We start from the raw sequence: 272,384 nt of genomic DNA, 5'->3' as shown, positions 1-272,384 counted from the left end.
TGTAGGTAATTTGAAAATAAGAGAATTGAGCTCCATCAACTCCAGCTTATTTTGTTTTTTGGAAAATAAATAAATTAAAGAAATAAAATTATAAGTAGTATATAAAAGATAACCTTTGATTTTTTTAAAAAATATTTTTACAAATTAAGTATTAGCTCTTTAACACTATCATTAAATACTTGCATCCAAACAGGATTATTCTGCGTTCTGGTGGTTCTAAAAACTTTACCAGTCTCACCTAAATAAATAACTTTCAGGCAACCTTTAAGTCACTGGAAGTGTTGAGAAAAAAGATTATATTTAAGAAAAAATCTTTTTTTCCTTGAAGGAGTTTTTCTGCCCTTAAGTGCAGAAATTGCACTGAGTTGTTATAAAAAATACCTTTCTGTACTTCCAGCAGGACAGATAGAAACATAAGGCTTTAGGGCAGTAAGACAGCAACTAAATGATCTAAATTGTTCTTATAAGTTACTGAAGAAAAAAAATAAAATAAATAAGAAATAAAAGCTGAGAATAATGTCTCAAAATAGAATCCCATTTTTTCTTGGTATATGACATTTTGTTTTACAGTTTTCTCTCTTTCTAAAAATAACTCAGAGTGCCTGTCTGCAAATTTTACACCTACATATATTAGTTTATAAATAAAATATTTACATATGTGTATTTATTTTTATGAATATTAATTTATAAACATAAAACTATGTGTGGATATAAATATATGAATGTGTTCTTTGTGAGTGTATGCATGTACATGTCTTTATATGGATGGATATGCACATGTCTATTTTTTTAAAGTTTCATACAAAGATGCAAAAAACATAGTCTTTGTATGAAACTTAAAAAAATGATCCCTCTTCCATTATTGTTTTGTCTAATTTCAGACTCTTCCCAGCATATGTTCCTGTCATCTGTCTGCATTGCCAGTTATAAATAAGACAGAGAGACAGATTCTTAAAAAAAAATACCTAGGACACCTCGTTTATTTTGGTTTAATTTTTCATTTTAAAAAATGATTAAAAATGACATTGTCCTCTAATTTTTGCTCTATGCAGCAGCTGCCATTGTCAAGCTATTGTCTTTGTTACAGCATTTTTGTGAGAGAGACTGCAAACCCACGTTTGGGGTTTGTTTGTTTGTTTGTTTGTTTTTAAATATGATGGCTTGCTTTTAGTTTGAGACAGATTTTAATGGAAGCAACCTCTCTTTTTAACCCTCATTTATCTTTTAAAAATTCCACTCCTGAAGAAGAACAGAGCCAGATGCTCAGCTGGAGAAACTGCAGTAGCTTCATCTGATTTACACCAATTGAAACTGTGGGGTGTGGAAATTATACCAACAGTCTCTGTATGGATTATATTGAATGGTGCTTTATCTGAGCTAACATAAGAAAGGTAGTCAACATATAAACAATAACTGATCTACTCTTTCTTCAATTTAGGCCTGTTTGCATGATTTTTTGTAAGGCTGGTTATGTTTCCAAACACAAAGGGAAAAGGATGCTTTTTAAATCTTTTTCTCTCTTATCCAAGACTAAGGGCAGAAAATAAGGAAGGAAAATTGTCCAGCTAAATGGGACAGCACAGGACTCTGAAGAGACCTCAGTTTGGGTTCAGACACCTGACTTTTGTAAACAATGCAGCAACAGCAGATATCTAATGTCAAACTTCCAAGACAAGAATATTTACTAGTGATTATCCCTTATGTCTACTTTTTCTGATAATGAACATATCTGAAAATCTGATTTTCGAGGTCAAATATTTAACATATTTTTGTGTTAGTTCGACCCCTGGTATAAATAACACAATTTAGGGCTATCATATTTCTGCAACCCAAATCCTATTGTCACATCTTCAAATTACAAACAAACTTCTATGTTTGTATGTGGGAAACAGAATTTTTGTAGCTTCTCATATGCTGGTCCAGATTAATCCATCCCAACTTTAAACACCTAATTTGAATTTTTAAGTTAGGCATGTACTTTCCCATCTGAGATTTAAAAGGTCCCCAAGGAGAATTTTCTCTTTGCATTGTAAATATATGGGTCCACAGACAGCAACACTCAGCCTCACCAACTGGAACTAAAATTAAATGGGATGATTCATGGATCTCAGTCTGGATTCTGTCATCACTCTTTCCTCAGTATATAGTTCTGTAATTGATCTATGTTCCATTACATGATAAAATATTCACAGCTCTGAGAAATCTATGTAAAAAACCTTGCAAACAACAAAGTACAAAATATATATATATTTTTACTGAAATCACATCAATTGCTGAAAATGGTTCTTTGCATGATCCCACAAACAGTTTATACTGGCATAATTGAGAGGAATACATAAATAGGAAGAAGGATGGAAGGGAGGTGGAAATTAAACTTTTTTTGCCATTTAATTTGTTAATATACAAAATTGCAGTCTTAGGGCATGCTACTCCATTGGTCTAAACTTTTCTAACTTCCTCTCCACACTGACTAGATTTCCTTCAACTGGAAAACAAGAGAACTAATATGTTCATTGTATAAATTAAGGCCAAACTGATTTTTCAGTGGTCCACTTAAAAAGAGCCTTTTCTATATGAAATACCAGTTGAACTTCAAATGTGTCCTTCATGAGATCCATCTGAAGCTTCTGCTTCAAGGTATGAAATCTGCTTACAGTGTTTTCTGGAATAGAAAGGTCTGAAAAACAGTTTCCTCCTCTTTGTAGGAAATAGAGATTTTTAACTGACTTTTAAATAACTTCTCTTTTGCTCCCTGATATGAGGTTAATTTTATGCTGGACACGTATTTATAAGTTCAAATCTGTCTGCAACCACAGTGATAGTAGCTAAGAACGCTGTAATACACCAAACACTTTTCTGCATGTGTTATCTGTGTATGGATATACATGCTTATATCATATTTAACAAGATTGCTGAATGAGAAATCTATGTATCCCTTTATCTCTGATGTCTTGGGTCTCAGTAAAAAACTAATCATATCCATTACTTATATAGCACATCAACTCCTATTTACAAGGACACATATATATTAATCATGTTGCATGATAGAGTGATTCCCAAGAATATCATCTTTTTATATAGCAGCTCAGTTTACAGCTGATGTTTAATTAGGAGCTTGCAGTTGCAATAAACTTTTTTTTATTGCACTCAGCCAAGGTACAGTATAATGAAATGTAAGTAAGTAAGTGACCCAAACTAAATGGAAGCACTGAAGTAGATAATGTGGCAATATATCAAGTAAAATACACAGATTCTGCAGTCAGTTCATGCCCTAATGGCAGAAAAAGAGTTTGAAAGCCACTTTAACCATAAGTAGTGTGTTTACGTATTATTCACAGTAGCAAATAATTGCAAAATATCAACATTTCATTTTCCTTTTAAGAATTTCTTTTGATTAGTGACCTAATTAACCATTAAAAATGGAAAAAGGAGTATGTATTTTTATTTTTTATTTTTAAACTGTAAATATGAAAAGCAGGAGTGTTGCTTACTAGAAAGTAATTTATGGTCTTAAAATGTCACAGTCAAAATTAATAGTGTTTAAGTGATCAGAAATAAAATAAATAAATAAAATAGTCCACTGTTCACCTTACAAAGTGGTTTTTCATTATGAATATATGTATGTATGTATTTATTATTTTTGGTAACATTTCTTATCAACATGAAATAAGAAATGCAAATATTTCAACAATTATCTGAGGAAATTTTTTTCCTTTTTTTTTCTTTTTCTTTTTTTTTTTCTGTATTTCACAGAAATTCTACAAACTACCTGGAAGAAGCAGTGGAAAAAAGCAGGCATAATCTGCATATACCAGTGTTATGTGTTCTCAGCTATCAGAGATCTCCTCCTCAGCTTACTAAGTTCTATTTTAGATTAGTATTACAATATACACAATGAAGTAAGGCTGGATTTAGGACCTAGTTCTTTCACCAAATGATAAATGGGGACAAAGAATTATAGATGTTCACAAGTTTCTTTAATATGATTATCAGCTACCTGCAGGTGGCTTACCTTAATTTAACATCAGTAGGCATTTTTATTATTGTCATTATTCTTTATCTGTTTTTGTAACAGTCCCTAGGAGGTATGCTTTGGACCATGACTGCCCTGTTCTAGACTCCATACAAACACAACCCCCCAAAAATACTCCTTGCTGTAGAGCATCCACAAACTGAGACCAAACTCACTGAGCAAAGAATGTGACAGAGAGATTAGAGACTTTATCTACAATATATTTTTGTATCTAGTTGCCACAAATGATTCCTACATATAAAATAGAGACCCTCAAAATCGCTTCTCAGAGGTGCTTAAATTTCTTAGGAATTAATGAAGTTGATTGATGACCAAGATTACATCTCCAGGTATGAGCAGAATTATACTATGTGTGAGCAGCTCTGCATGCAAACTTGTGAAGATTCCCAGTTTTCTCCCCACTTCTCACCATTTATGCTCATTCTGAAAGAAAATCTTGTAACACAAGTATTAGCATATGTCTTCCGCAATGCACTGCTGTATTACATGTCCTTATTAGATAATTTCCTGGCATGTAGCATCCTGAGATGCAGATCTCTATTCTGTTAAACTGCACAGAATAATTTTATCCTGAGGCTCCATTCTTCCTGAGTGAGTCCTAATTGTTATATTATATAGCCTTTGGTTTGCTTTCTCAGTGAGCATTTAAAAATTATACTTTAAGCAGAATATCCACAAAAGATTAGGTGGAGAAAGAGCTTTAAAGAGTTAGTGCTTAGAGCTTGGCATGCTGGCAAACTCAGCTGAGTCTCTGTTCAATTTTCTCACTTCTAAATCCCCCATTTTTTGGTACATATTTCTTTGTTCAGCCATGGTAAAAATCTCTGGTCACCTAATTCAAGCTGGAGATTCTTTTGAATTCACTTGGCTTTATGTCAAGATTCAGTCTTGTTCAACATCACTTAAGGAGTCTATGGACAAACCAAAACCCAAAATATTTTCTCCTGGTGACTCCTTCTTCAGTGCTACAGATGAAAATCCAGGCACCTGTTTAGAAAATTATTCATTATTTAGTTCATATTAATCCACTGTTTGTGGGTTGTAGACTAGTAGTCTTTTCAGAAGTTTACACTTGAGATTTCTGGTATGGTTCACCACATGCCAGATATGTAATAAAAATAGCATCCCTTCCACAACTATGCAAACATTGTTCTGTGGATAAATCAGTACCCTCTGGGCTTGTCCATGCACATAAGATAAAATATAAAGGATTTTCAGGTCAAAAACTTAAAATATAAGGCCATTTCATCTTATCATACTTAGCTTTTGATTAAAATATAAAAACAGAGCAAAAACGTCAACTGAACCTCTAAGAGTGAACTTCCTGGTTTGCCAAGTCCCCACAAAAAGGAGAAACAGGCACACCAAAATAAAATGAGTTTATTAAAAATTAATTTTAAACCATTTTCACTTGATACTTGTTGACGCCTAGAGAGTTCAAAATAACCATTTACAGCTCCTGCTCTGAACTATAGTTAAAACAAATATGCATATCCTATCTCAACCTTGTAACTGAGGTTTAATTTGTTACAGTATATTGCTGCACTAACTGACCGTTAGTGAAGTGAACACATTGCTAGCGAGGTAAAGAACATTAGTTTAAACCACCTTCCCTCGGGTCTGTGTTAATGCATAAACCTTGCGTTTGCTGCAGGATGTGGAGATGCAAATCATGATTTACTGTGACTCAGTTCATAAAATAAGCAAAGGTAACTTGACCATGTGTCTGAGTACATAACTATTAAGGGATATAAATATGGTTTGTAGATGTTTGTACAACAAAAAACTTGGGTTGTATGATAACTAAATGTTTCAACTATCTTATTTGTGTTTGGTTTAGGGCAAGTGGGGAGGAATAAGTCAAAGAATCTTGTCTAAATTACCCAAGTCCATTCAGTATCTTCTATATTAAATAATTGTTTAATGACATAACTTTGCAATATGTGGAAATTTACCTTGGGTCATTTAAGTTAACACTAATGAGTTCCTATTCAATTAGTGTACATGCTATTATTAAATGTCCAGTTCACATATAAGGATTTCTTAAAGCTTTCTTTGCTCTTAGGAAAACTTTATTTCATGGAGTGGATCAGGGAAAGAGCAAAGTAAATGAGAAATTCCTAATGTATTGGGTAGCAAGGAGTGAGATAGGTGATAGGAAGAACAAAGAGACAAGGTTTACAGGGCGTACAGGGGAGTTTCCTGAGCCGGGGAAACCCCAGGGGAGTGCAGAGACCCACCAGGAGCCCACAGCTCTAGAGCGGCTGACAAGGCCTGGGCGGAGTCAGGAGTAACGGTGGCCATCCTCCACTCCCACAAAAGGCAGCCCCAGGCAGCGCAGTGACCAGGAGCACTGTGAGCAGGGCAGGCAAACAGGGCCTGGCACAGCAGCCAGGGCATGGCGTGGCAGTTCCTGTGGGAGGGCGCCTCTTCGAAGGAGGCGCATTCCACTGGCCTAGTGGGAGACCTGAAGTACACATAACTCAGCAACCAGGCACCATTCTGTGATCATCGGCGCTCATCCTACTTGACCCTCAAGGCTGAATGGTGGGCACTCATCTGAGAGCAAAGGCTGCAGCTCCGGCTGAGGGGTCTGCATCATCTACCCCAGCAGTGGCCGATGCCTCCACCCAGATGGAGCTGCTGAAGGGAGAGGCTGCAGTGCAGACCTCAGACTGCAGGAAGAGCCTAGACCTTTCTCCTGGGGCAGGGAGAGGTGGCAGGCCTGCCTGCAAAAGGTGTGCCCAGGTGGAGGACCTCCTGCAACAGGTGGCTGAGCTGCAGGAGGCAGTGAGAAGGCTGCGTAACATCAGGGAGGCTAAGAAGGAGTTAGATAGCTGGTTCCAAGTGCAGTCTGCAGTGGACCCACAGCCCACGGACAAACAGCCAAAAACTCCCCCATCAGCACACACAAGGGGGACCAATAATGCAGAAGAATGGACGGTTGCAACAGCAAGGACCAGCAGGAGGAAGAGACTTCCCCCGAAGCCTGAGGTGCCCTTGCAGAACCACTTCACCACTCTGCAGACTGAAGAGGAAAGACCCATCACATCAGGAGAGATGCTGGAGCTGAGTAAGGCAGCCCAATCTGCTCCTCGTATAACAACCAGCGCAACTAAGAAAAGGTGACAGGTGATAGTAGTGGGTGACTCTCTTCTGAGAGGTACGGAGGCACCTATTTGCCTACCTGACGCGCTCTCTATAGACGTGTGCTGCTTGCCTGGGGCTCGTATCAGGGATGTCACCGAGAGACTACCGAGCCTCGTATAGTCCACTGACTATTATCTGCTGCTGTTGTTTCACGTGGGCACCAGTGATACAGCCAGGAGCAGTCTGAGGAATATCAAGAAGGATTACAGAGCCCTGGGAGCAGTGGTAAGGGACTCTGGAGCATAGGCAGTTTTTTCATCAGTCCTCCCCGTCAAAGGGAAGGGGTTTGAAAGGGCCAGTCAAATCTGGTGAATCAACAAATGGTTATAGGACTGGTGCCACAGCCAGGAGTTTGGCTACTTAGACCATGAGACTCGCTTTGAGAAACCTGGTCTACTGGGGGCTGATGGGGTCCATCTGTCAGAGAAGGGGAAGAGCATCTTCAGTCTTAGACTTACCAAGCTGGTGAAGAGGGCTTTAAAATAAAGTTGCCGGGTGAGGGGAACCTCAGTCCATCCCACTCCTACCAGTTTGATGACAGTGCCAGCAATAGATGCCCAGAGCCTGGAGAAGGATCACAGGTCAGCAGGAGAGCACCTGAAGAGCAGCACAAAGGAATTCCAGCCACTCCAGCCGGTGTCAGCTTTATTGGGGGCCCAACTTAAATGCCTCTATACAAAAGCATGTAGCATGAGGAATAAACAAGAGGAGTTAGAGACATGCGCACACCTGCAGAGCTATGATCTTATTGGCATCACGGACATGTGGTGGGATGGTTCCTATGCCTGGTGTTGGAATGGAAGGCTACAGGCTCTTTAGGAAGGACAGGCAGGGGAGACGAGGAGGGGGTGTCACCCTCTATGTCAATGACCAGCTGCAGTGCATGGAGCTCCACCTGGGGATGGATGAGGAGCTGACCAAGAGCTTATGGGTCAGGATTAAAGGGAGGGCAGGGACAGGTGACATTATAGTGGGGGTCTGCTACAGGCCACCCGACCAGGAAGACCGTGTGGATGAGGCCCTCTATAGACAGATAGGAGCAGCCTCATGTTCACGAGCCCTGGTCCTCATGGGGGACTTCAACCACCCTGATATCTGTTGGAAGGACAACACAGCAGGGCATAAGCAATCCAGGAGGTTCCTGGAATGCGTTGATGATAACTTCCTTCTCCAAGTGATAGAGGAGCCAATGAGGAGAGGTGCTATGCTGGACCTTGTTCCCACCAACAAGGAGGGGCTGGTGGGGAATGTGAAGCTCAAGGGAAGCCTTGGCTGCAGCAACCATGAAATGGTGCAGTTCAAGATTCTTAGGGCACTGAGGAGGGTGCACAGAAAGCTCACTACCCTGGACTTCAGGAGAGCAGACTTTGGCCTCTTCAGGGATCTGCTTGGTAGAGTACCATGGGATAAAGCCCTGGAGGGAAGAGGGGCCCAAGAAAGCTGGTGAATATTCAAGGACCACCTCCTCCAAGCTCAGCAGCGATGCATCCCAACAAAGATGAAGCCAGGCAACAACACCAGGAGGCCTGCATGGATGAACAAGGAGCTCCTGGACAAACTCAAACACAAAAAGGAAGCCTACAGAGGGTGGAAGCAAGGACAGGCAGCCTGGGAGGAATACAGAGAAACTGTCCAAGCAGCCAGGGATCAGGTTAGGAAAGCTAAAGCCCTGATAGAATTAAAACTGGCCAGGGATGTCAAGGGCAACAAGAAAAGCTTCTATAGGTACGTCGGTGATAAAAGGAAGATTAGGGAAAATGTGGACCCTCTCTGAAAGCAATGAGAGAAAGATTTAACGGATGGACCACTCAGTAGATAATGAATTGGCTGGATGGTTGCACTCAAAGAGTTGCGGTCAACGGCTCGATGTCCAAGTAGAGATCAGTGATGAGTGGCATTCCTCAGGGGTTGGTATTGGGACTGGCACTGCTTAACATCTTTGTCGGCGACATGGACAGTAGGATTGAGTACACCCTCAGCAAGTTTGCCAATGACACCAAGATGAGTGGTGTGGTTGACACGCTGGGGGGAAGGGATTGCCACCCAGAGGGACCTTGACAGGCTTGAGAGGTGGGCCCATGGGAACCTCATGAAGTTCAACAAGGCCAGGTGCAAGGTCCTGCACCTGGGTCAGGGCAATCCCAAGCACAAATACAGGCTGGGCAGAGAATGGATTGAGAGCAGCCCTGAGGAGAAGGACTTTGGGATGTTGGTTGATGAGAAACTCAACAGAACCCGACAATGTTCTGCCTCTATACCTGCCTCTATACCAATGCACGCAGCATGGGCAACAAACAGGAGGAGCTGGAAGCTACCGTGCTGCTAGAAAGCTACGACCTAGTTGCCATCACTGAAATCCATGGGACGAATCCCATGACTGGAGTTCAGCTATCGAAGGCTACAGGCTGTTCAGAAGGGACAGGCGAGGTAGGAGGGGTGGAAGCGTTGCCCTCTACATCAAGAAATGGATAGAGTGTGAAGAAGTGTCCCTGAAGAATAGCCATGAGCAGGTTGAAAGTTTATGGGTAAGAATTAGAGACCGAGGCAACAAAGGGAACCCTGTGGTTGGGGTCTACTACAGGCCGCCTGATCAAGGGGAGCCTGTTGATGAAGCCTTTTTTCTCCAACTACAGGAAGCTTTGCGCTCACAGGCTCTTGTCCTGCTGGGGGATTTCAACCACCCTGACATCTGCTGGGGAAGTAACAGGGCAGGCGGTAGGCAATCTAGGAGACTCCTGGAGTGCATGGAGGACAACTTCCTAAGCCGTAATAGATAGCCCTACCAGAGGGGACGCAGTACTGGACCTGGTGGTCACCAATGTAAGTAAGTGAGCTCATTGGTGATGTCAGGATTGGAGGCAGCCTCGGCTGTAGTGATCACACATTGGTAGAGTTCACAGTCCGGAGAGGTAAGGGTCGGGTGAAGAGTATAGTCAGGACCCTGAATTTTAGGAAAGCAAACTTCCAGCTCTTTAAGGAGTTAATCAACAGGACCCCCTGGGAAATGGCCCTCAGGGACAAGGGAGCAGAACAGAGCTGGCAGGTCTTCAAGGATGCTTTCCATAGGGCACAAGAGCTCTCGATCCCCAGGTGCAAGAAATCAGACAAGGAAGGGAAGAGGCCGGCATGGCTGAGCCATGACCTGTGGGTCAAACTAAAGGGCAAGAAGAGATTGCACAGGCAGTGGAAGAAGGGACTGGTATCTTGGGAAGAGTACAGGGACACTGCCCGGTTGTGTAAGGGTGGGATCAGGAAGGCCAAGGCTCGGCTGGAGCTGAACCTGGCGAGGGATGCAAAGAATAAGGGCTTCTAGAGGTACATAACCAGAAAAGCAAGGTTAAGGAAAGCATACCCCTTCTGATGAGCAAAACTGGCAAGGAAACAGACAAGGGTACTCAACAACTTCTTTGCCTCTCCTCACACCTCCTGAGTCAATGGGCCATTTGACAGGGATCGGGGGGCAGAGGTCCTCCCACTGTAAGAGAAGATCAGGTTCGTGACCACCTGAGGAACCTGAACGTACATAAGTCTATGGGTCCCAATGAGATGCATCCCAGAGTCCTGAGGGAATTGGCTGATGTAGTTGCTAAGTCACTCTCCATGATATCTGAAAAGTCATGGCAGTCAGGTGAAGTCCCTGGGGACTGGAAAAAGGGAAACATTGCACCCATTTTTAAAAAGGGTAGAAAGGAGGACCCTGGGAACTATTGACCCGTCAGCCTCACCTCTGTGCCTGGGAAGATCATGGAACAGATCCTCCTAGAAGCTATGCTAAGGCACATGGAGGACAGGGAGGTGATTCGAGACAGCCAGCACGGCTTCACCAAGGGCAAGTCCTACCTGACCAACCTAGTGGCCTTCTATGATGGAGTGACTACATCAGTGGACGAGGGAAGAGCCACGGATGTCATCTATCTGGACTTCTGTAAGGCCTTTGACATGGTCCCCCACAATATCCTCCTCTCTAAATTGGAAGGATATGGATTTGATGGGTGGACTGTTCGGTGGATAAGGAATTGGCTGGATGGTCGCATCCAGAGGGTAGTGGTCAATGGCTCAATGTCCAGATGGAGATCAGTGACGAGTGGTGTCCCTCAGGGGTCCGTTCTGGGGCCAGTGCTGTTCAATATCTTCATCAATGACATAGACAGTGGGATCGAGTGCACCCTCAGCAAGTTTGCAGATGACACCAAGCTGAGTGGTGCAGCTGACACATGGGATGCCATCCAGAGGGACCTGGACAGGTTGGAGCAATGGGCCTGTGTGAACCTCATGAGGTTCAACAAGGACAAGTGCAAGGTCCTGCACCTGGGTCGGGGCAATCCCCGGTATCAATACAGGCTGGGGGATGAAGGGATTGAGAGCAGCCCTGAGGAGAAGGACTTGGGGGGTACTGATTTGATAGATGAAAAGCTGGACATGAGCCAGCAATGTGCCAACCATATCCTGGGCTGCATCAGAAGAAACGTGACCAGCAGGTCGAGGGAGGTGATTCTGCCCCTCTGCTCTGGTGAGACCCCACCTGGAGTCCTGCGTCCAGCTCTGGGGTCCTCAGCACAGGAAGGACATAGACCTGTTGGAGCGGGTCCAGAGGAGGGCCACAAAAATGATCAGAGGGATGGAACACCTCTGCTATGAGGAAAAGCTGAAAGAGCTGGGGTTGTTCAGCCTGGAGAAGAGAAGGCTGTGGGGAGACCTTATTGTGGCCTTTCAATACTTAAAGGGGGCTTATAAGATGGTGACAGACTTTTTAGCAGGGCCAGTAGCGACAAGACAAGGGGTAATGGTTTTAAACTAAAAGAGGGTAGATTCAGACTAGATATAAGGAAGAAATTTTTCACGATGAGGGTGGTGAAACACTGGAATGGGTTGCCCAGAGAGGTGGTAGATGCCCCATCCTTGGAAACATTCAAGGCCAGGCTGGATGGGGGTCTGAGCAACCTGATCTAGTTGTAGATGTCCCTGCCAATTGCAGGGGGGTTGGGCTAGATGACCTTTAAAGGTCCCTTCCATCCCAAAGCATTCTATGGTTCTATGATTCTATGAATGTGCGCTTGCAGCCCAGAAAGCCAACCGTATCCTGGGCTGCATCAAAAGAAATGTGACCAGCAGGTCGAGGGAGGTGATTCTCCCCCTCTACTCCGCTCCTGTGAGACCCCACCTGGAGTACTGCGTTCAGCTCTGGGGCCCCCAACATAACCCATTTTTGCGGAAGACATTCTGGAGATTCAGAAGACTCAACAGAGCCTGATCCAAGAGTAAGGGGCCTTGGAGAGTCTAGAGGACGTAAAGATATAGGGCCTGACAGCTGAGAAATATACCCAGGAAAATAAACAAGGAGAGAAAGGAAAGGCTAGGCCTGTCAGCAGGACACTGCAAGAAGTATTTGGATATAAGCAGTAAGTCATTATCATCTGTTGAATGGCAGCTTGTATGAAATGAACTGCTATCAGTCAAACATGCAGTGGACAAGTCTAGCCAATGGGAATGAAATTATCAGAAACCCATAAGGCCAGGTAAGCAAGCCCACAATGTACCACACAAACCAAAAGAACTCAATTTGTACAGGTTTATCACATGTGCTACTTAGCAATATCCCTCAGTCCTTACAAAGAAGCCAAAATACAGTAGCTATCACCAGATGCATGTATTTCATTGTCATTGACTGACATAGTACTGAGTGAATCTCTATTCATTTAAGAATTATGGACCTAATTCTGTCCTTGGTACTTTTTTGTGGGTTCAAGGGCAAATGTTTGGTCCATTATTTTGACTAATTTAAGTTCGGTTCTATTTGTGATTGTGATTTTACTTTCCCTGTGGTGGAGTACTTGCCCTGTTTTATGCTAATTATCTGTCAAAGAGTCTCACAGCTCCAGAATTTGGTTTCCCCTTGAGCAGCTCCCAAGTTTATTAGTCTGACCTTATCAAGCTTCTTTTAAGGCAGCTCTCAACGTCAGTCCAAAGTTACAACTGCCCTTCATTCTTATTTTCACAATTACAGCTCTTCCGAACTCGTCATTGTCAACTGTGCAGACTGAATCACTTACCTAAGGCAACTCTCAAAATCCTAGGCACTTGTGGTACAGAAGGAAGAGGAATGATGGAAACACATGGGAAAATCAGTGCTTCTCTCTCACACACATTACTCTTCGTTTCCTTCTTTTGTCACTGACCTAAATGCAGGTATGCCAGCAGCTATATCCCCCAAAATATGGACTTGTGGATCTCAGAGAGAGAGCAATTTATGTCATGAACACACTTCCCCTTGTGGCTTTTTGTTTGAAAGCAATTTTCAAGCCCTTTCTTCGTTCCAGCTGTAATAACATCTTTTCTTGCAACAGAAACTGTGGATGAAGGGCTATTTCCAAAAAGATTTCCTGAATCCAAAACTTCACCTCAGTTCTTTGATAATGTTATTTATAGATGTATATGTATCGGCATAAACACACACACATATAAGAGCTATATCTGGATGGATGAAATGCTTTATCTTCAAACGATCACGCTACTTTGGCCTGTCATTTCCTTCACAATATCTGTATTTAAAAAAAAAAAAAAAAGTTAAGTGAAATCATCACCTGCTCTAGTTGCACAAAAATCATTTGAGTGACATCCACTACCTGAGGATATGGCTTTGGGTCTTCTGGATCATTACTGCCAGCATGGGAGTCTCTCTTTTGTATATATTTGCTAGCCAGTCTGGGAGCTTTCGTCACTTCCCTAGATATTTTCACAGTCCAGCTGCGCTCTGCGTTAAGGAGACCTTCTTTCCGTCCCATAACTGTTTGTTGCATAACACTGCACTCTTCTAAAATATCCATTTCTTCTGTGCTCAGTTGGTTGTTAAGGTGATAGTTTCAGTTAAATGCTTGTTTTTGTAACTTATCCTGAAGGCATCTCAGAAGTTCCCTTTCATAGTATGTCCTTACAAATCTAGACAGATCAATTACAGAATCCCTTTCTATATTCTTGAAGAAAGTTTAGAGATTGCCTGTTAGTCAACATTAGCCAAGCAGTGCAGATTTATTCTTTTTCATCTTTCCTCATGACTCATTGCCTACAAGTCCTTGATCATTTTGTTTACTTTGCTCTGAAATATATCAAATTTTGGACATCTCACATAGCATTTTCTTTCTTTCTCTCCTCCAGAACAATCCGCAAAGGGGAAGGACAAGACTTTTACCTTCTTATACACTACTTTTAAGTTTCTACTTTTGAGCCATTTTGTCTTTCTCTTGTGTCCATTCTGTCAAGTTACTCTGATCCGTTTCAATGCCATTTCCCCTTCTGTTCAATCATATCTTTTCATTTTCCTTCAAAAATAAAGTGTTAGTGTCACCTACTACCAATGATTATGTGGCATTGAACTGTAGACAAACATCCTACAGACAAAACGGGTCCCAGGTACATAGAAATCAGCAGGAGACAACAGTGACCAAGAAGTTTTCTCTGTTTTCTTTAGGTGTTTAGCTTGTTGGTCTACACTTAGGATGATGGATACAGACTCCAGTGAGGCAGGATATTCCCAGGCTAATGACCTGTCATATTTAACAGCCGAAGAATGGCAGGGCTTTTTAAATTGTGAATTCATTTACTAAAAAAGAGGTGAAAGTTCAAGTTTTATGCGATACTATTATAGCTCCTCCCTAATAAATGTATTAGATAAGTATATGAAGATTGTATATACAGCAGATACTAATCCTTTTAATATGTTGACCATCTATACTTAATTATGATAATCTCAATGTGCTGTTAAATAGACAAGCAAGACAAAAGCCTCCCTGAGAGATTTATGGTTAGTATTTTAAGAGCTGATATAGTTTACCTATGATCCTTCATTAACTCATTAAAGTCTGAGCATAAGACTATTTTTTTCCTCTGTTTTCTGTTCTAATCAGCCCTTATTTCCCTTTTTTACCTCACATACTTGCAGCTTGTGTTTCTCTTGGACAAAAGAAAGAACCTTTATTATTGACATTAACGAGTGATTTTTATACCTATCCAGGGCTGAATAAGCCTCTGAATTTGATGTGGAGTGGCTAAAAAAATGTCTTGTCTCTTCATCTCCTTAGGTTCTATGAAAGGACCAAGAGGAAAAAAAAGTAACAAATACAAGTTGAAAAGAATAGTTAGCAACTCATAGGAGAGCCATTACAATTCATAAATGAGGGTTACACACTCAATCTCTTTCCCTTTTTATGTATAAAGTGAAATAGATAGAACTCCCACACATTTTTTCCTCCAACCACTTTGAATATTGTTCGCTCTTGTTCTCAGCTTCGCCAGTGATAAAAGTTTTATTCCACATATTCCCAGGCGATGGTAGAGCAAAAAGTATACCTAATGTGGCTGTCCAATGCATTGACATTCATATTTAGTCTCTAAAGTCAAGTCATTTCAGAGGAAAGGGGAATACAATTTGCTATGTAATGCACTGAGACAATCTTATATCTCTGACTGTGTTTCATGACAGATCTTATAAAAGATCATAAATTACTATCTGTTGAAATATATTAATTTAATGGATTCCATTAATACACACACCTGCACATAAAAGATTTTGCAAGCCAGAAGATATGATCAGTCAAACAGCTTTAAAAGTTATTAATTACAGTTGCTCACTATTCCTCACCAACATAGAAGAGTTAAAGTATTTTAATACCTATACTCTTGGATGGCAAGAGGGAAACAGTCTTTTTCTTCTTATGTGTAATCAATCAGCCAGTTATCCAATGCTTTAAAATCTTTGTTAGACATTTTCTGAGACAGGACCCTTATTTTTCTCCATATGCTTCAGAAAATCACAGGGAGATTTCTGGACAAAGCTTTCTGCTCTTCTGATTCTGTGTTACTTAGGCTGAATCCAGAAAGCTTCAGTTTGGGTTTAACTTTGTAAAAGATTTCAGTATTTGGTTTAAATTTATTACAAGTCACATGAGATGCTTAAAAACAAAATCCATAGTGTTTTTGCCTTGTCAAATGATTTTTTTCTGCTCCTAAAACATAACATTTCACAAAAAAGTGAAAGCCTCAAAACTTGGATGCTGAAATTAATTAAAAAACCCATATATTACACAGCAGACAGACTAAAAATTGGTGAACCTGAGCTATTGCACAGCAGTGCCAAGTTCAATTAAAAATGTATCAAAACTGCAGGACAAAGAATCCTATCAGCCAAACAAGGTTAATGGATGTACTGTAAAACATCCCAATGAGTCTGGCCTCTGGAGTTTGAAATGGACACTATGAAAGCAAGTGAATAAACTCATGCCCTAATCTGAGAAAGATTTTAAATATGTTCATACCTCATGCTCTGTGATTAACCAAACCAAATGGGACTTCACTGAGAGACAGCGTAGCTGCAGTGACAGCATATTGCTTGGTACTTGGAAGAAGTGGATCTACCCATGAGTTCCTCTTTGTGCCTTTGTTTTCTAGCCTGTGAAATAGCTTAGTTGAATTTAGCCAAACATTTTAAAGGGTTTTGAGATCTGCTGGTATAAAAGAAATACAGCATTATTAATTATGGGTCAAGGCAATCCCAAGAACAAATACAGGCTGGATGGAGAATGGATTGAGAGCAGCCCTGAGGAGAAGGACTTTGGGGTGTTGGTTGATGAGAAACTCAACACAACCCGGCAATGTGCGCTTGCAGCCCAGAAAGCCAACCGTATCCTGGGATGCATCAAAAGAAATGTGACCAGCAGGTCGAGGGAGGTGATTCTCCCCCTCTACTCCGCTCCTGTGAGACCCCACCTGGAGTACTGCGTTCAGCTCTGGGGCCCCCAACATAAGAAGGACATGGGCCTGTTGGAGCAGGTCCAGAGGAGGGCCACAAAGATGATCAGAGGGCTGGTGCACCTCTCCTATGAAGACGGGCTGACAGAGTTGGCCTTTTTTAAGTCTGGAGAAGAGAAGGCTCCAGGGAGACCTTATAGAAGCCTTCCAGTACCTGAAGGGGGCCTACGAGAAAGCTGGAGAGGGACTTTTTACAAGGGCATGTAGTGATAGGACAAGGGGTAATGGCTTTAAACTGAAAGAGGGTAGATTTAGATTAGATATAAGGAAGAAATTCTTCACTATGAGGGTGGTAAGGCACTGGAACAGGTTGCTCAGAGAAGTTGTGGATGCCCCCTCCCTGGAAGTGTTCAAGGCCAGGTTGGATGGGGCTTTGAGCAACCTGCTCTAGTGGAAGGTATCCCTGCCCATGGCAGGGGGTTGGAACTAGATGATCTTTAAGGTCCCTTCCAACCCAAACCACTCTATGATTCTATGAAAAAGTGCTTTCTGTAAGGATAAGCAGAGAAAAGTGCAATGCCATGTATAATTTCTTTTAAAACACACACACACCAGCTAAATATACTTATAATTGCTACCCTAGAAACTTGTTCCCCTTCCTGTGCCATAATGCATTGTCTCTGGAATTGTAGCAAAGGTTATATGCCTAAGGGACCTCGGAAACTGAATCACTGAAATGCTCTGCTCTGAAGTGCTTGAAAAAAAAAAGTGGGATTGTTATGGACAGGTATGTGCCTCATGCACAGTTTGTATCTGAAGAGCAACAATAGCTGTTTATTTATTTTTAATGCAAACATTTTAGCAATCTGTTTTGCAGTGTGGTCCCAGGAAGAGCTGTGGTGGCAAAGATGAATAGATAATGAACTGCAGTGACAGCATGGGAATGAGTCCCCAAGGGTGGGAATTTTTCTTGGTGCTTACCCCAAGGAAGAAAATACACGTGGAACCAGACCCCAAGGAAGAAGGTAGGCAACTGTTGAGAGGGCCCAAGTTTCATATGTGCTCATGTGAAAATGGCACCCTATGAAGATATTGTAGCATTCTTCAATATTACTGAGAAGCAACTGAAAATAGATTTTTCTGTCAAGTCAAAGGTTTTTAATTTATGGTATTATGTCAGCAATTTTTATTGCTTTTGCTAAAAATTAAATTATGTGTTCTCCACTGTACACCATGCCGAAGTGCTTACTATCAGGCATGTACCTAAAAAGAATGGTTTAGGATATAAGCACCCAAGTCCCAAAGGGGCATATCCAACTCACAGAAAGTGAACCTAGGACAAGGAAGGTGATCAAAGGTGGTGAATGGAGTCAAATCCAGTTGGCAGCCAGTCACAAGCGGTGATCTCCAGGGCTCAGTGTTGGGGCTGATCCTGTTCAATATCTTTATCGATGACCTGGATGAGGGCATTGAGTGCACCCTCAGTAAGTTTGCAGATGACACCAAGTTGGGTGGAAGTCTCAATCTGCTGGAGGGTAGGAAGGCCCTGCAGAAGGATCTGGACAGGCTGGATGGTTGGGCCGGGGCCAACTGTATGAGATTCAACAAGGCCAATAGCTGGGTCCTGCACTTGGGTCACAACAACCCCATGCAATGCTACAGGCTGCGGGAGGAGTGGCTGGAGAACTGCCTGGTGGAAAAGGACCTGGGGGTGTTGGTTGACAGCCGCCTGAACATGAGCCAGCAGTGTGCTCAGGTGGCCAAGAAGGCCAATGGCATCCTGGCTTGTATCAGGAATAGTGTGGCCAGCAGGACCAGGGAGGTGATAGTGCCCCTGTACTCGGCACTGGAGAGGCCGCACCTCGAGTACTGTGTTCAGTTTTGGGCCCCTCACTCCAAGAAGGACATTGAGGTGCTGAAGCATGTCCAGAGAAGGGCAATGAAGCTGGTGAAGGGTGTGGAGCACAAGTCTTATGAGGAACGGCTGAGGGAGCTGGGGTTGTTTAGCCTGGAGAAGAGGAGGCTGAGGGGTGACCTTATTGCTCTGTGCAACTACCTGAATGGAGGCTGTAGCAAGGTGGGGGTTGGTCTCTTCTCCCTAGTGACAAGCGATAGGACGAGAAGAAACGGCCTCAAGCTGTGCCAGGGAAGTTTAGGTTGGATATTAGGAAAAACTTCTTCACCGAAAGCGTAGTCAGGCACTGGAACAGGCTGCCCAGGGAAGTGGTTGAGTCTCCATCCCTGGAGGTATTTAAAAGACGGGTAGACGTGGTTCTTGAGGACATGGTTTAGTGGTGGACTTGGCAGTGCTAAGTTAACGGTTGGACTTGATGATCTTAAGGGTCTTTTCCAACCTTAATGATTCTATGATTCTATGATCTCAGATACGTGTGTGTTGTTGCCTATTTGAAATGCAAAGTTCAGCTTTATATCTCTCCCCTTACCAAAAGAACTACTCTACATGTGTCAGGCATACACAAAGCTGACAGACTGGGAGATTCCCAGAAAAAAATATTGGCAGAAAGACATTGTCATAGTTTAACCCCAGCCAGCAACTAAGCACCACACAGCTGCTCGCTCACTGCCCCCCTGTGGGATGGGGGAGAGAATTGGAAGAGTGAAAGTGAGAAAACTCACGGGCTGAGATAAAGACAGTTTAATAGGGAAAGCAAAAGCCGCGCAAACAAGGAAAGCAAAGCAAGGAATTCATTCACTACTTCCCATCGGCAGGCAGGTGTTCAGCCATCCCCAGGAAAGCAGGGCTCCATCACATGTAATGGTTACTTGGGAAGACATACACCATCACGCCAAACATCCCCCGCTCCCTTCTTCTTCCCCCAGCTTATACACTGAGCATGATGTCATATGGTATGGAATAGCCCCTTGGCCAGTCTGGGTCAGCTGTCCTGGCTGTGCCCTCTCCCAGCTTCTTGTGCACCTGGCAGAGCAGGGGAAGCTGAAAAGTCCTTGACCAGTGTAAACTCTGCTCAGGAAGAACCAAAACATCAGTGTGTTATCAACATTATTCTCATCCTAAATCCAAAACACAGCACTATACCGGCTACTAAGAAGAAAATTAACTCTATCCCAGCTGAAACCAGGACAGACATGTAGTCACCTGGGCTTGTATAGGAAAGAGTGGGAGAATGGTGACAGAAATTTTGGCTTCAAAGGAAGAAGCATTAAGATTATACTGTGTTATCCAGAGTGGTAGAAGAAGTGCAAACACTAGGTTGAAGTGTATTTTCATTGAAGTACAGTGTTTGACAGAAGCTAAAATATTTCACACAGGCTTCTTGAGTTTTAAAAAGCTTTTGCTGGGAAAGTCTCTGAGGTTCAAGCTATCTAGTTACATCTGATGAGAGAAAAAGAGAGAGAGAGAAAGAGAAAATAAGAGGGATGAAGACCTAGCAATATTTGCAAGATTTTGTTTTATTTTTCATTTAGACAAACATGGAAACCTCAAAAATTTGTTGCAAATAGGTATTGTTGTCCCTTCTGTATAGAGGTATAGTTACAGACTGTAACCTTTAGCTCTGTTTGAGAAGCAAAGAAGATATCTCTCTCCATGTATGTGTGTGTGTTTATATAAAAATTAAATCTTTTTTTTTTTCCCTGCTTTTGTGGATTTGTGTCAGACATATTGTTGATGGGATGTTCAAGACAGTCTCTGAATGTAAATCGGACTTCTCATCTGATTCTTTCACAGATTCATAGATCTAATGTCCAGAAGGGACCATTCTGATCTTCAAGTCTGACCTCATGAAAAACACTACCATAAGTTTTCCTTGATTTAATTACTGTAACAAGCGCAACAGCTTTACTTGAACAAGAGGGTTATCTTCAGAAACAAAACAAAACAAAATGAAGTTTTAAATAGAACTCTCAAAATATGCAGGGGTCTTATTTTTTTTTTAAACCAGCTTGTTCCTAACATATTTCTTTGTCTGAATATAATGAAATATGTCTTCTTAATGTAGAAATATTCAATGTGTATGAACTGTGTAGTACTGAGATGGCTAAATGATCCCACCAAAGACTTTTGAAATGTACTGGAACAACACAAAACAGATCATTAGTAAAAGAGCCTTAAGTGGTTACTTCTCTAAAGCTCAACTTCTTTACAGTTCTGTTACGTTGGGAGATGCCTATAAAAAACAAAGCTTTCCAAAACTTCTCCATAGCACTGTTAAGAGAATAGGCTTCTACAGTGAACCTGAGCTGTCAGCCAGAAATCAGTGGACCTTTTCAAGTGCTTGGCTTCCATTCTGCTTCTGCTGCTCAAAACTGTACACTGTCAAGCAGGCCTGTATGCTCCCAGTCTGATTTAAGACACAAAGAAAAGGTTATGTGCTAAGTCACGGGATGGGAGAAGAGTAATGTACCCTGCTGATCTGTCCACTAGGACTGCTTAGAGCCAGTAATTTCAGTACTTGAGGTTTAGAAAAAGCTAATTTACAAGCTTTGGCCAGCCAATAATATTTCTAGAGTAATTCTTTATCCTCAGTTTCTGAGAACTTACACTAAAGGGGGAAATTCCAGAACAAGGCACCCCAATCACTCAACCAAATATTTCAGAGGCAAACGCAGCCACTTCCCAGCACGCACACTGGGCTCTCAACATGAGATAGAACCTCAATTTACTGTTTAACCATTCAGGTCTGATAGATGCAAAGAAGAAACTTTCAGCCCAGAAAGCAGCTCAGCTCTTTGGAATGTTGAAGATCTGGATAAGAAGTTGAGGTAGGTGTCCTTAAGTGAAGTAGGAAGATGAACAAATTGCTCTTAGTCAAAGAAACAGTATAAGCCCAGGCCTTTTTTAATGGTATTTCCTAGTGTTCAGGAACAAATAGTGAAGGGGTTTCAGAAAGGCCTTTGCTTTGACCTTATGTAGAGCCAATTTGCTAAGCTGAGTAGTTCTTTTGGTATTTATTAGTGCTTTTTTTATTTCAATTTTATGCTGTGTAGAAAGCAAATGACAGTACAAAAGAGTCAGAGCTGCTTAGGTGGGAAAGCAATGAAGGGAGAAGAAGAGGAAAAAGCCACCCAGGTAGAGGTATCATAAAAGACAGGATTTGGTGTTTCTTTTCCCAGGCATTGCTGATTTTGAAGGTCATAACTCCTGTGTTGACCTACAAGTCCTTTGACATATGAAGAGAGAGATCAAGCTGAAGCTTGTATGAAGTTTCAAATATCAGACATTTCCTCTGATGGAAGACACCTCTGACTCAAACCAAGGCCAACTTTCAAGTTAGAGACAACTTCAGAGTTAGATAAGGTTGTTCAGGATCATATCCAGTCACATTTCGAATATCTCTGAAGATGGAGATTCTATGACCTCTCTTGACAACCTCTTCCAGTGTTGAGGTAACTCCTTGATTTAAAAAATTATAGTGACGAAAAATCCAACATAACCCTTGACATGTCATTCCCACACATTGTTCATTACATTTCCTGTTAAACCTTAGTTTTATTTATAGTTCAAATTTCTCTAGCTTCAACTTACAGATGCTCAATCTTACTTTTATTTTGTCTGCTAAACTCCTTTATTCAAATTCTGTTTCTCACATTTATAAGAAATATATTTATAAACCATGGTCATGTCACCTCTATTTATAAGATCAAGTACCCTGAATGTCTCATGATGAGGCTTGTTTAATCCATTAGTCATCCATAAGGCTTTTCTTTGAAACCTATCTTGTTTTTCCACATTGTTTAGAATTTTGGCCATGAAAAGTGGATGCACTATTCAAGCAAGAATTGTAACTTTCCCAAATAAATAAATAATATAGGCATGCAACTTTTTCAGCTTTTAAGTCAAATGCATCTTAATTCCAGTTTTAGAGTCCAGAGGCAATTCTCTTCAGGGGCTGAACCTGCTAGATGACAAATACAAACAAAAAGGACTGGTCAATTCCCTAGACTCATTCCATGTACATTGTACTTTGCAAGAACACATTTGACATTTTATGCAGTAGGGGGTACTTGTCCTTGCATTTTGCAATCTAGCTTTCACTATGATGGATCAAAAATTCATACAAGGTCAGTATAACAACAACAGCAATAATAAATTCCATCGATGTATAAATCAGGAACATCTGCGGTGAAGTAGTGACATTCCTGACACAGAGAAGCCATTTCAGAAACATTTGCTAAAATTCATAAGCTTGTGATTAGAGCAAGGGACCTGGAGCATTACTTTGAGATTCCGGCAGAAAGACTGGCATAACAAAACTATGATCAAGTCAATGGTTACCCTTTTAACACATGTGTAGACAACTTTCTGAACAAAGTTCACCGATGTTCACGGTCTTCTCTGGGGGCTGATTTATAGCCTCAAACTGAAATTAAGCACAACTGTCAAGCTTGATATTTAACCAGGTGCTAGTAGTGACAACAACATACCGATATGGTTCTGCAGCCGCATTGCTTGGACCTGCAGATACTGTGGCCTGCCAATGCAAGGATGTGCCAGTGGTTTCCTGTGCCAGGCAAGCAAACCTTCACCATTTCCAGGGGCTGGGCTATTTTCTTTTTGGGATATACTGTGCCATTTTCACAGGCCAATCCATTTTGAGATTGCTTTAGTATTTCCAAATGTTTCTACACCAGACAATGTGATCAGGAACAGAGAGCACTTCTGAGCCTGAGCCTCATCTGAAAACATATATCACAGTTCCTTCTGAATTAAAACATCATTTGGAGGAAAAAAGTGCCTGATGGACTAAAACCTTTCCTGTATCAAGAAGCCCAGGTCCTGAAAGTGTCTCTGAGAAGTGGACATGAATTCTGAATATTTTTCCCAAGCCCCACTGGACATATTTGAAGAGCCCAATTTTCATTACTGTTGCCTATGTACTATGTTATAAACTCCACCAGAAGTCTGGAGAGCCCAGCAGCACAGAAAATTGAGCCTCAGCCAGGCTCTGCAGAAGTGATGCAATCAGGCCACGAGCTCCTTTTTAAACAAGGCTTAGCAATGACCCATAAAAGGAGATCCCTTGTCTTTGAAATGTAGTCTCAGTAAACTCTCTGTCAATTAAAAGTAGAATCATAAAATCATAGAATCGTCAAGGATGGAAAAGACCCTTAAGATCATCAAGTCCAACCGTTAACCTAGCACTGCCAAGTCCATCTATACCATGTCCTCGAGCACCACAGCTATCCGTTCTTTAAATACCTCCAGGGATGGAGACACAACCACTTCCCTGGGCAGCCTGTTCCAGTGCCTGAATACCCTCTCGGTGAAGAAGTTTTTCCTAATATCCAATCTAAACCTCCCCTGGCGCAGCTTGAGGCCATTTCCTCTCGTCCTGTCACTCGTTACTAGGGAGAAGAGACCGACCCCCACCTCACTACAGCCTCCTTTCAGGTAGTTGTAGAGAGCAACAAGGTCTCCCCTCAGCCTCCTCTTCTCCAGGCTAAACAACCCCAGCTCCCTCAGCCGCTCCTCATAAGACTTGTGCTCTAGACCCTGCACCAGCTTCGTTGCCCTTCTTTGGACACAGTCCAGCACCTCAATGTCCTTCTTGTAGTGAGGGGCCCAAAACTGAACACAGTACTCGAGGTGTGGCCTCACCAGTGCTGAGTACAGGGGCACTATCACCTCCCTGGTCCTGCTGGCCACACTATTCCTGATACAAGCCAGGATGCCATTGGCCCTCTTGGCCACCTGGGCACACTGCTGGCTCATGTTCAGGCGGCTGTCAACCAACACCCCCAGGTCCTTTTCAGCCAGGCAGCTCTCCACCCACTCCTCCCCCAGTCTGTAGCATTGCATGGGGTTGTTGTGACCCAAGTGCAGGACTCGGCACTTAGCCTTGTTGAACCTCATACAGTTGGCCCCAGCCCAATGATCCAGCCTATCCAGGTCCCTCTGCAGGGCCTTCCTGCCCTCCAGCAGATCGACACTTCCACTCAACTTGGTGTCATCTGCAAACTTACTGAGGGTGCACTCGATCCCCTCATCCAGATCATCAATGAAGATATTGAACAGGACCAGCCCCAATACTGAGCCCTGGGGAACACCACTCGTGACCGGCCACCAACTGGATTTGACTCCATTCACCACCACTTTCTGGGCTCGGCCATCCAGCCAGTTTTTAACCCAGCGCAGAGTGCACCCATCCAAGCCGTGAGCAGTCAGTTTCTCCAGGAGAATGCTGTGGGAGACTGTGTCAAAGGCTGTAGGAATAAGTGAGATTGTGTTTTACTTTGACGAGATGCAGCTGTGCCCTTGAGGCTTGTTACAGGTTCGCAGGAATGCAGCTGTGGCCTTGAGGCTTGTTACAAACAAGTTTGTGAAACTTAGAGGCAGAAAAATAAGGATGAGATTGGATACATCCCTGGAAGACGAATTCGCGTGCACCAGCTTGAAGAACCAATAAGTAACGCTGAAGAGACGCGTGGACGAAAGACAGTAGCCAACGAAATGGGTTTTGCTTGCTTGTGAACACTAGATCATATTATAAAAGGGATAGATTGTAAAAATAAAGTGTCTTCGCTTGTCTTCACCTGAACTCATATGCGGAGTCCGTGTCTCATTCCCTTCAAATGGTGACCCCGGCATGATTCGGAGGAGGCAGCGCTGCAAGTAGCATCCAGAGGGAACCCCAGCTGAACCACTCAAGCTGACGGCAGGACCGCGGCTTTAATCCTGGGACATCACCTTAAGAAACAGGTGAGCAGCTGGGCAGTAATCATGGGAGCTAACATATCAGCTGAAGAAGAAGCTATAGTTAAACTTTTAATGCAGCTATTAGCGAAACGAGGAGTGAAGTATGACGCATATAAAATAAAATTATTACTGAAGTTCGTACAAACGCAAGGGGCTCCCTCTACAGTCTCTGCAGTATTTGATGAGAAAACTTGGGAACAGGCAGGGGAGACGATTTGGGAGGCGGCGTCCAGAGGGGACACCACCACCACCAAAGTCATGACCACTTGGTGATTAGTGACTGAGACCTTGCACTCATGGCAAGCTGAAAAAAAAAAAAAAAAAGAAAAAAAAGAAAAAAAAGAAAAAAGGTACAAAACGCAGTTGGTCAAGCGGCGCAGATAAGGAATGATGAACTGAGTGAAAGCAAGCCCCAAGACAAGGAAGCTCTTATAGACTTGGGGGAAAAAGAAAAGAATGAGAACTTGGGTGAAACAAACAAGGGAACAGGACTCAGACCGCCTCCCCCAAGCTCCATTCCAATGAAATCCACTCCGTCCTGTCCCCCGTGTCCGATGCAGCCGCCCGCGCCGCAGGCTGTACCACAGCCTGAGCGATCCTTCGACCCCCGGGATCGGTGGGAGCAGCTCTGTAGGGAAGCGTTGAAAGATGGAGAATCCGTGGGGTTCGCGTTTCCGGTGCGGGTACAAGATAATAGCAGCCACCCCCCCCCGTGCCGCCGCTACCCTCCGTGCCGTTTTCTCCTTCACCTGCTCCTATGGCTTCAACACCTCTGCTAGACCTCCCGATCCCTGCAATCAGTACCCCTCCACTTCCCTGCCCGCCCGCCCCAGGCCCCTGCTGCATCGGAACTCGTACCGCCTTTCTCTACCGCTTCTGATGCTGATACTCCACAAACCCATAATCAATTGCTGCCCAAGGAATGGGGGGCGTCAGCCACTGCTGTGAGGTGGCAAAAGATTAGACACCAAGCATTGCAAGCAGGGGATACAGCTTTTTGTTCAGCGATAGCGTGTCCCGTCATACGCAGCAATGCAAATGTCCCTGATGAGCATGAACCTTTTGGCTATAATGTTTTAAAAGATCTACAACAAACAGTTGCCGCACATGGACTGGGTTCTCCTTTTACACAATCCCTGCTACGGGGAATATTTACAAATGAAATAGTACCATTTGATATTTACACGCTTACTAATCTTATATTGACTCCAACACAAAAGGTGATCTTTGAAAGCACCTGGCGTACCGCCTGCCAAAACACTACAATTATCAATATGCTGCGACAACAAGGCGACCCTTTACAAGGGGCAGGACTCCCACAACTTATGGGGGATCCGCCGTTAAATCACCCAACATTACAGGCATGATTACGACCAGAGATATTAGCACAAGGCAGAGACCTTGCTTTACAGGCATTACTAACAGTGCCGGATGCCGGAAGAGCGACAAAATCATTTACATTAATAAAGCAAGGAAGAGGAGAGGGATATATCTCATTATTAGATCGTCTTAAAGAGGCTTTGGAAAAACAAGTCAAAAATGCAGAAGCAAGAGAGGTCCTACTCTTAAAATTAGCCTCTGAAAATGCGAATACGGACTGTAAAACAGTGCTTTTGCCTCTAAAAAATCCCTCCTTAATGGATATGATAGAAGCTACACAAAAGGTGGGGTCAATGTCCCATCATATGGAAACATTAGCTACAGCTTTTGCTGCTGCAATGAAAGTACAGAAATCATGTTTCTCCTGTGGTAAAACTGGACATTTTAAAAGAGATTGCGCACAACTAAGAAAAAGAGATACGACGAGCTCTAAACAGATATGGACTTGAAATAGCCCCTGAAAAAGTGCAAAAAACTGAGCCTTGGAAATATCTGGGCTGGAAAATCTTGCAACAAACAACTGAACCTGCAAAAACAAAAAGGGGGAACGCCAGGAGCCACTCCAGCAGACAGACTAAGTAAAGCCGTGTATGTGTTAAACTACCTGAATATGTCTGAAAATAATATTCCTGTTATTATCTCTCATTTTCTGTCTCTTCAATCAAAAGATTTAATAGCCACCCCCACAGAGGGCTTGATTGGAGTCGGCGGCCTTTCTCAAACCTTTCAAAGCACCCATCTGCTCAATATCAATACCCAAGAAAGGTCTACATTTACTGTACGGCCATATGTGACAAATTTGCCCATGAGCCTGTTGGGGCGAGACGTAATGTCCCAATGTGGCTTCACCTTAAATTGCCCTGAAAATTTTCACAGTAGCGGCCGTTGATGAGCGACCGACAATGTAACTTATTTGGAAAAAAGAAACACCCATTTGGATAGATCAATGGCCGCTGCCCAAAGAAAAGGTCGCTGCCCTTCAAGAACTGGTCAAAGAACAACTTCAACAAGGACATATCACTCCTACAACCAGCCCCTGGAATTCTCCTGTATTTGTTATAAAAAAGAAGAGTGGAAAATGGCGACTGCTACATGACTTGAGACAAATAAACGAAGCTATGGAAGAAATGGGAGCGCTCCAACCCGGCTTGCCGTCGCCAACAATGATACCCTGAAATTGGGACATAATCATAGTAGACTTAAAAGACTGCTTCTTTACTATCCCACTACATCTTACGGATGCACCGCGTTTTGCATTTTCGGTACCAAAAATTAACCGAGGCGAGCCAATGGATAGATACCACTGGACTGTCCTGCCTCAAGGAATGAAGAATTCTCCAACGATCTGTCAAACATATGTGGCTAAAGCCATATGTCCTGTATGACTAAAATTCCCGGAAATGTATATCTATCACTATATGGACAACATTTTACTAGCAGGCCCCACGAACACCATGGTGCGTGAAGCACTACCTGTTTTAAAATATGCATTGCAAAGCAAAGGACTGCAAATCGCACCAGAAAAAATTCAAATGGAAGCACCATGGAAATATCTTGGGTGGAAAATCTTACAACAAAGTATCCAACCTCAAAATGTGATCGTTTCAGCAGACATAAAAACCTTGAATGATGTACAAAAACTATTGGGAAACATAAATTGGATTAGAGCAGAGTGTGGTATTGATAACTACACATTAACACCCTTATTTGAGCTACTTAAAGGAGATACCGATATTAACGCACCATGCCAATGGACGACCGAAGCAAAAAACGCACTGAGAATCATAAATGAAAAACTCTCACTGCAACAATGTCACCGACGACTTGAAAATTTACCCATACAATTATATATCTGCAACCAAAAACAACAGCCTCTAGCAATCATCGGACAATGGGAGAACAAAGGAATAGACCCTCTCATAATGTTGGAATGGGTGTTTTTGCCACATCAACCTGCGAAAACCCTGGCTACTCGTATCGAAATGTTCGCCGCCTTGATAAAAAAGGGCAGAGAACGAATTGTAGAAATGGCTGGAGAAGAGCCTCATCTCATTGTCCTTCCTGTCATAAAGGACTACTTAGATTGGTGCTTACAAAATAGTCTAGAACTTCAAATGGCCTTAGCAGGGTTTAGTGGAAGAATTGATACTCATCACCCCCCTCATAAAATGTTCACTTTTTAAAATAATGTGAAAATTGAAGAGGCGCCACTATACCAGTGGCAACTGGTTAAGGGCCATATCGGCTACTAACTTGGGGCAGAGGGTATGCTTGTGTCTCAACAGATGTAGGACCTAAGTGGGTACCTGCAAGGTGCATAAGACCGGCTCTTGCATCGGATAACAAGAACGAACAGCAGAAGACACTGAGAAGACTGATGGGGAATGACTTATCAGATAACTCCAAATTAATCCATAAAGCAATCAAAGATTTGAAGTTAGCAAATTACAAGTCAGTGATGGATTTGATTGGCTGAATCACTTACTAACAAGTTGGGGAATTGGTGGGTGGATAATGTCTCTAATCAAAATGGGTTTTTTCTTGTTACTAATATTTTGCGCTATAATAATGATAGTTTCTTGTCTAGTGTCTTGGGTATAGAAAATGCTATAGAATATGATTAAACAAGCTTTTGTGATAAAAAAACAAAAAGGGGGATTTGTAGGAATAAGTGAGATAGTGTTTTACTTTGACGAGATGCAGCTGTGCCCTTGAGGCTTGTTACAGGTTCGCAGGAATGCAGCTGTGGCCTTGAGGCTTGTTACAAACAAGTTTGTGAAACTTAGAGGCAGAAAAATAAGGATGAGATTGGATACATCCCTGAAAGAGGAATTCGCATGCACCAGCTTGAAGAACCAATAAGTAACGCTGAAGAGACATGTGGACAAAAGACAGTAGCCAATGAAATGGGTTTTGCTTGCTCGTGAACACTAGATCATATTATAAAAGGGATAGATTGTAAAAATAAAGTGTCTTCGCTTGTCTTCGCCTGAACTCATATGCGGAGTCCGTGTGTCATTCCCTTCATAGGCCTTACTGAAGTCCAAGTAGACAACATCCACAGCCTTCCCCTCATCCACTAAGCGGGTCACCTTGTCATAGAAGGAGACCAGGTTAGTGAAGCAGGACCTCCCTTTCATAAACCCATGCTGGCTGGGCCCGATCCCTCTGTTGTCCCGCACTTGCTGCATAATGGCACTCAAGATGATGTGCTCCATGACCTTCCCCGGCACCGAGGTCAGGCTGACATGCCTGTAGTTCCCTGGATCCTCCTTCCGATAAAATGTATTAAAAGTAAAATGACATTAAAAACATGGGGGTTTTTTTTAGAATAACTGTGGCATACAAAGCAAATTTTTCTAATTTGGACAGCTTAACCCTGGCTCCTTGCTTATACCCTCCTCCACCACACACCCATACATGTATTTAATTCGGTTCCTGACAGTTCAATACAGCAGATAAATTTCTTCTTGCAAAGCATTGCTTGATGACATTTTTTAGTAGCAAAGCAGTTGGAAAGCTTATGTGCCACAACAGAAAATTAAGGGGAACGCGACGGTGTTGGACGCAATAAAAGCTCAGTTTAGTTCATACACTCTTTTACACAGGTTGCTATTACTTTGAAAAGCTTCTGGCATTCTGCAGACAATAAGAAGGTCATAAAATCCATTCCTTCCCAAAAAACATCCAGTTTAAAACTTTCTGTATGAGAGAACCAGAAATCTTCCACAGCTCTACCTAATCTTCCCCAGAGGACAAATATACTGTCATTTCAAACCTATTAGTGGGCACTTTCAGTGCAGATGGGGAATGCTGGGAGGCAGTCAGCCTGACTACATGTAGCCTTATTCCCCAGCCAAAAAAAACTTGTGACCCTGAGAAGATCCCACAGTGGCAGGAAAAGGGGACTGATAGCATCCAATCTCTGTAACTTAATAGCTCCTAAAGATTTTTGTATGTTTATATGGTTTTTGATTCCTGAGAACCACCAACATTTCTAGAATTGGAGTTTAGCATAAGGCTACAGAAATCTGCAACAGCAACTGTGTTAATAAATCGTTTTGAATCTTTACACATGTTTATAGATTTACTTTCTACTAAACAGTTGAACAGATTTCCATGGGCTAATCTATAATTTAGCATACAGGAAAATCATCCCATGTAGTGTATTACATATTCCATACCTAACACCAAGAGGTGAATCCAAATCATAAGCTTCCAAGGAATCTATAGTTAATGTCCATATCTTTTTCTTCTCGGAAGAGTCTGGTTTTGGTCAGTTAGATTGATTTGTAGACACACTAAAACAAAAGGCCAACACATTTCTGCATATATCTGGATGTTGAACTAGAAGTCTCTTTATAACAGGTCCTCTGATTTCTGATGCTTCTAGTTCTTGGTAGCTCAGGCATAGCTTAATTCTCTCCAATGGAGTTACATTCTCTTACGCAAGCAATGAATTTGTTCCACCAAATCAAAGCAAGATCAGCTGTAATGTATCAGCATCCTATATCTAAAAGGTTTGTTGGCTGGATGTTTATGTTGGGAAAAATTAAATGGAAAAGATGTCTATATGATTAATCTTTAGCTCATTTTATCAAATGAGGCAAATTCTCAATCATTTTTATTTAAAAATAAATAAATATTAAGTATCATTTCTGTAAATGTGTTCTTTGTCAGTGAGAACTGCTGAGCATGAAGTATTAAATATTAGGTTGAAGTTCTAGAGCCTATCACACTTTCAAAAAGATGATCCTAGTGGAAACAACTCTTAAAATATGTGAATCTATGAATGCATTATGTAATTTTACATCAAATGCATATAAAGTTATGAATGCTTTTGATCTATAATTAGTTGTTGGGGTTTTGTTCTTTCTGTTTGTTTGAAAGCTGGGGGAATCATGAGAATTCCTGAGAAGGTCAGCCTTCAGAAATAAAAGTTTTTCCAGATAAAAGGTTGGGAACGTGAGGCAAATATATTCCACAAGCTCAGAAACCACAAAAAAATGAAAAAAAAAAATAGTTCCCCATGGCTGTCCGTGGCACAGACTGTCTGGTTTGTAACAATGAGGTTGTAGTAAAAGTGAGTATTTCTCAGAAGGGGCAGCATTTTGAATCTGTCACTTCACGCACCTATGTATTTGCATGAAATCAATGAGACTTTAACAGTTTTTTTGCAACAGTAAACTTTTTATGAGACTTGGTTGAAGCTAGCTGGCAAGTTATCAGGCAAGAGGGGAGTCTGAGAAACCAGTCTTTACCGTAGAAAAAAAACATCCTGACCAGTGACAATTCTCTGACATAATTTTACAGAATCATTCATAATTTTGCAAAGATTTACAATTTTTCAATGGTGAAGATAAATAATATTACCAATATCATGGTAAGTATTGCTGTTTGTCCACCACTTCCCCCCCACCCAAGGGTATTCTGTCTTGATTGTTTTACACATAGTTTTACAAAAAAACCCTATAAAATCTAATAAAGCATGATAAATTTGCTACAGGATTTTCAAAACCAGTATATATTGCAAGGATACAATTTTCTGTAAAATTCTGTATAATGGTTTAACAATTCCATAGAAAGATGACATTCTTTACTGCATTATGTTGCATGTCAGAATATCTTTTATATAACTCTACTGTTGTCCTTCTTTTAAATCCTGTTGTGCCAGAACAAAATAAAAGAAGATTACATTTATATGTCATCTTCTATCTGGATAAGTCAAAAATCATGTTAGAAGCTACCTACCACCATGAATGTAACCATATCTGGTGTGAAGGGTGTGCAGGCTCACCTTATGTGAAAGTGCGCTAATAAATATTCTGCACATCTCAATGCATAGAGGCGGCTTTAAATAAAGAAGATTATATTAGCACTGCATTTGGTAAGATGTCCTTCAGAATTCATGAAAACCAAAACAAGCAAGAACGAGTTCGAAAAACACTTTTCAGGAATTATTTGGGTGTGATGGATTCTGCGCTGGGGTAGGACGGGTAGTAGATGACTTGGTGTAATTGTTTGCTGTTTCAATTTTATGTATTAACCGAATATGGAACCAGTAGCTGAGTTTGAAAAATATTATGGGCAGGATTGATTTACAATGAAAAGAGAAGCATTATTTACTATGCCTCCACTGTCCACACTACTGTTCAGTTTTTGAGCAGGCTGGAAGTGGTGTTCCACATGTGTTCTGGTATGGTCTGGCCTGACTTTGATCCCGATATAGGAACCAGTCAGGCTGTGCCTATATCAGTATTTTACTTGACATCAAAAGTGCACTTTTGAAATGAATCTTTTTATCATCCCCATGTACCAGGCTTAATGTAGTGTCACCAAGCAGTCTCAAAGCACATGGATGGGATTCCTTTAGGAAAAAAATAATTAACCAGAATATGCACAAATAACATGTATCGACCTTAAGAAGCAGTGTTTCAATCCACAGGATATAATTGGTGCTGATCTGATCCAAGAGGCCATGATGCATATGGTATGACTGTATGGTCACTCACATCAACTGTTTTTCTTTGTAGATACACTCCTATGGCACGACACTACTTTTAATGAAGATGTAGCTTCTGAAAAGTTTCTGTACAGTCTGATGGCCTTTTGAAGCCAGGAGGATGGAGTTGAAATGCAATAGATCCTAAGACAGGATAATAGGCCTGTTCTTCTGGACTGGAAATAAGTGCAAATAAGCTAATCTGCAAGATATTTGTATTTTATGCTCCTAAAAAGTGTTATAGAAAACACACCTCATTATTAATTATGTAACCTACAAGTCAGAGCTCAAATTAATTGCACTCTTTTTAAAAATAAGCATATTTTAATTACAGAAATTTGGAATAAATTCTATGTATTTTGGCAAAGAATTTTTATTGGTCATGCTGCATAGCTTTTAAAACAACACAAAATAGGTCTTGATCTGCTACAGTATTTTTCCTAAACGTGCAGAATCCTAATGAATCACTATGTTTTGTGACAACTGATTGGTGGTTTATGATTATCATTTCTTTTTCCTCTTTTTTTAAATTATGATTATTATTTTTTCTAGCATTAGTCTTGCAAAAACCGCGATGAACTACCTGTCACTGGTATTGAATAAATGATAGAGATTATCCATTTTGCGACTATATCATCATCAGTTATCTGTGGTTATATCTTGGTCACACATTATTAAACCATGGTAAGTCATTGCTTGCTGTGAATTTAAGCAGAGATTCAGTTCTTAAACTCTTCCTCCTTTCCTTTCCTTTCCTTTCCTTTCCTTTCCTTTCCTTTCCTTTCCTTTCCTTTCCTTTCCTTTCCTTTCCTTTCCTTTCCTTTCCTTTCCTTTCCTTTCCTTTCCTTTCCTTTCCTTTCCTTTCCTTTCCTTTCCTTTCCTTTCCTTTCCTTTCCTTTCCTTTCCTTTCCTTTCCTTTCCTTTCCTTTCCTTTCCTTTCCTTTCCTTTCCTTTCCTTTCCTTTCCTTTCCTTTCCTTTCCTTTCCTTTCCTTTCCTTTCCTTTCCTTTCCTTTCCTTTCCTTTCCTTTCCTTTCCTTTCCTTTCCTTTCCTTTCCTTTCCTTTCCTTTCCTCTCCTCTCCTCTCCTCTCCCTCTCCTCTCCTCTCCTCTCCTCTCCTCTCCTCTCCTCTCCTCTCCTCTCCTCTCCTCTCCTTTCCTTTCCTTTCCTTTCCTTTCCTTTCCTTTCCTTTCCTTTCCTTTCCTTTCCTTTCCTTTCCTTTCCTTTCCTTTCCTTTCCTTTCCTTTCCTTTCCTTTCCTTTCCTTTCCTTTCCTTTCCTTTCCTTTCCTTTCCTTTCCTCTCCTCTCCCTCTCCTCTCCTCTCCTCTCCTCTCCTCTCCTTTCCTCTCCTTTCCTCTCCTTTCCTTTCCTTTCCTCTCCTTTCCTTTCCTTTCCTTTCCTTTCCTTTCCTTTCCTTTCCTTTCCTTTCCTTTCCTTTCCTTTCCTTTCCTTTCCTTTCCTTTCCTTTCCTTTCCTTTCCTTTCCTTTCCTTTCCTTTCCTTTCCTTTCCTTTCCTTTCCTTTCCTTTCCTTTCCTTTCCTTTCCTTTCCTTTCCTTTCCTTTCCTCTCCTCTCCTCTCCTCTCCTCTCCTCTCCTCTCCTCTCCTCTCCTCTCCTCTCCTCTCCTCTCCTCTCCTCTCCTCTCCTCTCCTCTCCTCTCCTTTCCTTTCCTTTCCTTTCCTTTCCTTTCCTTTCCTTTCCTTTCCTTTCCTTTCCTTTCCTTTCCTTTCCTTTCCTTTCCTTTCCTTTCCTTTCCTTTCCTTTCCTTTCCTTTCCTTTCCTTTCCTTTCCTTTCCTTTCCTTTCCTTTCCTTTCCTCTCCTCTCCTCTCCTCTCCTCTCCTCTCCTCTCCTCTCCTCTCCTCTCCTCTCCTCTCCTCTCCTTTCCTTTCCTTTCCTTTCCTTTCCTTTCCTTTCCTTTCCTTTCCTTTCCTTTCCTTTCCTTTCCTTTCCTTTCCTTTCCTTTCCTTTCCTTTCCTTTCCTTTCCTTTCCTTTCCTTTCCTTTCCTTTCCTTTCCTTTCCTTTCCTTTCCTTTCCTTTCCTTTCCTTTCCTTTCCTTTCCTTTCCTTTCCTTTCCTTTTCCTTTCCTTTTCCTTTCCTTTTCCTTTCCTTTTCCTTTCCTTTTCCTTTCCTTTTCCTTTCCTTTCCTTTCCTTTCCTTTCCTTTCCTTTCCTTTCCTTTCCTTTCCTTTCCTTTCCTTTCCTTTCCTTTCCTTTCCTTTCCTTTCCTTTCCTTTCCTTTCCTGTCCTGTCCTTTCCTGTCCTTTCCTGTCCTTTCCTTTTCCTTTTCCTTTTCCTTTTCCTTTTCCTTTTCCTTTTCCTTTTCCTTTTCCTTTTCCTTTCCTTTCCTTCAAAAAATGCACCTGTGAAACTCTGGTTGCTGCTGGGCTGTAGCTTTATCAGATAAATACACTGTGTCATTCTGTCTTTGGAGCTGCCAATTTCAGCACAGGAGAGGGAAGAGAGACTTTATAGGGCCAGCTCTAGCCTCTTGCTTCTTTTCTCCTGCTTTAGTCAAGCAAGAGAAATGTGGTGGTGTAACCCTGCTCAAGCAATAATCACCAGTGGCGGTCGTGATGGATGGATGCATCCAGCTCAAAGTGGATTCGGGGGAGACAGATAACAACACAACAGCCAAGGGCTAATTTATGGCAATGTGTCTACCTAACCACAGTGCTGGTCAGTGTCCAACTCAAGCTAGATTTGGAAGAAACTAACATACGCAGTTGGTATGTAAATATGACTATGAGTTAATCATCTAAGACTCCTCTTTGAGAAGGAATTTAGAAAGCAAGGGGGTCCTCTCTGAACCTCATGACTCAATGGGAGGGTCTCCCTGACAGTCTTGTCTGACCCTGTCCCCTATGCAGTAAATCAAGTGTATCTTGCCATCGAATCTTGTTAAACCACTGTCGCATTTATTATCAAATTTTGTTATCAATAAACATATTGCTTTTATGAGTGCACTCTCACTCCATCCGTGACAAAAAATAGGAGAGTTTCAGCTAATGAAGTTTATGATACTTTCAATATTTTTATTGCCCCAGCAGTAGGCCAGGATCTCCTTGTGTCATGAACTGTGCAAGCACAGCACAAAGCTGTTAGAATCTGAGTACAAATTAAGCTGGTTGTTCAAAGCTTCCCTGTCCTTATTGGTTTTCCAAAGCTGGACTAGAAAAAAAAAAAAAGGAGAAAAAGGCTTGGTTATATCATTTCTGTACCAGGATCCAAACATTCATATGCATTACGTATAAGAGAGATTCAGACTGATTCTTCCAGAGAGGTTCAAGCTATCAACTAAGGGAAAATATGGACCAAGGAACATTTACTTGAGCCACAAGAAGTTGTATGGCTCACCAATTCCCAATTTTACTCAGTGTCTTTGTTATGAATGCCTTCTCTTCCGTTGAGTTTATTTGCGCCTACTAGGCAATGGCTGGTAGAGGGTCTTTGGCATTTTAGCCAGGCATTTCTATCATACTTTTGGGATCCCCCTCATGACATTCTATTTCAGTCTCAGTCCAAGATGCACAAAACATCAATCCATACGTATTCTGGCCAACTCTGACATGTTACTTTACAACTTGCAGTGAAAGAAATTTTGGGATTCTACCCCAAACACTGATGTACACTTGCCAGGTATTTTTCGAATAAAATCAAGCTGAGAATGTGAACAAACCCCCCACATTGATTTTTTTCTGTTTGTTTGTTTGTTTGTTTTGTTTTTGTTGTTTGAAGTCCTCCTACAGTAGAATGGTAGCTTAGTCATACACCATTAGGTAGCTGAGCTTTCTATAGATAGGAAATACATCAGATGTTCAAATATTAGTTACCTTATCATCCCTCATAAATAATTGCATTTTTACATGAGCTTGGAAATCTGAAAAGAAACAATCAAATATAAGCTTCCCAAAATAACTAAATGTAGACTACTACTAATATTTTCCAGGATGTTCAAGATTCATTTCACAGTGGGCAGAAAAGAAGGAAAAAAAGTTGCAATTTTTTTTTTTTAGGACCTGCATTGAAGTTTGAGCTTTTGAACTTTCATAGCTAGAAGCAACCACTTATATGAAACATTAGCTACCTGTATTTTTATTTAGCCTTCTGACAATAAATATGGACTTACTCTGCCTTATGTTACTTGTCTAGAAAGTAGTTGCATACCCTAAGCCAGTTCACTAGCTTCTCTTTATAGGCAGTGAAAAAAGAAAAATAATTCCCGAAGTGGGTTCATCCCATCCTAAGTTGGATGCCTAAAATAACTTAGATGAATCACGTTCTGGAAGTGACGACTTCTCTTTTCAACAAAGGCAACTTAGAGACTTAAAGAACAAACTATTTGAGGTCTAAAGTTAGGGGAGAACAATCCTGCACTTTACAAGTGTATTTGAATAACTTAAAAATAAGTTCACTTTTTCACAATGTGATTCTTTATACAATCTGAAGTTGTTAAAGTTGGAAATAAGTGTTATATTAAAATTAAATGCTTCCCTAGTTCTTACTTGCTAATATTTAGTCTGCGGAAGGAGAGCAGGGAGATGCACAGAACAACCCATAGGTCTTGGCAGATGAAGTCTTTGTCCCTAATGTGAAGAGTCCTACTAATATACTATAGTTATTGTACTAAAAGAAGAGCTCTGTGTCAGGATTCTGGGGCGGAGTAAGTGATAAGTGATGTGGACACATGAAGTGAAAAAATGGATCCTGTCTCAGGGAATTAAAAAATTATCAACAGATATCCATTTAGACATTAAATGGAAAGTTGAAGTTGACTTTGACACAACAGAAGTATTGGGTGTATATGATAGATGACTAGCACCTTTGTAAGGGTCAGATAGATGTAATACAACTTGATGTAGCAGATAGACAGACACAGCTATTAGGAAGGACCAAGAGGTACAGAGAGACAACTAATTAAAGTAGATGGACAGCCAGATAGTCAAAAACAAGAATAAGGATGTGACAAACAGGCAGGTAGCTAGAAGGGACTTGAGTATAAAACTTCATATCACCAGTGTACCTTTATCAGCATAGTAGTATCCCATCTTTAAAGAAAGAACATCTATTCCCATTTTGTTCTGTATAGTTCATCTAGATCATCCGTTTAGAAAAACCTTGAATCATACATTCATTCTCAGCTCTGATAAAATTACATTGGCTTCACAATTACTCCAAAGATGAATTTAGCCCAGTTATGCAGTATTCAAAATCAGAAGTTTCTGGTTTGCATGAGCATGATACCAGATGAGCCAATGTGTTGATGGTGGGGAAGGATGAAAAAGGTACTACACCGTGAACCCCCTGTTAGAAGTTGTTCAATTGAGTATTCATTTCACAGTGATATTTTCTGTTTAAATAAATCTGAGGTTTTTACCTCTAAGCTCAATAGTTTTCTGCATTAGCTTGATATGCATATCAAAATGTGCACTATTTCTTAAACTGGTAAATAGGACAGGTTTGCCATTAACATTTATGCATTTAAGTTTCTTAGTCTTGTGCTTAGAATACATTTCTCCTTCAAAGATTTGTACGGCTTTCAGCTTGTAATTTATTGCTGGGTATATTAGGTACACTGAGTCCTTCTGATTCACAGCTTTCTAATTGGCTATTTAGAGTTTACACCAAGCAGAAAATCAATGTATTCAATATGTAGTAGCTCTCTCGTTAACTCTAGTAATTTGCTTAAAGAGTAATGTTGAGCTGATAATTGAAATATGGTCTAAACCATGCATTTTAATTTAAAATAAAAAATCCTTGAAATATTATTAATTTAATCCTTTTTTTTCTCTCTTCTCCCTCCTGCTATAAAGGGCATATTTATTTCAGTTCCTGCTTTGCGATCCCAATTCCATGGCTGACTAGGATTTCAGAATAGCAACTTTTATTTCATACACCATCCTACAGAAATTTTGAAACACTTTATAAACATTCTGTTGAAAAGCTGACACTTCTGGGGTATGAAATACAGCATCTAGCAGCATCCAGGAACATCTTACAGTATTTCAGCACAGGATATAAAGAATATTTGATACAATGGAAGAGTAGAAGTGGGATTTATAAAAGGCTGATTGCACAGAAATTTGGTTAAAACTCCAATGTGTTACACAGGTATTTTATTTGTTTGGTTGGTTGAGATTTGATTTGATTTGTTTTGTTTTGTTTTGTTTTGTTTTGTTTTGTTTTGTTTTGTTTTGTTTTGGTTTGGTTTGGTTTGGTTTGGTTTGGTTTGGTTTGGTTTGGTTTGGTTTAAATGCCACAAGACCCTTAAAAACAAAGAGAGAGAAAAAAAAAAAAAAAAGAAGGATGTTCTGAAAGTAGGAAACAAATATTAAAACATCTAATCTGTTCAGATTGCTTAAATTTGTCTTGAGTTATTATTATTCAATTATTTTACATCCATATATTGAGTTCTTGAGTAAAGAATACAGTAAAACTGTAGGACTGGGTTCCAATGTGATACAAACTGGCATGGTTTCTTTGAAGTTAAATGAACAATACTGTTTTGCAGCAAATCAGAAGTTGAACCTATTTTGTTCTGACTTGTTGCTTATAAATACTTCATTTTAGATGCTGAAAACAGGGATTTAGGAGATCAATTAAAAGCTAAAAGTCTAGCTAGAGACAGCCAGATTTGAAAACAGGGTTTATACTTAGGTAGAAAATAAAAGGATGCAAATGTATAGAAATAGATATAGGTATATGTATGCATTCCACTGTATTTTTATCTTTGTTATCTAGCAACAATTCACTCTTATCTCTGAGGGTACACGTGAGATTACAGCTTGATTGTACAATGGTTGCTACATTAACTGGAACAGTCACATCACTGACAGTTCCACTGTAATTCACTGTTACACAACAGCTTCAGGGGAGCCGGAGTATAACTGCTCAGAAAAAAAGTATCTCTTTTTATTTATTAATTTATTATGTTTTCTTATTTGAAGACATTTTTGGGGAAAATGAATATTTTCAAGTTGATCAAGTTTCAGAAGGCTGACTGCACATTTTAAAATTTATTTTCTGTTTGTTTCATGAATTTGTATTTACTTTCTGAGAAGAAAAGGTTATAAGCATTCGTATAAAATAAGATAATCTGAAAAAAATAGAGCGCTTTGCTCAGAAATGCTTGAATATATTTTTTTTCTTAAGGGGTATCTTCCTCTCTCCTCCCAGTGTATTTCTAAATGCAACAGAAGTGTGTTAGTATTTCCCAGTTAGCTGCTACCTTAAGCCTCCACTTAGATATTACCTGTGCCTTGAGGATTAGTTCTGATCAATATTTTACATTCTATAAATACACACTATTTTTAGATTTATTTAATCAGCTTGCTGTTCTGTTATTTTCCTTCTCTTTACCTTCTTTTTCTCTGTGAAATGACATACATCTTACAGAGATATAGCCAATGAAAAGTCTGCTCTACTGCCTCCTCTTCTGTTCCCTCTGCCTCGCAGACTTGCAGCCTTTTACCTTCTCTTCTTGCAAAGAGCATCTTGAAGTCCAGAAACTGAGCTTTCCCCCTTGCTGCTGAGGTCCTGACACTCAATCTGCGTAGCTCTTATCTGTCCTGCACAGAAGGAGGGAAGGAGAGATGTGAAAGACTGTTGCAGTTCAAAGTCAGGTTTCTTTTATGTTTTGTTTCTCTTTTCTTCCCCCCCCATTTTTTTTTAATTCTCCTCCCCCCACCTCAAGATAAATAGAAATAGAAAGGACAAGTGGTTTTGATTAGCATTTAAAATGTTGTCAATTTTTAATGAAAGTGTAACCTCCAACCATCAACTTTGCATGAACTGTAGACAAGGTTGCAAAATGAACGCTAATATCTTTGGCAGACTTTGGCTGGATTGCCCTTCTGTGAACTTCCCTTGTTGTTAATTTGTTATGTCAGCCCATATTAGTAGTTTTCCAAAGCCTGAACTGGCTAGAGTATCAGCCTCAAGGAGCCAGAGTACATAAGAGTTTGCTGTTACTGATATTATTATTTAGTTGCAGACAATGGTTTGAGGTCTGGGTCCTTCAGCACTGTACATTCAGCAGATCTAAATCTTACCAGATGGTGTTTCCCCAAAGGGGCTTGTCATTTAAGTATAAAATGAGAGACAAGAAGTGAGGATGGCAAAGGGAGGAGGTGGAGAAGTAGCAGGTGAGATAATTCTACGTGACATGAGTTAGTTACATAAAGAAGAGACTACTCTTTCTACAAGCACATGCAACTGGCTGCATAAGTGCTTTAGATGTATTTCTAACAAGCCAGTGCTGTGTAGAGTGAAGGAAGAATTTGAAAGAAGTGGTGACATGGCTTTGTAGGTATTAATGAAGATGTTCCCTATGCACAGAGGGAGGAAATCGTAAATATGGTGTGGGAAAACTCAAGCAGCGGAGCAGCAAAGGTTGACAATGCTGGCACTGCACTGAATATTCCATTATACTTCGAATATTCATTTTGTTATTGAGCTCCATGTGAAAAATCACTGGGTAAATTGCCTTTTTCTGACTGAATCACCTTTATACTTGCAAGGAGTCTTTCTAATATGTGAAATGGTCATGCAGCTTCACAGAAACTTCTATTTAAAAAGAATCAAACACAAAGACCTCATCACGGTCTACAGCTTCCTCACAAGGGAAGGAGGAGGGGCAGGTGCTGATCTCTTCTCCCTGATGACCAATGATAGCACTCGAGGGAACGGCAGGAAAATATGCCAGGGGAGGTTTAGGTTGGGCATTAGGAAAAGGTTCTTCTTCACCCAGAGGGTGGTGGAGCACTGGAACAGGCTCCCCCAGGAGGTAGTCATGGCGCCAAGCCTGACAACATTCAAGAAGCATTTGGACAATGCCCTCAGACATATGGTGTGAATTTGGGGGTTGTCCTATGCAGGGAGAGGAGACGGACTCAATGATCCTTGTGGGTCCCTTCCAACTTAGGATATTCTATGATTCTAAATATTTTGCAATGTACCACAAAATACATCTTTCCTTTGCCCATGAAATTATATCAGTTGGCTATGCAGGTCATTTAATAGTAAGTGGGGGAAGCAAGATCAAATTAGTTTATTGTTCTATAAAAAAGCTATGAATGGGACTTCAGCTTTCTTGAGGCTTCTTCTGAACATTAAAATCAATAACTTAAATTCTACCTGACTGCGCAATTCATCACAAGGATACCATTATCACCTCTGTGATATGTCTGTGTGTGTATGTGTGCGTGCGTGCATGTATGCATATGCATTTATACACAGTGCATTGTTTCTGTAAATAAGTTGCCCCGGCATGATTGAAATGCAGTCAGTGGTGGCATGCAATACAGTGACTGTTTAACGGTGCAGATCACTGCTGTTAGAAGAAGGAGCGAAGAATAATTCTGTATCTAACTGAAAGATGAAAGGCCCAATCCTGCGATCAGAGGCCCATGAAGACACTATCTAGGCCTCTGTTTCTTTTTCCTTGCCAAAAAAATGTTGTACCTGCATGCATTGAAAGCTCAGATTGCTATAATACAGATCAGATATCAAATGAAGTTAAGAAAATGGACCCAGCTGAATACATAGGCTGCAATATTCTCTATGCAGTGTTTAAAGGACAGTTACACATACAATGTACAGCTTGTGTATATATGCACATACCCTGGTTATGGATGCCTGTGTACCTGTCTAGATGAAGCATGCATACATGCCAGACTTTCACACACAAGAGGAAAAAAAAAAGGAAAAATTAAAAATAAAGGTCATGAAATTTGATCATCTCCATATTTAAGGTTACTCTAAGCACTCTGCAAATAACAAGGTACTTTAATACCCTGCTTGCACTTTAGTCTCATTTAATATAAAACCTATGAAAGATTATTCCTGAAGTCATTATCTTTAACTGTTGAGAGCATAGATCATGCCTAAGTGACTGAAGTGCCATGAGAACTCCAAATGGGATACTGCTGAAGATCTGATATATGTCTTTCGGTCTCCATTGAAGTCAAATGACATGCAGAAGAAGAGCAATGATAACTTTGAAGAATGGAATGTGTTCCACAGGCAGCCAGGATCATGAGCCCATGGCAAACTTGGTATGACTGAAAAATAGCATGTAAAACACTACTAATTTCTGAATGGTTTTAATGAAATATTATGGATGACTTGTTCTACTTATTAATCCTGTTTGCTTTGTAGATTGACTTCAGGGGTGGGAGTGAACTGCTTCCTTGTGCTTTGTGTTGGGAGCAGAGACCCAAATGACTATAAAGGGTTACTCAATTTTTCTTCTTCCTGTTCAAGTGGAAATGCCCTGAGATAGCTGACACTTAGGAGTGCAGTCAAATTTGTCTAAAGGGACTGAAATCTGGAGAGTAGAAAAGTTACAAGCAATAGAACAGAGAATTCATATTTTAATGCTAGGAGTTAGAAACTCAGTAAGTTTGAGAGCAAGAATGCAGGGGAAAAGGATACTTAGGAATGTGAAAGGAAGGTCTATCATAAGAGAGAGATATTGACTGCATAATTGGAACTCTGGAAAAGCTCGTACTTCATATACAGAGAATCATGGCATAATAGATATAATACTGGTCACCTGGGTTAAGGAGGAGGTTTGATATCATTTCCAGGAACACCTTGTGGACAACCTATGTCCTTTGCTGCAGTAAAGGAAAGGAAACATCGATAGTTGTTTATCTGCAACAGGAAAAACTCAGCAGATAAGGTCCCATGACAGCCACTCAGAAGGTGCCTGATAAGGACAGTTTCCTTGAGGGTCTTTGAAAGAATTAAAGCAAAACAAAATGAAATTGAGCAAATCCCTGTATTATTCCCAAGTATGTTAGAGAAAGAATGATTTTTTTCTCCCTTGACTCCATGTTAGGGAAAGAATGACTTTTTGTCCCTTGACTCCATTTGCAATAACTGCAAAAGATACTGAAGACCCCCAAGTTCTGAATTCTGTGTTTGTCTCTCCTTAGAGTTGCTGCATATCTTACAATGAGTCATGACACTCTGATTATCAGTTTGAGTATCCACAAAATACTTATAATGATATTTAGCTTCTTCAAGGAGTCTTGTGAATTGAAGCCTGGAAAGGGCTTCGAGATCCCAGAATGTAATATGCTGTCTCAATCCAACATATCATCATCCAATTTCAGCTATTTTGTGCCCTTTATCCTCCTCTGCCAGCATTTTTCTGACTTCTGTGTTTTTTTTGAAAAAAATGGACATATGAGGGTCAGTTATATCTCCTCTCCTGACTCTTGATTAGAGATTGTCAAATTATTTGATGAACAAAATATTCTCTAAAGATATAGCCTTTTCTTCTTGACATGAATTATGCATTATCCTCAGTGTTGCAAACTTTTATATCTAACTACCTGATGTATGCATCAGATGAGCAAACTTTGGCTCTTTGGAGGAGAAAATAGTGGATGTCAATGTCTCATTCTCTTTGCTTTTTCACTGCCTGTTGTTAAGACATATGAATAGTCAAAGTCACTGATTATTCCCCATATGATTATATGTCTGTAGGTGTCAGCTGAAGGATTTCTTTCTTTTTTTTTTTCCTAAAAGAGAATTTTTTTAAAAAAATAAATAATGCTATTTAATTATGGTTGGATTCCAGCTGATAGCCTTGGTAGTGATGGCTTACTGGAGAGTCAGGAATAATTTCTGCAAGAATTATTACAGTAATTTCTCTAAGATTAGTTATGAAGGAGGTAAGATTTCATAATCATAACCTTTCTTTCTATCCCCAAAAGTCCATGAATCATGAAAATATAGGAATTCAGATGAAAAAAAAACATTCCCCAATTATTTGTTTTCAAAACCTCTCTTTGATAGAAACAATTAGAAAGTATATAACAAAGAAGCATAAATTGCCTGAATTTGGAAATTAGTAGGCCATGAATTTAGTATTGAAAAATTAAATAAAAATTGAATTCCTATGACTCATTTGTTGATGATTTCACCTTAGTTTCATAAGTCTTGAAGGTCTCAGACTGTCTAATCCATTTTGTGAGCTGCATTAATGAGGCACTTTTTATCTCTCTCTATATATCATGCCCTTTCTACTTATCCAAGTGGTATGTGGAATACTTAGGAATATGCAGAGAACAATATAAAAGCATTAATAACAGGGGAAAATAAATCTCACGGTTTCACTTTGTCTTTCTTTTCTGGAGATTGTGGTGGATAGATGAGATCTTGAGACATAAAGATCAAATCCTCTTCTCAGCTTCTCTGGAATTACAAATTTGCTAGCTGAGACATAGGATTAGGAACACAGAACACCAGGGCATATTCCCCACTTAGTTATTTTCTTGCTGTGCATAGTCCAACAAATCACTTAATCGCTTTATGTCTCATTTTAGCCATCTGTAATTATTATTATTAAGTAGGTATTAAAAATACCCAGAGTTGCTGATCCCAGTAAGAGTCCTGTTGTTTTAGGTAGTGTACAAAGATTTGGTAAATGACACTTTCTTGAGGAGTTTACTGGTTAAGAAATATGCCAAAGCAATGCCCAGGGGAGGGATGCTGTAATACTTTTAAGCTGTTCCAAGATCTCTAAATACACCAGGTTCTCTATAGATACAAAACATTAATATGCACACTAGAATGTATGTGCATAGCCATAGATCCAGCATATCATATTGTTCATAAAACACACACACATACATATACACACACTTTATCCTCCCCATGTTTCCTGAACATATTTCTCCAATTGCATATAAATTTTATCCTTGTTCTGTAATGATATGACAGTAAATGAATTACCATAAATAAAACAGACACAGGGACTGGTGCGTAAAGTTGTCCTAGCTTCATACAAGATCTGACCTTGGAACAAAGAATACTTTACATCCGTGATGATTCTGCCATTGATGAATCACAACTCCTGCTTATGTTTAATCACTGCCGACAGTAACAGCTGACAGCTAGTTAGGAAGAAAAAAGTCCTCAGCAACTAAATTCTTTTCTACAGAAGAAAATAAAACTCTTTATATATGACTGGCTTTGCATACAAACAGAGTGATAGAAGGATGTTCTGCAGATTTTTATATACTAAATAAATGCTTTGCCTGCTTTTTCCCTTTAAATATAGTTGCAATTATTTACTCATTTTCACTTGCCATTATGATTTCAGTACTGGCTTTGGAGATTTTTTGGTTAGCTATCTCATAATTTTTGCTCAAACCAATGAGTTGAATTTATTTGTAAAATTTAATGAGAGAATGCTATTTTTCTCCTGTATTTGGAGAAAATGGGAAATTTGTAGCGATACTTTTATTTTCAGGCCCAATTCACTATATTGTTGATGGGCAGTCAGTTTTCAGAGTTGATAAAAAAGGAAGCTGTTAATATCAAAGGGTATTTTGTTGTAGTAAAGATAAGGGCTGGCAACCGGAAGATCACGCGCTGTACGGAAAGAGTTAAGGGTCGACCCTCCCTTGTCTCCGCCCCTTATAACATGACACGCCTACTGCCGGGAGTATAAAGGTAAACTACTGCGCAATAAACGTTGGAGTTGAACACCCACACTGTGTGTGCTGACTGTTCCTTCCCCAGCCCAGCCCGGGTCGGCTGGAGAACCGCCGATATAACCTTGATATGTAATGAACGCTACATAGTGGTGACCCCGACGTGATCGGCTGCAGGCAGCAGCGATGGAGCTCGCAGAACTCGTAAAGGTACTAAAGTCGGTAGCAACGGAGGTGGGCGAGGATGGGGCGATAAGGAAAAGGCCCACGGGCGACTGCATCCAATGGATGCTACGCTGGGGAGTGCTCGGCACTCCCACAGAAGTTTTTGGACACCCCAAATTGGGGGAAAATATGCAACGAGCTGACAGAAGCGATCATAAGCAATGTTGGAGGAGCCAGTGACCGGCTTCGCACCTGGGGAACAGTAGAAAGGGTGCTCAAGAAGGGGTTTGCGGCAAAGCGGTGCTGGCTTGCCGCACGTAGCGCGCTGATGGGGCATGAAGTTCCTGGGAACGAAAAGCCAATGGGTTTAGTCTCGGAGGGGACACAGGCTGGCTGGGAGGGAGCACAGCCAGGGGGGGCTGACCCAGACTGGCCAAAGGGCTATTCCATACCATATGACATCATGCTCAGCATATAAAGCTGGGGGAAGAAGAAGGAAGGGGGGAACGTTTGGAGTGATGGCGTTTGTCTTCCCAAGTAACCATTACGCGTGATGGAGCCCTGCTTTCCTGAGGATGGCTGAACACCTGCTTGCCTATGGGAAGTAGTGAATGAATTCCTTGCTTTGCTTTGCTTGCGCGCGCGGCTTTTGCTTTACCCATTAAACTGTCTTTATCTCAACCCATGAGTTTTCTCACTTTTACTCTTCTGATTCTCTCCCCCATCCCACCGGGGGGGAGTGAGCAAGCGGCTGTGTGGTACTTAGTTGCTAGCTGGGGTTAAACCATGACAGTTTTTTTTTGGCGCCCAACATAGGGTACAAAGGGTTCGAGATAACGACAGATTTAATTGGAATGTGCTAGATCGAAGTTATAGCTGGTATTGCTGTTTAGCTATTAATCGGCAGGTTTCTGTGCTTGCCACGGGGCTTGCTTGCCTTACTGTATATTAGAGTCTAATGCTCGTTAGTGGCTGCTTTTTGCTTTCGCTGCTTGCTGTACTGCTGAACTGCTTATCATCTTACTCTGCTGTGCCTGGGAACATTTTGATAACAGCAATGGCTATGTGCCTGGGCTGGCAGATGGCCAGGGCATCTCTGCTGTTTTTCTGTACTGCTGTACTGGACAGGCTGGAACTCCAGTGTGAACTCGAGTTGAAGGGGTGGCCTGTGGGGCACAGACGGGGCCGTCGTTACTGGGGGCTGAGCCAACGGAGGAAGGGGAGGCGCAGGGAGGCTATGGCGCAGCGGGAACAAAGGAGTCGGGAAAGGTGTTCCCGTTACGAGTGGGGAGTCTAGAGCAGCCGCCCACGGAACCTTCGGCACCTTCTGCACCGGCGGATCCGCCACCTCCTCAATACCCCTGGGGCGACTTGCAACAATGTGTGGAAAGGGAGCTGACTGATAGGTTGCTGGATTGGGTCCCGGGGGCCAATGTGGGATCCCAGCGGTATTGCGAACTACGTGAAGGAAGATGGCGGGAAGGAGAAAAGGAGGGCAAGACACCATCACCTTCTGAGGACGCCCCGTTGCATCCCAGTGATCGACGGGTGCTGGACACACAGAGAGCAGAGCGCAGGAAAAGATCTGAGGAACAAGGAGAACCGGCGTCACGGCTGACGACATCTGGGGGGGGTGGTAGGGCTCCCCCGGCACTGCCAGTGATACCTGAGCTACCAGAGGGACCCCTTACCCCTGGGGCAGTGGGAAAGCGAACTGGTATTCCCTCACAGTGGAGGGAGCCTGTACACGATTACCCCATGAGCTCTGATAGCAGTGAGGATGAAGGGGGTGACGAGGGATCCTTGATTGTTGCTTATCCTGTGTGTTCCAAAGGTCCCCTCTGGGAAGCAGGGGTAAACCCTCGAGGGTTGCAGCCCAACCAAATATGGCAGTCTGATGTTACGATTTATGAACCCTTTAATCCACGTAAGTATCTGCATGTCACAGTTGATACCTGCAGTGGAGTTATTTTAGCCACTATGCATGCTAAACAAAATGTTCTCGCAGTCATTTTACATTGGCAGAACTGTATGGCGCAACTTGGCATCCCACAAAAAATTAAAACAGATAATGGAGCGGCATATGTCAGCAAGAAGACAAAGGACTTTTGCGCGCGCTGGGATTTTCAGTTGAGTCATGGTATTCCCTAGAACAGTACGGGCCAAAGCATTGTAGAACGCGCGCATCGCACATTAAAAGGGTTACTCGACCGACTTAGGGAGGGGGAGAATATAAGCCCAGGAACAGGGGTTCCCCCTCCCCTTGACCCTCCTTTATTTCGGGCACAGCGTCTGTTGACGACAGCACTAATTACCTTAAATCATACCATTCGAGGGAACACCTATAAAACCCAGACTGCAACCCAGGCACATTTCCGGCTTGATGAGAATGAAGGGCCTTACCCTTTGGTTCAAGTACGGGACCTGCAAACCCGTGAATGGGGGGGGGCCCGTATTCCCTCCGTTGCCTGGGACGTGGGTATGCGTGTGTGCAAACCGAGAAAGGGACGCTAGAATGGGTACCCAGTCGAAATATTCAACTGTATAGACATTAATCAATCTATTGAGTCTTATCTTGACAGGTTACCATTTCCCTATGCGTCCTGATGGTGTGGGGGAGCAATGAGGGAGCCGCGACGAACTACTGTCTGGATTGGGCAAAATCCATGAACGTAACGGATGCGTGTCTGTATATGCCGGCTACTGGACAAGCCTCTACCTGTCTATTGTTCACCCCCTACTTCACTAGCGATAAGGAGGACAGTTGTTGCCACAAGTCAAACCAGAGCTCCACTATCCCAGGCTTCTGATGCAATACAAGTAAACTCCTTTAATTTAGGAGCTATAGCTGACATAGGCAACTGGTTTACCAATATTCCCAAACTTTAATAACCGGGCTCATAATCTTGTTACTTGTTCTTGTCCTTGCTGTGCTATTACCCTGTCTATTACGCTTAATTATGCATTCTATGAGTCGTATATTAAGAAGTCTTGCCACATATCGATTATTTTACGCGCAGCTTCCCCAGCGAGATCCAGAGCTACTGGAGCTAAGGGAGGGGGAAATGTAGTAAAGATAAGGGCTGGCGACCGGAAGATCACGCGCTGTACGGAAAGAGTTAAGGGTCGACCCTCCCTTGTCTCCGCCCCTTATAACATGACACGCCTACTGCTGGGGGTATAAAGGTAAACTACTGCGCAATAAACGTTGAACACCCACACTGTGTGTGCTGACTGTTCCTTCCCCAGCCCCGGGTCGGCTGGAGATCCGCCGGTATAACCTTGATATGTAACGAACGCTACATATCATTATGAGAATTACTTTAGTTCTAAACAGAACTTTTCCTTGTGTTGAAAAAAAGGTATTTTTATGCCATGAGCAGAAACAGTAAAGCTCAATCCTTTTCAGTTAATGGACTGTTTTGGTTTAACCCCAGCCAGCAACTAAGCAGCACGCAGCTGCTCGCTAACTCCCCCCACCCCAGTGGGATGGGGGAGAGAACTGGAAGGGAAAAAGCAAGAAAACTTATGGGTTGAGGTAAGAACAGTTTAATCACTGAAGTAAAATAAAATAGAATAGTAGTAATAGTAGTAGTAGTAGTAATAATAATAATAATATAATATGATAATAATATACAAAGCAAGTGATATACTATACAATTGCTCACCACCTGCCAACCAATGCCCAGCTTGTCCCCGAGCAGCAATTGCTGTCTCCTGGCCAACTCCCCCAGTTTATATACTGAGCATGATGTCATATGGTATGGAATAGCCCTTTGGCCAGTGTGGGTCAGCTGTCCTGGCTGTGCCCCCTCCCAGCTTCTTGTGCACCTGGCAGAGCATGGGAAGCTGAAAAGTCCTTGACTAGTGTAAGCACTACTCAGCAACAACTAAAACATCAATGTGTTACCAACATTATCCTCATACTAAATCCAAAACATAGTATTATACCAGCTACTACGAAGAAAATGAACTCTAGCCCAGCTGAAACCAGGACATGGGCAATAATGGATATTCAGCTTAATTTACTGATAAACTTCACATAAAATAAATCCTTATAGCATCAGAAGTGCATTGTGATAGAGAACATAGAATCATAGAATTGTTAAGGTTGGAAAGCAGGTTAAATGTTTAATCTTTTAAGAATTTTTCAAGAAATAATTGTTGAATAAAGTTCTTAATGTATTTAATACTGTTGTTGTTGCTGTTGTTGTTGTTTTATTATTCATGGAATCATAGAATCATAGAATACCAGGTTGGAAGGGACCTCAGGGATCATCTGGTCCAACCTTTCTAGGCAAGAATTTGCACAGTCTAGACGAGATGGCCCAGCACCTTGTCCAGCTGAGTCTTAAACATGTTCAACGTAGCAGAGTCAACCACTTCCCTGGGGAGATTATTCCAATGACTGACTGTTCTCATTGTGAAATATTTTCCTCTCGTGTCCAATTGGAATCTCCCTGGGAGTAACTTGCACCCATTACCCCTTGTCCTCACCATGTGACTCCTTGTAAAAAGGGAGTCTCCATCTTCTTTGTAGCTCCCCTTTAAGTACTGGTACATGGTGATGAGCTCATCTCTAAGCCTCCTTTTCTCAAGGCTGAACAAACCCAGCTCTCTCAGCCTATCCTCATACGGCAGGCTTCCCAGACCCTTGATCATCTTGGTGGCCCTTCTCTGGACCCCCTCCAGCCTGTCCACAACTTTTTTGTATAATGGGGACCAGAACTGTACACAGTATTGCAGGTGTGGCCTGACAAGCACCGAGTAGAGAGGGATAATGACTTCTTTATCTCTGCTGGTGATGCCCTTGTTGATGCAACCCAGCATCCTATTGGCCTTCTTGGCCGCAGCAGCACACTGTTCACTCATATTGAGCTTCCTGTCCACCAGGACCCCTAGGTCCCTTTCCACGGAGCTGCTCTCCAGCCAGGTGGATCCCAGTCTGAGCTGTACTCCTGGATTATGTTTTCCCAGGTGCAAGACCTTACACTTGTCCTTGTTAAACTTCATAAGGTTCTTGTTAGCCCACTCTTCCAGCCTATCCAGATCTTCCTGCAGGGTGGCCCTCCCTTCCAGAGTGTCTACTTCCCTACTCAGTTTGGTGTCATCTGCATCATCATTTTTATTATTATTATTATTATTATTATTTTTATTATTATTATTATTATTATTATGAATGGCTGAAATATTGCTTTTTCTTTTCCACAAGTATTTCAGAGTTCGACTTTTCCCTACTTTGAATAGGACAAGAAGGATATTGCCATCACTGAAACTTGGTGGGACGAATCCCATGACTGGAGTTCAGCTATCGAAGGCTACAGGCTGTTCAGAAGGAATAGGCGAGGTAGGAGGGGCGGAGGCGTTGCCCTCTTCATCAAGAAATGGATAGAGTGTGAAGAATTGTCCCTGAAGAATAGCCAAGAGCAGGTTGAAAGTTTATGGGTAAGAATTAGAGACCGAGGCAACAAAGGGAACCCTGTGGTTGGGGTCTACTACAGGCCGCCTGATCAAGGGGAGCCTATTGATGAAGCCTTTTTTCTCCAGCCACAGGAAGCTTTGTGCTCACAGGCTTTTGTCCTGCTGGGGGATTTCAACCACCCTGACATCTGCTGGGAAAGTAACAGGGCAGGCGGTAGGCAATCTAGGAGACTCCTGGAGTGCATGGAGGACAATTTCCTAAGCCAGGTAATAGATAGCCCTACCAGAGGGGATGCAGTACTGGACCTGGTGGTCACCAATGTAAGTAAGTGAGCTCATTGGTGATGTCAGGATTGGAGGCAGCCTCGGCTGTAGTGATCACACATTGGTAGAGTTCACAGTCCAGAGAGGTAAGGGTCGGGTGAAGAGTATAGTCAGGACCCTGAATTTTAGGAAAGCAAACTTCCAGCTCTTTAAGGAGTTAATCAACAGGACCCCCTGGGAAATGGCCCTCAGGGACAAGGGAGCAGAACAGAGCTGGCAGGTCTTCAAGGATGCTTTCCATAGGGCACAAGAGCTCTCGATCCCCAGGTGCAAGAAATCAGACAAGGAAGGGAAGAGGCCAGCATGGCTGAGCCATGACCTGTGGGTCAAACTGAAGGGCAAGAAGAGATTGCACAGGCAGTGGAAGAAGGGACTGGTATCTTGGGAAGAGTACAGAGTATTTTTTAAAAATAAAATATTTATTTTTTTATATTTATTTTTTAAAATAAATATAAATTTTAAAAATATAAAATATTATGTTTTAAAACAGAACATTTCTTCCCCTTATAATAAGTTGGAAAGCAGTTTTCCAAAAGGTTTCACATTAAAGATTAAAAAATGCAGAAAAAAAAAAGAAAAAAAAAAGCAAAAAAAAAAAGCAGCAATATTTTTCAATGGAGTAGGAGTGAGTGGGACAGGAAAGGATAAAAAGAGCATGAAAAAGCATTTTGGTTTAAAAAAAAAGTGTGTAGAATATAATTCTGGGAAGTATGAATAAGACTGTGAAGCTCAAAGAATTTTAATTGGCCTTCCTTTCTTTTTCCCCCATAAATCCACTGACCCTGGGCAGTGTGGGTCATTTGTCCAAATCAGGGCTTTGCTGGCACCTGCTACTTACAGATTAGCATTGATGATTTATTTACTTACCTCAAATATTAAACATCCCCATGCTGAATGTGAAAGGTTACAATATGAATCAGTTAGAGGTGAGAATAAACTAGTTGATTTGCAGTATTTATGGTGAATGACACAAACAAATCAAACTAAGGAGTCAGCGGTGTACCCTCAGAGTCTAAAAACATCAGTTTTAATAAGCTAGTTGTTATTACTAATAGTGCAAGAGGTTTTTACATGACCACAAATGAGTTCCCCTAGAGGATATATAATTTTATTACATTTGTACCAACTTCTAGAGTGCATATACTCTTGGTTATTGGACCTGAATAAACTGTCTGACCACGGATACTGATTTTCTAATTCCGGTCCAATCTTCCTAACTTCAGACAGCACAAGACATAGACAAATTTATAAAAATGCAAAAGCCATCAACATGCCCTGCTGGCTGTCCCATGGCTGATTCTGAGAATACTTTCCTCTTTGGTCACCATATGCAGCATCTCAGGACTTTTCATTTCTCCAAAAGGCTCATACTCTGATTTTGATATCTATTAAAAGAACTTCCTTTTATAAAAGTCTGGTTGTCTTCTACTCAGTACATCTTCTGTTTCCCCAAATTGCTCATCTAGAAAATACTGCTTGATTACAAGTTTGTGAATGCTAACTAATATAAAATATCCCAAACTGTACCCCATAAGATTAAACAGTGGCTTGCAAAAAACAGTTGCAGTTGAAATACACCCTGTTAACACAGGACTTGGCTGAATTGCAAACATCTGGAGCAGAGAAGGGTATCAGGCAAGACTAGTCAAAAACATGAGTCCTTATAGTGGGTTGGCCAGAAAAAGCAACAGAAGTTAATTCACACTGGTAAGAAACACAAGCCATTTCTTCCACTGGGTAGATCTACTCTCCTGGGGAACTTTAGTCTAAGTAGGAGAACTTACAGCTTAAAAAGTATATATTGTCTTGCAGTGACTTTTATTTGTTAACATCTCTTGGAATCCTAGTCCAAGGTGGAAATGAAAAAAGCAACAGTAAGGACACAGTATGCTGTGAAATCACTGGAGAGAGATACTCTTTTTCCAAGAACATAACACAAAAAGGGACAAATCCTGATATAGCTCCCTCAGTATAACCATTCAAAGAGCAGCAATAATTTATATGTACAGTACTTGATGCACCATTTTTGGTCTCCACATGCTCACTTTAAAATTCAGCCAGGAGAAAGAAAAAAGTCCTTGAAACACAGCTGCAATCATCTGTATAAAATAAAGTTAGTTCTATCTAAGTATCCACCTGGATGCCCTGAAAATGAGAGTATGCAAACCAAAACAGGGAAAGTAAATGAAAACAAAAACCAAAATGAAACCACTAAAGCTGACACGATATAGAAAAGGTTCTCCACTTGCTTAATTTGACCATTTTAATGGAGCATGTTGTGTTTATCTTCTGGCTGTTTATGTGAGGAACTAATGAAGCTGTTTTTTCTTTTAAGGGGACAGAGGTATTTGGGAAGTCATTGTGAGGCTAGCTCTCAGGCTAGTGGTCTGTTCAGCCAGAGAAGCTGTCAGGCGATGCCCGTGATTCATGCTGTGCAGCAAGGCTCTGCCCAACTGCATTTCAGAAGGGATGTACGTGTTTTATGTATGCAACAGCTGTTCCATTACCTCCCTTAAAATGACTTCATAAAGCAGAGAACCTTTTCCCAATTTATTTTAGTTGCTCTCGCTGAACAGCTTATCTGGGGCTTGATCCAAAGCCCATGGAATTCAATGGAGAGGCTTTTCATTAACTTTTTAGAGCAGGCATCAGATTCATTAGGGAAAAAGACTTTGAATTATTTCTTGTTTCCTTTGACAAAAATCCCCATTGTCCTCAGCACTGACCATACTATATCCTCTATTTTAGATAGAATTAAATATCAAAGGGGAAATGTCCACAGGTTCAGAGCTTTTGCTCTGTTCATGTATGTGTTGTGATTCTTACTAAAGTTTAGTTCGATACTTTTGTGTGATGATTGGGTTTAAAAATCTTGAAACAGTACTTTTAACTTTATAGTAATTTTTTCTAACTTTGTTAATGTTTACAGACTCTACCTGAGATAAGAAGTTAAATACATGAGAGAAACAAAGTTTTAGATTTGTACTGGGTCAGAAAAAAGATAATTTGGATGTAGATTCCACTAATTGTTTTTTCCATATAAATCAGAGAGTTTTGAAAGATGTTATTTAAAAATTAAATCAAAGATTTTAATAAGATGAAAATATTTTATTCTAGTTTTTCTGCAACAAAATTTATAATTTCTTCATTTCATGACATATTTCCCTTAATAAAACAGTTTATAAACCCATTTTGCTTTTCTTTGAGTTTTGGAACAGAAGTCAATTGAAATAATACAAAAAAATAAAAACAAACTTAATTCTCACCTCAGTTGCTAGTTGTAATTTTCTTTCTATACCGCTGGAGTAGGTGGCTGCTGGAAAGGTCAGGAATTGAAATCAAATCACAGGCTGCACTTATTTCTCACATTACTTGTGCCATGATGTCAGACCAGCCAAATTGTGGCTGACTGCCAGGATACTTAAAAATCCTTTGAAAAGTGGTTGGGAGACCAGTTTTTTTGTTTTATTGGCAAGGGAGAGGAAGGGTAAACAGCTGCTACTTAGAGTCTTCATGAGCAAACAAACAAAAGATAACATGCAAACAAAACTAGGCAGCTCTTGCTAACGTAAGCTATTCCTACCTTGTCTTCTTAAGGCCAATGCAGAAAAGTTTTGCTTGTGCTCCAGAAGCAATACAGTCATGTTATCATTGAGTTAAACCTAAATGATCATATGTTTATATATCTAAGCAGGCTTACTATCTTGCACTTGATATTAAAAATCAAAAAGAAAAGAAAGGCTACAAAGAGTTGGGGCACATGTTGAGCTAACCCAGTAGTCTTTTTTTTACTGGACCTGAGGATATGTACAAAAACAAAGAAAGAACATCATGAGCCTTCCTTAACAACCTATGTGAATGCAAGCTTAAGGGCTTCCTAAACCAGGGATGGTACCTTTGTATTTAACAGACTTTGAATGTGTCCCATTACTACCTGGGTTTACTTTTACAATTGGACTCGATGATCTTAAGGGTCTTTTTCAACCTAAATGATTTTATGATTTGACTTGGGCCATGGGCTAACAAAATTTGCGTTAACTTCAGCTTTGTGGCTTCCTGATTAGAGCTGGTTCATGTCTGGGCAGCTGAGGGCATAAGCACTGTCTATGAAACTTCCTTTCCATTGAATTTTATAAGAATTGTTCAAAGCTTTAGGGCTTTAAATAAAAGTTGAGCTAAGACTAAACCTCTGCTGAAAGACAGTGGTGATTCTGCAAGTGTTTGCCCCTTCTCTCCCCTAGAACTTCATCCCCACGTACGGATATTTTCTGCAGAGCTTGAGCAAAGGAGATGCCTCCAGAGACTGAAATGCAGAATCTGAGAGAAGATGTACTGGGAGAATGGTATGGTTTTGCTTTGGAAAGCACCAGGGTTTGAAAATCTGCCAGAGGATTTTGTGTCAGGAGGAGTTTGAGAATAAAACCAGGATTTGCTGGAGGGACAATAAAAGAGAGGGAATGCAGGAGAACAGAAGGTACCATGGTGTACATTAGAGCATGATATCACTCAAAGGGGCATTTTCATTTACATTGTTTTAACTATTCCATTGAGCACATGTATCCATTTGCCCGCTGTGCTGTTCTACCCTCTTCACTTCTCTTTACCCTTTAATCTTTCTCTCCCCTCCCTGCTGTCAGAATATTATCCTCTCTCAGGTTCATTAGGATACAGTTATGAGAGAGCTTCTAGCCTCATTTTGTGGCTGAATCCTGCAGGCCTTACTTGGACAAAACTGTCGTTGCAGCTTAGCGTGACTTGTGCCTGAAAGCAAACATCAGGCTTGGCTTCTGTCAGTGTAATAAGCACGTTGCTATTAGCGTCACAGCAGTGCCTAGAAGGGCCAGAAGTGAGGACCCTGCTGTACTGGATGCTGCACGTGTCTACCAGGAGCCACTGTCTTACAGTTTTTTAGCAGTCTAAATACTGCTGATTTCCTCTGAAGGTGGGAATGCGAGACATCATAGTAAACTGGATGAATGCCACGAAGGATGGAAGTGGAGATGTTACTGACACCTTCACAGGACAAATCATCTGCCCTTTCTCACTCCTCTCTTAAGATGAAATTAATCTCTTCCTGAACATGCCCACAAGAAGGGTAGTTTGATGTAGTCATATTTAGACATCTAATTGTTTGATGTCTAAGACAGGGCAGACACATACCTTCATGTGTGTGGGAAGTGTCCACAACCTCTAGTTTCTACTGAATGACCCAGTATTGGGGCAGGGGCATGAAGGTCTGAGCACCTAAGAAAGTCAGTTTTTAACTGCATATAATTTGTGTCTTGCAAGAGCTAGTAAGTTATGAAGCCCTATGAAAAAATAAAACAATAGACTAAACTATTAAGGGGCTTTATGAGAAAGAAATGGGCATAACTGAATTGTCATGGGTGTAAGTTGAGTGTATGAAATTATTTCAGTCACTTATCTTAAAAATTGTCTTTTTAAAAATAATTTAATATGTCATATAGATTAAATAGCTAATCATCAGTTTTCTTTGTAAGCAGATCTTCCCTTGGAATAGGGTGAGGGAGGAAGTGGGAAAGGAAGAGGAAAGAGAGAGTGCTAATGAACCAGTGGGACAGATCCAGAAAGTTGCTCCTGAGGCCTCAGAGTTAATCTGGATGATCTCTAGAGAGAGGGGCACAAAACAAAGCTGTGAAGAAGTAAGGGTCGGTGAGAACCAACTGCCAAAACCAGTCCACACCCTCTGCAACAAGAACATAAAACCCTTGTGAACAGCACCTTGCATCCTCAGCCATTCTTGGTTTCAAAGGCATACTACGGAGGTACAAGAGACTTCTGATGTGCATTACTCTGCAGGACTCAGGTCAAAGCTATCTGGTGCTGATCCCATTTTAAGCCCAATTTACATATCATTGAAATCAAGTAAGGGTTTTTTTAAAATAATTTTTATTTTATAATTTTGTATTGTCTTGTGTCTTCAATTACTATTGATATCACTGAAATAGAGGTACATTGCTGTAAACGGTCTGCAAAGCGAGCATCAGTTGCCCTGAGATTCCTACCAATGCAGGAGGTTGCAGATGTGACTCATGCTAGGAAGTTTCTACACCTCTACAAAGTGAATTCATAGAAGATATCTTCAACCACTACACAGTCTGAGCAAGCAAAAATGGTTCTAAAAGTGTAAAATGAATTTCTGATCAGGTAGTTTGCTCGGTGTGAATGAAAAATCTTTAAATTATTTATAAGTTTTGCCATTCTTCTTCTGAAGATGAACATTATTCCACAGGAAATTTTGCAATATAAAGTTGTTAATGATATGGGAAGAAATATAGAAAGATCTACTAATTTCCCCTCCTAAAGTCTGATGCAGGTTTATCCTCTGAGTCATGTGTATTTCAGTTTTATCCTTTGATATGCCAGTTATTATTAAAAAAAATCACATTAGCAAAGGTATAAGAATGATTTCTTAGTTTAAATACAAGGCTTTGCTAAAATTTACCATTTATTCAACACTTCTCACTCCTTTTATCTATTAGGCATGCAGGTTAAGGCAAGCAAAAGGAAATTGTTTTGTTTTGCTATACTATGTCATGCTTTATCAGAACAGGTAATTCCATTGTGGGATTTATTACCACAAAATGTAGTGTGGGCCAAAAGTACAAATGAGTTAAATTGCTTTTAGATAAATTCATTTGCTGAACCCAGGAAAAGTCCATTATGAAACGTTAAGCGAAATAGTATAGATGCAAAGTTTGGCTCTGGAAAACCTTAGGATTTTGTCTTCCATACTGCCAGAACCTGAGGAGGGGTAGCAAAGTAAAGTATTATTGGTCATCTTGTTCTTCTCTTCTATCCAAACCTGTTACTGGCCACTGTCAGAGATGAGACACTGAACCTGTGTGTGATCTGTTTAGCTATTTTTGTATTATGTCTTTACAATGGAAGTGTGGAAGCATCATTATTCCTGTTTTACAGTAGAGAAAGACCAAGCATAGAAAATGATTCACCCAAGGTCATGCAATACATCATCTGTGTCAGATGGACAAGTCAATTTGGTCCATGTTACATTCCACGGCCAACTGTTTGCACAACCTGACTTTGCTCTCAAGATTCAGTCTGGAGCAAAGTTTCACTTCTTCAGAGAGGAAATCCAGGTATAGGACAGAGAAGACTGCTTTCTATGAGCAACGTGAATAGGAGCACAGAAGCACCATTTAGCTCAGAAACTAAACTCAAGTTTGAAGTAGTTCCTTGTTTTCTAAAAATCCAGACACATCTGCATCCCATGGAATAATAAACAGAGACAGTGACTTCAGAGGTCAAAACATGGGAGAAGTTTGGAGTTGATACTGTGGAGGAACAGGCCTAACACTATAAGGTTTGGATCTTGGATCTGAGTGCCTAAAACTTTGTCAAAGTTAAGATCGAGTTTAAATTCTGAATTCCAAAACCTCAGTTCCAGTGCCTGATTTTTTAGTATGAAAAGCTGAATTTGAATTGGAAGTAGAAGAATTTATTTTGTATAATTATTTTATAACAAAGTTATAGCATAAAATAAAATGCTAAAGTATAAAATAGTTTATCAAGGTCCCATAGGTAGCTGTTGTGCAGTTTTTCTGGTTTGGGTTTTTTTTTAAGAAACTAATTTTCAAGTTATTTTTGGAGGGTGTGGTGTTGTTCTGAAGGAAATAAAGTCACTGGACAGACTGTAGTGGGCAGTAATTTGTGTACACACATTGCAATATGTGTGTGAAATTTATTGTCCCCTTAAACTTTCATCTTCAAAAAACTTAATGACTTTTACATTATAGCAAATGTCCTTGTCTTCTAAGGTGTGATGAGGGACATTTCAATATTATTTTTTCTTTTGACTCATACAATTCTGATTTTTGTTTTATTCATATGAAAATGAAATAGGCTAAGGTTAATTAGTTAACTTTTTTAAAACAGGAAAATAAAAATTATTGGACTGTTCCTGAGAAAATATTTTATGTATTTCTGAGAGTTTTTGAATGGAGCAAAAGTTATGTTATTTTACTTGCACACATCCTTTCTGAGATCCCAGTCCCAAGCAAACACTAAACCATCAGTGAACTTCACAGTTTTAAATTATTCTCTCAGTTCATAAAAGCAACAACAAACGTGAAACAAACAAAAAGTTGAAAATTAATATTGCAATTGCAAAAAAATTAAACAAACATGGCACCCTATATGGGAATGTTACCCTACCACAAAAGCAGGAACTGTGAGGTTGAAAAGAGCAAAGTAAAAACCAGCCATTGCAGAAGTGATATTATGAAAGTCTTCTCTCGCATTGACTATGAACCATTTAGTCTTGAATATTGCGATGCTTATGTCTGCTTGTCTCTTAAGATGAAACATGGTGATAATTATATTACTTTTTATGGGCTGGAAGTTGAGATAGAAACTGTGTGCTTTGAAGTGTTGACAAGTATTGAAGAGTTTCTGTTAGTGAAGAGTGTGTGTGAAAGGGCAGAGAATCATGAATTGTATTTTCACATTAGCAGCTAACTGCTGTGTCTGTGTATATGAATGCAGCCAAAGATCATTATTGAACAGTCCTAGAGCATAAAATTTCCACCTGTCCTGCCAGAAGGATGTGTCTTTCTATTTTATGCTATTCAATTGAACTGATCCTCTAGGAGAAGAAATTTCCCCAAACCAAGAGAAACAGAATATAATTGCTGCAGGACTGGATGTGTCCTCAAACATTAAAACACCAGTTTCCATAATACTAACAATTGGGGGAAGATTTAAACCCACAAAAGTTAGGAAATTTGGCATAGACTCCCAGTCACTCTGTAACTCATTTTTCTATGTCAAAAAGAAAAGGACATGATGTTATTTGCCATATGTGTTGCTGTATCATAGCCTGGCGAGCTGAGGTTAGACTTGCAGTGGGAACCTCCTTAATTCTGTGCATTTAAATCAGACCTATAATGTTGCTATAACAGTCAGCAGTGTCCTCAATATACAATTTGGTTTGATGTGAGATTCTTTATCTGTGAGTTGTTGCTATGGGAGACTATAACAACTTCTACTGAGAGAGTAAAAAGGATTCTGTTTGTATATTTTAAAATATACACAGATGGAATATGTACATAGACAAGCACACACAAATACACATGCATTTGTGCATGCATATATAGACATTTATGTCTATTTTTATATTTACATTTATATAAATTGTCCATAAGAAAAACGATGCCTAACTGGGCCATAGTTATCGACGCATTCTTATAAACCAGAAAGAAACAAGACTGTTGGGTTTTTATTCCATTCAAAGACTGAATCCTAGTGGACAGTGAATTGTCTGGAGGGGAGCTCATTAAAAGTGGACTGTAACTGAGGCAGTAAAATACTCTCTTTATTATTGTTTTCCCCTTTTCCACAACACGAAAGGCTTTACAAAGAACTCAGCATATTGGCTGCTGAGGGCTTTTGACAATCAAGGTCCATCTGCTCAGTATTGTGCAAGATGAAAAATACATATAGTCCAAGCCTTGGAGAGTGTATAATATGATCTGATCTAGGTGGGTACTTCACTGACTATCCATTTGACACATGTGGTGACCAGATCTGGGCATAGCAATGCAGTATTTGCATGAATTTCCTGGCATATGCTACGATAAGGATTCAGAACCTCTTGAGTGTACCACTACTGAATTTTTTCATTGATTGCTGGACTAGACAAGCCTCTCGGTGCTAGAGAAGCAGTTAGTGTATAACAGATAAATACTTCTAAAGAGCATCCTGCATATGAGTAGCTAATTGCAATCGAAATTGGTAGAAACCTGGATCTTCTGCAGCTTTAGGGATTAAGGCTTGTTTTTAATTTAAATCTCCTGTTGAAATAAATGCATATAAATATATATTTCTAAATATCTATTTCCATCATTTTGGAAATGAGACTGACATTTTTCCTCTCCTTTATGTGTCTTTTCAGAGAAGGGTGTAATGACTTTACTTTCCAATATCTTAATTTGGGTAGAAATATCCTGGCCACCCTTCAACTGAAGGGTTATAACCACTACTTCAGATGGAATGTTTTCTTCTATTGATCCAGTGGCTGTGTTTTTGAAAAGGCTCCCTTACCTATGTGTAGGTAAGCACATGGAAAAATATATGTGCAACAGAGAGTACTAAAAAACAGTGATGAAAATCTCACAACTTAGTTTTCAATACATTTTCCAGCAAGAGTGAGAGATACATTATCTTTGTGGATACCATAACAACATGATGCCTGGTACTTTTGGTGTACTTATATTAAGACTCACTGTATGGTTTTACTACCCATCATAAATCTGGGCACTACGAAGTGGAAATCTAATATCAGAAACTTTCTCCCACCGAAAATAAACTGTTAAAGCCTGGTTGTCTTCCTCACTCTACAAATAGAAAGAGGGCTGTCCCAACACACCTGCTTGTAGCACCCACTAAAAGCCAGCTTACTTTACAGTAAATAAATATGTAAAATATGTAAAAGCAACAATGCCTTCCCTGAAGGGCCACTATCCTTCCAAGTTTCAGCACAAGAAAAAACCTAGCAACTCATATGAGTTCAGAAAAGGCATCTTGTGAAATTAGAGCTGAGTTTTCACAGAATCACAGAATGGTTGAGATTGGAAGGGACCTCTGGAGGTCATCTGGTCCAACTCTCCTGCCACCTAGAGCTGGTTGCCCAGGACCATGTCCAGACAGTTACAATGGACTTTTTTTTCTACAATGGACTAATTTTCTTCCAATGAAATAATTAACAGTAACATAAAACTTTCATTGAATCTCCCTGGGATCTGGTCTAAATGTGGAAAATAAGGAAATTTCCAGTGCTGTGTATAAAATCCTGACATTATACATAATTTATATGGCCAAAATCCTAAGCAACCTTAAACTGCAGCCAGCGTGGTCTGTCATTCTACTTTAATCTTAGCTAATCTATTAAAGCATTTATCAGCACAGTATGTAGGGGATACTGGGGAGGCTAATGCATAGGTCTAGCTCTAGGCGAAATAACTTCTTAACTAATTTAAGAATGTATGTGGGATTTAGATGCAATGGAAGCTTTGTGCTGATTCTTTGCACAATGTAGTACTCCTTCCATTGACAGTAATTGCATATGCCACTGCCTGTTTCAAGCATTATAGTTTTGTTCTCTATTTGTCTGCCCTCTCTTCCTCTTCCTTATTCCCCAGAAGAAAATTAATAACAATAATTTCAGCAGTTTCCAAATTAGCATGACAAATTTTCTCCTTCGTTAATTAAGATAAGTGAATAGGGATACTTGGAAAATAAGGGAGCATTTTCCCTCTCTTTTTTGATCACTCTTAATCTTGTACTAGAAACAGACTGATCAGCAATTAAAGTCTATTGTTACAAATACTTACACATAAAATACTGACTTTGGTTTCTTTTTTTCTTTCTTTTTTTCCCCTCTGTGATAAAAACTCATGTTTGATTCATGGAGAAAAAAAGTTTTTCTTAAGTGTTTATTTTTAATCATAATTTCAAATTTGGTAAGAAATGCAACAAACTTTGACCAGATATTCAATGAAAATACTATGTCTATGCAAGCAGAAGTGTTATGAAGATAACTACATAGCTAGACACACAGACAGAAGTCTTGATCTTCAGATAACGATAATTGGAGCTGATTAATTACAGTTAAAGGGACTATGTCAGCTTATGCCACCTGAGAATCAGTCCCACTTTTTTTTCCTTTTGAAAGAATTGGACTTATTTTGTGCTTAAAAGATGTATAGGTTTTTTTAACTTCATTAGTGAAGAATGCTCCAAGGCTTTCTATATAGTTCCCCACGGCCTCCTCCTGGAGAAATTGATGTGTTATGGCCTAGACAAGTGGTCTGTGCGGTGGGTGAGGAATTGGCTGGTGGGCCGCACCCAAAGGGTGGTGGTAAATAGCTCTTTTTCAAACTGGCAACCTGTCACAAGTGGGGTCCCCGAGGGATCGATATTGGGCCCAACGCTATTCAATACCTTCATAAGTGATCTGGATAACAGGATCAAGGGTAGCCTGATGAAGTTTGCAGATAACACCAAACTGAGTGGGGAAGTAGACACTCTGGAAGGGAGGGCCACCCTGCAGGAAGATCTGGATAGGCTGGAAGAGTGGGCTAACAAGAACCTTATGAAGTTTAACAAGGACAAGTGTAAGGTCTTGCACCTGGGAAAACATAATCCAGGAGTACAGCTCAGACTGGGATCCACCTGGCTGGAGAGCAGCTCCGTGGAAAGGGACCTAGGGGTCCTGGTGGACAGGAAGCTCAATATGAGTGAACAGTGTGCTGCTGCGGCCAAGAAGGCCAATAGGATGCTGGGTTGCATCAACAAGGGCATCACCAGCAGAGATAAAGAAGTCATTATCCCTCTCTACTCGGTGCTTGTCAGGCCACACCTGCAATACTGTGTACAGTTCTGGTCCCCATTATACAAAAAAGTTGTGGACAGGCTGGAGGGGGTCCAGAGAAGGGCCACCAAGATGATCAAGGGTCTGGGAAGCCTGCCATATGAGGATAGGCTGAGAGAGCTGGGTTTGTTCAGCCTTGAGAAAAGGAGGCTTAGAGATGAGCTCATCACCATGTACTAGTACTTAAAGGGGAGCTACAAAGAAGATGGAGACTCCCTTTTTACAAGGAGTCACATGGTGAGGACAAGGGGTAATGGGTGCAAGTTACTCCCAGGGAGATTCCAATTGGACACGAGAGGAAAATATTTCACAATGAGAACAGTCAGTCATTGGAATAATCTCCCCAGGGAAGTGGTTGACTCTGCTACGTTGAACACGTTTAAGACTCAGCTGGACAAGGTGCTGGGCCATCTCGTCTAGACTGTGCAAATTCTTGCCTAGAAAGGTTGGACCAGATGATCCCTGAGGTCCCTTCCAACCTGGTATTCTATGATTCTATGAATCTGTGAATAATCAAGTGTTTCTTTTATCCCCATTGCCATTATCCATTGCTAGCATGCACAATGGTCAAGCATCATGAGTGCAGTCTCTGAAGTTAAAAGATTCATTTCACTCCACCTCCTTGCCCTTTGATAAGCTAGTAATTCAGGTTGACCACCACAATGGTGCTTGAATTTTCCAAAGTGATTTCTAAGTTTGGAAATCCCCATTTTGATTGTGCTCAACAATGCCTACCTCTTCCTTAGTTTCAGAGGATCTGAGCAATAATTCATAGAGAAAACTGGGTGTTGTGGGTGCTCAGCATCTAAGGTACAGGTCAACAGCTCAACCTTGGCGACAGCTAACGTTGTGGCCATTGCCTTCACTGCATCTCATGTGTGTCAGGAATCAAATGCATATATTACCATGCTTTAAGATAGTAGGATAAAAAAATAATAAAAAGTCCAAAACTGTAATACCAAGTAATAAGTAGTAGATTCTGTGGCAATATATCTATGTCCAACAATATACTCAACTTCTATTTATTTAGCAAAAATACAGGGCAAAGATCCTGTGAAACGAGATCCAACAAAGAAACAAGCCATAAGCAAAACTTACTAATCTATATTTAGATTTCAGATGACAGAAGACTTAGCACAAATGTCAGTTAGGATAATAACTGCAATAAGTGCTTCTGTTCACACTTTAGCACTAGGTATTACACATAATAGTTTTATGCTCTTGGGAGGAGGAGGTTGTTACCTCATATATACTCTCGGGTAAGAGTGTGGATGTGGACAGTAGGAGAGTAGCTGATGTGCTTATCTAATAACCTATGTCTATTTTACTAGGTATGTATGTAATATTATGTTGTATAAACCCCCTTTATTTCAATGACTCAGGTCAAAGTGGGCTTTGAATAAATTAAAGTGATTTTTAATTTAAAATCTGATTGCTCTTTACCTTATATTTTGTGTTGTCATACATAGCTCATGGAAAAGTCAGTAGATGATGTAAAGTTAGAGATTATGCAAGGTGATAAGAAAGTCTGTGGTCTGTAATTCATAGAATCATAGAATCATAGAGTGGTTTGGGTTGGAAGGGACCTTAAAGATCATCTAGTTCCAACCCCCTGCCATGGGCAGGGATACCTTCCACTAGAGCAGGTTGCTCAAAGCCCCATCCAACCTGGCCTTGAACACTTCCAGGGAGGGGGCATCCACAACTTCTCTGAGCAACCTGTTCCAGTGCCTTACCACCCTCATAGTGAAGAATTTCTTCCTTATATCTAATCTAAATCTACCCTCTTTCAGTTTAAAGCCATTACCCCTTGTCCTATCACTACATGCCCTTGTAAAAAGTCCCTCTCCAGCTTTCTCGTAGGCCCCCTTCAGGTACTGGAAGGCTTCTATAAGGTCTCCCTGGAGCCTTCTCTTCTCCAGACTTAAAAAAGGCCAACTCTGTCAGCCCGTCTTCATAGGAGAGGTGCACCAGCCCTCTGATCATCTTTGTGGCCCTCCTCTGGACCTGCTCCAACAGGCCCATGTCCTTCTTATGTTGGGGGCCCCAGAGCTGAACGCAGTACTCCAGGTGGGGTCTCACAGGAGCGGAGTAGAGGGGGAGAATCACCTCCCTCGACCTGCTGGTCACATTTCTTTTGATGCATCCCAGGATACGGTTGGCTTTCTGGGCTGCAAGCGCACATTGCCGGGTTGTGTTGAGTTTCTCATCAACCAACACCCCAAAGTCCTTCTCCTCAGGGCTGCTCTCAATCCATTCTCCATCCAGCCTGTATTTGTTCTTGGGATTGCCCCGACCCATAATTAATAATGCTGTCTTTCTTTTTATACTAGCAGATCTCAAAACCCTTTAAAATGTATGGCTAAATGCAACTAAGCTATTTCACAGGCTAGAAAACAAAGGCACAAAGAGGAACTCATGGGTAGATCCACTTCTTCCAAGTACCAAGCAATATGCTGTCACTGCAGCTACGCTGTCTCTCAGTGAAGTCCCATTTGGTTTGGTTAATCACAGAGCATGAGGTATGAACATATTTAAAATCTTTTTCAGATGAGGGCATGAGTTTATTCACTTGCTGTCGTACTGTCCATTTCAAACTCCAGAGGCCAGACTCATTGGGATGCTTTACAGTACATCCATTAACCTTGTTTGGCTGATAAGATTCTTTGTCCTGCAGCTTTGATACATTTTTAATTTAATTTGGCACTGTTGTGGCAATAGCTCAGGTTCACCAATTTTCAGTCTGTCTGCTGTATAATGCTTGGGTTTTTAAACTAATTTCAACATCCAAATTTTGAGGCTTTCACTTTTTTGTGAAAGGTTATATTTTAGGAGCAGCAAAAAATCATTTGACAAAGCAACAACATTATGGATTTTTTTTTTCTTTAAACATCTCATGTGATTTGTAATAAATTTAAACCAAATACTGAAATCTTTTACAAAGTTAAAGCCAAACTGAAGCTTTCTGGATTCAGCCTAAGTAACACAGTATCAGAAGAGCAGAAAGTTTTGTGAAGAAATCTCCCTGTGCTTTTCTGAAGCATATGGACAAAAATAAGGGGCCTGTCTCAGAAAATGTCTAACAAAGATTTTTAACCATTGGGTAACTGGCAGATTGATTACACAGAAAAAGAAAAAGACTGTTTCCCTCTTGCCATCCAAGAGTATAGGTATTAAAATACTTTAACTCTTCTATGTTGGTGAGGAATAGTGAGCAACTGTAATTAATAACTTTTAAAGCTGTTTGACTGATCATATCTTCTGGCTTGCAAAATCTTTTATGTGCAGGTGTGTGTATTAATGGAATCCATTAAATTAATATATTTCAACAGATAGTAATTTATGATCTTTTATAAGATCTGTCATGAAACACAGTCAGAGATATAAGATTGTCTCAGTGCATTACATAGCAAATTGTATTCCCCTTTCCTCTGAAATGACTTGACTTTAGAGACTAAATATGAATGTCAATGCATTGGACAGCCACATTAGGTATACTTTTTGCTCTACCATCGCCTGGGAATATGTGGAATAAAACTTTTATCACTGGCGAAGCTGAGAACAAGAGCGAACAATATTCAAAGTGGTTGGAGGAAAAAATGTGTGGGAGTTCTATCTATTTCACTTTATACACAAAAAGAGAAAGAGATTGAGTGTGTAACCCTCATTTATGAATTGTAATGGCTCTCCTATGAGTTGCTAACTATTCTTTTCAACTTGTATTTGTTACTTTTTTTTTCCTCTTGGTCCTTTCATAGAACCTAAGAAGATGAAGAGACAAGCCATTTTTTTAGCCACTCCACATCAAATTCAGAGGCCTATTCAGCCCTGGATATGTATAAAAATCACTCATTAATGTCAATAATAAAGGTTCTTTCTTTTGTCCCAGAGAAACACAAGCTGTAAGTATGCGAGATAAAAAAGGGAAATAAGGGCTGATTAGAACAGAAAACAGAGGAAAAAAATAGTCTTATGCTCAGACTTTAATGAGTTAGTGGAGGATTATAGGTAAACTATATCAGCTCTTAAAATACTAACCATAAATCTCTCAGGGAGGCTTTTGTCTTGCTTGTCTATTTAACAGCACATTGAGATTATCATAATTAAGTATAGATGGTCAACATATTAAAAGGATTAGTATCTGCTGTATATACAATCTTCATATACTTATCTAATACATTTATTAGGGAGGAGCTATAATAGTATCGCATAAAACTTGAACTTTCACCTCTTTTTTAGTAAATGAATTCACAATTTAAAAAGCCCTGCCATTCTTCGGCTGTTAAATATGACAGGTTATTAGCTTGGGAAAATCCCATCTCACTGGAGTTTGTGTCCATCATCCTAAATGTAGACCAACAAGCTAAACACCTAAAGAAAACAGAGAAAACAACTTCTTGGTCACTGTTGTCTCCTGCTGATTTCTATGTACCTGGGATCCATTTTGTCTGTAGGATGTTTGTCTACAGTTCAATGTCACATAATCATTGGTAGTAGGTGACACTATTACTTTGTTTTTGAAGGAAAATGAAGGGATATTATTGAACAGAAGGGGAAATGGCACTGAAATGGATCAGAGTAACTTGACAGAAGGAACATAAGAGCAAGACAAAACGTCTCAAAAGTAGAGACTTAAAAGTAGTGTATGAGAAAGTAAAAGTCTTGTCCTTCCCCTTTGTGGATTGTTCTGGAGGACAGAAAGAAAGAAAGTGCTATGTGAGGTGTCCAAAATTTGATGTATTTCAGAGCAAAGTAAACAAAATGATCAAGGACTTGTAGACAATGAGTCATGAGGAAAGAAGAAAAAGAATAAATCTGCATTGCTTGGCTAATGCTGACTAACAGGCAATCTCTAAACTTTCTTCAAGAATATAGAAAGGGATTCTGTAATTGATCTGTCTAGATTTGTAAGGACATACTATGAAAGGGAACTTCTGAGATGCCTTCAGGATAAGTTACAAAAACAAGCATTTAACTGAAACTATCACCTTAACAACCAACTGAGCACAGAAGAAATGGATATTTTAGAAGAGTGCAGTGTTATGCAACAAACAGTTATGGGACGGAAAGAAGGTCTCCTTAACGCAGAGCGCAGCTGGACTGTGAAAATATCTAGGGAAGTGACGAAAGCTCCCAGACTGGCTAGCAAATATATACAAAAGAGAGACTCCCATGCTGGCAGTAATGATCCAGAAGACCCAAAGCCATATCCTCAGGTAGTGGATGTCACTCAAATGATTTTTGTGCAACTAGAGCAGGTGATGATTTCACTTAACTTTTTTTTTTTTTTTTAAATACAGATATTGTGAAGGAAATGACAGGCTAGAGTAGCATGATCATTTGAAGATAATGCATTTCATCAATCCAGATATAGCTCTTATATGTGTGTGTGTTTATGCCCGTACATATACATTTATAAATAACATTATCAAAGAACTGAGGTGAGGTTTTTGGATTCAGGAAATCTTTTTGGAAATAGCCCTTCATCCACAGTTTCTGTTACAAGAAAAGCTGTTATTATAGCTGGAACAAAGAAAGGGCTTGAAAATTGCTTTCAAACAAAAAGGCACAAGGGGAGGTGTGTGCATGCCATAAATTCCTCTCCCTCTGAGATCAACAAGTCCATATTTTGGGGGAAATAGCTGCTGGTGTGCCTGCATTCAGGTCAGTGACAAAAGAAGGAAACCAAGAGTAATGTGTGTGAGAGAGAAGCACTGATTTTCCCATGTGTTTCCATCATTCCTCTTCCTTCTGTACCACAAGTGCCTAGGATTTTGAGAGTTGCCTTAGGTAAGTGATTCAGTCTGCACAGTTGACAATGACGAGTTCGGAAGAGCTGTAATTGTGAAAATAAGAATGAAGGGCAGTTGTAACTTTGGACTGACGTTGAGAGCTGCCTTAAAAGAAGCTTGATAAGGTCAGACTAATAAACTTGGGAGCTGCTCAAGGGGAAACCAAATTCTGGAGCTGTGAGACTCTTTGACAGATAATTAGCATAAAACAGGGCAAGTACTCCACCACAGGGAAAGTAAAATCACAATCACAAATAGAACCGAACTTAAATTAGTCAAAATAATGGACCAAACATTTGCCCTTGAACCCACAAAAAAGTACCAAGGACAGAATTAGGTCCATAATTCTTAAATGAATAGAGATTCACTCAGTACTATGTCAGTCAATGACAATGAAATACATGCATCTGGTGATAGCTACTGTATTTTGGCTTCTTTGTAAGGACTGAGGGATATTGCTAAGTAGCACATGTGATAAACCTGTACAAATTGAGTTCTTTTGGTTTGTGTGGTACATTGTGGGCTTGCTTACCTGGCCTTATGGGTTTCTGATAATTTCATTCCCATTGGCTAGACTTGTCCACTGCATGTTTGACTGATAGCAGTTCATTTCATACAAGCTGCCATTCAACAGATGATAATAACTTACTGCTTATATCCAAATACTTCTTGCAGTGTCCTGCTGACAGGCCTAGCCTTTCCTTTCTCTCCTTGTTTATTTTCCTGGATACATTTCTCAACTGTCAGGCCTTATATCTTCACGTCCTCTAGACTCTCCAAGGCCCCTTACTCTTGGATCAGGCTCTGCTCAGTCTTCTGAATCTCCAGGATGTTTTCTGCAAAAATGAGTGTTTAGAAGGCATAAGAGAAACTGCAAGAAGCAACTATGGCAATTTGCACCACCTCTTTCTAGTCCACTTCACTTTGAATATGGCCTGTGTCATAAAACATTTCCATTTTCCACCCTTTTTAATTAATATGCAAGTATTCAGTGGCACTTACGATATAAAATTTTGCCTACATAGTCATCTGTAGCACACACCTGATCTAAATTTACCTCTGTCAGAATTTCTTTTGCAAATTAAAGGATATCCAAACCCTGAATGGTACACGGAGGAGCTCCTTCTTTGTTTTAAGACATCAGTAATAGCTAGTATGTTTGCCTCAATGGTGAATCAAGACTCCAGCCTTGCTATTCCTGAAATAAATATCACTTCCATGAAGAAATCTTACATCTCTCTGAAAACTTAGCAATAGATAACACTGACTCTTTTCCTTCCCACCCACCTCTCCACAATGATATGTTCATTATGTTACTGCTAGAGCAACATCAACAATGCAGAGCTTAACTCATACAAGGAGGCTTGTTAATTGAGCCCTTCAGGTTTTTTAGCAGGAACTGGGACCTAGTTTCCTCCTGTATTCTTTTTCAGACTTTTGAATTTCACTTGTTTTCTCACTCTCATCCCTAAATTTTTTGGTACATTTCAAAATTCCACTTAGCTTTTGGAAACTTATCATGAAGCCAAATAAAACAAGGTCACAGTAGAGAGGTTTTGAGGAGGACAAGTGTAGAGTTTATGTCTTATTCATCAAGATTCTTGAAATCCATGCACTAGTGTAAAGTTGTTTGTGAAAACATTAGAGTGGCCATGCCATGTTAGACCAAAACTCCGTCTATCCCAGTATCTAATCCAATAGCAGTAACCCTGATGAGAGTACAAGAACCAGATCTGTACTTAATAACACTTCCCTGGCATATCCTGCACCTTTCAACAACCTGCAGGTCAAGGTTTTCCTGAGATGGAGGTGGTGTCTTTAATTATAAAAGTTTGAGATTTGTAACTTGAGTCTTCATTGCCCATCATCTTGTGCAAAGTGGAAGTAAAATGCTGTCATTCTGATCAGGCTACATTTTACACCCATTTTTCACTGATGTAAATGACAACATCAGAGGTAAGGAAATGGCAAAAGAGGCACTCAGCCTGAATATGCTTCTCCCTTTGATTACACTTCTGACAAACATTTCCTACAAGCAGTTTTGTGTTAGAGAAAATTTTGAAAGGGAAGGGGATGTATAGCAAAGGAGTTAAATTATTTTTTTTCCTTTCAATGCAAAGTGCAGCGTAAGATCTTTGCAAAACTCTAGCAAGAATTTTCTGCATGCAAGCAAGAGACAATATTTGTAATACTTCTGTTTATCTGTGTATCTCCCAGCAGACCTGTTTGTAAGTAAGTCTGCTTCTGTGCACATTTCTTTGTGCATATCAGTCCATTTTTCTTCCGGCTGCCTCTCTCTCTTTCTTTTGTTATGTATGTGCTGTCTCCTTCCCAAATCCCTTATGCTTATTTTCCGGATGCATTTATTTATGTTCCCTCGCTAATTGAAAATCTCATATTTGAAGTTATTATTCTGATTGATGTCTGTCATTTTGATCAAGCAGTTTCTCACAGATGCTTTGTTAGAACAATTTTGCTTGTTAGTTTATCACCATCCATCTCCTTGCTGACCTTCTGTGATGTTTGGTAGCAAAACCATTAAATATCTCCTGCAAACAGAGACAATTGGACATCCTCTCACGTGCACATGGCTGTAGCTACAACTGCAAAACCCGGGATATTCAGCTGCATGGGCAGGTTCCATCTTAGTCTGTAATGGAGATTTCTTGCTAGACAGGGAAAATTGCTTGTCATAATACAATAATGTTATTGTTCTTCCTTGAACTTACATGTTTTGGACGCTTAAGAATTAGGAAGGTGGCTGTGTATTCTACCAGGTTTGTGCTCAATAGCTGGCAGTTCAACTCCTTAATCCAACACAAACTTTGTGTGTCTTCTGAGAAAGTAAAGTTAATAAAAATAACAGAAAATGAAAACAACGCTTAGGATTAAGTCTACTAAGATCTCAGATTCTCATTTTTAAAGCTCAGATTTTCAAAGCTGCTGCACTGCAAACTCATGAGTATTTCTGACAGAGAGGTTCCCTTGTTATCTGAAGTTATGCTCTGAGCATGCCAAGAACTCTGGTCTTAGAGTGAGATTTTATGCCTAAATCCTTCCGAGATTCACAAAACAGGCATGTCTCTACCTGTCTTGTGTGAAGGACTTGCTCCCAGAGTTATACACTGATATGTATTAAGTATTTATTGGAGCATGTGTTCTTCTCCAACATGACTACCCAACCCAATAGACAAAGGAATCTTGCTTATTCATTCTTTCTGTCTGGCTTGATGAATATTTCATTTTATCTTGCAAAGTGGAATAACTTCAAGAAAGAAACTCAAAGAATATGTACTCAAGAATATCCAATAACACAATAGTTAGAATTATCTCCCAGGAAAGAGGACCTGTGAATTCAAGCCCCTGAGCCAAAGAGGTAGAACCACCCTTCTCTCATTGCTGTGTTGTAAAAAAATGCAATGCTTCCTACCGCATATTACTTGGAGGTCAGCCTTATGGGTATGTTTCAAAAACACCCTGAATCTCTACCAGGAGTTTGTGGGATGAGCATTTTATGGGAATGTTCTTTTAAAGCCATGAAGTTCATTTATACAGTAACTGCCAGTATTTCATACAAAATGGCCTTTAGGCAAAATGGCTAAGATCATGAAGTGGTGACTGAAACCAGGTCTTTTTCTTCCTGTATTTAAAGCCCAGTCTTCTGAGTTCTTTCCCTCTCAAAGCAGTCCATAACCCTAGTGTTTGGGCTTACTTGTTACTTGTTCTTAATAAGATTGGCTTGAATCCTTGCAGCAGGAAGAAAGTTTGAGTCTCCCATGTCCTGTTCAGTCCTTTGATCTCCTTATCTAGACTCTTCACTAAAATGCACAGCTCCTCTGCAGGCCATATATTTAATTCACCCACCTTTCATTTCTGAAGAGCATAATTTTAGGAGAAGTTTGGGGATTTGAATCCTGAATGAAGGATGGAAGTCACCTGTGGCCATGAGGAAAGGGCCTTTGCCTTGCAGAAATACAAGTTTCATCCATTTCTCTATTTCAAGTGACCACTTTTGGTCGGAAATATGTGTGTTAACTTTAGGGGAGCTCTCTTCATCTTACAGCTGTTGTGGATCTGTTTTTGCAAGGTTATTTAGTTCACAGTCACAATGGAAGACCAAAGAGAAACCCTGAGACATGAAAAAGCAGGAGAAAGGCTAAAAGAAATAACAAACAAGAACTTCATGGAAAAAGTGAAGAAATTAAGAATGAAAGATCCTTCCAGGAATACTGTTCAAAATACTTCTTCACCAGTTTATGACAGTTAGTTGAATGCTAATAAAGACACCAGATGTAATGTACTTGTAGTAAAAATTTTAAGGATCTTAGTTTAATTATGTACTACAAGGGTAGAAACATATCTCTTAGTTTATTTTTTAAATGTTTTCTCCAAAACTAAAGCTTCTTGGAAGTGATGAGAGAGAAACACTGCTTGTATGGGGTTTTGTTTACAACAAGACATCAGTAAGTTTAAATTGTCTTTCCTCATATTTTATTTATCCTCATTGACTCATTAGCATTTTCTGAGGACCCAAAATCCAATACCAGAGGCAAATTTTCCTTGAAATATTCCCATCCCAATACACCACAAGTTTCTGACAGCAAGATTGTACTTTTCCTGATCCAGACTCTGTCCATCTCTTTTAAGAAGTAATCATGGTTTCTTGCATTAAATTGAATACAAAAGTACATGAGGCTGTAATCAGTCTCTTTTTTTGTAGCTGCCATGGCTACATATATTTCCTAACACAGTGACTGAAAAAAATTCTGTAATATTATATACTTATGCTGTATAATTTTGTCTTCAGTGGTTATACTACTTTTTTATACTACTTTTGGTCACACATGTCTACACGTCTAGCTAGATTTGTAGAAATACCTACTTATATTAGGAACAATTTTTGCTGGGCTCTGGGCACAAATTCTACATCTTGGATGTACTGTCTGTCTCACGTTCAACATGTCATGTGAATAACCTGTTCCTGTGTCATTCAAATTAAACCCTCAGTTTCTCTTTTTAACTCTCCTTTGACAAGTGACTTATAATTTGCCACCTTCTTCTGATGAGGTTTTTTACCCCTTTGAAAACTCACATACACTTCTTTTTTCATCCTTTTCTGATTACATCTCTTTTTTCCAGCTAGTGACTATTTCTCAGTAAGAGCATATTCCTCACTCAGATTTGAAATTTGATCCAGGATCCAGTCAATCCAATTGCTTTCCCTCATGCAGTCTATTATATTATATGTTCCTCTTCCATGATATGCCTGACTGCTCTCAAGCCCTTTAAATCTATTCTTCTCATCTGCACTGCACTTAGTAACATATAAAGGATGCAGAATCCATGCAGTCACTGTCTATGCAGGAAGCAACAAGACAGCACACATATCACCAGAATCTCGAATTCAGCTTGTATAGGTATTGAGAGTGCGTCAATGTCTCCTTTCTCAAATAGAGACTCGAGAAGGTCAAAGCTTTCTGTTGCATAACTGGTGTAGCACAGTAGTGTGTGTGCATTCATTCTCTGGGTTTGGTCCAAAAGGCATTTATCTCTGTTATAGTAACAGTAAGATAATCTTGGCTCTTAAGCCCATGCTGACTCATCTTGATTAATCTTGACTCATGCTTTTACTTTTAGAATTTTTCTTTTAAAAAGAAGAGAAAAAAAAACACAGGACAGACCTCAAACAGGTAAGAGATGTATACGTAATTTAGGACATTACCTTTTTTTGTTTGGTTTGGTTTTGGTTTGGTTTTTTTTTTTTTTTTGGTCAAGATTCAGTCTAAAGGGTATTTCAAGATGATGTAGAGCCCCAGGGCTACTTGTCTTGGAGCACATTTTGATGTCATATCCTTTTAGTCCCAGAATGGTCTCTCCGATTTCGTAGGAAGTATTTTTACAGTTGCGTACTCCTAAAGGCATCAAAAGTATGTGAAAGTATTGTAATGAGGTTATTCTTGAGATAATTTTTGATGGTGGTAACTTCGATATCAAATATCCATTTAGTCTTCACAATCAGGGGAGAAGAATTTTGTGACCCTAAAAGCTTTGCAAGATGAAATTCTAGGTTGGATTTACCCTTTCTACCCAATAAACTCTACTTGCCTTTAGAAAGTATGTCTTTGACATTGGAAACAGAAAACATATACAGTGACAAACAGATAATTCTACTAGGAAAATAAATCTATAGTATTTTTCTTCTACAACCTTGTATTTGCAGTTTTGACATCATTTATCCTCTCCAAACATGACTAAATGAGAAACAAAGAATATGCTATACATAAATTAGTATGGAATCAAGTAAGTATTGATAATATTTGCAGTTGTTTTTAACTAGAAACCAACCCTTTGAGTGATTAACTCCAAATCTCCTTCTTCTTTCTTTTTATTATTTTTCATGGTAGTTACAGACAGAGCTTTTAAGCCAGTCATGGGAAAGTATATTATTTCCATCCCCCTTTTAAATACTCTATAAAGAACTCTATCGTTCATAATAGCTTTGTTTACTGCGTAGTACAGCATGTTCTAATTATCACCTCTGCCTCACTAACCATACGGTTTATATTCTCACACTCATCAGTTATTTTTATGCCCCCTGCAGAAATGAAGAGAACATTAATAGGAATAATTTTTCAGGATATAATTTTGGGTGAAATTATAAGAAATAATGTACTAAAGCACAGAAATTAAGCTTTGCTTTAGCATCTCCCAGGATAAATGTGTCTTTCTTTCTTTCTTTCTTTCTTTCTTTCTTTCTTTCTTTCTTTCTTTCTTTCTTTCTTTCTTTCTTTCTTTCTTTTTTTTTTTCTTTCTTTCTTCCTTTCTTTCTTTCTTTCTTTCTTTCTTTGTCTTTCTTTCTTTCTTTCTTTCTTTCTTTCTTTCTTTCTTTCTGTCTTTCTTTTCCTTCCTTCCTTCCTTCCTTCCTTCCTTCCTTCCTTCCTTCCTTCCTTCTGATATCCTGCAGAAAGTGAAAATTTTCCACTGAGCAAAACTATGAACCACCTGTGCTCTGGGAAAGGAATTTGGGAGGGAGCTAAAAGATATAAGAGTATTTGTTTAATTAACGAACCGTGGAAAACTAACGGCTATACCCTTGAAGAAGAGCTACTGGACTGATAAAAGGGAACATCTTGGCACCAAAGACTGGATGGTGGCCAGAAAACATGAAGTCTGATAAAACTGTCGTAACTGGGTGAAAGGTAAATGTGGCAAGGGGAGATCGCGACCACCGACTCAATTCAGGACCGAAAAGAATTCCCCCTCCACACCTGAAAGGAGCATGCGTGCTAATTTCATAGAATCATAGAATCATCAAGGTTGGAAAAGACCCTTAAGATCATCGAGTCCAACCGTTAACCTAGCACTGCCAAGTCCATCTATACCATGTCCTCGAGCACCACATCTATCCGTTCTTTAAATACCTCCAGGGATGGAGACACAACACAACCACTTCCCTGGGCAGCCTGTTCCAATGCTTGACCACCCTTTCGGTGAAGAAGTTTTTCCTAATGTCTAACCTAAACCTCCCCTGGCGCAACTTGAGGCCATTTCCTCTAGTCCTATCACTCGTTACTAGGGAGAAGAGACCAACCCCCACCTCACTACAACCTCCTTTCAGGTAGTTGTAGAGAGCAATAAGGTCTCCCCTCAGCCTCCTCTTCTCCAGGCTAAACAACCCCAGCTCCCTCAGCCGCTCCTTATAAGACTTGTTCTCTAGACCCTTCACTAGCTTCGTTGCCCTCCTCTGGACACAGTCCAGCACCTCAGTGTCCTTCTTGTAGTGAGGGGCCCAAAACTGAACACAGTACTTGAGGTGCAGCCTCACCAGTGCCGAGTACAGGGGCACTATCCCTGGTCCTGCTGGCCACACTATTCCTGATACAAGCCAGGATGCCATTGGCCCTCTTGGCCACCTGAACACACTGCTGGATCATGTCCAGGCGGCTGTCAACCAGCACCCCCAGGTCCATTTCTGCCAGGCAGCTCTCCAGCCACTCCTCCCCCAGCCTGTAGTGTTGCATGGGGTTGTTGTGACCCAAGGGCAGGACTCGGCACTTAGCCTTGTTGAACCTCATACAGTTGGCCCCAGCCCAATGATCCAGCCTATCCAGGTCCCTCTGCAGGGCCTTCCTTCCTTCAGGCAGATCGACACTTCCACCCAACTTGGTGTCATCTGCAAACTTCCTGAGGGTGCACTCGATCCCCTCATCCAGATCATCAATGAAGATATTGAACAGGACCGGCCCCAATACTGAGCCCTGGGGAACACCACTCGTGACCGGCCGCCAACTGAATTTGACTCCATTCACCACCACTCTCTGGGCTCAGCTGTCCAGCCAGTTTTTAACCCAGCGGAGAGTGCACTTATCCAAGCCGTGAGCAGCCAGCTTCTCCAGGAGAATGCTGTGGGAGACAGTGTCAAATTTGAGTAGCAAGCAAGGCTAATTTTAATATAGTAAACCAATAGTGTACAAAATGTTAATCACTAACCAATAAGTGTAAAATTAGGTGGGATTATACTAATCATGTAGTAAAATAAATATGCTGTAGTTTTGTATGAAGGTGTGCTAGCTTTGTGTATTTACCACCTAGCACCCATCTCTGCGCAGACATTGAATAAAATACCTCTGCTCTGTGTGTTAATTGGCATCTGCACACCAGGTGAACAATCCTGCTTTCGGGACAACAGTTTTTGGCAACCCAGATGGGACTGCACTGACAGCCTTGCCTGGATCATCTTGCTGTACCCGACAGGGAGAAGTGGTCTGACTGGACTCCAAGCGTGCACCGACCTGTTGATCGGGGACTCCATCGGCTCCTCTCCTGCAGTCAGGCAGTAAGCGATTCAATGGTGCAACGCTATTTGAAAGAGGTATTTTTAAGGGGAAAAGGGGGGAAGGGCAAAACCTCTTAAGGAAGCAGTTGGAGCTGTTTTTTGTGCTCTGCATAAGACGGCATCAGTAAAGACACGCAGCAGCAGCATTGGTTTCTGCACGTTGTAATTGTAACATCAAGAGAAAATTCCTCATTTTGTAACTGGAATTTTGTGTGTATGAAACATTGATTTAAGCTTTTCGGTACCAAAATGGGCTCTGCTTCTTCCAAGGAGGCTCCTCCTCTTTGCACTCCCTTAGGATGCATCCTAAATAATTGGAGTAAATTTGGAGGGGATCCCATGGCAAGGAATAAATTGAAACGGTATTGTAATCAATGGTGGCCACAATATCAATTGGATGATGGTGAAATATGGCCTGAAGATGGGTCTTTAAAATATAATGCTATACTACAATTAATGTTATTTTGTTGGAGAAATGAGAAATTGGATGAAATACCATATATCGATTTGTTCTTTGCTTTAAGAAATGATTGGGATGTTAGAAAGAAATGTGGTCTGGTGGATGTGAAATACCAGAATGGAGTATACTCTTTAACTGAAAAGAAGGGAATAAAAGAAAAAGAGGGTCCGTGTTTTACTAATTGTAAGATGGAAAAAAACGGGTCAGAAGACATGGATGAAGATACTCAGCTGTTGGTAGCTCCTCTGAAACAATCAGAATTGAATGAGCAGGAAACTGAATCTGCTAGCCCTGTAGCAGGGAGAACTAGGAGGGGACGGAGACCTATAATCCAAGCTCCTCTTAGGCAGGCTGTAGGACCTGAAGGACTGCCAGTATATGTACATGCACCATTTACTACTTCTGATTTATTAAATTGGAAACAGGCAGTCAGGTCTTACCGGAATAATCCTGAGGGGATGTGTAATACTATTAAGACTGTAATGATGACTCACAATCCTAATTAGGGAGACATACAAGCCCTTTTGGAATATTTGTTTACCTGTGAAGAAAGGAAGGCAGCCCTAGAAAAGAAGGCAGCCCTAGAAAAGAAGAAGTCCTCGAGAAGGACTTGCCCAACAGCAAGGAGGAGTACCTAATGCTGACACATACCTCCCAGGGGAAGATCTGGGACCCTAATACAAGCAAAGGATTAGAGAGTGTGAAAGAGTATCAAAAATTGATTCTATATGGAATCCAAAATGGGGTAGAAAAGCCCAAAAATTTGTCTAAGTTGTATGAAATAAGGAGACAAAGAAACTCCATCTGCTTTTTATGAAAGGTTGTGTGAAGTAGCTCGAAGATGGACAGACTTGGATCCGGATGATGCTAGCAATATGAAATTGTTTAATATGTTGTTCATTGGCCAGTCGGCATCAGATATTAGAAGGAATTTGCAGAAAACTGAGGGTGCGGATGGAATGACTATTTCACAATTAATATCAATTGCATACGAAGTATATAATAATAAGGAAGAGGTAGAGGAAAAAGAGAAGCAGGGCCGAGCAAAATTGCAGGCTTCTTTGCTGGCTGCTCTGACAGAGGGAAGAGGAAGTGTACAAGGAGGATTTAGAGGTAAGGGTCGTGGAGGTAGCAGCGGAGGCCACTGTGAAACCCCCCTAAAAGTGAATCAGTGTGCCTACTTGTAAGAGACTGAAGTGTTAAGAACAATTGTCTCAAAGCTTGCTTGTGTGTGTTTATCTGATAAGACCGGACAGCAGACCACTCTTTTGTCTGACAAGACCCGAGGGCAGACCACTCTTTGGCTTATCAAGTACCACCATCTGGCAAGGAAACTTGTGCAAACTTGCTGAAGCAGCAGGCCATTCTTTGGCTTATCAGGTAGCACCATCTGGCAAGGAAACTTGTGCAAACTTGCTGAAGCAGCAGGCCATTCTTTGGCTTATCAGGTACCACCAAGAACAGGACACCAACTGGTATCCGGTCAGGCCGCTTGCCCCACCAGCAACATATCAGATGTGCTTGTGTTGGGTACGTGATGTTGCCCTGGGTAACCAAACCGAAACGAGAGGGCAAACTCCCTCTCCAACACCAGATAAAAGACGGCACAACGAAACCTGAGTGTGGCCATCCACCACCGAAAAACTGAAGACAGGACCAACGGGACGCCGCTGGGTCCATGGTGGTGACTATCCTTTGCTTATCTCTCTGAATGCTTGCTTAATTTCCTCCTAATATTTCCTGCCTTTCCTATCGCTTTATTCTTTTATATTTACCCAATAAAACGTCTGACTGGCGGCATATGACCTCGTTTGTGTCTTAATTTTGCCCTTGGGATCATTACAAACCTTCCCCGAGCCTGACAATCAGACCGGGACTTAACACTACTGTAAACAGGAAGGTCACTGGAAGAGAGAATGTCCATGTCTTTTGAACTGAGAAAAAGAAGCAGGGGAAGTTGCTGGGGCAATGGCAGAGATTGGATTGGACTGAAGGGGACTGGAGGAATCTATTATAGCTTCCCCAGCTGATCCTCTGGTTCCAGTTAAGCTGGGGAATGAAACAATTGATTTTCTGATTGATAGTGGGGTCACTTATTCTGTAGTAACTAGTTGTAAGGGACCTTTAAGCAAGACTAAGGTAAGTGTTGTTGGTGCTACAGGGAAAAGAACTTTGAGGCTGTTTTTACAGCCTATGGAGCTCTCAATTGGGAATACTAAATTAACACATGAATTCCTCTATATGCCAGAATGTCCGTTACCATTACTTGGACGGGATTTACTCTGTAAATTGAATGTACAATTAACTTTTTCTGAAGATTCTGTCCAGCTACATATTCTCCCAGAGAATGCATGGAAAGCTGTGTTATGTTTTCTAACTGAAAAGAATCCTGTGGAAGAAGGAGATATGCCAGACGAGGTATTAGATGCGGTAATACCCATAGCATGGTCATCGGGAATGCCGGGATGAGCCAAGAATGTGACTCCGGTAAAGAACGGGCTAAAACCAGGAGCCCAGCCGGTAAGAAAGAAACGGTACCCTATTGAATTGGAGGCCCGGAAGGGATTAGAACCAGTGATAAATTCCTTTTTAGAGCATGGACAATTAAGGAATTTAATACTCCAATTCTGCCTGTAAAGAAGCCTCATTCTCAGGAATATAGATTGGTACAGGATTTACGAGAAGTTAATGTGAGGACTGTAGACGTGCACCCTGTGGTTCCAAATCCATATACCTTCCTTGCCTCAATTCCTGACAGTAATACTTATTTTACAGTGCTGGACTTGAAGGATGCTTTCTTTTGCATACCTGTGGATGAACAAAGTCAGACTATTTTTGCCTTCGAATGGGAAAACCCGACTACAGGATGGAAGATGCAACTCTGTTGGACCGTCCTTCCCCAAGGATTTAAAAACAGCCCCACATTGTTTGGTAATGCATTGGCAAAAGAACTAGAACAGTGGCACAGTGAGTATGATACCATAACTCTGTTACAGTATGTAGATGACTTATTGATTGGTTCTGATACCTACAAAGAGTGTTTGGAAGCCACAATTAGCTTACTTAATTTTCTGGGTCTAGCAGGTTGCCAAGTTTCTAAAAAGAAGGCCCAGATAGGAAAAGAGAGAGTCCAATATATGGGATTTGGAATTACAAAAGGAGAAAAAGAATTAAGTGCTGAAAGAAAAGAGGCTATTTGTAGATTTGCTGTACCTACTTCAAAGAAGCAGTTAAGGGGACTTTTAGGGATGGCTGGGTGGTGTCAGCTATGGATCCCTAATTTCAGACTAATTGCCAAGCCATTATATGCTGCCACCAAAGGAACTGAGGGGATTTTGGAATGGACAACAGAATGCCATAGAAGCTTTGATGAAATTAAAAGAAAATTGATGGAAGCCCCTGCCTTGGGGCTCCCGAATTTAAAGAAACCCTTTCAATTATATGTACATGAAAGGCAACAAGTAGTGTTGGGAGTGCTGACACAGAAATTGGGGAGCTGGAGGAGACCAGTGGGATACTTTTCCAAACAATTGGATGGGGTCAGTAAAGGTTGGCCCACCTGCTTGAGGGCAGTAGTGGCAACTGTAACCTTAATTGAAGAATCTCAAAAACTGACACTGGGTCAACTGATTACCATGTTTGTACCCCATGCTGTATCATCTCTCCTTGAAAATAAGGGACTGGATTTCCCCGAATAGGTTAGCAAAATATTAAGCCGTGTTACCAGAACAAGATGATGTCACGCTTTCTCTGACCTCCACCTTGAATCCTGCCACTCCCAATCTCTGAGTCTGATGAACTGCAACATGATTGTCTAACCACTATTGAACAAGTGTATTCCAGCAGACCAGATCTACAGAATGAACCCTTGCCTGACGCAGAAGCGGAGCTCTTCACCGACAGTAGCAGCTACATGTTGGAAGGAAAATGAAGAGCTGGATACACAGTGGTAACGAACACCCAAACACTAGAAACCAGAGAATTACCTGGTAATACCTCTGCTCAAAAGGCAGAATTAACAGCATTGACTCAAGCTTTAGAGCCGAGTCGTGGAAAAAGAGTCAGCAGACATTGTAGTGAAGAAATGTACTGTCTGTTGTGCTATATAATCCAAAAATTGAAAAGAAGATTATGGGACAACTTGTAAAACAAGGAACGACTCCTGGGGAATACTGGCAAATAGATTTTTCGGAATTACCTAGATGTAACCTATATAAATATTTATCGGTATTAGTAGACACTTTCTCTGCTTGGCCAGAGGCTTTCCCTTGCCGTACCAACAAAACTAGAGAAGTAACTAGAATTCTGTTAAAAGAAATTATACCTAGATATATTATACCTAGGGAGAAAAGTTATTTATACGTGCATGGCCACCCATGTAGAAAACTACAGGTACTTTCCAAACTGAGCTGGCTGTACGTATGGCAGTTCTGCTCTAAAGGCCCTACAGATGTATTATGGTAGCATGATACCCAACCTGGCAAGCATTTTATTTAGGGGCATGCCAAAAAGCTCAAGGAACAGACAGAATAGTTTGTTGTCTGTGTGACTTTTCTTTATAGAATGTGATTTGTGGAGAGTTGCAGTCTGTTTTCCAAATGAGAATAAATTTCAGGTAAACAGCCATTCTGTGATCCCCAGCAGTGTTAAGCAGTTCAACCACACATTGACTTCATTGTTCAGCCCCATATTCTGCAGGACAGACCAAATTCTGTCATCTCACTGCTAAACAGAAATTAACTAAGAGATACCAGTCTCTCCTTTACTTTTTTCTTAAACCCTTTTGTGATGAAAAATCCTCCAGGATTTTTCCACGTTGTAAATGCTAGGCCAGAAAGTTAATAATAACCCTCATCGCATAAACAATGCATACACGAAGCTTGGGCACAAGAAATCTAATTCTCCAACTGAGAGACACAATCTCATAATACAGAGCCAATTGTCATAGCTGTTGCTCATGCAAAGTAAAGTTTACAGTCATCTTGTCCCACTGATTTCCATGGGCTAATAATGGGAGTAAATTGATGCTCAAGGACATAATGATTAAAAAAAATCACACAAAATGTAGCGTTCGTTATATATCAAGGTTATACCGGGGAATCTCCAGCCGACCCGGGCTGGGGAAGGAACAGTCAGCACACACAGTGTGGGTGTTCAACGTTTATTGCGCAGTAGTTTACCTTTATGCTCCCAGCAGTAGGCGTGTCATGTTATAAGGGGCGGAGACAAGGGAGGGTCAACCCTTAACTCTTTCCATACAGCGCGTGATCTTCCGGTCGCCAGCCCTTATCTTTACTACATTTCCCCCTCCCTTAGCTCCAGTAGCTCTGGATCTCGCTGGGGAAGCTGCACGTAAAATAATCGATATGTGGTAAGACTTCTTAATATACAACTCATAGAATGCATAATTAAGCGTAATAGACAGGGTAATACCATAGCAAGGATAAGAACAAGAAACGAGATTATGAAACCAGTTGTCTATGTGGCAGCAACTGTCCCCCTTATCGCTAGTGAAGTAGGGGGGTGAACAATAGACAGGTAGAGGCTTGTCCAATAGCCAGCATATACAGACACGCATCCGTTACATTCATGGATTTTGCCCAATCCAGCCAGTAGTTCGTCGCGGCTCCCTTATTGCTCCCCCACACCATCAGGACGCATAAGGAAATGGTAACCTGTCAAGATAAGACTCAATAAATTGATTAATGTTTATACGGTCGAATATTTCGACTGGGTACCCATTCTAGCGTCCCTTTCTCGGTTTGCACACACGCATACCCACATCCCAGGCAACGGAGGGAATACAGGCCCCTCCATTCACGGGTTTGCAGGTCCCGTACTTGAACCAAAGGGTAAGGCCCTTCATTCTCATCGAGCCGGAAATGTGCCTGGGTTGCAGTCTGGGTTTTATAGGTGTTCCCTCGAATGGTATGATTTAAGGTAATTAGTGTCGTCGTCAACAGACGCTGTGCCCGAAATAAAGGAGGGTCAAGGGGAGGGGGAACCCCTGTTCCTGGGCTTATATTCTCCCCCTCCCTAAGTCGGTCGAGTAACCCTTTTAATGTGCGATGCGCGCGTTCTACAATGCTTTGGCCCGTACTGTTCTAGGGAATACCATGACTCAACTGAAAATCCCAGCGCGCGCAAAAGTCCTTTGTCTTCTTGCTGACATATGCCGCTCCATTATCTGTTTTAATTTTTTGTGGGATGCCAAGTTGCGCCATACAGTCCTGCCAATGTAAAATGACTGCGAGAACATTTTGTTTAGCATGCATAGTGGCTAAAATAACTCCACTGCAGGTATCAACTGTAACATGCAGATACTTACGTGGATTAAAGGGTTCATAAATCGTAACATCAGACTGCCATATTTGGTTGGGCTGCAACCCTCGAGGGTTTACCCCTGCTTCCCAGAGGGGACCTTTGGAACACACAGGATAAGCAACAATCAAGGATCCCTCGTCACCCCCTTCATCCTCACTGCTATCAGAGCTCATGGGGTAATCGTGTACAGGCTCCCTCCACTGTGAGGGAATACCAGTTCGCTTTCCCACTGCCCCAGGGGTAAGGGGTCCCTCTGGTAGCTCAGGTATCACTGGCAGTGCCGGGGGAGCCCTACCACCACCCCCCCCCCCAGATGTTCTCAGCCGTGGTGCCGGTTCTCCTTGTTCCTCAGATCTTTTCCTGCGCTCCGCTCTCTGTGTGTCCAGCACCCGTCGATCACTGGGATGCAACGGGGCGTCCTCAGAAGGTGATGGTGTCTTGCACTCCTTTTCTCCTTCCCGCCATCTTCCTTCACGTAGTTCACGATACCGCTGGGATCCCACATCGGCCCCCGGGACCCAATCCAGCAACCTATCAGTCAGCTCCCTTTCCACACATTGTTGCAACTCGCCCCAGGGGTATTGAGGAGGTGGCGGATCCGCCGGTGCAGAAGGTGCCGAAGGTTCCGTGGGCGGCTGCTCTAGACTCCCCACTCGTAACGGGAACACCTTTCCCAACTCCTTTGTTCCTGCTGCGCCATAGCCTCCCTGCGCCTCCCCTTCCTCCGTTGGCTCAGTCCCCTATATCGACGGCCCCGTCTGTGCCCCACAGGCCACCCCTTCAACTCGAGTTCACACTGGAGTTCCAGCCTGTCCAGCACAGCAGTACAGAAAAACAGCAGAGATGCCCTGGCCATCTGCCAGCCCAGGCACATAGCCATTGCTGTTATCAAAATGTTCCCAGGCACAGCGGAGTAAGATGACAAGCAGTTCAGCAGTACAGCAAGCAGCGAAAGCAAAAAGCAGCCACTAACGAGCATTAGACTCTAATATACAGTAAGGCAAGCAAGCCCCGTGGCAAGCACAGAAACCTGCCGATTAATAGCTAAACAGCAATACCAGCTATAACTTCGATCTAGCACATTCCAATTAAATCTGTCGTTATCTCGAACCCTTTGTACCCTATGTTGGGCGCCAAAAAAAAACTGTCATGGTTTAACCCCAGCCAGCAACTAAGCACCACACAGCTGCTCGCTCACTCCCCCTTGGTGGGACGGGGGAGAGAATCGGAAGGGTAAAAGGAAGAAAACTCGTGGGTTGAAATAAGAACAGTTTAATGGGTAAAGCAAAAGCCGCGCGCGCAAGCAAAGCAAAGCAAGGAATTCATTCACTACTTCCCATAGGCAAGCAGGTGTTCAGCCATCCTCAGGAAAGCAGGGCTCCATCACGCGTAATGGTTACTTGGGAAGACAAACGCCATCACTCCAAACGTTCCCCCCTTCCTTCTTCTTCCCCCAGCTTTATATGCTGAGCATGATGTCATATGGTATGGAATAGCCCTTTGGCCAGTCTGGGTCAGCCCCCCCTGGCTGTGCTCCCTCCCAGCCAGCCTGTGTCCCCTCCGAGACTAAACCCATTGGCTTTTCGTTCCCAGGAACTTCATGCCCCATCAGCGCGCTACGTGCGGCAAGCCAGCACCGCTTTGCCGCAAACCCCTTCTTGAGCACCCTTTCTTCTGTTCCCCAGGCGCGAAGCCGGTCACTGGCTCCTCCAACATTGCTTATGATCGCTTCTGTCAGCTCGTTGCATATTTTCCCCCAATATGAGGTGTCCAAAACTTCTGTGGGAGCGCCGAGCACTCCCCGGCGTAGCATCCGTTGGATGCAGTCGCCCGTGGGCCTTTTCCTTATCGCCCCATCCTCGCCCACCTCCGTCGCTACCGACTTTAGTACCTTTACGAGTTCCGCAAGCTCCATTGCTGCTGCCTGCAGCCGATCACGTCGGGGTCACCACTATGTAGCGTTCGTTACATATCAAGGTTATACCGGCGGTTCTCCAGCCGACCCGGGCTGGGGAAGGAACAGTCAGCACACACAGTGTGGGTGTTCAACTCCAACGTTTATTGCGCAGTAGTTTACCTTTATACTCCCGGCAGTAGGCGTGTCATGTTATAAGGGGCGGAGACAAGGGAGGGTCGACCCTTAACTCTTTCCGTACAGCGCGTGATCTTCCGGTCACCAGCCCTTATCTTTACTACAATGATACATGATGTGAGCAAAAGTTACGAAATCAAAATATGGCCTACATTACCTTAGGCATGATCCTTACCTATTTGCAATAGGAGATAGTGTTTTCTCTGAAGAGCTCATTTAAAACAGGAAGGACTGGCAGTCCAAGAAAACATCACATTTCATACAGAGGTGAAAAACGACATATTGGCAGAGAAACATGGTACATTTATGAATGCAATTCTTCTGTTTTCCATCAAATTTACCAATCATCTTCTGTGTCACTTGTTGGTCTTATAGACACTTTAATTTCTTACAATTTTAGATACCTCAGTGAAGCACCTGAGAGAAGAGGATAGTTGCTGTAGGTGCCTTGCCTAGTTAAAGCTCCAAATTGTGTTTCTGTTATTAATTACTTCTAGAGGAGACCCTATCTTTCTGCTGAGAGAAGCAAAATGCTTAAGCATCTCATCTAAAATGAATGTGGGCTTTGGTCAAACCATATCAAGAAATCATGATTACAAACCACATGTGCACTTTTAAGAGAGATATTGCGGACACATATGCCGTTCACTGAATCTGTTTTTGTCTCCATAGTCATTTTCTGGGATATGAAATCTGTGCATAGTTGTAATCTATAATATGTAGAGCTGAGTGAAATTGTATGTAGTGTTTTCTCTTTGCTTCATTTTTATCTTTGCAAATAAGGCGTTCTTAACGTGTTGCAGAAGGTCTTCCATCCCTGTTGTGATTGATGGCTAGCAAACTGCTGGGGACAATTCCAGTTGGTGGGCAAGAAACACCATCTTGTTTATATAATATCTGTTGCAAATTAAAATAAAACCATAGAGTTTGCACACTAAAATAGTTACACTGCAGATCAATGTGCCTATAAAACAGCATGTTAACAAGCATGACATGATAAATGTAATGCAATAAACTTCTATAATTTCAGATTCTCCCCGAGGCAGAAGCCGAGTCTATCACCTGTTAAGCTTCACTTGGTGACAGCATAACAGTATCTCCGAGAAAGTACTCGCTGGGCTTGCTTTATAAGAAGTGAGTGGCTACTAGCGCACACTCGGTTAACTTCACATATGCTGCATCTGAGATAAGATTTGTAATTCAAACAACCAAATGCACAGGCAATGGTAGTTTGCTTGCTGTATTACTGGTGCTCCTGAACAGGAATGACCTGTTTTCTTCAGTAGATGGCAGCAGTACAGATACATACTAAAAGCTGGACTCCAAAAGCTGTTTGTAAAATAAAGCTGCTCTTTTCATATACTATCACTATTGTAAGTTTAATACCTGAGCATCTACGAGCCAGATGTTAAACCCCATCCCCAGCTTCAACAGTGACATGATTCACACATGTACAACTTTGTTTAAAAAAAAAAAAAAGGAAAGAGAACCAAAAAAGACCTCCTTACTGATCAATGCTACTTTATTTTTAAGTGCCAGTAAACATTTATTAGCATTAACTGTCTATCTGTACATGCAGATATATTTTTCCTCATAAGGTGTCCTATGGCACTACCCAAAAGGTTTTTCATCAACATTCTGGCTCTCTTCAGGAAGATATAAGTAGAGTACAGTTTTTGGAAAGGGGAAGAAGCAAAGAATGTCTCAAGGATTTATTTGTCCTCCATAAAACGTGCCTGTTTTGTACCACACAAATAATCATTAATTTAATTCAAACGTGCATATTTTAGTTGATTATTTTTAAAGTATCAGAAATACTAAAATGCTCCCTTCATCATCCCTGAAATGTTGTACCTAGGTCTTTATTTTTGAAGGAGAGGGAGACAAGAAGAGAGGTATGTATGTTCCCAAAGACGCTCAGAAGTGAGTCATAAAACTGAAGTCTAGCCCTTGGTGATCCTACTCTTCTTAGATGCAAGAAACGTGGATTCAAATTCCTCTACCGAGTTCAGCACAGCAAATGGCATCTGCTTCCCCTCCAATGAGTGCTCTAGCCCCAGGGCTATGAAAATACAGTTGTGTATTCAATCTGGTCCAGTAAATATTTCATTACTTATACATAGAGGTTGAATGCAGGGAGTGCATCCTGCACCTTAGACGCTGGTGAGAAGCAAAGGGAGGCTCCCCACATGATATGATTTACTTGCTGCAGCATAAATTTCGAACCTCAGATTTATACCTTCTATATTCCCTAAAAATATCCCAAGGAATTCAGGGTCTCATGCCTTTAAGATTTCTGCCCTTTACACTCATCAAGAGAAATAGAATAGTAGAACTCTAGAGCAAAAATTGTATGTCTCTCAGGGAAAAGCAATGCCTAAAATGAACAAAAGAAACATTCACCATTTTGATGGATAGATTAGATTCTGCTTTTTTTATTTAAAATACTCTGTGTTAGTATTCACTTATGTGACAGACTATTGTGATTCTGTGAGATGGGGAATTTCTTAGGTGTAAAAAAACAACTATTACTCTAGTTTTCGACAAAGCTCAGATGTGTATGATGAGAAATGGTAAATAGTTCAGAGGTTTAAATGCCATGGGATACATTGAATAGTGCTGAATATGTTCCTGAAATTTGTAGTGGAGTTTTTTACCTCTGCATTTATTTTTCAAAGGCTTAGGTATTGCAAGTACTTTTGTCTTTCCTTGCTATACTTCACACAGCTGGTTTGTATCTAAAGTCATCTTCCACAGTCTACAGTAACAATATTAACTAACTTTTAAAAAGTTTTGCTTTAAGTTTGAATCATAATAATTGCTGGCCTAATTATAAAAAAATAGAATCATCTGTGGTGACAGCTTATAAACATAAATGTTCCCTTTGAGCAACTATAGGTAAGGACAGAAAAAAAAATCTTAACATGTCATATTGATTGCTGGGTCAATGCTGTTCTTGAAACTGTGAAATATGAATGAGCAGCCTTTGAATAGAGTAGGATACTAGCTACCTTTGATCAAATCTGGAATGCATTTCTTTACCGCTACTCACTAAAAAGAACAAATAGAGGATAACCCTCAGATGATCAACCCTGCATCTACACAGGCTTCTTCTGTGTAGCCTAAAACCTAAATATATATTGACCAAATGACAGGTTTCAGAAGATATGATCATTATTTGTGATTCATTGAAGGAAGTAAACAACAGGAAAGGACAAGATTTATTTAGATCATTCCACAATTAACGGGAGGAAATTAAGCAGAGAAATTTGTAGACTGAATATCAGAAAATATTTAATTATCGAGAGATTTATCAGACTGTGGAAGATTCTGTAAGAGGAAACAGAAGAATTCCCATTGTTTCCGTAAAACTGGATGTGGTAGGGTGCTGGTGAATACAATAAACTTATAGGGTATGGCAGATAGAGGAAATCCCTAAAGAAAATGGAATTTTCAGTTTTAGATAATAATATTAAAAAATAAAAAAATGTAAAAAAACCCAACAAAACAAATTATAGCTGTAGTGCCTCAGAGGAATTTGTATATTGTGGGACTCCATTTTCCCTTTTAGATTTTTGACTGTGTATATTTACCATTGTATATATCTAACCCTTCTCATTTTGTGATGCCGTGAAGACAGTATGGAATACATCCAGCTGAGGTGTGACATAGGAGAAATGGAATTACTGATGTTCATGTACTGAGTTCATGAAGCTGCATGGAGGCATAAAGCCTGTGAATTACAGCTTGTGCTCTGCATTTCCCAAATAAAAATATAAAATTTTCAAGTGGATTTCAGCAAATGCACTTGAAAGTGTTTTGGAGGTTTGCGGGGGGGTTTAATAACTTTTTTTTAATTTTTTTTTAATTAAAGTTTGAAACTATCCTTTATCTAGCCCTTTTCTCTGGTCTTATGCTTAATCTTTCTATGTTCTTCTGGGTCCTGAAGTCAACATCATCAGTTTTCCCTAAGGAGAAGGGCTGGCGAGGAGGAGAGGGCTTACAATGAGTCCTCCATGTCCTGTCTTCCACTGGGAGGAACATGTTGCTGATGGTGGGTGTTTCCTCTGCGCTGGTCTTTGATCCGCTTGGGTCCACTTGACACAAACGTATTTGTATAAATTTTCTCACACATAGTCTACTTTCTTTTCATTTGTATCCAGCTAATATTTGAACGTTGTACACTAATCTCCCCCAGCCCATTAGCGCAAAGAGTTATCATTTGTTACTCAGTGACTATAGAAGTTTGTTAGACTTTTACTGCATATGGCACTCACAAACCTAAGCTAAAACTAGCTGGATAATAGCCATTTGACCAAAAGACAGCTACAATCAGAGCTAAAGCAAGCTAACACCATCTCAGGTCAGTACAAACCTGGACAAGGACTGAGATCCTGCACTGTCAGGTCCTTACAGCATCTGTGGCCTTTTCCTGGGCTAAAGGTGGGATGAAATATTTCCTTCAACAACCTTCCTTCAACATTAAATCTGTATAATTTAATATGAACACTTAATATTATCCACAAACAAATGGAGTATGAATTTCTCAGAGACATCGGAATTTATATGTAGTTCACACAATTAGCAATGACAGCATTCCAGAAAGGTTAGGGAAAGCGAAGAAAGTGAGATCATTAAAATGGACATGTTGCTGGTAGACTTCAAAAGGATTTAGGTCTAGTAGTGTTTTCTGGCTGTCAGTTACATTACTAAAACTGTTTGGGGGAAGTCCACACAAGCTCACTAAGTTATTCTTAGCCAACTTCTTAGCCTCCTTTAACATACCTGAAAGGTGTGGGCAGGGATATCTTCTCTCATTTCAGAAATGGAGATCAATTTAATCCCTTTAAAATGAGCCTGAATCACTCCAGTTTAACACATATTACCATTTGAAGCTCCAGAAAATATGGCAATCAGAATTAACATCCACTATATTTTTCTCATCTGACTGTAAAATTCACAGGAGGAGAATGATAAAGCAGTATTAGTTGTTGTTTTAAGATCCTTTCCAAATAGAAATTTGTGCTCAATCTGTATAACCTCTTAAATTAGGAGGTCAGGCAATAGCATTTCTATAAGTCAGTTTGAGTCTGTTCCAGTCTTTCCCTCAGTGGAGGAAATCTGGGCTCCTAACTCCGGCACCAGGAATAAATTTAAGCAATATCTCACCTCCTGTTTCTTTGATTACTTTGAAAGATCATGGATTTTAAAGGAAGATTTTAATGGAAGATTTTTTTAATGATACTGGATTTGGAAAGGAGTTTTAGCTGACTATTATGTTGAAGAGAAATATAACCTGCAGAAGAGTTCTGAACCACACTGCTTTTGCATCTCTATGCACAAAATAATTTGCATTCTCCTCTTGGCAAGGCAAGAAACCAGACAGATTGATAGGAAAATAAGTTTCCTGGCTGATTGTTAAAGATGTTTCTTTGATTTGTGCAGAACAGCATGAAGCCAACAAAGGATAAGTAATGCAACAATACTGGGGAAGGAAAGGGCAATTTCAAAGTGCTCAAAAACCTGGCTTTGGAGCTCTCATGGAACTGTTCTCAGTAGATATTCACACTATATTTTAATTTCCTTAAAACGTTTTTATCATTGAAAACAAAAGGGAAGCAAAGAGAAAGCAACCAACAAACCTATAGTCAGGCCTAAATTACAGAACAGTCCTGGCATTTGTTTTTCAGACCTGGAATGTTCTTTTGTATCTTAAAACAATGGTGGTTTCTTTTGATTTGATAGCTAATTGTCTCACAGAAAGGTACAATGGCATCTCAGAACAGATCAGGTGTTTAGTCTGAGCTAGACAACCGGGCTCCCTCTGTAGCCAACTGTGGGAGATTAGTTCCTCTGGAGGGCAATTCATCCCATTTTATGATGGGTATTTAAGAGGAAGATATACAGAAAGTGATTCATCTTAGTTATATCTCTCCATTACCTATGGAGAGTCTAAGGGAATAGCTTAAATTAGACATTTAACTTCAAGACAGCTAAAAGTAGAGGTGAGTCCTACTCCTTGTTACTATACGATATATGCCCTCATCATTCACAAAGGTTATGTCCAGCTGCAGGTAAGGATTTGTTGGTGGTGACTAGACTGGCCTTTATGTGGCATCCTTCCCACCAAACTCATCTACATCAAGGACCTGGCCTACTGAACTCACCAGGACTTTTCAGTTCATTACATTATTACAGAGTTCACAGCTCTTACAAATTTGTACATACAGGGTGTTCTGGTCAAACCCCAGTGTCAGGAATAAATTTTGCCTTACTAGTTCCAGGCTTTTTTCAGATATTTTTGGTCTTCTCGTCTCACCTTTTAGTCAATATCAATATTTAAAAGCCTTTCCCCACAGTATTCAGGACGGAAATATTCAGCATGAGTGCAGAATTCAGGTTCCCTATTCAGTGAATAAGGACACAAGAAACTACTTGGAAAATGGCGCAAGTAACAGAGCGCTGTGAACTGCTTGGATTGCAAAATTCTAAATTATTTTTCTTGGCATGTGTAACCAAAATCTTAGCCAACACAGAACATGTACCGATAAAGTCAATGACAAAGCTTGAAATGGAAACAACTAAAAACACAGAAATAATTACTGCCCAACTGTCTTTATTTAAGCTGCCATTTACTTATGAGCAATTGGATCTTGGTATTTCTGCCAAGTTTGTATTTTACTGCGGCAGAGAAAACAAGACAAAACAAATCTCTGTTCTCAAATTTGAGACAGCTGGGCTCTATTGTAGGTGCCTCTGAGTTCCCAAGAAAGTAAGAATCAATATACATATTGAAACTGCTTTAATGGTTTGACAGTTAGGAGTCATACATTCATTTCCTGAAGAGAGAAGGGAAATAAGCTTTGTATAATTACTTAGGGATGTGGATCTATTATTGTGCTGTAATGCTGAACTAGAAATGATTTTTTTGCTGTTCAAATTGATTTGTTCATTGGAATGATCTCTAAATTTTTGTTAGACTCAAAGGCATTTGAGACATACATTTCTGCACGGAGTGCTTAAACAACCGTTCTGCTGAATGTACTGAGGATGGCGTACTCATAAAATTGTGCAATAATTTAGGCTGAAAGGGACCTCTGGAGATCATCGGTTGTGTCACCCTGATAAGAGGTGTGTGTGGGAGTCATCTTGAAAGTTAGAGCTTAGGCAGGTTTTGAAGAAAAGTTGTTTGTTTTTTTTTTTTTCTAATTTTACTGCAAGGGCACTGTAGGACATCATCCCCAAAGCCTTGCTAAAGATAAAGTAAACAATTTCCACTTCCTTCCACTACCTACCAAGCCAGTCATCTCATCATAAAGGTAATCTAGTTCATTAGGCACAATTTTCCTGTGGTAAATCCAGGCTAGCCACTTCACATCACACACCTAGACATAGCTCAAGGAAGATTTGCTTCACAGGCTTCCTAGTGTTACACTAAAAATCTTGTTATGGCCAAAATGGAACACATTTAGTATGTACAGTTAAGAATTTATTGTTAGTTTAAATCAAGCCCAGTCCTATCAAAATACAACAGTTATTATTATTCTAATGAGATTGAGACTAACATTTCCATTTAATAATGCAGTTAAGACTGACACACACAAACTTTAGTTTCTTTCCTTAGTTTACCATCAGATATTCTTGTAAAGTCAACTAGTCTAGTTTTCTTGAATAATGGGAGTTTAAGGGGTTGTCAAATAATCAAGTTCCTTATAAAACAGTAACCCAGAGGAACATAATGATGACTTAGATTTCAACTGTCTTCATTTGGGGTTTTCTTGGGTGTGTTTTTATAAGCTTTCTAATAGCTTCCTTCTTGCCTTTTCTTCACAGATTCTTACCAAACTTAAATCATCTTAAATTAACTATTAGCTTAAGTTATTAATTACCTTTCCTCCACCCCAATTAACATAAAGGATTAATTGTGTTACTCAGTGATTACAGAGGTTGTCAGATCTTCACCATACACAGTATTATAAGAGCTAAGCTGAAACAATTTAAGCAATAGGTACTTGACCAAAAGACGTTTGTTAATAGCCAAAGCAAGCTGAGATCATCTCAGGTCAACACAAGCTTGGAAGAGTCCTGAGACCCTGCACAAACAAGTCAGCACAAAGCCTATTGCCTCCTAGAATCACAGCAGAAATTGTGCATACTGGGATACACCAAGGAACACAACTAGGCTGGCAAGTGGAAGGTCTTACCATTTTTTAAGATAAGCATGACAGTCTTCACATGTGCATGAGATGATAGTTTTAATTTTCTCCAGTATTTTTTTTTCCTTTTGTATAAATAATATTAATTAATACAGGAACCAGAACTTGACTTGCCCATATTCCCATGTTAGAACATGGAGTTACTGAATCATCTTTTCATACTTGCTTTCTGCACCTAATGAGCATAATCTAAAGGAACAGGATTGGAAATAAGGGGTAGAGAGAGAAATAGTATTGTCTTCATTTTGCCATCAGGGCCTTTAAATTCCAATATCTAAGGGATTTTCTCTAATTGCATAGAAAATCAGACAGATGCAATAAATAAACTGCAGTTTCCTGAGTGTTACCTGAGTAACTTAATTACAAAACTATTTTTATCTGTTTTTTTCAAAACCGATGGAAAAAAAAAAATTTCAAGGTTTTTGAAGGTTTGAGTCTGTCACAAATTATTTTCCCTTATTTATGCATATTCTGAGGTGGTTTTTTTCTTTCCTATTTATTGCTATTTATTTAATCCAGCCCAGATTTTTTTTCTGTTCCCTTTTGTTGTTGTTCTTCCACTGACATACAATTTATTCCTCCTTGTACCAGTTAGATCCTTCATGCTAAGTTCCTCTCGGCTTTTAAAAAATTCCCTATTTTCAGTGATAGAAAATTGTTATGTGGTTCGAAAGACTATTTGAGTCTTCTCACATTATGACATCAATGCACTGAAAGCAAGCACTACTAACCAGTTTGCTGAAATCAAAAGCAGACTAAACCAAACTTACTGAATGAAGGGTGAAGAGTAGTTGACCACAATGTGTTCTTAAAAAGAAAACATAATTTTGCCATTTCTTTTAAAACAATGCTAAGTGTACTAAGTGTGTTTATTTTTACTGAACTAAAAGATATAGATATGTAGACTCATTTTTGGTGTCAACTGTTATCTAGTGTCACATGCATTAGATTCATCTCTATTACAGACCAACCAATTGTCCTGACCAATTCTACTGAAATGCTTACGTTACAGAGTATACTGAAACAGATCATTTATTCTAAGCCTGCTTTGGATGGATGAGCATAGGAAAATCCCTGCCTTACTCTTCCTTCATTTATGTCATGCATACTTTGAGAAACTTAACTGAAGTAAGTGTGAAGTCAGTCTGTTTGAATATAGGTCCAAAACTAAGATGCTTTTTTTGAATCTGATATAAACCTCTTTATGTTACAATGTTCTGTAGGAAATCTCATGAGCATATGATTTGTTATTATTATGACAGCTCATTAGGGCTGTCTAGAAAACAACATTTCAATTTTATGAAAAAAAGATTGTTTCAAAATTAGTTTTAGTTCTGATGCAGAATCAAAATTGGATCTGTTTCATTTCTTAGTATCTAGGTGGAAAAAAACATCGAGATCAATGGCCTATAACTGGTTTTCTATCTTCCCTATGCATATCCTGACATCTCAGCTACTATCTAGGTCAGTGTGGCTCTCTGAGACCAGAATTTAATGCTGGACTTAAGAAAACTTCATCACTTTTGTCAAAATAAATGTTTTCACACACACAAAAAAGCCCAGTTTTGATAAATATGTATGGATATCTCCTAAATTTCTGTCCAGCTATTTAGCTCAATCTGCAGAGCTCTATAATAAGCGAGAGTATACGTCTTAGCAGGATGAATCTTAGCAGGATGCATTTGCTCCTACATTGAACTTAAGGTCTGTGTCTGTATGGTTTCTTTGCTGAAGACAGGTCACAAATGGCTAATTTGTGTTAGTCATGGCAGAATCTGAAGCTATGGTCAAAAAGACTACCTAGGGCTTATGTTCCTGTAAATGTTTTTACTTAAATTTAATTGTGCACTAAAAGTCTGTTGTATAAAGACAAGAAGACAAATAGGTATATCTTCAGATTTCTCTTAAAAGCTGGTTGACATTCTTATTTTCCAATCAAGACAGAAGTAGCACTGAAGGAATTAACTTTGTTGTTTGCTGTAACCACTTGTCCCCCCAAAAAACAACCAGAAAAAGCAATAATGATCAATCCCCCCTGAAATTATTCAAACACTTCTGAGTAGATTTGGTGTAAGTTAGCTTTCATTATAAGGGCTGAGTGGGATCAGTTTCCCAGGCTGGTGATCACATTCATAATTCTATTCAAGCTACAGAAAACTGCACCAGTTCTTCTAAAAAAAGAAACAAATTAAAGCAATTGTATGTTCCTCTAATGAGACCGGTTGTCTTCATTAGCATTCCTGTAAGGCATTATACAAAACAAACTGAGCAAGCCTGTTCTGTACAAACAAACTACTTTGGTCTGCCATCAAGTACCTTCCTTTAAGTCTTTGTACTGTTCTTAATCTTCCCTATTAGTTTTACCTGACTTTACACTGTGTGTATAGTTGGTAGCATCAAATATAATGCTGTGGCATTTTGTCTGAGCATTACATTAGAAAGAAGTATATGCTAATATTAACCCAGGTACTCAAATTTATCACACAGCTGAACCAGGTTCTTGTTTCAAGGTATCTTTCCTACAAGCCACATAGCTATCTTCCAAATACCCTCCTTTATAATTGTACAGGTAAGTATATAAATTTGTTACTGTATTATTGGCTCCAATATTAAAAAAAAAAAAAGAAGAAAAAAAAAAAAAAGGAAAAAACAGTAGGCTTTCTAAATTTCCTCAGCTCTTCCTTACAAGGATAATGCAAACTTCCTAAACCCCATGCATCAGGATGAACATAGGAGATTTGAAATCCTGCTCTAGGGAACAGGCAGTATTCACTGTCTCAGAAGGATATTACAAAATTGTCCATGGAACTACCATGAAATAACTGCTGGATCAGGATACCTCATTCTGAATCCTCATTATTTGCAGACTGGCTTATTATCTGAGTCAGAACAAATATTAATCCATTGCCTCTTCTTAAAAGAACAATAACAACAACGACTCAACTTGTAACTCATATAGCTCTATGAAAAAGTACAGAAAACTATATGTCCCAGAAGACTGTATATTTTGAGCATCTTGCAAAGCCACTGTCTGCACAATGCAGCTGTAAAGAATCATCAACGTAGATTCTAGCAAGTAGTTTGCTCTTTTCAGCATTATTATTGTACCAGTTCTGTAGATGGAGAAATAAATGCAGAGGTAAACAAGGTGAAATTAGTTGAAACATGGTGAGTCATAGCCAGAGCTATCCCACAGTTATAAGCCTTTTAACTTCATGTCATCTGACTCATGATTTCCCCTTTCTTCTTGCAACTTTCATCTGCAAATATAAAATCGTGCAACAAATTAAGGGGAAATAATTGAGGCATAGAATCAGCCAATGCATTTTTATTTAAAGCTATTTTACCATCTCTTTTGCCCCCCTTAAGGAGAACAACATTCACAAATTTTAAAATTACTGTGAAGGATGAAATGAAACAACAGGATTCAAACACTGGTGAATATCCATTTGGCACTTCAATAGATCTAATATTACTACCTGAGCAAAAAGAACCTCAGGGACTCCATTCTGCTTTCACTTATGTCAGTAAATCTAGAATAACATCACTACAACTGCTGTAGTCAATAGTTACTCCTGATTTACACTTATGAAGCTAAGAGAAAATGGGGCTTTAATTGATCAGTGAAGCTTGTCTCAATGTAGATTTTTCTCCAGAAGTCATCTTGCTGTAGTAATTTCAAGAAAAATAAATAATAAGATTCAAACACCACAGTAAGCAGTTAAGGAAGTTATATAGCAAATAAATTCCAAAAAGCCTGAAGTATTGCAAACAGAAGTTTTGCCTTACAAGTCTAATACTTTATGTAGATTTAAATAATTCAATTATTGAATAAATCTTCTATATTCTATTTATTCAAGCATTTTCAACTTTCATTTCTCAGCAGCCATGCCAAGAGCCATGAGGAAGAAAGGATCTTTTTTGATCATTGACAAAAGTGATGTGAAAATAAGTTACATATCCAAGTTTCTGCATATTGTATGGGAAAGGTATAGATAATACTATGCTGCTTACAACTATCCTCAGCAAGAGTGGGATTGGGAAAAAAATAGTTTCTTCCCTAGACTTAAATAATTAATTGGTTGAATACATCGAATACATCTCAGGTTCTGTCAGGCATTCACAGATTTCCTGTGATACTTTTGCTGACAATAAAACTTAAAACAAAGCAAAACAAAAATATACCTAGCCTTCTCTTAAAGAGGTAACAGTCAGATAAGAAACTCTGTAGTTTCGGAAAACTTATATCATACTGAAGAAGATTTCTGTCATCTTCTTAGTAGTAACTTTTATGATAGTTGAAATACAGAGGATTTTGATTATAAGTTTTAAACAGTTTTTCAGTGTTTTATCTGGAGTTCTTTGATCAAATATGAGCTGCAGGGAATTCAGAAAAGCTTTTTTCACTTTCCATGTTCTCCTGCTGAAATCAAAGTGATGGGGTTATCATGTTGACAAGTGCTATTATTTGACAAAAGTAGGCACAATATTGACAAAGGTTGATTTGACCCTTATTCTCTTCAAAGTTTTGCGTGCAGTTGTCTCTGGGGTTTGGCTGGAGAAGCATTTCAAATCAACGTTTGTTGTGTTTGCATTCTTTAAGGCAATAATTGCCTTGATAATTGCATGCACAGAATTGCCATACCATTGCCATAGCATCTGAACACTTAGAGCTCTTTATAAGAATCATTGGTTATGCATAGGTAAATGAAGACATGATACTCGGCAAATGCAGTCTGCTCTGGGGTAGAAACTAAGTAATAAAGAAGGGCAACACAAAGAATCTTATAGGTGTTTTCTCAGCAAATAATGCATTAGTTTCTGCATTTGTTAAGAAATGAAGTACAGCCTGGGAACGCATAATTTCATGTGGTAATTCCACAGTGATGAAATTTTGTCTGTCCACTAGTCTCACAGCTATTTGGTCTGTCTTCCCCTCCCAGCTTTCAGCACAACCAGTCAAGAATGCTTTGTGAACTAAATTGCTAACCTGATGCAAGTCAAAAATAACTTTTCTTCCAATTTTGGTATTGTGTAAGGCCTACCTTTCTTTTGACTCTATTAATCAGCTGAAAGGTTAGAATGAAAAGACAGGCTTGAATCCCTGTGCAATACAGGGGAGCCCATCAGGAAGTGAAGAAAGAGTGGTAACTGTTTCCTAGAAAAATCAAAGGTTTAGCTGACTTTGTGTCACGTTACCTGACTCTGTGTTGTAAGGGAAATGTTCTCTGAAATCTTCATCCTCTGGTTATTAAGAAGAAAACAAATGCTTTACACCTTACGAGTTGTGTGGACAACTTTTCATTCAAGGGAGATGATGGCATTTAGGGGGAAGAGGGGTGTAGGAAAGGCAGGTGAGCATCCTTCATCCCAGCATGCCATCAGGATATTGCTGAAGACATAAGGATAAATGGCCTGGTGTCTTGACTTGGCATTGGGTTGTATAGCACAGACATATCTAAGACGTCAGACTGCTAAAGCCCTTTGTCAAATATATTCCTGCCAGCTCCTCAGCTGATTTAAAGTCAGACCAGAATTAGCAATGGTTCTGTTTGTTCATTACTACTGTCTGAGCTGTCATAGATCCATTATATCGCCGGGCATGGCGTGAGGGTCGTGTCTCTGCAACCTCTTAAAACAGTATTAGACTTCACTTGTTCAAGTGTTAGCTCTCCAAAGTTTTATTCTCATTTCAATATTAATTAAGGATTTTGTATGCTTGGAAAAATATTATTTTCAAATGGAAATAATTTTAAAAGTGCATTTAAAAAAGAAACTTGTGAAATAAAGAGGAAAATATAAAAATGTATGTAAAAAAAAGTGACATTTCTGGTTTATCATGACTTATTGTTTTTCTGTTTCTTAAAGTAAAAAATTTGCAGTTTTTCCCCAGTAAATTTCTGAACTATAGATTTTTCTCATGAAACACTGTCATTAACATTCACTTAGATCAAAAAAGCAGCTTTGATAGTGTCTGAAAACATTTGATTTTCCTTATCACTCCACACTGTAATTCATCATCACAATGAACTCTGGACCATATATCCCTGGCTAACTCAGATAAAAGTCTACTCATGAAAGCAATATTTCTTAAAGTAAAAGTTAGCAGTTGGAAAAAATATCCAAACAGCCTGATATTGAAGAAGAGCTGTGGGAATCACATGTAACCTAAAAAGACTTCACAGTTCACTGGGACACTGTCTGAAAAAATTAAGTAATGATGACTTTTGTATAAGGAACATTTGGTGAAAGAAAGAGGTACAGAAGCAGAAGCATAGTTAAGTTCCTTTAAGTTGTTTTTCAGAAAATATTTCCTGAAATATCTTTAGAGACAAAAAAGAGGAGAGCTTGCACACATGCATGCATAGAAGCATATATTCAAGGAGATTTTCTCTGCCTATTGAAGCTTTATTTTTGACTTTACATGTTTGAAGTTTCCATCCAGGAATGTTCTCGCTCTTCTTTTTTTTCCTCAAGAGTTTGCAAAAGAAAAGAAAAAAAAAAGCTTGGCTGTGCTCATACATTTTTGCTATTTCTTGAGTTAGCTCAGGGTGGGAGGTGGAGCTTGCTCTTCCTTTTCTTTCATTAGTTGCTTTGAGATTCACATCTTTTTTTCTTTGAACTCTTTTATTTGAAATTCTTCTCTTTAAGTCAGCAGGGAGCAAGGGTTGATGAGCCCCAGCCTCAGCTACAGCCTTGGGGCAAAGAATCTTCTTTTTGAATAATAGTCTTACGGTTTTGTTTTATTTTATTTTTTCCTGAAATATATCTTGGATACGTTGATTCGTAAAAAGCTCTTCTGAGGTTTGCACTTGTCCTCTTTTCTTTATAGTTTTCTGACTTTTTTGGTTTTCCCTTACTGTGTTACAGGTTTACAGAATGTTTATACTTTTCTATTTCCAGAATCCCCATCATGGTGGCTTTGATAGACATATATTTCCATTCTGTGTTTTACTTTTCTTAAACTGATGTAAGATCAGAGTAAACATTTGCCACCTGACTTCCTAGATATTTAGTGCAAACAAGTATTGACTATCACGGTGCATTCAGTTTTCATATATAAAGGATTTTTACTGGGACATTACATGTCACATTTCATTGTTTAAACCAGCACTTAGAATGATTAATACTATCTAGGTCTGGGAATTTTGTTAAGAGACATAAGGTAAAATTTTCTGCAATGTTTCTGATTTATTCCTAGTTTTCATGTTTCCTTCTGTATAACCTAGTGCTTAAAGCACTTGCTTAAGAATCAGCCTTCCTGAGTCTGAATGGGTTTAATTCTGCATCTTCTGTTGCCCAAGGACAGACCCTATCCCCCAAATATACGTAAATTCATGACTCCTGTTGAGGCATTCCTGCCTACACACTGGCTCATCAATATTCATAGGGAGAGAGCATGAAAAAGAAAACATAATTTGGAAGCCTAATGCCTCTGCTACTCCACTGAGAGAAAGGAGGCCTGTATTCTAATCCTTGGTTTCCTTATTTATCTCTTAAATTACCAGTCAAAAGGGAAATCTGGGGTTTTCTCATTTCACACTGGCACTGCTATTTCACTGTAGTATAACACTTCAGTCTTCACGAGCAATATATTCATTCTTCACAATCCCATGAAGTTCTTTGTGTCTTAAAGGGCTGCACTAAAAGGTGTCTGGTATTCCTTTCTTGTGAAAAGTAGGGCCCTGCTTCTTGATTGGGGAAATTATCCCTTTCAAAAATGTGTTCAATCACAGTTAATCACACCATTTGGTTTACTTATTTGAATTTGCTTCATTTTGCTTTGGTCAGTAGAGTAGTTTGGATCTTGATATTAGCCATTCTATGGAGCATGTGTGACATTTTGCTATAAGAGACTATTGTTTACTACATATATCGATTCTTAAATGTTCCACAACCAGTGTTAAAGATGCTGAAAGCACCCATAGTCACTGTTCGATTAATTTGTACATGTTTCTCTTTTCATTTTAACATATGTTCCCTGTCCCTTGGGAAATGTCTCTGGCATATTCCTTGTGACCTCTAGCCTTTAACACAGATCTTTGGAGTAAGTACATTCAAAACCTTTTACCCTAATGTAAATGGACGCATCTTGCTCCCTTTCTATTTTGGCCTGGAGGTAGCGGGGAACAAGCTCTATATGTTTTTATCAGTCCAATTCATTCAATTTCTAGCAGAAAGCAATATCTTCATAGTACTAGCTGTAGTCATCATAGAATCACAGAATCATAGAATTGTTAAGGTTGGAAAGGACCCTTAAGCTCAACGAGTCCAACCATTAACCTGTCGCTGCCAAGTCCAACACTAAACCATGGCCTTAAGCACCATGTCTACACAACTTTTAAATACCTCCACGGATGGAGACTTCAACCACTTCCCTGGGCAGCCTGTTCCAGTGCCTGACTATGCTTTCGGTGAAGAAGTTTTTCCTAATATCCAACCTAAACTTCCTCTGGCACAGCTTGAGGTCATTTCCTCTCGTTCTATCACTTGTTACTAGGGAGAAGAGACCAACCCCCACCTCGCTACAACCTCCTTTCAGGTAGTTGTAGAGAGCAATAAGGTCTCATCTTGCCAGTTGTAGCAGATGTGAGTCTCCAGATTTTGTTTCTAATATAATTAGGGTTTAAGAGAATGCAATGTTGCTGTTGGCTTTGTATTTTAGTCCTTATTATTACTATTATTTTGCTTCTGCATTTTGTGTTTCTTCTTCTTTGTACAGCCTGTCCCCCTTCATCCCAAAAAGAAACCTATGCTCGTCACAAAATCTCATACTCAGAAGAAAGTGTTGAGAGGGTTTTCAGTGTATGGTATGCCATTAAAAATGTTCATAGTGCTATTCAAAATCTGAGGAAAATCAGCAAGACTAACAGAAAAGACATAATAGTTCTACATGAAAAAATGTTGAAACAGTCAAACTGATTTTTTTTGCAGCAATGTGTCATTCCAACAAAATTTTGCCAGGGAGAAAAGCTCTCATTGCATCATTTTGAATTTAGTTTAGTTTAATCTTAAATGGTTTCATTTTTAAAAAATAAAAATATTCCTTTTTATATAACCTTTTAAAGTACTTTTGTTTAGACTTTTCTGTTATATTAATGTTACAATATTTATAATATTCTAAATTATTATATACACTAAATCTAACATTTTGTAACTATTTTTTATTATGCTACAGTGATGTTTCAGTATAAAACTCAAGCAGTTAATCAATGTAAAACCTCAACATTATTTCTTAAAAAGAATTTAAAATGTTCAGAGACAAAATTTCAAATGTCAACTTCTCTTTCTTCTTTCTGCCTTGATTTGAAATCCCAATCTATGTTGAAATGCCACTACTTCCTGTAAAATAGACATTATTTTCTGAACAACTCAAAAGGTAGAACAGTTCACAAGGAAAGGTAGTGGATTCACTGTTGCCGGAAATAGTTAGAACAAAATCAGATATCTTTATAAAAAATATACTTCATTGCAGCTCCTGGGAGGAATTTATGGCTCGTGCAACATAGAAGAGAAAATTCTCAAGCTGGAGAACTATGAAGAGATTCTTTGGGGTGGTTTGGGGATTGTTCTTCTGTGGGTTTTTTTAATATATTGGTATGTGTGTGTGTATAAGCATGTTCATACAAACCATCTGTCCCTTCATCTGGCTTCTGACTTAGGTTGTAGGTGCCTATGGATAGAATTTGAGATATATTGAAAGTATGAAGTTTATTTGTCCCCTGCTATATTTTCATTTTCCAGTAGTCAATGGTATTGGGACTTCCTGAACCACAGATTGTATACAGCATGTTATTAACAACATCTTAGGTTGGGTCCTGCTTGCTCATATGGGCAGGAATTTTTAAAAGGTAGTTTGCCACCTTCCTCAGCTAAGGATTTGCCTTGGTAGGCACAGCTGTGCCTGGTCCTTATGATGCTCTCATAATTAATTTATGAACATAGAATCATAGAATCATTAAGGTTGGAAAGGACCTCTGAGATCATCGAGTCCAACTGTTAACCTAACTGCCAGGTCCACCTCTAAACCATGTCCCTAAGCACCACATCCACACATTTTTTGAACACTTCCAGGGACTGCGATTGCACCACTTCCCTGGGCAGTCTGTTCCAATGCCTAACCACTCTATCCATGAAGAAATTTTTCCTAATATCTAATCCAAATCTCCCCTGGCACAACTTGAGCCCATTTCCTCTCATCCTGTTGCTTGCTACCTGGGAAAAGAGACCAACCCCCACCTCGGTACAACATCTACTTTATTCTATGTTAAACAGATTCTTCCTTATTACTTAGGTATAGTTGGCAACTTCTAGTCATGCATTAAGATCATCTCATGTAAATATAGCCATCTGGAAGCTAGTCATCCAGTTTCAAATAGTCATCTAGGTTCTTTCTGCAGTCAGCAGACAGAGACATGAGGCACTTCTAGAGGACAATTTAGTTTGTTGCAAGATAAATGACTGATCTTTGGAATGAATTTCTCTCTAGATATGCCTCTCTTTGGCTGAATAGGGAGCCCAGATAAACCAAATAACCTAGACGCCCTGTTTTGACATGGCTATCTTTAAGAAGAATCTTACCTTCATTGACAAGAGCAGCTTCTGTTGTGCAATGCTTTTCTCTCCTCACTTCACTAACGTGACGTTAGTGACCCAAGTCAGCAGGCACCCTGCCTTCTTTTTAACACGTTAGCAAATAGAGACTACAGCTATGCTAGTAAATGAAATCAGAAGTGAACCACTTTCTGGTCCAGCTTAGCTTGCACTCACAGACGTTAATTTATCTCTCAAAACAAACCAGCTGCATTCAGACTACCCACTAGCCCAAAACTATACAAACCACAGACTGTGTCAGAATGAAGTCTGACAGAGCAGTTTTCATGGTTTAACCCCAGCCAGCAACTAAGCACCACACAGCCGCTCACTCACTCCCCCCTGGTGGGAGGGAGGAGAGAAGGAGAGAATGGGAAGAGTAAAAGTGAGAAAACTCGTGGGTTGAGATGAAGACATTTAATAGGTAAAGCAAAAGCCACGCGCACAAGCAAAGCAAAACAAGGAATTCATTCACTACTTCCCAGCGGCAGGCAGGTGTTCAGCCATCTCCAGGAAAGCAGGGCTCCATAACAGTTACTTGGGAAGACAAACACCATCACTCCAAACATCCTCCCCCTTCCTTCTTCTTCCCCCAGCTTTATATGCTGAGCATGACATCATATTGTATGGAATAGCCCTTTGGCCAGTCTGGGTCAGCTGTCCTGGCTGTGCCCCCTCCCAGCTTCTTGTGCACCTGGCAGGGCATGGGAAGCTGAAAAGTCCTTGACTAGTGTAAACTCTAGTCAGCAACAACTAAAACATCAGTGTGTTCTCAACATTATGCTCATACTAAATCCAAAATACAGCACTACACCAGCGACTAGGAAGAAAATTAACTCTATCCCAGCTGAAACTAGGACAGCAGTAGATAAACTAGGCTCAACCTCACCTGACAATTTAATAGGGTGATTGCAGAACATTATTTTTGGCCTGTGTCTTGGCCTGATTAGTCAACTGGTATCACATGTACCCAATAGTACAGCTCTCTCTGATACGGGCCTGTTGGATGAGTAACCTTTTGTGCAAAATTAGACAATGTTTTTGGAATTCATTAGTGTACTAGAGAAAGCTCTGAAGTTCCTGTCTGCTGTAATCTTTACAAGAAAGTCAGAAATGCTAGGTAGCTTTCCTCTTGTGACCATCGCTCACCAAGCTGTTTCTCACGCAGACGGAGCTCCCACTAAAACATGCAGCCACCCAGGTCTCTGGCAGCAGGGAGTGCCAGAGCCTTGCTCTGGTGATGGAGGGCAGCCAAGACAACACCTGCATGAGGTGCGAGCAGGTGGAGGATCTGCTCAGCCTGGTGGCAGAGCTGAAAGAAGAAATAGCAAGATTGAGGAGTATCAGGGACTGCAAGAGGGAGATAGACTGGTGGAGCCACTCCCTACCATCCCTGAGATGAGCACGCCAGATGGAAGCATCAAGAGAAGGAGAGGCTCCCCTACCCTCTTGCCACCAGGCAGAAGGAGGGGACCTAAGAGAAGGAGGGGGTTGGAAACAGATCCCTGCTTGATGCAGCAGGTGAATCCTCTCCTGGCCGACCTTGCCCTCCCAGGTGCCCTTACACAACAGGTATGAGGCTCTGGAACTTGAGGGCCAGGAGGATGAAGATGCAGACAAAGATCCATCCAGGGGGTTGACTAGGGCGAACCAGTCAGCCCCACGCATTACAACGGCCTTTACTTGAAGGATCAGGAGCGCAGGTAGTGTTTTCCTCCATCCCTTCAGTAGTAGGGAGGCATACGGAAAGGAACAGGAAGACCCATCTCATTAACACGTGGCTCAGAGGCTGGTGCCAGCAGTGGAATTTTGGGTTTTTCAATCATGGGGCAGTTTACATGGCACCAGGCCTGCTGGAGACAGATGGGGTTCACCTGTCACAAAGGGGGAAAAGGATTCTGGCTCAAGAGTTAGCTGGCCTCGTTGAGACAGCTTTAAACTAGATGCGAAGGGGGAAGGGGATAAAACCAGGCTTGCTAGGGATGAGCCTAGGGGTGGCATGCCTGTGTTGGAGAAGAGATCAATAGCCCATCTGAAGTGCATTTACACCAAGGCACGCAGCATGGGCAATAAGCAGGAGGAGCTGGAAGCCATTGCGCGACAGGAAAACTATGATGTGGTCGCCATCACGGAAACATGGTGGGATGACTCGCACAACTGGAGTGCTGCAATGGACGGCTACAAGCTCTTTAGAAGGGATAGGCAAGGAAGGAGAGGTGGTGGGGTAGCCTTGTACGTTAGAGAGTGTTTTGACTGTCTAGAGCTCAACGACAGTAATGATAAGGTTGAGTGCTTATGGGTAAAGATCAGGGGGAAGGCCAACAAGGCAGATATCCTGGTGGGAGTCTGTCACAGACCACCCAACCAGGACGAGGAAACAGATGAAGTATTCTACAAGTGGTTGGCTGAAGTCTCACAATCCTTAGCCCTTGTTCTCGTGGGAGACTTCAGCTTACCAGATATCTGCTGGAAATACAACACAGCAGAGAGGAAACAGTCTCGGAGGTTCCTGGAGTGTGTGGAAGATAACTTCCTGACACAGCTGGTAAGTGAGCCAATCAGGGAAGGTGCCCCGCTGGACCTGCTGTTTATGAACAGAGAAGGCCTGGCGGGTGATGTGGTGGTCAGAGGCTGTCTTGGGCTCAGTGACCATGAAATGATAGAGTTTTCGATTCTTGGAGAAGTAAGGAAGGGGGTCAGCAAAACCGCTACCCTGAACTTTAGAAAGGCAGACTTTGGATTGTTCAGGAGTCTGGTTGAGAGAGTCCCTTGGGAGGCAGTCCTGAAGGGCAAAGGAGTCCAGGAAGGCTGGATGTTATTCAAGAAGGAAGTCTTAAAGGCACAGGAGCAGGCCGTCCCCATGTGCCGCAAGTCAAGCAGGTGGGGGAGAAGACCGTGCTAGCTGAACAGAGAGCTTTGGCTGGAACTCAGGAAAAAAAGGAGAGCTTACCACCTGTGGAAGAAGGGGCAGGCAACTCAGGAGGACTACAAGGATGTTGTGAGGTTATGCAGGGAGAAAATTAGAAAGGCAAAGGCCCAGCTGGAACTTAAACTGGCCACCGCCATTAAAGATAACAAAATATGTTTTTACAAATATATCAGTGACAAAAGGAGGGCCAGGGAGAATCTCCCTCCTTTATTGGATGTGGAGGGAAACATTGCCACAAAGAGTGAGGAGAAGGCTGAGGTCCTTAATGCCTTCTCTGCCTCAGTCTTTAATAGTCAGACTGGTCATCCTCAGGGTTTTCAGGCCCCTGAGCTGCGAGATGGAGATAGGATGCAGAATGAAGCCCCAGTTATCAAAGAGGTAGCAGTCACCAACCTGCTCTTCCACCTGGATGCCCACAAGTCTATGGGGCCAGATGGGATCCACCTGAGGATACTGAGGGAGCTGGCAGAGGAGCTGGCCAAGCCACTCTCCATCATTTATCAGCAGTCCTGGTCAACCGGGGAGGTCCCAGATGACTGGAAGTTAGCAAATGTGATGCCCCTCTACAGGAAGGGTCAGAAGGAGGATCCGGGGAACTACAGGCCTGTCAGCCTGACCTCGGTGCCAGGGAAGGTAACGGAGCAGATCATCGTGAGTGCCATTACGCAGCACATGCCCGACAACCAGGGGATCAGAATCAGCCAGCATGGGTTTATGAAAGGGAGGTCCTGCTTGACTAACCTGATCTCCTTCTATGACAAGGTGACCCGCTTAGTGGATGAGGGGAAGGCTGTGGATGTTGTCTACCTGGACTTCAGTAAGGCCTTTGACACTGTCTCCCACAGCATTCTCCTGGAGAAGCTGGCTTCTCACGGCTTGGATAAGTGCACTCTGCGCTGGGTTAAAAACTGGCTGGATAGCCGAGCCCAGAGAGTGGTGGTGAATGGAGTCAAATCCAGTTGGCAACCGGTCACGAGTGGTGTTCCCCAGGGCTCAATGTTGGGGCTGGTCCTGTTCAATATCTTCATTGATGATCTGGATGAGAGGATCGAGTGCACCCTCAGTAAGTTTGCAGATGACACCAAGTTGGGTGGAAGTGTGGATCTCCTGGAGGGTAGGAAGGCCCTGCAGAGGGCCCTGGACAGGCTGGATCGATGGGCCGGGTCCTGCACTTCGGTCACAACAACCCCATGCAACGCTACAGGTTTGGGGAGGAGTGGCTGGAGAGCTGCCTGGCAGAAAAGGACCTGGGGGTGTTGGTTGACAGCCGCCTGAACATGAGCCAGCAGTGTGTTCAGGTGGCCAAGAAGGCCAATGGCATCCTGGCTTGTATCAGGAATAGCATGGCCAGCAGGACCAGGGAGGTGATAGTGCCCCTGTACTCGGCACTGGTGAGGCCGCACCTCGAGTATTGTGTTCAGTTTTGGGCCCCTCACTACAAGAAGGACATCGAGGTGCTGGAGAGTGTCCAAACAAGGGCAACGAAGCTGGTGCAGGGTCTGGAGCACAAGTCTTATGAGGAGCGGCTGAGGGAGCTGGGGTTGTTTAGTCTGGAGAAGAGGAGGCTGAGGGGAGACCTTATTGCTCTCTACAACTACCTGAAAGGAGGTTGTAGCGAGGTCGGGGTCGGTCTCTTCTCCCAGGTAGCAAGCGATAGGACTAGAGGAAATGGCCTCAAGCTGCGCCAGGGGAAGTTTAGGTTGGATATTAGGAAAAACTTCTTCACCGAGAGGGTATTCAGGCACTGGAACAGGCTGCCCAGGGAAGTGGTGGAGTCTCCATCCCTGGAGGTATTTATAAGGCAGGTAGACGTGCTGCTTGAGGACATGGTTTAGTGGTGGACTTGGCAGTGCTAGGTTAACGGTTGGTCTTGATGATCTTAAGGGTCTTTTCCAACCTTAACAATTCTATGATTCTATAATTCTAATCATTGCACTCTTGCCTTGTGCTCCTTCCGGCTGTTTACCACATTAGCCTGTTGTCACCTGCCTTAAACTTCATATCTATTTTGCAAGATTTAAAGAAGAGGAACCTTTTTTTTTCTTTGCGTGTGCTCTCTAATCCCTAACCAAATGTTGAAAAGTTATTCAACATTATTTATTGAGAAAAGGCTTTACAGAGAACCTAATAAATGTAAATAAATAAATACATTAAAACAAACAAGAAAAAAAAAAGGAGGGAGTTGCACACAGGCTGGTTTGAAAATAATAGGATTTAGGTCTTTTTTTTTTTTTCTATTTGGGCCATTTTCCTGAGCTACTAAATATAAACAAATTTTGTTATTAATACCCAATTTTCCATAGCTACCTAAAATTACAGGATTTGAACTAATTTGTTTGTAGGACAGAAGCTTGCATCTAGTGAGATGAATGGGGTCTTCAGTCTTGCTAAAATGGGTTCAAGATGCCACTATAAAAGGTTGGAGATACTTTGCCTGTGAGAATAATGTCTCTACACATCGCAGTAAAAGTCTTAATTTTTCTTTTACAGACCCAGTGATCCTATCCCTACATTCCTCCTTAGGGCAAACTTTTTTTCATTCATGGCTTGTTGCTTTGTACTTTTTTTTTTCTTTTCTTTTTAACACTTCTTTTATGAAACAACAGACTACTCTCCCAAGAATATCTGAAAGAAAGAGGACCCATGGGTGAGATGCACACCCTTGACTTCCTACAATAGAGCTCGTTAGGAAACCAGAGTAATTTGGTTAGATGGCCCAGTAGAGGGATAAATTAAATAAATACACAATAAAATTAAATAAATGCACAATAAAAATAGCACACTGTTACTATAGGGTTATTGGACTGTAGCAGTAAATGAACTGAATAAAATTTTATGGCTTCTTAACATGCTGAGGTTTTGCAGTGTCGTCCATCTTGTAGCCTAACAACATTTCCCAGCCTGCTATCAGTGAAACTAATAGTGCAGATGGAAATTTTATGAAAAATGGGAAATCTACGTTGGTTTTATATTATGTCAGTGGAATGAATAAAGACCATCTTTTGGCATTAATAGCTAATGGTGGAAAGTGTGGAGGGAGGGAGAAAGAAAGAACTGCTACATTTTCAGGTTTTTAAAGAGTTAGCTGTAATTATGATATTTGAATGTCATTATCATTAAGCTGATAAATTATTTAGTAAGAAGGTGAACAATATGAAGAGATCATGGGTGTATTCAGGCATCTTAGTTGTATTCCATAAGTCTCCTTGTGACTCCTGGACTGCTGTATTAATCACATGGATACCACAGATATGTTCTGTTATTATCTTTCACTGCAAGGTCAAAGTTTCGTACTAACATAACGTATGGGAAGGAGTGGGGAAGGGAGAAGAAACCTCAAAATTATTAATCTTACTGCAGAACAATGATAACAAAAGTTCTTTACTGACTTAAAATGGATTCTTTAATGCCTCTCAGGCAGAGATGTCATAATGACCTCCATATCAGACTTCCTTAGAAAACACATAGCACATAAAGTGGATGCACAGGAAGCAGCAGGTACAACAGTAACAGACTACCTCTCAGCTGAGGTCTGCTTCTAAGCAGACAGAAGCACAGGTGTGGGAACATGCTTCAGAAAGACAGTCTCTGGATGGCTTTTGCTTTCATTTCAAAAAAAAAAAAAAAAGGAAAAGCTAGGAAAAGCTTGTTGTTCCAACTTGTTGAATAAGGAGGAGCAAATATAAGTTTTTTTAAGGAAAATCAAAGAGTTCAATTCCCTTTCCAGGAATAGTGTCAACCTCTTGAGTAAAACAGCACGAGCACATCCTTTGATAATATATCAGCATGCTACAAGTGAGTAACACATCCGTATCTGCTAAAACACTGTATCTGCTAAATATAAACCCAAATCTCATTAAAATTAGCTGTTTTAAATACTCTCCTAAGCTTATTTGTGAGACATTTTTCCTAAAGGTTTTGCTCCTTGAATTAATTGTGAATGTTTCTTTAATATAATCATTTGCCAAATAGTTGGAATAAATAATTTTCAGACTGATTTCTTTTAATGGAAAAGAAATCTCACTAGATATTAATAAAATGACCAGTTTCTTATAATCACCAGTGTTGAGTCTTGAGCAGATTTTATATTTTATATATATTTATATATATATATATACACGATATCAACATCAAATGTTGATGAATAAGAATATTGCCAGTTTACATCATGGCAGTCAAAAGATCGGTATTTTCTCTGTTAACCTTATGATACTACTTAAGAAGAACCCAAGGGGCCTTTACAAGACCTTTATTAGTTTGAATGCTAGAGAAGTAATCTAAGTAGTCCCTTATATTCCCTTTGTAGTGAAAAGAGGGAGAGAGAAAGAGAAATAGAGAGACAGAGGAAGAGGATGAGAAGGAGAAAGATCTTGACAAAAGAAGAGGAAGAGAAAGGGAAGAGGAAGAGGAAGAGGAAGAGGAAGGGGAAGGGGAAGGGGAAGGGGAAGGGGAAGGGGAAGGGGAAGGGGAAGGGGAAGGGGAAGGGGAAGGGAAAGGCAGAACAAGAGAGAAAGAAGAAAGATAAGTCCAGAGTATAATTTATTTTATTTCATATATCAGTCATTGAATTGTCCTTTCCAGGTGTTTCTATCATCAATAGCTATAGAGGGAACATCCATAACTACTTTAAAGTAGTCAGACTATGAAATCAGTTGAAATAAACCCCATCTTTAGTGATGTACTGTTGAACTCATCAATCATCAAATGGTCTCAGCCATGACTGCTTGTGAAAATTTTATCCTGTACCTAAAATATCTTAATAGAAATTTTGGAAGAAACATCACTTATAATGAAATGCATTTTTAAAAATAAAACTTCCTCAAAATCAATTTGATCTTCAAATATTTGCAATGAAGAATGTCATCTCTGAAGTCTTAGTGAACTGTATTTTATGTCCTTGTTCACTGCAATATTTTGAAATCAGAATGAGAAAGTTATTTTTATTTATTTTTCCATTATTTTGCTAAATCTGTTTTTGAGAAGACTTGAAAAATGCAGAGAAACGTTGTGGAATGATTTTCATATTTCTTTCCTTCTTTAAGGCTGGAAATGTCATTCATATCAGATTCTTAGGATTATTTTCCTTTCTGTTTCCAAAAGAAATATCAGCTCAATATTCTCTCTTTTATTTCTCATGCTTCTTTTGATTTTATACTTAGACATTGGCAGTATAATATAAACAAAAACAATGCACAATTTAAGGTAAATTTCAAAGTGTTGATATTATTCTCATGACTTCCATGTAGCATAAAAGGCATATAGACCTTATTTTGGCAGGGAAAAAGAAAGACTCATAGCCTTGAAGAACACAAAGCAATACGATCTTTCACATTGCCAAAGCTTATGCATAAAAGGTTAAAATATCACATGCAGCATGTCAGGATGTTGCTAGGAGAGCTGGCACTGTAATAAAATAATTTATTCAGTCATATTTCAATATTTGCGATTATTTTCTTATTGCTATTCCTTTAAATACTTATGAACTCACATTCAACTCTTTTTTATTTATTAATTAAAAAAAGCTGCTGTCTTGATGAGCTTGTTTTAGTCCTTTATAAAATGCAAAATGTGTCATTGTCTTTTGTCTATATGAGCAGGATTACAACATAGTTTAGAAATTTTTGACTCTGTCTTTAGTCAGGCAGATGGACTATATGACCTCTGGAGGTCTCTTCTAGCGTGATTTATGAGAATCTATGAATCCTGTTCTTGACTCTTTTTAGGATTAGTGACCTATAAGATGTAACTTAAATCAGGTCTTTTACCTTTCCCCAGCATTTCCCATTTTGCTAGTGCTCTGTTAATAATACATCAGTTTTGTGAAGTTGTATCTCTATAAAACCCACATCTCAGGAATGGGAAGCATTTCTCACACAGCAGCAAAGAGAACAGAAAAAAATATATATAGTAAAGGGTTAAATTTGCAAAGGAACAAAAAGAGTCTTCATGTCATGTGACCAGCTGTGAACAAAATTCATTTGCCTCTTGAATATAGCCACTAGGGAAGATCCCAGGAGTGGTGTGTGAAATAGAAGGTTGTAAATGTCCCAAAGACCTTATACAATTTTAGGACTTGTTCAAAATCAGAAGTGAAAACTAAATAGTGCTAAAAAGAGAGTGAAAAAATAAAAATGTTTTAACTCCCATTGTATATTAAGTGTTCAGGAGGCAAAAATCAGACAAAACCAAGTATTCATCCTCCTGCTTCATGTTTAATCTCAGTTTCCCTCCACTCTCCACTCTCCTGTTAAACTCAGTTTGGTTTTTGCTGTCTTTTCCCTCCTCTACTTCAGCTGCTATCTCCCTGTGCCTCTTTCTTCATTCTGCTTAATTCGCCAAGGCGTTTGTGCCTGCTTTATCTGATTGACTTTAATAGGATTTCTCAGAAGCTGTAAGTAAAGTACGTGGTCTCTGTCCCCTTGTTCCTCTTTCAGCTGTATACTTTCTTATTAACTTTTAAATACTCCAAATCTTCAGGGCACTGAACCCCCTTAACTCTTTCTGACACAGATGGGAGCTGAGGACAACTGACATTTCATAGGAGCTGCTCAGCATTTCACCATATCGATACGTAAGTGCCCGATGGGTCAGATCCAAAGTCTCCTGAAGTCAATGGAAAAGTCTCTCATTGGCTCAAACAGGCTTTGGATCAAACCCTATTTGTTTATCTGCCCTTCTGTGTTAACCTTTTATGTTTCTCATCTTTCCCTATCAATATCCCTTGCTAGAGGCAATCTTGGCAGGACTAAAAACATGATGAAAATTAATAAGGTAACTGCATTATTCAACGCATAAAAAAAAAAAAGTTAGCTTGAGTTTACTTCAAATGAGCAAAAGTTTGTGGCTGCAGAGCAGAGCAGCATTTAAATTATCAGATTTGGTACACTGAATTTTTTGTTTCTTCAGCCTCTTACTGAGAAATTAATTTGTGAAATTGCATGTGACTGAAGAGCTTCAAAATGATCCAAAATAGAATGGGAAAAGGTACAGGGGGAAGGAATAACCAGGAAAAGGGGGAAAAAAACACGAAACAACAAACACTCCACCTTATTTGATTACATTATTTTAATTTTGGATTCTTTCTTTCCTTTTATAAAACACATAACTCAGTGTGCAGATTTGCTGCAGTTTATAAAGAAAACATGAGATAAGCTGATGCATAAAATATTGGGCCCAACATCACAGTATGTGCAAAATTCCACACAAAATTCAGCTGTGCGGTGGAATAGGAATTCCTTATTTCTCGTCTAGATTAAAATGAGTGCATAATTTATCTGGTGCAAAATATGTGCAATGCTCTTTCTTAATAATTTATATAGAAAAGATGTTTTGGCATTTGGCATCAAGGACAACTCTTGCAAAAGGCTGACAGGAGAACACGTGCTAAAATAAGCATTTCCTATAAGCAAGGACATCTTTTTTATTATCCCCGTCCTTCATTTTAATTAAAAAGACACAACATAAACATTATCAACAGTATAAAAATTAAGTGGCTAAGGTTATCTAATCATTCATAATTTTCAAGACGCTTCCTTGGCATTATATAGAAATGCATAATCCTTAATATTAGAGCTATGCTATATATGGATCTGTAATGGAAACAGAATCTAGGAATCTAAGAAGCTTTACTATGATTTAAGTATTTATTTAAAAACATAAATAAAACAAATAGACAATGGGAAGAACAGCAATCCACCCAAAGGTCACATAGGTGCTTAAATAGCACAGTACTAAGCAAACATAACATTTTAAAGGAAGATTACTCTTTTATTAAACTGGAGCATAGAGAAGACTAAGTGAATGGGTTGAAGTCGCTCAGGGAGTTTGTGTCTGAGCCCTAAAACTCCCTGCCTATTAAAACATCCTGCCAATAACATGCACCTCATAATCCTATCAGTCACCACAGGCTCCATAAATAGTGAGCGGGGGGTTGAGGGGACACTTCAAAATGTGATCTGATGTTTACAGAATCTGCAGGCAGAGAAAGAAAACCAAATTATTTTTCTATAAGAGGAGCAGGGGAGCATAGCAAGAGCTGAGATTGTTTGAGAAATAAAACTGTTTGCAATTACAGCAGAAATAGCAGTCAGGATTGGACACAGCCACAATCTGATGAGAGGACAAAGTAGGCGTACAGCATCACCCTTGTAATGTAACAGGGAACATGAGCCTCTACAAGCCACTGCTAATGGGGAGCTAGAGACTTCTTGGCCCTCTGTGGAAAATACATCCTTATTAATTAATAAATCTTGGTGAAGTGTGAAGACACAGACTGAGGATGAATTGCCTGCACCATTTCCCGTACAACAATGCAAGCCCAGACTGCTCACTTCATGAAGACATACTTCAGAAAATTTCTTTTTAGAGAGGTAAAATGAAACAGCAGCACACAGAAACATGCTAGTGACAACAAAAATCAATGTGTTTTATTGCTGTATGCAAGTATGTATGTATATATGTGCAGAACGATTTAGTGTAATACAAACAGCATGTCACTGGACATCTTGCAACAATGGCTGGTATTTCCTCTAAAGGTATTCTCGCATTGCTGAAATCCCACAAATAACAAGCTCCAGTCCTGTGTAACAGAACTTCTAGTTAGATGGTGACAAAAGCGAGGAATTCGGTGACTTTGCAGTTGCCTTCCAGGTCATGATGGAGTTCATGGATGGTACAGTTTTGATTGTTCCAAAACCTTTACCTATGGATTCTTAGCACTTCAGGGGAAAACAGAAAAGTGTAGCTAAAATGTCATTTCCTATTTTCTGCCTGATACAATGCACTTCAGGGGGAGTAGAATTTCACTGCCTATTTTTAAACTGAGTTTTCAATGTTTATATATAGACCTCAAACTATGTTGTAACATCCGTCTACTCAGTTATTTACATAATAATTCTAGATACATTTCCTTGCTGGAAGTTTCACAAATTCCACTCTTGTACATGATCCTTGTACATATCCTTTTAAAAAAAAAAAAATTTGTATGACTTCAGTACAGAATGTACAGACATATATATGGCAGGATTTAGGGGAATAAATATACTTTATACTTTGTGATACATTTTTCCTTTAATATATTTGTTGGTTTATGAAATTATTAGAGGTTAGTCTTGTCCATCACAGATGACAACAAAAAGAAGAAACACATATGAAACGTTATCCTGAAAAAAGAAAGAAGGAAAATGCAATAAAACAATTTTTGAAATTGTGTTATTGAAATGAAGACATATGGTAAAATTCATCACCAGATAATGTATATAACATAAAAGTGAAACAAAACTATTCACTATCTCCTCACATTATCTGAGAATGTAGAAATGGTTTCAGACATTGACTGTAATCAGACCACATTATCATAAGAGACCACCTGTAAATTACACAGCCTCTATTTGTATTGGATATATCCAGAAATTTGATTGCAAAGAATAAACCCTTACACATGGATTTCCTTAATACAGGCCAGTGTCTTTATTTTTCACTACTCACTTAACCTTACTCATGGATCATACTCCGAGAGTTTTCATAAAAGTGTTTTCAAACTTCATGACAGTACTTTTCCAGATCAATGAATCTTAGAAACCATAGGAGATCACATCCTTCCTATAAAAATATTATCTCAAGAATTATTTTTTTTTTTTTAAATTGTGTGTTCACCTTTTTGATATAGGGTTTAAAATTTCAGAAGAAAAGTTATCTCTTTGTTTGGTCTGGAAGATTTTCTTACCGTCTCAAGTAATTGGCTGATTTGGACAATATTCTGACTTGTGGCATCTGATGTCCACAGTAGAATAACCTCACAACCTTCAAGTTAATTCCATCAGTATCAGAAACTGTTGTGCTGAAGATTAGTGTTCAGTACACCATTTCTAAACCATCATCCAGTATGCCTCCTGCTCTGAATCATCAGAACAGCTAAAACTAAAATTGCCTTCTCTCTCCTACTCTTAAAATCAGAGTAAGAGGTTTGGTGATCAGTGATTATGGGGAGTTTCCTGCCAGAGAAGCATTATCAACATCTCTGCATGCTGAAAATGATAGCTAGAGCCTTCTCAATCTGTGCATAATTTTGCTCAGCTGGTGCTTAAGATCTTGGTGCATAAATAGTGAGTTTGCTTCCATGTTAATGTATAGGAAAAATAGTTGTTAGCAGTTCAAACAGATATACATACTGTGGCCTGAAGCTCTGCAGAGCTGGGAGCTTGCTATTAAACACTTGTTCAAGTGGGGAAAGAACAGCTCTGAGCTGTAGCAAGAAGGAGAGAGAGAGAAACTATAGGGAAGAGGGAGCATCGTGTGAGCATAACAGAATACCCAAAGAAGATAGGCTTTTGTCTACATATGTGTTAGTCTGTAGCATTTTGAAAGTTTAAAGGTGAGTTCAGAGGTGGGCAAGTCTCTCCAACAAGAGACAAAAAAGAACTACACTAGCCAGTAGAGAAGAAAGGAGATGTTCCTCTTGTGTTCATCTCCTGGGAAAGCTGTGTAGGGGAGCTGGGATAAAGTAAGGGAAAGACTGTCATGGTGACTGGGATACAAACTCTAAGCTTAACATTTTAAATGCTGCCATTTATTATTTGCTGTCATTCATCATTAGTTTGCTTTTGAATATTTCACTGATGTGTTGTGCAGAAACCTTAAGGGAATAGGTACTGCTTTTGAATATGAATGAAGCTTAGAGGTAGCTTTTTGAAGGTATCAGGAATGTCAGTTTAGTTAAGGAGATCTGGCAATGGAATACAAATATTATGAACAAATTGGGAGAAGTATGATGTGGTACCCGTGATGAGGAGTCCACAGCTCCCTTTAGTTCTGTATTTCACATAATAGTCAGGCACGTATGCTGGACTTAATAAACTCAGGACAATGAGCATAGTTAGTGGTGCACCAGTAGATGTGGTCATAGGTTGACTGCAGAAACTTACTGGAAACAGGCAGCAAAAGGCTGATGTTAGGACTTCTGCCACAATGCTTTTAGGGTGGCTGGCAGAACCAGCAGACAATACAAGACAGGTTCTAAAATATGAGATTTTTACACATTAACAGTGTTGATTTATTATTACTGACTTTCTTAAGTTTACTTGGTAACCCTTTGTAATACTAAATGCTCCCCCCCCCCCAAAAAGGCTTTTTTCAGAAGCAGAACATTGCTTTTAAGGAGAAAGCATTGCCTTCAGGAGATGTCCAGGCAGCTTCCTAGGCATAACTTTCTAAATGAATATTCACGCTCCAATTATCTGTTAAGTTTTCAAAAGAGACACTAAAATACTTGTATGTAGCCTTTTATTTTTCCTCTTGGTAATATATAAGAATAATGAAATAAGAATTTAGTAAATTCTTTTCCAACTGAATTCAGTGTGCAATGGACATGTAAACTATGTTTTTTATTGTCATTAAAATGCTATTTCTCTACTTGATGCATTCTGCTGATGAATCCCAGTAGTCTTAAGTCCATACTGGTGCCTAAGAGACGTTCATACACACATTTGGCCCAGTCTCATAGATTTTTTAATAATTGGATTTTACTGGTAGAGAGTGGCAAAAATTGACTATTGCAAAAATGGGGGCAGTTAGGATATGAATTGCAACAGCACAACAAAGTCAAAGTTATGTTTTTGATAAATCCAGTCTCAGAGTGCAGGACTGGAGTCTAAGCAAGTAGTCATTTTGTGGTTTAGGGTAATCAGTGAAGAACACTGGTCATTATAAATCAGGATTTTCAGAAGCTCTAGTGTATATATATGCCGAAAAGATTTAAAATCTTCATACTTCCGTAAAACATATAAACAGTTTAGTGTAGGAAAATAGTGAATTGACAACAGTAAAACATTGTAATACAATGTTGTCTATAGTCTAAAATATTAATCTTTACCTCGCATATTGTAACAGTTAACCCTAGATTTCAAAGAACTACAAAGATTGTAGTGACAGTATTTAAAAATAAGAAAAATGAGGAACAGAAAAATAAACTTGCTCCAGGACAACTATCAGAGCACTGCTGGAGGCAGGAAAAAAATTATATATTATAAAAATAAGACTAAACTGATTTTTCCATTATTTAAGTGAGATGTTTTGGCATAAAATTGAAACAAAAGAAGAAAGATGAAAATGGCAAACACCATACTGGGATATATAAACATAAATGTAGCCTGTGAGTTACATGAATTAATCCTCTGGTTTTCATGATAAGGCCTTAGCTAAAGCATGGTATCCAATTCTGAGTGCTGCATTTCAGAGATAGAAGTGGAAAGCGCACACAGGAAAGCAAACAGTCCAGAAACAGGCTATGAGGAAAGATCAAAACAATTGGGGTCATTTTGTTAAAGCAGAGAAGACTGACAGAGTAACTTATAGCATCCTTTAAATATGTAAATGCCTGTTAAAAAATGAGAGATGTTTATTTTCCAAGTCCATAATCATTAGGACAAATTAATGGATTTAAACTGCATGAAGAAAGAGTCAGGTTGGATTCAAGGAAAATCTTACCAGAATTTCCACATGTTGAAGCAATATGGAATAGTTTGGCTGGAAAAGCTGTGGAGTAGACAGAATCAGAGGACTTCAATAACATATTTCTTAGGAACAACATTGGTAGAGTTGAAGCTCAGGATATGAGAGAGATAGACTAGCTGACTTGCTTACATTTCTGAGCCTTGATTCTGTACACATTTTAACTCTTTCTGTAAAATTTTCTGTGCAAAATTGACATATTTCTGCATAATGCCTATATTTTCTGTGAAAGTCATAAAGTAGTCATGGCAAAAAAAACCCACAACTGAAATATTTTTAAGATGGAGCATGATCATTCTATGTGACCTATAACATAATCTTGTTACCCATCTCTAATAGCTCAGAGAGTGAAGTGGCAGGTCTTTTCCAGTTTCAGGTTTCTAGAAATATCACATTTTTTCAGAAGACCACTTCTAAACGCATGTAGTTAAGACCATACCAAATAGCTTGAGATTGTGAAAAACTAACACCTTATTTTTTTAATTAATTTGCATAACAGTTCTGTAGTGGACCTATTCAGGTTTCATTTGCTGCTATTTTACATAGTGTAAACTCACTCCTTGAAATTAAAGAAGGTTTTGGCCTACAGATTTCACCTACAGATTCTGCCTTTCATGATGAGATTTCTTCATTGACGTCGACACAAATGATAGTATTCTTTGATTTTTTGCTAGAAATTCTTGTCCGGTAGCTTTTTTGTCTTGCATTGGCTATTTTTAGAATGACATTTAGGGCTGATGGTGGAGTTCTTGAATTTTTTTCTACAGTTTTTCAGAGGGACCTCTTCACATTTTTATAGTGTTTAAATAATATCCCCCTTCTAACAGAAAAATAAACAAACAAACAATAAAAAAACCCACATTTTTTTTCTAATCAACTTCTCCAGCATTTAGTTCTAGGAACTTGTCTCAATTTTTCACTTACTCATCACATTTTTGTCCTTCCACATAGTCTTCTATTTTTCCAGACACAATATTTTCATGAATAAAAAATATAAACCCAATTATTACACTGATTTTCATCTTTTCAAATTCACAGTAGAAACTCAGCCTGTCCTGCTGTGGTTTCTTTTTGAGGAAATACAGATCTGTCATCACTGAGATTTGCACTCACACAAGTTTTGCAACAGCTTTTTTATATAGCAAGTATTGTTAATTTTCAAGACACTTCAGCCATGATTGCAAAGCACAATTTCTGGTGGTGGGGTTTTTGTTTGTTTGTTTGTTTGTTTGTTTGTTTGTTTGTTTGTTTGTTTTCAGGTTTTCATCCTCATATTTTTTTTGCTTGCTCATGACTATAAATTAATCTAAGTTGAAACTTTGTAATTACAACATAAACTACATGGTCCCTTTACTTCGTATTCTTTTTCAGAACCAATTGCTTGCTTACTTAACTAGATTAGCCTTAAAATGTCAAAAAAAAAGGTTATTAAAAGGGAAAAAGAAAAAGAAGGAAAAAGTCATTTCCATCAAACACATATAAATCATTAAATTTACATTTTCTTGGCATTTTTTCAGTCTTCCACTTTTTAATTTACTCCAACTAGAGGGAAAAGAAACTGCATTTTTAAATGCTTGTATGCTTTTGGATGAATACGTTCAAAACTGAAAAAGAAAATATATGAGGAAAGACCTTTTAGAACCCATTTTCAATTAAAATATTTTTCACTACAGTAGATAAATAAATATACACATAAATAATATAAAAGAATGACCTTCAAAGTTACCCCACAGAATCCATAATCTCCTGGGTAAATTTTTTTTCTTGGGGAACAAAAGGTTTCTTACCCAACTTTCATGCTCTGCCTCTCTCCTCCTTAAAGGTTTTCTGTCTGTCCCCAAATCAATAACACTTAGATTTTTGTTTTTTAAAGAATTCTCCTAAAAGGGGGCTGTAGTTCCAAGCAGTCACAAGCAATGTCTTCCCAAACCTTGTCCATTGTTCACTTTCTCCTTTTGCTTTCCTAATGATTTCCCTTTGTCTTTTTATAGCTTTGGTAGGATCCAAAGCTGAATTTCCACAGAAATCAAGGATGTGATTAATTTTAAGTATCTTCATTGAGTAGATACTTCTGAACTAGACAGCTTAGACTCCTCTTACAGACAGCAAAGTAAAGTAGGCACTCCAAAGATACAATTCTTCTCACATATTTAGACCTATTTTAAGATGAGACAAACTGTACATTTAGAAGCACCACTTTTGGTCAAAGTAATTCCACCCCTGGATAGGACTCAGCTGCACGAAAACAGTTCACTGGCTTGTACTGTAGTTAGTGGACAACTAATTGCTATAGTCAATGCAGTGTTGGGAATTTTTTAACGTGCCTGAAGTAAATGCAGTATTTAGCTATATTACTGAAACCTCCTGATGCCCGTAATATACTGAAAATCAAAATTTTTTTCCCCTCCTTTATTGTACACTGTGTTAAGGTATATTTTCTCTCTGTGACACTTCAGGAAAAATGTTGCACCCTGTGAACTTGATATGAGAATTTTTTGTTTGACTATTTTCAGATTAGGATGTGTATACTTCATGAAACAAACAAACAAACAAACAACCCCCAACCCCCCCCACCAACTTCTTTACTGAATGGGGAATACTTATATTCTACACTGTTTATATATTTCACTATACCGAGTAACTGTTACCTACTTATGAGCTCTCAAGCAATTTTCTGTTCAAGTTCCTTCAAAAATTGTCTCCAAGTTCTAAACATTATAGTTATATCCGTGAATTATCTTAATCTTTTGCTTAAAAGAGGAAGAGTGTCTCATGCAAGAGAAAACACAAAAACTTCCTAATTGTATTTTTACATGGTAACAGTTGATTTTTCTTTTTTATTTGATTGTTTGTTTGTTTGTTTTGATGGTCATCCCAAGGTTGGATTCATCTCACCTAATGTTAGCCACATAACGTTACATATCTAATCTATCTTTGGAGTGTAGACTGCCTTGGTAGTCTATAGAAAGAGAAAGCACCTCCAAAGAGTGATTTATCTGCATGTAGACAGATAATCCAAGATGATTATCGAGATGAATTGCCCTTCCCTGTAGATGGCTAAATTTGGGTAAGATTAATATGATTCTCACTTTTGCTATAATTTTGCACAACTTCAGCTTTTCACACCGGAAGTGGCAGCCTTTCATCCGCCTGAAGCATGTAAATTCATTCTGCCTGTGTAAATATAATGATCTTGATTCTCCTCTGATTCTCATAATTTTCATTGAAGTAGTTTCACGGATTTGACTGATGCTTACTGCAGATATACAATGATAAGATGAAAATACGATTCAGGTTATTCTTATAAGCTTGCAACATCTCTCAAAATTTCCAAAGGTAAGATTATCTGGTAGTGAAAATGAATATCACTCTATTGAAGGCAATGGCTTTATGCTGATTTACATCACCTGACAATCATCCAGTGTCTGTACATGGGAGTGGACAGAAAGGATAATGACTAGTTTCTTTTAGAACTTTTTTTTTAAAAAAGACGGTTTGTTAAAAGAGATTCCTCTGGGATTTCATCAATCAATATTTACAAGATTCCCATGAAACAGATAAGGCCTGAAACAATATATTCAAGGCCTTGTTGAACAAGTCAAATGTGTCTGTAATTCACACTAGGAGAAATGTTCTGGGTATTAAATTATCCACAGGCTGTAGCTGAACAATTCAATACTCAATCTGCTAAAAACTGAAGGAAATAAAAATCACATAAGGAATTCTAGTCTGAAAAAAAATTTTCTTTTTAATTTCTGATGTGTGGTGACAGTTCATCTTGCATCATGTCGCATTAACGCAGAGCAATAAGCTGTTTTACAAAAGGAGAGGGTAATGTAGAGGAAAAAGGAAAAAAAAGAGTGTTCAGAGGAATACTTCTCCTCAAACAGATCCTTATGCTATCAGTTTGGACAGTGACCAGTCAATTCAAATTTAGCAGGCAGATGGAGACAGAGCAGATGAGTAAGTGGATCCTCTTTATTTGAGGAGCTGGCAGGCACTGTGGTTCACCAGCCACCTGAGTTATGCTTTAAATAGGTTAGCATGTCTATAATTTACAAAGAGAAAACGTAGTTAGCAGAATGAACGAGCTAAGCATCTGGTTTACATCACTAACTAGAGTTGGAGGAACCTGACAGAAGAACAAAACCCCATTGTTTAATAGAAATCTTCTTGAGAACATTTATTTACAGAACATCTCTGACAGAGATATGCTTAAAGCATACAGCTCAGCCTTAAGTTCATGACTACTTGCATTTACAATCCAGCTCATTTTGTGGGAAACTGTAAGTCAACTTCAGAGAAAGTCTTAATTAAAATTTCAATGATCACTTACACTTGGCTATGGAGATGTTAAAATCATGGGGTGCGCCTGAGGATTAAAATTTTCTGCAAATGAAGACATAAATACTTTCAGCTGGACATCCAACATTCATGAAAAGTCTTAGCAAAGGGACTATACTTATTTCAAAAACACTAGCCCAGGACTTTTGGAAGAATCAAGACTATTCATTAACAGAAGTGGGTGACTTCTTCAATATGCAATACTCTGCTCTTTAAAGCATTTTTCAGCCAATATCTCCATAGTGTATTAGAACAGTGCTCTACTATGGGAAGTAGTATTTTTTGGATGAAACAAAAAACTGAACACCTGATTGCCTGTGCTGAATAAAGATCCCAGGAAATTGCCCAAGTCATTTAAAATTAGGGTGCTGTCTAGCTGTTATTCTTTGTGTTTGTCAGCCTCCCATTCAGCATTGACTGGAGTTCTGTGTATGAATGTCTAATATTTCTAAACCGTGCTTACAATACATGGAATGAAATTTGCTATTTGTATGAAAAAATTTTCCTGTTATGGTACATAGATGTACTGGAAAGCTCTCTCTAGAATAAGCAAGTTTTCAAAATGGGAGAGGTTTAAATGGGAGAGGAACCACTACACATAGGTGAGTGAGGCTGAAAAGATTAGTTCTGCAGAATCAGGATAGCTGCTTCTGTCGTTGTGTCTCAAGGAGACAAAGATAAAGATTTCATAAAAAATAAACCATTATTCATGAACAGAGATGGAGTTGAATTTAGTTTTTTTAAATAGTAACTCTTTGATTTAAAGGACTGAGAAGCTTTGATTTGTTGTTTTCATTACATAACAAATCATTTAAAAAAAGCCTATATAAAAATTTTATTTATTTTTCATATGTAGTCATATGAAAGGTACAACAGTCAAAATGTAGGTGCTAGTGTGTGCCCTTTAATTTACTCATGAATCTTTCTACAGTCTTTCCCTGTCTGAATATTATCTTTAACTGTAGATGAGTGTTTGTATATCACCGCTTTAGGATAACAGAATCATGCAGTCATGGAATAATTTAACCTGGAAGGGATCTCTGCAAGTCACCTGCTCCAACTCCAAATTTAGAGCCAAATTCAAGATTAGATCGAGTAGCTTAGGGCTTGGTCCAGTCAGGTTTTTAATATTTCAAAGGATAGATAGTCCACAAGTTCTCCGGGATCCTATTTCATTTCATCTTCAGGGTGGGGAAAAAAAAAAAAGAAAAAAAATTCCTAATACCCAGCTGGAATTTTCTCTGTTGCAACTTGTAAACAGCTATTAGCCTTCCCACTCTCTGACCTCTTCTTCAGGCTGAACAAACCTGAATGTCTCAGTGTCTTTTCATACACCACATGCTCTGGCCCCCTAAGCATCTTGGTGGCCCTCGCCTTGACCTGTTCTAGTCTGCCAACCTCTTTCTTGTACTAGGGGCCCAAAAGTGGACATAGTCTTCCAGATAGTTTATTAAGTGCAGAATAGAGGAAAATAATCAAATCCCTCAATCTTCTGACTATACTACTGCAAATACAGGCACATATGCATTTTGCTTTCTCTGCAAGGCCACACTGCTAACATATTCACTCTTATCCACCAGGGTATCAATTTTTTTTTGGTAAAGCTGTTTTCTGCTGAGTTGACACACAGCCTGTACTGCTACATACTGTCCTGGTTTCAGCTGGGATAGAGTTGATTTTTTCTTCCTAGTAGCTGGTATAGTGCTGTGGTTTGGATTTAGTATGAGAATGATGTTGATAACATGCTGATGTTTTAGTTGTTGCTAAGCAGTGCTTACACCAGTCAAAGACTTTTTAGCTTCCCATGCTCTGCCAGGTGCACAAGAAGCTGGGAGGGAGCACAGCCAGGACAGCTGACCCAGACTGGCCAAAGGGCTATTCCATACCATATGACATCATGCTCAGTATATAAACTGGGGCGAGTTGGCCAGGGGGGAGTGATTGCTGCTCGGGAATGGGCTGGGCATCGGTCGACAGGTGGTGAGCAATTGTATCATTATCACTTGCTCTGTATATTATTATTATTATTATTATTATTATTATTATTATTATTATTATTATTATTATTATTATTATTATTATTATTATTGCTGCTGCTGCTGCTGCTGCTGCTGCTGCTACTACTATTCTATTTCATTTTACTTCAATTATTAAACTGTTCTTATCTCAACCTACGAGTTTTCTGACTTTCACCCTTCCAATTCTCTCCTCCATCCCACTGGGGTGGGGGGAGTGAGCGAGTGGCTGTGTGGTGCTTAGTTGCCAGCTGGGGTTAAACCACGACAATACTTAACATTGCATTGTTCCAGTGGGCACTGAAATCTTGCTGTCATAAAGATAAATAATAATTTCTGCCCCAACACAATCAATTCATAGTTACCATATAATAGAATTGTTTCATTTCTTATGGTCTTTTTTTTTTCATTGTCTAATCACCACAACTAGTACAAAAACATGGATGATGATTTACCAACAGGACAGATGAAGGCATGTCTCTGGACAAAGGATTTGTATCACTTTGATCATCCTAAGTTAGGCGTTCAGTTTAAACTAGTCACTGGGCTATTTTTTCTCAGTGAAAATAGACATCTGGAAACAAGTGAAATAAATACAATATGTGGAATGACACTGAATTGTTAGATTATCTACTTTGCTTAAGGAACCCATCCGTCAAGAATAAAAGCAATCGACTGGAGGAGATAAATTTAAGCGTGGTTTAAAAAATATGTAAAGCAAAACAGATGTAAAAAAACAAACCAAAACAAAACAAAGGAAAACAAAACCCTTTGCAAAGCCAACAGCTTTTGTGAATTTTCCCAGTCTCATTGAACAGAACACTAAATGTAAAAAATAAAAACATTGCAGAATAACCACATCAACTGCAAGATCTTCCTGTGCTTGCATTTTTGTGTGGTTAAGTAATTAAACTAACCTTTCTTGGCTTTTGTATTCTGAGAAATCCATGATGTAAAATTTTTCCCAGTTGGGGATTCTGTGACCTCCACATTTTGAACAATGCCTGAAGTGAGTTTGGCATGGTAACTGCTGTAGTTTTCCCTTCTCAATAGCCACTTTGCAGCACCTATATCCCAGATCAATAGCCAGCTTGATCAGTTTTTTCCTCCCTCCTTTTGATAAATGTTTCCCCTTTTCCACTTGGTTGGCAGAAAGACGACCATTAAACGTTCATTTGTTTAAGCTAACAGACTGTGGTCATCTGCTCCCTGGGGAAGGCAGGAATCCAAACAGGTCTAAAATGGCATCATTTAGGAACACAATCAATTCATTATCTTTTTCATAAAGTTCGCATGTGCACACATTAATCATAATGGAGTGGCACTGGGCAGAAAGTTCTTACCTAAGCAAGTTCAGTGCTGCAGCATCTCTTTATCATTTAACTGCCTCTTGCAGTTAGGCTTTTATTGTCTGCTCATTCAGCTGTTATTTTATGAGTGCTGGTGTATCTTTTGTATGCACCAGTTGAACAACCTCCAGTGAACCTTCATGCAGTGGGTCCCACATGGATCTGCTTGTTCTGGATTCAGCATATTGCTGTAGAAATGAATGCCGTATCATTCTGTTTTTTTCTCTCACTCCTATCTTTTACAAAAACTGTTTTTGACTAGGTAGTGTTGTTTTACATGTCCTTTTTGGCCTCAAGTCTGTCATTATGAAAAGAGACTCTTCATTTTTGATACTTGTGTGGCCTTCACTACTGTTTCATCTGACTCTAAAAATCTTAATTGTGATTGCACTAAACTAGTAAGTCCCACCTCTGTGATTTAATCACTATATGACAAAAGGTGGGCAATTCCCATTTCTTGTTTTATAAAAATAATAAAACTATTTTATCCACTGACCTTCATTCTTTGTTTTGTTTTGTTTTGTTTTGTTTTGTTTTTTCCAAAAACATTTGGCTACTGAGTCTTTTCCAAGTATCTGAGATTACATTGCTGAATCAGACTGAATCCCTCAAGTTTCACCTGTAGCTTTAGTATTTTTTAAATATATGAGGATTTAAAATACTAGGTTGTTTAGGTAAAGAACAAAGAGGGGAAAATAATTCATTGGTGTCCCACTTATTTGCTCCAAAGTTAATAACTCAAGGTAGGATTCATATCACCTAATATTAAATATCTAAAGATATTTAGGATGGGATAAAATTCCCCCAGGGAGAAACCAATTTCTCTCCACTGCCTGTAGACAGAATACAGATGGCTTCCTTAGCAGACATAACTTTTATGCAAAGTTTCTCAAAAGTAGGTCTTCAATGAAAAAAGATTACCTTTTTACAGTAGCTATCTCAGCATGGATGTCACACTGTGTGAAGTTTGAACATTGTTGTTCTAACCTTGATGTAGGCATTCAAAGTCAGCCCTAGGAAGGGAGTTTAACATTGACCTCACCTGGTCAAAGTAATGTAGGAAACATCTATATCTTGTTTCAATGTGATTTTACATTGACACTGTTATTTCAAAATGCTACAAAAAACTCTCTGGAGGCAATAAAGATTTTTTCCCATAATTTTTTTCTGTAGAAGATGTTGAAGAAATAATAATATTTTTCTCATAGGCACAATAAAAATGTGCTAAATGTATAACATAAATAATTGTTAGTGTCACAGCAGAGAGGATATATTTTAACTATTATATTTTCTTTTTATCAGACATAAACATATAGTCACTAATCAGTATATTGGAAATATAAACTGAGGTTACATTTAGATTACATTGTATCAGTGGATAAGAATAGCTGAAGAAAAGTTAATCAACTATTAAATCTAATACTTTGAATGTAAAACGGTAATTAGCAGCCCGTGTCTTTTGCTTCCCTCCTTTCTTTTTGCTCCTTGACATTTTATGACTCTTTTAATCATGTTTTTGAAGAAACCTGTTCTGTCAGTGCTCTTGAGGATAATACATTCTGGCAGGTGTCTGGGACTTATAAAAAAACAGAAACAGTTAAAGTGGCTTTTTCTCTCTGTGTTTTCAGTGTGTGTCATGGAACATCATGGAAAATGACATGAGTGATAGAAACCTGATATGATTCAGACCATTTTCAAGGGGAAAATAGTACACATTCTCTGAAGAATTCCTCTGCTCTCAAGCAACCCACAATGTCTTTGAAAATACCACATATTGTCACAAAGTGACAGGAAAGATGCCAGAAGTGGAGGGGTTAATATCTATACCTTTTATAGTGTTCATAAAAAATATAACAAATCAAAACAGAAAACCCATAAAAAGTTCTCCATCAGAAAAATGTCATTACAGTTTCTAGAAAAACTTTTTTATTTGAAGTTATATCTGTTTTGATAAAATTTTGTTTAGAACCAGTTTTTACTTTTCAACATTAAAGACTGGAAAATTGAATGTGTATTTCCAATAGATCTTTTGGGGAGGTTTATTTATGAAATTTACTTTGGTTTATAGGCTTACGTTTTAATGAAAGCACAACTTTTTGAATGTTCATAAAACACTTTCCCAAAACTTTTACTTTTATTTTGTGTTTTTACAGTTTTCAGACCAATTTTGTGAAAAGAGCAAAATCTATTTCTATATGTATTCTAGTACAGAAAGTGTACCATCTTTTTTTCCATATGATGCTTTTCTTTTAGGTCACAAAGTGTCTTCTAATGGAAATATATATATGTGTATATACACATATGTATATTCACTGTGTTCTAGCACATCATGCTCCTGGTTGGCATATCAGCTACAGTTACTGAGCCAAAAAGCATTATTTTTAACAACTTTGAAGGTGCTAGAAGAGAACAGGAGAATATGGTGTTTATGCACTGACTGTATTTTTGTTCTACAGTTGGCAAAACTGGAATCAAGCTATAACTGATTAACAAGAACAAGACCTTAATGACAGACACAAAATCAGAACAGCTCCCAGATTTCCCACTTTCAATCTAAATTCCTGAATCATAATGATTCCCTCTTTAAAATGTGTTTTATTAGTGTCATGATGTATAAATATTTGGCATATATGTATATATTCTGTTTGATTTTTTAAAAAATTATTTAGTGTTATCTAAGCTTTTGATCTTACTTTTTATTTGCCTTTTATGGACACTAAATATGCTGAATAATATGCCAGTTTCAAAATTGTGTTTTGATAGTTTTCTTTCCTAGTTTTGGGAGTGGAAGAGAGCATTTTAATGACTTCTCCAAAAGCTACTGTCTAACTTCTTGTCCTGGTTTCAGCTGGGATAGAGTTAGTTTTCTTCTTAGTAGCTGGTAGAGCGCTGTGTTTTGGATTTAGGATGAGAATAATGTTGATAACGCACTGATGTTTTGGTTCTTGCTGAGCAGAGTTTACACTAGTCAAGGACTTTTCAGCTTCTTGTGCTCTGCCAGGTGCACAAGAAGCTGGGAGGGAGCATAGCTAGGACAGCTGACCCAGACTGGCCAAAGGGCTATTCCATACCATATGACATCATGCTCAGTATATAAGCTGGGGGAAGAAGAAGGAAGGGGGGGACGTTTGACGTGATGGCGTTTGTCTTCCCAAGTAACCGTTACGCGTGATGGAGCCCTGCTTTCCTGGGGATGGCTGAACACCTGCCTGCCGATGGGAAGTAGTGAATGAATTCCTTGCTTTGCTTTGCTTGCGCACGCGGCTTTTGCTTTACCCATTAAACTGTCTTTATCTCAACCCATGAGTTTACTCACTTTTACTCTTCCGATTCTCTCCCCCATCCCACCGCGGGGGAGTGAGCGAGCGGCTGTGTGGTGCTTAGTTGCTGGCTGGGGTTAAACCACGACACTTCTCCACTGAAATAAGAGACCTAGCTGAGAAACTGTGATGTGGAAGCCAATGACAGAGGGAGAGAAGGTGCCATGAATCAAGAAATTTATGAAAGGAAAAGCCGCCCTGGAACAGGTTAGGAAGTGCTGGTAAGAAACTACTTAGAAGGAAGAATTATAGCCAAGAAACTCTTCAAACCAATGTATGAGCATTGACACCAATGACTCATGTTCAGTGTGTGTTACCTTCAGGTTTATTTTTAACTTCTGTGTAGACCACTTGAGCACAGGTAATTCCAGGGTCATATCTTGTGGGAATTTTGAGAACATCAGTTCTCTTCCATCATAGGCATACCAGTTATGGAAAGTGCTAACAAGTATGTAGGGTAGACTTGTGATTAAATAGTCAGCCACAGCACAATTATGTTTTTGCCATCAGCACAGAAATCAGCTTTGGCAAAACAAGCATCCCTGACCTCTCCCTTGAATTTAAGACTTCTCAAAGGCTAATATTTTGTCTTAATGGTATCCATTGCACCTGCGAAACAATAATGTTTTTGCTAAGCACAAACAAGATTTGTTTAATTCCACTATTTGCTTATCTAGTGCTGTAGCTACTTTAAGTAGTTTGTAAATGTTCAAACATCTTTTTTTAACCCTCACAGCTGAGAATTAATATTGCTTTCCTATAGGGGAGAAAAGAAATGTCTAGGGGGAAAAAAAAAAAGCATGCTGTTAACCATCAAGAACTTCAAGGACAACTATCAGTCACAGCTTTTTTTTTTTTGCCTTTTTTATTTTGCCTTTTCTGTTTGTTTATTTTGTTATGGTTTTCAGCTGATTTGTGTTGGGTCTAATCTGTCCAAGAGTAGAAATCTAACATGTAACCATGTATATCCAGGCCAGTCATCTAGACTCCCTGTATTGTCAATAGAAAGAAACAACCACTTCTAGAGTAAAACTAATCTCATCCTAAAACAGACACTGCAAATGCATCATGAGTCTTACCCTGAAAGCACCTTTTTTTTCTAATTTGGCTATGAGGAATCACTAGACTAGACTTGTACACTACAGACACCTCTATTTATATATGAATCTTCTTCTTTATTCTTCTTGTAGATACAGGTGCCCTTCCATGTGTAATCCTACAGAATATGTACCAGAAACTGCGTAGAGGGGCAAAGACTGCCCAGACTCTTTATTAACTGATTAATTTAGTATGATAGTACCTAGAAGCTCCTACCAGGACTGAAACACCATTGTACCAGGCACTGTGAAGCAAAGTCAAAAGTGATCTCTGTTGTGGAAAAGTTTGTAATGTAAATAGACAAGTGATGGATTATATGTCTGTGTACATCTATATTGATCTGTAATGGAAACTTAGGTAGACTCATGAGCTTCTTTGAGAGGGATATATTTCCAAATTTAGCTTGCCTTCCAAGTGTCCATCTCTTTGAAATTTGTCCTTATATCCTCCTGGACAGCTGGGCAGGACTGAAGCTGACAGTTTTACACTATTCAGGTGCCTTATCATGATTGAATTGCTGATTTTGCCTGTACTGTTACCTAGCGGTATCTGGTACTTCCCCACGTAAACTGCTTTGAATATCAAGTAATATTATCTTTTTGGCTGTAATTCTTATCTTTTCCTTTCTTTTACTTTTTTTTTTTTTTAATCCAAAGTCTAAATTTTTCCTAAATTTTTCCTTATTTTCAAAATTACTCTTTTAGTGCATCTTTGGCTATATTGCCTTTGTCTTCAAATCTTGCCTATCAGTTTTTCTGGGATTATATTGCTGCTGACTACAAAACACAAAAAGAATCAAATTGGTCATTGATTTTAAAAAGTAACTGTAATATGACAAATGAATAGAACAATATAAGGATAGTGAGGCTCTTTGGATACATTACAGTCACAGCACAAAGATTCCGATCTCCTAAGTTTCAATTATTTTATGTCCTGTTGGTTGGTTGAGCTACAGTTACGGATCATAAGTAGTTCTGTTTGTCATAGCTCACGCTTTTATCTCTGTCTAGGTTTGACTTCTTTTCTGTTTTGTTTTATTTTCCATGTTTGGCACTGCTTTCCACAGGAGATACAGCAGCTCAAGAGGTCTTTTTTCTCAGTTGGTCTGGTTCCCACCTGTCTTAGCTGTGAATTTTACTGACATAGTAGCAGTCTTGATTCTTTCTCTGGGTAGATAACCTACCATTATTCGTAAGACTACACATTTTCCATGGTTTGATCTATTTCTTCCCAACAATATTTCCTAAAAAGTAATCTGTCTTCAAATAAAACTGTTATAATGAATGAAATATTTGCATGGAGATCTAAATGCAATATCTGCATTTTATTTGGGATTAACACACGGCAGGACACACACACATATACACAAAGATCTTTTGTGTCATTTAAAGTGAAGATACCAGATTTACTAAATTCCAGTCTCCTTTCCAGCTGCTGATACATGTTGACAGGTAACTTGGACAGCATTTTTTGTAATAATAAGTTTCCATCTTTTTTCCCATTATGAGAAAAGAAGAAACAATGTTGCCCCTCTTGTACATTCAAACTCAGTATATTTTTTCACATTTGAACATAGCTTGTTGCTTCTCTTTCCTTTTTTTTTCTCCTTTTTCTTTTTTCTCTTTTTTTCTCTTTTTTCTCTTTTTTCTTTCTCCTTCCTTCCTTCCTTCCTTCCTTCCTTCCTTCCTTCCTCCATTTATTTCCCCTTTTTTCTTGTCCAAAATTCTAGCATTTGAAAAGATCTATTTCATTCTCTGCAACCTATTTATTTTGTGTTTAAACATTAACTTGTCAACTCTTAATCATATTGACTTCCTTACTAGGAATTTTGCTTGAACATCTGCTTCTGACATATTTTTCTTTTCCTTGGTTCAAAGTAATAATTTGGAAATCCTCTTTTGCTGGAGTCAGCTCAGATCCAAATCTCAGAATGTGTATGCCTAATGTATAGTTGTCTATATATGAATTTGTGTCAAAATTCTCACTATATTCGGTAGAGACTTCAGAAAGAATTACATAGTTGCTGTTAGCACAGGTGTCTAGTGTCCTTTCAGACATCCAGCTACCACTCCCAAAAAGGATGTGGGTCTCCATTTAGCTCTGTGTCATACTTCTTGGTCTAGTTTAGTTAACTGGACTGCCTCCTAAAACCAATGTAATCTCAAGAGGTGGCCAAATGTAGGTTCTACTTCGGGATCTGAATTGCTTCACTCTAGTGGCTGGTTTGACTGTATCTCCCTTGAGTACAATGGGAGCCTAGCAACAGGTAAAGACTGACACAGTACACGCTACTTGTTTTGTAGTTAGCAATTCTAACCTGCAATAAAGGAGAGAATTATATCTTCACATTGCTCACAACCTTATGTGCAATGCTCTTGGCTTGATAAAATGCAATAATCAACAATGGATTTTTTTGTTACTACTATTGTTTTTAGTGTGAAGAAAAGATAATCAGGTTGCAATTGCATTTATATTTGGATACCTACATTTTAGTTGGCTAATGTAAAGTGAGATAAATTCAGCTTTATGAGGATACCACAATGGAACCAAGCGGTACATGACAGCACAAAACAGGTCTAATTTCAAAGGGATATTTTAGGTGCTAAATGAATTATTTGAAGAGTTCTTCAATAAATACAGAGACAAATAAATACAAATAAATACAGAGACAAAAAGAAATTAATAACATGTTCTCTGTTTGTAAAGTCACCACGTAAAAAAAATAACGAGAAGATACAACATGAGCTGAGCCATGACCTGTGGGTCAAACTAAAGGGCAAGAAGAGATTGCACAGGCAGTGGAAGAAGGGACTGGTATCTTGGGAAGAGTACAGGGACACTGCCTGGTTGTGTAAGGGTGGGATCAGGAAGGCCAAGGCTCGGCTGGAGCTGAACCTGGCGAGGGATGCAAAGAATAATAAGAAGGGCTTCTACAGGTACATTAACCAGAAAAGGAAGGTTAAGGAAAGCATACCCCCTCTGATGAGCAGAAGTGGCAAGCTGCTAACAACAGACGAGGAGAAGGCTGAGGTACTCAACAACTTCTTTGCCTCAGTCTTCACTGGCAACCTCTCTACTCACACCTCCTGAGTCAATGGGCCATTTGACAGGGATCGGGGGGCAGAGGTCCTCCCACTGTAAGAGAAGATCAGGTTCGTGACCACCTGAGGAACCTGAACGTACATAAGTCTATGGGTCCCGATGAGATGCATCCCAGAGTCCTGAGGGAATTGGCTGATGTAGTTGCTAAGTCACTCTCCATGATATCTGAAAAGTCATGGCAGTCAGGTGAAGTCCCTGGGGACTGGAAAAAGGGAAACATTGCACCCATTTTTAAAAAGGGTAGAAAGGAGGACCCTGGGAACTATTGACCTGTCAGCCTCACCTCTGTGCCTGGGAAGATCATGGAACAGATCCTCCTAGAAGCTATGCTAAGGCACATGGAGGACAGGGAGGTGATTCGAGACAGCCAGCATGGCTTCACCAAGGGCAAGTCCTGCCTGACCAACCTAGTGGCCTTCTATGATGGAGTGACTACATCAGTGGATGAGGGAAGAGCTACGGATGTCATCTATCTAGACTTCTGTAAGGCCTTTGACACGGTCCCCCACAATATCCTCCTCTCTAAATTGGAAGGATATGGATTTGATGGGTGGACTGTTCAATGGATAGCTAACTGGCTGGATGGTCGCATCCAGAGGGTAGTGGTCAATGGCTCAATGTCCAGATGGAGATCAGTGACGAGTGGTGTCCCTCAGAGGTCCGTTCTGGGGCCAGTGCTGTTCAATATCTTCATCAATGACATAGACAGCGGCATCAAGTGCACCCTCAGCAAGTTTGCAGATGACACCAAGCTGAGTGGTGCAGTTGACACGCCTGAGGGACAGGATGCCATCCAGAGGGACCTGGACAGGCTGGAGAGGTGGGCCTGTGTGAACCTCACGAGGTTCAACAAGGACAAGTGCAAGGTCCTGCACTTGGGTCGGGATAATCCCCAGTATCAATACAGGCTGGGGGGTGAAGGGATTGAGAGCAGCCCTGCTGAGAAGGACTTGGGGGTACTGATAGACGAAAAGCTGGACATGAGTCAGCAATATGCCTTCACATCCCAGAAAGCCAACCGCATCCTGGGCTGCATCAGAAGAAGCATGGCCAGCAGGTCGAGGGAGGGGATTCTGCCCCTCTACTCTGCTCTGGTGAGACTCCACCTGGAGTCCTGCGTCCAGCTCTGGGGTCCTCAGCACAGGAAGGACATGGACCTGTTGGAGCAGGTCCAGAGGAGGGCCACAAAAATGATCAGAGGGATGGAACACCTCTGCTATGAGGAAAGGCTGAAAGAGCTGGGGTTGTTCAGCCTGGAGAAGAGAAGGCTGTGGGGAGACCTTATTGTGGTCTTTCAGTACTTAAAGGGGGCCTACAAGAAAGATAGGGATAGTCTTTTTAGCAGGGCCAGTAGCGACAAGACAAGGGGTAATGGTTTTAAACTAAAAGAGGGTAGATTCAGACTAGATATAAGGAAGAAATTTTTTACAAGGGTGGTGAAACACTGGAATGGGTTGCCCAGAGAGGTGGTAGATGCCCCATCCTTGGAAACATTCAAGGCCAGGCTGGATGGGGGTCTGAGCAACCTGATCTAGTTGTAGATGTCCCTGCCAATTGCAGGTGAGGTGGACTAGATGACCTTTAAAGGTCCCTTCCATCCCAAAGCATTCTATGATTCTGTGAACATAAAAACTATATGTAAATACATTTTTGCTTTAATTTCATCCATACAGTATTGATCATACAATCAAACATTTTATAATTTCATGCTCCATATTTGAGATACTTCTTTTCCTTCTCTATAGACACATATTTTTCTCTTCAAAATGTACACTTGTTCACATATATGTTCTTGGAACTGTCCTGGTTTCAGCTGGGATAGAGTTAATTTTCTTCTTAGTAGCTGGTATAGTGCTGTGTTTTGGATTTAGTATGAGAATAATGTTGATAACACACTGATGTTTTAGTTGTTGCTAAGTAGTGGTTACACCAGTCAAGGACTTTTCAGCTTCCCATGCTCTGCATGGCGTACAAGAAGCTGGGAGGGGGCACAGCCAGGGGGCCTGACCCACATTGGCCACAGGGCTATTCCACACCATATGACGTCATGCTCAGTATATAACTGGGGTGAGTTGGCCGGGGGGGAAGGGATTGCTGCTCAGGAACAGGCTGGGCATCAGTCAGGGGGTGGTGAGCAATTGTGTCGTATATCACTTGCTTTGTACATTATTATTGTATTATATTATTATTATTATTATTACTACCACTACTACTATCATTCTATTTTATTTTACTTCAATTATTAAACTGTTCTTATCTCAACCCAGGAGTTGTCTGACTTTCACCCTTCCAATTCTCTCCCCCACCCCACGGGGGGGGAGTGAGTGAGCGGCTGTGTGGTTCATAGTTGCTGGCTGGGGTTAAACCACAACAGTCCTTTTTGGCGCCCAACGTGGGGCTCGAGGGTTTGAGATAATAACAGATTAATCAGAGTGTATTAAGGAATTTGTATCTGTTAACAGTTGCTGGTCATAATATTGATTCATCTGCTCTCGGTATTAGTCTACCTGATCTGCACCATGCTCTTGCTTTTGCAGTACATGTTAAAGATTGGTGTTGGGTTTTGCAGTTTTCTGTGCTCTGCCGTGATTAGTGATGTTTTGCCTGGGAGATTTGTTATTAAAACACTGACCTTGAGCGCTATCTGGTATTTGGGTTCTGTACTGAAGCCATTACTGTACTTCGGGTACCACCTCATGGAGACAATTAGCAATTATACCTCTTCCTCTGAGAGGCTTTTTATGGAGGAAATACAGAATAGCACCTTCACTGCCGCCTTCTATAATGTTTCCTCCTTCATTACAACAACTTTTTTGTATCTTGAACATCCTTGGGTAGTTATGATACATCTATTGGTATTTCTTGGGTATATTGTTTCGGTTTTGTCTAGAGTTAATATGCATTTTAAGAATATCATCCAGAGATCTGCCCCAAGGCTGGATAATTATGAGTGGCAGGGTGTGTGGGAGAGTATGGGCAAATGCCTAGGACGGTGGGCCCCTCCAGTGTTTTGGAGTTTCACCCCTGAACAAGTGCAGAATCCTGAAAAATTAGTAGAACATTTGGAAAAAGTATGCTGTCATCCTGACAATTCTAGGGAGACACAAATCACTGCAATGTGCTGGGGCCTGGCCCATGCCTACCGAGCCCTATTAAACACTATTCAGAACCCTCAAGGGGAAGAGAAGGTCTCTGGATCTGACAACAAAACGACTGGCGTTGCAGCTATGCCAGCCCCGGCAACAGATACTACGGATACGCCAGCCCCTGTACCAGGTGCTGTGGCTACACCAGAGAACCAACCCGTGCCAGTATCAGTTGCCCCTATACATAAGAAAAAATACACAAGAAAATCAACTCGTTTAGTAAGGGCTGATGATGAACCAGGGCCATCACAAGAACAGGAGGAGGAAGAGGCAGAACCCACAAATGAGATGGTAACAACCCGATCTCTGTCCCTGAGTGAGCTGCGAGATATGCGAAAAGATTTTAGTCGTCATCCAGGCGAGCACATCATCACTTGGCTGCTCCGATGCTGGGATAATGGGGCTAGTAGCCTGGAATTAGAGAGTAAGGAAGCCAAGCAGCTGGGATCCATTTCTAGGGAAGGGGGCATTGACAAAGCGATTGGAAAAGGGGCAAAAGTCCTCAGCCTCTGGAGGCGACTTCTGGCAGCTGTGAAGGAAAGGTATCCTTTCAAGGAAGATTTTTATGTCAGCCAGGCAAGTGGACCACCATGGAGAGAGGTATCCAGTACCTGAGGGAATTAGCCGTGCTGGAGGTGATGCATAATGACTTGAACAATGAGCAGTTATCCAAAGATCCAGATGAAGTCCAGTGCACACGACCCATGTGGCGGAAGTTCGTGCGGAGCGCACCGTCATCATATGCAAACTCTTTGGCAACAATGACCTGGAAAGATGAAGAGGGACCAACGGTGGATGAATTGGCTGGCCAACTTCGACAATACGAAGAAAGTCTCTCTGCCTCCCTACGGGCCTGCGTCGCGGCTGTGGAGAAACTGCCTGATGTGCTAGCTGAGAAATTATCCCGGGAGTTCCAGCGATTCAAAGAGGACATGTCCTACTCCTCACCTGTACGGACCAGTATCTCAGCCATCAGGAGTAAGCATCCCTCTCTTCAAGAGAGAAGATATAGTGAATACACACCACGGGCCACCCTGTGGTTTTATCTGCGTGACCACGGAGAGGACATGAGGAAGTGGGATGGAAAATCTACCTCGACCCTAGAGGCACGAGTACGTGAGTTGCAAGGAAAAACAATTACAAAAGGTGGTTCTTCCAGGAAAATTGCTGCTCCAGTTTCCAGTGAGCAGTTCCCTAGACAGGATAAAAGGGCTGATTTTGCTTCCGATCTCAATAAAGGGGTTTTTGATTCGCATTTACAAGAAGTGAGTAACGAATGCTATGACCGGGACTAGAGGGGCCCTGCCTCCAGCCAGGTGGAGGAAAGGGACAACCGGGTGTACTGGACTGTGTGGATTCGATGGCCTGGCACATCAGACCCACAGGAGTATAAGGCTTTAGTAGACACCGGTGCACAGTGTACCCTAATGCCATCAAGCTATGAAGGGGCAGAACCCATCTGTATTTCTGGAGTGACAGGGGGATCCCAACAGCTGACTGTATTGGAGGCTGAAGTAAGCTTAACCGGGAAGGAGTGGCAGAAGCACCCCATTGTGACTGGCCCAGAGGCTCCATGCATCCTTGGCATAGATTACCTCAGGAGAGGGTATTTCAAGGACCCAAAAGGGTACCGGTGGGCTTTTGGTATAGCTGCCTTGGAGACGGAAGAAATTAAACAGCTGTCTACCCTGCCTGGTCTCTCGAAGGACCCCTCTGTTGTGGGGTTGCTGAGGGTCAAAGAACAACAGGTGCCAATCGCTACCACAACAGTGCACCGGCGGCAATACTGCACCAACAGAGACTCCCTGATTCCCATCCATAAGCTGATTCGTCAACTGGAGAGCCAAGGAGTGATCAGCAAGACTCGCTCACCCTTTAACAGTCCCATATGGCCAGTGCGAAAGTCTAATGGAGAGTGGAGACTAACAGTAGACTATCGGGGCCTGAATGAAGTCACGCCACCACTGAGCGCTGCTGTGCCAGACATGCTAGAACTTCAATATGAACTGGAGTCAAAGGCAGCCAAATGGTATGCCACAATTGACATCGCTAATGCATTTTTCTCAATTCCTTTGGCGGCAGAGTGCAGGCCACAATTTGCTTTCACTTGGAGGGGGGTCCAGTACACCTGGAATCGACTGCCCCAGGGGTGGAAACACAGCCCCACCATTTGCCATGGACTGATCCAGACTACATTGGAACAGGGTGGGGCTCCGGAACACCTGCAATACATTGATGACATCATCGTGTGGGGCAACACAGCAGAAGAAGTTTTTGAGAAAGGGAAGCAAATAGTCCAAATCCTTCTGGAGGCTGGCTTTGCCATAAAACAAAGTAAGGTCAAGGGACCTGCACAGGAGATCCAGTTTTTAGGAGTAAAATGGCAAGATGGACGTCGTCAGATCCCAATGGATGTAATCAACAAAATAACAGCCATGTCTCCACCAACCAGCAAAAAGGAAACACAGGCTTTCTTGGGCGTTGTGGGTTTTTGGAGAATGCATATTCCAAATTACAGTCTGATCGTAAGCCCTCTCTATCAAGTGACCCGGAAGAAGAATGATTTCAAATGGGGCCCTGAGCAACGACAAGCCTTTGAACAAATTAAGCAGGAGATAGTCCATGCAGTAGCCCTTGGGCCAGTCCGGGCAGGACAAGATGTAAAAAATGTGCTCTACACTGCAGCCGGGGAGAATGGCCCTAGCTGGAGCCTCTGGCAGAAAGCACCAGGGGAGATTCGAGGTCGACCCCTACGGTTTTGGAGTCGGGGATACAGAGGATCTGAGGCTAGCTATACTCCAACTGAAAAAGAGATATTAGCAGCATATGAAGGGGTTCGAGCCGCTTCGGAAGTGGTTAGTACTGAAGCACAGCTCCTCTTGGCACCCCGACTGCCGGTGTTGGGCTGGATGTTCAAAGGGAGGGTCCCCTGTACACATCATGCAACTGATGCTACATGGAGTAAGTGGGTCGCACTGATCACACAACGGGCTCGAATAGGAAACCCCAGTCGCCCAGGAATCTTGGAAGTGATCATGGACTGGCCAGAAAGCAAAGATTTCGGAATATCACCAGAGGAGGAGGTGACGCGTGCTGAGGAGGCCCCACCATATAATAAACTATCAGAAAATGAGAAGCAATATGCCTTGTTCACTGATGGGTCCTGTCGTCTTGTGGGGAAACATCGGAGGTGGAAAGCTGCTGTATGGAGTCCTGTAGGACAAGTTGCAGAAACTGCTGAAGGAGAAGGTGAATCGAGTCAGTTTGCAGAGGTGAAAGCCATCCAGCTGGCTTTAGATATGGCCGAACGAGAAAAGTGGCCAATGCTCTCTCTCTTTACCGACTCATGGATGGTGGCAAATGCCCTGTGGGGCTGGTTACAGCAATGGAAGCAGAGAAACTGGCAGCGCAGAGGCAAACCCATATGGGCTGCCACATTGTGGCAAGATATTGCTGCCCGGATAGAGAACCTGGTTGTAAAAGTACGTCATGTAGATGCTCACGTACCCAAGAGTCGGGCCACTGAAGAACATCAAAACAACCAGCAGGTGGATCAGGCTGCTAAGATTGAAGTGGCTCAAGTGGACCTGGACTGGCAACATAAGGGTGAATTATTTCTAGCTCGGTGGGCCCATGACACCTCAGGCCATCAAGGAAGAGATGCAACATATAGATGGGCTCGTGATCGAGGGGTGGATCTGACCATGGACACTATTGCACAGGTTATCCATGAATGCGAAACATGTGCTGCAATCAAGCAAGCCAAGCGGTTCAAGCCTCTCTGGTATGGAGGACGATGGCTGAAATATAAATATGGGGAGGCCTGGCAGATTGATTATATCACACTTCCACAAACCTGCCAAGGCAAGCGCCATGTGCTTACAATGGTGGAAGCAACCACCGGATGGCTGGAAACATATCCCGTGACCCATGCCACCGCCCGGAACACTATCCTGGGTCTTGAAAAGCAAGTCCTGTGGCGACATGGCACCCCAGAAAGAATTGAGTCAGATAACGGAACTCATTTCTGAAACAGCCTCATAGACACCTGGGCCAAAGAGCATGGCATTGAGTGGGTGTATCACATCCCCTATCATGCACCAGCCTCCGGGAAAATCGAACGATACAATGGACTGTTAAAAACTACACTAAAAGCAATGGGTGGTGGGACATTCAAACACTGGGATACACATTTAGCAAAGGCCACTTGGTTAGTCAACACTAGGGGATCTGCCAATCGAGCTGGCCCTGCCAAGTCAAGACTTCTACGTACTGCAGAGGGGGATAAAGTCCCTGTAGTGCACCTAAAAAATATGACGGGGAAGACAGTCTGGGTTACTCCTGCTTCAGGCAGAGGTAAACCCATTCGTGTGATTGCTTTTGCTCAAGGACCTGGATGCACTTGGTGGGTGATGCGGGAGGATGGGGAAGTCCGATGTGTACCTCAAGGAGATTTGATTTTGGGTGAAAATAGCCAATGAACTGAATTGTATAATGTTAGTTGCTATATAATACTAGATGTCATCACTTCAATGATCACTATGTGCCATATCAACGGTATACAGTAAGAATCACCCAAATTAATGAAGGAAAACTTTGAGGAAACTGAACAAAGTGCAGTGGTGATGGAACCAGAACTGACTTCAGCATACAACAATCCAACACCACACACCATCTCTCCTGCCCTGAAAGACTGTTATGACAGATGGAGCCTAAAGTCATGAACTAAATGAACTCAACAAACATTTTAGAGGGATAGCCTATAGACTAGGGAAATTATATCTATATGTGTGTGTGTGTATATATATATATATATAAAATATATCAAAAGACTGGAAAAGTGGTAATGATTAATTGGAATGTATTTGAAAGACCTGGGCATGACGTATATGGTATGGAATAAGGGGTGGATACTGTCCTGGTTTCAGCTGGGATAGAGTTAATTTTCTTCTTAGTAGCTGGTATAGTGCTGTGTTTTGGATTTAGTATGAGAATAATGTTGATAACACACTGATGTTTTAGTTGTTGCTAAGTAGTGGTTACACCAGTCAAGGACTTTTCAGCTTCCCATGCTCTGCATGGCGTATAAGAAGCTGGGAGGGGGCACAGCCAGGGGGCCTGACCCACATTGGCCACAGGGCTATTCCACACCATATGATGTCATGCTCAGTATATAACTGGGGTGAGTTGGCCGGGGGGGAAGGGATTGCTGCTCAGGAACAGGCTGGGCATCAGTCAGGGGGTGGTGAGCAATTGTGTCGTATATCACTTGCTTGGTACATTATTATTGTATTATATTATTATTATTATTATTATTACTACCACTACTACTATCATTCTATTTTATTTTACTTCAATTATTAAACTGTTCTTATCTCAACCCAGGAGTTGTCTGACATTCACCCTTCCAATTCTCTCCCCCACCCCACGGGGGGGGAGTGAGTGAGCGGCTGTGTGGTTCATAGTTGCTGGCTGGGGTTAAACCACGACAGGAACTTATGGTTCACAATTGATCATTCTGGTCATACTAACTCTACTTCTGGGCTAGCATGGAAAGAATGACAGTACTATACTTAACAGAAGAAAGCTCCTTCTGGCAACAACCTTCAGGGCTCCTACATGTGTTAAACTGTCCTGCTCCTACAAAGAAGAAAGAAATTTGCTAGACTAGTTGTTCTGGTATCTGGACATCATAACACCGATCATGCTGAGAACTCTTCGTTCAGCTGACAAGCTCTCTGTTCTGTCAGCCCCATTCCTCCAGCTGATGACCTCATTATCAACCACACATTTTCCTGACAAATGCACTTTCCCAATGAGGCCTAGTGTAGTACTCAGCAAAATGGGTGTACAAAGGGATTTTTTTTTTTGTCAGAACAGATGAATGGAATACCATTCCTTCCATCTTCTTTCTGCTTTTTCTTTTTTTTTTTTTTTTCAAAAAAATACATAAGCTTAAGCAAGTATATTCTTGAAAAATCTAATTCTTGCTTTTTTAATGAAAAGGAATACCGCATTTGCAAGAAATATGTGAGATGTGCATCATGAAATCTTTATGCACATGAAATCTCTCCATGAAATACATCACATCTCTTAAACTCAGTGTTAAATTTAATTATTATTTATTTGTATTCAGGTGCTTCCTACAATGTGATCGATTCCATTAGTGGCATATCAGCAATAACTGAGGTGTATTTCTAAAGTATCTCATACAGTCACTGACAAAAAAAATTAAAAAAAAAAAAATGTTTACACAGGTAGCTTGAATAATCCCCCCAGCAGAGACTACATGGTAACATTTACCTCCATGCAGCTTTTCGAGGTAAATCTTATACTTCTCAACATGAGTTCCTCTTTGCCTTTAGTTCCCCAAATTAGTAGGGTCTGAGGTTTTGGGGGCTTGTTTGTGTTTTGGTATTTTGGGGGTTTTTTTAGTTGGGTTTTTTTTTGTTCCCCCCCTTTTTTTTTCTGTTCTTATATAGTATCTGAGTACTTTGATATTATTATACAGGGAAGGGAAGATATGGTACCGGTAGAAGGTGTCATTCATCACTGTACTTCATCACTTACATAAATATATTTACATAATGACTGATACTGATATAACTATATAACTGTTTAACATGTAAAGTCATAGACTTTAACCAAATTGCTTCTACAAAGTCCAATAACTCACGAAAGGCAAGCCCTGAAAGGACCTTTGAATTAGCTTTGTTAAAATAATGATTCTAAACACTTTGTTTTATTTTTAATAAAAAGTAGATAAGAGCCATTCAACCCATTTCCACATATTGTAGGCTTTGATCAGATGTGTAAGACAAGGAAGGAATGACTTTACTGTTAATGTTTTTTCTTTGCTAAGTACTGTTTCAGAAACTATTTATACCTGACCTTGTTTCTAAATTCTAGCTGGGGGAAAATAGTATTTTGGCTTCTTTATTGTTTGGCTCAAACACCTAAAGATCTGTATTTTAAAATTAAATATATGTAAAGCCTCATTATGACTTCCAGTTTACCCAAGAAATTAGAAATTAACTTTTAAAATAATTTTATTCTTTTATGCACACTAGTTCCTGTGTTAAGATCAGCTCTTCCCTAGAGCTATAACCTAATTGGCATGCAGAGTTCTGATTATGAAATCCAAGCAATTTGAGGGAAATCTTAATGCAATTTACATTAGTAATTCTAGTTACTGGCTAAAGATCCTAAGATGGTCCTTTAAAAAAAAAAAAAGAAATATTATTTTTCTCTGCTGTGCAACTCAGGTGTATTTTTATTCTGCTTGTGGAGCATACGACAACACTGCAAATTGCAGAGGTTTTTAAAACCCAAAGGAAGAGAGTAAAAGAGAAAACTGTGGATGGGTGAAGACCTTGTGTGTAAAAATGTACTGATTCAGCCAGAGTCAACATCAGGTAAACACATTCTTGGGATATAATTAGGGACAGTTTAACTATACCAGTAATAAAGGCCTTGGTAAATTGCAAGGTTCAAATGATGATACATTTCAGGCTAGATGAATATTCCAAGATCTCTGCTAATATTTCAGACTCTTAGCTTAGGTATGGAAACTACTCAGTGTGTAATAAAAAAAAAAAAAAGACTACAACTTTACAACTTTATATCCCTTGATGCGTTCTCTCTGCCAGGTTTCACTTGCTACTAATCTTTTGCTGCAGTGGCATCTCTGCTTCAAATAAGACTGATTAAAATGAAATTACTCAGTCTCCTGACCCATGGCAAATTTCATGAGCTGCAATTTGTCTAGTAGTTCAGCTGTGAGTACAATCTGATTGGCTATAATTTAGGTTTATAGTTCTTTTTTTTTTTTTTTAAATAGTAGACTCCAGTGATCCAGAAATAAAAAATTAGAAGAGGGAAAAGAAAGAAAAAAAGAAAAAGAGAGAGAGAGAGAGAGAGGGAGAAAAGGAGGAAAAGAGATAGGGGGAGAAAGAGAGAGGGAAAGAGAGAGACAAAGAAAGAAAGAAAGAAAGAAAGAAAGAAAGAAAGAAAGAAAGAAAGAAAGAAAGAAAGAAAGAAAGAAAGAGAGAAAGAAAGAGAGAAAGAAAGAAAGAAAGAAAGAGAGAAAGGAAGGCAGGAAGGCAGGAAGGAAGGAAGGAAGGAAAGAAGGACAACAGTTAGTATTTTGAGCTGCAGGAACAGCAAGGTAGACCAGACTTCTTAAACAATATAATCAGCATACTTACAAAGTTTGACTTAAATCACATGGATGATAACTTCAAGAAAATAAAATGTGCCTATAAATCTGGTAATTTCAATCTAGACTTCGCGTCCGTAAATAGTGCCTGCTTTAATAACAAAATTAAATCATACCAATTTGGGGATCTTTTGGTTGTTGTTTATTTTTGTGTTTCCCGGTGTCCTTAATAAGAACTTTCTAATACTGATGGCTACAGAGAAATAGATAACAAACTTTCCTGCTTGAAGCAAGTGATTTAATAGGGTTAGGGTTTCACTCGCAGAATGTGAGCACATGCAGAGCACTGTTTAAGGCAGCTCTGTTCTACACAAACTTTGTGCTAAAAGGGTTTGGTTTTTTTTTCCCTAGAAAAAAAATTATTCTTAATCCTCCTACTGATGGGTGTTGGCTTCTGGAACCTTTGCCCACAGAGGCTTTTGACTTTGTACCTTCCCTTATTTAGTTCTTATGGGCAATAAAAAGTGTAAATGACTAATTCTTCCAACATGATTTAGACTTCTAATACATTGCTTTGCAGGAAAAAAAGACGACAAATACTTGACTAACTTCTGTCCCCAGAGGCTCTATTTTTAGAAAAGAAACAGACCTAGGCCTCATGCCTATGGGACATTTGTTTGCCACAATGTGTATTGAACTGGTTGCATTAATATTGTATATTTGATCTGACCACTCTTTGTCTCCCCTAATCACAAGAGATTCTGCTGCTTCTGATGCTCAGTTAACAAATCCCTTTGCAACCAGTTCCTGGAGTCAGGAGAACTCCAGGAGTCATCTGTCCTGCACAAAACTGTCTTAGTACTACGTGAAACTCCACACAACTGTTCTGAGAAAAGCATTTGGTGTCCTTCTCATGTCAGCCCCCTGATAGTGCATGTCCTAGGAAGCTGATCATCTTTTCACACATTCAGTCCCATGACCTCATCTGGAACATGGACAGACACTGGGCAGGATAACTCTAATTTCAGATATCCATGGTGCATAGATGTTTACATCTATGATAGTACTTACATAAGTAACAAGTCATCAGTTGTGTTTTAGATGTTGATTTCTCTTTCACATATTTGAATTTTCATGTTGACTGCAAAGGTGTCCTAGAGTGGCCAACTCAGATGTAGAATTCAGTCAGATGAATCCCATCCTACTTCCTCCAGAGACTGAGACAATCTGATTTGCTAATGCTGCCTGTCCAATTAGTCTCAGTCATATGTCAACCAAACTAAACTAAACTAAACTAAAATAAAACAAACTTATGATGCTGTGTAATTCTTTGATGGAGAAGGAAAAGGAATATGTCTATTATCCAGAAATGTTTTCCTTCAGACATACTTCACTTCAACCATGCCCAAGTTGCATTTCAAGTAGTCATTCTTTCACTAGATTCTGATGCTTTGCAGGCATTTTGGTACCTTAAAGAGTTGTATCATTTATGGCATGTGTGGAAACGGGTCTATCAGGAGCTGAAATATAACACAGCGGCTTTTTAACTCTTTAAATTGTAGAGGGATAAAAGATATCAGTGTAAAGTTTCCCACAGAGAACACACTGGACAGTTTGGTGTAATGTTTAATGCCATTTTGCATGATTAATATGTCATAAAATAAATGTGTCAGTTGAAAAAAACAGATGATGAAAAAATGCTCAAATAATAAAAAAGAAAAATTACTTCAAGCTAAAATATCCAAAAGCTGCACGTCATAAACCTGTACATAAAACATTGTGTTTAGCTGTTTTCAATATCTGAACTTTTCCATTTCTAGGGACTTGTTATAATTCATACTTCATAACTAGATAACTATAGGGACTGGGTAGGAGAACAATCATACAATGTTTCCGTAAGTCCATAGTTTTTCAATACACAAAATATGACTTACTTATAGAGGCAGACTTGAAAAACTAACTATCAAGAGAGGGCAAGAACAAAACTTCAGGGTTTTAACAACAAATACCAATGGCCAAACTATCAGGGACTGAAGAGCTGTCTTTCAGAATTAAAAACATGAGCTGTTCCAGTTCTGTGATGCTGTTATGGGGTTATATCATCTATTGGTCAGTCATGTGGGTACCTTCTTAGAAGTGTACAAATACACTTTTCAGAGGAAAATGTTGGTAGTAATGAACTCCAAGTTGTTAAATTCATTTTTATAAATCTGCTCTAAGCTACAATGGGAAAAGGAAAAGCTCATAGTTTTGACATGTGAACATTATCAAAACAATTGGTGCAGTATGCTGAACTGGTACAGAAAATCACATAGGAACATGCAGAAAAATGTCTTTGAAGACAGTCACTGATTAGACTTTCTCCCAGTCTGACAAAATGTTTTGCATATGTTTAGATAATCATCACTATCATTATCTAAACATAGATCACAGATCAAAACTCCTCTCTCAAATTCTCCCTATTTGGAGACTTGGGAAGAAAGAACTCATAAATGGACAAGTTTTAATAGGACAATGGATGGGACACTCCTTTTTCTAGGACACTGAAAATTATAAGACCAGGGTAAAGTGCTTTAATATACTTGAAAATAAGATGTCACAGAAATGCACTGGTATATGAAAATAATAAAATTATTCTTACATTTTATGTAGCAATCTCCTTCACAAAGGATGGGATTTTCAAGATCTATAACATAAATATGATACGGAGGTTGGTTTATTGCAAAGATATCCATTTCTTGAACTGAACTAAGGTGTTCTGCAGAATCAAAATGCTTTATTATCAATGAATTCAGTAGAATAACTGTGCTCTTTTTTTTTTTTTTAATTAATCTGATGTCCTGCTGGCTTCAAAATACAAACAAAAAAGCAATCTACAAAGATAACTCTGGTTGTGTTTTCTGGAAAAGAGATTGGATGAAGTAAAATCATTCTGAAACATTGTTGTCTTGTTGAATATCATTTAGGATAACAACAGCAGGGAACACAATAAATTACTACTATGAAGGTAAGACAGGCTTATGGTTCAAGATAAAAATCACTTATGTAGAAATAGTGCTGTTCATGTAGGGTTTTTTGGTTTTTATTTTAAATAGGAATGCAAATCTGGTATTGGAGTTTCAGTGATTTAAAATGAATTTATCTGTCCCATAGACTCAGATACTCATGTACATTGAAACATGAGTGAAAATATATGAAAGAAGTATAAATGCCTATGTCTGACTTCTGAAATATGTTTATGTTTTGACATCTGAAGAGCTAGTTTTCACAAATGCTCCTGCTACAACTCAGCCTGAGCATAATAGGAACATGTTGAATTTTTTGGCTTTTTTAAGAATGCCAAGGTTAAAATTGCTTTTGCTACAAGTATTACAACAATCCCCAGTGGCAGGCACCACCTAAATACTAAGGTATTATTCCTACACAAGAGGTTTTCAGGCTTCAGTGTGGAGATTCAAGCATTCTGTGAACTAACTGTACGGACACTGTGGAAGTTGTTAACTAAAGGAAGTTTGCACATGTAAACTCTCTTCAGTCTTTAAGGAGATCTTAATTTCCAAAGGAAAATATTAGATAGAACAGAGCAAGAACTTGGAAAGTCATTTCCCTATTCTGAAGGAGTTACAGACATCTATTTTCAAAATTTTCTAGTATGGAAGAACATCAAGGAACCGTAAATTGCTTCTCTTTAATACTTGCACTGCAGAGATAATCAAATGCCTCAATTAAAATCAGGTCTTTCTATTATTGGACATTATGAGGATAATATCCCAACTTTAACCAATTGTCTGATATATTTTTATTAAACCTCATAATATATCACAGTGATATCAAAAAAGTAATACATGGCAAAGTGAAGCAATAAACCATACCATCTGTTTGCTTTCTATGCAGCATTCTTTAATGTATTCATAAACATCTACTAGATTTGTTCCTATGTTAAGGATAGCTACAGAAGAGCAGGAAGAGTCCAGTCTCAAAGAGACCAACAGTGCCACTTGCGAGAACATGAGGTTATACGGACTGGTTACACTCAGTTCTTCTCAGGAAGAATTTTGAAAATACAGCTAAACAAGAAATTCCAGAAACAAATAAGAAATATTAATGACTCCCTATTGTCTGTGTGCCTTTTTGAGATTAGGAAATTAAAGTGTTCAAAAGAGGCACCCCCCCAACCATTTCCCCAAACTCTACACATGACAGGAGAGCCAGGCAGCCTCTTATGTCAGTCTGCTTCCCCGGTCTCCTTGTTAGGTGATGTGCTGACCCAGACAAGTTCTGGGACCACACTGAGTGTGATTTCAAAGACCTAGGACAAAATAATCACAGAATTATTGATGTCTGTGATCCACACAAACATCAACTCAGTCAGTCAAAGGTCAGTGAAAATCTTTCAGACCTCATAAAAGAAGTTCTACAGGCTAATTTACCCCTTTCCTGAGTAAGGTTCCCTTCTCTCCTAGACTGTGTATCAGCAGGGAAGAAAAAAGTTTTGAAGATAAAAGCTTTTGTGCAGCAAGTGGAGAGCAAAGACAAGAAATGTCTGGTGAAAAGCAGTATGTATCAAGTATACATTAAAAAATCCCATTCTAGAACATTTTCTATTTTTCAGTTAGAATAATTGCAAGTAAAGTTAGTCCAAATAAAAATCAGATCAAAATATTTATGGTAGTTTACAGTTCTTCAAATCAGTTACTGAATGACAAAAAGTAAAACAATTCTTTTACCAATTGTCACAATTTTGTAAGTGATTTCTTTATATTAGGCCATTTTTCAAATTCCGGTCAAGCATTGTGCTTTATTGGAAGATAAAAACCAAACAGCAACCATTTTTTCTAGAATTAATTTTGTCAATACCGTCTGTTATTACACAATATAAGAACAATTAAATCATTTTTTTAAAAGAAAGTAACTTTGAAGAAAAAAATTCTCAGCTACTATTTTTTTTTCTTTAAAAAAAACTTAATAAGGAAATACATTTTTATTATATTTGTTATTGATGCTATAAAACTGTACTTCAATGGCTGCGAAATACAATGTAATTGATCATGTTGTGGAAATGCATTAATATGAGTTACCGTATTTTTCATATGTAATTTGAAATTCTTTAAAGACATAAAACTGCCCTATGGCACAGTGTAAATCTGTGAATTAGAGGTTCATTATTTTAAATTAAACATGTGTGATCAAATAGGGCTGAAAAGAAGACTTTGGCCCAAATGCCTTAAACATCTGGAAAAGCTTGGCTATGAACTAAACTTGACTAAGTACACAATGCTGCATGATTTCATCTCAGACTTAGAACCATAGAATCATAGAATCCTTAAGGCTGGTAAAGACCCTTAAGATCATCGAGTCCAACCGTTAACCTAGCACTACCAAGTCCAACACTAAACCATGGCCTTAAAGCACCATGTCTACCCGTCTTTTGAATACCTCCAGGGATGGAGACTCAACCACTTCCCTGGGCAGCCTGTTCCAATGCCTGACTACCCTTTTGGTGAAGAAGTTTTTCCTAATATCCAACCTAAACTTCCCTGGCACAGCTTGAGGCCGTTTCCTCTCATCCTGTCGCTTGTTACTAGGGAGAAGAGACCAACCCCCACCTCGCTACAGCCTCCTTTCAGGTAGCTGTAGAGAGCAATAATGTCTCCCCTTAGCCTCCTCTTCTCCAGACTAAACAACCCCAGCTCCCTCAGCCGCTCCTCATAAGACTTGTGCTCTAGGCCCTTAACCAACTTCGTTGCCCTTCTTTGGATACGCTATAGTACCTCGAAGTCCTTCTTGTAGTGAGGGGCTCAAAACTGAACACAGTACTCGAGGTGCGGCCTCACCAGTGCTGAGTACAGGGGCACTATCACCTCCCTGATCCTGCTGGCCACACTATTCCTGATACAAGCCAGGATGCCATTGGCCTTCTTGGCCACCTGAGCACACTGCTGGCTCATGTTCAGGCGGCTGTCAACCAACACCCCCAGGTCCTTCTCCGTCAGGCAGCTCTCCAGCCACTCCTCTCCAAGCCTGTAGCGTTGCATGGGGTTGTTGTGACCCAAGTGCAGGACCCGGCACTGAGCCTTGTTGAACCTCACAGAGTTGGCCTCAGCCCATTGATGCAGCCTGTCCAGGTCCCTCTGTAGGGCCTTCCTACCCTCCAGCAGATTGACATTTCTACCTAACTTGGTGTCGTCTGCAAATTTACTGAGGGTGTGCTCGATCCCCTCATCCAGATCATCGATAAAGATATTGAACAGGACCGGCCTCAATACTCAGCCCTGAGGAACACCACTTGTGACTAGCCACCGTCTGGATTTGACTCCATTCACCAGCACTCTCTGGGCTCGGCCGTCCAGCCAGTTTTTAACCTAGCGCAGAGTGTAACCATCCAAGCCGTGAGCAGCCAGTTTCTCCAGGAGAATGCTGTGGGAGACTGTGTCAAAGACCTTTACTAAAGCCCAAGTAGACAACATCCACAGCCTTCCCCTCATCCACTAGGCGGGTCACCTTGTCATAGAAGGAGACCAGGTTAGTGAAACAGGACCTCCCTTTCATAAACCCATGCTGGCTGAGCCTGATCCCCCAGTTGTCCCACACGTGTCACGTAATGGCACTCGAGATGATCTGCTCCATGACCTTTCCTAGCACTGGGGTCAGGCTGACAGGCCTGTAGCTCCTTGGATGCTCCTTCCGACCCTTCTTGTAGATGGGTGTCACATTTGCTTCACTGATGTGAGATACTGGATTACAGCTATTGACCTTTATTCCTCTAAGCATTGGTAAGGAAAGGAAAGGAAAGGAAAGGAAAGGAAAGGAAAGGAAAGGAAAGGAAAGGAAAGGAAAGGAAAGGAAAGGAAAGGAAAGGAAAGGAAAGGAAAGGAAAGGAAAGGAAAGGAAAGGAAAGGAAAGGAAAGGAAAGGAAAGGAAAGGAAAGGAAAGGAAAGGAAAGGAAAGGAAAGGAAAGGAAAGGAAAGGAAAGGAAAGGAAAGGAAAGGAAAGGAAAGGAAAGGAAAGGAAAGGAAAGGAAAGGAAAGGAAAGGAAAGGAAAGGAAAGGAAAGGAAAGGAAAGGAAAGGAAAGGAAAGGAAAGGAAAGGAAAGGAAAGGAAAGGAAAGGAAAGGAAAGGAAAGGAAAGGAAAGGAAAGGAAAGGAAAGGAAAGGAAAGGAAAGGAAAGGAAAGGAAAGGAAAGGAAAGGAAAGGAAAGGAAAGGAAAGGAAAGGAAAGGAAAGGAAAGGAAAGGAAAGGAAAGGAAAGGAAAGGAAAGGAAAGGAAAGGAAAGGAAAGGAAAGGAAAGGAAAGGAAAGGAAAGGAAAGGAAAGGAAAGGAAAGGAAAGGAAAGGAAAGGAAAGGAAAGGAAAGGAAAGGAAAGGAAAGGAAAGGAAAGGAAAGGAAAGGAAAGGAAAGGAAAGGAAAGGAAAGGAAAGGAAAGGAAAGGAAAGGAAAGGAAAGGAAAGGAAAGGAAAGGAAAGGAAAGGAAAGGAAAGGAAAGGAAAGGAAAGGAAAGGAAAGGAAAGGAAAGGAAAGGAAAGGAAAGGAAAGGAAAGGAAAGGAAAGGAAAGGAAAGGAAAGGAAAGGAAAGGAAAGGAAAGGAAAGGAAAGGAAAGGAAAGGAAAGGAAAGGAAAGGAAAGGAAAGGAAAGGAAAGGAAAGGAAAGGAAAGGAAAGGAAAGGAAAGGAAAGGAAAGGAAAGGAAAGGAAAGGAAAGGAAAGGAAAGGAAAGGAAAGGAAAGGAAAGGAAAGGAAAGGAAAGGAAAGGAAAGGAAAGGAAAGGAAAGGAAAGGAAAGGAAAGGAAAGGAAAGGAAAGGAAAGGAAAGGAAAGGAAAGGAAAGGAAAGGAAAGGAAAGGAAAGGAAAGGAAAGGAAAGGAAAGGAAAGGAAAGGAAAGGAAAGGAAAGGAAAGGAAAGGAAAGGAAAGGAAAGGAAAGGAAAGGAAAGGAAAGGAAAGGAAAGGAAAGGAAAGGAAAGGAAAGGAAAGGAAAGGAAAGGAAAGGAAAGGAAAGGAAAGGAAAGGAAAGGAAAGGAAAGGAAAGGAAAGGAAAGGAAAGGAAAGGAAAGGAAAGGAAAGGAAAGGAAAGGAAAGGAAAGGAAAGGAAAGGAAAGGAAAGGAAAGGAAAGGAAAGGAAAGGAAAGGAAAGGAAAGGAAAGGAAAGGAAAGGAAAGGAAAGGAAAGGAAAGGAAAGGAAAGGAAAGGAAAGGAAAGGAAAGGAAAGGAAAGGAAAGGAAAGGAAAGGAAAGGAAAGGAAAGGAAAGGAAAGGAAAGGAAAGGAAAGGAAAGGAAAGGAAAGGAAAGGAAAGGAAAGGAAAGGAAAGGAAAGGAAAGGAAAGGAAAGGAAAGGAAAGGAAAGGAAAGGAAAGGAAAGGAAAGGAAAGGAAAGGAAAGGAAAGGAAAGGAAAGGAAAGGAAAGGAAAGGAAAGGAAAGGAAAGGAAAGGAAAGGAAAGGAAAGGAAAGGAAAGGAAAGGAAAGGAAAGGAAAGGAAAGGAAAGGAAAGGAAAGGAAAGGAAAGGAAAGGAAAGGAAAGGAAAGGAAAGGAAAGGAAAGGAAAGGAAAGGAAAGGAAAGGAAAGGAAAGGAAAGGAAAGGAAAGGAAAGGAAAGGAAAGGAAAGGAAAGGAAAGGAAAGGAAAGGAAAGGAAAGGAAAGGAAAGGAAAGGAAAGGAAAGGAAAGGAAAGGAAAGGAAAGGAAAGGAAAGGAAAGGAAAGGAAAGGAAAGGAAAGGAAAGGAAAGGAAAGAAAAGAAAAGAAAAGAAAAGAAAAGAAAAGAAAAGAAAAGAAAAGAAAAGAAAAGAAAAGAAAAGAAAAGAAAAGAAAAGAAAAGAAAAGAAAAGAAAAGAAAAGAAAAGAAAAGAAAAGAAAAGAAAAGAAAAAAGAAGAAAAGAAACGAAAAGAAAGGAAAAGAAACGAAAAGAAAGGAAAAGAAACAAAAAGAAAAAGGAGGTAAAAATTGTAGTCCATAAAAATGGTCATTTAGTTGTAAAAAATAAAGGACTTTGCTGAGGACAGAATAATCAAGTGAGAGACAGATGTTTAATGACGCCTTAAAAGGAAGTGTTCTTTCCAAGGGAGAAACTGACTTTTGTTTCATCTTCCTCCACACAAATATGGAAGACAAATAACAAGGGGAAGATACAGAATGGGTGAAATAACTAGGTGAGTTGTTAGAGTACCAGATGGAGATATAGATGAACTATAACAACAACTATATTGTAAGTGAAATTTTACAAATAAAGTACTTTTACAGAAAATATATACTTTAATAAAACTCAAAATAAGTGAAAAACATTTAATAGTTTTTATTTTTGCTTTTTATTGTTTGATAAGGTTTCCATTTTCTTGATGACCTCCAAATATTAAAATTTCCAGTTTGTTTATTCACTTTCCCCTTTTCCCTCCCTTTATTCTCACTTTTATTTCTCACAATAACATTTTAGTAGCAAAATGAAGAAAAAGAAAAGAGAAAATTGGAAAAATAAAGACCAGATTAAATCTATCATCTTAGTCTCCCACCCTCCTTTTTTCTTTGTTATTTTATGCTCCAAATTCTGCACAGGAATTCTTCAGTCAGATAACTTTTTTCTTTGAGAAACCTGAGAAATCAAAATGACTTTGAGTCTTTAATTATAAACCTTTCTTTTTTTTTTTTTTTAATAATTAATTAATTAATTACCTCATGGAATGCTTGTAGCTATTCACTTGTAATTAACATTTTCAGTCTTGGCTCTTATTTTATATTAGGTCTTTCATACAAACATTAAGACAAGTGTTCTAAAGCACATATGACATACTGTGAAAGGTTAGACTGTCTCTCTCTGATTAATGTCAATATGTTCTAATGTTTGGGTTTTATTACATTAAAGTACCAGTTACTTGTTAGTAGGAGCTTGAAATTTAAAAAAAATGTTTAATCAAAATGTATACTAACAAATTAAAAAAAAGATCAGTTAGACAGGGGATGAAATAAATAGTCATCAGTAAGAAATCTGATTAAAAGACATGTTCCAGAGAAAACTTTTGGAACCAATGGAGAATGCGTGAGTTGGTTATAAATGGTAAAATGCTGGGGAAAGGACAGACAAGAAAGGAGGAGGGATATTTCAAATTGCTTATAAAGATTTGCTGTTCAGATCTGGCAAAGACTCTATATTCATTTTACCATCAATTCCTTGTGCTTTGTTTTCAGGATTTCTGTTTTTCGTGATTCTTAAGATTCAAGGCAAACTTAGTCTACGGTTGTCCAGTGAAAAATGTAAAATGGAGCTAAGAGACAGGAGAGAAAGAAAGAAATTGTGGGTAGTGTTGTACTGACTTTGCTCTCAACCTCATCTTCTTTCAGTACTTTACTACTATTGCTGACATTACGTGATTGCTTTGGCTAACTATATCCTCATATTCATTCTCTCAGGACACACAAATCCATCCACCCCATTTCAGTCTGTTACCAGTGTGCACAAGATTTTGCAACCATAGTAATGCTCTTTACCCCATATCACATTTTACGCACCTCCTGTGTTCAACAGGAGCAACCCACAGAACCTTGCTTCAAGCGGAGAATAAAAGATTCTTTAAGCTGGTTCCAAATCTTATTTGAGAAAGTGCACAAAGTTTGTCATTATGGGTGTTTGTGTCAGAGAAAGATAGATGTTTTTCTGCCTGTTCCTGTCCTGATGTGCAGCACAGTTTCATCCTAACTTCTCTCAAGTTCGCCTTTTTGAATGCCATAAGATATTAATAATTATTTCAGAGACAAAATAGCAGCCACATAAGGCCAATATGAAAAAACAAAACAAAACAAAACAAAAAACAAACAAACAACCCACAAAAGCCAAAGATATAGAAACAGGGCCTTATTTCTGCTTTACAAAGTGATTTTGTAAATCTTAACCCTTATGCCTGTGCTCCCCACATCTTGGACCGAGAATCACAGCTGCTTTCCTCCCACCTTCTTTTCTCTCCCATGGCAAACTGCATGACCCTGGGGTTCGAAGCTGTCATTTGGTATGTTTGTTCCCATCCTTGCCCACTCTGATACAATTAACTCCCTGAGCTTTATGTGCTGTTTGGACAAGTGAATGAATCCTGAAGTTAAATTCTGAATGGAGCCTGGTATTTTGGGTTGGCTCCATGCAACCAAATGATCAATACATTCTCCCATGCAGTTTCTTTTTTACCAGAGTATGCAGCCTCCTACTAAGGTTCATAACCTTGGCAGGCATCTTTCTCCTGAACTGTCTTTGATTATAATTTTACATCACACAAATCTCATTCTACCATCTCCAAAACATAGCAAGGCTGTGACCAAAGCTGTCTCAGGATGATGCCAAGTCAATAATTCATTCCTTTATTACATCTCTGCTGGGTAGCTGTAATTCAACCTAGTTGTTGTAATTGTAGTACGTTAGCACCTGTAGATTGGTGTGCCTGAAGCAGTTCTGCATCCAATGATTGTTCCATGCCTTTTACAATCTTATCTACGTGTCTAATGCATCTGTAATATGTAGCAAATGCCTACCACACCTTTGCAGAGACAAAGAATTTATGCCACTTAAGATTTTAAATCCTTCCTTATGAAATACCACAGCTGAAAGGTAATTCTTTTAGACCATCAATTATGCTCAGGTTTGTGTTCCTTTCCTTCCCTTCCCTTTCCTTTTCCTTTCCCTCCCCTCCCCTCTCCCTTTCTTTCTCACCTTCCCCTTCTCCTTCCCCTTCCCCTTCCACTCAGAACCACACAGAGTATTTTTGATTGCATCTGTTGCGTTTCAACCTTTGAGTTATTATACAGGAACACTGAAAACTTTTCTTAAAGGCCATTAAAATCAGTGGTCTGAGCTCACAAACTAGAATATGAGCAATCTTCAAATGATGAAAAAGTATTTAGAAGCATAAAAGGATATTACCCATTTTGGAATTTGTTCTTGTGAACTTATCTGACCATTTCTTCTTTTGCTTGTTTTCTGGGGCAGTTGCCCATGGCAAAATCACTGGTAGAACCACCTTTCATACAGACACATAAAAAGCTAGCAATGATCTCTTAAAAAACACCACAACTCCATCCATGTCCCTGCCCTTCCCAGCCTATAGAAATACATATTAAAAAAATAGAAGTTAGAATTAGAAAGTACAAAGCAAACCTTTTTTCTTTGCCGGTTGGTCCCCAGTCTGTATAGTTGCATGGTGTTATTCCATTCCAGAAACAGGACTTAGAATTTGCCTTTTTTGAACTTCACAATGTTTATGAAAGACCATTTCTGCAACCTGTGGAGGTCCTTCTGATTCGTAGTGTTACCCCTCTCTCCAATTTTATGTCACCCAGAAACTTCCTGAGGGAACATTCTCACCCATCATCCTATAGTATGTAGGAACAAGGATGCTCTATATAATTCCTGTTATTATGAATGCAAAAGAGCCTGCCATAAACTCTTTACCAAAAACTAACTCAAAACAAAGCAAATAAGCATGTAAGTCATTGTCTCTCTGGGATGACTTTTAATGATTTTATTTCTTCCTGTTAAAGATTTTATTTCATTTTAGCACACAATGTGGAGTAGCACACAATGTTGAAGCTTCATGGTCTACTACCAACACATCTACAGTGGTCCATTGGAAGAGCTGCCTTTCATGGAAATGTCACCTAGCTGCAGCTAGGGGTGGCAATAAATTGAAATGCAGGTTTGAATTAAAGTTAATTTTGCTTTAAGTTCAAGTTTAGTTTTTTATATTTCTGCATTAGACAACCTGTACTTAGTGCTATGAATTTGTCATGCCTCACAACATTTATTTAATTTCTTAAATCTGTACTTCTCAGATTCATGTTGTTTTCTGACAGTAAAACCTTGTCTCTTTTTTTGCACAAAGTTGTATTCATTATCATTACAGAAAAAGGCTGGAAAAACATGCACTAGAAGTACTCACACACATAAAACTATCAGGCAAAACAAAAAGTCACATTTTTAATATAATAAAAATCATAATTTTGAATAATTTTATGTGTTTTACTGTGCATATCTGGAGTTGATAACTGTGCCTATTTAGAAAATTACGTGATAGCCCTCATTGCTGCTAAGTATGAAATTAGTGCTCCCACTTTTAACATATGGAAACAGAGTAAGTTGCCAAAGAAAACTCATGGCATTGTCCAGACCTACAAGAGTTTGTCTTTGTTCCAGAAGCAGGTAAAATGCTGACCTTTCTGTAGTAGCCAGAATAATATATCAGAGGAACCCAGACTCCCTGTGAATATACCCACAGTATATCAACATTACACAGTTTACATTTTAGAGCATATTTATCACAACTGAATCAAACAGGGCAAAATTCCCAAACCAAATTATAATTTACAATCCAGCATTTGGGACCCTAGCAACTCAGTAATTATTTTGCTTCTGCTTGTGTGTGCATGCACGTGTGTTTATTATTTTATTTATTTATGTGAAACGTGTGCACATGAGTTTTATTTTGGAGGCTTATGATATAAAAGCTCTGCATGTGATTTATTAAAAACAAACAATGTAGCAAAAAGAAGATTATATTCCCTCATAATAGGATGGGATGCTTGCCAGAGCCTGGAAATGGAATACTAACTAGTACCTTTGCGAGAGCTACTAGTTGAAGAGCTGTTTAATATAAGCTGGCTTTGCTCCCCTTTTAGCTGAGGAGCCTATTTTCCTTCTTTTTTTAGCATATTTTGTACCTTTTGGATGGCATTTTCTTGCTTGGTCTCCTTAGGCTCCATCCATTGAACGTTTTTCACTACACTCCACTGAGAAAGCAGACAAGACAAATGGATCTAATGGGACAAGTGTGCTGTGGTCAAGGCCTGATAATTGCTGCTTCCTAATGGCCTGATGCTCATTTAAATCAAGGGAGAAGCACATGCTCTGGAGGCGATCAACCATGCAGCTGACCCCCTGGGTGGAAGGGGTGCCAAGGCAGGAGACATCTGGAACTGGGCTGCAACATAACAGCTTGGGGTCACTTAGGGATTCAAACAGGTTCAAACGTCCCAATTCTTCATTCACAGGAGGAGCAGATTGTGTTGAGAAACCTCTGATGGGGATAAGGTGAAATGATGTAATCAGAATAATACTCAGGTGAATGTCTTTCAGAAGTAACTCTTAACTTTTAACTTTGCACATGTTCTTAACACATTGCAGTCTGAAAGCTTAGGGGGAATTGAATCACAGTAGGCAGTCACAGCTATGACAGCATTTCAATTCATTTTGTATCTGACAAAAGCTAATAGGAACCCTCATCTTTTTTAGTCTACCAGCCTTTCTTTTAACTCTGTCAAATATAAGGCCAGATCATGCAACAATTAGCATTATAAAGCAGTGAATATCACTAGTTTCAATGGCACCTTTCTCAGAGAAAATCTATCACACTCCCATTATCAGAATTAGACCTACCTGTTTCAAGGACCTTTAGGCAAAGAGTGAAGGGTATAAGAAGGACCCTAGGCATGGTGTTTCTTAGTACTAAGACATCTAGAACTGAGGCACCTGGCTCCAGCAGTGGAAACATCAATGCTGAGATAAATATCTATGTTACCTGGACTCAGTGGGGACATTTCTGCCCACAGTGTTTTGTTCACAAGTATCAGCACTTTAAGAGTGGTGACATCTAGGCCAGATGGGAATACCAGCTACAAAAGATAAGGTTTTCACTGAAATCTCTTCCCTTCCTTGAGATAAGTTGCTTTTCTTAAGTTTGCCTCTCGTATCAGGACTCAGAAGCTGAACTACTCTACTTTAACCTACACATCCATCTTACATATATGTTATATAAATATTATGTATATAGCTGAGAATTGGCACTTTTTTTTTTTAATGGCAGAAGATACTGGAAAACCTCTTCTTCAACTCCTTCTTTATTCTGCAGATGAGACTTCAAACTTCCTCTTGTGCTCCCCAGGAGTTGGCGTTGAATACAGGGCCAAAGTCTTACAGGTGTCAAGAAAAAAAGATCTCCCCATGCTAGATTCAAAATGAGCTCACAGTGTGGGCAAGTATGCTACAGTAACAGAGCCAGGGAAAAAAAAAAGAAAGAGAAAAAAAGTGAGAGTGAGAGTGAAATAAGAAAAGTGAGATTGATATGTCATTGTAACTAAGAGATTAAGAAACTCAAGTGAAAGGCAGTAAAAACAGTGAAATATCGCTTTATTTATTATAAGCACTCAATCCATCTAATGAGAAACTACCATATGACTGCAATGCCTTATTTTGGATGATAATTTGCACAATTATTTTGAATAAAGTTCATCCCTGCAACAAAGAATAAAATGAAAAATAAAAAGGAAGAATGCAAATATATTTCAGTGTAACTTTCTTTCGCCTCTCTTTACATATTTGTGAAAAGGGATGAAAATCACCCTTACTTTCTCTGTATGGGACATGCAGAGACTTAATTTATCTGAGATGTTTGGGTGGAAGTAGCAAGAAAAAAGATTATTGCTAAGATTGCTATTATCATTATAGTTATCATAATAGTCACCATCAGTATCGAATATATGACAAAAAGATGCTAGCCAATCATTTTGATAGCAGTGTTAAACAGGATATGGAGTAAACAAGAAAAATAAATCTCACCATCTGTTTAATGCTATGCTTTTGCTTAGAATTCTAGTGATAACACTGAATTACTGTACTTCCAGAATGTTCCTTGTAAAGGATTCACTAGCAAACAATCTATATTAATTACATGTACACAATATCATTCCACTGATGATGTGCTGAAGACATCTTTAATATTGATATTAAAATATCTTTAATAAATTAATTTCTTCCCTTTATTTATTGATTCTACTCTGAAAAAAAAGGCCTGTTGTCATCGTCAGGGAGTGTCCTGAATAAAAGAATTTAATAGAAGTTAAATTTGGAAGTCCTACCAGTGTAGAACTATGCCTCTGAGTTTATGGACTCATGCATGCATCCCATCAAAGTTTTATTTTCTTGCAATGATTTGCAGATCTGTGATGACCAGTTTCAAAATATATTAAGATATATTTCTCTAAGTCATTGATTTAGAACACGTCTATATTTTGATCCCCTATCAACTTTGCAAAGTCACTTTAAAGTTTTAAACTGGTCATGGGTTTTGTTGGCCTAATGCTTTCTATCATACTTAATCAAACAATCAACTTTAAAAGAAGCTGTTTGTCTAAATAAATCTACCTTAAATACCTGGTATTAGATAGCATCTCCAAGTTACCAGGAATAACAAATCGTGAAGACAGATTTTAACTAGTTGATAGCAGCAGACCTGACAGAAGTGTACTCTAAACTGTGATGCATTTGGAGGGGAGGTGGGGATAGGATCTATGGAAGTCTCTAAAGATAGGCTGCAGATATTCTGTGAAATGGATAAGGATATTTGTCATCAGTTCCACTGGTATAAATTAGGACCTTTGATAAAGTCAATGGAGGTACACTGGTATACAATTAAAATAGGTGAGAACAGAATCAGCTTCCCAGGGTGACTGAAATTTTAGACACTCACCATGGAGGAATTGCAAGTATTTTAAGGTATCAGTTTTCTCTTTATGCTTTTACAGTTTAAGAAGTCCCCAGATTCTTGATCCATAGAGAGCAGTACTAAGCTTTGTTCACGTGAGTATCAGTAAATCTGAGTTATGAGCTGGTATAGCATTATATGTATGTATGTTGTTTAAGTAGAAAACATATAGGTACACTGTGTCTCCTATCTGTCTATCTGTCTCTGTTTTATCAGAATTTCACTGAAATATATGGATGTTGTCATCGACAGTTTAAAAATCCAATAACTTTCAGTCTGGATATTTCCTGGTAGCCAGGAGATCTTAGCTACCAGCGCATAAAAAAGGGACAAGTTTCATCAGTCGTCATTTTGAGCTTGGAAGCATGTCCCCTGGAAATGACAGATCCTAGCAGCAGAATTACAACCCAACCCAAGCAAATATAGACTGAATCAAGAGAAAGCATTGCCTTCCAGGAATTGCGATTTCCTTTTAAGACAACTTCTGTACTGAAATTTAATACTAGTAACAGCATTTGAACTGAGGTAGAACCTGAGGTCTTAACTGAGATCAAGGCCTCATATTGCTAGGCATATGATTTCACTTGCCCAGAGCCCAAGTCCCTGACATACTGAAATCCATAGGTGTGTCTTGCTTGGCTGCAGACAGTCACTTTTATGTGTGTTGGGTCCTTGCACTGCCCTTTGCTCTTGTCCCTCCTGCAAAGGTTTAAAATAATGGTACCGTGGCTTAGAAAGAAATATACCTTGCAACTTGGCCTGATTTCAGCAAACATAGACTTAAAGCCTTTCTTTGCGATTCAACTTAGAAATGCAGTTTCTTCATTACAAATAGTATATTTTAATTATATGAAACATGGTCTTGTCATTATGGATTCTAAGATGATTATTTCATCTATTCTACTGTTTGAATTCTGTTGTGTCTTTCATTTAAATTTATTGGATTTTTTTTTTAAATCTAGCAAACTAACAAACAAACAAAAATCCAAAGAAAATACAATAAAAAGAATATACATGGGCCAAATGAAAGTTTGCTGAGAACAGTAAGGGCCATTTGGCTAATTTTGAAATGCCTTGGCTCCTGTTAATATACCTGTCTTCAGATTCCTGTGGGAAAGATTACCTTCAGCTATTTTTATCGATAAATAAAATGAAATGAAATAAAATAAGCATAATTTTAAGGAAAATAAAACCTTAGTTATAGTTTAGATGAATAAATATACCCAAAAGAAATCTCTGCTTTTAACTATGGAACAGGAAAATTATATCTCAAATCGTCTCTGATACAAGTATGCCTCTCAATACTCTTCAAACTTCATATCTTGATAAAGAAATTTAAATCAAAGGGAATCATAGAAAATAAAGCCACTACAAATAGGTTTATGAAAATTACTTTCTGACTTAGTTGCAGGAAAAATAAGCAAAAGATAAAGAGGTAAAATGGGCTAGACAAAACTAAATGTGAAAGTTCTTTTTCTTTTTTTTTTCCTTCTTTTTTTCTGAAATGAAATGTTATGTTTGATTCAAAAGTACAAGTTAGTTGTCAGATACTTGGAAGAAGAGTTCAGGACATGAAGAGTAATTTCCTTGGAGCTGCTTTTCCCTTTTACCCAAAAGCTCAGTGACTAGAACAGCTTCAATTCACGTCGCTGTTTGACAACATTTGAGCAATATAGTTCACATCTTAAAAGAATGTTTCAACGTTTTTATCTCCTGGATAGTTGGAGAAAGATCTCTCTACCTCTTTTGTTCTGATTGTTTCTTTTCGTACAAATAACTAAAATTCAGGTATCCCACAGAACCACAATTTTTAAAATTCCTCTCTCTCACCTTGTATTTAAAAAGTGCTGAAGCTGGCCAGTTCCAAGAGGAAGAAGGATTGAGGAAAATCCCCCTCTGAAAACCCTGCCATCAATATGGCGAGAGGCAGGAATCAACCACTAAATCACCCACTCTGCTGAATTAAGACTTTAATGCAAAACATTTGTTTACCGCATTCCAGAGCAGTGACCTATTTAGTCTTAAACTCTATCAAAGTATGGAGAGGAAGGTCCCTTTCAGCTTTAGTATTATTAAGTGGTAAACAGAGTCATAGGGTGCGTATAACAATAGTTTCTAGTCCAGTTGGGCCTTCAGATTTTAGTACTTACTTGAATTATTTTTTATTTAATTACAAAAATGAAACAGCTTTATTTACCTGATCATTTAAGAAGCCTTCTGAAGGACACTAAATGGGGGTTAAATTCCCCTTGAACTTGAAATATTCATATCCTGAGTGATAGGCTCTAGCCTGCAGGCCTATCGCTATTACTTACTAGTTGTAAGTTCTGAATTGTTGAGTTTTTTCTTTTAGCTGACAACAAGTTTGAACAAAGATGAATTAAATTTGGGGCCAGGCTAAAACATTTGTTTGATGGGTGGAAATTATTAAAATGAAAGTGAAAACTGTCATTGGCTTTATGGAGAAGGAATGTCGAATTATATTTTCATCGTAAAGATAAAAAAGAAGAGCAAGTACATGCATTTGCATAATTTGCCATTGCAGTTTCTTCTCTTACCTTTGGGCCTTCTGTCTTTCATTGCATTGTCTTTCCAATTATTTTTTTCTATATCATTAGACATCTCTGCAGATAGTTTCCTAAATTCAATAGATTTTTTTCTTTTTGTTTCAAATTTTGACCAGGCATTCTTACCAACAACTGACCAACTTTCCTCCACCTCTGACATAATTCCTTTTTGGTACCTTTATATTAGAAACCAAATATCCAAACCATCCATCACTTTTCCTATCAAAAAAACTCACCTGCTGTTTGATTTGGTGTAATTACCTTACCGACTTTCTCAGGCCAGCACTGACACATCTGGATATTGCTGTTTGTGAGATATAGCAAGAGGTGAAAACTCATATCTTCTGATTAGAATGCTTAAAATTCGTATTCTATTTCTCTCTCTTTTTCCTTCACTCTTTCCCCTATTTCTTCCTCCTCTTCACCTCCCTTCTTCACAGGCAAAACCTTTTACATTATTCAGGTCTCCATTACATACCACCTTTTTTTTTTGTTTGTATGAGAGACTTTGAAGATCTGTAGTTCTTTTCAACATTCAAGGTCTTTGGACCCCTTACCTGTATGCAGTCCTATGCTACTTGAATTAGTATTACCCTTCAAAGACTGGTATTTCACAGCAACAGAAGGCACTGTATAGTGAGCTTTGTTAAAGCTGTTATTTCCAAAATTGCCTTTTTGTTTTCACATGCTTTCTGTCTTTGCAACCAAAAGAAATGTTTGATTGGAAAATTGCCATTTCATCAGCAATAATTTTGCATTTCCTTAAAAGAAAAAGAATTAAACACAGTTTTGGAGAGCTTTTGTTAAAGTTGTTGTGATTTGTTTTCTTAATGAGCAGAGCAAGAAGTCTGATGTGATAGCTGCCACGTTGTGGAGTAAATGGAAGAAAATATGAATATTTAAACTTTTAAGCTCAAAACTGTGTTAAATGTTCAGAATACTTAAAAAGAAGTGATTCCACATTAATGAATGAAATTGCTAAGATGGTCTTCCAAATCATGGAATTCCTTTTTTTCCAAATGAAAAACAACAAATATCCACTAGTAGAAGCTCTGCATGCAATCTTAATGCAATGTTAAGTTAGGGGCAGTGAAATTAGCAGGAATTCTGATTGGTCTTATGATTTCAGTTCTTGAACAAGACCTCTTTACAAGAAATGAATCTTTCCCTTCCCTTCCCTTCCCTTCCCTTCGCTTCCCTTCCCTTCCTCATCCCTCATCCCTCTTCTCTTTTCCCTATTCCCCTTTCCCCTTTCCCCATTCTTCATTCCCCATTCCCTACTCCCCATTCCCTTTTCCCTTACTCCCTTACTGCCTTGCCCCCTTACCTCTTATCTTGAAGCAGCAGGGTTTAAAACACAGTTAATTCAGTAATTATATACCTGAATTCCTTTCAAACTCTTAGGTAAATACCATCTGGTCCTGATGATTTGTTACTTTTTATCAATATGTCTAAAATCTCCTCTGCTGACACTTCATTTTGAGACTGACATTCAAACACAGAGAAGCAACAGAACTTCCCTTCTTCACAGTGAACATGGATATGAAGAATTCATTTTTCTTTTCTGTTATGACATTATCTTCCTTGTATGATTCTTTTACATCTTGGTCATTTGTAAATCCCATAAACGCTCTGGCAAGTTTCTTGCTTCTGATGGATATGAAAAACTTTTTATTATTACTTCTTTTATTTTAGAAACTTTAACAGCTTCTTTCTTACACTAATCTTTTAATCCTATTTTTATTATGTTTTAACATTTGACTTGTCTGCAGTCAAGCTTTTTTGCTATTTTCCTTGAGTGCGCATGCCTTCCACTTTTGAAAGATATTGATTTGTTTCTAAACTAAACTGGAGGGGGGGTACTTTGCTTCAAAGGGTGACACAAATGAAAAAATATGGGGGAAACAGGAAAAAATAGAAGGGCTGTTTGTTTAAAGGAATGAATTTCAGTGGATATAAAAAATAAGGAAATAGGAAATAGAGAAGATTAATCATATAGTTAAATTTACACTATTTCTAATATCAGGTTATGAATCAAGCATGTGCTTCAAGGATGTGTTTTTCTATTCCACCTCAGTATTTGCAGCAAGTACTCCTTAGATGAAGGGCACTATGCATGCTGTATTCTCCCCCACAACACTATTCCCTGTAACATCTCTGATGCAGATTGAAAAAAACAGCCCACCTTTGTATGGCAACACAAAGATGTGTCTTTATTTTAGAGCATTCATATTTTATAGTCTGGTTGTATTATTAATAATATTTTCCAATAGTGCAGAGCTCCTATAAGGGTACCAGCTAGATCATCCAGTTACTAGAACTAAATTTCACAACAATCTGGAGCCTGCAGTTCAAAGCTGTCAGTTTTTAAGTCCATTTGGAAAGGCCTCTGACTTTTTAAACCTTATGCAGCCATTCCCCATCAATGGAGAGGAAGAGATTTGGAAGTAGAAATTAAATAATCAGAGGGTACCCCTAGAGACTGAACAGAAACCTGATAATTTCATGTGTAGGATGCAATTCAGTGAAACAGTTTTCTAATACTGTTAGTTATTGTCTGTTTGTTTAGGATTTGGTTTGTGGTTTGTTTTGGTTTGGTTTTGTTTTGGTTTTTTTTTTCATCTTAAAGTCTTGTTTTCCACAGCAACATTTAAACAATGTCATAAAGCTTGTCAGTACATGCTAGCTTTATTTTAGAACTCTTATCTATGTTGCAAATCAAACTGGAAGTAAAAGCATAAACAACAGTTGCATATAAATGCAGATCAAGATTTTTTGATGTAAGGATTTAAAGGCAGTCACCAAAATGACATAGAAAACTAAATTAAACACCAAGTTTCAAAAAAGCTAAGCACCTGTGGCTCCTGGTTGTATTGATCCAAACTGGGGATGCCTAGTGGTTCCTCAGAAAATCTGTTCTCCTTCTGTTAGTGCTTAATAAAGATTTGGGATTCTGACTGTGGAATTTGTATTTTTAGAACATTAGGGAGAGATGCTAACACAATCTCTTGGTATTTCAAAATATTTTGCCATTTCTATTGCAATCCTTTTTTTTTTTTAATATATTGGTCTAGCTACCTCTACTAATGAATGTAATTGATTTGATGCCCTCACTTTACCAACCCTATCACTCCCTATGAGATATTTCCATCATTTGTCTAATGGGAATCTTCCATTATGAGATGGTTAAAGGTAATTCATGACACTGATCCTGCCTTGCAAACCTCACTGAAATCTATACATTCCTGCTTTTGCAGAACAATTTGCCGGACCTAGAAGATCATGTTCTCACTATATATTAGGATGCGTGTCTGTGAGTGTGAACTGGAAATGGGAGACCTGCTTGAGCAGTGGAGGATCCACTGTTCCTGAAAGTACCTGCCATTGATTATAATTATAAGGGAAAATAGTTTGTGTTTTGAACTTTTGGGGTAGATAATATAACCTAATAATACCACCTATTTCAGTTGCAAACTGCTGGTGGCAAAAGCAGACTATTATCCACACTTATATAAATGCTATCATAATGGATGCTCTGAGGCCTTTTAGTAATACAAAAGATAAATAATAAGATGAGGAAATTTAATGTTCTGGGGAAATACAAGTATCTCAATGTTAATATTTTTGTCATGAATCAGAACTAAAAAACTGAAATACAAAAAAATCTGCATGGAATGTAATTTTCCAAAAATATTTCTTTAGAATGAAACATTTGTTTAATCACTTTTTGAGTGAGTTTTTTTTGTTATTAAATCTGAAATGCAGGGTTTCATGTTGCTTGCCTTCAGTTACTGGCGTCTGAACCGTTGAGGTAACTGGCACTCATTCTTTACAACGGCATATACTCTAACAGACTACATCTCCATAATGCACTAAATGATATGTGATTGCTGAAAAATTGCATCACTCAAAGCTTCAGTTCATTATGAACGGCATAGCTCATCCACCCATAAAAGAGTATGGTATAATCGGAATTATACTTTCTAGTATGCTGTGGAGCACAAAACAAAAGCTTCTTTTAGGAAAAAATAACCTAAATCAGCAGGAGAAGTGTGAAGTATAACCCTCAACTGCCTGGCACTCCATGTTCCAGTGATCTCTATGATATGTCAAATCCTCTGCTAAACTCTTCTGATTCTGTAACATATTTCTTACGTCACTTCATCAAAGAGATGTGACAAATTCATACATGTTTTCATAGAAAATGTGTTTTATGTTCAAAAATAAATAAAAAAAACCCACAGGACTTGACGTTCTTAAATTGTTCTGGTAACTGATTATTTCATTATATTTATTTGTATAGCAACTTGCATAGTTGCATTTAAATGAGGCTTCTTAAGTGGTATCACAATATAAACAATCTGGACATATCAACAAACTAAGAAGCTGAAATCAGCTTCAAGGTTGAGAGAGGGATTAAAAAAAGAGTTTCCCTGTAAATCTCTCCAGTTTACTGCTAAGTCTAAGTAAATTACCCACAAAGGTATGGGACAGATCTGCTATACATTCCAGGACTTTTGATTCTCAGGTTTGCACGCAATGCTTTCTCCCATCCTTGGCATTGACTGTTGTTCCTGTAATTGCCATCTCTGTTATGAGTCTTTTTTTCCACTTTCCCTATAAAAGAAATTACAGCTTGTCTCTGTAGAAGATAAAACCTGAGTAACTACTGTACCATAGAAATGCAGCAGGTTTGTGCAATAATACGAAAAAGGGAAGAGATGTGACTTGTGGGCAATTAAATACATTAGACACAGTGACCCATCAGAGAGCCACTTATTTTTAACTCCTTTTAGTTATTTCTCTTTAAAAAGGGCTTTAGCCCTCCAGCTTCTCTCTGAAGAAACTTTGAGACTAGCCATGACAGGATGCACGTTGTTAAGCCTGCTGGGTAGCGCCAGTAAAAAACATGATGACAGAGTCACCCACAGAGCACGCTGTCTTATTTATCCCCATGCTGGCAAACTGATGCACTCCTAGCTGTAGTAGTTTTCCCTGTAATCATTTGTATTATTATTTATAACAAATTACATGTCAAGGACACAATGGCAGATTAGTGTATCCGATTAATTTTTGGATGAGGTGTGGGGGGAATAAAAGGCTATGAACTGCTACTTGACACACATTGACAATTTATTTTACCTGTGAACTGAGAAGTCCTTTGCATTTAAACTTTTATGAGGCAGATGATAGAGAAGGAAAGAGACAGACTCAGACAGACTTAAGAGACAGAGAGGAAAAAAAAGGAAATGGGAGACTGAGGCTTGGAGAAGTGTCAGATATGGATATGAATCAAAATGGTACCTTTAATTCCACTACATTTACTAAGACAAAGTTTCTGAAAAAACACGTTAAATGCATATGTTTGAAGAGATTAGTTGATGAACATTTAGGGTCAGTGAAGACAGTTTCTACTGATGAACACTAGTAGATGATGTGCATTTTTTAAGAGACTGGGGTAATATTCTCTATGTTTAACAAGCAGTTGCTGTAGGTCGTTAGTATCAAGCTTTATGCAAGAGTTATTCTGTGAGAGATTCATGGCAGGAATACATCCTAAACAAGGAGAAGTGGAGGCAGAGGCAGTACTGAACAAGGTTTAAGCATCACAATGAGTTTAGGAAGCAACTGAGTGCAAGAGAAGAACAATGTGAAAATATTTGTGAAAGAAGTAGGGGTAGGGAGAATGAAAGCTTGGACTCTGTGGCCTGTGTAATGTAAGAGGTCACACAAGATGATTGTAATTGTCCTTTTTGGCCTTAAAAATCCATGAACCTATGAATGAATGAATGAATCTGTGATTCTGGGACAAAAGTTGAAACAAGGTTCAAAGATTGCAGGTCCAAAGCCAAACTCATCAGTGAAGACTTATGAAAATACATGATTGATGACTAACCTTGTCCTTAGATTGTACGTGAGGCTACTGCTTTTTAAAAGTGACACTTGTCACTTTTCCATCTTACCAAGAGGAGAAGAAAAATATATGTATAATCTTTGTCAACATCATTTTTTCCTTCAGGTTTATTGCAGTCATAAACTGTACTGCACAATGAAAAAATACACTGCCACCTTGGGTCCATCAAATTTGACACTAAAAGGTTAAATGAATTTCTTAGCTTAGCCTGATCCAAAACGGAAGAGTACCCACATGATACATGCTGCACAGATTAATACTTTTTTTTTCTTTTCTTTTTCTTGCAATTGCAGACAAAGTTTACAGACAAACAATGGACACTGCAGTCAGCTCATGCAGCTGTCGCAGATGGAGTGAGAGTGCACTTGTAAGAGTAATATGTTTATTGGTTTATTGATAACAAAGTTTGATAATAAATGCGACAGTGGTTTAATGAGATTCGATGGCAAGATACACTTGATTATTTACTGCATAGGGGACAGGGTCAGACAAGACCATCAGGAAGACCCTCCCATTGAATCATGAGGTTCAGAGAGGACCCTCTTGCTTTCTAAACTCCTTCTCAAAGAGGAGTCTAGGTGCGGCTGGATCCAATCCTAGTCCCAGACTTGGTCAACGGTTTATGTCTAAAGGATTATATATGTGCAATCAATCCTTTATATCACTTAGCTAAGATTTCAAAGTTTAGCATGCTATTAGTCACTTACCGAGGACCTATTGTGGCAAGGAATCTCTCAACCTCGAGGAGTAACCTTGAGAGGTGTCCCTACTCAAGGGGAGATACTGGCATGCAGCCCGCTGCTGTGCAGGAGAGCTCAAAGGACTTTTGGGCTGCTCACTATTTATGGGGGTAAGATGATTGACTCAGTCATATTTACATACCAACTTCATATGTTAGTTTCTTCCAAATCTAGCTTGAGTTGGACACTGACCAGCACTGTGGTTAGGTAGACACATTTCCATAAATTAGCCCTTGGCTGTTGTGTTGTTATCTGTCTCCCCTGAATCCACTTTGAGCTGGATGCATCCATCACAACTGCCACTGGTGATTATCACTTGAGCAGAGCCATGGGAAAAGGTCAGATGTGGGAGGGGAGGCAGGAGGGTACAGGGGGAGCAGCACAAAGCTAATTGTATCAATAAGTTCCAAAGATTTGAAGGTTCTTTCATTGGATGATTTGCAGTGCTAAGCATTATGGCTCCAAAGAGATTCACAGAGTGAAAGTTGGTACATATGAGGTGGCAAGCTATATTATCCATGCCAAACTGAGTGGAGTTGTCCTCAATAAGCCTTTTTTTAACCTGAGAGAGTAAGCATTTCCTTTTTCCTGTTCATTTTAAAACCCATTCTTATTACATCTCTTCCTCTTTTTCTCCTTTATCACTCCTTTGGCTGTACTGCTACACTATTCAACTTGACTGTTCTTTTAAAATTCTGCAACTGCATAGATTTAAGATAAGAACATTGAGAGAAGGATAGGCTGTTTATGTCTATATGGGAACTGGTGAGAAACTTTACAAGTTTCCATTTGTTTTTTTAAAGTAAAAAATAAATAATGCTTGAATGCTTCTGGCAATAAGATGTGGAATATCTTGCATCCTGCAGTCCCTGTTACCTTCTGGAGGGAAACCAGTCAAACTCATCCTGGCTTGAAGAAAGTATATACTGAAGAAACATTCTGCTGGAGGGAAAGACATCAGTTTATAACTAATATAACAGAATGATGACTTTATATCACTGGTTAAATAGGCTGAGAGTTCAGTTGCTTGGTTACAATATTTTAGACAGGAGAGAGGCAAAACTCTGGTACTAGAACCTTGTAAATATGTAGCTGCTGGGTTTGGATCCATTTAACCTTGTATTGCATGGAAAACAAAACGAAGAAAAAAAGGTTACTACAATTAGGGGGTTGGTTCCCATGGCATTCGTGAGCTCCATTCTGAGCTTTGCACTAGGATCTATATGCATCTCCATTCATTTTTTGAAAGGTCAGGCACGCCATGAAAACTAAACACTTAAAATGCATATGTCACTCCATACCTACAAATGACTGCTTATGAATCTAAAATGTGGATGGAACAAAAGTTTTTCAGGATTTGCATGTTCACTTACAGTAAGTCTACATGTGAATGAGAAGCAGTCAAATGCAAAAATTACCTCTACTTCTTCCTTTGTATATGATTGTCATGGTTTAACCCCAGCTAGCAACTAAGCACCACACAGCCACTCGCTCACTCCCCCCTGGTGGGATGGGGGAGAGAATCGGAAGAGTAAAAGTGAGAAAACTCATGGGTTGAGATAAAGACAGTTTAATAGGTAAAGCAAAAGACATGCGCACAAGCAAAGCAAAGCAAGGAATTCATTCACTACTTCCCATTGGCAGGCAGGTGTTCAGCCATCCCCAGGAAAGCAGGGCTCCATCATGCGTATCGGTTACCTGGGAAGACAAACACCATCACGCCGAACGTCCCCCACTTCCTTCTTCCCCCAGCTTTACATGCCGAGCATGACGTCATATGGTATGGAATGGCCCTTTGGCCAGTCTGGGTCAGCTGTCCTGGCTGTGCCCCCTCCCAGCTTCTTGTGCACCTGGCAGAGCATGGGAAGCTGAAAAGTCCTTGACTGGTGTAAGCACTATTTAGCAACAACTAAAACATCAGTGTGTTATCAACATTATTCTCATCCTAAATCCAAAACACAGCACTATACCAGCTACCAAGAAGAAAACTCACTCTATCCCAGCTGAAACCAGGACAATGATTAACAGAAGACTTGAAAATTAAGCACTGGAAACACAACAAACAAATTCCTTGCCTTGACCAGACCCTGGATCTCTAATAGAAAACAATTTGTGTAATAATGACTCTTTTACTTTGTTCTAGAATAAAAGCACTGCTCATTAACCAGTGCTGCAGGCAAAGTGAGTAGGAATCTATAGCAGGCATACTCTAAATAAGGAATCCAGAGGCTAGGAGATGTGGGAAAAGCATAAAATGAAGCTTCATGACAAAATTAGCCAGTAATTAATGCTTGTTTCAGACTTTGTGCTGCAGAACTAAACAAAACAGGAAAAACAAAAAAAGAGCCAGTGAGATGCTAGTGCTTTCAGTTATTTTCTTTCATAACAGTTTTTTAATCTGAGTTTGCATTTTTGACATTAAATTGTGTCTCCTTTTTACTTTAAATGGTATGTATGCAAAAATCAGTAACACCCTTCTATCCTGCCTAGTGTGGAAAATCTTTGACACATGGGAAAAACTAGGAACAGCTTCATCCAGATATTCTTCTTCTAGAAGTCTGAGATCTCACCAACTGCTTTACCTTAGTTGTCCTTCTCCTGGGCCTTTAGCAATAGTTAGAGGAGAGTACTTTCTGAAAGAAAATAGTTTGTATAGATTCTGCTTAATAGGGATAATTCCTACCACTATGTAAGAATTTGTAACCTTTCTTATAACTGCCTAGTTTTTCTTAAGTAGTTGACTTTTGCAAACAGCTTCCCTTACTTAACATTTAAAAACAACTCCTGGAATTCACTTTCTGGGAACCCTCTCCAAAAATCTGTGAAAGATGTGAAGTCTGAAGAACTAAAAGCCCAGGGTCTGATTTACAGCAGGTACTGTTTAGCAAAGACAGCACTTCAGAACCATGTCCCATAACTGACCGGATTGGTGCTGTGGGTTAACCCCAGTAGCAGAGGATGGTTGGTAAAAATACCCAGACAGTGAACACATATAATATTGTGCATTTCTGTTAGTGTGTGTGTGTGTGTGTGTGTGTATGGATATATCATAAAATTCTGGTAGCAATTGAAGTATTATTTTGCCCTGACTATTTGCAATGTTGATTCTTGCATTGTTGATTTTCTGTACTAATATAAGTAACATGCAAAACTCAGGCTACAAAGGTTTATTTAGCAAGACAGAAAGCAAGACTGAAAGTGAACAAGGAGCTTCATGATTTTGACATATAATTCTTCAGATATGATCAAAGAAGTTCATTTACTGGAAGCTCTACTAAGTGTCAGGCAAAACAATTTAAAGAATTGGAGCTGTCGGCAGGATGACACTTTCATTTTGAGGCAACTTTCAACGTTTTGAAACTTGTTCTTTTTCTACATTGTGTTGAAACATCTGTTTTCCTAATGAACGATTTGGGTTTTGGATTCATGTCCAAAGGAACTTAGACACCCATCCCTCCCTTTCAAAGAAAGGGAAAAAAAGATTAAATGAAAAATAAAACTTATCCTGAAGAAAACTTTATTGAAACCAATGCACTTGTATATAATACTTCCATTTTAACAAAACAGCATAATAGGATACAATTTAACATAATAAGATATGTTCTGACCAACAACCTTTAACAACTCTGCTCTTAAGAATGCTAAAAAAATCTTCGTTTGTATTAGGAACAACATTACAGGGAACAATTAGACTACCATCTGAGAGAAGAAGTTATACAGCTGAAGTGAATGTGATGGTTTAACTTCACAGGTTAGTTGGCATCCCTAGGGGAGACTGTGTTCTGCAAATAGAGAGTCACAATTCTTGTCACAAGTGTGTGCTGAAGCTTGTAATGGGTTTCTTCTGAACCTTTCACACTTCTGCTTTCCACAGAAGGTTCATTTACCTTTTTGAAGCAGAACAGAGCTGTTTTTAGATTGTCTTGATTCCAATAGACACTGAGGTCCCTTGAGTCTAAATTGGGATGCCTTCATCTAAGCAAATTTTTATCTGACTGGTTGGCAGTGAAAGGAAGAAAATGGCACCAACTTTAAAAAGCTTCATGCTCTGTATTTCGTAGTTCATTAATTATTCCTTTCAGCAATTTCTGCACTACTTGTCTTTCTCATGTCCAATTCCCTAATTAAAATTGCAAATGACCTAACTGGTTAACTGAAATCCAAGCACTTTCTTAGTTTGTCAGTTTGAGGAATAATTTCTCATGCCTGATTAATTAACAATTGGGTATAATGTTGCTATATAATTATTTTATTCACACAACAAGTATACAGTGTTTACCATGATCACTCCAACAAGCTCTGTGTTTAGGAAACTGTCTCTCTATAATTGTCACCCTTGGAAAATACCCACACCTGTCACTGGCTTACTTCCCCAGTATCTGTAGCTTACATCTAGCATCCTAGCCTGGTTGCAATATCCCACTTCAGTTTGGTTTTTCCCCTGCTTCTACATCTGATGCCCACATTTTCAAATCCCATTCAGCATTGCCTCATTTAACCAAATACTGAGTCCCAAGACAGTGTGGCATGCCTGGTTTACACTTGCATGTATATGGGAGAACACCCATTAACCTAGTTGCTCTAATTAGTTTACTACAATCTTTCTCCCCTCAGCTGATACATATGGAGTGCATTTGTGATCAAATCGGTATTCGTAAGGGCTGTTGACAGGATGAAAAATTCTAGAATACTTCAGTGCACCACACTTAGGAGACAGGATTTTAAATACCATGTGTTAAGGCTTTAAGGCACATGTATTTCATGACTGTTTCAAGCCAGACATTACACCAGTAGTATGTCACTGTGTGACAGCACAGCCTGCCTGGGAAAGAGGGATATGGAGCAGTCTATAATCCCGGAATCTGTAAAGAGAACAGCAACAAGGACTTGCAGGGGTGAGGGTGAATTTACATAAACATTTTGGGAATGAGCTCTGTGTCCTGTTCAGCCCTGCCTGAAGTTACAGAGTTAATTTCATTTTTTATTTCTAAAACATAGCTAATGCTTTCTTTCTGCTACAGATTGATGCCCTGAGGGACCCACAGGCCTGACTGTCCCTGCCCAGCCTCCCGTAGGGCTCCCCCTACCCTTCCCACTGCCCAGGACCCCATTTCAGGGGCCATCAGTCCCTGCCTCAGGGAGGCTGTAGGATGTTGGTCTCCAGCTCCCCACAGCCCTGCCCAGCCCAGCCATAGGTCCAGCCAAGCCAGGTCAACCCATGGGCCGATGTCCTGGCCCAGCCTCGGCCTGTCCTCATCCCCAGAGAGGTGCCTGATGCCTGGGGCTGCCCCAGCTGATCCCCGGCTGCCCTTCTTCTGGCCAGGACAGTGGGACAGGTTCTGGCTGCCAGGCCTTGCCCTGCCACCCCGGGGGAGCCCCTGCAGCCCTCAGGGAGCCCCCAGCCCCTGCGGCACCATAACAGGCAGGCAGCATGAGTTGCTGCATTTTAAAGGCTGTGGGAGATACAAGATCAAATCATACTTGATTTACTGAATCGCCCTTGCATAATAAATGAGCTTCTAGGAACATGAGTTACACCAAAAAGTCAGATATTCTGGTGAAGCAACAGAGCGGTGGTCTCATCTTCAGTGCTCAGTCTTACAGCTGGGGTCAGGACAGGCCCAGGAGCTCCTGTGAGACCAGGGGCTGCTGGGCCACAGGCACCCTGGTACGAGGCACAGGGAGCCCCCCGAAACTTGCCGGGGCATTCACCTGCATTGTAAGCAGCCTGAATTAAATTCTTCCTCCTTCCTGGTGCAGAGGAGGAGAAACGGGAACCTGTGAGGCTACGTGCTAACCACTGGGCTATGAGATATTTCAGCATGGGTTTCTTATATTTGTTCTCTTGTGTTCCCTTTAAACTGTTCCACTTTATATGAATAATTAAATACTCATTGGTTTGGGGAGAGGAGAAGTGATTCTGTACCTTACCAGTTAATTACATGAGGCAGTGAGCAAAATGTTCTGGTTTCCATTAGCAAATAGTTACTGAAATAAGTTCTCCGATACGGGTTTATATATGTTGAGGCACTCGTTATACTCCCTGAAGTTTTGAAACAGCTATTGGTGGTATGATCTTTTTTTTTTTAAAATTCTCAAATGTTAGTATTTAGAGAAAAAATATCTATAGAAGTTTTGGGTGTTGATCAGGCATTGGAACAGGCTTCCCAGGGAAGTGGTTGAGTCTCCATCCCTGGAGGTATTTAAAAGAAGGGTAGACGTGGTGCTCGAGGACATGGTTTAGTGGTGGACTTGGCAGTGATAGGTTAACGGTTAGACTCAATGATCTTAAGGGTCTTTTGCAACCTTAACAATTCTGTGATTCTATGATTCTATAAAGAGAAGGTGGAGGATTCTTTTTATTTTTTAATTTTGACAATAAAGATAGCAAATGAAGAAGAAATTGAATACAAATAACGAACAAGTTTGGGGATTTTTTTCCTTTTTTTCCCCCAAAAAAATCTTTACAGTTTAACAGAGGTGAGCTTATCAATTATATGGTTGAGTAGATAGTCTATGAATGTTTTTTACATCTTTTTTTCTGTGGAAATTTTGGAAATGAAAAGCAAAACCAAATTTACAACTCAGCCCCCCAAAAACCAAACCAACCCAAAATGACAATAATAAGTAAACAATAAAAACTTCCATTTGAAAACCATTGCACAAACACATAAAATTTGAAACTAAAATATATTCATATATTCATAGAGACTTTTATAGTTTTATATTTTGTATTTATTCACTGCCTTGAATCCTCTGAAGTAACTTGAGTAAATGTAGGTCTCAACTCAGCCAAGTTGTAAAGCTCACACCTAAATCTATTCTTTGCAAGAGAGCAGTTATATCTGTATGTAACTTTGAGCACTTTCCTAATCAGCTGGAGTTAAAAGGTTTAAAATACACAAATAGATTTCACCACTTACTTTCTTAACTGAATGTAGAGAAACAGGATGAAACATTCTGTTGTTACCAAGATCTGACCTTTCCTGCGTTTTGATGCAAACTGAATTAGCAATCTTGATGGCATTCTCTACGAGCTAATCTTGTTTCAATTCCTCCTGTTTCACATTATCTCTGTGGTTCTTAGATTGCCACAGTTTACTGCGACAGATTAGACCAATGTAAAATCTGATGTGCATCTTATTGGCAGGAGCAGTGTGCAAGAGTTGCTATCCATAAACTTCGGTAGAGTTTGCCAACCCTCAATGCTTTAGATATAGGCAGCCTGACAGAGAACTTTACTCCAAAAGTGTGCAGTATTTCAGTATTATAACTCCATTATGGTCAATTAGCCAGACATGTTCCTAGCTTTTATCTTCAAAAATGATGCTTCTTGATTATTTATGTTTCCAAAAGCTATTATTGAGTAATTCAGTGTAGGACTTCAATATGCTCTACCATTCTGACTGTAAATCCAGGTGTTAATACTCCCAGGTGGCTCATCATCTCACTGCAGATACCTAATAAAGTTGCCATTAGCTGGCAGTATACACTGAAGAAAGCTATACAGCCAGCTCATCTTCTCATTAAAGACAGGGCTACTGGAGAATGCCAGGAGATTATCTGAGTTGTCCAAGCTTTTAAAGAGAGGAAGGGAAAGAACTAGAGAATGATTATTTTCACAGATTGCTTTGAGGAACAATACTGGAAGCAGTAACAAACAACAGATGGTGGACAAAGAAACAATGGCTTGTAGAGTAAGACCAGACCGCAGCTAAAGTAGTCAGGCTGGGTTAGTAGTCAGATATTAGTTCTCCAGTCTTGCTTATGAGAATAACTTTAAAAATCATCTGATTCTGATAAATTCAATGTAATTTGACTTATCTTATCTCCTGAAAAGATATAGTCCTGAAAGACTCGCTGTCTTTGATGGGGAGAGGAAATTTGGGAAAAGTGGATAAAATATTGCTAAGGAAATTGTTAATGACTTTTTTGCTTGCTACTTAAAAAAATATATTAGATTTAATATCGTTATTGTGATAACATCTTAGGATGTAATAAACTTGTTCATATCAGGTGTGGGATAGATCTGGTCCAACTGAGGAAAAAATAGTAACAAAAGTTTCTGTCCACTGGAAGATGCTCATATTCAGAGACTGGAGAGGAACTTCAAATTTTATTTTTTTCCATTCCTTTTCTGATAGCAGTCAACAGATAAATTGTCTCATTCTTGTGTTGTCCTGGCTTTCAAGGACAGTGATCTCCAGGGAAACTGGAGATGCTTCCAAGTTCTTGAGTTGGAATGTCTGTTCTGGCTGTGCCACCAGGAAGAGTTCTGGGTATTTCTGCCAAAACATCCTAGTTTCCCAGCAAAGACAGCTTCACCATGCAACCCAGGTGATAACCGGGGTACACTCTGACCAGGTGAAAGTCTGGATGCATACTGAATTGCATGTCAAAAGAAATTACCGAATATGTGTCATATAGAGAATGACTTCCTAATCTGGCCTGACTTTATTCCTTTACTTCAAGTGCTCAAGAGCTGTGTGTCATGAGATTGTCAGCATAAGCACAGCATAACCACATTTCTGTTTGTTTGGGTTTTTTTTTCCCTCTTTGTTTTTTTCAGAACTCTTTTTCATTACCTGCAATGAACAGGTACGCTAAGTCAAGCCCTCAGAAGTGATACAATTCCAGAATTACAGTTATTATGCCATCTGAGTTTGCTGTCACTTGCTATCATATGCATGGACATACACTCCTGAACACACTTCTTTAATTGAAAGTTCTTGTTTTCAGACTGACTGCAGTCTCATTTGCTGCAAAAAGGGATGGTGTTTTGGAGGCTGACTAGGTCTTGACAGGGGGAGTGTTCATGTTGATAAACACATCCCCTCAGAAAAACCCCAGAAAACTTCTGCAGCTTCTAGAGTCAGGGCATGTGAAATCTGGTTCAGTGAAATGCCTTGTTTTTGTGGTTGGTGTAAGGATCAATAATAGTAAAGGACAACTGCAGAGCTCATGCATCCAAAAATTTTCTCTCCCTGTCATCGCAAAAGCAGCACAAAGCAAGCAGGCAGATAACCCTCAGTGACCAAATGCAGTGATCTGAAATATTAGCAACACAAATCTTAATATGCTTCTACCTGCCTGTAGCTGTTGAGAGAGCAGTTAACAAGAACAACAGAAATAACTGGAGCTGTTGGAATATCCTTCTTTAAAACATTTGAAGTAAAGACTGAAATAAAAATGTAAAGGAGTGAGCATCTGAGGTAAACTTTTTCCTTTGTTAAAAACTCCTGGCCTCCAACCCTGCTCATTCCAGATGCACAGCTGGTATCCATTGCAACAACTGTAATTCTGTAATATCCTCCCATGTAGGCTGTTGCAGCTTGTCTGTTTTGCATCCCCTGTTGTGTCTTAGCTTCTTTTTACTGTTTCACTGTTTATCCTAAGGAAAAGTAAACAGAGAAAATACATTATTTTCTGGATATTTATGCAGGTTGCAGTGACAGATCTGCACTGTAGACATAGTTGGGACTGTAAGATTGGCTAATATAGTATCTCAGGACTAACTTTTATGGTGTAATAAATTTTGATTTTGTTAATGAATCCTCTATAAAAGATTAACATTCATTTATAAATATTGATTCAAAGACTACTGTTCTAATATCATATACATATAAATATAGAGTTGGTGCTTTGAGAGCAGGACAGACCTCATGAGAAGCACAGATTGCAAAGGTCTTTTTTACATCTCTGTGCTCAGTCATGGAATCTTCACAAGGAATAAATTGTGGCTTCCTTGGCAAAACCATTGATATCATACTCCAGCCACTATCAATAAAGTCTAAGAAAAAAACCAAACGTTACATTATAAAAGAATCCTTAAACATGAAGTCTGATGCATTCTGCATTTTTCCAAAAGTTCTTATAGGTCATTTGGGATTTAAAAATGACAAACTGTTGCTTTGAAGTATTTTGGTATATGCACGTATTAGAACTGATGAGAAAATAAAATCTGTCCCAATGTTTTGATGTTCCAGTACTCTGACATTTACTTTCACTCCAACCTGGGACAGAGTTGAAATCATCGAAAATTTACACAAAGAAGAAAGTGATTTTTTTTTGTCTTTTTTAAAAAAATCAATTCAGAGGGGCACCCTCAAAAAAATAAGACTTTCTATATTTGCATGAGAAGCAAATCCAGCAACAAACACAGTTTTCATATTTCAGCCTGTCCAACTCTGATGTGCCAAATTGCAATTTATTGTGAAATAACTGTCCATTTTACATGCCATTTGAAGTCAAATTAACACTTTGAAATGCAATATTTTAATGTGGCTCTCAACATGTGGTGCTTGTTTGGTCTGAAATATCATTTGGGAAAAGCAAAAGAAAAATTGTCAAAATCGAGACAGTGTTGACTAAAACACATTTTCTACTTGGAAATTATTTTTTTCCAAAGGAGAGTGTTCCAGTTGACCATTTGTATGCTTCTGGGGCCTGTTTTTCAGTTGTGTTTTTATGTCAACACACCTATGAAGGGGAGATGTGGATTTCTGTGTAATCCAGGATGAACTTCAGGAAGAAAAGCAACAGTCCCTGCAATTCTCACAACTCTTACCTGGGGATTTTGGAAAGGTAGGGAAAGTCCTCTTTGAGCTTACAGATCACTCTACAGACCTGACAAGTAAGTCATCCTTGTCATCTTCCTACCTCCCAATAACAGAATACAAGTTGGAAGCAGTGATCAGTTTGAACTGGGGGACACTAGGTGAGATTGATACAGGAGAAAACATCAAAGAATGATGTAATTGGTTTAAGTTAAAGATAGCTGTGTGTAGCAAAGAGGGAAAGAGGCAGTGACTGGCTCAGGAGCTCCCAATTTGTGGTTCTGAATGGGAAGTGCATACAGTAAAAACTTTAACCCATTTCACATACAGGGTCTTCACAGAGCACAGGCTGTATCTTATTACTACCTCTTTGGCAAATTTCAGAATTTCCTAAGGATCCTTTAAAAGTGTCTCAGACTGGATTTGTGACAAATAGACTATACTAAATGTCAATTTTAACCGTGATCTTTCTCATCTGTAAACACCTTCACCCCCACAGGTCACACGGATTTGGAGAACTACTACATTGAGCAAAAAAACATTGTAAGTAGAATACAAACAAGGCTGGGCCAACAAAAGCTGCATAAAGTTTGACATGAGATAAATGTAAAATCCTGCTGCTAGTACAGAAGCAGCAGCAGTACAGGCTGGGATCTGCCTCAATTAGGTGTATCTCTGCTGGAAGGACCTTAGGGTCCTGAGGGACACCAAACTTAACATAAGTCAGCAGAGTGCTCTTGCAGCTATAAAGGCAAACTATTTCCTGAGCTCCATGAGCAAGAACATAGCCAACAGATGGAGGGATGTGATTATTCCACTCTGGTCAGCACTTGTTTGGATATACCTGGAACACTGTGTTCAGTTTTAGCTTGCTCCCCACTCTAATTTTTGCTCTGAAAAAACAGAGTCCAGAGTAGGACCACTAACCAAGACAGTTAAAGGATTGCAGAACAGGTTTTATGAAGAGAGGTGGAAAACCTTTTTGCAGTGAGAAAAATTAAATGCTGCAATAGGCTTCAGAGAGAAGTGGTAGAATCTGCCTGATTGGATATTCAGTTTGACAGGACCCTTGTTCAAAAGCCCTTCCTTTAAGAGAAGGTTGGACCAGATCTCCAGAAATCCAGCCTGGATTTTTCAATTATTCTATTCTATAATTCTAAATGTAATGATTTATTAGTTAATAGGTGAAACAGATATAAAGGCTGAATGAGCAAGATATTAACAGCTCAGAAAAAAGAAATTTGGTGAGCATTTGCTCAGTCAGTTGGGGAAAGATCAGCTTCCATTGCTTTTACGAGTACCTCAACAATGCTAGGTTGCCACCTCTTGATTTTTTGAACTTTTACTTAGAGCTTTTTAACTTTCTGTGTTAACATATTTCACCTTGAATCCTTACATAACTTTTTCTGTCTTAACAAGTACACTCTGACTCTGTTTTAACATTTCCTGTCTTTTGTGGCTTTTGCTCACTTACTGCCTCACACTTTAACACAAAATTTCTGTGTAAAATGAAATAAAATCACACTTGTACATCAGGCTAGGACTTGGATATTAGACACCTGAACCTTTGAGCTGAGGTTTACCCACTTGACTTATATTGTTCTTCCTTTGGAGTTTAGATACGCAGGTGCGTACATACACATGAATGCAAGTTTCCAAGTTTTAAATGTCTAATTTTTGAGATATATGTTAATGGAAAACTATATTTCTGTAAGTTAGTAACAAAATTGGAAAGAAACATGATGCTCTGTAGACATATATGGTTCAGCGTGAGTTGAAAAGTATATATAGAATCAAAGAATCATGGAACTGTTTAGGTTGGAAAAGACCCTTAAGATCATCAAGTCCAACCATTAACCTAGCACTGCCAAGTCCACCACTAAACCATGTCCTCGAGCACCATGTCTACCCATCTTTTAAATACCTCCAGGGATGGAGACTCAACCATTTCCCTGGGCAGCCTGTTCCAGTGCCTGACTACCCTTTCAGTGAAGAAGTTCTTCCTAATATCCAACCTAAACGTCCCCTGGCACTGCTTGAGGCCATTTCCTCTCGTCCTATCCGTTGTTACCAGGGAGAAGAGACCAATACCCACCTCACTACAGCCTCCTTTCAGGTAGTTGTAGAGAGCAATAAGGTCTCCCCTCAGCCTCCTCTTTTCCAGACTAAACAACCCCAGCTCCCTCAGCCGCTCCTCATAAGACTTGTTCTCTAGACCCTTCACCAGCTTCGTTGCCCTTCTTTGGACACACTCCAGCACCTCAATGTCCTTCTTGTAGTGAGGGGCCCAAAACTGAACACAGTACTCGAGGTGCGGCCTCACCAGTGCCGAATACAAGGGGACGATCACTTCCCTAGTCCTGCTGGCCACACTATTCCTGATACAAGCCAGGATGCCATTGGCCCTCTTGGCCACCTGAACACACTGCTGGCTCATGTTCAGGCAGCTGTCAACCAACACCCCCAGGTTCTTTTCAGCCAGACAGCTCTCCAGCCAGTCCTCCCCAAGCCTGTAGTGTTGCATGGGGTTGTTGTGACCCAAGGGCAGGACCTGGCGCTTAGCCTTGTTGAACCTCATACAGTTGGCCTTGGCCCATCGATCCAGCCTATCCAGATCCCTCTGTAGAGCCGTCTTACCCTCCAGCAGATCAACACTTCCACCCAACTTGGTGTCATCTGCAAACTTACAGAGGGTGCACTCGATCCCCTCATCCAGATCGTTGATAAAGATATGAAACAGAACTTACCCCAATACTGAGCCCTGGGGAACACCACTTGTGACCAGCTGCCAACCCCATTCACCACAACTCTTTGGGCCTGGCCATCCAGCCAGTTTTTTACCCAGCAAAGAGTACGCCCATCCAAGCCGTGAGCAGCCAGTTTCTCCAGGAGAATGCTGTGGGAAATGGTGTCAAAGGCTTTACTAAAGTCTAGGTAGAAAACATCCACAGCCTTCCCCTCATCCACTAAGCGGGTCACCTTGTCATAGAAGGAGCTCAGGTTAGTCAAGCAGGACTTGCGTCTCATAAACCCATGCTGACTGGGCCTGATCCCCTGGTTGTCCTGGATGTGCCGCGTGATGGCACTCAAGATGATCTGCTCCATAACCTTCCCCAGCACCGAGGTCAGGCTGACAGGCCTGTAGATTCCTGGATCCTCCTTCTGGCCATTCTTGTAGATGGGCATCACATTTGCTAACCTCCAGTCAACTGGGACCTCCTCGGTTAGCCAGGACTGCTGACAGATGATTGAAAGTGGTTTGGTGAGCACTTCCGCCAGCTCCTTCAGTATTCTTGGGTGGATCCTATCCGTCTTGTGTCTGTCTATGTGGTGTAGCAGGGCGCTAACCACTTCCGCTTGGATTATGCGGGGTTCTTTCTGCTCCCCATCCCTGTCTTCCAGCTCAGGTACCCAGCTGGGTACCCTGATAACAACTGGTCTGACTATTAAAGACTGAGGCAAAGAAGGCATTAAGTACCTCAGCCTTCTCCTCATCCTCCGTCACTATGTTTCCCCCCACATCCATTAAATGATGGTGATTCTCCTTAGCCCTCCTTTTGTTGCTAATGTATTTATAGAAACATTTTTTGTTGTCTTTTACAGCAGTAGCCAGTTTAAGTTCCAGCTGGGCTTTGGCCCTTCTAATCTTCTCCCTGCATAACATCACGACATCCTTGTAGTCCTCCTGAGTGGCCTGCCTCTTCTTCCAAAGGTCATAAACTCTCCTTTTATTCCTGAGTTCCAGCCGAAGTTCTCTGTTCAGCCTGGCCTGTCTTCTTCCCCACCGGCTCGTGTCTCGGCACATGGGGACGGCCTGCTCCTGTGCCTTTAAGATTTCCTTCTTGAAGAACGTCCAGCCTTCCTGGACTCCTTTGCCCTTCAGGACTGCCTCCCAAGGGACTCTCTCAACCAGGCTCCTAAAGATGCCAAAGTATGCCCTCCGGAAGTCCAAGGTAGCACTTCTGCTGACCCTGACCCTTAATCAACATTCAGAATCCACTTGGCTATTCAGAAAACAGTGAAAAATAGTCTCTGGCAGAAAAAGCATGTCATTACAGATTCTTATACAAAGCACAATGGAGTCAGCAGAAAGATTTAAGTGTTTCAAGTCTGTTGGCAAAGCCAGCAAGAGTCATATAAAAGAGGGAAGGAGGAATGATGGAAGGCATTCACAAAATGATTCTCTTTGGTAGAATAAGGAATAATATGACTACCTGGTCACACAAAGACATCACAAAGCAGAGTAACTCTCCTGGTCTCTCTTACAGTACAAAGGATTCATAGAAGGATTAAACTCTTCACAAACTCTTCACAAACATGAATTTCACTAATGCGTGTTTCTCCATTGTCTTATAATTAATTATCATAGAATCATAGAATCATAGAATACCAGGTTGGAAGGGACCTCAAGGATCATCTGGTCCAACCTTTCTAGCACAGTCTAGACGAGATGGCCCAGCACTATGTCCAGCTGAGTCTTAAACATGTTCAGCGTAGCAGAGTCAACCACTTCCCTGGGGAGATTATTCCAATGATTGACTGTTCTCATTGTGAAAAATTTTCCTCTCATGTCCAACTGGAATCTCCCTGGGAGTAACTTGTACCCATTACCCCTTGTCCTCACCATGTGACTCCTTGTAAAAAGGGAGTCTCCATCTTCTTTGTAGCTCCCCTTTAAGTACTGGTACATGGTGATGAGATCACCTCTAAGCCTCCTTTTTTCAAGGCTGAACAAGCCCAGCTCTCTCAGCCTATCCTCATATGGCAGGCTTCCCAGACCCTTGATCATCTTGGTGGCCCTTCTCTGGACCCCCTCCAGCCTGTCCACATCTTTTTTGTATAACGGGGACCAGAACTGTACACAGTATTCCAGGTGTGGCCTGACAAGCACCGAGTAGAGAGGGATAATGACTTCTTTATCTCTGCTGGTGATGCCCTTGTTGATGCAACCCAGCATCCTATTGGCCTTCTTGGCCGCAGCAGCACACTGTTCACTCATATTGAGCTTCCTGTCCACCAGGACCCCTAGGTCCCTTTCCACGGAGCTGCTCTCCAGCCAGGTCTGGATCCCAGTCTGAGCTGTACTCCTGGATTATGTTTTCCCAGGTGCAAGACCTTACACTTGTCCTTGTTAAACTTCATAAGGTTCTTGTTAGCCCACTCTTCCAGCCTATCCAGATCTTCCTGCAGGGTGGCTCTCCCTTCCAGAGTGTCTACCTCCCCATTCAGTTTGCTGTCATCTGCAAATTTCATCAGGCTACCCTTGATCCTGTTATCCAGATCACTTATGAAGGTATTGAATAGCGTTGGGCCCAATATCAATCCCTGGGGGACCCCACTTGTGACAGGTTGCCAGTTTGAAAAAGAGCTATTTACCACCACCCTTTGGGTACGGCCCGCCAGCTAACTCCTCACCCACCTCACAGACCACTTGTCTAGGCCATAATGCATCAATTTCTCCAGGAAGAGGCCGTGGGGAACCGTCTCAAAAGCCTTGGAGAAGTCCAGGTAGACAACGACCACCGCTCGCCCCCTGTCAACCGAGCAGGTCACTTTATCATAGAAGGCCACCAGATTTGTCAGGCATGATCTGCCCTTGGTGAAGCTGTGTTGGCTTTTCCCAATTACGTGCTTCATTTGACTCGTGAGGGCCCCCAGGAGGATCCGTTCCATGACTTTCCCAGGGATTGAAGTAAGACTGATGGGCCTATAATTACCCGGATCCTCCCTTGAGCCCTTCTTGTAGATAGGGGTAACATTCGCCTTCCTCCAGTCCTCTGGGACATCCCCCGATCTCCACGACTTCTTGAAGATTATGGAGAGTGGCCCCGCAATGACATCAGCCAGCTCTCTCAACATCCTCGGGTGGATGGCGTCAGGGCCCATCGATTTGTAGGGGTCAAGCTCCTGTAATAATTCACATCCTAACTCCTTCTTCACTGATGGTGGGTCTATGTTTGGATCCTCCTGGATTTTTGTTCCCAATGCCTGGGATCCAACAGTGTTGGTAAAGACAGAGGTGAAGAAAGTGTTGAGAACCTCTGCCTTTTCAGCATTGTTGGTGACTGATTCACCTCTACTGTTTAACAGCGGGCCTATGTTTTCCTTCTGTTTCTGCTTGCAACTTACATACCTGAAGAACCCTTTTTTGTTTTTTTTGACATCTTTGGCCAGTTCCAATTCAAGCTGAGCTTTTGCTTTTCTAACTGCATCTCTGCACACTCTGGCAATGCCCTTGCAGTTCTCAGTGGACAATCTTCCACTTCTCCATCTCTGGTACGCATCTCTTTTGGTTTTAAGCAGACCCAGGAGATCGTGGTTGAGCCAAGGGGGCCTCTTGCTCCGCTTCCTTCCCTTTCTTTTATAGGGGATAAACTGGTTTTGTGCTTCCAAGAGAGCATTCTTGAAGAACTCCCAGCACTTGCTGGCTCCTTTATCCTCCATGGAAGCTTCCCACGGAATCCCTCCCAACTGAGCTCTGAGCAAGCTGAAGTTTGCTCTTCTAAAATCTAGAAGCCTTGTCTTGGTGCTAACCTTCAGCATGCTCAGCCGGATCCCGAACTCCACAATACTGCGATCACTGCAGCCAAGGTTGTTACTGACCGAGATGTTACACAGCAGGTTTTCTTGGTTTGTGAATACAGGTACAGCAGTGCCTTCTTCCTGGTTGGCCCATCTAATATTTGTAAGAGGAAACAGTCCCCTACGCATTCCAGGAACTTGATGGATGACATGCAAGCTGCTGTATTGTTCTTCCAGCAAACGTCTGGGTAGTTGAAGTCACCCATGAGAACCAGGTTCTGTTGACCAGAAGCTTGCCTTAGTGTCCCAAATATTGCTTCATCGGCTTTATCGTCGTGGTTTGCAGGTCAGTAGCAGATGCCCCCTGTAAGGTCCTGTGTAAGAGACTGAAGTGTTAAGAACAATTGTCTCAAAGCTTGCTTGTGTGTGTTTATCTGATAAGACCAGACAGTAGACCACTCTTTTGTCTGACAAGACCCGAGGGCAGACCACACTTTGGCTTATCAAGTACCACCATCTGGCAAGGAAACTTGTGCAAACTTGCTGAAGCAGCAGGCCATTCTTTGGCTTATCAGGTACCACCAAGAACAGGACACCAACTGGTATCCGGTCAGGCCGCTTGCCCCACCAGCAACATATTAGATGTGCTTGTGTTGGGTACGTGATGTTGCCCTGGGTTACCAAAGGGAAACAAGAGGGCAAACTCCCTCTCCAACACCAGATAAAAGACGGCACAAGGAAACCTGAGTGTGGCCATCCACCATCGAAAAACTGAAGACAGGACCAACGGGACGCTGCTGGATCCATGGTGATGACTATCCTTTGCTTATCTGTCTGAATGCTTGCTTAATTTCCTCCTAATATTTCCTGCCTTTCCTATTGCTTTACTCTTTTATATTTACCCAATAAAATGTCTGACTGGCAGCATATGACCTCGTTTGTGTCTTAATTTCACCCTTGGGATTATTACAAACCTTTCCCGAGCCTGACAATCAGACCGGGACTCTAACATTTTATTGGCGTCACGGACAGGATCCCTTGGAGTGAAAGTGCCGCACCTCTTGTCTGTCTTACCTTTAAACTTACTTGACTTACGTGCGTACCTCTCAGGGAAGTAGAGGGTGAAACTTTTGTGAAAATTAACACTTACGTGTTACCTCCCTGAGACGACCACCCTCACTTGTTGAATACTAAACCTGCTTGAAGTGTGTTGTTGTAGAAAATGGGTGATGATAACACTATCCCTGTGGACAGGGAGGTGCTGTATAACTTTTTGGAAAAACATAATGCACGCCCTTCAGTACAAGGTATTGACTGGGCACGAGATAATTGGTATAATCTGCAGAGTATTACCGACCGAATCAGCGCCCTGCAAAAGGACGCTAAACTTCGGGCCGGAAAAGGAAAATCAATTATATGCGCCGTTTTGGGTGCCAGTTTAGTTGTAGCTGTGGAAGCAAGAGACCGGCAGCGTAGTGCCGAGTCTCAGACCATACAGTGCTTACAAGCCCTTGTCCAATCCTTGCAATGACAAGTAGAGAACTTAAAAGAGCAATTAGAGCAGCAGAGAGCCCAGGCAGACTATCTGCAATCTGCTCTTAAAGAGCAACTCCTCACGGGCGAGAGTGGTGACAGCCATTCGCCCCCCAAAAAGAAAATTGTATATCCTTGCGAGGAGTTAGAAGAGATGAAATTAAAATTAGACAAATTAGAGATGCCTCCTTACTCTCTCCGACCTTTGGTTAAAACTGAATTCACGTATGACAATGACCAAGACGACTCCCCTCAAATTACTACAAAAGAAGTGCCGTATACCGCTACAGAATTAGCTAAATTAAAAAGGGAGTTTGGCCGTACCCCTAAGGAATCAGAAACAGAATATGTATGGAGGGTGTCGTTGTCAGGTGGTGACCAGATATTACTAAGTGAAAAAGAAGCTGAAGGATATTGGGGGCCCGGAGTGTTTTTAACTACCGGTGATCACCGCGCTCCCTGGTCCCTAACCCAAAGGGCAGCTTACTGGCCTGGAGGCCTCAATCCCTTGGAACGAGGAGACCCTCTTGCTATCACAGGATCAATTGATCAATTGGTAGAAAATATACAGAAAGCGGCATGTTTGCAAATGATGTATGATCATGAGCTTAAGCTCAAACAGGAGTCCCCAATGATGATGCCGGTGGACCCTGAACGAATGACCCCCCTGATAAGGGGCCTCCCTGAATCTTTAAAACCTCTGGGCATACAATTACAAAGTACAATTAACGCAATGCCCCAGGGCGAAAAGGTCTCAACCGCACTACCTGGACTGGCGACTTCTGATCGCAGGAACCAAAATTTTAAAGTATGGACTTGGGGAGAGGTTGCTCAGGAATTAATCAATTACGGGCGAAAATATGGCCCAGTTAGTACCCCGTCCCCAAAATCAGACGTGAAGGGTTTAAGACGTACTGAAATAAAGCCTCCCTCACACCTTGAAAATGAAAAGAGAGTGTCCTTCTTTAAACTTTCTGGTGGAAGAAACATCTCAAACAAGCGTGTTAGCTTATGGACCGTAGGGTGTCAGAAAGGTGTTCCTCGAGATCTTATGGACGGGTTACCAACTGATAGGCTTGAAAAAATAGTTTTAGAGTGGCCCGAAAAGCCAGTGGCCAAAGTAAAAATGTTTGAGAGTCCGGTTCCCAGTGCACCCCCGCCCCTAATCAATTTGACTGACTCGACTGCCCCCCAAAGGTTGACGGGAAACTAATTCCTTCGCCCCTTTGTAGTGAGCAGGGGGGCGAAGGGTGGGTGTATATTAGACAGCTCACTATAGGTCATCGAGGTGACTTATTAATCACCTGCCTTGTAGGATTTAGACGAGTACCCATTACATTTTTAGTGGATACTGGTGCTCAAATTTCAGCCACCAAGACAGAAGATGCAGTGCGCGGAGGTATATGATTGTCTAAGCGACGTTTGTTTGTGGCAGATGCGTTCGGTAATGTTCAAGCACAGGCACTGGCTACGGTCAATTTACAGCTCATTACTAGGGAGAAGAGACTGACCCCCACCTCGCTACAACCTCCTTTCAGGTAGTTGTAGAGAGCAATAAGGTCTCCCCTCAGCCTCCTCTTCTCCAGACTAAACAACCCCAGTTCCCTCAGCCGTTCCACATAAGACTTGTGCTCTAGACCCTTCAACAGCTTCGTTGCCCTTGTTTGGACACACTCCAGCACCTCAATGTCCTTCTTGTAGTGAGGGGCCCAAAACTGAACACAGTACTCGAGGTGCGGCCTCACCAGTGCCGAGTACAGGGGCACTATTACCTCCCTGGTCCTGCTGGCCACACTGTTCCTGATACAAGCCAGGATGCCATTGGCCCTCTTGGCCACCTGAGCACACTGCTGGCTCATGTTCAGGCGGCTGTCAACCAACACCCCCAGGTCCTTTTCTGCCAGGCAGCTCTCCAGCCGCTCCTCCCCCAGCCTGTAGCGTTGCATGGGGTTGTTGTGACCCAAGTGCAGGACCCGGCACTTAGCCTTGTTGAACCTCATACAGTTGGCCATGGCTCAACGATCCAGCCTGTCCAGGTCCCTCTGTAGGGCCTTCCTACCCTCCAGCAGATCGACACTTCCACCCAACTTGGTGTCATCTGCAAACTTCCTGAGGGTGCACTCGATCCCCTCATCCAGATCATCAATGAAGATGTTGAACAGGACCAGCCCCAACACTGAGCCCTGGGGAACACCACTCGTGACCGGCCGCCAACTGGATTTGACTCCATTCACCACCACTCTCTGGGCTCGGCCATCCAGCCAGTTTTTAACCCAGCGGAGAGTGCACTTATCCAAGCCGTGAGCAGCCAGCTTCTCCAGGAGAATGCTGTGGGAGACAGTGCCAAAGGCCTTACTGAAGTCCAGGTAGACAACATCCACAGCCTTCCCCTCATCCACTAAGCGGGTCACCTTGTCATAGAAGGAGATCAGGTTAGTGAAACAGGATCTTCCTTTCATAAACCCATGCTGGCTGGGCCCGATCCCTTGGTTGTCCTGCACTTGCTGCATAATGGCTCTGAAGATGATCTGCTCCATGACCTTCCCCGGCACCGACGTCAGGCTGACAGGCCTGTAGTTCCCCGGATCCTCCTTCCGACCCTTCTTGTAGAGGGGCGTCATGTTTGCTAGCTTCCAGTCATCTGGGACCTCCCCGGTTGACCAGGACTGCTGATAAATAATGGAGTGGCTTGGCCAGCTCCTCTGCCATCTCCCTCATTATCCTCGGGTGGATCCCATCTGGCCCCATGGACTTGTGGGCATCCAGGTGGAGGAGCAGGTCAGTGACTGCCACCTCTTCAACAACTGGGTCTTCACTCTGCATCCTATCTCCATCTCCCAGCTCAGGGGCCTGAAAAAAACGAGGATGACTAGCTTGACTATTAAAGACTGAGGCAAAGAAGGCATTAAGTACCTCTGCCTTCTCCTCATCCTTCGTGGCCAGGTTACCTTCTGCATCCAACAAAGGAGGGAGATTCTCCCTGGCCCTCCTTTTGTTACTGACATATTTATAAAAACTTTTTTTGTTGTCTTTAATGGCGGTGGCCAGTTGAAGTTCCAGTTGGGCCTTCGCCTTTCTGATCTTCTCCCTGCATATCCTCACAACATCCTTGTAATCCCCCTGAGTCACCTGCCCCTTCTTCCAAAGGCGGTAGGCTCTCCTTTTTTTCCTGAGTTCTAGCCAAAGCTCCCTGTTCAGCCAGGCTGGTCTTCCCCCCCGCCTGCTTGACTTGCGGCACATGGGGACGGCCTGCTCCTGCGCCTTTGAGATTTCCTCCTTGAATAACGTCCAGCCTTCCTGGACTCCTTTGCCCTTCAGGACTACCTCCCAAGGGACTCTGTTAACCAGAGTCCTGAACAGCCCAAAGTCCCTTGCCCCTGGGGGCACAAGAGGGGATTTTCCCAGTACTGGAGGAATTAAAGGAACAGGGGGTTATAGTTTCTACTCACTCTCCCTTTAATTCCCCTGTATGGCCAGTCTGAAAACCAAATGGGAAGTGGAGACTAACAGTCGATTACCGACGGCTCAGTGCAAAGACAGGCCCGTTAATGGCCGCTGTACCGAACATTGCCGAACTCATAGCCACTATTCAGGAACAAGCACATCCTATTATGGCAACTATTGATGTTAAAGATATGTTCTTTATGGTCCCTCTGCAACCACAGGACCAAGATCGTTTTACTTTTACCTGGGAGGGGCAACAGTTTACTTTTACAGGGCTCCCTCAAGGATATAAACATTCCCCCACATTAGCCCACCACGCTTTAGCACGAGAATTAGAACTAATCCCATCAGAGGAAGGGGTTAAATTTATCAGTACATTGATGATATGCTAATTGCAGGGAGTCAAACAGAAAAAGTCCAGACAACACAGGATAACATTATCACTCATTTAGAAAGCCTAGGGTTAAAGATCCCGCCTGAGAAAATTCAGACTCCTTCAAATGAAGTTAAATTTCTAGGGATTAGGTGGAAAGGAGGAATGACATGTATTCGTCAGGATAACCTCTCCACACTAGATCTGATAAAAATGCCCGAGTCAAAGAAGGAATTGCAGCATGTACTAGGAATACTTGTATTTTGGAGAAAATACATTCCAAACTTTTCTATTACATGCTGACAAATCAGCAAAAGAATGGAAAGGACCTTTTGCTAATGGCCATCGAGCCTTAAAGGGTTACTACTGGGTGTGTGGTCACCATGCATACAAAGTGTTACCAGCAAAGTGGTCTGGAGTATGTTATGTTGGAGTAATTCGTCCCCTGTTTTTTCTGCTTCCCAAGAATGATGATAATAATTTGGGTGTTAAATTGTATGATGATCTTACACGGAGCAGACGATCTGTTAATACTGCTATAGCAGGTGTTAGCAGCCAATCGTGGGGAAAGGATGAGTGGCCCCCAGAACGAATTATCCAACACTATGGGCCTGCCACCTGGAACCCCAATGAAGTGATTAGCGGTGCTCGAGAACCTGTTTATAATTTAAATCGCATTATTCAACTACAAGCCATTTTAGAAATTATTACCAATGAAACTGCTCATGCCTTGGACCTATTGGCAGATCAAACCACACAAATGAGAACGGCAATTTTGCAACATCGTATGGTTCTCGACTACCTGCTAGCTGAAGAAGGAGGTGTTTGTGGTAAATTAAATGATTCGAATTGCTGTTTAAAAATTGATGATAACGGTCAAGTTGTTAAACAAATAACCTCTGGAATAAGAAAATTAGCCCATGTTCCTGTTCAGACCTGGAAAGGTTGGGAATTTGATCCCTTTTCATGGCTTCCAGGTACCCCTTGGGTTAAGCGTATCTTGTTCTATATGTTGTGTGGTTTAGCAATGCTATTATTTTTACCATGTATCATTCCATGGTTTGTTCAATTAATTCAACGTGTTGTGACTAACATGCAGTTTGTTGCTGCCCCATCACCAGACAATGTTAAATATATCCGTGCAGTGTACCAACCAAGACCTTTAGTTGTAAAAATTGTGTAAACAAATGCTCTCTTCTTACCTTACTATCCTCTCCCTGTATCACCACCATGGGCCATGAAGGCAGAGATCTGCGAGTCAAGACAGCAATCTTTGAGCCACAGGGTGGTGTAAGAGACTGAAGTGTTAAGAACAATTGTCTCAAAGCTTGCTTGTGTGTGTTTATCTGATAAGACCGGACAGTAGACCACTCTTTTCTCTGACAAGACCCGAGGGCAGACCATTCTTTGGCTTATCAAGTACCACCATCTGGCAAGGAAACTTGTGCAAACTTGCTGAAGCAGCAGGCCATTCTTTGGCTTATCAGGTAGCACCATCTGGCAAGGAAACTTGTGCAAACTTGCTGAAGCAGCAGGCCATTCTTTGGCTTATCAGGTACCACCAAGAACAGGACACCAACTGGTATCCGGTCAGGCCGCTTGCCCCACCAGCAACATATTAGATGTGCATGTGCTGGGTACGTGATGTTGCCCTGGGTTACCAAAGGAAAACGAGAGGGCAAACTCCCTCTCCAACACCAGATAAAAGACGGCACAAGGAAACCTGAGTGTGGCCATCCACCACCGAAAAACTGAAGACTGAGGATCAATGGGACGCTGCTGGATCCATGGTGGTGACTATCCTTTGCTTATCTCTCTGAATGCTTGCTTAATTTCCTCCTAATATTTCCTGCCTTTGCTATCGCTTTATTCTTTTATATTTACCCAATAAAACGTCTGATTGGCGGCATATGACCTCGTTTGTGTCTTAATTTCGCCCTTGGGATCATTACAAACCTTCCCCGAGCCTGACAATCAGACCGGGACTTAACAAAAGCAAAATGATAGACCTTCTGAGACAAGCCTGAATTAACAACGAATTAAAGGAAAGTAATGTATTAATGCCAGTGAATATGCACAGGCTGGAAATAAATCTTTTCGAACCAATTCATGTCAATGCTTTGAAGAGAGGTTTGATTCAATTCAATAAAATAATAATGTATAATAATGTAACTCCTTTAAAGAAGTTGACTTGTATACAAGAAACTAAAAAAAGAAAATTAAAACCCCATTGTTTTTCAAATCACATTGAATTATTAAAGAAATGGTTGATAACTATGTCCCACAGCGTAATTGCAAATTGGGAATTAATACTGATAAGGTGTGTTCTGACTGGGGTCTCCCTGGGATTGATTTTTGGCTCTATGCTAGTAAACTTTTTATCAACAAACTGGAAGAAAACATAAAATCATTACCTGTAAAGCTTGGAGTTGATACAAAAGCTAAAGGAATGATAAATAATGAAGAATACAGACCACTGATACACAGTGCTCTCTGTCTCCAATAATCTAGGAACAAGGATACTATTACATATATGAATAAGTTATTCTGGCATCACATATAACAAGTCAGCTAATTCATGATAACTATCCATGGGAGTACTCTACCCTGCAGAAAATCAAGGCTGTTCGAATTAGTTTAGCTTGGTGAAAAGAGGGCTAAGCAAACTCAGCTTATCTTATGTTTAACCCAGATTTATTGTACACAATGGAACAGAGTAGAGATCAGCTGACATTCAATAATAGGCTTTGTGTCTAAGCCTGGCATGTATTTTCAGTGTGGCTAATAACAAGTAATATATTTAGGAGCAAAGCATGTTTGTCACATTTACAAAATGGGGAAATACCACAGTAAAAAAAATAAAAATAAAGATGATAATAATACTTGTCCTGGTTTCAGCTGGGATAGAGTTAATTTTCTTCTTAGTAGCTGGTATAGTGATGTGTTTTGGATTTAGTATGAGAATAATGTTGATAACACACTGATGTTTTAGTTGTTGCTAAGTAGTGCTTACACCAGTCAAGGACTTCTCAGCTTCCCATGCTCTGCCCGGTGCCCAAGAAGCTGGGAGGGGGCACAGCCAGGACAGCTGACCCAGACTGGCCAAAGGGCTATTCCATCCCATATGATGTCATGCTCAGTATATAACTGGGGCGAGTTGGCCGGGGGGGAAAGGGATTGCTGCTCGGGAACAGGCTGGGCATCAGTCAGGGGGTGGTGAGCAATTGTGTCGTGTATCACTTGCTTTGTATATTATTATTGTATTATATTATTATTATTGTTATTATTATTATTACTACTACTACTACCATTCTATTTCATTTTACTTCAATTATTAAACTGTTCTTATCTCAACCCAGGAGTTTTCTGACTTTCACCCTTCCAATTCTCTCCCCCACCCCACTGGGGGGGAGTGAGTGAGCGGCTGTGTGGTGCATAGTTGCTGGCTGGGGTTAAACCACAACATACTGCAGAGCTAATCTAGTGGACAAGAGAAAAGAAAAAGTGACTGGAAATTTAGAGTAGACACATTTACATTTTTATGGTGAGAGTAATTAACTGTTAGAATGACAAGATTTATATTGGATTCTTCATTGCTGGAAATTTTTTTAACAAGATTGGATTTTGTTTTTCTCTAAAAGATTATTCTCTACAAAGCACTGCTATTGACTTGAAGCAGGAATTAAAAATCCTATGTTCTGTGCTATGAAGGAGGCTAAACTAAATAAACCCAGTGATATCTTCTAACTTCAAAATATAAGACTCCTGTAAAGGTTGCCAGTGATTTGTCTGCCATAAAGTAGTTGATGAAAAGCAGGTAGCTAACGAGAAAAGACAGCATCTGCATTCTCGGAAAGAAGTTACAAGCATTATAGTGGTGATACAGAGCAATGTAAAGTTTTATTTGCCATTTCAATTAGGTGAAGCTGAAAGTTAATGACAGACAGAACTGTTTTCAAATAACTTGTGATTTAGTCTCTAAAAAAATGCAGGCTTCATTCTAGGATATTTAATTTCTTATCTGGCCCCATGAAAGATACAAATCCTTCTTTTATAGAAATTTATTGATAATAAGGATGTAAATCATAATTCCGTCTGAAAAAAATGAAGTTTATTGTTTTGTCATGGAATTAAAGTCCATTTTTATTCAAGAAAATAGTAAAAATAAGAGTGTATCAATATTATTGTGTAATTAGTATTATTGTTCCTACATATATTGATTTTATGTTGCACGAGCTGGAGCATTTTTCTTAGATAAAACTGAAGAATGAATCAAGGTTTTATTTTTAGACTTAAAAGTAAAGAAACCTCTGAAAACTCAGTTTAAACAGTAACTGTGAAAGCATACTGATTTACAGACTGCTAAAGTGGTGAGTTTGAATCTTTTTTCAGTTTTTATTATTTCCATTAAATTAAGAAGTCCTCGTAGAAAAAAAGAAGAGATCCATTTCACCTCAATATTACTATTGAATCATGAGGTTTCTTGTCAAACTTCTTGGCTTCCTCTGTAACTGATGGAGAAACAAGGACATCTCTTATGCCTGGCTTGTGACCTTCAGGTGAGATGAATCACCCTTTAAATATAGTTAGCTTTGTTTTCTGAACAGGTAGTTTACAAGATTAACTAGAGAAAGATGCTTAGTTTAGCTGTCTTAAAAACAAAAACAAAAAACCAAAACAGAAACAAAACCATTTAAAAACACTTAGCTGTATTTGTACTGACAGATTGTAATTATTCTGTCTCTTTAATAGCTGAGTCTCTAAGAAGTTTGCAAGTCATTGAGGCCTTCAGGTCAATGGTAGTGGTCACAGCCCATCATCTCTTATGCAATTACATCCAATGGTCTTTGGTTAAAGCAGGGGCTACATAAAAAATTGTGTACATTTTATAAGTGAAAGACAGCTGACGGCATGAAAATAGCTTTCAAGATGGACAGATACATGATCAGTTGGCACTTAGTATAGTATTTAAGCAAAAGAATAGAAGAAAACTTTTGAAGTTGTCTCAGAATTTTATGTTAATTTCTGTAAATTTCTTCTTTTTCCAGTGGAGATCAGTTATTTTCACCTGCATTCTATGAAAAAAAATATTTCTTTTTATTACTATACTTATCTTTGTTAATGTTTCTATTCCAAATAGTATTGCATTTTTGTGTTTTGATAAAATATATTTGCACTTAATTTATTTTTTCTTACAAAATAAATAAATTTTAAAAAAACCCTCTAAATGTTGAAGAATACCTAAAATGGTTCTTATAATTTTTATTATTTTTACTTTTTTTTCCAGAGAAAATAAAATATTTTTGTACCAGCACTAAAAAAATGCCCGACAGGTCTGTGACAGGATGTCACAAATCAACTTCCACAGCGAGGAATGGACTTATGAACCTATTAACGTCACAGTCTTTGGCTTTGAAGCAACAGTCATCATCATTAATTGTTATTATTGCACTCACTGACATTTTCAAGAGAAAAAAAAAAAGGCACAAAGGATTTCGTGAGAGCCATAGCTGGTCACCTTAAGACAAGGAGGCTGCTTTCACTTTTATTAATTAAAATGTTTCTAAAAAAACAGTGAAATGCAAGACCTGCAAGCAAATCAGATGCCCACTTTCCATTTGCCTATAAGTCCTGTTGCTTCTTAATTTTTACATAAATTATAACGTCTCTGAGGCAGTAAAAATCTTTTTTTTATATATATATTTTTTTATTTGTACAGATAGAGCAAGGAATTTGTCTTTGACTAGGACTCCTAGACTGAACCACAGAAGAAGGGTAAACTACAAAGAAGATGCAGGACAAATTTTTTCATAGTTTTGGAATCTGCTTGTTCCAATCTTGAAATACTGCGCAGTTAAAGGGGTTTGACATTTACAGGGCATTTTCTCTAGATAATTCCGAGTGTCTTACATATAAAACTGGACACTCAATCCAAAAAGCCATTTGCATATTTCAGCCAAGGTAATGATAATATTCTGAACTTAGTAATGTAAAATTTTTTCATTGAAGCATAACGTGTTTATTTCTTTCAGGTTTGAGAATCTCAAAGTAATTAATCTAAAAGTCCTGTATGTAATCTGAATTTGCCATCTGAACTCCCTACTTTAATCAACAAAGAGATCTAGATACCTCCAGTGGACACGTCATGTACTCCTGCAACGTGTACCTGGGCAGAGTAGCATGAATCGCACCCTGAAGCAGACTCTTCATCTCTGTTGACCATAGCTGGCATTATAAGCATAGATTATTTTTTTAATTTTGGTAGTTTAGATTTAGGGGAATTGAATTTCCTTTTAAACTTTACCTTTAAATATTTTGTTCCTGGCTACTGGTTTCTGAAAATTATGTAATGTTATTCAACCAAACTAGAAAACATTAATGAGTTTTTGATGAAGGAATGTTTTCTGCAAGTGTGTTGATCAAATTATTTTTTAAATGCCCAAGTTACTGTGCTACTAAATGAGTTGTTATTGTTGTGCCCACACATCATAGAACATCCACAGCTCAGACTCACCCCTCTTTAGGTTTTCAAATGGTTATATATGAAAACTTAGCATCTTCAGCTTATTCTGTTATCAATGGAGAGAGAAAAAGGCATCAGAGAGACAAAGAGGCACTTCAGAGAGTGAATCTTATCTGAAACCTTTTATCAAAGTGTTGTGAATGAGCGGTTAGGTTGCTTAAATAATCACCGCCAAAGATATTTGCAAATAGTGATTTTAATAGAAATTCATAAAAGGGTGATTTAACAAAGTTCAATGGCAAGGTTCACTCTATCACTTATTAAATGAATGGAATATATGGAGAGAGAGAGAGAGAGAAGGGAAGATTGAGATAGATAGAAGGAAATACAAGGGGGGTGAAGGAGGCCCTCACATTGAGTCACGAGGTTCAGAATGGACCCCCTTGCTTTCTAAACTCCTTCTCAGAGAGGAGCCTAGGTGCAGGTGGATCCAATCCTAGTCTCAGACTTGGTCAATGGTTTATGGCTAAGGATTATATGTATTTAGCAGCAACTTAGGGTTTGTTCACAGTAAGGAGAGAATCACAAGAATTTAGCAGTAACTAATCATTGGTTACTCTAGTATCTGCAAAGTGATTAAATGAAGTTTACTATGATATTTGAATCAATTCTCACACACACACAATCACACAATAGACCTAATAAAGGTACCTCTTAAAATCCCTCGAGAGTTTGGTATGCCCAGATAAAGGTACCCATCAAAAATTCCCCTTGAGCTCAGTGAAATACTCACTTCAAATGATTGTCTCAGTGGGCGAAGGTTGAGCCTCAAGGAATGAAGGGCACCGGAGATCAGCTCAGGTCCTGTTGCCACGCCTCCGTATGCAAACTTAAGAGTTCACAGCTCTGAGAGGCGTCCCACTCAGAGGGAGATTCTGACACAGCCTGCTGCGGTCCAGGAGAGCTCAAAGGGTCTCCCGTGGTACTGCTGTTTATAGGGTTGTGAGATGATTGACTTTAGGCATCCGTAAATTTCCATTCTGGCCACAGCTCTGGTCGGTAATTGCTAAGTTCTCATTAATCTCAGCAAGGCAGGTACGATCCTCCCGTACCGATCCGCCCGAGTTACAATCCACAATGATATGTCCCCAAGCTGTCAAGGGGTGACTGATTATGCCAGGTGAGATCAAGGCATCCTTGTTCCCCAGCTCAGCCGTGCAAGAGTGCCTGGTACAACCAAGGGGCACCTAATCGCCAGACTCATTGCTCAAAGGCCAAGCCTTGACATGAGTCCCTGTGATCATAAGGTGGTCCAGAGGAGGGGGGGATGCACCACCACACAAAGATATTTTATGAAAAGTTGTGTTAAATTTCCAGTTAATCATACTTTTAAGATTGTACTTTTTTACACATTTCAAAAACTTATGTAGAGTATAACATAATAAGAAAGTCCTAATGTTTGCTTGCTTACTACTTGTTTTGCTGAAAAAAATATTAGGGAGTAACAGGTTTATTTTTATTGTTATTGTTCTTATAGCTCACAGACTTTTCAAAGTTTAAAACTTCTGGGTATAAACACTGCAAAACCAGTATTTTTAAATCACTGATCTGACTTTCTGCATTTATTGATCTCCTCTTACCATAAGAGACAGAAAAGACTCATTAGACCACCCAGTTCATCTTAACACCGAGTCAAGATTGATTGATCCTTACATTGCATCACTCAGACATTTGTCATGATGAAGCACACCCAGTTGTGAAACTTGCCATGGCCAGCATATCACAAGCATTATGGTACATTGCATATACTCCTGCAATTGTTTATAACACCAGATTTTCACTTAGTAAAAGCAAATCAATCCCGGAGTGCTTCTAACCCATCTGGACCTGGTTAGAAAGTCCTCAGCTAATATCTCCTTCTTTTTGGAAACTAAAATGTAGGGTGAGTGGGAACAAAGTGAAGTGTTGTGTGCTGAAGTCATCTTGCTATGGAATCATGTCCTGACATGCTCCTTACTCTTCTATTTTAGCTATAGACACAATTACCTGGAAGGTGTTAGAACTATGTTGTCTCAACCTGGGGATATACCAGACAAAGCTTAAAATACTCAAATTCAAAAATAACCCTGATCCCATTGACTGAATGACAACAATAGTACTCATCCTTTTATATTTCATGAACCTCAGAAAAGCAGAAAAGCAACTCATTTATAATTTTGTGGCAATGTATCCCTTATAAAAACAAAGGTTATCATCTTTCCTATTTCTATTCTGTTGTTTTCCATAAGCCACTACAGGCATAATGTTATTTCATCTTTCTTTCTTTAAAAAAAAAAAAAGATAACATAACATTTCTCAGTATTTATATGTCTCAGGGTTTTCCCCCATCTTGAAGAGTCAAATGCCTGTGAAGAACTTATGTGCATTTCTACTTCCTCTGTTTAGATTTCTTGTATGTGTGTTCATTTTGTGGTAAAATCCAAAGTACGTTTTTTGCCAGACCATATCAGGTCTGTCATATAGCAGCAACTTCTTTCTGCCATTTCAAAGATCCCAGTCTGAATTTTTTTGCTTCCTTTCTGTGTTTCTTTGTGTGAATACATAAGTGGTGAGACACCAAGCAGGTTATCACCTAACTGGGATGATCTGGAGTCTATACTGGAACAAAACACCAATACTTCTCATTGAACAGGCTGATCTCAGTGTCATGTGTTTTATTAGCATTTTTTCTTTCACAAAAAGATTACATGACAACCATATCCTAATAAAATCATTTTACTGAGGGGAAAGCAATCAAGCAACAAAATTCAGACTCACATCCAACCTTGGGCCCATTGCCGAATTTGCATATATGCTTAAGAGAGAGAGTGTGTGTGTGTATGTGCGCATGTGTCTGTAGGAAATAAAGATCTAGTCTTGCATCATTCCAGTCAAAGTTTCAATCCTGGCAAGTGAAGAGGAAGTTGTCGAAGGTACTTGCATCCTCTTCCCTGCACCTGCCAGGTCTACATTCTCTAGCCTGGTGGTTAAATTCTGATGCCAGCAATGGAGAGCCCTATTTCCAAAGATTTCTGATGGTGCAGAACTCCTCTTTGTTTAGGGTGACAGTTTCTTAGCAACAGCTATTAGTGAGAAGCTGCAGACCCAATCAAATGGTGAACTTGGACAATCTCTTTTGTACACATCTTGAAGAAAAATCCCTTGCTCAACAATATAAAACATATTGACAATTATACACTAGCCCTGAATATAACTTTTCCCTGCAGTTCTACAGACGGGTTAGTAGTCAGCCTGCACGTATGGAAAAATCAGTTTCATAAGAGATATATCTTCATGTGTCATGATCCAGTGTATGTCCTTTTAGGATGAGAGGAAGCGGCCTCAAGCTGCACCAGGGGAAGTTTAGGTTGGATATTAGGAAAAACTTCTTCACCGAAAGGGTAGTCAGGCACTGGAACAGGCTGCCCAGAGAAGTGGTTGAGTCTCCATCCCTGGAGATATTTAAAAGACGGGTAGACATGGTGCTCGAGGACATGGTTTAGTGGTGGACCTGGCAGTGTTAGATTAACGGTTGGACTTGATGATCTTAAGGGTCTTTTCCAACCTTAACGATTCTATGATTCTATGATTCTATAGTGGCCTTTTATGTCTATTTAGCTTACAGCAAATTTAAAGCTATAACTTTTAATTCCTGATGATATTAGCAGTAAAATAACTAAACAACTAAACAAATTTCTCTCTCTCTCTCTCTTTCTTCGTTGACTGACTATAATAATCTTCTAGGAATGACCTTGAGAGATTGGATATTCTTCTTGGTTTAAGTGCCATTAGCAATATTTTTTTCAGAAAGCAAGCCACTTAGGTAGTTGGCAAAAAAAGTGCTGATAAAAATCTACTCTTGCTAATCTGCTTGCCAGCTGAGGGTGAAGAACATTGTATATTAAAAGATTTTCATTGTGTAATAATGTGAACACCAGCAGCAGTAATTATAAAATCAATAATTCATAATAAATATGTCCTCCTTACATAATTACTAAATGATTGCAAAACCAATATTATGCACTAGTTAGAATGGAAAAGGTTGCTGCTAAAGACTTTCTATATTATACATTATTGTTCAACTCTTAAACACCCTTGGTCAAATGAAGCATAACTTTAGCCTCATCAGAATTAAGCTAAATGCTATTTCAGTTTGATCTCCTTAAAAAGTATTTGATGCATGGAAAAACTAATTACCAGATTAAAATGCAACAAAAAGTGACTTAAATACACAGTGTTAAATACCATTTATTGTGATCTGGGAAACAAAAGAAAAATAGATTCTATCTTGTAAGATGGTAAGGGTTTAGATTTTTTTTATTATTATTTCTTTTCTTTCTTTTCTTTCTTTACTTTCTGGCTGAGTGTTTTGATTCTCCTGGAAACCAAATATACCTCAAGATCTCATCATTTGTATCTGTCTTCACATTTTTCACAGGCTTTTCTTTTTGCCTCAAATGGCAATTTCTGCAGCTGAGATAACAAGGAAGCTGGGCTTTTTGTGAGTTTCCCATCTTTCAGGGTACTGAAATTCAGCAAGAGAGCCAAATGTTTTATTATTATAGTTGTATAAATTGCTCCTAGGGCTATCAGAAGAGCCTAAAATTAGCATAAACATAAATGCAAAGGAAACAAGCCCAAATGTGAATTCCAAGGCACTTTTGTGTGATATAGCTGCCCTACTCATCATAATCCCAACCTAAAGAAATAGCTTCTATGTATACAAAGGCATGGAAGTTCAAAGAACACCACTTGTTATGACAGACATTATATATGTACATATGCATACATATGATTATCGTAGTTGTCAACCACTCAGCAAGTTTAATATATTTGGTTTTGTACTAGGCTTGTCAGTTAGGGAAGATGTTATCATTCCACTTTGCATTTGGGGCATGGAGATTTGAAAAGATTAAGAAATGTATTCAGGCTTGCTAGTACAGATGCCTAAGTTAGTCACTGCGACATAACTGAAGTCCAAGTTCAAGCCAACTCTGTGATTCAGAGTATCTATTATCTGTGTATGGCAGACCCTGGCTCCCTGCATTATCAGTCAACTCAAGTAGTCAAAACCAAGTTAACCATCTGAACTGTGCCCAATGTAACTTACATGAGGCCTAATAAGGCATTTGTAGCAAACACAACATTAAATCCAGCTCTCTATTTTTGCCAGCTTCCATTCTTCAAGGGAATCAAGGTGAAGTAAGGGTTAGGATCTGTGTTCTGGTTAATTCATGTCTTGTGAGTAATTCTTGTGGGGTTTCAGGTTTTAACTGATCACTTATTTCTCTCATGAATTCTTGAAACTTTAAATAATATAGAGGGTAATGTTTCTTTTAAGAGTTGATCTGACATGAATCCAACGTTCCAGGGGGAAATTGGGTGCAAGGGATTTAAAACTGAACTTCCCTGGAATCCACAGAAATTATTAATGCCTAAGTCAAGGCCATCTGTAACATCAATATAAAAATATGTAGTTCTCGTCTGTTAAGATTGTTACATAACTTCTGTCTCTGGGGTAGCTGGATCATCTCCATACTAAAGATGCCTATGATGACTTCTCATGAATACAATTCAACATTTGTTTATAATAACACTTCTTTTAAGTACTTCACAATATGAACACCTTGGTGTGGTGGAGCAATGCTGTAATTTTCTTTTGTCAGAATGGAAAATGTATGTGGATATGTCTAAGCGTCTAGATGAAGAAAAAGCAAGGTGGTGTACAAAGACATAGCTTTTACTGAGTCAAAAGAAGTATCTTCCTTGTCCTGAATCTTGTCTGCTGACGGTCAGTGGCAAATTTTTAGGTAGAATTCTGTCTGGGAATTACAGTTCCTAGATGGTTAAGCTACATCTGGAGTCATAAACGTTTAAGGCCCTTATCATTAATTAAAGATAATTCAACAGCTTCATTCAAGACTTGGGTGGAATATTTTTTTTGGTCACCTTTCTGCATCAGATAGCACAAAATCTTGTGGAGAGAACATTTAGTGGAATTAGCCAAAAAAAGCCATCTTAGATCTCACAGCCAACCATGGCAGGGGCTAAAGGCCCCTACAACATTTCTGGCGCAGGTTACATCATAAAACTGCAATATGAAGGTGAAAGAGTTATATCTGAGTGAAAGCACAGATTGACTAGACTGGCTTAAGGGAATTTACCTCCCTACTCCATTAGCTCCACTCACTGCAGTGTAGTTTGTCAAAGATTTATGAACATACAGAAGCCTCATCAGAGAAGACTTATGATCTCTGTGCCACGTCCATGCGCCACTGAGTCAATGTGTGCATGTGCAGTATGTCTGATATATTCAGAATGTGCCTGATTTATTGTATGTTCTTTCATATTTTTCTCTGGAATTTCTCCATCATTCAGGTCAAGCCTCTGTTTGCCCTTACTTATGTGCACTTGAGTATTTTAGAACAATTAGAAGGTATAAGCTCTAAGCAGAAAAGACTGGGTGAAATTCTGTCCTGTGTGTCACCCAGGAATTAAGATAATGTAATCAAAACTGTCCCTCTAGACAAAAATTATAATATTCTGTGTGGGAAAAATACAATTTCTTCCTTTCTTTCTTTTTTTCTTGTGTTGATTACATTTAAATAGGAAAGAAATGGCATTTTAACAGCAACTGTATATTGATATTTGCATCAAAGAGAGTAGACACAAAGAAACCATGCAGTTCATGCTGCAGGATTATAAAATTCAGGGCCATATAATACAGGGGAAAAATATATAGAGAATTGCATTTGATAAGAAATGTCTATAGAAATACAAACACATAAAAACACATACTGTAGTAATATCAACTCTAGAAAGGGAAGATCTATCAAATCTAAAATATTTCCACTTCTCTTAAGTTCATAGGTTTTAAGGCTAGAAAAATACCTCTATGATCCCTTCATAATGAAGAGTAGAGCAGTGTAACCTCTGCATATCATCAGGTATAGATTTCATGCAGTGATATCTGTCAGCAATCACTCTTCAGATAAGGTGGGTTACACACTAGGTTTACCAGCAAAGCTAGATTTTCTGTTGCCAGCTAGACCAAAGCAATATGCAGCTGGATTTGGATCATAGAATCATAGAATATCCTAAGTTGGAAGGGACCCACAAGGATCATCGAGTCCAACTCCTGTCCCTGCATAGGACAACCCCAAAAATCACACCATATGTCTGAGGGCATTGTCCAAATGCTTCTTGAATGTTGTCAGGCTTGGCGCCATGACTACCTCCTGGGGGAGCCTGTTCCAGTGCTCCACCACCCTCTGGGTGAAGAACCTTTTCCTAATGTCCAACCTAAACCTCCCCTGGCATATCTTCCTGCCATTCCCTTGGGTCCTGTCATTGGTCATCAGGGAGAAGAGATCAGTGCCTGCCCCTCCTCCTTCCCTTGTGAGGAAGCTGTAGACCGCGATGAGGTCTCCCCTCAGTCTCCTCCAGGCTGAACAGACCAAGTGACTTCAGCCGCTCCTCGTACGGCTTCCCCTCTAAACCCTTCACCATCTTCGTGGCTCTCCTCTGGACACTCTCTAGTAGCTTTGTATCCTTTTTGTACTGTGGGGCCCAAAACTGCACACAGTACTCAAGATGAGGCCGCACCAGTGCAGAGTAGAGCGGGACAATCACCTCCCTTGACCGGCTAGCAATACAGTGCTTGATGCACCCCAGGACACGGTTGGCCCTCCTGGCTGCCAGGGCACACTGTTGGCTTATGTTCAACTTGCTGTCAACCAGAACCCCCAGATCCCTCTCCGTGGGGCTGCTCTCCAGCCTCTCGTTCCCCAGTCTGTATGTACATCCAGGGTTGCCATGTCCCAGGTGCAAAACCCGGCACTTGCCCTTGTTAAACTTCATATGGTTGGTGATTGCCCAGCTCTCTAATTTGTCCAGATCTCTCTGCCGGGCCTCTCTGCCCTCAAGAGTGTCAACGGCTCCTCCCAGTTTTGTGTCATCAGCAAACTTTGATAGCGAACCTTCAAGTCCTGCATCCAAGTCATTTATGAAGATATTGAAGAGCACTGGCCCAAAGATGGATCCCTGCAGAACCCCACTAGTGACTGGTCGCCAGCCCGATGTAACCCCATTTACTGTAACCCTTTGAGCCTGACCCGTCAGCCAATTGCACACTCATTGCATTCTGTGTTTATCCAGCTGTATGCTGAACATTTTGTCCAGGAGGATACTGTGAGAGACAGTATCGAAGGCTTTACTGAAGTCCAAAAAGATTATGTCGACTGGCTTCCCTTGGTCAACTAGGTGGGTAATCTTGTCATAGAAGGAAATCAAGTTTGGCAAGCAGGACTTTCCCCTCATGAACCCGTGCTGGCTGGGGCCAATGACTGCATTGTCTTTCAGGTGTTTTTCAATAACTCCCAGAATAATCTTCTCCATGATTTTGCCAGGTACAGAGGTGAGACTGACAGGCCTGTAGTTACCGGGGTCATCCCTGTTGCCCTTCTTGAAGATTGGGACAACATTTGCCAGCTTCCAGTCAACTGGGGCCTCTCCAGATTCCCAAGAGCATTGAAAAATCATTGAGAGAGATCTCGCTATGACATCAACCAGCTTTTTAAGTACCCTCGGATGAATCCCATCGGGCCCCATTGACTTATAGGGATCCAGCTGGAGCAGCAAATCCCGCACAAGTTCGGGGTTGGTTGGGAGTTTGTCGTTCTCGCAGTCATGGTTCTCTAGCCCAGGGCTCTGGGGGTCCCAGAGCCCATCATCGGTGTTGAAGACCGAGGCGAAGAAAGCATTAAACGTCTCTTCTTTGTCCATGTCCCTGTTTGTGAGGTGACCATGCTCGTCAAGTAATGGGCCAATGTTATTTCTGGCCTGCCTTTTGCTATTTACATATTTAAAAAAGCCCTTTTTATTGTCCTTCACAGTACTGGCCAGCTTCAGCTCTAGTTGAGCTTTGGCCGCACGTATTTCCTCCCTACAGTGGTGAACAGCATCTCTGTAGTCCTCCCATGTCACCTGACCTTGCTTCCACTGCTCATACATTTTCTTTTTTTGTCTTAGTTCTAGAAGAAGATCCCTACTCAGCCAAGCCGGCCTTCTACTTCGCCTGCTTGACTTCCAACATTTTGGAATTGCCTGCTCCTGGGCTCTTCGGAGGCAGTACTTAAAAAGTGACCAGCACTGATGGACCCCAGCACCTTCAAAAGCTTTTTCCCAGGGGACCTTACTAAGTAGTTCCCTGAGCAGCCTCAAGTCAGCTCTCCTCATATCCAGAGTTGAGGTCCTGCTGGCAGTTTTCCTCCTGTTACCGTAGATTTTAAATGTGACTGCTTCATGTTCACTGTGGCCAAGGCAGCCACCAATCGCCACTTCACCCACGAGACCCTCTCTGGATGGCAGTGCTTTACAAATATGGGCACTGTAGAAAGCAACTTTGGAAAAAGTGACATAATGGAGAAAGAGGAATATAGCCACACACAGATAAAATGATATCTAGTAAAAAGACAAAACTATAAGATGGTAATAATGGAGTAAGAATGTGATTTGATAAGCAGTTTAAATGCTACATTAACTGATCATGTGTGTTTGTGTAATTATTATTAATGTTGTTATCTGTGTGGTTTAACTATGAAAGAAACACAAGATAGAAATACAAGAGACCCCTACTAGTTTTGTCATTGCTTAAAAGCCAACAGAGCTTAGCAAGTGGGAAGTTCAGGCTCTGTGTGAGGTAAACATGGTTTCTCCTCAAGATAAATGGGAAGACAGACCAGGAGTCAAACAGTGCATGACCCTTGATTCCACTTGACATTAAACAGGAGAGCTGAACTCCCCTGCAGCTTACTGTACCCTGTACTATATCTGTTCCTTTTTTCAAATAGCAGTCCTGAAGGGATTCGAGCAGAGATGGAGCAAATTTGAATTTCGTCTGATATTCCCAGTACAGCCAGTAGTTTAAAATCTAATTATGAATTAGACTGACTCAGAGCAATGTTTTCAGAAGCATCTAGGCAGCTTAAGAGAAAAAAAATTTCAATTTGAAATGCAACATAAGTATATGGGAGCCTAAGTCCCTTAAGATTTCACCTTTGAAAAATGGGGCTTAATTTAACTTTGGCCAACTCAGTGCATCTGATTTCACCTTGAAGTTATCTCCGTTCCAGTGTTTGTACTTACTGTAGGAAACATATTTTGAAATGGACCAAAAGACTAATTTTCTCCTGTCCCTTCTTTTCTCCAGTTTTCCTTCTTCTACTTTTTATAAATTTTAAATATTTTTCTAAAAAAAAGGGTGAAGTTGTACACAAGTCTTGTCTAGTACATCAGTGATATTTTTTAGTTCTTCACCCTCAATTCAGTTTAGCTTTAAGCTCAATTTTTTTTGGTTAAGAATGCTCATCTTGATACACTCCTAAGGGCCACCTCCTTGGAGAGCTTTGTTAAATCTAATTTTATTAAAACTTAGGATATAAAAATCTTGTTTGCGTAATTATCTACATTAAATATTTCTACCTTTTCCTTTGGAGACCTCATTTGTGATCATTATTTTTTTTCACCTTTACTTTTCAGACTGTAGTTTGAAACAAATTCTGTAGAATAATAAAGTCTAGATACATTGCAGAACTAGACTTCACTTGTTATGGACTTTGCTGCAGCTTAGTAGGAATTATGATGGATGTTATATCATTTTGCTGTGTGGTGCTCTGAAATGCAGTAAGTTAAGTGATGACAGTAATGAAAAATAAGTTTGTCAGAAGAGGACATCTGTATTCATAGAGAAAAAAACCAAGATGTTGATTCAAAAGGTAGATTTTTTTTTTCCTTTTGAACAAGAACTGAAGTATCATTAGCACAGTTGTGAATCAGAGGAGCTGTATCACAGATAAACCCGTGGGTTTTTAAACCTTTAAGAGATCTTCAAGTACCTGTTTTACTCTCTGTTCAGGAGAATTCTTATACTTGAAATCTAAGGAACATTGGATTCCTGAAGATGAGAAAGTAATATGTAATGACAATCCTCGTTCTCCAGGGTTGGAAAAGATATAAAGGATTCTGTAGAAGTAATTAAACACAACCTACTCATAATCCAGAATCAACAGCATATGATTTATTTTCCTATCATACATCATAAATTAATAATAGCTAACATGAGAGGCTGGATCAATCTACCCTAGTTTTAATTTTCTAAAACTTTGGTATCTATTCTAAATTAGTTGTCTACTCTCCCCCATTAGGCACTGGAAGAGTAGTCAGCTCCAAAGAAGGCACCTATTTTAGCACTGATACTAGCTTTCCCTGGATGCCTCTCTCATTTTACAACAGAAAAAAATTAGATGATTTGAGACAGACCCTTAACTTCTTTGATATTAAAGTAAGGTGACATGGATTCCACCTTAAAAAAAAAATTCATAAACAGTACACAATAAATTATATGTATTCATAAAATAGTCAACAGAGATTATGGTTTTATAAAAGACTAAGATCAACTAGGAAAGTTTTTGGAAAAAAAAAAGCAAAACAAAAAAAAATCCAGAATCTGTGTTCTACCAACTACATGGTTTACTATTCATAAATGGCTGGCTGTAATCATATGAGTCTTAATTACCAATGACTAATTATTAACTTAACTATTGACCTATTATTATTATTATTAACCTATTATTATTCTTATTAACTATTGATCTATAGAGCTGATTCAAAGTCTACCTTAAAAATATTTCAGCTGTTAAAAAACTGTTCTGATTTTCTTCCAAATTAAGATCAGAAAAATAAATAAAAAGAAAAATCTTACAAAAATAGTTAAATTAGTTTCTCACACCTTAGAAGATAATATAATACATATGTTAGAGTTGAGTAAAATGAGGGACAGAAAGTGTTTGACAGCTCTATTTGCATAAGGTTATACATTGAAACAATGACTCAGGAAAGATCAAAATCCAAGTGTGGTCCTCAGATCCTTCTTCCATCTACAAAGCAGTGTCAAGATCTACTTCATCAGTGTGTTGAGACTTCCTGAGATGTAATATAGTATTGTCACTGAGATAACTACAGACCTCAATTATTCGCTTGCAACTGATCTGGGTGCTTGGTTGCTCAGGCACAAATAAAGGATGTATAGGAAGTCTATGCTTTTGTATAGATATTCTGACAGCTGATCATAAGGGTGTTGTTAGCCTCACTGTTCTTTAATCATAAACAGACCATGTAGAAAGCGAGAAGTCTCTTCTTTCTTCATCTGTGAACAGGATCAACTGGCAAACTGCTAGTTTACATTGACTTTCAATAAGGATGCTGTCATCTTTTTCCAAAAGTTGAAGGTTTTGTATTAGTCTGTTTAATGTATCAGTCAATACATTGTAAAGTCAGATTATCCCAAATTTTTGAGTATACAAACCCATAATTTGCTTTTGGCAAAGTTATCTGCTCATCAGTTCCCTACTCCCTCCCTACTATGATGGGCTCTCAAGTCAGCTCCAACTGACTCTACATTTTCCAGAAAATTGTCATGTCAGAAACAAAGTCTCCTGAACTGCTACTCAGATTCTTCAAGTTTATTGTAGTGTGCTCAAAACACACTGGTCATAACCCTGAGCAACCTGTTCTAGCAGGGGTTTGAAGCATGGTTTTAAACCCTGCTTTGAGGAGGGGTTTGGACCGGGTGATCTCCAGAGATCTCCCATCCAACCTCAGCTAGTCTGTGATTCTTGGGCAACTGAATACTGCTGCTAAATTCAAAAGCATCTGGAGACTTTAGACACTTACTTAAATTTTGGTACTTATGTGAACTATGTGTCTAAGCTTCTTTTATAGTTAGTGACAATCCAGCTAATATGTTTAATGGAGACTGCAGAGGCACTCATCTACCCACATGTATGTATCAGGTTTGAAGTGATCTGTGTAGAACTCCCATGGAGGTACTTACAGTTATCTGGTCAAATCTAGGTGACTACAGTTCTGAGCTAAATTCCACATTTCATTTTTTAGAGGGGATCACAGTTTCCATTTTGCCTCATATTAAGCACCCAAAAAATAAGGGCATCAAAATCAAATGAACACTTTTGAAAACCTCTCAATTTCTCCAGAAATTCAAGAGAAGGGAAATGGTGGCTTCTCCATTTTGAAAACCCTTCAGGCTCATTGATCTTGAGTTTTTTTCATGTTTTTAATCATTAAGGAAGAATCATCATCGTCCTATACATGATGTTCTATTTACATTAATTTAGTACACATGAAAAACAGTGAGTGAAAAGTTCTGCAAGTTCTAAGTTGAGTGATTCAAAAAAAATCAGAGATGAGCGAACCAGCTTCACTTCTCAACATTTCCATGGAATATAGGAAAAACACTTTTGTTAGGGAAATAGTAAGCTTGTCACTCTGGCCATTCAAAGACAGGTGAGAATGTAACATATCAAGTTGCAATTCATTCCAAGTGCATCCCTCTGACAGCTTTCCATTAAATTAATTTTCTTTGGCCACTGAGATTATGAATATGATTCCCAAGAGTAGTGGTTAGAACTCTTACCTGAGTAAGGTCAGCTTTCCAACTCCATACGTGTTTAATATCTTTTATCCAATTACTGTTTAATTTAAAGTCAATGAGATTTAGGGTTTTAAATGACTTCAGTACTTCAGAAACTGTCCTTATGAGGAAAGTCCTTTCTCATTTACGTAAAACTAATAACACTAGTATTCAAGTGCTAAATTTAGCACTTAAGTGTTAAAACAAGGCTGACAAAAAAAAAGAAAGGAAAAAGTTTGGGGTATAAATTGAGCAACTGTCCTTTTGGTGACAAAAAGGTTTGATTCTGCTTTAATGTTAAGGGGTGTAAATTTGGATTAGGCTTCATTAAAGGCAGTGAGGATACATCAGGTACCAAGCACATGCCAGTAAAATCCAGTTCAAACCTTTATCTGTGACCTTACTTTCTCTTTAAGAGCAAAAATTATTTCTATTTGAAATTATAAGGTAAAAAACTCTTAAAAAAATTAACAAATTGATTCAACAGCTTTACAAACAAGAATTATATTAATCTGTTGCTCTTGTTATGCACATTTTGAGTTATACATACAAAAAAGGAAATGACAAAGAAAAGAAGAAGGAACTTTGGTTTAGGTGTGAAGCCTTAAATTGGCTGATAAATTTCCTTTGCTTGCTTCAGCATATTTTTATATCTTGTTGTTAACTATATATAACAAATGTCCAATATTTGTGTTTCTGCCGAATAATCTTGGAGATTTTTCATAAGAAAACACTCCTAAGATCTGCATGTGGCTATCATTTTGAGTTCTTTCTGCTGTGGATTGTAAGCTGAATGTATGGGTGTGAGAGAGTGGCATTTTATATTGACTGAGAAAAGTATAACAACCTCCACTGGCTCAGCTGCCATCACAGTAATTCCACATCTCATCCAATTTGTGAAGAAATGTAACCCTCTGTTTTTGAAGTTCTGATATAATAGAAACAGAATGAAAAGACCATCTGAAAGATCTGGTTAAGGTAATACAATGGGGCATACATTTCAATACAAAGGTTTGCTGTTATCCATCCTTCCCACTGCTTGAGGGAATTTGTGGAAAATTTGAGAATCATAGTATCACAGAAGATAAGGTGATGGTTGGTGTGATGCACTGTAATGGTGCAGATCTGAGACAATGATCAGAAAGATGGGGATCTTGTCTATGGATCATAGTGCTCCTGCAAGATTTTCTTCTTTTGTCGACTTAAGGATTTTGAAAACTTTATGGTGCTTCTTTAAAATACAAACACATCGTGCTGAAGAGAAAAACTTTGTATTGCATGGATGTGTTCTGAGATGTTCCTTTTCTCTTTAAGCATGATAGAATCATAGAATCGTTAAGGTTCGAAAAGACCGTTAAGATCATCAAGTCCAACCGTTAACCTAACACTGCCAAGTCCACCACTATAAATACCACCCACCTTATAAATACCTCCAGGGATGGAGACTCAACCACCTCCCTGGGCAGCCTGTTCCAATGCCTGACTACCCTTTCGGTGAAGAAGTTTTTCCTAATATCCAACCTAAACTTCCCCTGGCACTGCTTGAGGCCGTTTCCTCTAGTCCTATCCCTTGTGACTTGGGAGAAGAGACCAACCCCCATCTCACTACAGCCTCCTTTCAGGTAGTTATACAGATCGATAAGGTCTCCCCTCAGCCTCCTCCAAACTAAACAACCCCAGTTCCCTCAGCCGCTCCTCATAAGACTTGTTCTCTAGACCCTTCACCAGCTTCTTTGCCCTTCTCTGGACATGCTCCAGCATCTCGATGTCCTTCTTGTAGTGAGGGGCCCAAAACTGAACACAGTACTCGAGGTGCGGCCTCACCAGTGCCAAGTACAGGGGCACTATCACTTCCCTAGTCCTGCTGGCCACACTATTCCTGATACAAGCCAGGATGCCATTGGCCCTCTTGGCCACCTGAGCACACTGCTGGCTCATGTTCAGCTGGCTGTCAACCAACACCCCCAGGTCCTTTTCAGCCAGGCAGCTCTCCAGCCACTCCTCCCCCAGCCTGTAGCGTTGCATGGGGTTGTTGTGACCCAAGTGCAGGACCCGGCACTTAGTCTTGTTGAATGTCATACAGTTGGCCTCAGCCCATCGATCCAGCCTGTCCAGATCTCTCAGTAGAGCCTTCCTACCCTCCAGCAGATCAACATTCCCAGCCAACTTGGTGTCATCTGCAAACTTCCTGAGGGTGCACTCGATCCTCTCATCCAGATTGTTGATAAAGATATTAAACAGAACTTACCCCAATACTGAGCCCTGGGGAACACCACTTGTGACCAGCCGTTATTTACAAAACAAAACAAACAAGCAAAACTTTGCAGCCAAAAAGCTAATGAGTACCAGTGTGAATCTGAGAATGACAAAGTTACTTCCCAGCAAAACATCTCACCTGCCTTTATCTAGACTGCCATGTCTCACATAAGCATGAATAAATCCATGAGTCCAATTCTTCACTGCCTTTTATGGTTTGTAATACATCTCCCCTCAGGAAGGCACTTGTCTAAGGCAACATTTTCATACATTTTGCACTCATTTTGCTCAAATGTGGCTATATAAGCTGTGTGAAATGTGCCTTTCAGTCAAAACTTGGCAAAATGAAAGACATATAGTAAGGGTTTTATCAAAATATACTGGGTAAGATTGGTCAATAAAGTAAACTTAGAGATCAGAGAAATCTTGAAAAATCATATCTAATTTCTTGGAGATTTCTGTTCTTACTAATTACATTTTTTTATAATATTCACTAGACATGCTACCTCACAAGCTTTTAGTGAATTTATCTTTCTCTGCAAGGCACAAGACAAGTACTAATGTCTCAAGGAGTTAATACAGTTTATCATTGGGTTTTGCCACTGAACATTTAAGGTCCCAGTTATCAACAGCTTTCCTCACTGTTTGTAATCTGACTTATCTGCTTTCCTAAGTAGATTTTACATCCATGTTTTACTGGCATAAAAAGCAATGCAAGGGACAGCTTAACAGAGCAACAATTGTGCATGCATGTGTATGTGTGTCTATATATACACACACATGCATGAAACCTAATCTGTATATCTGTGGTTTTACTACTTGTGTATGCTAACATTGGCTTGGATTTCCATCAGTACCAGTATGACCTTTCTTCACATTTCACCAATGTTCATTAAGAATAATACAGGAAGGCTGTTTCCAATCAAGGAAATAACTCACCAGTTTATACTCACTCACTCCTTAGCTGATACTGCCAGTTATGTTGTGAGCATATGTCCAGTAGAAGGGGGACCCAGACTATTGATTCATCTAGGTTAACAGACTCTGAGTAGAGTTTTCCCTTTAAACACATGGAATCATGTGGCAGACACGAAGATCTGTAAGGTCAAGAAAGCATCTCTGCAGATTTAGCTGTCATTAAGGGTTATAAACGTGATCATGATATTGTGTGGCTAAAACTAGGTCTCTCTCTTTTAGGCATTTTAATACTTATCCTTTGGTATCTAAACAAGATATATCTTTTCATGCAACTTTTCTTTATTGGGTATGAAAATGTTAACAGCACTTTATTACAGCTGGAGATTCAGGGTTTGGACACAGTGCTGACTTACCACAGGATGCAAAACTAAGTATGTTTTCAGGCATCTTAAATATCAAATAAAAAGCTTAAGTATGTAAGTCAAGCTTCTGAACAGAACAGGTAGTATTTAGGCACTTCTCTTATCGGACCTATGATTAACTTTTCAGATCCTTTGGACACCAGCATGCAAAAAAGTACTGCGTGATAAACTAGAGTGCGAACATACAGCATATATGTTAATTTATAGACACTGTTGGAATTTATGCTGTGCCTGCACAGTAAGTGTAAGGTGGTTTATCTCTGCCTCCACTGAATGCCCTAACTTTCGTGTTACAGTGTTCCTTTTGTCTCTTTTTCTTTACACCTCTGTATTCACTGCCCCCCCTCAAGATCATTAAATACTATAGCTTCAGCAGATAGAGTGAATACCAGTGTTCTCTGTCTTTTGCCTCCAGCTGGAATGCCAGGTATCCTGTTGTTTGGTACATGCTTGATGGAGAAATATTTGAGTCCCATTAAAGTGTGGAATTGAACACGTCTCCCACACTTTTGTAAAATGCTTGAACTACTAAGGTGTTAATTTAAAGAAAAGATGACAACCATTAATCTGATTGAAAAGAGAGGTGGAAACCACTGCAGCACATAGATATCCTTATTACTATAAATGCTTATTAGGCCTTTTTAAGATTGTCTTCTAGAATTAGATTCCCCAGGAGACTTGAGCAGAAGAAAGCCTAGTTGCTGCATTGTAATCAGTATTATGTATGAGTTAGGCTGCTCATCGCTGCCAAACCTTAATACAGTTATAGGTACCTAGGGAACTTTAAACTAAAGAAGTCAGGTGGCAAAGGATTTTAAGCTCCTCGGACATTAGGGGTCAGCTAAGGATGACAGTTTAAGTGCTTACTGTACATTTTGTGTAAGTCCTAGATTAGATACTCAAGTCCTTATATCCCATTGGGTCCTGAGTCTTTGATGCATTGCACTAAGTCGAGGCATTTAGCTGGCATGCCTAGTCACTTAAGCTCCTGATAGAAGGAGAGTCAGGCCACCTATAATCTGAATCACTCTTTTGAGTTCTCCGTCTTTGTCAATTGACTGCAGAAGAAACCCAGGGAGAACAAGTTTTCAGATGTAGGTGTTCTTTAGGTATGACTTAAATACTTAAAGTTAGGTGAAATGTGCCAAGGCATCAGTAACTTGGTGCTGAAAGTCACAGAGGAACTTTGTGATGAACAGCAATTCAAAGTCAGCTCATGGAATTCAAAACTCAGTGTTTTAACCTACCCACACACACACACACCCTTTGTTAGTATCTCCCTGTCTCAATTTACGTGCTTTCATGGCTGTGCTTATACAGCAGGAATATTTGGAGTCTTCATTAAAGTAAAACTGGCATAACTCTTGAATGAGAATTAGGACAGTGCGTGAATGAAGAGCGACAAAACCTATTCCACACACATGCAAAATTGTTGCTCAGAGTACAGTTTTTGTCACTTGATATGAGTTGTCAGTGCAGTGGAAAAAGATTTTCTTTCATTTAAAAAAGTTACGAAGTGTTGCTATCTATTTGACCTGAAAGTCAGCCGGTGCTGCCAGACCTCTGCATTTGTAGCAGTAGCATTTCAGTGTGTGCAGTTTACTGAAGTCTAGGCTGGCATTTTACATTATTAAGACTATATAAAAAGCTTTAGCAAATTTCCAAGACCCTATTTCCTCCCACTTTAAACATTACCTGGGCTTATATCACCGCTAATGTGAAACACTTGCTCACAGCAGCAAGTGGCAATTCTGGGTACATCAAACCCCAGGTGAGGAGTAATTATGATTCAATGTCAAGATTAATGTTGTCATAACTTTAAAATATGGCTGACATGACAAAGCCCCCCTGCTGTTTGAGGATAGCCCAGACACAAATGCATTAGAACAACTCCAGTATTTCCCTTAGCACCCTTAGTGCCAGGCAAATCTCTAGCTGGTTCTCAAAAAATGATGAAAAAAAGACTGGAAAAAAGAAGAAGAAAGATAAGGACTGATGAGATGAAAATAAAATAGAATGACCTATTCCATGCACAAACTGCTATGTGGGGGCAGGGGGAGAGGAGTGTCGCAAGATAAAATAAATAACTTTAGTTTTGAAAGCGCTCATAGTTAGAAATGTTTGGGACTTCAATGGCAAACAGATTTCAAAGAGTTCTGCAAGCTCTTTGATGAATGTGTGGAATTGTCTCCTTGTCTTCTCATTACCACTTTAAAAAAAAAAAAAAGGAAGAAGAAAAAAATAGAAGATCTGACAATTCAAGCGATATTGTCTTTAGCTTCTGTTGTTTTCCATTAGCAACAGGAACATATTCTTTTAGTGAAGCACAAAAGCAGGTTTCCAAAGCTACTGCTGAGTTCTGCAGCATGCCAGGATCTAATTCACTTGTTCTAAGAGCAGCTCAGAAAGGTGGTTAGAGACAGTTTTCAGTACTTTATTTGTCCCAATTATCTGTTCCTGTCTATTAGAGTGAATGAAACATCACAGCATTGTTTATCACAGGCTTTATATTTGCTAATAACATTGTTGTTTATTACTTTGAACATGTTGTATGCAGTCAACGCAGGTTCTGTTATTCTTTCCTGCTAATTCCCACAAGCTTTCAGACCCATTTCTTTCTTCTTTCACAATAAAACTGCACACTTCTGAATCAATGAAGCTTCCTCTCATGGTTTTTCATTTGAAACTTGCCTACGATCATTTAGATTAAGGTTTCTGGCCTTATTTCAGACCTGTCCTTATTTATAATCCAGGCAAATCAAAATCCTGGACTTCATCCATCAAGATATTTTTAAATTGGATGTTAATTCAATGAATGATAATTATCATCATCTGAAAAGTTCAAAACTTTCACTTATGTGAACAGTTCCTGTGAGTCTGATTCTCTCTTTGGTCACTTGACTCCATGTAATTCCATCAATTTCAGAAAAATACATAAGAAAGTGAAGGAGAAATTGGTGCAGATCGAGCTCAGTAGTCCCATGTGAGTCTAAGCAGGCTTTCCTAAATGTAGAAACAGAACTAATGGAGTCAAAGTTTACCAGAATGGGCCCTCAGTAAATTAAGATCTAAAGTTATGGATAATTGGGCATAATTCATGACAACAACATTCAGAGCCATCTTGCTATAGTACTTTTAGGTTTTTACAGACTTCACAGCATGGACATCTGAATATGACTGTTCTGCAAAAATCATTGGATATAGCACCACATCCTAGTAGTGTAGTAAAAGATGCTGGCAGCTGAGGGCTGTGCCGCAATGAGCTCTCTCACACAGCAGATTAATCCGAATATCATAATGTGATAATCTATCTCTTTTTTACATAATCTGATGAGCAGTTACTTAATCATGGGGACATTTATAGTATATCTCAAGATCTTTTTAAGAATTTACTGAGATGAATGAGGCCATTTTCCCCTAAAATGGAAATTAGAGGGAAAAATGTGTAAAGCAATCTGTTCAGAACAAAAGGTTGGGTTTGTGCAGGATGGGGGATGCGGGGTTTTTTGTTGTTGTTGTTGTTTTTTAATGTGGAAAAATTTCATTTCCATATAGTCAAATATTTTTCTTTCCAATGGTTAAATAACTTTATTTCTGCTTTTTAATGTTGATGTATTTAGTTTCCCCTGCTTAGATTATCTTTATATGTATACCCACATAGTAATTATATTTACACACCTACTGTTATCAAATAAAATCTATATCATGTAGGATTAGCATTAATATTTTAACAGAAACAAAAAAATCAACATTAGAAATACATATTTATTTGTTTCCCTTTATTAAAATATTTTTCCTTTAGGAAAATGGAATGTTTCAACACTATTAGAATGAAATGGAAAAGTGAAAATGACTCGCTTTAACATCCTCTGAGTAAATATTTCATCAAATTTCAATCCATTCCAAATAAAAGCTTCAATATAAAAAAAAATGGACATTTTAATGCAAAACTGGTTTAGTACAGACTTTAAAGCTTTTCATAGCTGCAAATATGTTCTGTAAGTGGACAATATTTTGGTGATATTTTTCTGAGCATTATGCATCTATCAGTCAGATTTTTAATGTTTCATTAACAATGACAAATCATAGAATCATAGAATCGTTTAGGTTGGAAAAGACCTTTAAGATCATCGCATCCAACCATTAATCTAGAACTGCCAAGTCCACCACTAAGCCATGTCCCTAAATGCCACATCTACACGTCTTTTAAATACCTCCAGGGATGGGGACTCAACCACTTCCCTGGGCAGCCTGTTCCAGTGCCTGAATACCCTTTCAGTGAAGAAGTCCTATCCATAGACCCTTCACCAGCTTTGTTGCCCTTCTTTGGACACGCTCCAGCACCTCAGTGTCTTTCTTGTCTTGAGGGACCCAAAACTGAACACAGTATTCAAGGCGGATATACTTTCTTTGTGAGTTTGGATGTAAAAACAGTTACGTAATGTCTACAGAAATGTCAGACATCTAACATAACTGGGCTCTAGTACATGACTAGGAGTCCTACAAACTATTGGACTATGAATAATAGAGACCAAAGTGACAAATGCACCCTTTACTCTCTAGAAATGTTGAGTTAGCTATTTCACAGTGTATTTTACAGCTGCATGTCAGTCTGGGCCATTATAGTAAAAGATCACACCACATGCTTCTCTAAGAAGTGACTTGGTTTGCTAGACGAGTTGACAGTTATCACCATTACTCTCTGAACAGAAAGAAGTCTGGAAAGCAAAAGACAAAGATTATGTCTACATTAAAATAAGAAATACATGCTCCCTTTATTCTAATTAGTGACTTTGCCACAACACAGACTTCAGCCAAGGCTGTACACACTAATCAAGTTCCCTTGGCCTTGATATCAGTATTAAGATTGATAGTTCTTGCTAAAGTCTGTCACAACATAGTCATTGGCATTATTACCCATCCTAGACACACTGAAGGTATCAGGTATTTCTAGTCTCATGGAACAATTTGGGTTGGAATAAACCTCAGTAGGCCATCCCAACCCCTGTCAATAGCAGGGCTTATTCTGATGTTAGATGGGGTTGCGTGGGGCTTGTACCTCACAGTCACATCTCCAGGTGCAGAAGCAAAGTAGAGCAATGATGTATTAAAATCAATAGAATCACTATCAATCATTTGCTTTGTTGTTCTTTCTAATCCTGCATTTTCCCTCTACTCCTTTTGGAGATATACTTCTCTCATTGACAATATACTTCTCTCATAGCTTGAGAATGTGTCTGGCCAAAGGGGGAAAAAAGTTAACACCATTATGTGAAATGGTTGGATATCTCTACAGATTTTTAGCTATTGCTCCCATTTTTCCCGCTTCCTGAATATCATTTGCTTGTCACACTTTCTAAAGTGATGCTGGTGGTCTTCCATGCCATGTTTAGTTCTCTGAAGGGAGATATTCTCTCTGCTGGAGATATTCAGCACATTTGCTATTGTCTCAAGACATTTAATTTACTGTTTATTTAAGAACAGTTTAAAGAAGATCATGCATGTCACATGAGCAATAGCATTAGAAATGTTTCCCATTCTTCCACAGCCATTTTTAGCTTTATCACATGGATGACTTGAATGCATAATATACATGTATCTTCCCATAAAATAAAAAGATGTGTGTACCCATCCTTACAAATAGAAAGCAAAGGATTGACAGGAAAAAAAAAAAGAACACCCCCCCAAACCCCCTTTTTGTGTGTGTATGTGTGACTTCTGTCACATTCTTCCTTTCCTGTTCCTCTATGTTATCTCTCTTCAGTTGCAAGGGGGAAAAAAAACAAAACCAAAACAACCCTCTCTTCTATTTCTTAAACTTGAACAACATCATTAAAGCAAACCCTGAGCTACCATTTTATTATTGTTCTGGCAATAGTCAACAATGAAAGGTCAAAGGCAAAATTCAGGAAAAGAGGATGTGTTCTTTTTTTATACCCCCCCAAAATGTCCTTGAATTATTTTTTTGCTACCTGGTTAATGATGATAAAGTACACCAACACAGAAAATACTTTTATCTGAGGAAATACCACAGACTAGGCATTTTCTGCTGAATAAAATCTTGTCATAGGTTTTTACACTGACTGTTAGAGACAAACCTGAGCAGTACATATTGTTTTTGTTTCTGCATTACATCTGTGATCTAATCCAGCTGACTACCCCAGTCCTGAAGACTGGGAATTCTCACTAGCCAAGACGTAGGATCATGGGAATGTGGTAGGCTGTGTTGAACCTTCTGAAGGCTCTATGCCAAATTCTGTAGACTTTGAGTTTGAGTACACATGAATTTAGGGATTACAGTTCCTGTTTGCCCTACAGACATGTATGACCCTCGATAAAATACCTTTCTTTATACATCAAACCTTATCTCCAAAAAGACAGGAATCAATTCCTATGTCCTTTCACCTCTTTGGGGCAGAGCCTTATTCTTTTTACATGTATAACATGTTGGTAAACAAGACCTCAATCTTAGTGGACATCTAGGAGCTCCTACCTTATCTCTGCTAACGATACAATTCTTAACACATGTAGCGGGAGCAGCTTTGACAAATATTTAAGAGAAACACTTTACGGTAGGGACCCAAAGGAAATAAGCAGCACTAGACAATGTTTTTTCCTATTAAATATGCTAAGGTAAGTAAATAGATTTGAATGGAGGTGTTTGTAGCACGTACACTCAGTGGTCTGGGCTGATACTTTTCAGGGGCTAAAGTCTACTTGCAGTGCAGCCCAGACAAGTTTACAGGCTTTGTATCTTAATTAAATCTTTCTAATGATTCAGAGCAATTTTTTAACTCCCACTTTAAATTTGTTCATTCGCTAACACGTACTGTATATATGCCTTCAGATCCCAGAATCACATTATAGATAAAGAATGGTTTGGAACTTTAAAACTCAATTTAACTATGATTTAAAGTATTTATTTATTTATTTATTTATAAATAAAACATATTGGCTGATACTTTATTGTAAATAACTTAGCCATTCAATTCAAAAACCCTACTGAAAATAAAACAATCTTTATTACAAAGCTTATTTAGGAAGTTACAATGAAATACTGAGTGGTTTTTACTTTTACTAATGTAACTCGATCTATCTGCATGGTAATTCTCAACAATGCTAAATTCTATTATCCATTTGTAAGTTGATACGGTTACATAGTACAAACAGATGTTAAATTAGTTTATAAAAACACCTAGGAACAACTGTAGCAGCAGATTGCTCGTAAGTAATAGGCAAGATTATAAAATTCAGATTATAACAAAATGCAATAGCTTTATGTGCTGACACAAATTAAAAAATATATATACCATGGACAAGGTGCAAAACGAATCAAATTAAGATAATGCCAAAATAAATGGCCTCAATATTATGTTAATATTAAAGAACTTTACTAGCACTGTGATCCTGCCAACAAATTTTAATGTGTCTTCTATCTCTACTGGTGATGTTGCCTGCAAAGTATTAGTTCGAAGGTCTTACTAATATTCTCTAAATACAAAAATATTTGCAGCATATTCAAAAGTAAATCTATAGAATCATAGAATTGTTTAGGTTGGAAAAGACCCTTAAGATCATAGAGTCCAACTGTTAACCTAGCACTGCCAAGTCCACCACTAAACCATTTCCCTCAGCACCACATCTACATGTCTTTTAAGTACCTCCAGGGATGGAGATTCAACCACTTCCCTGGGCAGACTGTTCCAGTGCCTGACTACCCTTTCAGTGAAGAAATTTTTCCTAATATCCATTCTAAACCTCCCCTGGCGCAACTTGAGGCCATTTCCTCTAGTCCTATCGCTTGTGACTTGGGAGGAGACTGACCCCCACCTCGCTACAACCTCCTTTCAGATAGTTGTAGAGAGCGATAAGGTCTCTCTCTATACAATGGAAAGATGGTGTGTCTATTGTCACAAGTATAGGAACAAAACCTGAATTCACTTTGTTCATGTAAAAAATTTCCAAATAAGGGGCTATTTTATGCAGTAAAGCAGAGGAATTACATTATAATAGATACACCACCATAACCCTAGCTACAACAGCACAAATGTCAGTTCTGTAATGAGGCAGAATTCTCTGCTGCTTTGCTAATCTCTAGAGATATGATTCTACAACTAAACAAAACAAAATAAAATTAAAAAAACCCCTAGAAAATATACAAGAAACAGGCTGGTGGTGTTCTTTTTTCATTCCTAAAGGACATGTTGCCAATCCAAATTAGGTTAAATAAGATTTGAAATTAGTTCAGTCTCCATTAACAGCCTAGTAGAAAGAGATATGCATGGGGAGAAATGTGATTACAAATTACAAAAGAAGAATGGACCATTGGACAAGCACTGGGTGTGTTTGGCTGAAATCAGTTTGGTTATTGTGCAAGGGAAAATTTTGGAGGGGAGCAGAGGAAAATGAGGTTTATTCTTAGCAATTTTAAAATATACATAGAGTTGATTCTAAAGCAGCTTTTTAATTCTGTTTTACAGTAGTGTTTATTGCAGTTCCTACAAAAGGACTAGCCCTGTTGATTTTATGAGTCTTTTATACATTGTGACTAGCATTACAATGACTGACGGAACACGGTGAGTAAAAAAATAAAGTTCCCTTTCCCCCTCAGTCCCCCACCTCTCTCTCCAGCAGATCAATATGCTTGAAGAAAATGTCACAGACTCCACTGAAGGTAATAAGTTTAGATCACCATTACATTTTCTATTCAATGAACTGAGTCTGTTTGGTCCATTTCTTTTGGAAAATTCACCTGTTTGAAAAGATTCATTTTCTTCAGTCCAGTAGAACATAACAGCAGAGCAGTGATGCCTGCAGTGTATATGTATTTATATACCTGTGGTTCATGTGCTCTCCTTCTACTACATCAGGAGGAGGGAGTGGAGAAACAGGGAGAAAAAGAAAGAAGGGGTAGAAAGGAAGATTTAGCCAACTCTAATTAAAATGTAGTCCTGAAAAGTAAAAAAACCTGAGCTGCTCTGTGTTCCTAGTGCTGTCCTGAAGCAGTGGCATTTGTTTGGAAAGACAGAGTGTGACCTTAAGAGACGGTGTACCAGGTTCAGGCCTGGTACTCTGAAGTCAGAATAGTGAATCATTTACATAGAATACTAGGGAGAAGAGACCGACCCCCACCTCACTACAACCTCCTTTCAGGTAGTTGTAGAGAGCAATAAGGTCTCCCCTCAGCCTCCTCTTCTCCAAACCAAACAACCCCAGCTCCCTCAGCCGTTCCTCATAAGACTTGTTCTCTAGACTCTTCACCAACTTCGTTGCCCTTCTTTGGACATGCTCCAGCACCTCGATGTCCTTCTTGTAGTGAGGGGCCCAAAACCGAACACAGTACTCGAGGTGCAGCCTCACCAGTGCCGAGTACAGGGGCACTATCACCTCCCTGGTCCTGCTGGCCACACTATTCCTGATACAATCCAGGATGCCATTGGCCCTCTCGGCCAACTGGGCACATTGCTGGCTCATGTTCAGGCGGCTGTCAGGCAACACCCCCAGGTCCTTTTCTGCCAGGCAGCTCTCCAGCCACTCCTCCCCCAGCCTGTAGCGTTGCATGGGGTTGTTGTGACCCAAGTGCAGGACCTGGCAGTTAGCCTTGTTGAACCTCATACAGTTGGCCTCGGCCCAATGATCCAGCCTGTCCAGGTCCCTCTGCAGGGCCTTCCTACCCTCCAGCAGATCGACACTTCCACCCAACTTGGTGTCATCTGCAAACTTCCTGAGGGTGCACTCGATCCCCTCATCCAGATCATCAATGAAGATATTGAACAGAAAAGGCCCCAACACTGAGCCCTGGGGAACACCACTCTTGACTGGCCGCCAACTGGATTTGACTCCATTCACCACCACTCTCTGGGCTCGGCCATCCAGCCATTTTTTAACCCAGCGGAGAGTGCACTTATCCAAGCCGTGAGCAGCCAGCTTCTCCAGGAGAATGCTGTGGGAGACAGTGTCAAAGGCCTTACTGAAGTCCAGGTAGACAACATCCACAGCCTTCCCCTCATCCACTAAGCGGGTCACCTTGTCATAGAAGGAGATCAGGTTAGTCAAGCAGGACCTCCCTTTCATAAACCCATGCTGGCTGATCCTGATCCCTCGGTTGTCCCGCACGTGCCACGTAATGGCACGCAGGATGATCTGCTGCATGACCTTCCTCGACACTGAGGTCAGGCTGACAGGCCTGTAGTTCCCCGGATCCTCCTTCCAACCCTTCTTGTAGATGGGTGTCACATTAGCTAACTTCCAGTCATCTGGGGCCTCCCCGGTTGACCAGGACTGCTGATAAATGATGGAGAGTGGCTTGGCCAGCTCCTCTGCCAGCTCCCTCAGTATCCTTGGGTGGATCCCATCTGGCCCCATGGACTTGTGGGCATCTAGGTGGAGGAGCAGGTCGGTGATTGTTACCTCTTCAATAACTGGGGCTTCATTCTGCATCCTGTCTCCATCTCCCAGCTCAGGGACCTGAAAAACCCTAAGGATGACTAGCTTGACTATTAAAGACTGAGGCAAAGAAGGCATTAAGGACCTCAGCCTTCTCCTCATCCTTACGTGGCAATGTCTCCCTCCGCATCCAAGAAAGGAGGGAGATTCTCCATGGCCCTCCTTTTGTTGCTGATATATTTGTAAAAACATTTTTTGTTATCTTTAACGGCGGTGGCCAGTTTAAGTTCTAGCTGGGCCATTGCCTTTCTAATTTTCTGCCTGCATATCCTCACAACATCCTTGTAGTCCTCCTGAGTCACCTGCCCCTTCTTCCACAGGTGGTAAGCTCTCCTTTTTTCCTGAGTTCCAGCCAAAGCTCTCTGTTCAGCCAGGCTGGTCTTCTCCCCTGCCTGCTCATCTTTTGGCACATGGGGATGGCCTGCTCCTGTGCCTTTGAGACTGCCTTCTTGAATAACATCCAGCCTTCCTGGACTCCTTTGCCCTTCAGGACTGCCTCCCAAGGGGCTCTCTCAACCAGACTCCTAAACAATCCAAAGTCTGCCTTTCTAAAGTCCAGGGTAGCGGTTTTGCTGACCCCCTTCCTTACTTCTCCAAGAATTGAAAACTCTATCATGTCATGGTCGCTGAGACCAAGACAGCCTCCGACCACCACATCGCCCACCAGGCCTTCTCTGTGGGGCACCTTCCAGGTCCAGTGGGGCACCTTCCCTGATTGGCTCACCTACCAGCTGTGTCAGAAAGTTATCATCTTCCACACACTCCAGGAACCTCTGAGACTGCTTCCTCTCTGCTGTGTTGTATTTCCAGCAGATATCTGGTAAGTTGAAGTCTCCCACGAGAACAAGGGCTAGGGATTGTGAGACTTCAGCCAACCACTTGTAGAATGCTTCATCTGTTTCCTCAGCCTGGTTGGGTGGTCTATAACAGACTCCCACCAGGATATCTGCCTTATTAACCTTCCCCCTGATCTTTACCCATAAGCACTCAACCTTATCATTACCGTCATTGAGTTCTAGACAGTCAAAACACTCTCTAACGTACAAGGCTACCCCTCCCCCTCTCCTTCCTTGCCTGTCCCTTCTAAAGAGCTTTTAGCCTTCCATTGCAGCACTCCAGTTGTGTGAGTCATCCCACCATGTTTCCGTGATGGTGACCACATCATAGTTTTCCTGCCGCGCAATGGCTTCCAGCTCCTCCTGCTTATTGCCCATGCTGCATGCCTTGGTGTAAATGCACTTCAGTTGGGCTATTGATCTCTTCTCCAACACAGGCATGCCACCCCTAGGCTCGTCCCTAGCAAGCCTGGTTTTATCCCCTTCCTGCTTCGCATCTAGTTTAAAGCTCTCTCAGTGAGGCCTGCTAACTCCTGAGCCAGAATCCTTTTCCCCCTTTGTGACAGGTGAACCCCATCTGTCTCCAGCAGGCCTGGTGCCATGTAAACTGCCCCATGATTGAAAAACTCAAAATTCCACTGCTGGCACCAGCCTCTGAGCCACGTGTTAATGAGATGGGTCTTCCTGTTCCTCTCCGTATGCCTCCCGGCTACTGACGTGATGGAGGAAAACACTACCTGCGCTCCTGATCCTTCAAGTAATTGCCCCAGTTCTCTAAAGTCCCTTTTGATCGTCTTTGTGCCTCTATCAGCTACCTCATCACTGCCAACCTGAACAACCAATAGTGGATAATAATCGGATGGTTATACCAGCCTAGGGAGCTTCCTAGTAATGTCTCTTACCCTTGCCCCAGGGAGGCAGCAGACTTCCCTATGGGATGGGTCCAGTTGGCATATCGGGCCCTCTGTTCCCCTCAGAAGGGAGTCGCCTATGACAATTACCCTTCTTTGTTTCTTACCAGTGGCCATTGTAATGCGTGGGGCTGACTGGTTCCCCCTAGTCAACCCCCTGGATGGATCTTTGTCTGCATCTTCATCCTCCTGGCCCTCAAGTTCCAGAGCCTCATACCTATTGTGTAAGGGCACCTGGGAGGGCAAGGTCGGCCAGGAGAGGATACACCTGCTGCATCGAGCAGGGATCTGTTTCCAACCCCCTCCTTCTCTTAGGTCCCCTCCTTCTGCCTGGTGGCAAGAGGGTAGGGGAGCCTCTCCTTCTCTTGATGCTTCTATCTGGCGTGCTCATCTCAGGGATGGTAGGGAGTGGCTCCACCAGTCTATCTCCCTCTTGCACTCCCTGATACTCCTCAGTCTTGCTACTTCTTCTTTCAGCTCTGCCACCATGCTGAGCAGATCCTCCACCTGCTCGCACTTCATGCAGGTGTTGTCTCGGCAGCCCTCCATCACCAGAGCAAGGCTCTGGCACTCCCTGCTGCCAGAGACCTGGGTGGCTGCATGTTTTAGTGGGAGCTCCGTCTGCATCGCCACATCCCTTCTGGTGATGGCTCTTGTCCGAGTGGAGACCATGGCTAAGTCTCTTCCGGGAGGGCGTAGACCACAAGGAGAGCTCGCCAGCTGCCTGCTCGCTCTGCCTGTGCGAACTGCCACGCCGCACCCTTTCTGATGCGCCACGCCCTGTTTGCCAGTCCTGTGCTCCCCAGGGGCCCTTTTAAATCTCCGGCAGTTGCCCCAGCAACACCCAAGCCCCGTCTGCGAGAGCAGCTGTTTTTTCTTTGGCGTGAGGGCCCCACCAGGCTCTTTATCGGGTTCCCCGGCACAGGAAACCCCCTTTTCCACCCCAATCTAGCGCCCAGTTGCAGGACTTACCGTTGCTGCCGCCACGTGCCTTACCGACTGAGTGCTGCTTCCAGGATCTCTGCGTTTAAATCTCCCGCGGTTGCGGGAGTTCTGGTGATGCTGCACTTTTTCAGCAGATATAAGGTCTAGGAATACCTTGCAGTCACATAGCTATTTGAAGCATAAATTAGCTTTAAATCAACAAACTCCAGAACTGACTGCAATAGTGCTCACAGCACCTGAAACTTAAATGTGGACTACTTTCCCATGTATGTATTCAGATACAAAGTAGACTTAAGAGCTTACACTGGTTTGGTGCTGGGATACTCACACAGCTTGCAGCATCTGAGCTAATATCTCTGATATGTCTGTAAAAAGCATCAGTCATTTCATAGATTTCAGCAACTGGTAGAGTCTGACTTGAGCATTTGGGGAAATGGGAAATGGAAAACTGGCATGAGATATTCAGGCATCCTCCAGTCCCCTGAGGATGGGTGGAAATGTTTAGGGAAACAATCCCTAGGATCTTTTAGGATTACAGCATGGATCACATAGTGGTCTCATACAGTGGCTGTTTATTCAGCTAAAAACAGGGTAAATAAAGTTTCTTCCTTCTTCCTCCTTTTTTTTTCCTTTTTTTTTTTTCTTTTTTTAATGCTGTACCTCATTATTTCAAGTGGAAACTTGAGACTGATTCTCCAGCTTCTTCCTAACCAGTCAGATTAGAATACCTGTGGTCAGTTTAAAGTCTTGTTAACTTCTTTGTGTGTATGCATGTGCATGCATTTCTTGGACAAAAGACCCTCCTATTTTCCTGGCATGTATATTAATGAAAGGAATGACAGTTATTGCAGGAGCTGTTGCATTTTCTTTTTAAGTTAATCAAATGGGTGACATTACCAGCATTTTCTAGACTCTGAATTGTTTTACTTTTCAGGTATCCTTTTGTTTTTTCCCCTTGTTTATTTTTTAAACAGATGATGAATGCCTGCTCCTGCAGTAGCAGAGTTCATGTTGCTCTGTACAGCTGGAGGAAGTGACCTGTGGCCTTTCTCCAACAACAAATATCTCAGCTCATCTGGAAAGACCTTTTTCTTTTGGGATGACAAATGCAGTTGTGTACCACCACATTTTCCACCTTTTTTTTTCTTCCCCAAATGGAACATTCTAAAGAGTGCATTACAGATAGCTGCATGATGCTGAACTGATTTATGCAGAAATGTAGTGGGGATGCTGTAGCTTTTATTTGGTCTAGGAGTAGGTTTTCAGACTGTGTTTTCAAATGGATAAGAATCAGTGCATTAATCTTTGCCAGCATTACCTCCATCTCTCTTCTCTCACTCCCTTCTCACAGCTCTTTCTTATTTACTTATTTGTTTTCTTCTTTCCTCAGGGCTGGTGGAGAGTTTCCCAGCCATGGGGAATGGAGGGTTTGCAAACCAATGCATGGGAAGGCTTGCAAGCTGACTTTGCTGTTGAGCTATAACATGATCCAAATTCTTTCCTTCAGCTGAATCCCTTTGACTTCAAAGGGACTCAGTCAGGCCCATAGTGTTAGAGGACTCCAATTAGACCTAATTATAGCAGCATGTTTTTTCTTAAGATGTATATATGCCTGCAAGCCAAAGGACTGTGAAAAGGATTTCATAAAGGCCACTCAGTAGCCACTATTAGGTTATATAATTAGTTTCTCTGGTTTCTAGAAATACTTTCAAAAGATAATATTACATATGCTGAAGCAAACTAGTGGTAACAATTAATATTTGTCCTTTATATATAGCTTTTAATTTTGGTAATGAAGGAATTCTTACAGACCAGAAGCCCTGTTAGCTCTCATGAGGAAAAACAAGGTACCAGATATAATGCAGTGTGATATATGTTTTGGAAAAAATACATGGTGTCCAATGTCACCTCTTCCTTAAAACCAACAAAAGAAATTCCCTTTGGTCACAGCTGACCCAGTTGTATTCAGATACAAACCAGCATGAAAAAATCTGCTTCCTGTGTTTGAGCCAGATCCTGGTTTGCAGTTTGTGGTGCTTCGCAGGCAGAGTGAAAGTAACTCAATTCAACCTAAAGCTAACACTATAAACACTAGCCATGCCAAGCTGACGTATATCTGTCTATTTGTCCAAACCTTACTCCCACCATAAGGAGAACAGGCAAGAAAGGTGTCAACCATGTTCAAGCAACCTCTGTCAGTGCTGTGACTCAGAGAGCTCTGCAGGGGCACCTAAAGAGAGTTCTCAGCAGGCTTTGGTTTGTGTTGGAAATGGCTGAGGCTCTGCTACTTACCGATACAGAGAAGACTGGCAAAAAGTGTATTTCTTCTTTTGTTTTTTCCTACTGACCTTCTTGCAAGGTTTAAGGTTTGCATTGTTCCAGAGGATTGGAGTTTGCAGTCTTATAGCTACAAACTCGTATTTGTGTAAGAGCAGATTTGATCCAAAGACCTTATATTCCCTCACCAATTTCATGAGCCATTGCATTTCCCCATCTGTAGTGATTTAAAAAAAATACATTATATTACAGGATATGCAAAACATTAGCTATGAAAATGGTTGAATCTGAGGTTTTATGGTTTATCACAGAAAAAATTCACATCAACTAATCTAATATGCAGGATGTCCATTTATGGAAATTACTGCTGAACTGCCATGTAGCTATGCCTAATTATTATTTTTTAATTATTTATGGGGTTCTTTTTCCAGTTCTTATACCACCTACTTAATACCTGAGGCTTTTTGCACCAACAAAATGAACTGCCTTTAGTACCTCAAAGAAGTTATGATTGCTAATGTACTCCTGTTCTGTATGTGTTAATATACTCCTTTATAAGAATGATGAGCCAGGTACTGAATGAAGTTCGGAAGCCAAGGGCAGAAATTCCTTGGCACATCATTTTCTAGGCACCAAATAAAGGGAGAGATGTAAGAAGAGTTTCAACATGGTTTGGTTTTGACTTTTATTTGACTGTGGGACCAAATGGGACACTTCTAATGAGGACTCATCATTTTGGCAAGTGGAGTTCAAATAGAAAATATGAGCAGGAAAGCAACAGGGAAAATTTGTACCCAGATGTGACTCTTATTCTGCATAATTGTGTAAATGTCAAAGTCCTGTCTCCTATGCTATTGTAGATTGCCATTAGCTAAAGTTGCTTAGTACATTGGAATCACCTCAATAATTTTTATGGCCATGACATCCTATTCTAGTTACAAGACCAACTTCCTTCTGAGATCATGTGATTTCTTTGGTGATTAAATATATATTAAGACAATTCTTGAAAAAATCTCCTTGCATTAGGTGGGAGAATAGAATTAATAGTCTTGCTGTGCAGAATGAGGTGAGAGCAGACCTTAAGTTTAATAAATCTAAGGAGTATGTGTGGTCCTTAGACATATATTTATGGTATGCCAAATTTATGGTAGCCCATTAATGCAGTCTGTATTTCAGAGAAGGCTCTATGCTTAATCTACTAATAATAACTGTTGTCTTAGAAATGGCCCACTATCTGAATTTGTAGATTAATTTATTTTAGATCCAGACACTATGCACTATCACCAGCCAAGATTATGGTCTTCACTACAATGGAATTTTTACAGAAATATTTTACTTTGTAAAGAACTCTGTGCAAGATGCTTTTCTTTCCCCTTCTACAATAAGAAAATCGGGAAATTATCCAGCCATCTAAAGAAAGTTTCAGGACTTCGTTGTTTCAGCCAGGAAAAAAAAAGAAAAAAAAAAGGAAAAAAAAAGAAAAAAGGAATTAAAAAAGAAAAATGGAAAAGCTAAGCACAGTACATTTTTTAGTCTGCTGATAAGATGAAGAGACCAAATATTAGTCTTAAGAGCAGTTTATACATAAGCAGCAGTATTTTTGCTGACTTTGCTAATTTCCTAATTATAAATGATAAGAAAACTAGGTCCACTACTTTTGCCAGATTAACACTTTAAACAAGAAGGAGTTACAATGGATAAGTCCTAGTGGCAAATAAAATTTTAGTATACCAAGTTCCTTGATAGAGTAAGGAAGCTCCACGTTTCACAGATATGGAACAGAGCTGAAGCAAAACTTTTTCATATCTGTGAAGGACAAAAACATCTTCGCTGGTGCTGGAATAGCTCCCAGGAGGCTATGGTCTCTGAAGACGGGATGGGCTGATCTGAAAAACTAATATCAGTGTGTTCTGTTATTGCCTGGAGGACCAAAACACAGGGATCCCAATAGGTCAACAAGTGCTTGAGTTAGCTCCTATGAAATAGTACGTGCCTAATATTGCAGTTGTCTCACCATGAATTTCAAGGAGGGCTGTACTCAGCCTTGCTGAGTTGAAATGCAAGGCTGATTGGGCCAGCAATCTCCTTTAAGGTTTATGGAGAGCAGATCTAGCCTTTTGTGATGAAGTAGGACCTTTTGATTAAATTCAGTCAGTTTCAGACAGCTGTTTTTGCAGGAGAACACGCCCTCAGTATTAAAGTTAAAAACTCTTAGAGTGAGAGCGTTATCTCGTACTATAGTGATCTGTGTAGAGTGGGATTCTCATCATAAAGATACCATTCCTGAAAGAGCGTAGCATATAAATGATTGAGAATCAGAATTTTCATTCATCGTATTCATATCTGTTCTTGTGTTGAAGCAACCAGTCAAACTATTAAAATACTTTGTAACATATCAGATTGTCAATTTGTTCAAAATTGACCAGAATCCACTTGAGTCAAGGTAATTTCTGATGAGATTTTCAGAATGGATGTCTCATGTAACTATGGTTCAGGTTATCTGGAGTAAAACTCCCATGATTGGAACTACAGGATAAAAATGTATCATGGGATGTAAAATTCAGCAGAAGATGCCAACTCATCTAAACCAAGATTGTCATGAACTTTACAACAACTGCTTCCAGGGCAGCTGAGATTAATACTTTCTGACTTTGAACTGACATGAAATTAATCACTTCATCTTTGTTTAGAGAAGCAGGAAAATTCAAATCAGTGTGACCCAAAGACTTGTCTATGAACACTTTTTTATTATTATTTTCCATAAATCATGTTTATTAATACAAAAATGTTTTGCTAGAGAAATTCCAAGTTGAACTTCAGAAGCATGTTTTTATATTTTAAATTATTATTATAATTATTATCTACATTTTTCATTCTCATTTGTGGTTAAATATAATAAAAATATTATTATTCATACCAAACTTTGACCTTTTTCTTTTCTATATAACCCAAATTTGCATTGACCTACTTAAATGATATTGCACATCTCTTTAATTAAATTGATGCAGAATGAATAAACAGCATCAAGGACTGAATTTTATTGTGAAAAGACCATGTCATGGCACCTAGTGTCAAATCCCCTGTAATAATATGTTCAATGGAGATGTTCACCCACTGTCAATCACAAACAGGAATCACTCTGTTGCCTTTCCAATATCTTCTAACAAATTTCTATATTTTTAAATAGGGATGAAGAATAACGTTTTCTCTCTTCTAATGCAATTATATTCCAAAGCTGAACATTATAGTATAATGAACAATGCAAAGCATAATGACCAAGAAATCTGATCTTTTCTGCTTCTGAACACTGGACTCAGCAGCCCACTCATTTCAGGTCAAATCACTCTTTCACTCTTTGCTGCTTCTTTTATCTGTTTTTTTTTTAATGTGGATTTTTGCTGTTGTTTTTTTCCTTCCCCAAAATTTTCTTTAGCCAAGGCTGCAGTGGTATGTTTATTTTCTTTGTTTGACATCTACAGTGTCAAGCAAAATAAGACTTTATTTAAAGGTAGAATTAACCTATTTTCCCCCATAATCTTAATAGCATAAATGTAGGAAGAATTCATATTTTGCTCCAAACTTCCTGTGATAAGTGGTGACTGAGATGCAGAATATCCAACCTCTGAAATTTTGCAAGGTATTAAAGTACTTAGACATCATGGATATGTCTCTGTAGAATGGCCCCTTAAAACAGCTCCCTAACCTATATAACAATACTAATAATAAAGCTTTCAGTCGATATCAACCTCCTGCTAAGTGCACTCTCTCTGTTTGAAAATCTTGCTAATTCAAGACCATTAAAATAGATTCTCTTAAAGACTCCATTCTGTCAAACACCAAAACCAGAGATATACAGAGAAAGGGATTTAATTATCACTGTTCTATATCTCGAATGTGAGTTTTTTCTGAGTAATAATTGCCTAAGTTTGTCTTCAAAAGGCATTTTAATAGTGTTAATACTAGTAAATATTGTTCTTTTTGGTACTGATGTGCCATTTTAATAGTTCCCACAGTTTTTAAAAGTCATTTCTTATTGTTTTACTGTAGAAAGAATCTTACTTTAATTATGTCATAATTGTTTGTAAGCCATAGAATCTTAATGCCAATGGCTTAAAGGCACACACTGAGCACAGACTTAATGTTTGTGTTTGTTTTCCAGGCTCTTCCTTCTGTAACAAAAGCCCCAGCATGAGTTCCTATGAGCTGCCTGTTTCCCCTGGTCCTTTCTCTTTGTTGCTGGTTTTTATATTAATATTTTGTAGTCTTCTCCCTCTTCCTGCTTCCCTGCTTCTGTCATACTTATTTGTAGGTTCTTCCTTCTCTTTTTAACCTCATTTCAATAGATGATTATCAATAGATTTCTAGACACAGCACCAATATGGACTTCAAAACTACAAGTAAGTAGGAACTACAATAAAACCGTAGAGTGAAATTATGTTTCCATAAATATCTGTTTTTTCCATGCTGGGAAAGCTTAGTCACTTGCGTCAAGCTTCCATTAAAGAAACAGATAAATAGAAGAAAGCTAAATAACTTTTCTTTTTGCAGTATATCTAGTATTGGAAGACCTCAAGGAATTCTTAAGATGAATACAAATATTCTGGTCTCGGCTTTGATGTATGAGCAAAAATATGAAAAGATATTGCAGAAAAAAAAGCTTCCAAAGTTTCTGCTGGAAGATAAATAGTCCTGCTTCACCAGTTGAATCAAAGGCAGAGGCAGACAATGGCTATAGCAGATTCCCATCTGGATTTACTTACAAATTATTTTCATCACAGTAGTAGCTCAAGGTCTTAAATCCAGGGTCTCATGTTCTAAGTGCTGTTTAAACACAGAAATTATTCTGTTAGAACACAAAGCTGAGAAAGACAATGTTACCATTTTACGGGACACAATGAAATGATACATAAAGAGATGAAAGAACTAAATTTTCAAAGGCACTCACACATACAAGTGAAAATAACTCTTATTTGCTTTTTTTTTCTTAAAATGTCACAGCAAGTTACATACCTGAATGGTCTGTGTGTCATTATTTTCCACCCCAATCTCCAGCCATATCAAAATAAGTATCATAGAATCATAGAATCATAGAATCATTAAGGTTGGAAAAGACCCTTAAGATCATCGAGTCCAAAACTAATATAATGTCAGACAAAATCCTCATTACATTTGCTAGCTGGTTTCTGGTTTTTGATTTTGGGGGGGTTTTTTGGGTTTTTTTTGTTTTTTGTTTTTTTTTTCCCCTGGAGTATATTTCTAAGCTTTTACTTAAAAATAATGTGCTGGCACTTTTTCTTTCCTCATGGGAACATATTTCAGCAAAAAATTTACAATATATAAAATTGTGTTTGTTCTTTTTTAATGTAATAAGAAATGTGGGATCTAATTAAATGGCATAAACCCCAAGAAAATCTTTTTCTTTCTTTTTTTTTTCTCTCAGAGCTGATTTATTAGGTACAGTATAAAAACTGTTTCCTCTTGAAGTTTCCAAATCACGAGTCATGCAGTACATTGATTGAAAGCAGATTGTGTCAAAATTAGTGAGAAACCTGTGTTTGGAGCTAAGGCAGTATGATATATATTGTCCCTTACTCTGGAGAGCCTGAATACCATACTGATCATCCATGGTCAAACTTGGCCATCTTTCTTTGTGTGGTGTGTAGGTAAAATAGAAATCCCACTGTGCATCTAGCTGAATCTTCCACTGTTCACATTTATTTCCAATTCTGATGACACTAAGATTTTATGGCAGAATTGGGAATTAATACAGTTCTGTCATATCCCAGATCAGTGACTAAGCTTCAAATGAAACTTCTTTATGCTCTAAAGAGAGACTTTTTGATTTTACCTGTTTTGGTGCCTATAGATGCAAAGGGATGGCTGTTATTAGACCTTGAGTAATTTAGGCTGGGAAGAGTCCTCAAAATCACAGTGTATTATGTTTCATCCACTTACCCCTGTGTAAACTTATGTTTGTCTTTCACATGTGTGCAAACATATAACCACTCTTGATGGAAAAGGGAGAATGCACTACTCTACTGTTGTTGTAGATGCTCCATTAACTAATGCATTTCAAAATGCTTTACCATTGGTAGCAAATTCATGAATATTCTACACTGGTAAGCACTGTGTTTTACAGTCTAAGAAGGACTGAGTTTTCCGTAGTGATGGAATAACAGAAAGAGTTAATGATATGAATGATTCCTCAAGAAATTTATAAGAATTTGAAACTGACAATTATTTTCCAATGAATTGAAGAATTCATCTTCTGTGAAGAAGCAGGGAGAAAGACAGAGATTGGAACAAAGTCTGCAAAGGGAAGGTCTTAAAATTTTTATAAAAAATCCCTTAAAAAATATTTTGATTGAAATATGTCTTATTTAATGCACAATTACAAAAATAATAATCCAATATGGAAAACTACTTCAGAAGAAAATGTAAGTGTATTTCATTATGACTATGTCAAAATGCGATTCATGATACTGGAAGAATCTGAACTGACAGGATAAATTTAAGAAAATTAATGTTGGCAAAAGTTAAAAAAGAGCTGAAACAGCTCAATGGCTTGCAATAGGCACTTGGTACTAAGCAGGATCAAGCCTTTATCACGTGGCCTATCCATGCAGCAGAAGTAGTATCTGTATCTTAGGATTTTTATTACTCTCCCTGCCCCTAAGTGGCCGCAAATGTCTAGTTTAGACTAGGAATTGAAAGTACAAATAATCTAAAAAGATGCAAGTTTCTGCTGCCAAAAATCTTTTTCCATAGCAAGAAAGACATATAACAGAAACAGAGGTGGCAGGAGATAGAGGAAATTCTTTGAAAACAGCTGGGGTTTGAACTCTGCAATGTGTGTGATGTCACTTAGGATTGGCACAAATTCCAATACTTTATGACCTATCACCCAAGAAACTTGTAAATGGATGTCAGTAACATATAATGACAGAAGACCAAGTGTTAGAGAGAATTTTTGTTTGTTTGTTTGTTTACACAAGAAAATAGTATAGTTTTAGTTCTGTATTCAAATAAATGTAATTTTAGACAATACTAGTTTCTTTCCTATACTTAATTTTTTTGAAGAGTTCCTTGCTTTTCTGCCTGCTTCTGTCTTTAGGTACTTAAACTCACCAAAGGCAGAAATTGCTGAATGAAATTTCACAGCCTGGATTATAAATAGAAAAGAGGAGAGAATATTCAAGTCTGTCATTCTCTAAACTGCCAGTAGAGTCTTCATGCAAAGAGACTCCCCCCAGGAGCAGGGTATCTTGCACCACCCTTTAAGCCCTGGGCACAAGCCACTAATGAAGGCAAGACACTGGACTGGATGAACAAACACAGATCCAGCATGGCAGCTCCTGAACTGTCATATGCCAGTAAAACTTTAAGACACCATTACTGCTGGAGAGACCTGGCAAGTTCTCCTCCTTTACAGCAAAAACAATGTCATATTTGACACATGCTGATAGCTGAGATCCTGCAACACTGACGTTAAATGTAAAGCATCCTGAAAGAACAAGTAGCAAGAGGTATCCTCCCTTAAAGGAGAGCAAATATTTTGAGATGTGGACAGTTTTACTCAGGCAGACTATGCTTCCTTTTTATAATACCGTACCTTACCATATAATGAAGCAACTTTTTTTGCCAATGATGTAAGCTATCTGTGAGCAAATAGAGAAATAATATCTTTTCCAGGACCTCAGAGTCTTAGAAATAAATGGGATTTTTAACTTCTGGTTTAATACAGATGCCTTTCCAATACAATATTAAGACCTTTCATGAAAACTTATGTCTTTTAAATACAAATAAACAATATCTTTGTGAAAATACTTAATTTGTAAAAGAAGGAAAATGTTTGTGATAAACATTTTTTAACTATTTAATTACAACAGTCTTTTGGGTTTTCCTTTTTTTTTTAATATGAGATGGGTTTTTATGTGGTACATGTTGAAATAGGTAATATAAACCAGCTATGATGTGTACTTGCCATCCTTGTGTTAGTACAAGAAAAAAAGAAAAGAAAAAAAAGAACAAGACATATTAAATGATGCCTGTATGCATGTGGGTGGAACTGTGATAGGATGAAATTAGTTACAGAAAAGCATCTAGAATTAAATACAGAAAAGTGTAACTGTGTACTGGACAGCACGTGAATCACTTGTGTGGGAAAAAAAGTGTTTTCATTAAATCTTCTATATATTTTGTGATGAATCATGGGACTGACATTAATTATTTCAGCTTGAGTGTGAAAAAGTTTGACATGCCCAGTGCCTGTCAAATGCCTTTTGATGTATGGACCATCTTCACAAAAAGCCCACTCCTTCCAATGAAGTTTTTGCATTACTGGCCAACTTTATCGTCAACCATTTCATACATGCTGTGAGCTTCCCTGTGGCAAACACCTTGAAAATTTTCAGTAAGGATCTGAGAACAATGTGCTGGTCAAAACACTGAAAAATATTTTCAGGAATATTTCTTCAATGTCATACAGTGGCAAGGGGATGGACATATTTTCCTCTTCTAGTTTATATTAGCTGTAACATTTATTGGAAAAAAAAAAAGATAATATTTTTGAGAAATGGGATCTGGGTCATATTCTCAACTGGCATAAATTGCTGCAGCTCTACTGATCTGTCCTGTTACTTGTTCAGGGGGAGGGAATCTCATGTTTTTCTGGTTTCACCAAATATCCTTCCATTTCACCTTTCATTCTCCAGGGCAGTGATTATCAGATGTTGAAGACAACATGTAATTTGGGAAACAGTGACTTTTTGCCTCAGGCAAATTCACAAATGTTTGCAGTTTTGCTGCAGGGCAGAGCTAGAATGTAATCATATGTGCCACAAAAATAGTTCTTTTCACAGTCAAACTAGAGAGCTTTTTAGGCCAAGATTAAATTTGTCAATATTTGTGAAGAAATTAGTCCTAATGTACGGTCAGTTGCAAAGTGAGAATCACTATTTTGTTAATGTAAGGATACGCATCGGGATGAGATTGCTCTGCCTACACGTGGACATCTCCATCTGAGCTACTCACCCAGACTCCTTCATATCCAGTGGAGAAAAATAGGTGCTTTTGGGACAATACTCATCTAGGCCCACATCTAAGATGGGTCAAATGAAGCATGCTCTAAAAGGGTCTGATTTTCCCCCTTGACCAGGCCATTGTGACTGCCTCACATAGAAACATCTATATTGCAGCATCCACAGTCAGAAATAAGGAAATCCCACCCTGAGTTTCACATATGTGGATATGTACATAAACTCTGTAGATGGGAAACAGGTGTGTGAAATCAGCCTCCCATTCATTTATCTTGCTCCCAGTGTATTTGAAGCCAGACCAGCTTTTGGCACCAATTAAAGAAGTCACATTTAAAATTGCTTATCAGGTGTCTTCCCTGGTGTAGAATGGGCTGAACATGCCACCTTCCCTGACCGGCACCCCATCCATGTCCCCTCTCGCCCCTGTTCCTCTGACAAGAAGCAGCAGTGGGAAGGACCACAGGCTTCCTGTCTGCACCGCATGGTGTGACGTGCACTGTCTCCATCATGTTGTAGGCGAGTACTACATCACTGCGCCATCACAGCCTTGTCTGTGCCTTAACAGTAACAGGCTTACTTCACTCTTTTGAGCACTGTATTTATGTAGTACTATCTTAAATTGCACTATGTACTTTAAAATCCATTTTAGCCACTCTCAGGACCCTGTTCAAGAATTGTGACTGTAACATACCGAGGTTATCTGGCTAGTGACATGAAGGGAAAAAACAATAAAATCAGTGCCTGAATTACCACAGTTTCTGCTCATAATGGGTGACTAAATGCAGTACGGTGCTCTGTTTTAAAACTGTCAGTAACTCATGGTCCTTTTTTTTATATTTACTTTAATGAGAATAACTCACAACAACAGCAGCTTATCATCACTTCCATATTGTTGCTCTCATTTACACACAGGGCTGTAAAACTTTACCTCTTCGGATTGCTTTAAAAACATAAATAAAAATAAAATCTAATTTACATTTTTGTTCAAACTGGTTTTCTTGACAGACAGCTGCCCACAGCTCAGTGGTTGCTCTGTTCAGTGTACTTTCAAGTTTTTCTGCACCCCATTCAGAAGTAAATTCTCAGGGAAAATTGAGCTCTGTCATGGATGGATTAGTACTATAATAGTTGGTCACATATCTTGCATGAAACCTTTCAAAAGCAAGGCAAATGAGAAGGAAATGAAATTCATTTCATACTTCTTCAAGCACGCTAAAAGACTTTCTCTCCAAGTAATCTGTGAAGTACCACTAGTTTATTGGAGGTTCACATAACTACCATTACATTATACCTTGTCACAATCTCATATATTGGGTGACTGCTTTTTCTGAACTGATGGTACCTGCAAAGTGTGCTCCATAGGCATTGAGGAGAGAATACTGTTTCTTAGATCAAAATGTACAGGTCCTAGGAAGGGCATAAATAAAAGTACTTGAAACAAATTGGGACATTATGGGTCATAGGTCAATGAAAACTGAAAGGGAGATACATTGAGGAGACATGGCATTTGCTATGTGATGAACTGATAAACTGAAAGAGAAAAGGGGGAAGAGAGAGGAGAGGAAAGAGCAAGACAGAGAAAGCATAATAAAGTTTTTTCTAGACAGCTAATGTACAGAAGCTACAGCCATTTCCCCTTGTGGAGAGAGAAGAGGCTATATTGCTTTTAGCAATCCATTTGGTTTCTTTGTCATTTGCAATGAAGGCAGCACTTCATCCCTTCTGTGTGTGTCTCTGAGAGTGTATAAATGTGTGTTTTATTTCTTCTTAGGGTAAGATAAACAAATATCTGCATTATTTTGGATAGTTATTTGATTCAGCCTTTTTGATGAAAACAATTTGCAGGAAAGGGGAAAAAAATACCTGTAGAGATCTTGTTCATGCATTGATAGTGTCAGAAAAAATTGTAAGTAGAAGCACAGTTAATGGTTCAGTGCTGATGCAGGTAGAGAAAGAATAGGTGCGAGTCATGATTTAGGCCCTGGTTCAGGGAAGCAATTAAACATATGCTTAAGGCTTCTGGAATACAAAAACCTACTTGAAGATCCTGATAAATCAGGAGTTAGTAGCGCGCCCTGACTCTGCAAATTTGCTAACCACATTTTTTTTGCTATGATTTAAGTGGGAGAGGGTGATTATTTTAAAATACCTTTATTATAGCTAGTAATTGTGATTTAATTGCTAAGAAATTTATTTTTCTGATTGTCAGACTATTGCAACGCTAACTTAAACTCAGTGCATTTGCAGAAAAGTGTTTAAAATGTGATTTATTTATATATTTTCATTTTAAATCCTTTTAAATCCTTGACTATTCTCAAACACACCAAAAAAGGCTTTGAAGTCCCCAAATAAAATCTGGTGACTCTTTAAATGTTTTAGTTTCTTTGACTTTTTTGTCTCAAAATTTCTGTTTTAGTCAACCAAAACCTTTATCACTCCCCCCCATGAATATTAAGAAAAATAGAGTTTTGTGAATAATTTAATTTAGTGACTTGCAGTCAGTCCTTGCCTTAACAAACCCAACGGAAGTGCTTTGTCTGATTACAGAATTATCCCAATAAGTGCTAAGGCTACTCTAGGAAAGAAGCATTTAGAGATAAGACTTTAAAGTATGCTGAAGAAGACATGAAACTAAATACTTTCTGCCGTGCAAATACTGAAAAAATGTTTGATTTTTATTAATTCAACCTTAATTTACTTAATAAGGCTAATTTTCCCAATCTGTCTACTATTAAGACAATTCATGTCCATGTTAAACTTGTATACTGTCAACTGGGAGAGAAGAAGGAGGGAAAGAGCTGCAGTTGGAGCAGGTGTAGTTTTGCAGAGAGGACTGTAGTTTCTGTTTTGAGGGATGGATTTTTTTTGTTTGTTTTTACAAAATCAAAAAGGCATGCTGACCTTTTATGTATTGGCTTACTCATAATTCAATAAATGAGAAGAAGAAATACATCCTCAAAAATATCAGCTCTAGAAAAATAAGAACAAAGAACTGCAACAAGGTCTACAGTTTAATTTTAAAGACATAGAATGGATTTCAGTTGGATGTTTGTGTGCTTTAAAGGTGAGACCCATGTCTCAAGTTCAGCTACATAGTCTGAAACAGATCTAGTGAATGAGGGAGAGGCAGACAGAGAGCACAATTTGTTTCATCCTGAGACAAGTTTCTGAGAAGGGATGAATTGCCTTCTGGAATCTTGATATCCCTCCATGGACTAAAGTAGAAACCTATTTTGGTAGGTTAGGCTACACAGCTAAATTTTAGATGTCTGAAGCTAGGCAAGATGAATATCTCCAAATGCACCTTGATAGACTGTTCCAAAAGACAGCTATTACCTGAAAATATCTTTTAACTTCTGCTAACAGTGTGATTGCACAGTGAACCTAACCACTGAGTACAAGATTTGTTTGACATTGGAGATACAAACCAGAAGCACCCAATAGGCTTTAGAATGACCAAAAACTTAACTGGTATAACTAGTCACAGTCCTAAAACACATAACTGAGCCATCTACATCACTAAAGTTTATGCCCCAAAATCATGCAAATGTCCAATACTAGTGACAGCATAGTTTGAAGAAAGAAAGATTGGTGTGGAAAAAAAACCAGAAGGCCTTTTGGTGACATTTCAGCAGGGGCAGTGTGTATTCTATCATTAAAACAAGTTAGAAATATACCTCAGTAAACCTGAAGCCATCTGTAATGCAGGGGTATAAGAAGGTCAGTGAGATATGCTGGACTAGGACCACGTAGCAAATTATAAAGTGAGCAACGTTAAAATCAATATGATATTTGACTGTCAGCCAATGCAATTTGTTCAAAATAGGTTAAATGCACTCCTGCCGTTTCCTCCTTTATAAGGAACTTGGCAGCCTCATTCTGTTATCAAGTGCAAAGCCCTCTCTGAGATCTGACTGGGATAGAAATGAATGCAACTTTGAAATATTCCATAAATGCAGAGTGATATAGGGGCTATGACAGGCATGAAATCAGACTGAAACTTTTTATCTGCTGTATATCAGGTTAGCAGTGAGATGAGACAACCTTTGCTAGATTTCCCAAAGAGGAAGACAAAATATATGAGTATTTTTGCACACATACCACACTCTTCATCTTTCCTCTTAAAGAACTGTATAAACATCAAAGTAATTAATTTTTAGTGCATTATCGTTGTTGAGGTGGCATACAGGACAGGAATTAGGGCTCTGCTTTACTGAGCTTTGTACCAACAACTCACAAAAAAGGACTGTTTCTACTCAGTGCAATGCCAATACCAATGCCATGGTAGAATGGCAATTGCTGGGCCAAATGATTATGCAGTTACACAGATGTAAATCTGAGGCAGTTTTACTGAAGTCAATGGTACTAGGATAAGATAAAATTGGTGATAGGATGAGAGTGAGCTATACAATTTACAGGTGTACAAAATCTACATTTGAACAATGTCAAAGTGGCAGCATTTTGCTTAACCATATTTCTTCCTCAAAGAATAATGCAAGACACATCAGAAATTTCTATTGCTTTCTTTTATGTGGATAGCTAAAGAAAAATATAATTTATACTTGTGCAAATGCACAAGTATTTGCGAAAAAGATAGCTTTTTATGGGAATGCTACTGTGTGTTAATTCTGTTTTTTGCAGTTAGTCTGCTCTCTCCTTCTCAAATCAAATGGAATACTTTCCAGTGATGTGCTGTAAATAAATGCATCTTTCAAAAATAGGATTTAACCTATTTATACAGTTGAATTTATTTAGGCTACAGGATAAGGATTCATTCAGATAAAATACTTATTACAAGGTGCATAAAGGCTGAAGGACAGGTTTGATACACTATCAGCTGACAAGTAAACAACAGGGCACATGGGTATAATACTCGAACTACAGAACAGATAATTTCTTCCATAGTCTTGACTGTTTATTAAGGTAATAATATTCTTCACATCTCTTTGAGCATTCTACCTGAAGCACACTATCAACTCTCTTTAATTAGAATTGGGACCTTTTGGTTATTATGATGTACTTTCAAAGAAAATGCAATAAAAACAAAACCATCACTTCTGTCATTATCTTATAGAATTTCTGGTATTTATTGAAACTCAATTTTTGTCATTTAGTTTTATCTTCTACAAAGGAAAAAAATTGTGGGCTAATTTTTTACTTGGTTCCTGCTCAAAACTTATGGCTCGTTGGATATTTTGTTTCTTGGTTAAGAAAACAAAACAGAACCAACCAAAAAAAAAACCCCAAAAAACAACCCCAAAACCTGTCCCTCCAAAAAAAAACCAAAAAACCCCACCCAAAACTCTTATATCCCCTTTTCGTAACTGATTTTTTTGAGAAAGAATAAAGTTGATCTCTCTGTATTTGCTTGGCTCTCTGGATATGAGCATTTTCTGCAGAAATGTCTGATTTTTTAAAAAAGTTACAACAAAATATTTTTTCAAGTTTACAAAGAATCACTCTGAAGTATCCATGGAAAGAAAGTGCTGACTGACCATGAGGTCCAGCCAACTGATCCAATGCACCTCATATTCAGACATATTCATGCACCAGCACCACTCACCATTTAGATAAGCACTGCATCACCCAGTAAGTGTGACTTAGTCATGGCCTGCTCCTCTTCCAATTCAGTGAGCAGAAATAGGCACATCCAGAGGGCAAGTTTCAGATTCTGTGATGAGTGTCTTGAATCATTCAGAAGAATCACCCTTTAGAGGTGATTACAGGGAGCTTAGCTAAGTTTTGGGAGTCTACTACCCAGATGGCTGATGTTAGAATAGATTAATTTCACGATTAATTTCACAATTAATTTGTGGAAAAAATTTCCCCTTAACTAACTCAGCAAACCATAAGGCTGTAAAGATCTAGAAGTTGCAAAGGGTAGACATGCATTTCCTCCTTCTTTCCATTTCTTTATCTCCCACATTTTACCTCTAATATACCTCATTTTGGTGTGCTGGACCATGTCTTCTTCTAAAAAGAAAAACTTCTAAAAAAACCTGTGGTTTTCTTTAAAGTACTGTTGCCTAGATCAAATAGAAAGGACATTGATGCTGAATTCCCCACGTGAAATCCCAGCTGATCTTTGTGATGAAGCACACAGACTTATCACAGATCATTTTCCTTTTCTCTTACATCTGGCTTGTATTACAGCTTCTTCAGTACAAACTGAACTTATCAGGTGGCTCTTTCTTGACACAGAACTTCAAGCTCTTCTTTTCTGCCTAGAGGTGGTTGCTTAATAGTGAAACCATGCTCTCTGAGATTCAGACTACTACTTTTTAAAAATCAATTCATATTAAAAAATCCCTATATATATTTTCCATTAAAGGTCATTTTAAACACTTGGATAAAATAAATTCAAGTAGGATATGTTGTTACAGTTTAGCATTTTCCCCTTTTCCCCCCACAAAATAATATGCACTTTGATGGCTTGTCTTTTTCAAAAAATATATCATTGGAGAAATGTAGGAACTTGATTTCGTAATGTACAATGTCAGCTTCCAATTTTACCTTTTGTGTCTTCATTATATCTTTAATATCTTTTCATTGTTCCACACTTTCTCTGACTTCATGAAATATCATACCATGATATGTCTGAATTTAACATGGAAGGTATTTATTTTATTTTTAAAATCATTAAAGGCAATTACTGCTTACTATTTATTGAAGCATCCAGTTAGAGCTACCTGGGAATTCACTGATGAAATAGGATTTTGATGTAAAATCCTAGTTCATCAAAGTTGAAATGTTTCATTTAATAGTCAGTGTCCACTAATCAACACCAAAACACATTCAAGTTTCAGTTGAATAAAATACTTCTTTTCTTAACATTTTTTCTAAAGGGCTTTTAACAACCTACTTTATTTTGCTTTAGTGACCCAAAGTCTGTATTTCTAAAGAGTTTGTGTCATGTGCTGACCATTGAATCAGGAGGGATTTCAGGTTTCCAGGGTCTCTGTCTTCAGGTATATTAGATTATATATATCAGACTGGTACACAAGATACCCTGGCTTTCAAAAACCACTGATCCAATGCATCCATGCTATATCGTCTGCCCAAAGTTGTGGTATACAAGCTTTCAAGTTTCAAAGTTCATTTCGCTATTGAATTAGGAGCTGATCTAAAGCTCTTCAAGCTAACAGACAGCTGTAGGTGCTAAATACTCTGGCAAGGATGGAGGGACCTTGGAATCCTTGAGATACTTGTTTTGAACAGACTTCCCAAAGTTTTCAAATTTCACACTGTGAGTCTTGGAAGCTTCAGACGTTCAGAAATATACTGAGAAATTCAGACATCAACATTCATAAATAACAAAAAAGAAACTAATTCTCTGCAAGCTTTCAAAAAATAATGATTACCATTTCAACTAGCATATGGTAAACTAAATAAGTTATTCAGTAACAAGAACAAAAGTATGTATATTGACATTTCCCATAGGGAAAACATCTAGCTGCCATGCATTGATAATATCTACCCTGGAAACAACAAATAGCTTTAAGAAGGAGACTGTATGATATATGCAACACAAAGACCCCGTTCCATCAGAGAACCATAGGCTGAACTAACGGGAAAATTACTTTTATTTTATTATACAAATAAAAATATTTTTTCATAGCCATCTAATCTAAAGAAAGAGTGAGAATGCCACAGACAATAGTAAGTGAACTACAGTATTCTTGATTTTATAAATGATACTACATACATGCTCCTTAAGAGTCTTCTTCAGATGGCAGCTAAATTTCTTGGTAAACACTCAGTCAACTTCTAGTGTATTTTTCTGAGATCACATATACTTGGATTTCAATCTCTGCATTTCAATTCAAAAAGACTTTAACTGGTTCCTTGAGAGATCAAAAAATTCAGAGAATCATCTAGTTTATTTATCTCTAATAATGAAAATGACCTGTCCCCATCACCCAGTAACTCAGTAATTTCTCAGATGTTGTAAAGAGGAATTTGATCATTAATATAGCACTCCTACATGGTGACATCCTGTCTTGTTTCAGAAGGAATTAAGTTGAATCTCACAAAGTCCTATATAAAAACAGTGGTTATATTTGGGCACACACCATTTTCAGAAATGTATATGTTGCAGTGTGGATCTCCTTTTGCTCATTTACAATCCAACACTAATCCAGGACATAGCACTTACCTTTGATATTTGCAAGAGTAGGTCCCTAATGTCTCTTAAATCAAGACTCATTTTTCCGTCTTCTTCAGTTTTCTGTTTGACAAGCTGTTCAGTGAGTGGTCATATCTGGAGAACACCTGAAGAAGAACACTCTTGCTGATATTCTTTGCATACAATATTGAGTCAGAAAATGGAGTCAGGGAATGAATGGGTGGTGGTATGGACATGTGTGAAGTAAGAAAGTTTGTTTCAAATAATTGCAGTGTTTCTGAGAATAAAAAGAGGAATCAGTCCTTTCAGGTACTAAGACTAATCCCCAAAAGATCAACATTTATCACAACATACTCAGGTACTTGTTTCTGTTTTCATTAATTACCACCTCTTTAGTCTAGAATCTTTACGTTTCTTCTTCAATTGTGTTCACTTGCCAGAGGTGGAAAAAAATCACCTGTGTGTCTCTTGTGATTAAAGCCTCACTTAAGGACTGAGGTTTGAGAAACTCTTGAGGTTTTCAGATGTTTTTACATTCTGCAGTCTGTCTGCATGGAGTCCCTTAAAAAGTAGCAGCCATTAGGAAAAAAAAAAAAAGAAAGAAAGAAAGAAAGAAAGAAAGAAAGAAAGAAAGAAAGAAAGAAAGAAAGAAAGAAAGAAAGAAAGAAAGAAAGAAAGAAAGAAAGAAAGAAAGAAAGAAAGAAAGAAAGGAAAAAAAAAAGGTGAGGGAGAGAAAGGGGGAAAAAAGAAATAATAAGATAACTAAGGAAGAATTTGTTTTATACAGCTATCTTCTCAGAATACGTAATATAGTGTACAATGCTCCTAATTTAGAAAGAAGTTAAAGTACACTTTAAAAAACAACTCATGGCAAAATACATTCCCTGTGGGCCCCCACCATTTTTTCTCTACTATCTCAACTCCTTAAGGTCTTCAGTCAGGTCAGCTTTTAAACAATCTGGTTCATTATGTTTTGCAAATAGTCCCTTGTTTAGACAGCTCTTTCTCTTTTTTTTGCACTTTCATAAGTGGCCAATGGCATCCTGGCTTGTATCAGGAATAATGTGGCCAGCAGGACCAGGGAGGTGATAGTGCCCCTGTACTCAGCACTGGTGAGGCCGCACCTCGAGTACTGTGTTCAGTTTTGGGCCCCTCACTAGAAGAAGGACATTGAGGTGCTGGAGTGTGTCCAAAGAAGGGCAAAGAAGCTGGTGAAGGGTCTAGAGCACAAGCCTTATGAGGAGCAGCTGAGGGAGCTGGGGTTGTTTAGCCTGGAGAAGAGGAGGCTGAGGGGAGGCCTTATTGCTCTCTACAACTACCTGAAAGGAGGTTGTAGTGAGGTGGGGGTTGGTCTCTTCTCCCTGGTAACAAGGGATAGGATGAGAGGAAACAGCCTCAAGCTGCGCCAGGGGAAGTTTAGGTTGGATATTAGGAAAAACTTCTTCACCGAAAGGGTAGTCAGGCATTGGAACAGGCTGCCCAGGGAAGTGGTTGAGTCCCCATGCTGAAGGTATTTAAAAGGTATGTAGATGTGGTGCTTAGGGACATGGTTTAGTGGTGGACTTGGCAGTGTTAGGTTAATGGTTGGACTCAATGATCTTAAAGGTCTTTTCCAACCTTAACGATTCTATGATTCTAAGTATAAATACTTCTTATCCATGTTGTTTTGCTATGAATTATAAACCAACAGACACTATGAATTTAGACATAAATTAAGTGAACAATCTCTCATGTAACATATCAGTTAAGCCCTGATGAGCCTATTGAAATCAGTGGGAAGATTCACATTCAGTAAGTCTCTTCAGTGAGAATCGGATCAAGACCTTAGCAATGTTTAAAGCATTCACTGAGTTTAAGTTCCAGATGCAATATTTATGGCAGTAAACCAGACAGGCAGAGCTGAGTTAGGACCAAAATGAGCTATTGGTGCATTCATCTGTTAAGATCATAGAAGTAATAAGAGAATGGAACAAAGTGAGGAGCAGAGAGAAAGATTCAGTCATTGTATGCAGTTTCTTATATCAGCTAGTCAAACCTGACCACATGGGGTTTTGGTTTGTTTGTGTGGGATTTTTTTGTGGGTTGTTTTTTTGGTTTAGTGGGGTTTTTTATCCTTAAAATCAAAAAAACCAAAACTTTTTAACAGTAACACAAAGATATGTTCTGATAAAGGCCACACTAATCATTTCCTTAAAAAATTAAGTCAATATTTCTGCTGCACTTAGGGTAGACTTCATAACACCTAATGCTATTTTCAAAAAGTAATGTGTTCAGTCAAAACTGGTTGTTTCCTCTAGCCCATAGTTAGGGGTAGGCACTTCCAGATATCCCTAACTCATTGTGCCCTGAAGATATTTTCTCTGCTCTCTGACTAGGATAGCTAGATGCTAACCTTTTAGATAGCCAAAGGTATTTACACTGATGGAAAAGTGTCTGGTCAATAATTTGCTTTACTAGATATTTATTTGCCCAACTTACTCATAAAGTGTATTTCAGTATTTGTCTAACACACAAATAGCTAAAGGAAATACATCACTACAGAAGACAGACAGGAACTAAAATGAGATATGTTATTAGCTGAATTTTCAAAACAACTGAAATGAGCCAGAGATGCTGTTACAGAAGCAGTGTCTTGGTGGAAGAAACTTCTCTTACTAGTAGGAAAAAAAATGTGTGGAAAAACAAAAGGAAGTCAATGTAAGATGAGCAGAAAGAAAGTAAAAGAAACAGAAAAAAGACAGTTCTTTCCCCAGTGAGTTTGAATAATAAAGCAGGAAACTTCAGTTAGTGCTATGAAGATATAATGTTGTTTTGTTAAAAGTTGTGGCGGAGACACCTGTGTGGGTGAAATGCAAGTGATTCTGAAATACATTCTAGGTTGAGTCCAGAATCATGGCATTTGACGAAAAAGATTTTTATTGGAGTGGGAAAGAAATTTCTGACAAAGCTTTAGGAAAAGAACAACAGTTTGCTAAGAACATATGAATGAAGATGGATTTTGGAGGAGGGGCCAAAAGAAAGAAGAGTAGCTATTGCCTTTGTAACTATCCTGGAATACAGGAACTCAGAATTATTTTATGTGAGAAATTTTCTGTGTTTTACAATAGAGGTTTAAAAGAAGGTTCTTGGAGATCTTAAGAGCAAAGACGTTCTGCTATTTTCCCCATTCTGTCCCATCCCATCGTCTCTGAGTTTTTTGCCTGATGAATGGCTTTCACTTTTGATAGAATAATGTTCAAACCAAAGTGACTCTAAAGGAAGGAACTGGTCATACGTATTGGTGATTTGTGAGGAAGAAACCCAAATTACTCAGACTATGCAGAGGTACTACAGCATGTATTCAGAATTTAGTAGAGTGCATGATGGCATACCTCTGCATAGTCTTCACCACACATTATAAGCTGCTGTTTAATGAGATATGGAAAAATCACAAAAGAAGAAGAACAGCCAAAGGGAAGATCGAAGCTGGTTTTTGGCCGTTGCACTGAAAGGAAGCAAATATTGGATCAAAACCACAGACAATATGTATCCAGGAAATCCCGTAAATACCAGTTTCAACTGTCAACAAGCTCAAGCATTGACTTCTTCCCATTTCTACATGAGTTCCCTAAGAAGTAGGCTTCAATGTCATGGTCTGTCTTCCATAGATAAAATAAAGTTTTCAGCTTAGGGAGCACCCATTTCAGAAATCAAATTACAAAGGATATTACACACAGCTTTTTCACTTCCTGAATAATGATACATAACAAATAAACCAAACAACAGACTCTGCTTTGTTCTTAAATGATTGACTGAGGTGCCTGATGTTTAAGGGTTCATTTATCTTTGAAACTCCATATTAACATGGTGGCCTAACTATCCCTTTGATACAAGTGCCAGAACCTCAAAAAGAAATAAAGCTTCAAGCATGGCCCTCTTTCTTTACTGATTCTTATTGCCTCACAGAGATTTTTCCATGCTCAATATATCAGCTGTTGCATACTCTCTTCTTCAGTTGCTTATACTTTTTTTGGCTGGTATGTAGAGAGTATAGGCCCCAACCCATTCAGCTAGTTAACAATTAAAATGTCTTCCAGGAACTGGCCAACTCATTCCAAGTTATGACATACTTAAACACCTTTCTTTGATCTAATCTTCAACATCAAATCAGATAGTCAAGTATAAAGTTTTGGTGCCTTACAAGCATACTTGATTTGGTACTCAAAACAGGATTATAAAACTATACTGTAAATGCATAACTAAAAAAAAACCCTGTTCTTGCAGCCACTGAAGTTTTGATTAGGCAAATGTAACTCAACAGGATCAACTGATAAATACCAGGAGCCTGTGATATCATGCTGGATAATCTAATGGTTCTACTGGTGTTAAAATCTTTAAATCTATGAAATCCAGGAGATGGCATCTGATCTATTTAGGTTAGACTCATAATGAGTTACATAGGCAAGAGATGTCATGGTTCAGGTAGTCCCATTGCCTCCATTGGAAATATTAATGAGATAAGAGTGATAAAGGAAAAAAATATAGTTCTAAGTGTAACATCTATCAACACATTTAGGGTCTCAGATTCTGCTTAGAACTCTCCTAACCTCAGATGGATTTCCTGAAATCAATTAAATCAACGGGCAGCTTGAAACCCAAATAGGAGTCAGAACTCTAAATCCATCTTTGGGACTGGGCCTGAATTGCCCCATTATGGACATTTAAATATTTTCAATGTCGACACAGCTATAGTGAATTCCAGTCGCTGGCTCATAAACATATGAAGTCCAGCTCTGACTTTCTTTGTGGCGTTTGATTTCTGACTGTGAACATTATCTCCTGTTCAATACTGTACAAGCTCCAGTGTCATATTCCATTTTGTTTCACTGAATTAAAGGAAAAAAGGAAACTGTCTTGTGAGTCTTTCATTTTATAGACAACTGGTTATTTCATTAACACTTTTCATATTCTTGTTTGTCATGATGACTGACTATAGTAAAAAGATTTTCTTCCCATTAACATATGATAGAGCAGCACTTTTTTCCCAGGAATGTATTGATTGGGTGAGGAGTACATTTATTAAAATGTAACTAGCATCAACTTGCTGGCTCGTGAGAATGGTGCACACTTTAACCAATTAAATAGTCATGAAGAAGAAAAAACCCAGTATTTCTTGGATCTTTGTATTCCAGACTTTGCCAGCAAAATGGCCTATAGATTTACAAAATGAATAAACAAATGAACACAAATCTTATTATTTTGATTTTTAATTATCTATTGGGTCAGAAGAGAACCTTCACAATTATCTGGAGCAAGATTAACATCAGTTGGATAAATGTAATTCCATGATTCATAAATTACTATAGTAAGGAAGCTTAATTTATATTAATATCAAAATCAATTTCTTTCATTCTGTTTTAAGAAGATCTTAGAGTACTTCTTCTTGTTCAAAAGTGACTTTTAATATTAGTTGTAACAATATTTGGAAGGCCAAATTCAGAATGTAATAGGGAAAAGATTGTTCAGAAGCAAAGGGAAGTAATGAGCAACTATGTGACTGAAGACAGGACACATTATCGTGTTCAAGGGTGGCATCTCATAAGTCCTTCTATTCTCTATTTTTCCTTGCATTCTTCAATTCTTTCTATCTCACTGCATTTTTTTACAGTATTTGACATGTTATTAAAGCACCAACTCCCAGGTATGACTAATAAAAAAAAGTCGATTCCATTTTTATAAAGATGTTTTTAGCCCATCTTTCTGAAGAACAGTATAGAAGACCTGAGTATAGGAAGAAATTATAGGAAAATATGTATAATAATATATGCACTTCATGTATGGACAGATTTTTAACAAAAACTTCATCTTTTTGGAAAATTTTAAGTCTTTTTTTTTTAGGAGCATGGAGTTAGCAATGCTACAGAACAAAATCACAACTCATTTCTGAAAATTTAGACTAGTCAATTTATAAAAAGGAGAAAAAGAGGAAGAGAGAAAGAGAAAGAGAAAGAGAAAGAGAAAGAGAAAGAGAAAGAGAGAAAGGAAGAAAGGAAGAAAGCGAAAGAAAGAAAAAGAGAGAGAGAGAGACGGTTGAAAGACTTAGACTTGACTTGAGCTTTTGACAGAATTCCTTTTGAAAAGTGAAAGGAGTTCCTTGTGATCATCATCCTGACTAAAACTGTCAAAATTTTTACAACCTTTGCAAGATGATTAAGCCTACATTTCTTTTTGAGGTTCTTTTCTTCAATGCTTCAGCTGCCTTGATTCCATGATCTGCAAAATTAAAAATGTCCATGTACCATGTTTTGTACATTGGATCTCAAAAATTTTTTCAGACTGTGTGGTACTACTGTAATTCAAAATGAGAAATAGCATAGGAGCCTTCCTTTTTTCAAGTGCTCAGTGGCTCATCCCCAAAATGACTTGTGTTTAGTCTTTTGAGTATTCCTTATTCCCACAAGTAGTCTCTGATGTGGAATTGGTCTCTCTCTTTCTTCTTCTTTCTACAAAACTTTAACTAATCTTTCCTGGAAGCTTTCCATTCCATATGCTGACACAGCATTCCCAATTCCTACTCCACCTTTGTGCATATGTGTTTGCAGATTTGAATATACTCCATCTGGTGGGACTTTTTAAATACTAAATTTAAGAGTTAATTTGTTTTTTATTCAGCAGTTTTGAAACAATACTTAAAGGACTGGGTTTTTTGCTATTGTTTTTTTCTCCTAACTTTAGCACTAATTTTAACTTCTACTCTCCTTCATCCTGTTTGTAAGATAACCAGATATCCAAGCATGCAATAGCTGAGATATGAAAGTTTGCACCATGCTGTAATGTACTTTTCATAATGGCTAAGAATTCTATTTGTTGCTTACCTGAAGTGCATGATTTCCAATATTATGCTAGAAACTGCTTTTAAAAATAAAGTGGTAAAAGGAAAAAACAGTTAAAGGAATACATTTTCCATGTCCTGATGATGTGTTGAACAGTACTAACATGTATAACATCAAAATTTTATAAACAAATCACAGAAAAGACAGTTTGTACACAGAAATCAATTTACCTTGCAACTCTCCACAACACTTGCTTGTAATTTATTTTACCTATAAAAGATTTTACTTTTAAACCTAATTTTATTTCTTCAGGGGAGTGCAGAAGAAGAAAACACTACCCATTTTTCTGCCTCCTGCAACAGGCAAACAGGCAACAGGACAAGTAGCAATAAAGATAAAGAAACTGGATAGAAAATGAACATCTGTGCCTTCAGTAAATGAGAAAGTAGCATGGAGCCTCCTTCACTGATTGGATGTTTTGTTCCCATTGGGATACAGTTTATTTGAAGGAAATGAGAAATTCTTGCATTGATTTGTTATAGGAACATAAGGACCACAATTATGGCTTTCAGGGTCTTCCTTGTCCACAGTTCTTAGTCCAAAAAATGGCAAATACCAGAAGCTTCAGACAAAGATACCATAAAAGCTGTAATAGGCCAAAGAGAGGCAGCCTTCCCACATGGAAACTTACTTCCTAGTCACCTCTCAGTTGCATGCCAGCCAGTTTCATCTATGTTTCTTCTTTAATATCTTTCATTATGTGTGGGTTTATAGATACATATATATATACGAAATATCATATTATATTATGCATTATGTATAATATATTATGTATTATATATAACATTACACATTATATATTAAATATTATATGTTGATATATTTATTATTTATGATAGAAGATATATTATTATATAAATAAATGCTTTGTTTAATTAAAAAATTAAGTTGAATGTTGCTGAGCTCATGGACGCAAAGACATCTTTTGGGAACGAGCTATGCAGACTAATTGTGCACTGTGTATATCCTTTTAACAAATCTCAATGTGCTAACTTTGATAGGAGCGAAGTCATAATTTGTGATGCACATCTGTATAACCTATGAATACTGCCAGTGGCTAGGAGTTCTTTTATGGATATTAAAACGACAGCACCATGCGGATGCACAGCCTTCTACTACTTCTGTTATTTACCCACCCCGTCCACTTTTTCATGTTGGACTGAGATTAGAAGAGGAGGAAGCATGGACTTAATATCTGAGGATCATTAAGTGCAGATGCTCCTCCATTCAAACAAAAGCATCTAATAAAATCATAGAATTGTTTAGGTTGGAAAAGACCTTTAAGATCATCACGTCCAACCGTTAACCTAACACTGCCAAGTCCACCACTAAAACATGTCCCTAAGCGCCACATCTACCCATCTTTTAAACACCTCCAGGGATGGAGACTCAACCACTTCCCTGGGCAGCCTGTTCCAGTGCCTGACTACCCTTTCGGTGAAGAAATTTTTCCTAATATCCAATCTAAACTTCCCCTGGTGCACATTGAGCCCATTTCCTCTTGTCCTATCCCTTGTGACTTGGGAGAAGAGACCGACCCCCACCTCACTACAACCTCCTTTCAGGTAGTTGTAGAGAGCAATAAGGTCTCCCCTCAGCCTCCTTTTCTCCAGGCTAAACAACCTCAGCTCCCTCAGCTGCTCCTCAAACTGAACACAGTATTTGAGGTGCAGCCTCAACAGTGCCAAGTACAAGGGGACGATCACTTCCCTAGTCCTGCTGGCTGCACTATTTCTGATGCAAGCCAGGATGCCATTGGCCCTCTCGGCCAACTGGGCACATTGCTGGCTCATGTTCAGCTGTCTGTCAACCAGCACCCCCAGGTCCTTTTCTGCCAGGCAGCTCTCCAGCCACTCCTCCCCCAGCCTGTAGCGTTGCATGGGGTTGTGACCCAAGGGCAGGACCTGGCACTTAGCCTTGTTGAATCTCATACAGTTGGCCTCGGCCCATCGGTCCAGCCTGTCCAGGTCCCTCTGCAGGGCCTTCCTACCCTCCAGCAGATCGACACTTCCACCCAACTTGGTGTCATCTGCAAACTTCCTGAGGGTGCACTCGATCCTCTCATCCAGATCATCAATGAAGATATTGAACAGGACCAGCCCCAACACTGAGCCCTGGGGAACACCACTCGTGACTGGCCGCCAACTGGATTTGACTCCATTCACCACCACTCTCTGGGCTTGGCCATCCAGACAGTTTTTTACCCAGCAGAGAGTGCACTTATCCAAGCCATGAGCAGCCAGCTTCTCCAGGAGAATGCTGTGGGAGACAGTGTCAAAGGCCTTACTAAAGTCCAAGTAGACAAGATCCACAGCCTTCCCCTCATCCACTAAGCGGGTCACCTTGTCATAGAAGGAGATCAGGTTAGTGAAGCAGGACCTCCCTTTCATAAACCCATGCTGGCTGATCCTGATCCCCCGGTTGTCCCGCACGTGCCGCGTGATGGCACTCAGGATGATCTGCTCCATGACCTTCCCCGGCACCGAGGTCAGGCTGACAGGCCTGTAGTTCCCCGGATCCTCCTTCCGACCCTTCTTGTAGAGGGGCATCACATTTGCTAACTTCCAGTCATCTGGGGCCTCCCCGGTTGACCAGGACTGCTGGTAAATGATGGAGAGTGGCTTGGACAGCTCCTCTGCCAGCTCCCTCAGTATCCTCAGGTGGATCCCATCTGGCCCCATAGACTTGTGTCTGTCTATGTGGTGTAGCAGGTCACTAACCATTTCCCCTTGGATTATGGGGGCTTCATTCTGCTCCCTGTCCCTGTCTTCCAGCTCAGGGGGCTGGGTACCCCTAGAACAACTGGTTTTACTATTAAAGACTTTCTTTAAGACTTCAATAGTAAACTTTTTCCTAATGAGAACTAGGTTGTCAGGGAAGTGGTTGCCCTGGCAACAGCATCACCTGAAAAAAGACAAATTGATCAGGTAACTATGGCAATGGCTATAATAGGGCAGGGACCTGGCTATTCCTTCCTTGCGGGTCAGGCTGAGAGGGAGGGAGCTGTGGAAGGGGCTTTACTTATTACAGGGGAAATCTGGGACTTCTAAGTTCATATTAACAACTGGGCTGTCTTGAGGAAGGTTGAGGTAGTGCTTGGCAATGCGTGGGGTAAACTCTGTGTATGGCAAAGTAACTCTTAAGTTCTCTGTGCAAAACCGGCTTTCCTCCCTACTACTGTCTTGAGAGCCATACTAGCACCAGAAGTTGCTCAGTGTCGCTTGTGTTAAGTGCAAACTGCAGTGAGACCCTGAAAGCACTGAGCTGTGGATGCCTCTCCTCTGTGGGCATGGGAGATGAGGTCTTTGGAGCCCAGAAACTCAGCAGAGAGGGCTTTATTAAATATTGCTCCTAAACATAACTAGGGAACAGGATAGCAACCTGTTGAGAGACTGTTCAGTTGACTTTAATTCTTCTCCTATATAATATCTAGTTATGAAGTAAAACATATTTATTTTTTTATTTGTAAGCATTTTTAGCCTTTGAAACGATATATGTTTTCCCTAACTACAGCCATCTGAAATGTGTCTGTCTATTCTAAATCACTTGTAGGATAGGGTGAATTGGTTTCCAGAGTTGTCTAATTTTCCTTATTATCTGTTGAGACAGCATAGTCAACTGTCTCTTTATTGGGCAGCAAAAGCTGCATGGGATGAATCCCAGCCCTTTGAGATTCACCACTTGAAAATTCATCCCTAGATATTGCCACTTGAATAATATTAAAGTAAGCCTTAAGGATATCCTACATCTAGCTCTTACAGTAACCTCTAATTTTATTCATAAAATCATCTTTCCCATGAAGTGCGAATAGTTAAAGCTCTCCCCTGAGTCTTTTATTTTTCTGAACATTTAGATGCTGTTCAATATTTATAGCTAAGTTTCCAGTTGCACTTGTAAACACCAGAAGGTGGGAAGTTTTGTAACCTAAATATAGGTTGCTGAGCCTGGTCAGATGTTATATTTCAGATTCCAATAAGGACATTTGCATATAAACTGTACTATCAATATCTCATTTCAGTAGGCTAAAAGCTTGCTGTAATGGGTGTTTTATTGTTTCTTGTCCATTTTATAGAGTACATTTGCACTTTAAGATCTCAAGCAGGACAGAATGGGAAACTCCCAAATCCTCTGAGAAACAGAGTGTTGAACATTAGAACTGCTACTAAAAATAATAGTAATAAAAAGGGGTGATGTGTTTTCCTCCCTCTTCCCATTGCCACAGGAAATCTTGAGAGAATTGAAAACTATTTTCTTTTCTTTTCTTTTCTTTTCTTTTCTTTTCTTTTCTTTTCTTTTCTTTTCTTTTCTTTTCTTTTCTTTTCTTTTCTTTTCTTTTCTTTTCTTTTCTTTTCTTTTCTTTTCTTTTCTTTTCTTTTCTTTTCTTTTCTTTTCTTTTTTTTTTTTAACATCCAAATGTTACCTGAAAATGCTTTTAGAAAAGTTGTTGTTGTAACAGTTGTAAATATTCCACTTCTTTCTAGAGCAAAATTTTAGGTCAGTTGACACTTTCCAGTACACAAGATGGCATCCCATTCTTGTACTATGGCAATTGCTCTTTGTAAAGGCATAGTACAGCTCTGAGTTTTGAACGGTAACACAGACTGAGACATGAGCTCCCCAAATGTACTGAGGTGGGATAGGTGAAACAAACTATTTAATGAAAATGTTTCAAGCTTAAGTCAAGATATTTTAAAAGTCAAACTAATGTAAAATAAAGAATCTTCAGGAAGTGGTTACTTTTCACAGCAGAGCAAGGGTTATGGGATGGGAAATGAAGGAACCGTTTTCTGCCAAAGAGAAATGTGACTTCCTTTCATTAGTCTTACAGTAATACCTCTTGATGAAAGTACTGACAACAGGAAAGAAGAGATTGCCCTCATAAGCTTTTCAATCCCACGAAACATCATCAAACAAATATCTATCATATTTCATCCTTTCCCTCATGTCATTGGAAGAAGCACAACTTCTGGAGTGTTTGAAATCACAGTTTGCCTCTGTGCTTTGTTGCTCCATCCCAACTCAAATGTTAGCAAAATCCTACAGGGCCAGAGATGACTTTAGCCATTGTGCACTTAATGAATGCTACAGTACCTTTTCAATGGTTTCTTTTGTCTAACTTCAATGACCCCTGTGATGGTGTTCCTGTCTCTTCCTCTAAGATACTAGTCCTATGATCTTATTTTCTTCCCCTGATATGTAGACAGACCCTTTTGTCCAAACCTAGTCTGATCCAGAATATTTTCAAATGATAAGGAAAACTTCTTTGAACTTCAGTAAGTTTTGAATCAGACTGCAAGAGCTGGGCTGATTCTTGCTACAGCTCCTATACTTATTGAGCAATAACAAAATGAAATTATATTCTTTTGAACTGTTCCTTTTGCTACCATATTTCACAAAAAAGAAGGATCTCTGCTTCCCTGAGACATATGTACTTCAGATAACATTTAGAAAAAAAATATTTTAGAGGGTTAAAAATTCTTTTTTTTTGATTCCCCACACCAATATCAAGTGTTTTAATGATCCTTTCAGACTGTTCAAAATCAAACTTGCCAGTTTTTGACTGTTCTGTTTGGAGGAGGGAAGGAACAAATCCAATATAGCTTACAAACTATCTGAGCCCTCCAGCAAGTGTCAGCATTATACAAGTTTAACTCACATCAGAACAGATGCCTTAATTTACAACTAGGTTTTATATTCCACAAATAATTTATTAAGATACAGAACATTCATCCATCAGGATTTAGAAATAAGCTCATATCCTGTACAGATTGCACATTTCAGCTTCAAATTGGAAACAAAGGAGTCACCAAATATTATTAACACAGCTGCAGTGTTGTAATAGATGCTGAGGGTGGCTTCCAGCTGAGAGTCTCAGTGTGGTGCTTACTGGAATGACCACAAGAAGGGTCCCATTTGGCATGGCTTGAAGAGCCCTTTGGAAAGATAGGGATCTGGGTTGAATGTTTGTCTGTAGCAATGTGCAGAAGCCTGACTACAGATGCATGCACGTATGCCAGTGTCTTGGATAAAGCTCCTATTGCATTGACATATACCTGTCACATTGACTGAACTGGACCAGGAAGTCATTGGACAGAGGATTCTCCTAATTCAGTGGATTTGCTCCGGTGTCTACGTGCCAATTTGCCAGATGAAACCTAATATGAAACATTAAATTACAACAATCAAAATCCATTATAACTCTAGCTTATGTGCAGTGTTTCTACCATGGCATTTGTGCTGCTTCCTTCCTGTGCAGGAATAGAGTCTGTTTTAATGTGACACAGGCCATGCTTAGGGACAATTGCTCCTTTTGGAAAATTGACACTAATAGCTGTATCAAAGATAGTCTACAAAATCTGCAGGTAAGATCTTATATCCCAATCTTACCTGCAGATTTCTAGCAGGCATTTGTGGAGTATTTACTGGTCAACTGGAGTCCAAGACTGCTGCTGGGCTCCTCTTGGAGGTGAAACTCGTACATATCAGTAAATCTGAGGAATTCAGCTGATGGTTGGCTAAAAAACTTCCAAACTGGTAGACTTAGCCTCACTTCAAATAACTGCTTCCTGCAGTCTGGTTTATAAAAATAAATACCTCTGATCTAGACATGGACATGTTTGCATGCAAGAAAGTCTGACTAGCACAAAAAACTACACAATACTTGGTCAGCACTAGCTCCGCTAGCTACTATGAAAACATCAAAATTGTCCTCTCTTTCCTACCTTGTCTTCTTTAGGAAACAAGTTTAGGACCTTTAAAGGTCTTCTGTATCTGACTCAATGAGCTCAACATAATCTGAATGAGTAGCCAAAGAGCATAACGATGAAGACTGTGTTAGTTGTCTTGTCTCTTAGGACAATGTTCTTAAAGGTTGCTTGTGTCAGAGACAGGATTTTCATAGTCTGGACTCAGAGAATTCAAAAAATAACCAATCAAGCAAAAAAAAAAATTTGAAAAAATTAAGGGCATCAACTTGTTTGGCACCCAAGTGCAATACAGTTTCTAGCATAAACCTGGAAGAGCAAGCATACTTAGGCATATAAGTAATAAAACAGAACCCCCCCCCCAAATAAAACCAGAAAACCCTACTGTAATTAAAAAAAAAGGGGGGGGGTGCACACTTTTCCACGGACCAGATGAAAGCATGAATCATAAATCAGAGATGTTAATAACGAAATTATGCAAAGTTTTCAGATAATATGTTGCTGAGACCAGTGCATGGATGTCTGAACAGGTTAGCAGAGAACTTATGGTTCCCTTCTATATTGGCAAGAGTCTGCAGAGAAAGTTTTCCTTAGCCACACAAAGTTTGAAAGTAGGTTTTGCTGTTTATTCTTTATTTGTTTTGCAGCAGAAATAACTGTCCAAAGAACACCATAGTCCCAAAATCTTAAGCATCTTATAAACATTTATTGAGACAGTCAGTGTCTGAAAAATTTCTCCGTGTAATGACAGAAAGGAAAAGGAAAGAATATTATGATTTATTTGCAAGTAGGAAACTAAAGGTCAGGCAGTAAAAGGCTTCTGTTGTGAAGTCACATGGGAGGCTTCTCCTAAGGGCAGGGAATGAGGGAAGTTCTATTTCTCATCTCATCAGCTTCACTGTATGACACACCTTCCTCAAAAGTCTGCATTCTTCACACCAATGTTACAGAAACCAATAATTTATATCTACCAAATATTTCATCCAAACTCTCCACTCAGTTTATGCAGTACAGAGGTTTGCAAGCACTTTTGCTTTGTGGACACTTAACTCATACAATATCTTATAGAATCATGGAATCATAGAATCGCTAAGGTTGGAAAGGACCTCTGAGATCAAGTCCAACCTGTTAACCTAACTGCCAGGTCCACCTCTAAACCATATCCCTAAGCACCACATCCACACGTTTTTTGAATAGTTCCATGGACTGTGGTTGCACCACTTCCCTGAGCAGTCTGTTCCAATGCCTAACCACTCTCTCCATGAAGAAATTTTTTGTAATATCTAATCTAAATCTCCCCCTGGCACAACTTGAGGCCATTTCCTCTCGTCCTATCGCTTGTGACTTGGGAGAAGAGACCGACCCCCACCTCACTACAACCTCCTTTCAGGTAGTTGTAGAGAGCAATAAGGCCTCCCCTCAGCCTCCTCTTCTCCACACTAAACAACCCCAGCTCCTTCAGCCGTTCCTCATAAGACTTGTGCTCTAGACCCTTCACCAGCTTCATTGCCCTTCTTTGGACACTCTCCAGCACCTCGATGTCCTTCTTGTAGTGAGGGGCCCAAAACTGAACACAGTACTCGAGGTGCAGCCTCACCAGTGCCGAGTACAGGGGCACTATCACCTCCCTGGTCCTGCTGGCCACACTATTCCTGATACAAGCCAGGATGCCATTGGCCCTCTTGGCCACCTGAGCACACTGCTGGCTCATGTTCAGGCGGCTGTCAGGCAACACTCCCAGGTCCTTTTCCGCCAGGCAGCTCTCCAGCCACTCCTCCCCAAGCCTGTAGCATTGCATGGGGTTGTTGTGACCCAAGTGCAGGACCCGGCACTTAGCCTTGTTGAACCTCATACAGTTGGCCCCGGCCCATCGATCCAGCCTGTCCAGGTCCCTCTGCAGGGCATTCCTACCCTCCAGCAGATCCACACTTCCACCCACCTTGGTGTCATCTGCAAACTTCCTGAGGGTGCACTTGATCCCCTCATCCAAATCATCAATGAAGATATTGAAGAGGACCAGCCCCAACACTGAGCCCTGGGGAACACCACTCGTGACTGGCTGCCAGCTGGATTTGACTCCATTCACCACCACTCTCTGGGCTCGGCCGTCCAGCCAGTTTTTAACCCAGCGGAGAGTGCACTTATCCAAGCCGTGAGCAGCCAGCTTCTCCAGGAGAATGCTGTGGGAAACAGTGTCAAAGGCCTTACTGAAGTCCAGGTAGACAACATCCACAGCCTTCCCCTCATCCACTAAGTGGGTCACCTTTTCATAGAAGGAGACCAGGTTAGTCAAGCGGGAAAGCGAGGAGAACAATAGGATTCAAACTGTTACTTCTTTAATAGGACATTTTCTACACATAGTTGAACAAAGACCTCCAGCATTAAGCATCACTTACATTGTTCCACTTTGTTCCATACTTATTTGCTCTTGATTCATTTAAGATTGTGTTTAAAACAAAAAAAACATGGAAGAATTGAATTGTAAATTAAAAGGTACACAGATGAGCTGCTTTCTCATCTTTTGTCTGAACTTTGAACTACAATGTTCTTCAAATGGAAACAAGTAATAACAGCACAGAACAATAATTCCATAGAAGTCTCATGCATTTATTAACAATCAAATCCTGCTACAAAAAATGAGTGCTACATTCAGTCAGCTGCTAAACAAAAATCTTACCATATGCTTGAATTCAAAGGGCTTGAGACATTTTGTATCTTATTTTTTCATACCTCATAACTACCAAGAAGACAGTTCTCCACTCTTTTACAGGAGAGAATAGTGCATTCCATATACTAGGAAAATCTAAATCTCCATGTTAATGAGGGGGGGTGGGGGGTGGGAAGTGACTCCACACACTTTGAAATTAGCAATAAGGCATATGACCTGAATTTTAAACAAGTGTTTAAAAGGATTTTACTTTTTTTTCAACCCAAGATTACATTTGATGCAGTAAACAATTCAGAGGCAATTGGAATAAACAGTAAACCATTCTATCCAGTGGTTCATGAATATCAGAGATAGTGAGATGCTGGAACATGTGCAGAGAAGGGCAAAGAAGCTGGTGAAGGCTCTAGAGAACAGGTCATATGAGGAGCGGCTGAGTGAGCTGGGGTTGTTTAGTCTAGAGAAGAGGAGGCTGAGGGGAGACCTTATGAGACCTTAAGAGAAGAGAGATCATGTTTGATATAGTTTTTAATAGATTTGTATCAATGTTTTTGGTAGAAAATACTGAGAGTTAAAAGAAAAAATTAAATAACTTCTTCCTCCTCCCCTTCCCCAATCCCAAGCAAAACTCGGTTGAAAACTGGGAAGGGAAACTGCAGCTTAAAACAAGTTTTTCAATTCCAAAATGGAAAATGTCACCTTTTCTCTTTCCTTTACAGTTCTGGAAAAAAGAAACATAAATTAAACCAAATTTTTTTTCAGCACAGAAAAGGTATTAACTAAAATAGCTATGCCTGTATATCCTGTAGCTGTATATACGCGTCCATGCATGCTGCCTTTCTCTCACCTGCTTTGGACTGTAGCACTTGAGTTTAAGATGGCTAAAGAATTTGTAGATGTCTCTTTAAATGATAAATGTACTTCCCCATTCAATGTCTTGTACCTTATTCTGATTAATTTGCAGATCAGGATGAAGTATACTCCAATTACCATGCTCAATAAGTTTTTTTGTTTGTTTGCTTATTATGATAATAATAAGTCGTGGTTTAACCCCAGCTAGCAACTAAGCACCACACAGCCGCTCGCTCACTCCCCCACCGGTAGGATGGGGAGAAAATCGGAAGGGCAAAAGGGGAAAACTCGTGGGTTGAGATAAGAACAGTTTAATAACTAAAGTAAAATAAAAATAGAACAGTAGTAATAATAACAATAATAATAAAAACAAGTAATAATAGTACAATAGTAATACAAAGCAAGCGATACACTCTACAATTGCTTACTCCCAAGCAGCGATCGTTGCCCCTCCCCCAGCCAACTCCCCCCGCTCATATACTGAGCATGACGTCATGTGGTATGGAATAGCCCCTTGGCCAGTCTGGGTCAGCTGTCCTGGCTGTGCCCCCTCCCAGCTTCTTCTGCACCCGGCAGAGCATGGGAAGCTGAAAAGTCCTTGACCAGTGCGAGCTCCACTTAGCAACTACTTAGCACTACTTAGCAAGAATCAAAACATCAGTGTATCATCGACATTGTTCTCATCCTAAACCCAAAACACAGCCCCATACCGGCTACCAAGAAGAAAATTAACTCTATCCCAGCTGAAACCAGGACATAATAATAAAAAGATGATGCTCCACATTGTAGAATTCTCATTTGTAAACCCATTCATATTTAAAGAAGAATGTTTCATTCCAAAGCTGGTCAACAATTTTCACTTGGGTCCCGCCCTCCCATTTAGGCCAATATTTAGAACATGCTTCTATACTGAAGTATTCCCACTAGAAAACTTGCAAGTCTAAAAGTGTGCAATTTATTTCAGTCTAACTAGGCCATAACAATGCCCTCAAGTGGATACATATCTGTAATATCTAACTGTTCATCAGAGTGCTGTGTTTTCAGACTGACAGCTGAATTCTCTATGCTGTCTAGTATAGTTTCAGTGTGGCATTCTTTAACCACTTTTCAGGAGAGCAGGAACACATCCAGAATTTTGTCCTGTGGCCATGAAACATTCTGTGAACACCCCCTAGCACGCTCTAAAGAAGCAAAACCACTCAGAGACCAGCTGACATAATTCAGATGGGTTTGCCTCCTTCTGTGGGAGGAACAGGACAGTGGACATGGATCCAATGTGTCTTGGGCAAGATCAAAGCTGGAAAAAGGCATCTCTCAGCCAAGAATGATGATAGACACTGGTGTTTCAAACCTGAGTGGCGATGATAGATGGCAATGTCTCATGGCTATAGAACTTGTATTAGATGGAAATAGTCAAGGATATTATCATACATTTTAGAAGCACCT

At 39.7% G+C, this 272,384-nt stretch overlaps 3 protein-coding genes and 1 long non-coding RNA gene across 4 annotated transcripts; 3 read left to right on the top strand and 1 right to left on the bottom strand.

Moving 5' to 3' along the window:
• The first annotated feature begins 46,989 nt into the window (after positions 1–46,989).
• Positions 46,990–50,313, top strand: LOC148054939 (uncharacterized). The gene is made up of 2 exons (XR_015706118.1): positions 46,990–47,139; positions 49,677–50,313. It is a non-coding gene; the product is annotated as an uncharacterized LOC148054939 (long non-coding RNA).
• LOC148054940 (uncharacterized) lies at positions 47,214–50,313 on the top strand. Its single transcript, XM_087763633.1, has 2 exons — positions 47,214–47,253; positions 48,254–50,313. Exons 1-2 carry the CDS (start codon positions 47,214–47,216, stop codon positions 49,243–49,245), a joined length of 1,032 nt encoding a protein of 343 aa, XP_087619759.1. The 3' UTR covers positions 49,246–50,313.
• A 35,171-nt stretch (positions 50,314–85,484) lies between these two features.
• Positions 85,485–193,342, bottom strand: LOC148054938 (uncharacterized). Its single transcript, XM_087763640.1, has 4 exons — positions 193,305–193,342; positions 192,343–192,484; positions 86,466–87,403; positions 85,485–86,014 (listed from the first exon to the last, which is right to left on the bottom strand). Exons 1-4 carry the CDS (start codon positions 193,340–193,342, stop codon positions 85,990–85,992), a joined length of 1,143 nt encoding a protein of 380 aa, XP_087619766.1. The 3' UTR covers positions 85,485–85,989.
• A 210-nt stretch (positions 193,343–193,552) lies between these two features.
• On the top strand, positions 193,553–195,076 carry LOC148054937 (uncharacterized). The gene is given in 1 exon segment (XM_087763639.1): positions 193,553–195,076. A coding segment is annotated over 1 exon segment (1,524 nt).
• Positions 195,077–272,384: the final 77,308 nt, after the last annotated feature.

This window comes from Nipponia nippon, unplaced genomic scaffold (assembly GCF_047370975.1).
Source record: "Nipponia nippon isolate SJK-2023a ecotype South Korea unplaced genomic scaffold, ASM4737097v1 scaffold_29, whole genome shotgun sequence".
NCBI lineage: Eukaryota > Metazoa > Chordata > Aves > Pelecaniformes > Threskiornithidae > Nipponia > Nipponia nippon.
Note: the sequence above shows the minus strand (reverse complement) of the source record. Positions and strands in the feature narration are given on the sequence as shown.

Coding starts and splice junctions, on each gene's coding strand:
- LOC148054938 (XM_087763640.1), bottom strand. CDS start 193,342: ATGTTAGAGTCCCGGTCTGATTGTCAGGCTCGGGAAAG. Junction 192,485..193,304: donor GATTGTCAGGCTCGGGAAAG/GTTTGTAATAAT, acceptor TACAAATATTAG/ATGGGCCAACCAGGAAGAAG. Junction 86,015..86,465: donor TGCGCGCGCTGGGATTTTCA/GTTGAGTCATGG, acceptor TTATCTTGACAG/GTTACCATTTCCTTATGCGT.
- LOC148054940 (XM_087763633.1), top strand. CDS start 47,214: ATGGATGCTACGCTGGGGAGTGCTCGGCACTCCCACAGAA. Junction 47,254..48,253: donor TGCTCGGCACTCCCACAGAA/GTTTTTGGACAC, acceptor CTCGAGTTGAAG/GGGTGGCCTGTGGGGCACAG.